This window comes from Myxocyprinus asiaticus, chromosome 26 (genome assembly GCF_019703515.2).
Source record: "Myxocyprinus asiaticus isolate MX2 ecotype Aquarium Trade chromosome 26, UBuf_Myxa_2, whole genome shotgun sequence".
NCBI lineage: Eukaryota > Metazoa > Chordata > Actinopteri > Cypriniformes > Catostomidae > Myxocyprinus > Myxocyprinus asiaticus.
The window spans coordinates 37,920,706-38,206,140 of record NC_059369.1 but is presented as its reverse complement, the minus strand read 5'-3'; the positions used below and the strand labels follow the sequence as shown (position 1 = coordinate 38,206,140).

Here is a 285,435-nt window from a genome sequence, read left to right as displayed (position 1 = left end):
AGTATTTTAACACTGAAAAAGTAACGCACTTCAGCTTTTTTCTGCGCCTCTAGTGCCACTGAACGGAATTGCAAAAATAAACATTGTTTTCAAACCGCTTTCCAAATACGCCCATGTTTTATGTTGATCACACAAACAGATAGTCCCACCCCCAACTTACACCACTGGAGTCATTGTTGTTGTGTCGGGCTGGACTGGCTGCTCAAAACAAACAGAGGAAATTTTATAGTGCCACAGAAACACATTCTTTACAGATTTTGAAAAAATTGACCCTCTATAGTTATCTCTGCATGTTAAGCAAAGATAGTCGAAAGTATTTTAATAGTTAAAAGTTAAACTTTTCAACTTCAGAGTGCAGCACCTGTCACAGTATATCTTCCCCTGGATTTTCATGTTCGCATAAAGGCCTCTGCAGCTTTCTGAGCAATACAAGTGACCTAAAATGATAGCTGTTTTAAAAAATAACCTTTGTGGAAACTGAGAAACAGTTTAAATCGTACAACACTGAGAATGCGCTCAGACTAAAATAAATGGTTCATTGGAAACTGTGGCCATGACATCTGGACTATTATTTTATTGTTATATATATGTCGAATCTTGAAATAATCTGATATGGACTGAACCTCATAGGGCCTGTTAGTATTAAATAGGACAAAACAAGAGCACACTATATCATTTTAATATAGTATTGTAATATTGCTTTATCTTTCATGCTTTTCACTAGACTAGATGTAGGGAAAAGGATGCAGGGATTTGATTCCATTCAGACACATCTGCATGTATGTGTCCAGGTAAAGGTGAGAGGGAGTGTTTGAACTCACCTGCTCTCCATGATATTGCCACCTCTGCTGCTGCTTCCGCTGCCCATTTTGTCCACTGCTCACCTGCTGAACGCTTGCTTACTGACCACAGCTCACCTCCTGCATGTTCTTGAGTCTCTCTTCCACCTCCACAGGTGAGGGACAAACCAATCGGCCAATATTGTTGAATCCCGGCCTGTAAGCCGCCACGGACAGCTGTTAAATCCTGCTGTAAATCCCATAGATGCACAGACTCTAGATTGGCTGTTGTAAACGGCTGTGCATTGTTGTTGCATAAAAAGAAAAAAAAGTTGGAACTAAAGTGTGGTAAAATATTCAGTATTTGATTTGTGTAACATGCATGTTTGGCTTTGAATAATCCTTAAATAACACAAAGATACTCACAGGATAGGGAATAAAATCACAAATGAGATCTCTTTATTATCTCCATTGTTTCTCCTAGACGGCAATGAGATTAATCGTAGGTTTGAAAGCAATGTCTGAGCAATAGCATATTCATATTGCAAGATTACAAGATTTCTTCATGTTTTCTGTAAGATTACAAATGCATGCCTCTGTAATGTGTCACCTTTTTTCTTTCTTTCTTTCTTTCTTTCTTTTTTTTAAACAAACGCTAATGAATAATCTGTCACCATAACCAGTTACTTTTAAAATCTTCAATCTATTGTAGAAATCATAAATACTGTAGCTGAGGTGGAAGATCTTATATTTAGGACAGCAATTATACTTAAGTAATTTGGTTCTAAATAAGGTATTTGCAGTTTTTTGTGTTTATAAAAAAATAATGTAAGTGTCTTTTTGACAAGATGGCAGGATATGAGGCAGCACTGTGCCCTCACTTAGAGACATGAGTCACTGAGCTGAGAATAAGTTAGCTAATGGCTTATCTGTCTGCCTCTCTCTCTCTCTCTCTCTAGAGGTCATTGTGTATAGCTGCACTCTTAATGGGGTAAGCAGGGTAAACTCCGATTAGCACTGTAACGGTTGAGCTAATCAAACAGTGACCATAAATATTGCAGACTGGAATGCCATAATGACAGAATGATCTTTCTTTCTTTTCTGCTCTTTTTTTGTTAATGCACAAAACACAAAGAGGTAATACACTGGCTAATGCACCATCATGTTGACAACATTACATCTGTAGAGTTTTAAATAGATTAAACACAGTCAATTATTTATTAGTTAATCTATTAATTTTTTCTGTTTTATAGGTTTAACAAAGCAAAATCTAAATCTTTCCAAGTACCCTCTAATGCATACCCCTAGTTGTGAATCTAACTGTGCTAGTGCTTTCCTAAAAGTTGGTAAAATTTACTTTTTGCAGAGTTATGTGTTTAAAATGTACAGTCTTTTTCTTCAGAGAAAACACCTAAAGTATTGATGAAAAATGTCAGAACAAATCTTACTAATCTTTGTCCAATCAAATGCTTTCGAGACTGAGAATGTCCCTTCCAATTAACACCACCTGCCATGACTAGCAAAAGCAATTAGAAAATCATGGTTATGCTGAACTATGACGTGGAAGCTATGGGGGAAAAAACTTTGATATGTCCCATCCAAGCTTACTGTTTCAACAGGAACTATTGTACATCATCAACACAGGATAGAAAACTTGTTTATGTAAAAATAGGAAATGAAACAGTATAAACTGTTCCACTAAACACATTTCAAACTGTGATGCTGTAGTTTTGAATTCAGATTTGGTAAAAAAAAAAAAAAAAACTTATGTAATGGCATTTTGATGAAATAATAAGTGATAAAAAAAAAGTGTTAAACATTGCAGCTGTAATTCCAGTTTATACGCTGCAAATGGAAGGTTGAGCTCATTTTATTGTGGTAAAATGTTTTCTGTGCAATATGCTCTGTGTAACTGCAAATTTTAGTGAATGTAGAATGATTTAAGTATACCATACATACAGAAAATTCACATACTGTGCACAGTGTACATACTATATACTGTAGAGATAGTAAGAGTAGTATGATAGTATGCTAGTTCTAACAAAGCCTCTTGGAACATCTCTCTCTCTCTTATCAGCTGCAGGTCACATGATTCATTCTGTTGGCACTCACTGAGCATGCTCAGTTCACTGTGTTGTCAGGCAAAAAATAAGACAGCACTGGCAGCAGAGATCTGCCATAGATAAATAAACAGACACACAGCAAAGCCAGAGAGAGAGAGGAAGCATCAAAATGGAGGACTGCTGCTTGTGTAGAATAATTCAGTATTATTAGATTGTCTGTGTGTGTGGCTTTTATTTAATCTGTTTTATATTAAGGGCAGTGTCATCATTTTGGAGGCAAAGGTGGCATCGTTGTGTTGTGAGAAGAGCGGTCGGTCCATCTTCTGAAGGTGAGATGGGATGGAGAGAAGGGGGGGGTAGTTGTCTGGATGCTGGCCGTCTGTGGTTTTTATTCTGAGCTTGAATAGAGTCTGCATCGGTATGTGGGATATTATCCTTGGAGAAGTGGAGGGGGCATGAGGGGCATGAGGGGCAGGGGCAGTTTGGGGACAAAATAAGGCCATCAAGGGATTTGTGTGGATGGTGATTGGAAGATTAGTTGAGGGAATGTGATGATTAGTGTTAGACCGATATATCTGTCAGACCGATTAGTCGATATTTGACCGCTTTGAGATGAAAATCGGTCGATATCTGTGCCTGACTGGCCGATTTACAAAAGTGGTAAGCATACTGTATGTATAATGCATATTTTGTCTTTTAGTGAATTTTAAGTAAATGTTTTGTCAAAGAAGTGTTTTTAATTTAAATTCTGTAATTTTGCGAATTGCTTACATCTTACTTGGTATCATTACATTATATTATATATACAGTATTATCATTATATCAGTCATCAGCTACCCTGCTGTTTAGAAATCAGTATTAACCATTAAAAAACATAATGGCCAAACACAATGATTGTTTAGTGTTTCATTATAATCTAGAACACACCGATTCATTATCAGATGAGTAATAATATTCACAAAGACATGCATTACAGTCTGATCAAGGATCAAAGATTATCTAAACTAAAGCCATTGAGGTGATGGAGAAAGACACTGTGGCTCTGGATAGAAACAAAATGGCTGTTTTTCAGATTTAAAAAATTTATATACACAAATAAAGCTGATGGATTTTATAGACCTTAAAGAGGTTTAAACGGAGAGCAATTAGTATCGGCAGCTTGTCGTGTGTTTATTTGAACTTCACCTGTACTCTGTTCGTCTGGGGGATTCTGGCTTCAAACTTATTCTGTGTTAATTTCTAAGTTTTCTTGAGCTTTTTGTCTTTGATTTTGCAAACATTACTGCTTTCAAAATAAAGATACGAAAACATTTTATTGTTTAGGGTTAAAGAAACAGGAACTTTTGTGTGAATCTAATGAAAACATGTCACATTTCACCCTAAAATGTAAAGAGGGAAAAAAAACAACAACATTATATTTTGCAATAACAAAATGGAGCCTATTTTAGGACCATTACATTTTTTGGATTGTATAATAAAAATAATAATAGTAATAATTATAATTATAATAAACATTAGTAGTTGTTACTGTAATGAATCTGACCTTTGACTTTCCTGTTGTAGTTTTTTTATCATTCTCATTATTCTTACTACCGTAGTGCAGTAATTTTAGAAATGTTTTTTTATTTAAATCTTCATAAATTAAAGGCAATACAACAAATACTAACATTATATATAAATAGTGCATTTATTAAATACACATTATTGTTCTTTCAGATTACAGTAATGAGAATTTGGAGGGAAATGTTAATAATAAAATGTTAATGTTAAAAACTTAATTGTCATGAAAATATTTCAGTTTTAATGCTCTTGAGAAAAATGCTTTATTTTCTTTAAGCAAAAAACAAAACAAATCTTCCCTTTCCTTCTTTTTATTTGAAGGTGAAATGTGACCTAAACATGTTCTTGACAGGTTTCATGACATGCACCTCTGTGGTGTTTTTGTTAGTATTTATCTGATATGACTTGTGCAGAGGACTCCCGTACATGGAACACATTACTTGTATAAAATATGCCCCCCCCCCCCACACACACACACACACACACACACAAATCAGTGACAAAGAGCAGGAAGGGTTGTTGCTAGGATACATAGCAGTGAGGTGGAGGGCAGAAAGAACAAAACATAATTTTAAACGGCCATAAAAGAAAAATAACAGAAGTCTCAAACCTGGAATGTTCTGCATACACACTATACTTACCTAGGCACCCCCTAAAAAAATGTAGGACTGAGACTCGAACCCTTCCCATTATAAATTGACCCTAAAAGTGGAACTTTCAGCAATCTTGATCATTACATTAGGACTTAAGTTCTAAGTCTAAGGAACAAGAATGTGCAAAATGTTTATATATGTGCATGTACCTTGTGCTGTGCTCTAGAGATTTTATAGTTTTTGTTCCAAGGAGCTAGGACCATCCTGAGCTGAGATATTGAGGTTTACATAAACATCTGTTAACCAAAATTTGTCGTGCGCCATGACACAAAGATGGCCACCTTGGTTAAACCGAGTAAAATACAAATAAAAAACTGGTGGTTTTGCCATAATAATACATAGAGGTAAACAGTAAAAAAAAAAGAAATATGTTTGTCCACTTGAGATGGATTAACCCTTTCTCCTTTAATGGTAATCTATGGAATTTTTCCCATTTTATTGTCCATCAAGTGAAATTCATCTGATTGCTTAGAAAATAGGACACCTCTTCTAAACAAGCTGCATGATTTAAGGTATCATTCAAGTCTTTAGCTCAAACGGTGTGGGAGAAGTTGCGCACTAAAGTTTAATAATTAGCTTTAGGGATTTGTTCAAATCAAAGTATGAGCAATAGTAATCAGGGGCGGATTTAGTGATTTGGGGGCCCTAGGCAAAGTACAGGAATGGGGCCCTTTTCATTGTTATTATTTTTTGTATTTTTATTATTTACTGTATGCCATAAAGAGTGGTAGCTCATTCAAAATAATCACTTAATCACACAAGTTGCTTCATCAACACTCTTTAATTTTTTTCAATGCCATACACTTTGCAAGCTTTGGCAAATCTAATAAAAAAGTTTTAGACTAGTTCTTTCTCAGAGGTGCTCATTGTAGCAGCCTGGTAAATTTTAAACAAAACTTGGTTACCAGCTGAACCGAACTACCAGCTGAGTCTGTCTCTGTCTCACAAGAGTGGCCTATAGCAGCCAGCCAGCCAGCCTATTAGAATGGATTTTCTGCCAACTTTTACGGAAGAGCATACTAAATAATCACATTTTAATTAAACCCTTATCAATAACAAATTTGGATATTTTATAACAATTAATATTCATGTTAAGATAAATGATTGCAATTTCTAAAACTACAAAACACCACAGAATATGCAGGCCTAGTTACTTATTCCCGGTTTGTAATAAATAAAAAAACACAGGAATACTTTGATTTTAAATAAATGTTTTTATTTACATATTCATTGTGGTGCTTTATAAATAGACCACTAATCTGAATAGGGTATTAGAAGAACTCATCCCACTGTGGTGTTTCTCTTAATCTCAGAAACATGCTGAAACCAGTGTTTCCCAGTCACAAACTCACCACTACGAAAACTCTTCCTCTAGAAGTAAAGCATCTAGACATTCATAGACTTTCAGGGCATAAAAATAACACCTCACATTTTAAGTGATCACCTCTCAGTTTCTGCCAGTCTTTTTTTACGTGCAAAACATAAAATTGTGGTTCCCGGATCTAGAGCATAGCCGTTTGACCAGTGCGCAGCGCAGAGGTAACATTACCTCAACCCTGAAATTGTGTCCATATCCATGTGCTAAAGTTGGAGCACTCGAGATTTCCCTCCACGAATTTGTGTAGTTGTGTAAAACCTTGGAATATTCCATTAAGGCCTGATCTGAATGGGATGTTTGCATTGACGGTGCTGAAAGGAACAGCAATATTAATCATATCAGTGTCATAACATGCTACAGTTGCAATCAAAATTATTCAACCCCCCTGACCAGCAATACATTCTGGTGATGTGAATTAAAACACCAACTAAAACCTCAGTAAACAGTCAAAGTAAGTTTTTAATACACATTTGAGTGATTTTGAGAACAAAGAGTTCAGTTTACCCAAATTTTAAAATAAATAATTCTCTCCACAAATGTCATGTCAAAAAATATTCAACCCCCAAAGTCAATCATTTGTGGAGCATCCTTTATCCTTAATAACAGCAAATAAATGTTTCAGGTAAGTGTTCTCAGGCTTTGGACACCTCTCTATTAGAACTTTTACACATTTCTCATGAGCAAAAGCTTCCATCTCATTGACATTCTTTGGTTTCCGTGCTGCCACTGCTTTCTTGGTGTTACTGTGATGCTGGAAAGTCCAGTGATCACTGAGCTTCAATTTACACACTGAAGGCATCACATTTTACATGCCGAAATGGCCTGATACCTGAAAGAATCCATGGTGTCAGTCACATAGTCAGGATAGCCGTTTCCTGCAGCCGCAAAACACCCCATAACAGGACTGACCCACCTCCATGCTTGACTGTGGGGATGGTGTCGTTCTTGTCATCACCTTGTCATCTTACTCGAGACATACTGCTGACCCATGGGTCTAAAACTCATTTTCAGTTTAGTGTCATATGTCTATAAAACCTTCTTCCAGGACTCCACAGGTCTTTCCTAATTACTTCTTGAATATTCAAGTCAACATTTCCCTTGGTGAAGTTTTGCTTTCTTCCACACCCCAGGAAACTTGCTGTTGTACCATATTTAAAAATGAATGTATGAATGGTGCTGCCAAATTTGTCTATTGGAAACTGAAGTGCCTTGGAAATGTACTTTTAACCATGACCTTTCTTGTGTAATGAAATAATCTCCTCTATTAACTTTTGAGACAGCTTTTTTTTTTAATTGCATTTTTTGCATAGAAATACATTTTTGCTTACAATGCTAAACTTAAATTTTAAAACTTAAATAAGTGCCATTGCAGATTGATGACTTAATTTTGTTTTAAAACAATTACTTGTGTAGCCTTACATATTTAAGAAACAGCTACATGCAATAGGGTTGAATAATTATGGCTGTATTTTTTAAAAATCCTGCTATTTACAAATATTAGGTTATATATTCACACTATGACTGAATGTGTCACTCAACTGATATAGTCTGGGTCATCAGAAAAGCTTACCTTTGTAAATCCTTACTGTCTTGGGGGGTTGAATAATTTTGATTGCAACTGTATTTTGCATTAATAATAATAATAATAATAAAAAAATATAATTTGTATTTTTAGGGGGCCCTCAGCTTTTAGGGGCCCTAGGAGGTTGCCCACCTTTGCCTAGTTCTAAGTCCGCCCCTGATAGTATTAATGATGCTTGCCCTAGCCAATACAACTAACAATAGCTGTTTGTCCATTATTACAAAATTAATATATATTTTACAGTAAATATGCAGGTGCAAAATAATTCTATAATTTCTAACTGATAATTGATGGCTGTAGTTACTGAGTTAAATGGTGAGCCTTTTGTGATTTTGCTGTAAATGTTGAAAAATAATTTAGGAAACTTTCATTTATTTTCCCCAGAAAGTGGACAGTCAATCAGACTGAAGGCATTTGCCCTCATTTCAGAGATCCTGTTGTTTCGGAGTAAAAATGGATCAGAAAAGCTTCATCCTCTCAGACACACACCTGTGAACACCAGAGCCAATGGTGAGTGTTCACATTTCATTAAACACAAAACACCATCAGTCACAGACTGTCAGTGTTCCTGTTACACTGTATGAAGCCTGTAAACTCCCGCCAGTCTGTCCTGCAGTCACATGACAGAGCAGAAACATGGGTCTGACATTATTCTCTAGAGACTGAAGAGAGGGGAAAAAACGTCACAAGTTTACATACATCTTAGCCAAATACATTTAAACTCACAATTCCTGACATTTAATCATAGAAAACATTCCCTGTCTCAGGTCAGTTAGGATCACTATTTTAAGAATGTGAAATGTTAGAATAATAGTAGAGAGAATGATTTATTTCAGCTTTTATTTCTTTCATCACATTCCCAGTGGGTCAGACGTTAACATACACTTGTTAGTATTTGGTGCTTTTAAATTGTTTAACATGGGTCAAACGTTTTGGGTAGCCTTCCATAAGCTTTTCACAATAAGTTACTGGAATTTTGGCCCATTCCTCCAGACAGAACTGGTGTAACTGAGTCAGGTTTGTAGGCCTCCTTGCTCAGATTGAGGTCAGGGCTTTGTGATGGCCACTCCAATAGCTTGACTTTGATATCCTTAAGCGATTTTGCCACAACTTTGGAGGTATGCTTGAGGTCATTTTTCATTTGGAAGACACAAATTAATTGTGACCGAGCTTTAACTTCATGGCTGATGTCTTGAGATGTTGCTTCAATATATCCACATAATTTTCCTTCCTCATGATGCCATCTATTTTGTGATGTGCACTAGTCCCTCCTGCAGCAAAGCACCCCCACAACATGATGCTGCCAACCCCATGCTTCACAGTTGGGATGATGTTCTTCGGCTTGCAAGCCTCACCCTTTTTCCTCCAAAAATAACTATGGTCAATATGGACAAAAAGTTCCATTTTTGTTTCATCAGACCATAGGAAATTTCTCCAGAAAGTAAGATCTTTGTTCCCATGTGCACTTGCAAACTGTAGTCTGGCTTTTTTATGGTGGTTTTGGAGCACTGGCTTCTTCCTGGCTGAGCAGCCTTTCAGGTTATGTCGATATAGGACTCGTTTTTACTGTGGATATATATACTTATCTACCTGTTTCCTTTGCTGTTGTTCTGGGATTGATTTGCACTTTTCGCACCAAACTACGTTCATCTCTAGGAGACAGAATGCGTCTCCTTCCTGAGTGGTACGATGGCTGCGTGGTCCCATGGTGTTTATAATTGCGTACTATTGTTTGTACAGATGAAAGTGGTACATTCAGGTGTTTGGAAATTGCTCCCAAGAATGAACCAGACTTGTGGAGGTCCACAATTTGTTTTCTAAGTTCTTGGCTAATTTCTTTTGATTTTCCCATGATGTCAAGCAAAGATTCACTGAGTTTGATGGTAGGCCTTAAAATACATCCACAGGTACACCTCCAGTTCAGTGCCCCTCCTATCAGAAGCTAACTGGTGTATTGTCTAAAGGCTTGCCATCATTTTCTGGAATTTTCCAAGCTGCTTAAAGGCACAGTTAACTTAGTGTATGTAAACTTTTGACCCACTGGAATTGTGATATAGTCAATTAAAAGTGAAACAGTCTGTCTGTAAATAATTGTTGGAAAAATTACTCATGTAAAGTAGATGTCCTAAACGACTTGCCAAAACTATAGTTTGCTAATATGAAATCTGTGGAGTGGTTAAAAAAATTTGTTTTAATGACTTCAACCTAAGTATATGTAAACTTCTGACTTCAACTGTACATCTTACAGATGAAAAAGCACATATTTCATCTGAAGATCAAGTACATTTATGCATGTATGATTATATGCATCTTCTAAGTTAGATTTGTTTGGTTGATTTGGTGAAATTCTGGCCTCATGATTCATGTTCCAACATGTTACTGCTGAAATTGAGATTAAATTTAAATCAGTCATTTAGTGGATGTCCAATATAATATTAAGCCAGTTGAAACAGTCACCATTAGTGCTTTGATTAACATTTTTCTGTTTACTAAAATGTAACTGTGTGTTTAGTAAAGTATCTAGAAAGTAATGTGAATGTAATGTTTCTGAACCGTGTATGTGTTTTATTCAGGATATTAAAGGCCAGTGCTGGACAGATGAAGAATCAGATGGAGAGAATGAATCGGAGCAGTTCCTGTATGGTATTCAGGTAAAACACTTCAGCCATAAAAGCATTTGATTCTAGTGAGGCCTTCACATGTCACATCCTGACATCACACTTTTAGTCTGGATAAGAAATTTAATTTAGTCTGCCTCTTATCCATCTTTTTCCTGAACACGGAAGTGTTCCACGATTCGGCTGTTTTCAATTTCCGGTCTCCAGTGTTTTCACTCGCATCAGCGTATATTCTTAGTGGGTAATGTGATGTTTAAAGTATTACATTTGTAAATATTGTCAAAAAACATGTGCACTACTAGTAATGTACTACTCATCTAGTGCAAAATAGCAAAGTAAACATATGAATAAATGGTGCATTCATGCCATGTCAGAATGATCTTATTTACAAGATGAGCGCAAATGAACACCACCATTAAGCCGTAATTACCAGTGGGATTTTCTTGGAGCACCAGTTTCCCGAGTTGTGGACGTTACAATTAAAGAATCATGGAAAGAATCAAGAAATTTTGTATGGGACATAATTCTGTTTTACTTGTGGATTTTGACTGTACCTTTTAGATTGTATGCATTTTTGTACCATTGATGAAGAATAAAACTTGCCAGAAAATAAGACTCATTTAGCTGGTTTATGAGGTGACAGGCTTGTGCAACAAAACAACATTTACCATCACTATACAGTATGTGGCTGCACAAGAATGATAAAATAATATAGATAAAGCATCAATTAAAAGCATTAAACTATGTGAATAGTCTTCATTTTGTTGTATTGGTGCTAAAAAAGCGAAAATGAAAATGAGAAAAACTGAAAAAAAGGCGTATTCTTTCCTACTAAAATCACTTGAATGCACATTAAATCTCAGTTACGATTTCTGACATCGAACTTCCCAGGACTTGAACATGGCATAAAGCACAACATAACTTAAATAGTCTTTATACTGGTTATGTGTTGAACATATGTGGATTTGACATTTGATTGATATGATGAAAAAAAAAAAACAGTCCATAACAAATTGGAACACTGAAGGAGGTACATGGGCCATATTTAGTGACTAGAGAAGGGACTTGTGGGCCAGTAAGCAACAGAGAACAACTTAGCAATAGTATAGCAACAACCTGGCAACCACCATGAACAGCCTAGCAACTGCACATTAATATGCTACAAACATAGAGAACAACATAGCAACAGCATTGCAACAACCTGGCAACCACTAAGAACAATCTAGCAATCACATACTGTAGCAATGCACTAAAACACAGAGCAGAGCACCTTGTAAATGACATAGAATTCCCCAGCAACCACCCAAAAAACCCTAGTAACCACCCTAATAACCAAGCAATAGCAAAAAGTACTGAGAACACCTTAGCAACCACCCTGAACACCATAGTTTTGCTTAGGCAAGCACAATTCACATCTTCTTCAGAAAATGTAAAAATAATTATTCTCCTGTTACTATCTGTTTCAGGTTTAATGAGTTTTGCAAATGTTATTGTTAGACATTTTCATGAGCACATATGGCCATTTTTTAAACATAGTACCTTGGTTAAACGTAAAAGGTACTGCATTGATTGGCTTGAAATTTGATACAGGGTCTCCTGGAAATGCGGGACACTGATCGCACATAACTTCATCCTTATTTCACAATGTTTATAATGTTTAAACCAAAACATATTAAATTAATTCAAAGTCAAAACAGATTAAAACTTATATGAGTGTTTTCTTCTGTTCCCCAGTGGAGACGAAGCAACACGCATTGTTTGATGCACGCTTCCTTGTGATTTTGATTCAGATTCGTGATTCGCAAAATGAATCATTCAGACCCATTTTTGAATCTTTTTGACTTATTTAAAGGAATAAAATTGAAAAGATTCGACTCAAATGATTCTTTCACGAATCAGACATCACTATCACCGATCCACATGCAATTTACAATGTTCATCTGTGTTATGTTTTGTGATGTTTAGTCACAAAAGTAACAAAAGGGTCAGGAGAAATTTATCGGAGTAAAAGTATTCATTTTCTCTTTAAAATGTAGTGAAGTAAATGTGAAAGTCAACAGAAATATTTATACTCAAGTGCAAATATTCAAACTGTACTTAAGTACAGTTACAAAGTATTTGTACTTTGTTACATACACATCTGCTTATGACAGCCAACAACTGCACAAGTTGAGCCTGAAATACATTTTTACTTCAAAAAACACTTAAATGGTTGTTGTTCTCCGTCTGCATCGCTCGTTTCAGTAGTTTTTGCATTGTGTCTCGAGACCAGAAACAGAAAACAGGCAAGTTCATGTCATCATGGTGCCACCCAATGGTTGTTTAGGAAAACTGTGGATATTTTCATGTATATTACATGAATGAGTGTAACACTTCCCCAGTCAGTCAGGAAAAGAGGAAGCGGGAAACGGTGTTCTCAGTCCCAAATAATACAGTCTTTATTCAACAAAACAAAACCCACGCTTTTCAGCGGAACACTCTGTAACATCACACACACTTCAACATACACATAGCATGAAGCATGGCTCTCTCTCCTCCTCTGGGCTTCTCATCTCCCCTTTATCTCCCCAACACTGCTCACTGAAACACAGAACAGCTGTTAGGGAAATTACACACTGGTGCGAGTCCTCACCGTTCTTGGACCTCTACTATTCATTATATATATACTGCCTTTGGGTCAACTCATTCGCCGCCATGGTTTCAGTTACCACTGTTATGCTGATGACATTCAAATATGTACAGCTTGTAGATCTGCTCCCATGCTCCAGACCGGTCCACTATCAACATGTGTAAATGAAATAAAAAAATGGCTTAACTCCAACTTCCTAAAATTGAACATGGATAAAACTGAGATCATTATTATTGGAACACCAACACTTACGAAAAAAATTCCTTATGACTTTGGTTGTGATATTGATGGCACTTTCATTAAACCATCTAATACTGTAAAAAAAAATAGGTATCATCTTTGATCCCTCCCTCACTTTTGAAGCTCATATTAAATCTGTATCTAAAATTGCCTTCTTTCACTTTCGCCGCATTGCTCGCCTTCGTCCCTTTATCAGTCTCAAAGATGCCGAAACACTGGTTCATGCATTTATATCCTCACGTCTTGACTATTACAATGCCCTCTTCATTGGTTTACCTGCTAACTCTATTGCTAGGTTGCAATATATTCAAAATTCTGCTGCTAGAATTCTTACACATACCAAGCGCTCAGCTCATATTACTCCATTCCTGTTTGAACTTCACTGGTTACCAGTTTTGTTTCGCATCAAATATAAACTAATCCTGCTTACATTTAAATTACTTCATAGTCTGGCACCTCACTATCTCAGTGAATTGCTTCTCCCCTACAACCCGATCCGCTCGCTTAGGTTTTCTGTGTCCGGACTCCTTTCTGTCCCTAGATCTCGCCTCTCTACTACGGTGGCAGGTCATTCAGCGTTGTAGCACCCAATATATGGAATTCACTCCCCCTGACTCTTCACAGCATCTCTTCTATCTCTGAGTTTAAATCTCAGTGTTATTTATCTTAATGTGTTATGTATTCACTCTTAATGACTGTGCTATCTGAACTGTGTTTTTGTGACTGTTCGTTGTTTGTGTAGTATTGTGTTACTATTGTAAAGTGTCCTTGAGCTCTGGAAAGGCGCTATATAAATTAAACGTATTATTATTATTATTACCGTTCATTCCTCCCGGCCTCGCTCTCCATTCACAAACCAGCACTCGGCTCTATGCCCCCGCTTCCACAATGAGATATTTAGATTTTTTTTTTTTCAGGCATTTGCTCTCAGATGAACAGAATGAAATTTAGTGTCATTTTGTGTACATTGTCATTAATTTTATTAATTTTTTCACCAAGGTCCACTTATAATATTCATCAAGGTCTCTTGCATCAAAACTGTCACAATTTGATCTCGAGTTTTCATGTCCATTTTCCACCCTCACTCTCACTCTTTCATTTAAACAGGCTTGTTTTCCCACATCATAACTGTTACTATATTGCTTATTTTAGTATGCCTGGAATGCTGTATTGACCAATCACATCCAGGACAGCTACTATCTGTTTTTTAATGTGTAATATTACTCTCTACCTGTAGGGGAGCTGTGCAGCTGACCTGTATCGTCACCCGCAACTGGACGCTGATATTGAAGCTGTAAAAGACATCTACACGGACAGCGCTGTTTCTGTCAGGTAACAAAAACCCTCAGGCCACATCTGATCTAGATCTGTGCATTCACACCTAAACCACATTTACTCTTTGTTCCTTTTCATACAGAGAGTACGGCACGATTGATGATGTGGACATCGACCTACAAATCAACATCAGCTTCCTGGATGTGAGATCACATACTTCCTACACAAGCCATCAGCATATTAACTTTACAAACAGATCTTGAGTTGAAAATAAAATTGTGGGCTCTATTTTCGTGAGAGCGCTAATTCGAATTGCAATTTTCTTGCCAGCGCAAAGCGCAAGTGGCCGTGGGTGGGAGTGTTTGCACTATTGTAGGTGTAGGCGCAAAGCTCAATTTGCTATTTTCCTGAGAAAAAAGCACATCTTAACTTAGCGCAAAGTTTAAAGATTCCACCAGCAGGTGGTAATAAAGTTGTTAATGTCCAAACTCTTACTTATATGTAACAAAAAATGTATGAGATTTGTGTTAAACTATCTAGAGGTCATGGTTTATTTTTCAATTATTATTTTTATTTTTAAATTTTTTGTATTATTATATTGTCTAATTTGTAAGTCTAAAGGTATTTTTCCACCTGTTGTTGTAGAGTGATTTTTAATTCACTGCAAAACGGGCCGGTGGAAGAAGTTGGAGAGAGTAAAATGTTTGGAATTGGTAGGCTATGAGTTTTTGACCACTTCGTTATTTTGATTATATTTTTGTTTCGTTTGAAGTGTAATTTCAATTTCAAAATATTTTGGGTTATTTTTATCGTGTTTCAATAAATTAACTTAATTTATCAAAATCGACCGGTAGAAGTGAAGTGCATGCTGATACAATCACTGTTAATTCTAGCCATGATTTGTGTGTCAGTAGATGAAAATTATTAATAATACTTACATTCTCTGTAATTTAACGGAGCCTACATCCAAATTCTGACGAGAATCACATTTTTCATGTGAATGAAAGGAGCTTGTCACTGTCATAGATATATGCCCGACAATCATCAAGGACGTAGTTAATGCGTATCGTAATTTATTCTTCTAATTCACTGCATAAAGTCCATTTACACTGCCAACTTCTTATGAATGTACTGTTTTGATATATATCGCGGGTGCTTGAGGGAATTAACTATATAATAAGATGCAGATAGCGGAATAATAACCAGAGAAAACCTCAGAATTAAATTGCACTTAATCCAGCCCATTTGCGCATTAGGTGTGCGATTTTGCCAAACCTACTTGCGCCTAGAATTAGCGCATGATTACACGAAAATACCAAAACTTCATGGCCATGCCCACTGTCTTTGCACTTACAAATTATGGCATAGCGCTGTGCTCTTAAAATAGGGCCCTGTTTGTGCGTTTGCAGGAGGAGGTGGCGACCGCATGGAAGGTAATTCGAACAGAACCCATTGTCTTGCGTCTCCGTTTCTCTCTTTCACAGTACCTAGATGGACCAGGTATGGAACTTAATTTTGATATTTTGATAAAAGAAACTAACTAATATGATTTCCATCTTTTAAATTGAGAGTTTAATATTTTATCCACTATATAAGACATGCATGAAAATATAGTGTATAGTAGCATTGACCTACCAATGTTTAATGTGACCCTACAGAACCATCTGTGGACATTTTCCAACCATCTAATAAGGAAGGCTTTAGCTTGGGCGTCCAACTAAAGAAGTAAGTCTGTTTGAAGGTGGTTCTTAGTGTTTAGTGTGGAGTCATCAGGGGGCATAAAACACTGTGACATATGTAAAAACAAAACTTTGAATCTTGTTTTTTTGTGTTCAGGATTCTCAGCACGTTCACATCTCAGCAGTGGAAACATCTCAGTAATGAGTTCCTCAAAGCTCAACAGGAGAAACGACACAGCTGGTTCAAAGCTGGAGGAACCATCAAGAAATTCCGTGCCGGACTGAGTATCTTCTCCCCGATCCCAAAGTATGTCCTCACCGTTTACTGCCACTTTCATTTGACACAACACATTATTGTTGACCACACTGACTTGTGAATTCTGCATATATCATCAATGATCAACCTCAGAAGACTCTCTTTATGTTATCACAAAAAATAAATATTTCCAGTTTATATTTTGAATGGCCTTTTTATTTACTCTATTAAAATGTATAATATCTGTCACTTACAGTACGTTACAACAGATGACGCATATAATGTAATGAAAGACATATCCTTGCCACGAATCTCTTACAAACTTGAAATCGCTTCGCAAGTCATTAATTTCGAAAAACGGTGATCAGAATTACTGCTTTAGAAAAGTCTAGATCAGTGATTCTCAACTGGTGTGTTGTGACCTAAAAATGGGTCTTTTCTGATGCAATACCAAAACTAAAACTATGCTAAATGCAAATAATGAAATGCAATTAATTCTGCATATTTAGGTTTTCAAAATTTAACAAGCCTTTCAGCTTTTAAAAAGGAGGAAAAAAATGCTTCCCATGTCATTTGTTGTTGACATCAAAGGCTGTGCGGCCAATCAAACACTATAGTATTTGGGCACAAATTCATCTGTCACTTGGTTGTAGCTAGCAAATTAGGCAGATGCCAACATGGACAGGTTGTGTGACATTCCCTCATCCTTGAAAACCATGAACAAAACTACACAAAGGTAAAAGAAAATGCAACCAGGTTACATTAATTACAGGTTACTTTTGGTACTGTGTTAAGAACCACTTAAACTCAAAAGTGCTATGGCTGTGGGTTCTATCTTGGCTCCAGGTCTCCCAGTTTCCCTCTGATCCAGGACACCATTTTGAAAGGCAAACTGAGTGTCCCTGAGCTCAGAGTCACCAGGCTCATGAACCGCTCCATCTCTTGTACCATGAAGAACCCAAAGGGGGAGCTGTTTAGCTACCCTCCAAACAGCCAGGTGAGCAACCGTCCACCCTGACTGCACACTTTCCTTTCAAAACACACTCTTTCCTGCTTCCTCATACCTGTGACCCCTCAATGGCCCATTTGGGTCCCTTACGTAGGCTACATTCACACAATCAGTGTTTGTGATTGAATATCAGTTGCAGCTTTCAAACTGCCCTGTACACAACAACAGACAGGAGCAGACTGAATACTATCTGTCTGAACAGGTAAAAGTCATTATGCTTCTCCAACTCACAAGTAATGCCTGTAGTGACAGATAACCAGATATCAAGATTTAGTATTGTGTGTTTAAGGATTTAATACTTAGTCTGAACTGCATTTCGGGACACTCCCATTGCTTTCATCATGTCAGAAAAGTGTCTAAACAAATTAATAGAATGCAGTTGTCACTCTCGAAACAAACCAGACTTAACCAAACTAATATTTAGCATTCTAAACAGGACCGACTGTATTCTGCAGCTGTGAACGTAGCCATTGAGTTTCAACCCCCTCTGCTTTGTGTGTTGGTCGATGACTGACAGATTATGCGTGAGTCCATGGTGAATTAAGACCACCTTTCTTAAGGCCACCCCTCACCCCCAGCCTCTTTGCCCCTCGACACACCCCCTCGCCTAACATGGCTGGCTGGCACCCTTTCCCATAACACTTTGTCTCCGTTAACCCATCAGACTGTAGCTGTGCCGGCGGGCCGGGCCCCTGCGCAGATTACCACCCGCCAGCTGATTGAGTTGTTTTTCTCATCCCAGGCGGGCGGACACTGCAAGAACATCCCCACGCTGGAGTACGGCTTCCTCGTCCAGGTACACGTCACATGACGGCCGCACCTCTATGCATGAGTTCATCGTTTTTCATGATGCACCAGTGTACATCTAAACATCACATCAGTGCATGAGGAGTACAGTGTCTTAGAGGAAGTGTGAGTGAGTCTAATTACAGCTAAATGAGGTTACATTACAGTGAGTTAAAAACAATTTACAGCTCTAGGTCCAATTGAAAAGAATCTAGACAATGTTTGCCTTCTAATAATACCCAGGCAGGGTCCTGAAAGATCATAAGTTGTGTACTAATGGATAGGAAAGTCATTTGACACATCTCTGTCTTTAATTCATCCTTCTATTATATATATAATTCATTCATCTATTAACTAGCCATTTTTTACCTGTTTAGGGAAAGAATGCGCTTTAACTTTCATATTGGTTTTTAGTGGAATCAAACTGTGTGATTTTGTCAAGAACATCTAAACAAACTATTTATCTATCATTATCACTAAATAAACCCAGAAAATTTTATCAGGTGGCCCTGAAGGGCTTTATTTTGTGAAAATGATCAGCTGATTACATTATCCTACTTATTACATGCTTATATACAGTACTTCTTGCCAAATTAAATATGCACATAAAATATCGATTGGAGTATAAACAATTTAAGTGAGAAGAAAGAGTGTATGGAGTCATACGAGACATTAAACTAGCAAGCTATGTAGAAAATGGATTGCATGGGACACAGGTCAGTTATACAGTTAAGCGCTCATACACACATATTGACCACCGAATTCTGCTCATTCCACGGTAACCACATGAACATGTGTCAGCCAGTAAGAATGAAGATTTAATTAATGCTGTGGTATAAAATAGAATATTTGTTCTGCTTAATGCAGTTTCCATTTTCTCTGTGTTTGCATCATAAGCCATATTTTATTTATTTCTGCTCTGAATCACGGCGCTCCTCTTTCACCTTGTGCTTCTCTGTGACAGATCAGATCAATATAGTGTGTCCTCTGATTATCTTCTGTCTCTTTTCTCCTGTGTAAGATCATGAAATACTCTGAGCAGCGTATACCCACTCTAAACGAGTACTGTGTGGTTTGTGACGAGCAGCATGTCTTTCAGAACGGATCCATGCTGAAGGTGAGTGTGGCAACAGTTCCTCTACAACAGCTTTAGTTTGTCTGTGCTGTGGCCGAGCAATGAACTCCCATGCTCTGACACGTGGCCGACACAGTCACATCAATTCCCAATATTCCCTTAAAGGAACATTTCCCAGAATGTTAATTTCATATACGCTGTAGCATTCTGCATTTTTAGCATGATAAAAAAATAAAATAAATAAATAAAAAATTGTCTCTGAAGTTAAAAGATAAATGCATCAAAATACGAAGTGGGTTTATGTTGTGTTATGTTATGAAATATAAGGCTGTAGATTGCCTGTGATTTTGAAATAATACTATTCTGTTCGCTTTCCCAATTGGTTTGTTTTTTTCTTTCCAGCCTGCAGTGTGCACGAGAGAGCTGTGTGTGTTTTCATTCTACACACTGGGCGTGATGTCAGGTGCTGCTGAAGAGGTCGCCACAGGTGCTGAGGTGTGGTCGCACGCACGCACGCGCGCACACACACACACACACACACACACTTTTCTTGCAATTATTTGTGTGTTCAGCTGATATTTGTGATTTATCTTTAGGTTGTGGATCTGTTGGTGGCCATGTGTCGAGCCGCTCTGGAGTCGCCCCGTAAAAGTATCATCTTTGAGCCGTATCCATCTGTGGTTGACCCCAGTGACCCCAAAACTCTCGCCTTCAACCCGAAGGTGATTGTCTCTACTTGGTCTTACTCAAAATCAAGTGTCAAGCCAAGTCATTTTTTATCTGTGTAGCACTTTTCACAATACAGATAATTTCAAAGCAGCTTAACAGAGCTTGTACTGCAAAGTCATGCCTTAACGTCTTTAATGTCTTTAAGTGTCTTTACTTCCACCCAACAAGACACCTTCATGGTGTAAAACATATGAGATATTTAAACGAATGATACAGTTGATTACAAAGCTGACTAGGTTCTGCAAGTGTTTTGGAAACTCTTTCTTTTGATTTAAGTTTGATTACATTTTCTTTCTTGTCTTCTTCTCTGATTGGGGATAAAAGCAAACGTTTATCTATATTTATCTTATTTTTATTTGATATTTTTTTGAATTAGCAAAACTGTAGTTCAAGAAAACAGTTCAAGAACACACTTTTTTTCTGTAAGTTTAAAAAAATTTAACCAGCATCAAATCTCTCCTTCCTCTTTCTTTTCTTGTGTGAATGTGCGTGTGGTGTGTGTGTGTGTGTGTGTGTGTGTGTGTGTGTGTGTGTGATTAATCTACTGATCCTGTGTTGAATAGAAGAAGAATTATGAGCGTTTGCAGAAAGCTCTTGACAGTGTGATGTCTATTCGAGAGATGACACAGGTACAGCAGCACAAATCAGAATGTGTTCATTAATATTTCATGCTTTATCTGCTTTTCTTGTCTTTTTGTTCTCGGGGAACGATGCTAGAAAGAATTTCAGTGAGTCTATGTGCTTTTATGTTTATCAAAGAAACTATAGTAGTCAGCCCTGCAATCAGGGTCAGAAACCAGGGTCAAGGGTTGAGGCAAAAATGCAAATGAAATTGACAAAAATGTCCCCCAAATTCAAAATGTGTAATGAATTCCTCTGTTTTTTTTTTTTGTTTTTTTTTAAACATCTGATATAGGTCTTAATATCATATTCTAGGCTAAGTTATACACATACATTAACACATACAACAGCTGATGTTGATTCAATTTAATGTGTAAGAGATATAAAGGCTTAATCTAATTATTTAGATTGATATTCAGGATTTTAGTGTTATTAGATGAGATGTGTCTCTTGTTATTGATTGAATGATTTAATGACACTGATAAATGATTTATCAGAGGCTGTTTTCCTATAACTTTACTTGTGTTTCAGGGCTCATATCTGGAGATTAAGAAGCAGATGGATAAATTGGATCCTTTGGCCCATCCATTACTGCAGTGGTAGGTTAAATAACACTTAAAAAAAACTGTCTTTATAAAACAGATAGATCAGACTCTAAAATCTGTTGGATGAGCCACCCTAAATACTGCTGTATGCATATGTATATACAACAGCTATATATAGCCAAAGCTGTATATGCACACCTGTGACACTTCAATTGAATGCGGTATTAATGCACACTGTTAACGTCACTATGTTTGTCGAATGATCTTTGTTCATTACACTGTTTAATAAATTTTTTATTTGATTATTGTTCTTAATAAATATAATTATTTATTGAACATCTTTGTCTTCTATAAAATCACTGCTGCCACCATTTTATACAGGCAATAAGCCACATGAGGCTGTGAAGTACAGTTATTTTACCACAGTTAATTGTGTATTAGGTTCTCAGCTTTGTGTTATGTCCAACAACATATCTAAACCATGGTAAAACCACTGCAAAACATTGCTTCTTGTGTATTTCTCTCTCTCTTAGGATCATTTCCAGTAACAGGTCACATATTGTGAAGCTGCCACTCAGTAGGGTAAGATGAACCATTTTTAAAAACAGGAACAAACTTGCATTGAATGTGATTATGGTCTCTTATCAGATTGTGCTTGCTCAAATCATCTGTTTTCTGCTTACAGCAACTAAAGTTCATGCACACATCTCATCAGTTTCTGCTGTTAAGCAGTCCGCCAGCGAAAGAAGCTCGATTCCGCACCGCAAAGAAACTCTACGGCAGCACGTTTGCGTTTCAGTGAGTCGTGCTCACCTGCAGAATCACATGCAAAAATCACACAGAATCATGTCAGATACAATGACCTGTTATGCCCCGTATGCACTGCAAGCGAGCGACATGACAAACTAGAACACTCCTTATAGTTAACGACTGCGAAATGTTGATTTATAATGAAGTGTTTTAGATTGTCACATCACATAACTTGGAGTGAACATGGAGTGTACACATTAAAAACAACGACCAGCTTTTCTTCCTTTACATCATTGTGTTAAAGATTTTTGATAGACTCAAATAAAATGGCCAGGCTGTATAACTGGCTTAAAATACGTAAAATTTTGTGCAAGTATCATATGCTGTCATTAAATTGTATAATACTCTATATGCAGTATACTGTATATATATGCATTATATTGGCCATCGTTCAACCTGCTGTGTAGATATTGTTGGCATCGGCCATTGAAAAACCCATATTGGTTGACTACTACTAAAGTTCATTCAATGCTTTTTGGGATCCATAGGGTGTTCATAGGCTGTGTCTGATTTACAAGTACAAAAGTTTTGTTTTTAGTGTTTGGCCTCTGATTTTCAAGTTTTTAATCAGGTCATTGGCTAGACTGGTATGAAATGTGTTTTTGAGCGTAATGATTAGTAATGACTTAACAACAAGAGGATTAGCAATAATAACAGTTAGGCTTGGGATCGATGCCTTTTTCATGCATCAAAAATCAGAAGATTTTCCCTATGATAATATATGATATATATAGGTGCAGTTTTTTCAGATATAAATAGGGCTACTCGTTGCACAATAGTCTTTGTCTCTTTAAACATTTTCCTCAACAAAAAGTGTGAGTGGCAGGGTAACATAAATGGGGCCGCACACCGGACATGTCTGGGTGACGACATGGTGCATTCTATAATTAGAAACAATTATTTTCTATGGAGGTACACACACCGCCACCACCGCTTGCCATTTGTCGGCTGCACCCAGTTATGACTCAGGAGGCAAAGTTCTGCAGTGCCAGTGTGTGCAACTTGCACAGTTTTCCATTAAATTTGACCCAAATCTTTATCAAAAGACAGATTATTTACTCTAGCCATCACTTGATGATATATTGTGTGTATGTATCTTTCATGTAGCCTACACAATGTATTTCCAGTTTCAAGTTTGTATTTATGTGGTTTGACTGCTTGAATGAAACCTAAAATGCATAATAAAAATCGACATTTCTAATTGTTCAGTTTGCACAGTTACACCAGTTCCATACACTAACCTTGAAGAAGTACATAACTTTTGTGTGTATGGTGACTAGATTCACAGCTTTGGACTGCCACTTGCACCACATCGACCAATCCTGTGTGACAGTGGCCTTGTCCTACCCGTAACGCATTGCTTCTTATCCGGTGTGCGACTGGCTTCAGTAAATGTTAGATCACCCCCTTTTGGTCTCTCAAAGCTTTTACGTGTCAGACTACAGTAAACGGAAGGCCAACTGACTGTGAACATATGGAAATTTTATGACATTCCTAACAACAGTTTCTTATTGGATATATTTTTATATATAAATTTGTACCAAATTTCAGCATTGTCCTACACGACACTACTGGCTTTTTGTGCTATTTTTGCGCTTTCTGTGGTATTTTTATGCAGACAGTTCAACTTTTAGGCCTTACAACAAATAAAAAATATTCGAAAAATAGCCAACAAAGACAAACATAACTCTGCTCCTTTCAAGCAGCAAAAATATCTCCTGACATCTGTGTAAAAAAAATACACCTGCCAGATTTTTTGTGCTGTTCCTCTCCCAACATTGCATCATACTGTACAGGTCATCAGGTTTTCTTGTCACTTATATGAAACTAAGAAAATGTGAGTGGTGCTTGCTCATGCTAAACTCACAATCATGATGAATGTGTATTCTTAGGCGTTACTTACCGGCCCAAGTCAAAAGAACCCACCCCCAAGTCTTTATATTATTCTGGTCTCAAAGGTCTATGGGATTTTTGCCCATTTTGTCATCCACCAGGCAAAATTAACAACATATTCAACATCCTAACCTTTACTTAGTGCTGTCTCTTTCTCTCTGTCTGTCTCTAGTGGTTCCCATATTGAGAACTGGCACTCTGTTCTGAGAAATGGACTTGTCAATGCCTCTTATACCAAACTACAGGTGTGTAAATGACATCAGTCAGCTGACCTCAGAAGCATATCCTCATTGGACAGCACATGTTTTCAGACTGTACAGTGTGGCCTGTCCACATGATCAACACATGAAAGGAATGGATGCCTAATTCCCTCATTCTGAAGTCTTTTCAGTATCATTCATGACTAGTGTTAGTTGAACTCATTTCCTGTTCTGACAGCAGCCAACAGTATTCTACTTCCTGTCTAAATGGACAGATGATATGTGGTTGGCTGAGGCTAAGGTGTTACTCAGAGTTCTAGCGTACTGCTTAGTGCATACTGCACAGTATATACTGTTTACTACATACTATGTCTTAAAAGTAGGATGCAAAACAATATGCATTGTTTACAATTAAATTGCATTAAAAAAAAAAATTGTATCCCCAATTTGGAATGCCCAATTCCCACTACTTATTAGGTCCTTGTGGTGGCGTGGTTACTCACCTCTGTCTGGGTGGTGGAGGACAAGTCTCAGTTGCCTCCGCTTCTGAGACAGTCAATCCGCGCATCTTATCACGTGGCTCGTTGGGCATGACACCGTGGAGACTCACAGCATGTGGAGGCTCATGCTACTCTCTGTGATCCACGCACAACTTACCACGCGCCCCATTGAGAGCAAGAACCACTAATCGCGACCATGAGGAGGTTACCCCATGTGACTCTACCCTCCCTAGCAACCGGGACAATTTGGTTGCTTAGGAGACCTGGCTGGAGTCACTCAGCATGCCCTGGATTCGGACTCGCGACTCCAGGGGTGGTAGTCAGTGTCAATGCCCCTATTAAATTGCATTTTTAATCAAATTTTGTGCAAAGTAATGAGTCAAGGAGGAGATGTTAAAAATTACTTCTGCATGCTGAGTGACTCCAGCCAGTTCTCCTGAGCAACCAAATTGGCCCGGTTGCTAGGGAGGGTAAAGTCACATGGGGTAACCTCCTCGTGGTCGCTATAATGTGGTTCGTTCTCGGTGGGGCGCGTGGTGAGTTGAATGTGGTTGCCGAGGTGGATGGAGTGAAGCCTCCACACGCGCTATGTCTCCGTGGCAATGCGCTCAACAAGCCACGTGATAAGATGCGTGGGTTGATGGTCTCAGACACGGAGGCAACTGGGAATCGTCCTCCACCACCCGGACTGAGGCGAATCACTACGCGACCACGAAGGACTTTAAAAAAAAAAAAGCACATAGGGAATTGGGCATTCCAAATTGGGAGAAAAAGGGGAAAAAAAATTACAAATAAAACATTTTTTTTTCTCCTGGTTCATTCATCACACTGGAAATGGAAGTTCAGGTCGAGCACATTGCATTGTAGGATACTGAACCCTTCAGAGTGTACTCTGGTTGTATACTACACATTTTGGCAAACAAAATACGTCATCCATGTATTCCATACATACAGGAAATACTGTAAATACTGCAGGAATGAAACATAACCAAGATCAATTTGGTTCTGCGCTGTTTCTTTCCTACCTGAATATACACTTTGCAACCCGTATGAATGTAGTGTTTGATGGAGTTCCTGCTGGCCAAGATGAAGTTTTCCAATCCACAAATCATGTTTCATATATCAAATCTGTCCATCCTTCACTATACTTTACATCACCTCTCATTTGGTGCTTGTTGACGTCAGTGTCCGTCATTTTCTGTCCTCCTTGACATCCATTCTTATACTGTAGCTATAAACTCTCACTGTGCGGTCATGTGGATTCACACACCCTCAAATGTTCATAATGGTTTATATTTCATGTTCATGTATCGTTGCCTTCATTGGAAATCACTTTTACTCCATTCCATCGTCTTGTGCCTGAGTGCTCATCTTCTGTCCTCTGAGCAGATCTTCCGGTTTCACTCGTAACTTCCTCATGCTTTCCATCACCCATGATGCTTTGATGATAATTGGCCAGTTCAGCATTATTGAATGTGTTACATCAGATATCAGAGTTTTATGTGGGCCTGCTGTCTTGTTCTGGTGTGCACTTGGATTTGTTGTGTTTGTCTGATTCTTTGAAACACTCCTCATCTGCAGTGTGAGTCAAATGCAAATTTGTTGAGACAGTTGCCGCATGTTTGCATCTTTTCTCTTTCATGGGAAGTATGCATCATGTAACTCTCTCCTGTTCTTATTTTTCATCTAAGCTGCATGGAGCAGCGTATGGGAAGGGCATCTATCTGAGCCCTATATCCAGCATTTCCTTTGGATACTCGGGTACGATCCAAACCTGCATCATTCAAGTCAAGTCATTTTTATTTGTAGTGCGCTTTTCACAATACACATCATTTCAAAGAAGCTTTACAAAAAATAATGTTGTAATGTCTTAAATGTCTTAGTCATCATTAAAAAAGCATTATTGAATGTCATGCTTTTAAATTTGTTGTCTTTAGGCCCCCAGTGAGCAAGCCAAAGGCGACTGTGGCAAGAAATGAAAAACTCTAAAAAGATGTTAATTTGGTGGAAAGACAAACTCCACTAGATGTTAGTTTGTGAAAAAAAGAAAAGAAAAAATCCTTGGGAGAAACATGGCTCAGCTGGGGGAGCCAGTTCCCTATACAGCCAATATTAACTAGCTATGTCCATTACAAGTCATGTATAAATTAATTAAACTGAGTAGAAAATGTTTAAATCTAAATGATATTGATTGAACTGAAAGAAAGAATAATGATTAATTGTCTTTGAAGTCCATCCTGAATTGACTCCATAAGTGCTCGTAGATGCAGCGGCCCAGTGCTTGTTGGCTGGTAAAGGCTTTAGTTGGCAGTAATTTATTGTCTATGTGTTCCATTCTAAGGGAAGTGTTGCAAGCAGTCGTCAGTGAAAGTGTTATTCACTGTTCGATTGGATTGCGGTTGATAAAATTCCTGTTATTGCTGTGGATTCATCAGGACATCTGTCTTTCTGTGTGATAATCACATCTCAATCGCTCTCTTTCTCTCTTATTGTTTTCCGTTTTTCCGTATCTTATTAATGTTTTGTTGTGCATGGATATTCAACATATTTAATACATTCTTCCTGAATTTATGATATGACATTTCTGTATAAACTGTTATCCATTTTCTACGCTGCAAAGCAATAATTTTCTTGATTAATCTTCTGTGTGTGTGTGTATGTGTGTGTGTTAAGGAATGGGGAAGGGGCAACATCGCATGCCCACAAAAGATGAACTAGTCCAGCGATATAATCGAATGAACACTATGCCACAGGTACAACACTTGAATATAACACTCTGCAGTGATATCACACTTATGCTAGTGTTGACTGTTCCTGTGTTCTGTGTTTCAAAAGAATAAAAAAATAAAAAAATAAAAAAATAAAAAAAAAGAACACACAATTTGTGTATTTTGTCATTTAACAGAGTCGTCCGATACAGTCACGATTCCTCCAGAGCAGAAATTTAAACTGCATTGCTCTTTGTGAAGGTAAAACACTTCTGACCTCTCAAAAACAAGTTCTAGTGATGTCTGCATGTTTAGATTTGTAGTCTCATTCCTGCTGTTTTATTAAGATCAGGGGATCATGTGTTATGAAACCTTTTGAGTATCGGCAGCTTATTCCAGCCAAGAACTGCCTACTTGGACAGAAACGGATCGCTTGACTGACATGTAAAACAATCAAATACGGTTAAAAAGCTTTACTTGCTATGACATCAATGGAACCATAATAGATACAGTCAGCAAGGAGGCCCCACCCACTCGTGGGGGCAAGCAAAGCTAAGTGCCATTACCATAAACCGGTTATAATCTGTAGGATTTTTACAGTCCTTTAAGATTGTTACTTGTCAGACTGTTAACGATATGAACACATTGAGATCGCCATGGCACACTGTACGACATTATGTCAGACTGTACGATACACATTGGTGGTCCAATCGTCCCGATCAGTGAACATGATCATTAATATAATAGAAGTATATAGATCATTAATAATGAATAGAAGCGAAATGGCGAGATTTGCCGGGAGGAGCGTTTTTTTTTTTTTTTTTCTTTCTTTCTGAAAGTCAGGGCATCAGCATTTCCGTTGCTCCAATACCACAACATCACCTGTCAAATAGGCCTTTAAAAAGACATCTTGATCAAAAATACACAAAATTTCAGATGTTGAGATTGAACGCCAGTGGGGGAGGTAGCCTACAGTAATAATTAGCTACCACAAGCAAAGATTCATTGTGGGAAAAAGAAGACTTGTGGTCCAAAAAATGGCCTGAAAGTTCTGCGTTCACATAGAGAAAGCAAAAAAGGTGGGTTGTAGTACGTCTTTTAGATTAGTAACCTATAGGCCACGCAAAATTTAATGTAGGCTAATAATATATCAAGCTTGCAAATTCCCTATGGATAATGCACAAACATGACATAGTTTACTATAATTGTATCCAATTGTATTTGCTGATTTGGATTAAAATGTCCCATAAATACTTAATATAAATTATACATTTATTTTTTTTTTTTTATGAAAATGGAGTGGTGTGAATCTTAACTAGAAGTTTACAGATGCTTAAAGTAAATTTATTAAAAGTAAAATAGTAATTAAAATAAAGTTGTAAAGAAAATGCATGATAAATGTGAAGAAAAAAGGCAATTTATTTATTTTCATTTTGTAAACACTGTATTTAATTTGGGGAATAATGCTTTCATATTGCTGAAGTGTTCCACTTTTCTCCAAGTTTTTTCTGCTTATTGATAACTGGGCACAAATGTTGCTATGGTGCAGACACGGAGCAGGTTTCTTTCCAAGGAGCTCAGTGGGGTTTCTCCAAAAACAGTGATTTGGAGAGCGAGAGAGGAGCAGACTATCTCATCTGGCCGTCGTAATAGCAGTCACACTATACGAATGCGATGCTAAATTTCTGACACTGACAGAACTTCGTCGGAGGCTAAAGATCATCGCAAAGGCTACTAATCGGCCGTCAGTGAGCATGTCACACTAACCGCAAGATTGCCGATTTTGCCCTATGATGACAGAAATCCTTTAGGATTCCCGAAATTTGTCTCAGATGGCAGAATCGTGGCCAAAATCGTACAGTGTGCACCGGGCTATATATACTCATACATTCCTATGAGGACAAAGGGGAGAAATATCCGATATATTTGGCTATTTTAACAACGAAAAATATGACGAAAAGCTGTTGTGTAGTGTTTTGCACTTCAAACAATGCCAAAAACCTGAAACTGATTTTTTTATTGCCCACCAAATGACAGAAATATAAGTCTAAAGAAAAGCACTGCAGCTGCAAGCTGTTGAGCCATAAAGTAGTTTCTAAGCAGTGTCAGACCACCCCAAGACAGAAGTTTACATTTATGACTGTTACGGTTGTCATTCGATTGGTATCTTAACATTTTTTTATTTATACCTTTTAATATGATTGATGAAATTACTGTACACATAAAATAGCTCAAATTTCACATTTCACAGCAACTTTACCAGAAACCCCATTTACTAAACACTTTGCCAAACTGAATTTACCAAGAAATACATCACCTTAGAAATGTTTGATTGATTGAAGCATGAAAAACAATAAGCAGCACTCCACTCCGATTATGACAATTTTCTCATGTATCTTGTTTTCTGGTGTTAACTCGTCATTAATTCTCTGCTGGAACCGCTGTTGTGATGAGATGATGATTGATTTAGTCTTGAATCCGCTCCGATGTGTCCCAAATACATTAAAGCATGTATCCGGCATTTGGTCGACTGCAGCCGCAGTGCTTTTCTTTAGACTTCTATTTTTGTCAGTTGGCGGGCAACAAAATTGGCATTGTTTGCAGTGCAAAAAACTACACAACAGCTTTTCGTCATATTTTTCATTGTTAAAATGGCCAAAGTTCTCAGATATTTCTCCCCCTTTTCCTCATAGGAATGTATGAGTAACTATGGTAATAAGGCTTTGCTTTCCCCCACACTAAACAATGCCCCCGACGTGTTGCCGACTGTATCTATAGACTGATTTGGAAAAAAACCTCACAGTTAATGCTGTTGCAGTGGTGGTCCACAACTGGCTGTAGAGAATCCACTGAAGAAATAAGTGAAACCTGTGTGTGTGACCTTGTAATTAGAAGTTTTGTCCATCCAAAAGTACTAAACTTTACTCAGAAAACAAAGTGGAATATACAATATAGTGTGCTTGTGTATATCAAACTTGCTAGTTGCTTGCTTGTGAGTAACAGCCAGCCAATCAGATTGGAAATGCCAATTCCAATAATCTCTTGTTATTTTTGTGTGTAATATACTGTACATCAGACAGTCAGTGAACGGACTGAGGTCGTGCTCTCTGAGGCTTGGACATGTAATGAGATGATCTGTGTGAATACTGCTCTTGGTTTTTATTTTGCCTTCTCTCCTCACAGTAATAACATCTAAAGACCTACAGAAACATGGAAATATCTGGGTGTGTCCGGTGTCTGATCACGTCTGCACACGCTTCTTTTTTGTGTGAGTATCTGTGTGTTTTCACATGTGAAGACTAATAAATATACCACTGTTTCCAAATCAGGCGTGATGTGATGATTCCAGTGTCAAGTAAATATTCTGTCCACACAGACAGCAAAATTGCTTTGTGATGGAGAGAACAGTCTTTGTTTTGTGTTCTCTGTTTGTGCCACTTTGCACTGTCAATGCTCTGCACTATGAAAAAAGAGCATAAAAAGCATGCACTTATTTTCATGTCTACCGTGATGCTTGTACAAGTGTATAATCACTTTTAAGTATTGATAAAGATGTATGTATAATTCTTTCTCATGACTTGATGATTTTTAATCACTTTCTCTCTGTCTCTGTCAGGTATGAGGATGGTCAGGTAGGAGATGCTAATATTAACACACAGGAGCCCAAGATACAGAAGGAAATCATGCGGGTGATTGGCACACAAATCTACTCCAGCTGAATGAGGTTTCCCTCGGACACTGCTTGGATTTTCAAAGCCGAGACAGACACATTCCTGGGCTCCAAACTCACTCAAGGGTGGAAACACAGAGGAGCCCAGCATCTCTCCTGCCTGCCCTCTTTACTCTACTCTACTCCATCTATACTTTCTGTTATCCTGTCTTTTGTAGGGAGTGTGGGACATGCGTTTCCTCCAGTGTGGTTTTCCTTTGTGGGACGGATGTACAACCGCCTGTTTCTCTCTCAACAGGAAATTAGATTTAAGAAACTGCAGGGACATACGTAGAAGCTTTTATCTGCTCACTTCAAAGAATTGCTGCTTTCCCAGAGTTCCCAGTGTTGATGTGACAGATTCTGAAAGCCAATAACAGTGCAAAAAGCCCCTCCCACATCTCTTTGTGACATCTCTGTGACTACCTGCCAAGCTGCTGTCAGTCAAAACAAGACAAATGCTTGATTGGAGGGAGCAGTTGTCTATTGAAACTGTTTTGAACTTGCTCAAGCAAGTTACATCTGTCAAATTCTCTCATTTACTTTTTAAACTCTTTTTATATCAAATGCATCTGTTTGACAAACCATTTCTTGCACAAAGGGGGGAAATTACTATATTGAATTGCGCCTGCTGATAGCGCCGTTTATTTGCACATGCATTCTTTTTTCTTTTTTTTCTCCCCTTTTTCTCCCCAATTTGGAGTGCCCAATTCCCAATGCGCTCTAAGTCCTCATGGTGGAGTAGTGATTTGCATCAGTCCGGGTGGCGGAGGACGACTCTCAGTTGCCTCCGCATCTGAGACCGTCAATCCGTGCATCTTATCACGTGGCTTGTTGACTGCGTCACCGCGGAGACATAGTGCGTGTGGATGCTTCACTCTATTCTCAGCGGCATACATGCACAACTCACCACGTGACCCACTTAGAGCGAGAACCACATTATGGTGATCATGAGGAGGTTACCCCATGTGACTCTACCCTCCCTAGCAACTGGGCCAATATGGTTGCTTAGGAGACCTGGCTGGAGTCACTCAGCAAGCCCTGGATTCAAACTCGTGACTCCAGGCGTGGTAGTCAGCGTCTTTACTCGCTGAGCTACCCAGGCCCCCAACAAGGTGCATTCTTTAATAAGCCCAATTTGCATAGGAAGGAGACTTGTTTATCCTGTAAAGAATGATAAAGACATATTTTAAATACGGCACAGTGCTATATCAGAGTGCCTGGTTAAACTGGATTGTGGTTTGTGTGCCGAAAATGTGCCGCAACTATTTAGGGAATTTGCCCCTATCTCTTGTTTCCTTTAAAACTCTCTTCATATCAAATTCAATCTGTTCAATTTGTTTCTCGCGCTAAAAATATTTAAACACGTTAAAGAAAGTCATTTAAAAATGTTTATGCAGTTTTTTGTCACTGGAGTGTAAATGATGGATCTTTGTGCGTTTTTATTATGTTTGTAAAGCGCAATCTTCATATCACTGCTCGGCTGCTCTTACTGAGTGATGACATATATTAATATCCCAGATGTATTTATCTCTGAGTTTTTTGCCGAAATCAATTTCCTGACTTTTGTTTCTCAGCTCACTGAACTCCGCTTGCGTACAAACGCTTGCCGTGATTTATCACGGAACTTTCTCTTTTGGAAAGTCACGGAAATTTTTTTTCTTGCTGTTGGACCAAATGGGAACACAAAAATGATATTTACTGTGGTCTCCCATTCACCCACTATAGTTTACTTCCACTCTTTAAAACTGGAAATGTGAAAAGGGTCCATTTATTCCTTTGGGACGTTCTGAAAAGCTTGTATAAAATGTCTGAGATGTATTTCTGCTCTCAATTCTTGGACATTCCTGAATACGTGTTGATAATTTCCACAAAAGCTTACCTCCTTTTCTCTGCAGTAGACTTCTCTGTGTTGACTTTATTCTGTTTGTTCTCTCTGACTTTTGGTAAACACGTGAAAGTCTCTCAGTGTGTCTCTCTAAGTTGTACATTATTTTGTAGAGTTTATTTTCGGATGTCGTGCTGATGTCTGATTCTCTCTAATGCACCTTCTCTTCGACATGCCCTTGGCTTTGTTAGACTGGCAAACAAAGGCGTGAAACGGTCAGGAATGTTGATTCTTTTTATGAAATCAGGTTTGGAGGCTGTGTGTTGGAGGTGTAGATTGACCTGTAATAACAACAATGGGAATGGAGTAATTGTACCGGTGGAATGTTTTTAGCCGGTCTGGGATGAACTTTCTGATTTACTGTTCTTTGGTTATGCTGAATGCACTGCGGTATAAAGGTGGAATTGGGCCGAAACTAATGAATAAAGAGATTTTGCACAATTGTAGTTTAATTTCTCTGAATTTTATCAATTTCATCAGCACTTGAAGTTTGAGGAGCCATTCATTCATTCAAATGAGGTTCTCATAAGAAAATACACTATAAATCAAATCCTGCTGTTCCCCGGTACATGTCCAGCCCTGATCACCCGCACAGCAGCTCTCCTCCACTAGAGGGAACTCAGGAGCTACAAACCTCCTCCTCCAACTGTCTCGTTTCTCACACACATTTTGTTTCAGCAATAAAAGGTATCCTGATAAGAGGGTGCAGGGTTAGAAGGGGCTGTGTCCTTCATTTTCTCATCTCCTGTATTTTTTTTTCTCTTCTCTCAATCTTTCTTTCTCTGGTAGTGTCTTGTGGAGTAAACACAGACTTAATAATGAAATCCGCCCCCCAGAAACTTTTGACGCCCCTATCCCGGTCGGATGGCAAAACAACCAAGCCCACCTTAAAGATCTTATCCTAGTAACGGTCTGCTCCGAAGAGTAAAGTAATAGCAAATCTTTCCTTAACAAGCTGCATTATTTAAGTTATCATTCATGTAGCACACACGGTGCAGGTCAAGTTCTGTGCTGAAGTTTAAAACTTAAGGCTAGGGGTTTGTTCAAATCAATAACCTTAGTTATGAGCAATATAAAGGAATATTTCACCCAAAAATGAACATTTTCTCATCATTTACTCACTCTCATGCCATCTCAGATGTGTATGACTTTCTGTCTTCTGCTGAACATTAATTCGATTTTTGCAAGTGAATGGTGACCAAAATTTTGAAACTCCAAAAGGCATATAGAGGGAACATAAAAGTAATACATACGACTCCAGTGGTTTATTGCATGTCTTCTGAAGCGATCCAATTGGTTTTAGGTGAGAACAGACCAAAATGTAACTCTTATTTTACTATAATTCTTGACATCAGCAGTCTCCTTGGTGATCATGATTTCAAGCTGGATTACACTTCCTAGTGCCATCTAGCGCTCTAGGCATACGGTAAACACTAGGAAGTGTAATCAAGCTTGAAATCATGATCGTACCTAGAGACTGCAACAGCAAAATGTACAGTGAAAAAGGAGTTACATTTTGGTCTGTTCTCACCCAAAACCAATTGGATCACTTCTGAAGATATGGGATTAAACCACTGAAGTTATGTGGATTAATTTTATGCTGCCTTTATGTGCTTTTTCAAAGTGTTGTTCACCATTCACTTGCATTGTATGGACCTACGGAGATAAGAAATAGCCTCTAAAACCTTTGTTAGTGTTCTGCAGAAGAAAGGAAGCCATACACATCTAAGACAGCATTAGGGTGAGTAAATGATGAGAGAATTTTCAGTGAACTATCCCTTTAATAGTGAAGATGCCTTAACAAACACAACTAATTCTGTCTTCTGCATGTCTCAGGAAAGATGTTCAGTAATGACCACACATGTGATGTTTATCAGGAGGACAGTTGGTGGCACCAGAGAGCAGATGAGGGACCCACCCACCTCTTTGTCTTTTTGCTCATATTATTAATTTCTTTTTTATTCATTTATTCCTAACTTAATCAGTTTCTGCCATCCTTTGTGTCTTCTTTCTTGGTTTTGGTTCAGCAGTGTGTCTCAGTGGAGGCAGATGTGCGGTGTGGAAGCCTCTTAATTGTGTCTTTTCTTTAATACGTTTCGGATTAATTCCGTCGTCCTAAGAGACGATTCTAATTCCCTGTTATTTCCACTCCACAAAACTAACACACAGCGCAAACACATTCTCTGCTGCCTCTCACTTCCTTTTGGTTACTTATCCATCCATCCCTATTATTTCTCATTTATTTATTAAAAGTTAATAAGACAAGCATTTATTAGTTTGTTAATAAGACAAGCATCACTATTAATATTACTATTGCTCATAGTTAAGATTATCTTAAGGAGTAGGATATAGTACATATCATTATCTTATTATGAAAACTATTATGTCGATGAGAGGTCCTCTCTAAAGGTGTGTGTGTGTTTGTGTGTGTGTGCTGCAGATTACTTTAGAAAAAAAAATTTTTTTTGAAAGCTTCAGCGGGCAGCAGGTGAAGACATCTGAGCTGGCACTCAGCATGGCACAGAGGGATTGGCAGTGCCAGCATCAGACAACACACAAACACACACGTATTTATCACGTCATCCATCACTAGAAGAATCTGAGGATTTGGAAAGACATCAACACGATGGAGACAATTAGATATTTACATTGTCTGATTAAATATTATATATATATATATATATTATTTATTTTTATTTTATTTTTTTCCATAAGAAAATGTGAGTGTTGCTTGGCTGTGCAAAATTCTAAATTCACCCTAAAGTCTCTGTAATATTCTGGTCTCTATAGATATGGCTTGGGTTCTTCCTTTAATGAAAGTCTATTGGATTATTAAAATTTTCCTTTTTTTTTTTTGGCCATTTATTCACCTGCCAGGTGAAAATGATGTGGGATGATTTATGTGCTAAAGTACAAAGTAATACTTAAAGCTGAAGTGTGTAACTTTTACTGTGTTCAAGTACTTTCTCTTATCCTAGCTTAATATGCAGAGAAAACTGTAAGCCATTTGTAAGTAAATTTTCTTGAGAAGTGTCAACAATGTGTTTCTGTGGCGCTATGAAAATTCCTCTATTTGTTTTGAGTGACCCATCCAGCCCGACACAACAACATTGACTCAGCCAATGGTGTGAGTTGGTTGCAGGACTTTGTGTTTGTTCAATCAACAACTGAAGGGGACCGTATTCAGAAGAGATTATTTTTTGTTTTCAAATATATATTTATAAAATAGTTTAAAAAATGCATAAATTCTGATTTCTGAAAGTGTGAAAGAACAGTTTGAATATGCCACTTCTCTATTGTTAAGGAAAATCTGATTACAATTCTTTTTTGGGGTGAAAACATGGCCCATTCATTTTTATTGAGGCCCACCCAAAAGTAATTTCCTGGCTACGCTCTTGTACATAGGTATTGCAAAAGAGTTGCAGCATACAGTAGCTGTGTATGTACAATCAGAAATTGGCAAGTAAAATAATAATATTGCAAATACACAAGTGATACTGACAAATAAAATACAATATTAATGGTATAAAATAAAGTGCAGACTAAACTAAGAATGTTGCAATTTATGAATTAAAACAAATAAATGAATGTTTGTGTCTCCTGTGGCATTCTGGGATGCTCCCCTGACATTTCTGTCAGGCTTTGATGCAGCCTATGAACGTGTGTGTGTGTGTGCATGTGCGCGTGTGCGTGCGTGCGTGTGTGTCGCTCTGTACCAACAGAGATGTTCCCAGCCCTCCCCTCCTACTCTAGCTTCTTCAAAGCTGCCCACCCTCTCTCCTCTTGCCTGCCAGCACAACACACTGGCCACAAGCCCCCTCTGTGCTCATCACAAACTGCTCACACTGTCCTGAACACTCAAACTCTGACAGAAGGACATACCTGCACTGCTACACCTGTCACCAGCATTAATGCTCTGTATTCTCACCTCTTCTCTTGTGCTCTCTCTCCCTCTTTCTCTGTTTTGATGTTGCTTCTCTTCTTACACAGATTAAGGCACTCTGTGTAAGTATGTGTGATCATGATTGCCTCTAGCTGTTTAGGTTTAATTTCATGCATTAGAATTCTGAAATGTGACAGAATGCAATTCTCAGCATTGCTGCTATTGCAGGCATTACAGTAAACTGTCTTCTATTGTCAAATATCTCTTTCAGGCCACTATGGTCATGGTGGAGCAACCGTTTGGCTAGTGTCTTGCATAACGAGTAAAACTGTTCCTACCTGAATAATAACACTTCTGGTTTATTGGCAAAGACTTTTGAAGGTAACAGTTCAGACAAAAGTTTTACAATAGGGAGGTATGTTTTAAAAACATCCAACTAAAATTCACCTTAAAACCTCATCTGAATACGACACCATTTTACTCGCTTTTAGCGCCCCCAGCTGGACATTTCACTGGAAACCTGCAGCTAAACATGTTATACAGCATGTAATTTTGAATTGCAAAAATGTTGTCATGTTCACGTAAATTTTAGGTAAATATACCATTGTAGCATTTCACTATTTATAAATAGCCATGATTTATTTAATCCAAGAAAGAAAGTGTCCAATAACATGATGGTTACTGAGATTAATTAAGCGAGTAGTATTCAGCTGGTCATGTGATTCTAAAATTGCAGCCCCCCATGTGGGCACCCCTCCCACATGTAGAATAAAACAGCTTTTATAAGGTTACTGATATGACTAGAGTCCTCATCTCATGTGAGTGGTCATGATTTTATACATGTTTCAAAATTACAATTAATTTCTTTAGGAGTAAAACTTTTTTGATTGTTTTGATTTGGTAAAGCTTGATGTACCCATGGATGAAGAGTACATGCGCAGACCATATTATCCGAGCTAATAAAGTCCTACATCACCATTGCAATAAACCATCTGAAAGCGAACAACACAAAGTAAGGCCTAAATAAAAATAAACTGCACAGATAATTGTAGTTATAGGTCAGCTTTGACCTATGACTTTGACCCATCAAATAATCATTCAGTGAAGACTTGGAAACCATGTCTATTTTTTATGTATCGGTCTATGTTATCAATATTATCATGGTGGAGGAAAATTGAACAGTGTTTCCTTTGTGGCAGTGCACTCACATCCAGTTTCAGATGAAGAACGTGAATTAGCCTGTGCGGTATACTCGAGACCGCAAGTGCTGAAAGCTGCATGGGGTGAGTGTGTTGGAAGCCCCCCAAAACTCTTGACTAATCTGAAAATAATCCCCCCCCCCCCCCCCCCCAAAGAAAAAAGAAATTACATAAAATAACAAACAGAAACCCACGAGAACCCATATTCATAAGCAATTAAAAAACTAGCCCAAAGTCGCTAATAATAAGCTGACTTGCAGATGCAGAATCACTGTGTATGTGCTCCAGCAGCCAAACATGTGATTGGCCGCTGCTGTAATCAATCATGCAATCAGCAACGTTAGTCAAGGACCGCTGTAATCATTAATGTGTTCGGTTAGAGTCGAGACAGTTCGACATAAATAAACTCTTACACAACTGTATTGTACTTCTACTTATTTTTATACATTGGGATACCAAATGCTGGGGTGGCAGATGGGGTGGCAATGCTTTTTCTTTGGGTGGCAGTTGCCACCCCTGTTGATCCGCCCTTGTCTTTTACATTTGGAAATGCATCACAATACGGAAGTAAAATAGGTTGCGAATGTTGTTTCATGTTGACTTTAACATCCAACATACACGATCACGTTTTGAAGTATTTGTGTGTTGTGACATTATAATCTCAACTCTAGAGAGCTATGTTTCTGTTATTAGGCTGTTTATTATGAAAGGCTTTTTTACAGGTCAATACTCTTTCAAATGGCTTCATTGTAATGCTAATTAGTTAATCCTTAATAGGGAATTATCCTGTTCAGCGAAACTTAGTTTAAAGCTTTATTTAACAGCCTTTTACTTATTTGAGCGTTTCAGTGGATAGCTGAATTAGTTTAAGTCTATTTTCAATGATATTAAAAAAAAACATGCAATGAAAGATTATTCATAATCCTCTCAAAGCCTCGTTTATTTGTGCATTTGGGTTATTTCTGTTATCTCAAATCTCTTTTTGACCAAAGCAGTGTCTGTTTTTTATGCCGCAGTGCGACAAGCGTTTGCGGGTATGTGTGTGTGTGTTTCTCAGTTATTATGTATGTTAAACATGACATGGGTCATGCAGTATGTCAGTGGATAAGACTACTATCAACCGTGCTTTGATGTTTTCATGTTTTTGTTGACAAGTAAAAGTTTAAGCCTATACATAAAAGGAAAAATGAACCGCATTTCCTTCTGTCACACAGTTTAAATGAAGGGAGGCACAGTATGTGGTGTAAAGCCAAGAAAACAATATTTTAAAATCTCTGCTATAAGGGGGAAATGTACATATTTGCAATTTTTATAATATTGTAGCCCACGTACAGGCAGAGTTTTCTTGTTGTGTGCTCTATTCTAGTCAAATTGTTCACTTATTGGTGTAAAGGAATAAAGTGTTCTCCATTGCTGGAACATTGATGTTTCAGGAGAGGAGTACAAGAGCCAGGAATTAAAGGAATTGTTCACCCAAAATGACAATTCTGTTGCTGCTGCAAAAAAAGACACCATTAAAGTAGTTTGTATGACTTGTGTACTATATTCCAAGACTTCAGAAGCCATATGATAGCTTTGTGTGAGGAACAGACCAAAATGTATGTTTATCTTACCCTACACTACAGCTATTAAATTATTATTTGACTTCAGAAGACTTGGATTATAGTACTCAAGTTTATGGACTACTTTTATGGTATCTTTATGGTATTTTCTGGTAATTTTTTTTTTTTTTTTTTTTTTTTTGAGCCTTTCAGCCCCTGGTCACCGTCTGCTTTCAGTGTATGGAAAAGAGCAGCATGAACATTCTGCTAAAAATCTCCTTTTGTGTTTCACAGAAGAAAGTAAGTCTGGTTTGAAAATTATTGAGGGTGAGAAAATGATTACAGAACTTTCATTTTTGGGTGAACTGTTCCTATGCTGTTCAAATAACCCTCAAGTCAGACCGTATCAGAAAATTCCGGACCAGAGGAGAGGTAAATTCATGACTGCACATTTTACCCTCCCCTGAGGGCCAAACCCTGCCTTCCCCTGTCACAACATCCAATCAGATAAGTTTGACTAGAAATGATAGAAATGACACTCAGTGTGTGTATGTGTTTATCTGTCCATCATCCAACATCTGTTGTTTGTTTAGTTGAAATTTGCTGTTTGTTCTCGTTGTTGTTTGATGGATCTGTAGACAAGCCTTATTTCCTCAGTGAGCTCTTAATTAACACACAGTAATGTGATTATTATGACAACACGTAACGTGGGCAACACTGGACTGGACTGGATTATGACTGTCTGAAAATGACAAGCATCTCTCTCCCTCTCTTCCCCTTTCACTCTCTCCCTCTCTCTCTCTCTCTCTCTCTCTCTGTCTCTCTTCCACACTGGATAATTTGTTCCATAAAGTCATCTTTTTTTATCCGCCCGTCCATCCGTCCATCCATCCATCCATTATTTTTGAAATTACACACATTAGCTTTAATACTGTATGTATTTTTTCCTTAATGTAAGAGGGAATTAGCAATAAATACAACAAACTTGACATTTGGGTATGAAAATAAACCTGCTATTTGGGGAAAACAAAAAGAGGTGTTGATTTTTTTTTAAAGTATTGTTTTGTAGAACTGAACCACTTGTGTGTTTTCGAGTGTTTCTGAGTCATCTGAAAATCACTGCAAATGACACAATGTTCTCATGCTGCAACACCAAAAGCAAAAATGTAAAAAACAGAGCTGCCTAACAAGCTGTCCATGACCAAAATCCCTCTGTTAGTAGCATGATGGGACCCTGCTGAGGGTGAACTTTAGTTCTGACATCAGAGTTGCTCACGGTCAAAACCGTTCACTGAGGAAAACGGATTAAACCCGGTTTGTGTGCGGAAGAATGTGTGTGAATATTTTCCCATCAATCAAAGGTTTTTTTGCATTTAGCTTGTATGGAAATTCAATATGTAATCATACTTTTGACTTGCACCAAGTAATGAACATAACAAGATTTAAAAAACAGAGCTGTATTCTTTTCCTTTTCAACAAACACATTATTTTGCAGCTTTCTTACTTTTTCTAACTCATAATGGGCTGCATATTTTCTCATCTCTATAAGGAACATGAATGCTGAGAGATGTGTTGGTCTGCTTCAGAGGATCAGGGGGTGGCAACCAGAGAGGATTCTGGGATTATTTAGCTTCTACTAACTGCATGAGCCATGGCCCTCTGTGCGACCTCTGGTGTGTTTGTCTTTCATCTATTTATTCCCTGTCGTTTACTGCACTGGTCTTTTTTCTGTGTCTGCAGTCCAGCTGGAAGCAGTAAGGGTCATATAGAGTCTAAACAGGCTGAATGCTGCTTTCATCAGATGAAGTCTTGCATTAATATGATGTCATAGATGTTCAGAATTAGAGCGAGCAGACACAGAATTAAGCCCCAGGTGGATGTGCAGAAGTTTTACAGGAGAAAATAAATAATGTAAATGATAAAGTCAGAGAGGCTGTGTCTTGTCTGTCTGTCTGTCTGTCTGTCTGTCTCTCTTTCTCTCTCTCTCTCTCTCTCTCTCTCTCTCTCTCTCTCTCTCTCTCTCTCACACACACACACACACACCAGGGTTTTTGGGTATATCTTTACATTCGTGCCTGAAGAAACCCTGATATGTGCCTCTCAATCTCGGCACAATAACATCCAGGATTAAGTACCTGTATTCGGGATGTTACGATCACAGCTGTGCTGCTGTTCCCTGCTGAGGGATTAATTTAGAATGAGTATGAACTTAGTAAATATCTCAAAATTCATATGGATTTTTAAAACAATAAAACAAGGCAAATGGCATAGCAACTTTCCATTAACTGAATTTATTTTACTAGGAAACTTCCATATTTAAGTTGTCTTTGGAAAAAATTTACCTACCCTTAAAAATATTAACTGGAGTAACAAGTGACAACTAGCCCCGCTCTCTCTTGTGCAACTGTCGGTGACGCTGAAGAATAACTAGAAGAAATGTTAAGCAGCAGATAATGTGAACGATTCATGAGGGATTTCAGCACCACGGACAGCAACAAGTTGCTCGTTTAGGCCGAAGAAAATGTTTAGCCTACTAGCCTAAAGTCGGCATTGTGCAATATACTGTAGATGCGATCACAGATATATTAGGCTATTGTTTTGAAACTTAAATGTGGTTTGATAAAAACAGTTTTTTAAATGATTGAATTAATAATATAATTTTTAAATAACACAAAGCATGCTTGTTTTTTTTTTTGTTTTGTTTTGTTTTTTTACTTTTCTTCACGTTACGCAAACCTACTACATTGAGCATTACAAACATGCAGCTGATTGTAAAAGTTCTGTTTTGAGATCATTTGTGTACGTTTGGCCCCCCACACCCCTCTGCCCTCCATACAAATGTTTATATTCTCGCTCCGCCCACCACAGAGGTCTCTTTGCTCACGCCGCCCCGTGATTGGCCACACCGGGCTTATTATGCAAATGAGTCGCGGGTCTAGTCAAAATCCGCGCGTTGACGTCACGAGTCAGAGTGGCAGATGACACACGGAGTGTGAGACAGATGGAGAGAGGAATGAGAAGTGAAAGATTCCTGAGGAGAAAACACGAGTGAAAGCGAGAAAGTGAGAGTGAGACTGAGGGAGGAGAGAAATAAAATAAAGAGGAAAGAGAGAGAGAGAGAGAGAGAGATAGAGAGAGAGAGAGAGAGAGAGAGAGGAGTGGATGATAGAGAGCGCGAGACTCAGAGCGCGCGGGAGGGAGAAAGATGGCCACTATCACGGCGGAGAATGGCTTCAGCACCGCGAACAGCTCCGGCAGAATGAACGGACTCAACAGCGCGATCCCCATGAAAGATCACGACGCCATCAAGCTGTTCATCGGTCAGATCCCTCGCAACCTGGAGGAGAAAGACCTCAAGCCGCTCTTCGAGGAATTCGGCAAGATCTACGAGCTGACTGTGCTCAAAGACCGATTCACCGGGATGCATAAAGGTCGGTGTGCTGGTGGACTTTTGATTTCTTGTGATTTCTTCTCTTCATATGGTGTAATTAATTTATTTTTGCGAGTGTGAGCGCGCGCGTGTGTGATCAACACATGTGCACATGCTGCTTTTCAATCCGCCTGTCTTCTTTCCAGCATCCAAAAACTCCAGCATCAGTGCCACCATACAGTAATAAAGCTACCAAAAGTTTTTTTTTTTCTTTCTTTTTTTCTGATTGATGTAATAAGAGAACCCTTTTGTGTTCTACTGGCTCTTTAGAAAACCATCTACATTATGCAGCTACACTGTAAAATAATAATAATAATGTTAAATAATATTTTTGACTAGAATTAAACTAGTTAATTTAGATGTTTCAGGTTTACTAGAGCTTCAAAGAACATTTCCTCTGTGATTGGATAAGATAAATAAGTCTAAAATGTTTTGTCAGGTAACCAAAAAATGTGCTTCATGTGGTCTAAATCTAAATGAACTGATTTTATTCCAATCCAATATTATTTAATATGACACAATCAACTGGAATGCAAAAGGTTACACCAACAAGTCATTTTTTTAAGGGTGATATCAGGCAGATAGCTCCTTAAGGCAACAATCACACTAATCTGAAGAACACACAGTATAATGTAACATGAAGAACTTTTTTTACTCTCCAAAGTACACTGAAAAAAGTAGTAACCTGCAATTGCCACCTCAAGGATTTATACTTTATCTAACCCATAAAAAATACTTTTGTTGTCAGGTTGATTTAGTCATATTAAATCATTTTGGACTTGAATAAAATTGGATGTTACCTCATGAAGAACATAAAAAAATAAAATAAATAAATAAAAAACATTTTTTACAGTGTACATGTATCCAACTCAAGAATCCCTATACTGAGTAAAATGAGTCTTGACTAGAAGAAGAGGCTTCTTTGTTGAACAGTGGGTTAGATCTCCTAAACATGTGCATGAAGTGGTAACATCTAAATTAACCAATAACCATTATTGAACAGGCCTATGACTGAATCAACCTGACTATATTAGGTTACTCCAATAACAGTATTTGTTTAAGGGTCAGATCAGGTATAGCTCCTTACAGGCCTACCTGAAAAATCATTTACAATTCCTTTTTTAAGGAATTTGCCAAAAACATCCAGTGAGCGGCAGTTCTGTGGATGGAAACGCCTTGTTGATGAGAGAGGTCAACAGAGAATGGCCAGAATGCTTCGAACAGACAAAGTCTACGGTAACTCAGATAACCACTCTGTACAATTTTGGTGAGAAGGATACGGGTTGGCACTGTTTTGGTGGCACGAGGGGGACTTACACAATATTAGGCAGGTGGTTTTAATGTTGTGACTGATCGGTGTATATAATAATAATAATATACCCATGCCGTTATGCTTGTTTTGAATTACTTACATTATGATAATACACATACCTGTTCTGTATGATTCACATCACTGTAAACTGGCTGGGGGTTATTATTAAGATACACTGCGGTGTGTAATTTGGCTTTGTTGTGTGTACAGATTCATATTTTTTTCTTCTGTTTCATCAGTGATTTAAATGTAGTTTTTCTATTTGTTGTTTGTCTAGCAGTGCAGTTCCAAGCATCAACATTAAATAGACATTATATAGACTACAAGTACAAATGCAAAATATTTCCATTACATTTCTCACAGTCTTTCATTAACTCTTCATGCCCGACTGTGCTGTCTGTCTCTCCATGTAATCACAGTGTGCAGGTTTTGTGCTGATGGTTCCCAGTGGATCCGACGTGCATTAATACAGCTGATAGTTTACATTAATAGGCCTGAAGAGGTGAGGGAGCGCTGAGAGTCACGAAGGAAATCATGTGCTTCTCACAGAGTGTGCTGATGTATGCTTACATACAAAACACAAGGATCTCTTTAGTGTCCTCGAACCACTGAGAATATCAACAAAAAAGGGAGTTATTGATTTATAGTAAAATATAATCAATAATACAGTAAATAGTTTAGCTTTTACTGTTGATGTCCCTGGAGAAAATGGAAAAAAAGTGTTCTTTAATAAAAGGAAAACAGCAGGTAGATTTGTACTTGTGTATTTGACCGGCCGTTGGCATCCGTCCCCTTCACACTTCTCACAGTATCGGCCCATGTGCCAGCGAAGGCGCTGTGCTCCCTGTAGGGGGCAAATCTTCAGACTGAAAGGGGCGATCTATCATACTATAGCCATGACTGCCGTCTGACGCCTCTCTCCATGCTAGTTAAATGAGAAGCTATGATATTTCATTTGATCATATGACATGAATAAAATTATTGTTTATCTCTCATATACGGCAACCGCTAAAGGATTCGTTCCCTTAAGTCACACTTTAAAATGTCAGAATGTCATTACAAATTAGATTAAAAAAAAATATCAAAGCACGTGTCATCTCTAACATGAGTTAGTTCTCAGAACTAACTTTTCTGAGCCATTTTTGCAATGACTTTAATTCACGTGGTTTCAAGGTGATTTTTATTTGTTGTATAAAGTCAGTTCCCCTCAAGTTCACACTGGTGTCCTAGCAGTGTAACCGCAGGTGTAGTTAATCACATTAACTGTGAACATGCACAAATACCTTTTGCCTTATATCTGGTTTTATAATTTCAATCCTAACAAACCTTCTCTGAAATGTGTGCTTGTGCTATTTTGGCTTTAAAATAAATGATACTTTGATATTTTGTTATCTAATGCAATGACATTCAGACATCTTTTAGAGTGACATAACCGTACATCAGTTATTAGTAGTTTTTAACAATTCAGATGTTTCACACGCATTTGAAATTGTGTTGCAAATGTGGTGAGATTTTCATTGCGTACAAAGAGCTGTATGTTGAGTTGTTTCAAATGACTGATGATATCTTTGTGCAGATTGTCTGTGGCTAATGGTGAGCTTCGTTTTGATGACTTATATTAAATACAGGTTCATTGCTTCAAGGAGAAACATGGTTTATGTAGACCACAATGTGTTTTGTATAGTGAATTATTTGCTGAAACTATTGAAATTCCGGATAAACCGAACACTCAAACTATAATGGCAAGTTTTTCAAAAGCAAGCAATGGGATTTGTGTTGTGTCGCCACTTGATGTCCAATGTAAAATCTGGGTCCTGAAGCAAAACCAGTCGAGAACCACTTTTCTAATATAATGGGTTCTCATGGCTTTCTGGCTACTGCTTTGGCCGGTGGGTGCTGTGTGTGTGGTCCTTAAGGAGGGCATGCCAGCATGTCTTGTGTAAGGTGATGAGAAATTCTGCTTGCAGCTGCAAAACTGCCTCTCACAGGGTCACCCGCTACCAGCGCTCCCCTCAGCTCATGGGGCAAAAAAGCACATTAGCTTCTGTTGTTTAAGCATGTTCAAATTAATTTGTGGTCACACTTTGGTTGTAGAGGTTTTCGAAAATGCATGCATGGAGATTTTTTCTGCTATTTGACCAATTAATATGATTTTTAGGATTGCTGTAGTTTGCATAACGGTCAGGAAGGTCTTTCTGGATACAGTTTAATTCTTTTAAACATTTTCTGTTTCAAATGTGACAATCGTTTCAGGGTAAAACAAATAAAAATGCAAACATTTTCTGGGTGGTTGCTTACTCGTCCAAGTCAAAAGAGCCCACCCTTAAGTATCTATGATATTCTGGTCTCCAAATTTGGCTCGGATTCCTCCAATGTAAATCTGTGGGATTATTTTTAAAATATATTTTATTTTTAATAGATATAGCACACCTCTCCTCAACAAGCCACTTGATTTGACGTATCATTAATGGCCGTAGCACAAATGTTGTTTAATAAAAAAAGTTGAATACTTAGGGTTAGGGGTTTGTTCAAATCACTCATCCTCCACTGGCTTTTCTGACTGCTGTGTGTGTGTGTGTGTGTGTATGTGTGTTTCAGGATGTGCCTTTCTAACGTACTGTGCCAGAGAGTCAGCACTGAAGGCCCAGAGCGCTCTCCATGAACAAAAGACTCTACCTGGGGTAAAAGACTGATTATTTTTCTTATTTTATTTCTTGCTTCTTCTTCTATTTACTCTTTCTCCCAGTGTCCCTCTTTATCTTGAACTCTGAATCTAAATAACTCTAATAATGTCAAAATAGCTCTGGTGCTGCTTGAAGCTGATTGATGATCTGCTGAGAGATCCTGGCTCTGTCTGATCACTTCCTGTATCCTGTTCATTATTCCTGTTTTGTGAGGGTAAAAAATTAGAATTCTCTCATCATTTACTCACCCTCATGCAATCACAGAGGTGTATGGCTTTCTGTCTTCTGCAGGACACAAATTAATTTTTAAAGGAGAACATCTCAGCTCTTTTGGTCCATTCAATGTGAGTGAATGGTGGCCAGAAATGTGAAGCTCCAAAAAGCACATAAAGGCAGCATAAAAGTAATTCATATGACTCCAGTTGTTAAATTCATATCTTCAGAAGTGATATGATAGGTGTAGGTGAGAAACAGACCAATATTTAAGTCCATTTTTACCATAAATGTCTACTTTCACTTCCACTTCCACATTCTTCTTCTTTTGCTTTTGGCGATTCACATTCTTTGCACATATCGCCCCCTACTGAGCAGGGAGGAGAATTTTTATTAAAAAAGGAAAAAACAAACAATGGAAAAAACAATGACTTGACAGTCAAAGATGTTCGTCTAGTTCATGTTTACATAGATAAACAAAGGAAAAAGAGCAAAGATGAGCACAAAAACACATTCGGTGTGAATGGCCCTTAAATCCAAAGCTCTAATTGCATTTAATAAGAAAATATGATATCTAATTAAAGGGATAGTTCACCCAAAAGTGAAAATTCTCTCATCATTTACTCACCCTCATGCCATCCCAGATGTGTATGACTTTCTTTCTTCAGCAGAACAAAGATTTTTAGAAGAATATCTCAGCTCTGTAGGTCCATACAATGCAAGTAAATGGTGATCAGACCTTTGTAGCTCCAAAAATCACATAAAGGAAACATAGATGTAATCCATTAGACTCCAGTGGTTATCTTCTGTAGCGATATAATAGATGTGGGTGATAAACAGATCAAAATTTAAGTCCTTTTTTACTCTAAATCTCCACTTTCACTTTTACATCTTAAAGTCACATGTGGTGCCTGTTAGGTTCACTTTCACATCTGAAGTTTAAGTGGAGATTTAGAGTAAAAAAGGACTTAAATTTTCTGTTTCTCACCGACATCTATTACATTGCTGCTGAAGATATGGATTTAAACAATGGAGTTATATAGATTACTTTAATGTTACCTTCATGTGAGTTTTGGAGCTACAAAGGTCTGATCACCATTCACTTGCATTGTACAGACTTACAGAGCTGAGATTTTTCTAAAAAGCTTAATTTGTGCTCAGCAGAAGAAAGAAAATCATATATATCTGGGATGGCTTAAGGGTGAGTAAATGATGAGATAATTTTCATTTTTGGGTGGACTTTCCCATCAAATGTTTATAAGGAATTAGTTTTGTAGGCCATCTTGCCAAAGCATTTGAACAAAAAATTGGAATTGGACACTTTGGTTTGTGTTGTGAACTTTAGATGCTTGTAACAGAGTGCTGTTCTCTTCCTGTGCATATGGCAGATGTATTATGCATAGAATGAGCATAATACATCCCCTGCTGTATCCCTCAGGTTCTGCTCCCGTGTGCTCCTCTCAGGAGAGCGATAACTATGCAAACCTGCAGGGAGATAGTGTGATAAAGAGAATGAAAGGAAAGACTTGTGTTTGAGAGGAGACTGTCTTTCTCTCCGCTAGACTGATCATGTGTTTGCAGTCCTGATGAATCTCTTGGGTAATCATTATCATGTTCAGAGCTTCAGGAGAACACCGCAGCTTGAAAAGAAAGTGTCTTTTTTAAGGGAGAGTTAACTTAAAATTAATTATTTATTCACCTTTATGTTGTACCCATATTAATTTTTTTTCTTCTGTGAAACACAATGGAGATGTTAGGCAGTATGTTATTGTCAGTCACCAATCACTTTCATTGCATCTTTTTGTTTTTTTCCTTTTAATGAAAGTGAATGGTGACTGAGGCTAGCATTTAGCCTAACATCTTCTTTTGTGTTCCACGGACGAAAGAAAGTTGTATGGGCTTGGAACAATGTGAGTATTTATAATATCTATGAGGGTGAGTAAATGTTTATCTTCTTTTTATACTAGGTTCTGAATTAAGCACTGCATCATGTTCTGACCTTGTTTGAGTCCATGCGGGAGTGGAAAATGTAACGTGTTTCTGCATTAGTTGAGATACTTATAAAATTGTTCAAATGATTTATGATCAGTGCTGTTTGTTTTGTGTAGTTGGCGTTTGTGATCCCACTGACTCCAGATCAACACAATGTTAATTGGTTGATTTAATGAAAATCCTCATCAGGGCTCTAAGACGAGGTCGTCTGTTCAGCATCACCTCATTGGTAACCACGGCGATGCCAGGAGTCGCATATCAGGCTAAACACATTAGTGTGCGCACTCAGAGGCCACACTGTTCTTTCATAGGACGAATTATCCTCCTGTGACCGTCAATTTGTCCAAATAGTCAAATTTGTCACAGTCCAGCACCCACGAGGGCAGCCTACCCCGACAAACATAAAACAATCCCAGTGATCCAAATGTGAGAATTATTCTTTGTTTACTTTACTTTCTCCATCTTTTTATCCGTATTATTTACTTAATTTTTCAGATCTTAAACAATGCACAGATAATATCTATGTGCTGTAGAAACAACAACAATATTTTTTAAATGAAGATAACATACAAATGTTTTTGATCTTCTTTGGATTTAATTTGAGGAAAACAAAATTAGGATAAAAGAGGACAACAGAAAGAACAAGAAAAACATAAATACCAAATATGCAGTTAAATATATCATTAAATATAACATACTGTATAACTACATACCTCATTCAGTGTTTGGTATTGACAACTACGTATATTTACGAACAGGTGTGAGTTTTGAAATGTCCTGTTCATACAACAGCTCACAGTAGTGGCTTGTATAGTGTTTGTATGAACAAATAACCAAAGTCAAGCTCCTTTTTTATTCTCATAATAGCTGTAATAATGCCTGTAACCATAGTAATAGTGACTAAAGTAAATATCAAAGAAGGCATCTTCCATAACACAGAACAAGTCTAAAATTGGTCTGACAACTGAATTCTGCTGCTGTGTGACCACAGACATAAAGACCAGAAATGCATTAAATGATGCAATAAATACTTCAGCAGAGTAAGCTTTCAGGATTTCAAAAGCTGTCAAAGTTTATAAGCATCAGGAACAATCTAAAAGGATCAGAATTACAGGGTTTCACACTTCAAAATGAACATTGAAACAAATCAAAACCACTAAACTAAAACTTTGCACTTCACATTACAACCTCCTCAAATAAAACACCCACTTCTCTCATTTGAAGTTGTCCGAAACCCACTTGATTTTCCTTTCAAATAAAGACAAGCTGCCAGTAAACAGCACATCTTTAAAGACAGCATTAGGACAGTTGTACAGTGCATCCGGAAAGTATTCACAGCGCTTCACTTTTTCCACATTTTGTTATGTTACAGCCTTATTCCAAAATGGATTAAATTCATTATTTTCCTCAAAATTCTACAAACAATACCCCATAATGACAATGTGAAAGAAGTTTGTTTGAAATCTTTGCAAATGTATAAAAAAAAAATAAAAAAATAAAAAAATCACATGTACATAAGTATTCAGCCTTTGCGCAATACTTTATTGAAGCACCTTTGCCACCAATTACAGCCTCAAGTCTTTTTGAGTATGATGCTAAAAGCTTGGCACACCTATTTTTGGGCAGTTTCTTCCATTGTTCTTTGCAGGACCTCTCAAGCTCCATCAGGTTGGATGGGGAGCGTCGGTGCACAGCCATTTTCAGATCTCTCCAGAGATGTTCAATCGGGTTCAAGTCTGGGCTCTGGCTGGGCCACTCAAGGACATTCACAGAGTTGTCCCGTAGCCACTCCTTTGTTATCTTGGCTGTGTGCTTAGGGTCGTTGTCCTGTTGGAAGATGGACCTTCGCCCCAGTCTGAGGTCCAGAGCGCTCTGGAGCAGGTTTTCATTAAGGATGTCTCTGTACATTGCTGCATTCATCTTTCCCTCGATCCGGACTAGTCTCCCAGTTCCTGCCGCTGAACAAAATCCCTACAGCATGATGCTGCCACCACCATGCTTCACTGGAGGGATGGTATTGGCCAGGTGATGAGTGGTGCCTGGATTCCTCCAGACATGATGCTTGCCATTCAGGCCAAATAGTTCAATCTTTGTTTCTCATGGTCTGAGAGTCCTTCAGGTGCCTTTTGGCAAACTCCAGGCGGGCTGTCATGTGCCTTTTACTGAGGAGTGGCTTTCGTCTGGCCACTCTACCATACAGGCCTGACTGGTGAAGTGCTGCAGAGATGGTTGTTCTTCTGGAAGGTTCTCCTCTCTCCACAGAGAAATGCTGGAGCTCTGTCAGAGTGACCATCGGGTTCTTGGTCACCTCCCTGACTAAGGCCCTTCTCCCCCGATCGCTCAGTTTGGCAGGGCGGCCAGCTCTAGGAAGAGTCCTGGTGGTTCCAAACTTCTTCCATTTACGGATGATGGAGGCCACTGTGCTCATTGGGACCTTCAATGCTGCAGAAGTTTTTCTGTACCCTTCCCCAGATCTGTGCCTCAAATCAATCCTGTCTCGGAGTTCTACAGACAATTCCTTGGACTTCATGGCTTGGGTTGTGCTCTGACATGCACTGTTAACTGTGGGACCTTATATAGACAGGTGTATGCCTTTCCAAATCATGTCCAATCAACTGAAATTACCACAGGTGGACTCCAATCAAGTTGTAGAAACATCTCAAGGATGATCAGTGGAAACAGGATGCACCTGAGCTCAATTTTGAGTGTCATGGCAAAGGCTGTGAATACTTATGTACATTTTTTATTTTTAATAAATTTGCAAAGATTTCAAACAAACTTCTTTCACGTTGTCATTACGGGGTATTGTTTGTAGAATTTTGAGGAAAATAATGAATTTAATCCATTTTGGAATAAGGCTGTAACATAACAAAATGTGGAAAAAGTGAAGCGCTGTGAATACTTTCTGGATGCACTGTATACAGTTGTGCTCAAAAGTTTGCATACCCTGGCAGAAATTTGGCATTGATTTTGAAAATATGACTGATCATGCAAAAAAAAAAACTGTCTTTTATTTAAGGATAGTGATCATATGAAGCCATTTATTATCACATAGTTGTTTGGCTCCTTTTTAAATCATAATGATAACAGAAATTACCCAAATGGCCCTGATCAAAAGTTTACATACCCTTGAATGTTAGGCCTTGTTACAGACACACAAGGTGACACACAGGTTTAAATGGCAATTAAAGGTTAATTTCCCACACCTGTGGCTTTTTAAATTGCAATTACTGTCTGTATATAAATAGTCAATGAGTTTGTTAGCTCTAATGTGGATTCACTGAGCAGGCTAGATACTGAGCCATGGGGAGCAGAAAAGAACTGTCAAAAGACCTGCGTAACAAGGTAATGGAACTTTATAAAGATGAAAAAGGATATAAAAAGATATCCAAAGCCTTGAAAATGCCATTCAGGACTGTTCAATCACTTATGAAGAAGTGGAAAATTCAGGGATCTCTTGATACCAAGCCAAAGTCAGGTAGACCAAGAAAGATTTCAGCCACAACTGCCAGAAGAATTGTTTGGGATACAAAGAAAAACCCACAGGTAACCTCAGGAGAAATACAGGCTGCTCTAGAAAAAGACGGTGTGGTTGTTTCAAGGAGCACAATATGATGATACTTGAACCAAAATGAGCTGCATGGTCGAATTGCCAGAAAGAAGACTTTACTGCGCCAATGCCACAAAAAAGCCCGGTTACAATATGCACAAGGCCAAGCTGACCCTCCAGTGGTTACAGCAGAAAAAGGTGAAGGTTCTGGAGTGGCCATCACAGTCTCCTGACCTTAATATCATCGAGCCACTCTGGGAGATCTCAAACGTGCGGTTCATGCAAGACGACCAAAGACTTTGCATGACCTGGAGGCATTTTGCCAAGACGAATGGGCAGCTATACCACCTGCAAGAATTTGAGGCCTCATAGACAACTATTACAAAAAATTATGGGAATTATGTTGTGACTAAACAAAATCCAAAATAAATCAAAACTGTGTTATATTTTAACATCTTCAAAGTAGTCACCCTTTGCCTAGAATTTGCAGACATGTACTCTTGACATTTTCTCAACCAACTTCTTGAGGTATCACCCTGGGATGCTTTTTAAACAGTATTGAAGGAGTTCCCATCTATGTTGGGCACTTATTGGCTGCTTTTCTTTATCATTTGGCCAAGTCATCAATTTCAAAAACTTTTTTTTTTATTAAATTTTAGTTTTATAATGAAATAAATTAATATGTTGGCACAATTATATTTTTGTCTACAAAACTAATTTCAAACATTTAAGCATACCCCTTCAGATCAAAATATTTTTAAGATCATGAAAAACATTTCAGTCAAGTGTTTCAAAACTTTTGACCTGTAGTGTATATATATATATATATTTGTATATACAAGTTTTTTGATCACTTCATTATTTGAATTGCTTTTTCATTTCGTTTGGTGTGCAGTTTGAATTTAGAAATTTATTTGATTTAAGTTTTTAGTTTTTTAAATAAATAAATGTAATTTTCAATGCAAAATCACTAAAGCAAGAATATTCACTGATCCCTCAGCCCGGTGTTTCCGATGTAATTGTATATTGCGATATATATATATATATATATATATATATATATATATATATCGTGAAGGAGGGAACAAAATGAATTTATTCACACACATGATGTATTTCCCGGACAACGAAATAACCCGACCAGTAGAGAATGCAAGTAAAGAAAAGTAGGTTCTTTGCCAGAGAGATGTTGTCCTTCACAACTGTTGAAAAGCCATCTTTCAAAAAGTTAACACACATTTTGATTCCATTTAATTTTTTTCCAGTTTCATTTGAATCTTTAGTTAAAATAAATAAAGTTCAAAGTTTGAAATCAAGGTGTCTTGCTTTATTGTGAAGGCTTAACCCTAACCCTGCTAAACAAAAATTACCCCATAGTACAACCAGTGGTAATACTAACAAATAATAATATTTGTCGGTTTCCTGTGGAGTTTTTTTTCTGCGACCAATCGACCAATCACAACTTCTTCTCATCAACTAACGTTTGGTCGACTATTAGGGGGCAGCCCTAATTATTTGTGCCCTTCAAGGGGAGTCGGAAATATCGTAATTACCAGTTCCGAGCACATAAATGACACAGCGAACTCGTATTTATAAGTGGGAAACTCGGAACTCTAGACACAAAAGATGTGGAAACCAATGATTTTGCTAAACTATTTCAACTTCTTTATTTTTTTTTTTTACAGTGATATTATCTTGTTATTTGTCAGTCAACTAATGACTTATCCTATGCGATTTGTTTTTAAGCTAATTAATTAATAATTTGTTAGATCCCATACGTTAATAAATTACACACACATATATATATATATATATATATATATATATATATATATATATATATATATATATATATATATATAATGCAGAATTGATGCAGGTTTATTCACTTATGTTTATTTACTGGTACAATAGAAAAGGAGCTTTTGCTGTATTTGTTTAAGTCTGGTGTCTTCCATATTTTTGTTTACCACTTGAATGCGTGACATGTTGAAGTAACAAATGCCTGATCTCCCAAGCTGCACTTGAGGGCATCAATACACCTGTGATTGCTGGTGTTGCATGTTTAATGTGGAAATTTGGAGAGTTTTCATTGGTTGCATTGGTTTCATGGTTTTTCTGCTCATGGTTTGGATGTTTGTTGTTTTTATTTAAGTTTTTAAAGATAATATTAATAGATCACTCTGCGTTTTTCTCTTTTTTCATAGAATCCATCCATTTGTCAGTGTCCTCAACTATTGTTATCTGAAAATAATAACAACCTTTGCCTTTTCACATCACCAAAAAATATTTATACATGCTCATCATGTTGATTATGAACTACACCTCTCCTCCCCTGTCCTGAACTGAACTTCTTTCTTTACAGTGAGAGTGTATTTAACTGTGTGTACTATTTTATCTTGTTTACAGTTGTTTGTTCTGTATAACACTCATACATTTATCTCACTATGTGCTCTCTGCTTTCAAGAAACAAACTCTCTTTAAAAAAGTAACAGTCTAGCTCTTTGATAAGAACAGGCTTTAAAAAATGGTTTCTGTTTAATGCATTCTGAAAGGTTTGTCTTTAGAGTACTGCAAGGCATGTGGCCTTTAAAAACACACAACATCATCATAGATGTTTTGCTTGTATGTGCTGAATTCATTTAGTCTGCCTGTGTACTGTCATTAACACAGATGGAGTTTATTCTGTCAGATGATAACTGGAGCGATCTGCCATTCTCCTTCGAAATGGGTGGTGTTTTACATTTAAAAGTAAAATTCAGAGATTTCAGTGTGAACTCAAACATTTCTCATTAAATTCTTCCAAAAGCAAAAGATCTGAGCTAGAGGTATTAATGTACATTAAAAGAAAAAAAAATAGACAAGAATGTACATTAATACCTCTCAGTGTTCATATACTTCATTATTCTGCCTCTTGTCTTGTTTAGGCCAGAGGTGCCCAAACATTTTCCTGCAAAGGGCCAAAAATCAAACTTGATTGAGGGCTGTGGGCCGAAAGTAAACGTTGCATTATAACAAACTCAGGGCCTGAAATTCATTTGTGAAAATGGGGTGTTGGGGAGGAATTCCCCCCTTACATGGCTCATATGGGGGGCGTTTTTTACCTTTACAAAGGTAATTTATTCTAACCTTATGACTCTGTCATACTTTTATGCCAAATAATTTAATTTAAACAATTTATTCATGCAATTTAAAAATGGCATGTTTCAATAATTAAAAAGTTGCATGAACTCTACATTGCATAATGTGCGTTGTTACTGAAACAAAACTTTTTTCTCATTCACATATTTCCAAATATGTTGCCTATTAAATTAACATACAAAACGAATGCACCGACACAGAGGAGGAGATGACAGCATTTCTCCAGATTTGGAATGAGTAGCTTATAAAAAAAACTTAGCAATTACTTCATGCCAACTGAATAAATCAGTGCAAAAATAAACATTTAACAATGAACATCAGAGATATGATTCATACACCAAAAGTTGGTAATGTTCTATAAAATTATTATTGTATCATTAATAATGTTCTACCTAACATCAAAGCAATTTAACACATCCAGATATTACTTTTGTTAATATTATTATTAACTATAAAGTAGCATTTGATAATTTTAGCGCATGATCACGACACCGACTGATGTGCAGCGTGAGAAACGGTGTGCCCGTCTGTGCGCTTTAATGGCGTGAGCATCCGCCACTGACTAGGCAACATCTGCACAACGGATGGCACGAAACAAATAATATTCAGCAAAAATTCAATTGAAGATCGAGATGGATATATTTGGAACTACATCAGATTGCAGATTTTCCCCAGAGCCCCTGTTAATTTCCAACCCTGGATGGAACTAGAGATGGAGATGAGAGATGTAACAGGTGTTTAAGTGCCTTTCTTCACCATAGACTTACAGCTGGTACATTACACAAAGTATTTTTGCTATTTCTGCCTTTCTTGCAAATGTGCTGCATTATTAGGGAGCACCAAGATATGAAAGGCATTAGCTGTCACACACTTGCAACGTTAATAGCTTAGTTGATTATGAACAGGAACGATATAGTTTTATTGTGTCGCTCGCTTACGGAGACGCAGCATAATGCCATTTGCAAGTGGAATTAACAGGTTTAGAAGGTTTATACATCTGTAACATCTTAAGTTCAGTAACTACATGACAAAGTGCATGCTCACACTAAATTTAATAAGTGCTCAAGCTGCTGCTGACAGCTGCAAGAGAGAGAGAGAGAGTGAGAGACAGAGCAGATTTACTTGCGCAGCTCCTGGAATTACAGCTTGATACAAAAACAAGTTTATTGATTTGATTTGTTCATCTGTATCTATTCGTTTACTAATTTGCAGCTACACTGTAAAGGGAATACAGTTGTTCGGGAATTTTCTGCATTATGAATGTGGAACTTGCGGGAATTATTAAAATTGTGCGCAATACCCGCAATCCCGCCCTGAATTTCAGGCTCTGCAAACTGTATTATATTAAAATATGAAAGTTGCCCTGGTTCTCCTCCTTTATGATTTCATTATACAAAAAAATAAATAAAAATAAAAAAACATTATTCTGCAATCTGCTAATTTAATGCAATAAAAAGCTGCGTCAGTTTACGGCAAGGCAGGCCAAATCAAAGGTCATCGCGGGCCCTGGTTTGGGCATCTCTGGTTTAGGCAGTAATGTCTGGGGGTATTTACTCTTGGTCACTTCATGCATTTTTACTGATCGGATTGATCATGAAAAGACCATGTGTAAATGCCCTCCAAAAGGATTTGAGATGGAAATAAATCTGATCACTCAAACCACCTCCAGAAGTGGTTTGAGACGCATTCCAGATGAAACTCAATCAAGTGTAAATGCATCTGGCTGTTCAAGCCACATATGTAAATTTTACTCTACTTACTTTACTCCAAACAGCACTACGTCAGCATGGGGATAACGTAAAACTTAAAGGTGCTGTAAGCAATTTTAGCATTCTGAAGCTTTCACGTGGCTGAGCCGTTGAATTAGCCACACCCCCTCATTCCAAAACCCTGCCCTCCAAAGATCATTTTGAGACCAAAACCTAGCAAAAGAACAGCGTTGTTTGTTCCTGTGGCTGTCAAATTCAACAGTGGCACAATAGCACCCTCAACTGACAAACATGATGAATCATAGCCTCATTGATCCGCTTCAAATGAGAATGATCAAAATTAATGACAGGTGAAAAGCGTCAATGTCTGCGGTCCACAGACACATTTATGTTTGCTGTTTACAGTATCTACAGCTGTCACAGAGACTGGTGAGATATCTCAGGACACTTATTTAATTAATATCTTTAAGGGAGTAGGAACATTTTTTGCATAATTTTCCATGAAAAAATCGCTTACAGCACAACAGCTGTTACTGAGTATTTTATAATTTAATTATAATAATAATTAATTTTATAATTATATTTCACACATTTGCACATATACAATGAAATTCTTTTTTCACATATCCCAGCTAGGCTGGGGTCAGAGTGCAGGGTCAGCCATGATACAGCACCCCTGGAGCAGATAGGGTCAAGGGCTTTGCTCAAGGGCCCAACAGTGGCATCTTGAATCCCCAACCTTCTGATCAGTAACCCAGAGCCTTAACCACTGAGCTACCACTGCCCTAGGCAATTTTTTTATTGTGTGTGTGTGTGTGTGTATTTTATCCCCTTTTCTCCCAATTTGGGATGCCCAATTCCCACTACTTAGTAGATCCTTGTGGTGGCACAGTTACTCACCTCAATCCGGGTGGCGGAGGACAAGTCTCAGTTGCCTCCGCTTCTGAGACAGTCAATCCGTGCATCTTATCACGTGGCTCGTTGTGCATGACACCACGGAGACTCCCAGCATGTGGAGGCTCATGCTACTCTCCGCGATCCACGCACAAATTACCACGCGCCCCATTGAGAGCAAGAACCACTTATCGCGACCATTAGGAGGTTACCCCATGTGACTCTACCCTCCTTAGCAACCAGGCCAATTTGGTTGCTTAGGAGACCTGGCTGGAGTCAATCAGCACACCCTGGATTCGAACTCACGACTCCAGGGGTGGTAGTCAGTGTCAATACTTGCTGAGCTACCCAGGCCCCGTTATCGAGTATTATGATCTGGGTTGCTTCGTGCAATAAATAATACCAAATTAAGAAATGAATGCACAGTGTAGGAGAGACAGAACTTTTTTCCTCATTTATTTGATGCAGATCGCTGAAGAAACTGAAACTAAACACTGACAATTAGCGAAGCTGACATGCATGGACATACAGTATCTTAACTACTACAAGCTCCGAGGGGAAAAATACACAGCGCGCACATGGAAAGACACACCCACGCACTGTTCAAAGTCACTTGATATCAAATAATAAATCACATCTTTTAAGTTCGGTGCTTGCCTTCCACTAGCATAATCACAGAAGTGAACTCTTGTTTTATTTGCATATAACCTGGGAATTCAAGATCGGATATATATCCATTTGGTGGAGAAATATTGATGTGGCCAAGTGTAAATGTGATGTGCTTATTCAATCGGTTAGCAATCCAGTCAGTAAAAACTCATGAAGTGGCCAAGTGTAAAAACCCCCTCTGACACCTGTCTTGCTCTCACTGTGGCCCTGTTCTTTTTGTATATTCTGTTTCACCTATAAATACATCACATTACAGAAGTAAAATGGGTTGTGAATGGTGTTTCACATAGGCATGTGACATATCAAATTTTCACATCACGATAATTGCTGTAGCTTTTATCATGATATACGGTATTATCACAGTATTGATTTACATTACAAAAACGGGTTGAAAGGTACTTTATTAACAACTTTATTCTTATTCTCTTAATAAACATGTTTAATTACTTTTTATATCCCAAACTGGCCCTTTAAATTAACAGATAGCAAAGAACTTTGAAAACAACCCTGAACATTTAAAAGACTATTTGAACAACTAACTGGCTACAACAATAGAATGAATTCATTTTTTTTCTGGATAGCAAGCCAGTTGCTAATATATAGCTTGGCGCCAATAGCTACAAATTTAAATATAGCTGCAAGCAGCAATTAAGGGGCCAAGCACATCAACCATTATTAGGCACAACAATGGCAAAAAATATGTAATTAAAGCAATCTGGTCATGATTGCAGGCAAAATGGTTGTAAAACCATGAATATTATCAATTGCAATAGGACATAAAAGCTTATTACTTTTGACCAACAGGTGGCGCTGTCACCAAATTGATATAGTGTAGTCAAGGTGTGGTCATGATGACACATATAAAGTTTCATGTCAATACGCCAAAGTGTTGCCGAGATAGAGCCTGAAAACCATTCTGGCACCGTGTGGCAAATTCATTGTTGTGTTAAACAAAAACAGTTTGATCTATCAACACGAAATCCATAACTTTTTGTCGGCATGGTCTGAAGGTGGTCTAATTTGATTTTGGTTAAAATCTGACAAACGCTGTAGGAGGAGTTCGAAAAAGTAGGTTTATAAAGGATTTCAAAATGGCAAACAGGAAGTTCGATCGATCATGGCATAATTGTTATCCACGTTCTCGGCATGACCCACGGAATCTACCAAGACTGATCTCATGACAATAGCACAAAGTAGTCAAAAGTTATTAGCATTTTATGAAAATTTGGTATATCTTTTGACCAGAAGGTGGCGGTGTCCCAAAACTGTTTGAGTACCTGCGTAACGATATGTCAATGTGTTTGAAAAATAAAGCATTTTACAACAAAATTCAAAATGGCTGATGTCCAAAATGGCAGACATAGGAAAATCATTCGACATTGCATCCCGCATAGACTCTAACAAGACCAGATTTGTGATTTTAGGGGAAACCGTTCAGAAGTTATAAGCAAAAATATGCATTTTTCATATATCCTGACCACTAGGTGGTGCTGTGCTGAAACAGTGCAGGTACCCTCAGGTCATGGTTGTCATAACACACACAATATTTGGTGTGAATACGCTAAAGTGTTGCGGAGATATAGCCTCATGTCCAATTTGGCGTGCTCTACGTCGAATTTGTTCACGCGTTATTCGAGAACCATTTGACTAATCAACTTGAATTCTATTCCATTTTTGTCAGCCTGGTCCGAAGATGATCTGAATAAATTTTTTTGCAAATCGGACTAATGGTCTAGGAGGAGTTAGAAAAAGGTTTAGAAAAAATGCAAAATAGTGAGAACATTTTCACGACGGAAAATGACGATATAGGGTGCAATCGATTCGTCTCGAGCCAAGGAATCAGAGGAAAAAATAATTTTGATTCTAGCACAAAAGTTCAAAATGTATTAGCATAAACGTGTGAAACTTTGGGCAGTTGGTGGCACTAGAGGTTTTGCTCCAATTAATGTTCAGACTACAGTGCATCCGGAAAGTATTCACAGCGCTTCAATTTTTCCACATTTTGTTATTTTACAGCCTTATTCCAAAATGGATTAAATTCATTATTTTTCTCAAAATTCTACAAACAATACCCTATAATGACAACATGAAAGAAGTTTGTTTGAAATCTTTGCAAATTTATTAAATAATAATTAAAAAATCACATGTACATAAGTATTCACAGCCTTTGCTCAATACTTTATTGAAGCACCTTTGGCACCAATTACAGCCTCAAGTCTTTTTGAGTATGATGCTACAAGCTTGGCACACATATTTTGGGCAGTTTCTCCCATTCTTCTTTGCAGGACCTCTCAAGCTCCATCAGGTTGGATGGGGAGCGTCGGTGCACAGCCATTTTCAGATCTCTCCAGAGATGTTCAATCGGGTTCAAGTCTGGGCTCTGGCTGGGCCACTCAAGGACATTCACAGAGTTGTCCCATAGCCACTCCTTTGTTATCTTGGCTGTGTGCATAGGGACATTGTCCTGTTGGAAGATGAACCTTCGCCCCAGTCTGAGGTCCAGAGTGCTCTGGAGCAGGTTTTCATCAAGGATGTCTCTGTACATTGCTGCATTCATCTTTCCCTCGATCCTGACTTGTCTCCCAGTTCCTGCTGCTGAAAAACATCCCCACAGCATGATGCTGCCACCACCATGCTTCACTGTAGGGATGGTATTGGCCAGGTGATGAGCGGTGCCTGGTTTCCTCCAGACATGACGCTTGCCATTCAGGCCAAAGAGTTCAATCTTTGTTTCTCATGGTCTGAGAGTCCTTCAGGTGCCTTTTGGCAAACTCCAGGCGGGCTGTCATGTGCCTTTTACTGAGGAGTGGCTTCTGTCTGGCCACTCTACCATACAGGCCTGATTGGTGGAGTGCTGCAGAGATGGTTGTTCTTCTGGAAGTTTCTCTTCTCTCCACAGAGAAATGCTGGAGCTCTGTCAGAGTGACCATCGGGTTCTTGGTCACCTCCCTGACTAAGGCCCTTCTCCCCCGATCGCTCAGTTTGGCCAGGCGGCCAGCTCTAGGAAGAGTCCTGGTGGTTCCAAACTTCTTCCATTTACGGATGATGGAGGCCACTGTGCTCATTGGGACCTTCAATGCTGCAGACATTTTTCTGTACCCTTCCCCAGATCTGTGCCTCGATACAATCCTGTCTCGGAGGTCTACAGACAATTCCTTGAACTTCATGGCTTGGTTTGTGCTCTGACATGCACTGTTAACTGTGGGACCTTATATAGACAGGTGTGTGCCTTTCCAAATCATGTCCAATCAACTGAAATTACCACAGGTGGACTCCAATCAAGTTGTAGAAACATCTCAAGGATGATCAGTGGAAACAGGATGCACCTGAGCTCAATTTTGAGTGTCATGGCAAAGGCTGTGAATACTTATGTACAAGTGATTTTTTTTCATTTTTTATTTTTAATAAATTTGCAAAGATTTCAAACAAACTTCTTTCACATTGTAATTATGGGGTATTGTTTGTAGAATTTTGAGGAAAGTAATGAATGTAATCCATTTTGGAATAAGGCTGTAACATAACAAAATGTGGAAAAAGTGAAGTGCTGTGAATACTTTCCGGATGCACTGTATCCTCTATCTGTGTTCCAAATTTCACAACTTTCCTGCATATGGTTCTATGGGCTGCAATAGACTCAATGGCGGAAGAAGAAGAAGAATACAAAGAACACTAACGATTACAATAGGAGCCTACGCACTTTCAGTGCTTGGCCCCTAATAACCTCAAGTTCACACACTGAATGGCAACGTAAGATTGAGTGGTGTTCCAACTTGAGCTTAATATTAAAATCATCATTGTGCCACATTGCCATTTTTAATTACAGGACTTAGTATTAACTGTTTACGATTGCATTTTAGTTGTTAATTCGTTATACGACTGTGTAGCTAGCGGAGTTTTAGTGAACTACTATTAGGCCATTTGAAAGCAAGCTACACATTATCTGCAAATGGCAACAACAGTTCACTTTTTTAGTCATCTTAGTTGTCTCTTAGAGTGTTGTCTCTCAGTTTTCAAAAACAGTTTGAAAAAATTAGCAGAACTGGCACAACTTATATTTATCTTGCTGATTTGAACAGAATGATTGTCTCACAGATGAGCGAACATGTTGGAGGCGTTCCCATGTTTTCTGCCACAAGTTTTACACTAAGGCAAACCATCTTCGACCAACAATGACTCTGTATTTTAATAAAAAAAACAAATACTTCCACACTTCTGACTTAACCCTTTTAGAAGGTGGATAAAGGGTCTGCTGCATTCCTCCTCCAACCATGCATCTAGTCCATGTTGATTTTGCTTACATTAGAGTGTGCATGTGTCATTTATGCCGCATACACGCAGTACTGTGAATCATGATTTGTTGAAGGAAAAAAACTACTGGCAGATCAGAAAAATCTAAACAATTTGGCTAAAATGTTATCTAGAATTATTTACGGTATTTTGAAGTGCCCACTATAACAATATTGTTCATGTTCATTACTATTAAATGCCGTATTACCGAATACCATCACATGCCTGGTTTCACATTGACTTAAAAGTAGCTTTTCAACATCTTGTCTCAGCACTGTGTGTGTGTGTCACCTAACGAGGATATGTGGCTTCCTGTGTTTCATTCTGCAGACATCTTCCCTACGTTTTTTCCCTCTCTGTCTGTCTTTGAGGGATGTGAGAGCTTCTATTAGGTGAATATTACCGCATTCTTACCGGCTGACAAATTACAGTCGTGCCGTGAATCCTGAGCAGCCCGAGTGAAGTCGTTATCGGAGCTGAAAGCTGAACTTGCGGCCTGTAGATTTCTTTCACCTCTGTTCTGTGTGTAAATTATTTATCAAAGGGTCCTTCTAGAGCTTTTAAATGTCACCGTTGGCCCCTTTTTTAAGTCTTTAAACAGCTAGTGTAGTGCTCAGAGAGAAACATAGAGCGCAGACTGGAGCACAGATGATTTTGTGATTCACAAATGAACATGATTAGGAAACAAATGAGTCAGTTTGGCAAACAGGCCTTGTTTTGGCAGCAGTGAGGAAGACTGCCAGAGCATTAAAAAAAATGACAAAATAGAAAACCATTTTAGTGATTAGCGGTTCTTGCATTTTCCAGCAGACACAAAATGCTATATTTATTTAATCACTCTTCTTTGGAACACAAAAGGAAATGATCTGAAAAATGTTTATGCAGCTCCTTTCCATACCATGAAGGCATTCAGTGATAAGTGGCTGTTACATGCCATAAATAAAAGGGTAAAAATAAACGTAGTCCACACAACTTGTGCACTATATTCCAAGTCTTCTGAAGTCATACAATTTAAAGTCATACTTTGTGTGAGTAAGACACCCAAATTACATTCCTGCATGTGCATATTCAGACTTTCAACTCATAGAATGAACTACAGTGTCGAATTCTATGTTTTATTGATGTTTCCTGGTGAAATTAACACAAGAGGCATCATCTGTACTTTCACACATATCACGACTACAATGGCTGATTATGACTTTATAAACACTTATTTTTCATACTATTACTCACACACTACTATGTTAGGATATCGAAACACTTTAACGCATCATTTAAAAAACAATACTTTTTAACACTTACACACTTATTCCAATGTGATTAGCTTCCACTGTAGCTCACCTGATAAGAGTATTGGACTTTGGACTCTAAAGTACGTGGTTCGAGACCAGTCAAGTACAAAAGCTTACACATGAGACGAGAGTGTCGTAGAAGCGACAAAAGATGACGTGGTTGCTTCCGAAAATGTGCTAGATATACACTATCGGTTAGTTTTAGGCCACGGTTTTCAAATGGCAGGCACTCCTCCCCAGGGGGGTGCCAGAACATGACAGGGGAAGTGAAATCAAATCATACATAAATACAAAAAAAGATTATTGTGATGATAAATGAAAATTATTGGCTTAATAGACCATAGTCCAGCTTAATAGACCATTGCATTATGGCATTATAACACTAATAATGTCATAAACGCATGCATATCATGCGAGAGCTCATCCATGTAAATTCGTATTATAAGAATGATAGGCTATTCTGATGCTCGCTGACAATGGACAGTAAGTGGATGATGTCTAGGTGCCTAAGTGTCTAGGATGCAGAAAATCTGAAACAAAATCAACACTTGTGTAGGTATTGTGTAGAATCAAAAAAACACTCACAAATATAGTGAAACCTGTACATGCATGCACGCATGCACGTAAAAACAAGCAGTAAAATAAATCGGTTTATATTACTTGTGTGAGGATCATCATCTCCTCCTTAAAACTGTGAAACTGTCACCACCAACCTGTGATGTAATTGCATCTAAACGTGGCATTAATTCTAATTATTCTGTATGATCAGTGTATCTAACACTACGACAGTGGTGAAGCATGTTTGATTTGTATTTTGGTGTTGATGGCCAAAGCTTTAGTGTTTGTTTTCTTGTCCAGGTATCCAACGGTATGTGTTTAAGAAAGCATCCATTGCGGTTGTAATAAATCTTGTAGGATCTCATGTCATAGTGCAGGTGTTTGTGAATTGCGACTGGTGTCTATATAACTCTAAACAAACACACTGATCGCAGCTGAGACCCTGTGGCACACATCAAACTCAAATCAGCTCTCTCACACACTGACACACAAAGTAATAGGAAACAGAAAGAATCAGAATGACAAAAAAGAAAGAGACAGAAAGAGATATTGAAGGATATGATTGTGCCTGACATTGTATGCTGCAAAGACAATAATTTTCATTGCTTTAATAATTTTTTCCTCTTTTTATTTCCCCTCCTATTTTCTTTTCTGGACTTTTTTTGTGCAGGGGATGATTGAAAGACAGAAGACAGAAAGAAGGAAAGACAGCGTAAGAGAGAGAGAAAGAAAGGGATGTTTGGAGTGTTTAGATTTCCCTTAAAGGAATAATAATTTGCCCATAAACCAGTGTGAATTTCTTCTGCGGAACACAAAAGGATTTGTGTACGTTTTTCACTCAAATCAAATCAAATCAAATCATTGATAAACTACACAAACTACACTGAATCCAATATGATGTCGATGTTGACAATATTATTGTTGGTTCGATGTTGAACCAACTTAATTGGTTCTTGCACGTCATGCGTCCAAATGTCACGATGTCATCATTAAATTTACTCCTTTTGTGTTCCGCAGAAGAAAGTCATTCAAGTCAAACAGGTTTGGAACTACATAAGGGCGATTAAATGATGACAAAATTTTCATTCCCTTTGAATTTATTCACTGTAGCTTTATTAATGTGTGTGTCAGTGAATAACAACTTGAATGTTTGTCACACACACCTATCCTATGGCTTCAGAAGACTTGAAATATAGCATGTGTCATTTGGATTATTTATTTGAATTTTTTTGGTCACTGTATGCTTCCATTGTATGTAAAATGTTTTTACATACAAAAGAGTTTTACATAATAAAAGTCTTATGGGTTTGGGAAAACAAGAGGATGAGTAAATGATGACATGATATTCATGTTTGTGTGAACAGTCCGTTTAAAGAGCTGTGTGTATATCTGCCTCAGGTTTTTCTCCTTCCCTCTATCCTCTCTTCCTCTCTTTCTTCGCCCTCTTTCTCAAAGCGGGTAATTTGACAGGCGTAGATTTGGCAGACTTTCTGAATGATTGTCAGCTCTCTGCTTCTGACTAGCGGCCAGCGGCCCGAGGTGTAATCCATGAGCTGTGATTGGCTGGCAGATTGATGAGCAGACAGACAGGGCAGAGCGGCTGTCACCTGGCTGGCGTTTGTCCCCTGGAGGATGCGGGGACGCTGGGAGACACTCAAATGGACTGTCTCTCTTCGGGGAGGGGGTGCAGGACTGCGATTATCACTGCAAAGCTCTGAAACGGATATGGCTGCTCGCTAAAGCGCAACGGCTCTCTCACCTGCTGTCTGTCTCACGTTAATGCGGATGGCCGCTCAGATGCCAAAGCACATGACAGCGATGACATCCGGCCTCTGCATTTGACTCCGCTGTCAAAATATGACATGCGCTCAGACTCCAATTGCATTTTGTCCTCTACAGTTGGCATATGACTGCCCGCATCCACGTCTCCTGCGCTGATTTTCAATCAAGCTGATGTGAACTGCTACGGAACAGTGGCGGACTGCAATGACCGCAGTCTAGCCATGACAAATAACCTGCAGTGAATCCCTGTGCCGAAAACCATTTCAGAATGAGGGAGACAGCCACGGTTAGGTCAGGTTATTGTTGCCTTATTCCTTTTAAGGCTTAGTTCACTCCAAAATGTAAATTCTCTGCCATCATTTACTCAACCTCATGTTCTTCCAAAGCTATATGACTTTCTTTAATATGTGAAACACAAAAGGAGATGTTTAGCAGAATGTTCACACTGCTCTTTTCGTTACAATGACAGTGAATGGGGACAGATGCCGTCGAGTTCTAAAAATGACAAAAAAGCACCATAAAAGTAGTCCATACGATTTGTGTGCTGTATCCCATAGTACACATAAAGCTTTGTGTGTGGGACAGACCAAAATTCATTATTCACTTAAAATCTTCTCCTTTGCTGTAGCATACAAATCTACAAACTAGGCTAAAATAAGATCAGAAATGTTTGAGTGTGTACATGCCGGACTGATCTTACAGTGAAATCGGAAACAGTAGGTTGACTTTTCATACCAAAATGCAAAACACTGCCCCCAGTGGCCAAAGCAGTAAGTATTGTTTGCCATATGGGCACGTGTGAGCTCCATTTTCTTGGTGAAATGTCCACGGAGGGGCACCAAAAGCGAGATGTGAAGCGAGTTGTTTCCAGCTGTACAGCCTGTAGTAAAGTGATGAAGAACGCATATTTTATAAACTGTACAACCCAACCCAAACCCCAAACCTAAACCTAACTATCAGCAGAGTAAAAATGTAATGTTAGAAGAAAAAAATGCAACCTCCAAATCACGCACGTGACTGATTATGCGAATGTCATTACTTCCTCCCTCAGTGCTGGATCGAACCCTGGTCACCCAAGCTGCTGACACAAGGAAAGGTAAACATAATGGAGCTGATGCAAAAATGTCTGATCGGAGTGTCAGTGAGTCGGCATAATGTGGCCATTCTTAGGGTACTGGAACTCTCAGAAACAACATGCGGACTTGGAAAAAAAATTATCATTGTGTGATTTTTACTATAAATTCTCCTCCCTGCCCAGTAGGTGGCGACATGCTCGAAGAATGCAAATCGCCAAAAACAAAAGAAGAAAAATGTGAAAGTGGAGATTGATAGTAAAAAAATGACATAAATATTGTTCTGTTTCCCACCCACACCGTTAATATTTTTTCTGAAGATATAGATTTGACCACTGGAGTCTTATGGATTACTTTTATGCTGCCTTTATGTGCTTTTGGAGCTTCAAAATTGTGGTACCCATTCACAATTGTGAGGACCTACAGAGCTGTGATATTCTGCTAAAAACCTTAATTTGTGTTCTACAGAAGGAAGAAATTCATACACATCTGGGATGGCATGAGGGTGAGTAAATCATGAATTTTATGGGTGAATATTTCCTTTAAGCATAATTGGTGTAAGATCCTACATGTAAACACTTATTGTTAAAGGTGCAGTATGTAAGATTCAGAAACCCTTGTTATTAATGACACCTGTGGCCGTTAAGTGAACTGCAGCCAGCTACCTGTTGTTCGTGCTCGTGCACACACTCCATAGGGACGCGAGCATCGGCCAAAACAGTGATGTAACGTACAAAGAGTTAACGTGATTCACCGGCATCATGCTGACAGATGAGGTAGCATAATTAAAATTACACAGTTATGATTGTTTTACTACAAACTTTGAGACTGTATATTATATTTGACTCTCCAGTGCTGGAACTGGGCTAAAACAAAGTGTGGATATAGGTCTGATATTGCGAGACTGTAGTTTGAAGTAATCACTTTTCTTTGCATGATACATTGATTGCATTTATACGATAGCCTATGTCGGCATTAGCTAGCTAGCCAGCTTTATCAATAGCTGTTAGCTAAATCTGGTGGATGATGACAGTAGCTGTTTATAAAATAGACTGTACATTATAAATATGTTGACACAATTCAGTATTGATGTGATTCCATCACAACTGTCATTTTGATATATTGATGCGCTATTGTTTTATAATAATAGATTGTATATATCTGTATAACCAAGTTACGTTACACTAATGAATGGGTCTTTTGCATTATCTTGAACATTGTCTAGCATTCATTGCATGTGTTATTTTAGTTTAGCTAAAATTACACAGATCAATCCTTATGACACTATATTTCACACGCTTATGTAAGCTTTCCTGTTCAATAAGAAGAATGTCAATTCAGGGTCAGTTTTGATCCCCAAAACCGAACGAAGTTCCCTCTAGGAATCAAATGCCCTGCCGATGTTCACTCTAGTTTTCGCTTAACCACGATCATGTTCCGGCTTAGCCAGACGGGATTCAGTAGATACATTTTTTCTTTTTTTTTGGCTTACTCGTAGGAGTCGGTGTTGTGCTAGGAGCCGGACGTTTGCTGGATACCATCTCTAAGATAACGTTACCTAGTGTTGAAGTTCGTTGTTGCTGTTGAATAGCAGAAGAGAAGCACTGAGGCAAGGCTTTCGGGAGCACGCATAAACGTCACATCCTTTGGATTTTCCTGGCAAAAGCAACCCGCTCCCTTCGCATGAAAATCAGTCTACAGGCTTTAATAGGCAACCTAAGAAGTCCGGGAAGGGCTCATCTTTAAGCATTACAAGCCGTTCACACATTGGCAAAAATTGGCGAATATTACATGAAAATTGTTACATATTGCAACTTTAAGAAATCTTCTTAAACACTAGAGGAGACTATTGTGTGAGATTATTGGAGTCTTCTTTTTCAGTTTCCATTTGCCCCATAACACATTGATTTCTACAGGACTTTTAACAATACTAGATAATATGAAAGACAAAAATGTCTTTTGAGAGAGCATGTAATTTGCTTTGTATTGTACATAAAATTGTTTTCCAAAAGTCAGATAAAGGATCAATCAATGGCCTTTTTGAGGTTAGCTGTGTTTTATTTCTCTCAGGCCTGAAACTGCAGCTGTTAAAGTCTGCAGCAAAAGACGGGTTGTTTTTTCCCCAGTAAAATCACATTTGTATAACAATTTAATCCAATCATGTCTCTTTCCTCTCATTTGCTTGTATCTGGTCTCAGCGCTGGCTTTAACGAGGTGTCTCAGTAATGGATCCTTAACGAGGCCTGGCTCTTAACGAGGAGTCTTACCTCCCCAGGTCAGACAGCATCTGCTGCACCTAACGGCTAGATAACCACACACACACACATGCATGCACGCACACAGGCATACACAGAGAAATTAAGGTGTCAATAGTTACACAGAAGAAGATGTTCAAACACAAAACCTCTATGGCTTTGTTCACACTGCGGGAAAAATCTGATTTTTTTCACAAAAAAGAAACAGGATTTTAGACTGAATGTTCAAACTGCAGGTTATATGTGGACAGATTGGATTTTTTCTGTTCAGACTGCAGTCGCTTTTGTTAGCACGTCCACACTAGTTATCATAGTAACTATGTAAACTTGCGTATGTTCATCATAAGTTTATCGATGGATTGTTTTCATGAGGGCAAAATACAAATATGAACATTCATCACAGACAACGGCTTAAAAAATGAGGTGGCATCTGCAATGTTTGTTAGAGCTAGGGTTCACAACTGTCCTGTTTTAGCCGGGATGTCCAGTATTTTCAGCAAAATTACGATGTTCCATGCGGTACACCTATAGTCCTGTATTTAAGTGGGCAGCGAAACTGTTACGCTGATGGGAAGGACGAGACGAGAGAGAGTGTGGATCCAAATGCAGAATTTATTTATTATACTACTTACTGTTTGAATTTCGGCATAAAATTGACATAATTTGAAAGCCTAAATTCATGTTTCTCCAAAAACTTCTTCAGACTCATATTTGTGGATATGTAGCGAAAGGTAAAACTGTATATATGACACAGTCTATATACAATTTGAAACAAAAGACAACTTTGTGATCTCTGGAATAGGTGGTCCCTCTTTTTCCAATAAACTTCAATAAATTTGGGTGGTGGGGGTTCTGCACGCTCCGATGATGTATTCATAGGATTATCGCATTGCATTTCACATTATCCAGCAATTTATCACATATCACATTTTTTATCCATATCGTGCAGCCCTAGATGAGTAGGTGCTAGATGAGGAAGCGAACAATGATGAAAAATAAAGCATTGGGCAAAAGGGAAATCAAAAATGCAACAGCAGTCTGCTGGCTAAGTATGTAAATAACATTTAATCACTAACATTCTTACAAGCGAAAAGCAAACAAGAACCAACGAAGACTAAGGGAACAAGAGGGTATATATAAACAGATAAATAATGAGGGAACAGGGAACATTGAGGGCTGTGGAAGATTGAGGGCAGGTGAGGGTAATCAATAAAGGTGCATCTAGGGAAATGAAGTCCATGAATAAGGGGAAAACAACGGGCAGTTCATGACAGAACCCCCCCCCCCCCCCAAAGGGGCGACTCCTGGCGCCCAAAGTCAGATGGGAAGGAAGGCAGGGACAAGCAGACCAAGAAGGATCTGGAGGATGATTAAGAGGCCAGGGAGGAGCCTGTGGACAATCAGAGGGCCAGGGGGGTGACCACGGGGCAGGGACAGGGTCAGGAGGCCTGGAAGGCGGCTACAGGGCAGAGACTGGGTCAGGAGGCCTGGGAGGCGACCACAGGGCCAGGACAGGATCAGGAGGCCTGGGAGGCAGCCACAAGGTAGGGACAGGGTCAGGGGGCGGAGCCACAGTTGGTACGGGCAGAGCTGCAGAAGGAGCAGGGAATTGAGACTCAGGAGGGGGAGTCATAGGTGGAGCGGGCAGAGCCGCTGGAGAAGTCTCAAAAGGGGCGGGCAGAGCCACTGGAAGAGGAATCACAGGAGGTGCGGATGTGACCACTGGAGGAGGAGTCTCTGGGAGAGCGGACGTGACCGCTGGAGGAGGAGTCTCTGGGGAGTGGACGTGACCGCTGGAGGAGGAGTCTCTGGAAGAGCGTACATGACCGCTGGAGGAGGAATCTCTGGGGAGCGGATGTGACCGCTGGAGGAGGAGTCTCTTAGAGAGCGGACATGACCGCTGGAGGATGAGTTGTGGAAGACTCTGAGGGCGGAGCCATGGAAGACACCAAGGGCAGAATCACCGTGGTCAGGAGCGCTGACAGCGACTGGGAAATAGCCTCCGTGGCCGGGAGTGCTGGCAGTGCCTGGGAAACGGCCTCTGTGGTCATGGGCACTGGCAGTGACTGGGGAACGACCTCCGTGGTCGTGAGCATGGGCAGTGATAGGGGAACGACCTCCGTGGTTGTGGACACAAGCAGTGATAGGGAAGTAGGAGCTTCTTTTCCGCTTCCAGATGGCCGTGAGCACAGCTGTGGGAGACTCGGAAGGCAGAGCCATGGGAGGCTCGAAGGAAGTCTCCAGGATCACCGAGGCTGGGGAGAAAGTGGTCTCTGCTGAAGGGAGCTCAGAGACATCTGGAGCTATAGTGCCCCCCCCCCCCCGAAAATTCCTCTAGGGCTGGAAGGCATGGCCGTTGGCTCGTTGGCCGTTAGTTCGTTGGCCGTTGGTTCATTGGCCTTGGTAGGCGTGGCCATTGGCTTGTTGGCCGTGGCAAGTGGTGGAAGGCTTGGAGGAAGGAGCCGTGGAAGGCTTGGAAGAAGGAGCCGTAGAATCCACTGCAAGAGGGTTGGCCGCTGGAGCAGAAGACCAGCCATTACGATGTTAGCGATGAATTCACCAAGGGGCAGACTGTCGTAGTCCAAAGGGACCATCTCCCTCACTGGTTCATTCAGTCCTAACCATAACATGGTCCGAAGGATTCTTTCTTCCCAGCCCACTTGAAAGGCCAAGCTCCAGAACCTCATGCAGTAGTCATCCACTGAAGAAGACCCTTGGGTGAGTTGCTCCAGTTGTACTGCTGGATCCATCTTTCAGGGTTGGTTCTTCTGTTAAGCTGATGGGAAGGATGAGACGAGAAAGAGTGTGGATCCAAACGCAGAATATATTTATTATGGTACTCAGAAGAAGATGAAGAAGAGAACGATGAAAAATAAAGCACTGGGCAAAAGGGAAATCAAAAACGCAACAGCAGTTTGCTGGCTAAGTATGTAAATAACATTTAATCACTAACATTCTTACAAGCGAACAAACAAACAAGAACCAACTAAGACTAAGGGAACAAGAGGGTATATATACACAGATAAATAATGAGGGAACAGGGAACAGCTGTGGAAGATGGAGGGCAGGTGAGGGTAATCAACAAAGGTACATCCTGGGAAATTAAGTCCATGAATAAGGGGAAAACATAGGGCAGTTCGTGACAGAAATGTCCCATATTGAAGGCTCTGTGTCCCTTATTGAAGCATAAAAGGGTCACACAGTGAGACTCTTGAAGAGGACCCCTGTCCTGTATTGAATCATACATTTTTTTAAATCTTTTTATCTTTTTCCAACCTTCAATAACAGTCTCTTTACAATGCAACATATACAGTATTGTGACAGATTTTACCAAAAAATCTGCACTGAAATGTGCCGCACAAACTGTTCAGATCAGACTGAAATGGTCAGGGATCTTGTTGAAAATAAACTTCAGACACTCGTTTGTAACTTTTGAATTTTTTAAAAGGATCTGCAGAGCAGCAGGTGCTACACACAGCCAGAAACAGTACAAGGCTTGACAGACTTTACCACATTTTAAAGTCATTTTTTTTATTTATTTTTAAGGACATTTTGAGTTCTGAAAGTTCAAATATGTTTTTATAGTACATCTATTTTATCTCAAAGGATCAAGGAAAATTCAAGTTATCATGTTATGACCCCTTTAAATGTATCAAATTCAAACTCTAAACATCATGACTTTTCCCTATTTCTCTCTCTTGGCATATGCTCACCTAAACATCAGCTGAGGAAGTGTAGTGGCTTCAGTTTGAGGCATTTTGAAACATTTTCCATGTGTTTTAAAGGCAGACTGTAAAGTCTCTCAGCAGGACTGGAGGAGAGCAGATGGAGATGTTTGAGCATTATTGTTCTCCTGAGTGGAAAATAATCTCCGTCCTAAGGCTGTGAGCATCAGACGCTGCCGCAAGCGTGTCTCTAACATGCCAACAGAGACACAGATACTCAATGACATGGGCGCCCTGAGGTGGCACACATGTTGGCCGAACACTCTTCTAGATCGATGAAAACAGAACAGACTGTACAGCTTTGCTGTAAAGTTATTAAACCTTTATGACAAGCAGCAGGTGTGGTCTACTGCGTCAACACAAATGGTTTGACATATCCAGCTAGGTTTGTTAATATTGTAGTGATGAAATGTTAGTTTTACGTGAACATTTTATACCCTCTCTTTTATCCTTTGAGTTTACACTGCGTGAAAGAAAAATGCAAATTGGTTATTTCAATGCGGATGGTGAGCTTTTATTCATGATTTCAAGCTTCGAATCTGTGATGATTTTAAGCTTACACAGTTTTTTTTCACACCTGTAAAATGCATTCCTATAATACTAATGTGTTTTCTAAAATGGCACTATTATGATTTCTAACTTTAGTAAATGTGCTGCCTTAGCAAGCACCTAAAATTATTTCTAATATGGTACTGATATTATTTTTGATATTAAAAGAATTACTAAAATATCTTGTATGGTACTCTTATTATTTGTTATTCAAATAGTTACTAATCTTAATTAACAGTAGGGCTGCACGATATGTCACATTTATTGAAATATCCGCACACATACACATCAGTGGGAAAAGCTGCCGATCACTTGAGACACAGTCTATATACAATTTGAAACAAAAGACAACTTTGTGATCTCTGGAATAGGCGGTCCCTCTTTTTCCAATAAACTTCAATAAATTTGGGCGGTGGGGGTTCTGCACGCTCCGATGACGTATTCATAGGATTATCGCATTGCATTTCACATTATCCAACAATTTATCTTATATCAAATTTTTTTATCCATATCGTGCAGCCCTAATTACCATTGTTTCCTGTTTATGAAGCCGTAACCTTGTTGTAACCCCAGAACAGAGAAAGCTGTCTGCTCATTTAGGAAAGTATAGAAATTGCTATGGTTAGTGGATTTTACTTTAGGAACAGACAGAACAATGTAGTAGAGATGATGTATGTGTGAAAAGAGAATAACAGAATGCTTGTTATTTGGATAAAACTGTGATTCTGAGATATACAGAAACCAAACATGTTAGTCTGGGTGTTAAATCAATAAGAAACGACTAACCCACGTGACTTGACCAATAACAGTAAGATGTAACAGTGGCTCCTGCAGCTGTATGGCCGTATGAACTGTGCGTCATATATATATATATATATATATATATATATATATATATATATATATATATATATATATATACATACATAGATGCCTCATTTGGCTGGTTTGAATACGTCGACCGTGACCCCATCCTGGAACGGTCAACAAGGAGAGTTTAAATGCAAATGAATGGAGAAGAAGCCTCAGACCGCTGGATAAACTGCTTTTGTGTGGAAACAGTTCATAATGTCATAAAATGACAGACTGGGTGCTAATTTTTAGTATGCTTGCCAAAATATATTCATTTGAAGAGGACTTCATTTGCAGTTTGATACGAAAAAAAACAAACAAACCCTGTTTTAGAAGTGAAGTCAGGAATTTTTATATCATCTAAATATGATATAAATATAAAAATGCATCAGTGTGGAGTGGCATGAAACAACTCATAAATTACAGGACTCCCAACCCTGTAGGGAACCAACAACTGGCTGATGACCTGAATGTGTTCTACTGCAGATTTGAAAGGCCCAATCTCACACCCCACACCCACTCTGACCTTCACTTCACACAAACACCAACACCTCCTGCAACCCCTCTCCTCCCCCCTCCTACTACTCAACCTGCACTTAAGATCTGTGAATATGATGTGAGCCGTGTCTTTCGGAAACAAAAGACGAGGAAGGCTTCAGGCCCAGATGGTGTCTCACCAGCGTGTGAGACACCATCCTGTGCTAACCAGCTCAACATAGGATTGCATCATATCCTGCAACATCTGGACAGACCAGGGACATATGCAAGGATCCTTTTTGTGGACTTCAGTTCAGCTTTCAACACCATCATCCCAGCTATACTCCAGAATAAATTACACCAACTCTCTGTTCCCATGTCTATCTGTCAGTGGATTACCAGCTTTCTGACGGACAGGCAGCAGCTTGTGAGACAGGGGAAACTCACTTCTAGCACCTGTACAATCAGCACTGGTGCCCCCCAGGAATGTGTGCTCTCCCCACTACTCTTCTCCCTCTACACCAATGACTGCATCGCCAAGGACCCCTCTGTCAAGCTCCTGAAGTTTGCAGACAACACCACTCTCATCGGCCTCATCCAAGATGATGATGAGTCTGCATACAGAAGGGAGGTTGAACAGCTGGCTGTCTGGTGCAGTCAAAACAACCTTGAGCTGAACATGCTCAAAATGGTGGAGATCGACATGGTTACTTGCGTAACCTCCGTTCCCTGATGGAGGGAACAAGACGTTGTGTCGATGTAGTGACACTAGGGGTCACTCTTGGGAGCCCGAGACACCTCTGGTCTTTGATAAAAGGCCAATGAAAATTGGCGAGTGGTATTTGCATGCCACTCCTCCAGACATACGGGCATAAAAGGAGCTGGTATGCAACCACTCATTCAGGTTTTATGCTGAGGAGCTGAGACAAGGTCCGGCCATTTCAGCGGGTAGTTCAGCGTTGTGGCAGGAGGGACACAACGTCTCGTTCCCTCCATCAGGGAATGGAGGTTATGCAAGTAACCATGACATTCCCTATCTGTCACTCACTCGACGTTGTGTCGATGTAGTGACACTAGGGGTCCCTATATGAAATGCCATAACTGGCTGAACTGTGTTACGTGAACTGGCGGTGTGAGGTGGGCAGACCACTGTGTGCCTCGTAGCCAGCACACCAGGTCGACGCGTAACCTCCCCCAACATAGTTATGAGTGTCGAACGGCCCTTTGGGTACAAGTCGACTACCCAAAAGATAGAGACAGGCTAAACCAGTGGCCTCTTTTCCCCTTCTCTTTTTCCACTCCCTGAAAAAGAAGGGGGATTATCTGACTGGGGTCCAGTCGGGAAGTGTCCCTCCCAAGGGGAGGACACCGCGGAGACCACACCTCACCCAAAGAGAGGGGGGGATATTTAAGTGGAAGAATACATCATATGGTCTTTCTGACCATGTGGAGAGTCTTCAAGGTAGATCCTACCCAACGGGGGAGGAGTTAATACAAACATGGAGACTGGGGCTCTGCCCAAGGAAGATGCAGTTTGCCAACAGGGAAACGAATTAGCGGAAGATATATAATTGCATGGGGTTAGCCTTACAGGGAACCACCACATGCGGAGCACCTACCCCAGAACAGGACTCTTAGTTAGCACGTGTACTGGGCCGGCAGCGAGTCTCTGCAAAAACTCGACTGCCACAGGGCTCAGAGGAAGTCAACCAGGGAACAACGTTTGTGAACACTACTAGGAATTAATGGCACACGTCTTCAGCTCAAAAGGAGGTGGAAGGCGCTATGTGCAAGTGATACACCTGACCGGCTATCCCGGGCTTATCCGCTTGTATTGCGTGCCACTACCTGGGACGAAACTGGTTCCACCCGGAGGTTGTAGAACCTTGCAAAGGTGTTGGGTGTTGCCCAGCCTGCTGCTCTGCAAATGTCTGTTAGAGAGGCACCCCTGGTCAGGGCCCAGGAGGCTGCGACACCCCTGGTAGAATGGGCTCATAGCCCTACCGGGGGCGGCATGTCCTGGGCGTGATATGTCATAGTTATGGCATCAATGAGCCAGTGGGCGATCCTCTGCTTGGAGACAGCACTTCCTTTCCGCTGTGCACCAAAGCACACAAAGAGCTGCTCAGAGATCCTAAAGTTCTGCGTGCTATCCAAATAGATGTGTAAAGCGCGCATCAGACACAGCAACGACTGGGCTGTGTCTGCCTCCTCCTGGGGCAGTGCTTGCAGGTTCACCACCTGGTCCCTAAAAGGGGTTGTGGGAACCTTGGGCACATAGCCCGGTCGGGGTCTCAGGATCACATGAGAGTAGCCTGGACCGAACTCCAGGCACATTTCGCTGACAGAGAATGCTTGCAGGTCTCCTTCCCTCTTGATGGAAGTGAGCGCAGTCAGGAGGTCAGTCTTCAAGGAGAGTGCCTTAAGCTCAGCTGACTGCAAAGGCTCAAGGGGGCTCTCTGTAGACCCTGAAGAACTACAGAGAGGACCCATGAGGGAACGAGGCGTGGTCTGGAGGGATTCAGCCTCCTGGCACCTCTTAGGAACCTGATGATCAGGTCGTGCTTCCCTAAGGACTTACCGTCGACTGCGTCGTGGTGTGCTGCTATGGCAGCAACGTACACTTTCAAGGTGGAAGCGGACAGCCTCCCTTCCAACCTCTCCTGCAGGAAGGAAAGCACTGATCTGACTGCGCATCTCTGGAGGTCTTCCTGTCGGGAAGAACACCACTTAGCGAACAGACGGCACTTAAAGGTATACAGGCGCCTCATAGAGGGGGCCCTAGCCTGAGTGATCGTGTCTACCACTGCAGGTCCGATCCAGGGGCCAGACATGGAGATTCCAGAGGTCTGGTCATGGGGGCCAGATGGTGCCCCGTCCCTGAGAAAGAAGGTCCTTCCTCAGAGAAATTCGCCGGGGGGGGGGGGGGGGCTGTTGTGATGAGTGTGAGGTCTGAGAACCACGTCTGGGTGGACCAGTAGGGTGCTACCAGGATGACCTTCTCCTCATCCTCCCTGACCTTGCACAGGGTCTGTGCAAGTAGGCTCACTGGGGGAATCGCATATTTACGCAGGCCAGGGGGCCAGCTGTGTGCCAGCGCGTTTATGCCGAGGGGGGCCTTGGTCAGGGTGTACCAGAGCGGGCAGAGGGAGGATTCTTGGGAGGTGAACAGGTGCACCTGTGCCTGTCCGAATCGACTCCAAATCAGCTGGACCACCTGAGGGTTGAGTCTCCACTCTCCCCTGAGGGTAACCTGCCATGACAGCACGTCCACTGTAGTGTTGAGGTTGCCCGGGATGTGAGTGGCTTGCAGCGACTTGAAGTGATGCTGATTCCAGAGGAGGAGACGGTGGGCAAGTTGTGACACACAACGAGAGTGCAGACCACCTTGGCGGTTGACATATGCTACCATTGCCGTGTTGTCTGTCTGAACTAACACGTGCTTGCACTGGATCAACGGCCGAAACCTCCACAGGGCGAGCAGAATTGCCAACAACTCGAGGCAGTTGATGTGCCAATGCAGTCACGGGCCCGTCCACAAGCCGGTGGCTGTGTGCCCCAGCCCGTTTTGGAGGCATCCGTCGTGACCACGACGCGCCTGGAGACCAGTTCAAGGGGAACACCTGCCCGAAGAAACGAGAGGTCGGTCCAAGGGCTGAAAAGATAATGACAGACCGGCGTGATGACCACACGATGTGTCCCACGGCGCCATGCCCATCTCGGGACTCGAGTCTGAAGCCAGTGCTTAAGTGGTCTCATATGCATCAACCCGAGCGGGGTGGCCACCGCTGAGGATGCCATATGCCCCAGGAGCCTCTGAAAAAGTTTCAGTGGAACCACTTTTTTCTGTTTGAACGCCTTCAAACAGGCCAGCACTGACTGTGCACGCTCGTTCGTGAGGCGTGCTGTCAAAGAGACTGAATCCAACTCCAAACTGAGGAAAGAGATGCTCTGAACTGGGAGGAGCTTGCTCTTTTCCCAGTTGACCCAAAGCCCTAGTCAGCTGAGGTGTGAGAGCACCAAGTCCCTGTGCAACTTTAGTGAAGACGCGAGGAGACAAGGACAGGCCGAAAGGGAGGACCTTGTACTGAAATGCCTGACCCTCGAATGCAAACCGTAGGAAGGGTCTGTGTCGAGGTAGAATCGAGACGTGGAAGTATGCGTCCTTCAGGTCTACCACCGCAAACCAATCTTGATGCCGGACGCTCACCAGAATGCGTTTTTGCGTCAGCATCTTGAACGGGAGTCTGTGTAAAGCCCGGTTCAGTACTCGCGGGTCCAAGATTGGCCGCCACCCACCACCTTTTTTCAGTACGATGAAGTAGGGGCTGTAAAACCCCTTCTTCACCTCGGCCGGAGGGACAGGTTCTCCATGCACAAGGTAGCAGCATTTTCGTCCTTCACCAAGGTGAAGTGGGATACCGCTGAACCTGGGCGGATGCCTGGTGAACTGAATCGCGTAGCCGAGTCGGACAGTCCGGACCAGCCATCGCGACGGATTGGAAAGCGCAAGCCATGCGTCCAATTTCCGTGCAAGGGGGACCAAAGGGACAACATCGTCAGACATAGTGGCAGGTGGGGCCTCGCGGCGGGGCGGAGCTCGAGGTGCCACACCATGTTGTGGCCGTGCTGAGTCTAGGGACATCGAAGCACTTACCTGGCTCCTTGTGACCACCCCCGGAACAGCCTGGGATGGGGGAGGAAGAGGCCTGTCCTCGTGACCCGTGGAGACTGTCACATCGACCTCCGTCGCTTGGAGAGATGCTCTGAACCCGGCAGAGGCGGTCCCATTGGGGACCCCAAATCGCCCCCAGTGCTAGGCGCGCTGGCCTCATACCCGTGGGTGAAAGGACCGAGGCGGGGAGCCTCTGGGGTGGCTTGCTTTCTTACGAAGGCAGTGCACCAGTGCAGAGGAGGGAGAAGCCACTGAAATGCGCTGTCAGATCCAGTAGAGGTGAATGAACAGTCATGGGAATTCAGCTCAGTGAGCATGACCGTTTGGCTCCGAAGAGAAAATCTGAATGAGTGGTTGCATACCAGCTCCTTTTATACCCGTATGTCCGGGGAGTGGCATGCAAATACCACTCGCCAATTTTCATTGGCCTTTTATCAAAGACCAGAGGTGTCTCGGGCTCCCAAGAGTGACCCCTAGTGTCACTACATCGACACAACGTCGAGTGAGTGACAGATAGGGAACATTGTGGACTTTAGGAGAAACACCCCAACACTGACCCCCCTCACCATTCTAAACAGCACTGTGGCAGCAGTGGAGTCATTCAGGTTACTGGGCACTACCATCTCACAGGACCTGAAGTGGGAGACCCACATTGACTCCATTGTGAAAAAGGCCCAGCAGAGGTTGTACTTCCTTCGCCAGCTGAGGAAATCCAACCTGCCACAGGCGCTGCTGATACAGTTTTACTCAGCAGACATTGAGTCTATCCTCTGCACTTCAATAACTGTCTGGTTTGGTTCAGCTACGAAATCAGACATCAGAAGACTACAAAGGACAGTTCGGACTGCTGAGAGAATTATTGGTTGCCCCCTGCCCCCCCTTCAAGAACTACACACTTCCAGAGTGAGGAAAAAGGCTGGAAAAATCACTCTGGACCCCACTCACCCTTTTCCACTACCTTTTTGAACTGTTGCCTTCTGGCCGACGCTTCAGAGCTCTGAGCACCATCATGCACAGGAACAGTTTTTTCCCTCAGGCTATCCATCTCATGAACAGTTAAACTGCCCCATTGAGCAATAACTATGTGCATTACACAGTTTAGTCTTTCTTATATTTATCCAACACATCCATCCTCTTCTGCCATTTCATTCCTCTGAAAAAAAAATATATAATTGTATAATTATTATTTTTTATTTTTTATTATTATCTATGTTTTGCTGCTGTTTTTGTATTGTTTTTGTGTTGTTCCTGTCACCAAGACAAATTCCTTGTATGTGTAAGCATACTTGGCAATAAAATTGATTCTGATTCTGATTCTGATTCTGATATTGCCCAATGTTTATGGAAAATCAGATAATCTGAAAGTTGGCTTGAAAAGACTCCAGACTGTTACCGTATCTGTCAATTTACTTTCATGTGTTGACGGACGGCTCTTGACCATTCCAATAAGGTGGATGCGCCAACGTATCATGGCCCATAAGAACAGCTGCTAATGAGGTGTCTATGTATAGATATCTATGCTGTGCGTACCATGAGCGCTCTGTCTGACCTGAGAAACATTTACTCTCAGAATATTTCAGCAATAATGACATGTGTCCCTTCTTTCTGTTGGCTGTTTGAAAAAACTAGTGATGCCTGATTCGCAAATGAATAATTCATTTTAGTCTATTCTTTTCAGTGAATTGGCCAAACAAGCTTGCAAAATGGCCTGAATCAATTTGTGATTCAGTTCAGTTTGTTTGGAGCGCTCTTTTACTTAATGATTTGGAGCGGTTTATCAGTCATTAAAACAGTATCGAGATATTTACGAACAGAGAGAACAAACAGCACTGGATAAAGTAGATATGTACCTACAATTAACTGAAACCAAAGTCTGTCTTTTTGAGAGGTAACTTTGAGAAACTTCAGCAAGTGCTGTGCAATGTGAATAAGGGGCTATTCACACCAAATTTGTTTTTTGCATCCGCTTGCGCTGTTTTTCAATTGTTTACCATTTAAACATTCACTAAATGGATGTCTTTTGACAACTGCATCACATTTCACTGTGTTTTTAGCATCTCTCACAGGAGTGCTGCATTTTTAGATGCCGTGTCAAGTTAAAAAGAACTTCTTCAACTGAAAAAAACGTGTCTCGAGACACCTGCGTTCTGCTCTGTTCCCTGAGGTGCGTCTTGCTTTTTTAGCGTGACAGCTTGTTTGTTCTGACCGGTTACTGTCTTTTAGAAATGCTTTAGCCAATAGTTCCATGAATGCTACACATATCCGAGAAAAAAAAAAGCTCTCAATGTGACCAGAATTGAACAGTTTGGTGTTGTTTTTGCAACAAAAAAAAAAATTATTAAAAAAAATTCTCACTGGGGAAGCATGCCCCCGGACCCCCCTAGATAGAAGGGTAAACTTCTGTGACGTGCACAGAATGGGGGCAGCAGGGGCGCAAGTGGAGGTGCCCCCCCATGTGCCCCCCCACTCACAGACCCAAAGTCGGGTGATATATAACACTCGCACGTCCCCTGGGGCGGATTCCAAACACCGGAAAGTGGGTACTCTGAAGGGAACACGGAATTACTGTATAAATGTGCTCTTCGTCTTGTGGAAGGGCCCATTCATTTTCTCACTTTCGTTTGGAATGAGCTTTCGAATGGCATCCCCTCCCTGTGCCCTTTGAGGGAGCAAAAATGTCATTTTGAATTTGCCCCAGAGCATCAGCTGTTTTTTTTAATTCTGTTTGTGTTTCATGAAGTTACAAGCGAAACGCGACAGAAGATATCTGTTTACAGCATATACACTCTAAAAGCTTTTTTCTCCAGGCCATTACTTGATATTAATTTAATATGTGAGTGAAATAATGTGTTGTTTTCTATTCGCGAACTTTTGATGGTATGTTTGACAGTTTGTGTAGAGTAAATAATCATATTTCATAAGTTATGGAAACAGAACACTTCTAATTTGTCAGCAAATTAAAAAGCACCTGGCCAGAGTTGGTTATATTGCCGGTATGCATTGTAAAGTCTTTAAAACGGACCCCTATCGCTGCTGAGGTCTGTGCACACCACTGGTAAACTTTGTCAGACTTCTGTGCGTATCCTCAGATAAAATGCTGCAGGCACCTATGGATGGTAATGCTTGTCCAACACTTAACTTGACTTAAGAGAATTTGTTTATGTGAACAATGATTAATCACAACTGTGTGTGACTACTGATTGGCGAGACTATGTGGTTCAGTTGTCTCCTGGCCATGAAGACATCTAAAAAAAGGAAAAAGTTGATTTAAGTCTTGATTTTAAGAAATCCATAAATCCACCACAAAGAGACCAGAGAGGAATATTAGCATAAACATGAATCTCACTCAGCCAAATGACAGAAGAGGTGGATTTAGTCTAGAAGAGGATAATAATTCAATGAAATGATGGCTGTGTGTGTTTATATGTGTGTGTGTGGAGGGTTGTGTTCTGTCATGTCTCTGCTAGCTGACCTGAACACATTGTGACCCTCCTCCATTGAACTCCCCTTTCAGATAAGATGTGCCCTGTGCATCGGGCTGTGCTGTCCCAGCTTTGGTGTGTGTTTGACCTGTGGAGTCACAGGGTCACCCTGAGGTTTCATACACAGGGCAAATACGCAGTCTGTGAACCAGTAGGATTTACCCTGTACTGCCCATCCAGACACATATCTATCTATCTATCTATCTATCTATCTATCTATCTATCTATCTATCTATCTGTCTATCTATCTATCTATCTATCTGTCCATCTGTCTGTCCATCCGTCCGTCCATCCTTCCGTCCATCCATCCATCCATGCCTGCCTGCCTGCCTGCCTGCCTGCCTGCATCTACGTCATACAGTTCAGCAGAGCAAATAAGTGCCTTCCACACAGACCACAAATATGTTATCCCAGTATATTTCGATATCATTCATTCAGTGTTTTTCTTTGAAAGTTGAAGTATATAATGACAGATTCATTTGAAGTTGCTGCGTTTATTTCCCTCTGTTCACGTCCTGCGTTCTTTAATTTTATTCTTCATTTTTCATTCAGTCTTTCATTCTGTTCTTTATTCCTTTTGATGTAGTGAGATGCTTAAAGCACTGCACCCTTTATTTTGTGTGTGTAGTCTCTGGACAGTTGGAAGCAGAAGCTGTGATGAAAACAAACATGTCTATCTGCAATTCGATATTAAAGCCGCTCTGAATCCATCATCCAGCAGCGAGCATGTAAACGAATGAACAAACGTATGGAGAAAAAATAAATCTATGAATGAAATCCAATTTGATCAAAGAGTAATTTGGTTAACCATCATCAGAGAAGAAATTTGAGATGCAGATGAAGCTCTTAATGAAGTTTGGTTATATTTTCTCATCTGTAAATCATTAACAAAGATTGTGAAAAAATGCAATTACTTTTTTTTTTTTTTTTTAAAGAGAGAACAAAGGGAGAGAGGCAGACCGAAAAGAACCAACATGTCAGTGTGTGTGATGTTTATAGTCATCATCTACCTAGTGGGGTATCAGAGAGGGGTAATAGAGCAATCTGCCTCCTCCTGCCTAGAGCTCACATGTGCAACAGCTGTCAATCAAACACTTGAGTGTGAATGTGGTCAGAAATAGATCTGGCAGGTCAGATGTGTTAATGTGTGTTTCTGTTCACTAAGTTGCTCTTTAATTTAGAAAATCTTCGCACATTTTACCGCCAATGCATGCATTAATATTTTGAACTATTTAAAACTCTCTTAATAGAAAGTGAAAGTTTAATTGATGAGGTATGAGATCACCATATCTCATTTTGTTAACAGCTGCTCACTTATCAATGACATCATCCATGTCAAAGATATTTTTATTTAATGCAGCTACTAGTGTTCGTCTTAAAGATCTAAGAGATTTTTCTTTTTATTAATATGGACAGCAATATCAATTATCCCACTGGAAAGAAAAATGATCAGCGAGATCTCTTCAATATATTTTTAATTATTTCTCCTTGACAATAATTAGTTTAAATAGAACGCTTCTCAGATGTTTCTCCTGAGAAAAAGACTCCAGTAATCTCACATGTGTCTCCTTTAGAGTTTCAGAAGAGATTTCAACAATATCTCAGTCTGTGTTCTGATTTGCCATCATAACAAACTCTGTGATCAACAGTCTGAACATTTCTCATCAAATACTTCCAGGGCCAAATGATCTAAGCTGTGCCATCCACATTAATTCTATAGCTCTCAGGGCCTGAAATTTGGCACGGGATTCCAGGTATTGCACTCAATTTTAATCATTACATGTTCATAATGCAGGGAATTCCAGCACTATTTTATTCAATTTAATATGTAGCTGAGAATTGGTAAACCAGTCCATACAGATGAACAAATCAAATCAATAATCCTGTCTTTGTATTACACTGTAATTCCAGAACCTCTCTCTCTCGTGCAGCTTTTAGCAGCTCTTTAAACACTTGTTGAGTTTAGTGTGTGCGCACGCAGTGAGGAAGCATATATTTACTGAACTTAAGATGTTACAGATCTATAAACCTGTAAATTCGACATGCAAATGGCATTGTAACGTGTCTCTGTAAGCGCTAAAATCGCTCCTGTTATAATCAACAACACTTCAACGTTGCAAGCGCGCAACATTGGATGGATCTAGTTTTGCCGCCTTTCATATCGTGGCGCTACCTCATAATAATACAGCACCAAGAAAGTCAGAAATAGCAAAAAATATTAGTGTAATGCTACCAGAACTACTCATTATTACAAATTTAAATTTGTGAGTAAATATCCCCCGCTCCCCCCCATCCCATATGAGCCATGTATGGGGGTAATCAAAGACCCTCATGATGGCCTGATACACCTCACACAGCTGTACAGATTTAGAAAATACCCCATAATACTCACAGACACATTGATACTCTGTCACACAGATCCGGTGGGATATTTCTCTCTCTCCAGGTGTTCTCTGTAGGTCTTAGTTTTCTCTTGGAAACAACCCCACTGACTGTATCACTATTAGTGTGTGTGTCCTGTAAACAAACAGAAGGAGGTCGCAGCGCAGACTCATTAGGGAGTATGACAGCTCAGAGAGCGCATCTGTAACACACACACTCACACTATGCTATCTGGGAAAGTTGCTAAGGATTTAAGTTGCTTAGTGTTTTTTAGTGCATTGTCATGCAATAGTAGTAGTGATGAATATAAGTAGTTGTAGAGCAATAGTAGTAATGATGTATATTAGTAAATAGTATATTATTATTACTATTACCACTGGTGTGTGTGTGTGTGGCTGATATATCATTCACCAAGGTCATTCACAATTAGGCTATTTGTTGAGCAGAGCTGCGTAGCGCTGGTTTAATCATGCAGACAATGAAGACAACAGCGGCAAACAGGGACATAAATTAGCATCCCCTGTTTTCATGCAGACGTGCACCTACATGCAGCTGTAATGGTCCATTTAGCCCAACCGTCTCTCAACTCAATGGATTATAACTTTCTCTCCAGAGATTTTCCATGTCTGGCCTGTTATCCTCCCCTTTCCTTCATAACAGGTTGTTCGTAATATGTCAGTTGTGGCAGATAGGTTAAATTAGTATGTAAAATCAATTTTAAAGCAGGAACATGGCCGTTAGCCATAAAGAATAACGTGTGTTTTACATCAAATGACATCTGCCATGACAAATAACAATATTTGTCTGCTCTGATGTGGCCTTGAATGTGTTTTATCATTTGGTGCCCTGCAGACAGTTGAACTTAAATGTATCCATAATATATTAGCTATCTGGAGCCATTTGGTTTAATGAGTTATCTCTGCCGGGTAAAACTCGCTAAAGTCCCATCATCAAATTCAGCATAGAGTGACCGTTCTGCCGATTGAGGCAAATTAGCAATCTGGTCTCAAAGAATTGTTATCTGAGTTGACGGTGTATTTTCAAAGTCTTAAGTCTGAGTTATAGGGCTGGCGTGTTTCAGATTAGAATCGTACATCGATGTGCAGCGCTCCTCTCTTCTACCTGTTATCTCTCTCTCTCTCTCTCTCTCTCTCTCTCTCTCTCTCGTTTGAGCTGTGACATTTCCGTTTCCCTGGAGACGAACTGTTCCAGGCAGTTGCCATAGTAACTCCTGTGCTCTTTAAGAAGCTTGAGGTGCCGCCCGTCCCTCCTGCCGTGCGATGGAGAAACTGAACACCTGCTGGCTTCTGCTAATTGGCTGTTGCTTTTTCCCTCTCACTCCCACTTTTTCATTTCCTGCGGTTTAACTTTTTAAGCATGTCTGTCTGTAGGTCTTACTCTTTAACTCTTGTTTTCTGTATGGTTGCCATTTTGTTCTAATACTACTTTTTGTCAGAAACATGGAGAAATAAATTTTTCAGTGAATACAAGAGGTTGGCCAGCACATGAATGATGGGGTGGGGGGGCGGTATTAGTCATAGATTTTATTAGTCAAGATTGTATTAGTCATACTGGTCAAGCTAAATTACTAAAATAATTAAGATGTCCATCCAGTTAAATGGGCAGGACATTCAGTGGATAAATTAGCCACTACATGGTCTGTTATTGATATCTAGAAAACATATTTGTAAACTAATATTTATGATTTTTGTTTTCTGTTAACATAAATACTGTATATTGAAATTTTTGAATTATATTAATTTCCCATATATCTTCCCATAACAGGGTGGACATGTTATGCTTGACCACAAAATTAAGGAAAACATAAATGAAACCAAAGAATTACAAAATTCAAATAACTTTTTGCAGAATGGCTGATGTCCACCTCCAGTGTGTGAGATGTAATTTCATAACATATATCTTCAATGAAAGGCCATAGTATGACGACAGGGTGGACAATAAATCAAGGGACACAAATTAATACATGTTAGTGAGAGAATGTTATACTAAACTCTTAATTGTATGGGGAAAAAATAGAAATCCAATGATTCAGCACTTATTTTGTCAAAGATGTTTCAAATGCAGTTTTGGGGACATGAGGAAATGACAATAGAAGTGCAATATAAAAAGATTTCAATTATTTAAAATTATAACATTATAAAAAGTCTTTCTTTTTAACAAGCCTTTCAAAATTGTAATCGGGTGAAATTAAACAATATAAATACCACACACACTTGTAATGGGGACTTAAATGTAGGAATTACCTATTTATACAGGCGCTCCTGCACGAGACGCTGCTTTACATTGAAAATCAGCATGGACGGACGCAAAAACACATTCAGTGTGAACGTCCCCTACGTTATTTTAAACTTATTAATGAAAACGATTTAATACAGCAACCAGGAAGAAGAGAGAAAGGGAGAGAAAAGGCTTAACATGAAAGTAGTGTATTTCTCCTTGGAGTAGTGTCGTTGTTTTGGCAGTAAATAGTGTTTATCACAAGGGAAATGTAAGAAAATCATGTTACGCATTTTAACTAAGCCTGTACTACTGTACTTTTATTTTGTATTAAAAGTGCTGTAGTTTTTCCTCACCTCTTTCTCTTCCAGAACGAGCAAACTGACCTATGAAATCAAATGTAATGCCATGTTATGAATAGGTGTGTTTACTGGTGTTTTAAAATCCCAGTGGTGGGAACAATTGACATGCACTCAAATGCTATATTTTTGACAAAATAATCTTGCTTCTGACAGAAACCATGACAGAAGACATGCACTGATACTGATCTCTGATCTTTCCCCTAACTGCTTCTGTCAAGTGTAGCGTCCGTGTTAAGCAACAGCCGATATCTCACACAACACACGCGAAAGGTGTGTGTGTTTCAGGTCCATTTCTCTCGATTTGTGAAACATTCTCAGCAGTTTGGGTATGTGACACTAAACTTCGGGACAAATGGCATCGCTTATGGATTTCATATGGAACGCAATTTTTTCCTTAATTACTGGATGATTCCTTATTTTATGTGACGTTTGGTATATTTTGTTAATTAATTTTACCTGATAGTAATACTGCTTCTGCGTGAGGGTGAATCTCTCTTCTCTCCACTCACTGTCATGAATTCTCTCAGTCGATGACGGCAGTGACGATGGTTGTCAGGGGCGGGGAATGGCAGAATTCATGTGAAAATGCACCAATTACAACAAAGAATCTCCAGTTTCACAAAACAAGTGTTTCCGTTCAAATCCCCAAACTCCATTTTCACTTGTTCCATTTTCAATTAAGTCAACGAGCGAGCATATTGTATGTATGTCCCTGAAAAGGCTGCGGCTGTTGACATGAGGAGACATCGATTACAATTATAAAATCTTTTTGTAAAAAAATACATAAATAAAAAATGAAATTGAATACTGGAGAAGTGATTTGTTTGACGGCAAGAGTATAAGCAAATAAAACTCGTTAAACTGGACTGGGATTATGAAAATAGACTGAGAGGGTTGAGTCCTTGGAGAAACAGAAACAGGCCTCATTTTCTTTAAGCAATATACAGTATATTTTGTTTTCTTTCTTTTTGATTTCTTTGTAGATTCCTGGGTTGTGTCCATGCCAACATAGCTTCATTCTGTTGAGTGTGATCCAAACAGAGCTCAAGCTCTTTTTGCTCTGTGACTCAAGAGCAGCTACGTGCTTCAAGTGAGACGAGAACTCCAGTTGACTCATGTCTTTCTCACTGAGACTATATTTGTCCTCTGAGCAACAGCAATCTACGTAGGTTAGATAATGCCAATATAAAGCTTTTTTTTGCCAGTGTTTTTGTTTTTGTTTTTGTTTTTGTCAGTGCTGGTTGAGTGGTAAGGAACGGTGCCAATGCAGATTTCTGCTGAATCAGATTCAGAAGTTTTTAAGCTTGTGAAGGAGAATAGTCTAAAGGACTATTTGCCCTTTAGAAAAACAATTTTATATGCGATATCCATTGCTGGGTAGATTACTTCTGAATTTTAATCTGGTACTGATTACAAATTACATGACTAAATTGTAGTCAGTAATGTAATATTTTGGAATACATTTTTTAAAGTAATCTAATCTGATTGCTTTTGAATTAACATTGGATGAGTTCTGACCTAATTCTTGTTTATTTATTTGAAATAAAGATTTTAAACAGTTATCACATGACCTGGGTAGTGTCCATTTATCTTAGAAATAAAAACGTAATTTTGTTATGCTATAAAATTATGGTTGATATTAGTGGTCGACCGATATATCGCAGAGGCCGATAAATCGGCCAATATTCAGAATTTTGTAATTATCAGCATCGGCAGATAAATTTTCCCCTTTGGTCGATTTGTTTCTTGAGGGCACCGAGAATCGCCTGCTTGCATGTGAAGCGACTGAGACATGTAAATGACCAGTCATGGTTTGTTTTGTTGTTACGTGCCATCGTGTTACTACAATAATTGACCGGTGTGCAACACAGTGTCATTTAAACGGTCCGCATACCAGAGCCGCAGCAGATGTATTTGAGCTCATAATGTTAAAGTGCTCACCTGTTTCATTCTCCCTCTCTCTCCTCAACACTTCCCTGTAACTTTTAACTGTCTTATCTAATGATAAAAAGGCAAATATCAATAAAAGTAATATACTGTCTGCAAATATGGGCATATCTTGTTTAAATGGATGTAATAAACCAAGCTCACACAACTTCAGCAGATCCAGCATCCTGTGGAACGCTCATAAATCTTCCTCTGAAGCATGTATTCTAACCTCTCCTCAGAAGTTCCCTGTAACTTTTCTAATGATAAAAGGCAAATATAAATAAAACTTCTATTATATACCGTCTGCAAATATGCAGATTCTTGTTTAAAAAGATGTAATTCACAAACCTCACGAAAATCCAGCATTTTCTTCCCGTCGAGCGCTCATCTAATATCTTCCTCCACTGTCAGTCCGTGACAATCCAAGCAGGTGATCCAGGCCATTTAAACTGTCAGGAGATTCCTGCTCATGCTGAATCTGCATGAACGCATGAGTGCAACTTCAAAGTAAATGCGCTTCACATGCGCTATGAGAAAATGTCTTATTCACTATGCACTGTATGTGCAATTGGTTTGATTCTGTATTTTTTGTGTAAATGCGATTGCTAACATGGACATGCCATCCATGGTTGCTGGACTACCGTGTGTACTGTTATGTCCTTCTTCCTAATATATTAACAATTTCGTCATGTGCAAATAAATTACTAAGATTTGATGACTAAACAGAAATCAGAAGAAACTGCTATCGATTATTTAAAATACAATATAATTTTTTTAGATAATTTTTTACAAAGTTAAAATTTAGTGTGAAATTGAGTAAATATAGTGCTAAATAAGAGTTTATTCATTTTTTAGCAATTTTATGTTTATGTTATTTACTATATTAAATTGTGTGATAAATCGGCATTGTATCGGCCTATCGGCCACCCTGCTCTCTGGATATCGGCATTGGCATCGGCCATTAACAAAACCAATGTCGGTCGATCACTAGATGATATTGCTTACAGTTTATTCATTACAATGGAATTGGAACGTTAAGTTGTTAAATTGTGGTATAAAGTATTGGGCGCAGTTGTTTTGGAAGTATATGGTACAATCTGGAATAGTTCAAATGTTGTGGGTCATCTGGGTTTTTCATACAGACAGAAAATAGTAGTATGTTAGTATACTATTTCAAACATAACCACTTTTTAAAATCTTTAGATCTTTAAAAATCCTCCCATAAAAATCCTCCCTTAAAAATCCTCCCACAAAAGCCACAGTGAGAATGTTTCAACCATCATTCATGTGCTGGCCAACCTCTTGTATTCACTGAAAAACATATTTATCCCTGTTTCTGACATCCTGGTTCCATTTGGTGATATTTCAGCTGTATTATTTTAACTGATCATTAAAAAATCTCTGCATCTTTCTCTTTCCTCCTCATCCTCTCACCTGTAAGAAGCGATGACACGTTTCCATGACAGATTCACATCTATAGCACCTCCGCTCGCAGTTTCACACCTTAGTTTAGCATCTTTAGCTCTGCGTCAGTTCCTCTATCCCAAACACAACTGTGTTAGCAGCTGTTGCCTGCGTTTCGACTAAACCCCCATCATTACCGCTGTACATTAACAGATTTACATGCGCTTTCACGCTGTTGCTCAGACATACTGTTTATTTTTAGCCTCCGTGGCTAATTAGCGCGAACTGGAGTAGAACCACCGGCACAAATAACAAACATTAGCACACACACACACACTAATGAGTGAGAGGCTTGAAGGAGAAGCTGAGTTATTGCATCTGTGTTTTTGTATGTTAACTCAGAATGGCTGACCTCTCTCATTCGCCAGAAATCTAATCATAATGTTGAGGACATTCAGCTTAACACTGCTATCGTAAGAAGTTTTTCTTGGTCCTTGAATCCTAATAAAATAGTACCATGGTACAGTATTATCATGGGATTTTGGACACTTACTTACTATGCTAATGATACCGTGAATAATTCCATGGTATTTTTTCCATGGTATCACCTTACAGCAGGATAAAAATGCAACCATAATTGTGCACAGACAGGATTTTAAGTTGTCAACTTTTAAACTGGAGACAGAAAATGCTTCCAATATCTTTTGTTGTTAACATCAAAAGGTGTTCATCAATCAATCACATGGTATTTTGGTGCAATTTCACACTTGAGAATATGTCAAAATACACACTTTGGTCCAGCGTTTATTCCATGTATTAGGCTGTTACATTACCCTTCTGATGTTTTTATGCATTTACAAAATTGGCAGTTTTCCTATTCATGTCTAGTTTTGCATATTGTTGTGCCTATGCAGTTCATGGTGTTATTAATAAATTTCAATGTTTGAAATTATGGAACTGTGTTGAATTGCCACTTTTGTTCAAAGTAAAATCAATGTAAGAAATGCAAAACCAGCTGAGAGCCATTGACTAGAATGGTATATGAAAATGGTAATCAAACCGTACCATCGTATATATAAAAGTACCATTGTATAACAATCTGATACCATCACTGAACCATGATACTGCCACTTTTTTGTTATTTTTGTACTTTTTCATTATAAAAACTCATTATCAGTATTTGGATGGAGATGCCACTTCTTTGGTCCAGTCAGATAATGGAGTGTCTGATATGAAGCATGGCAGCCATTTTTAGCAGCTCCTTAGACAATGTGAGACAATGTGCCCTAAATAGTGTTCTATCATGTTTCCGGCCTGTCTTTGAGGGAATGAGACATTAAGTTTGGCATCTGGGGCCATCGCTGTCTGTCAGACATGCTCCATAAACTCACATAAGGTGTCACTGTAAAATATGTCTCCTCGTCTATTACTGATTTATTCTTGCTGCTCTTTGTTTGGGTCTCATCCGTAACCATAACGCACCTGGCATGCTTCAGAAAGCTCATGGAGGAAGCGTCTGGCTTTGGGAAAACGCTGCACACACCGATTATTTGTCACAGTGTCTGTATTGAGACAGGGAATGCTTGCTAACGTGTGTCTGCATTAGACTGGTTGCACTTGGCTGATTCAGTGTGACATGCAGGTCTTTGTGGCTGTTTTCTATCAGTGCTGTCATGTGTTGATTCAGTGGAATTATGATCATGTGGTCCAATACTGCTCCAATTTTTAAAACATCAAACTCTCTTAATATGAGGGCATGTGTGTTTTTGAACAGGGTTATTCTTTGGTAAATCTTAATGACTTTTGTTAATAACATTAAGAAGCATTATTAATTTATGCGATGCTTATAGTAATGTTTAAAGGAATAGTTCATCCAAAAACAGGGCAAAAACAGACTGCGACTAAAATGGTTGACCAAAAATAATTGATTGCGACAATAATTTTAAATCTAGTCGCCAGTGGCGACAGTTGGGTTGTGTGCGTTATATGTGGTTTTGTCAGATTTCATCTTGTGAGTTATTACACCTTTAGAGTGCGCACCAGTGTGTCTCGCGCCACTTTTTACACGTTTTGTTTCTGATGAGCTCGCTGCACCGCACGCAACAACAGGTTAGCAGTTTGAATCAGATTCACTTTCTCAGCGAATCAGCCATCAGTGTGTTCACAGCTGGGAGCGCAGATATTTCAAAATAAGATTCCCATGTGTATTTCGGGCTTCTTTATAATTAAAAGTCCCGTATCGTGTACCACTTTTTTTCTTCTGGTAATTATTAATTGGGATTGGAGTAGCACAATAAACTGCATCTGGGATTTCATTCAATTTGCACTCTTGTAGTCTCTGTATCTGGGGCCATCCGGTAACAGTAAAGAAAGACTGAGGCAATATTTTAAACAATTGAAATTATATATATATATATATATATATATATATATATATATATATATATATATATATATATATATATATGAGATCAAGCTTTTGACACTTAGGAGAATTGAGTGACTTGTACACAACTATTACACAAGGTGCAAACATTCATTGATGCTCAAGAAGACAACACTACTATATGCATACTATATGTAAATATCTGTAATTCTGTAGATTCTGAAGAGCAGTAATAAATAAAAAAAATATTTTATCTCTTATATTTGTATAAATTATGAAAGGGGTGTGAACATTTATGAGACAAAAGGGAATGCAAACTTATCTTCTCAACTATATACAGGTGCATCTCAATAAATTAGAATGTCGTGGAAAAGTTCATTTATTTCAGTAATTCAACTCAAATTGTGAAACTCGTGTATTAAATAAATTCAGTGCACACAGACTGAAGTAGTTTAAGTCTTTGGTTCTTTTAATTGTGATGATTTTGGCTCACATTTAACAAAAACCCACCAATTCACTATCTCAAAAAATTAGAATACATCATAAGACCAATAAAAAAAACATTTTTAGTGAATTGTTGGCCTTCTGGAAAGTATGTTCATTTACTGTATATGTACTCAATACTTGGTAGGGGCTCCTTTTGCTTTAATTACTGCCTCAATTTGGCGTGGCATGTAGGTGATCAGTTTGTGGCACTGCTGAGGTGGTATGGAAGCCCAGGTTTCTTTGACAGTGGCCTTCAGCTCATCTGCATTTTTTTGGTCTCTTGTTTCTCATTTTCCTCTTGACAATACCCCATAGATTCTCTATGGGGTTCAGGTCTGGTGAGTTTGCTGGCCAGTCAAGCACACCAACACCATGGTCATTTAACCAACTTTTGGTGCTTTTGGCAGTGTGGGCAGGTGCCAAATCCTGCTGGAAAATGAAATCAGCATCTTTAAAAAGCTGGTCAGCAGAAGGAAGCATGAAGTGCTCCAAAATTTCTTGGTAAACGGGTGCAGTGACTTTGGTTTTCAAAAAACACTATGGACCAACACCAGCAGATGACATTGCACCCCAAATCATCACAGACTGTGGAAACTTAACACTGGACTTCAAGCAACTTGGGCTATGAGCTTCTCCACCCTTCCTCCAGACTAATTGGACTTTGGTTTCCAAATGAAATACAAAACTTGCTCTCATCTGAAAAGAGGACTTTGGAACACTGGGCAACAGTCCAGTTCTTCTTCTCCTTAGCCCAGGTAAGACGCCTCTGACGTTGTCTGTGGTTCAGGAGTGGCTTAACAAGAGGAATACAACAACTGTAGCCAAATTCCTTGACATGTCTGTGTGTGGTGGCTCTTGATGCCTTGACCCCAGCCTCAGTCTATTCCTTGTGAAGTTCACCCAAATTCTTGAATCGATTTTGCTTGACAATCATAAGGCTGCGGTTCTCTTGGTTGGTTGTGCATCTTTTTCTTCCACACTTTTTCCTTCCACTCAACTTTCTGTTAACATGCTTGGATACAGCACTCTGTGAACAGCCAGCTTCTTTGGCAATGAATGTTTGTGGCTTACCCTCCTTGTGAAGGGTGTCAATGATTGTCTTCTGGACAACTGTCAGATCAGCAGTCTTCCCCATGATTGTGTAGCCTAGTGAACCAAACTGAGAGACCATTTTGAAGGCTCAGGAGACCTTTGCAGGTGTTTTGAGTTGATTAGCTGATTGGCATGTCACCATATTCTAATTTTTTGAGATAGTGAATTGGTGGGTTTTTGTTAAATGTGAGCCAAAATCATCACAATTAAAAGAACCAAAGACTTAAACTACTTCAGTCTGTGTGCACTGAATTTATTTAATACACGAGTTTCACAATTTGAGTTGAATTACTGAAATAAATGAACTTTTCCACGACATTCTAATTTATTGAGATGCACCTGTATATTGTTTATTTAACCTTCGATGAATAGGTTATCAGCTGACTTCCTTTTCTTTTGCTTTCTATCTTGTTTCTGAATCTAAATTGAGAAAATCTGTGATTTGGCTACTAAAAACAGACATTTGTCTCCTTAATGTTTCAGTTTAGGAGCCAATGGCTCCTAAGTATTTGAGATCAGCAGTTACAGAAATACTCAAACCAGCCTGTCTGGCACCAACAATCATGCATGCAATTATCTAAATTGGCAAACGTGTGGCAGCAGTGCAGTGCATAAAATCATGCAGATACAGGTCAGTTAATGTTCACATCAACCATCAGAATGGGGAAAAAATTTGATCTCAGTGATTTTGACCGTGGCATGATTGTTGGTGTCAGATGGGCTGGTTTGAGTATTTCTGTAACTGCTGATCTCTTGGGATTTTCACACACAACAGTCTCTAGAATTTACTCAGAATGTTAAAAAAACATAATATTGTGGATCTACACAATATTAGGCATGTGGTTTTAATGTTGTGGCTGATCGGTGAAGTAAGATTGTTAAAAATTATTTGGCAGCTGATTTTTTTCCATTTTCCAAGTCAATTTTGATAGGTATAGACACACACACACTCACCATTTAGAGTGAACATAAGAAAGTACAAGCCAACTAATGAACAAAATGATGAAGAATGAATAAAGATTAAACAGAAGTCAGGACAGCAGTATAGTATGCGTGAGTGTAGGGGTGTTGTTAGCAACAGTGGTGCAGTGGCTGATGTAATCCAGTGTAACACTTCTCCAGTGCTGTTCTGCACTTTACACAAACTGTCACATCAGTAATACATAAAACCTGAGCCACACGCACGCGCACACATACACATTTTCCCCATGCTTTACAGGACTTTTTCACATTTCAGGTGTTTAAAAGAATTGTTCTATAAAACAGCTCTTCATTTGCTTGTGCAATACAGTGTATGTTAACTCCACACAAAGTCTCTCTTGGCACAGATATGTTTCCCCATGGGTCTGATTAAATGAGTCTGCAAAGCTTAATACTGTTTTCTGAGAGTATTATTTTAAACTTTATAACTTTAACATTTCTTCTACTGTTTTATAACATTAGAACACATGTTATTAAAATTGTGTTAAAACTGTGACCCAGTTAATTTAAAATGTGATTTTTGGTTTGTATTTCATGACTGCTAACTTTTAAGGCCATCTGTAGTGTACTCCTAAATGATCACATTTAGCAGTTTAAAGTGTAAAGGAGATTTTTCCCCAAACAAATGGTCTTTAAAATGAGAATGTCCCTCCCCCATTACTATCTGCAAACATCGAGCTAGTATCAAATGGGATGAGCCCTTTGATATGTCCAACTCCCTTTTTCAATAAGAAATACTGTACATGTACGTCATTACAAAAAAGAAAACTGTGCTTCTTAAGCCAGTTCATGTGGACTTTAATATTCAGCTCACACACACACACACACACACACACACACAGAGGTAAACGGGTGTCTTTGTGTGCTATCGCAATTTAGCGATGACCTTTCCATCATTGAATCAGTGAGCACGATGAGAAACGAGAGCACCTCACAGACCGTACACCGACATTACCTCATCTATCTGAACACAGGACAGCTCACATCACCATCATAACACTCAAGGGCATGATTTTAAAACTCTTTGCTTTTTTGCTAGTTAATTAACCGATACCTTGCCTCATTGAACTTTTAATGATTTATCTTTTCTTATTTAAATTTTTTTTTTCTTTCAGTTGAAACATGCATTTAACAGTTGCTTAATTAAAGTCCCCAATGAAATCAAACTCAGAATTTTGTGGCTGGAACATGATCAAATGGGAAGCTGGCATGTTGTTTTCGAGAGTTCAAGTACCCTAGGTTGGCCGTAGGGTTGCAACGGTTTGAGATTTTCACGGTACGATAACCGTCTCAGAAAATATCACGGTTTCACGGTATCATGGTATACGGTATTACACAATTATTCTTATTTTTTTGCTTGAACCATTTTTTTAATGGAATTATGTGTAAAATAGAATAAATAAGAAAGCTAACAGAATTATAATAATAAACTGAATTATAAACATGATCAAAAAAAATAGCATGTAACTATAACATGTTATATAACTAAAACATGTTAGTTTTCATGTTAGCATAGCATGTTAAATTAAATACTAAATGAAAAATAACATCAGCTGTGTGAGCTTTTAAAGTAATGTCCTATGATTATTAATAATTAACATATACTGTAGGTGTGTGACAGCGCAGCCAGACTGCTCCTGTCTGTCCCTTTAACTCAGTGGTTCTCAACTGGTGTTGCTTCAGGACCCAGATTTTACATTGGAAATCAAGTGGCGACTCACCATAGTAAAAACGTAACCTGTATTTAATATATCCTGGGTCGCATTTCCTTTTATGTTGCATAGTTTTGTACATGGTTTTCAAGTACAACAACAAAAGCGACAGGAAGTTTTCTCTCCCCCCCTTTTAAAAATTGAAGTGCATATTTACTTATATGAGCCCATTATTATCCCATTTGTTTCCTAATTTCAAACATAGTTCAAACAGAACATATTACACAGGAGGAAAGGCTCTTCATTACCATGGTTAGGTCAGTGTAGCTAGTCTTAAATAATAGTAATAATAATAACAACTAACAGTATTTATGAAAAAATAAGTACTAGCTGAAACACATCTTGAAACTTTAACTACAACTACCACTGTTGATATAAAATGAGGTCTAATAGATTCTACCTTTAGATTATTTCATATGAAACTATAACATTTTGTGAAAATATAACAGTTACTTTTACTCATGTAAAATCATGAAACAATTATGTAAAGGTGATGAAAAAAATAGCGCATAGCACAGTGTTGCTCTTTTCCTCCTCAGTGCTGTTTGGCATTTCAGGGCTGCCTCCTGTTTGATGGGTTTGACTTGACTTTCTCCGTAACGCTTTAAACTAGAAAAGTCTCGCTAGAATTGAAATTGGTCACATCAGTTTTGAGGTCTGCGCTCCGCAATATTCAGGGAAGCCCAGTTGTTGCACGTGCGCGTCAGAGAGCAGAGCAGATCATTAGCACGAGCTGATTCCGTTACACTCGTGCGAAAGTGCAGATGAGAAGCCTTTAGCTGATTGCGAGATTATCATTAAATCTGCCTCGGCAGTCCTAAATAGGCTATCATTTGGGCGGCTGCCGAAATATCTTCAATGAGAGAACCATGTCATTGTTCTTTCCATGCTGTCCATGACCCAGTCCAAATAGAACTGCGACCCAACAGTTGAGAAACACTGCTTTAACTCACACACACACACTCACTTATATCAGACTCACTTCTCTCTGACATTTTCTCAGCTGCATGAGTGTGTGTGTGTGTGGGGCAAGTTGACGAGTCTGACAGGCAGTCGAGGAGGAAAGGAGATGTGCACACGCAGGTGAGATTCTCCATCCGGTTGCATTTTTTTCTCAGTACCGTAGATAAGCAAATGTGCATGGTATGAAAACTGTCAATTTTCATACCGAGGTATACTGTTAAACCAGTATACCGCTGCAACCCTAATCAGCTGCATTATGCCAACTCACAAGCGCCATCTCCTATCAGACATTTCTGCACTGGCTCCAGCGTGTTTACCTTCCCCTGTGGTGCGACCGGAAGTGTGTTGCTTCAGCAGCGTGGAAGACCCAGGTGTGGATCATGTGTTGAAACCAGGAAGTAATCATGTTTGCATAATCAGTGATGATTGTGATTCGGAGGTTGCATTTTCCATCAATCATTACATTTTTACTCCACTGATGGTTAAGTTTAGGTTTGGGGTTTGAATTGGGGGTACAGTTTTTAAAATATGCATTCCTCATAACTGTATTGCAGCCCAAACTGCTGAAAACAACTTACTTTTGGTGGCCCAACAACACTTAGTGCTTTGGCCACTGGGGGCAGTGTTTCGCATTTCGGTAAGCACAGACCGATTTTAGCTAAATAAAAATCAAACTACTGTTTCCAATTTCACTGTGAGATCAGTCTGGTGGCTTGGTCATCTATTTACTAGTGTACTTATAAATGTTGACAAAACAAACCTCTAGCAGATACACACATTTAAAATTAGTATTCTTGCTCTTCTGGCGAAATGGACCAAAAATATTAATGACTTCATCTTGTCATCAATCTATTTCTGAGCAACGTGAATTTTTATCTCTTATTTATTTACGAGATGTTGACTAAAAGCCACTTACTGAATTAAAATAATGAGGTCATGTGACAGTATTTATCATTGCATAATGCATACTCTTTCACATACTACTTACTTAAGTACATACTACATACTTACTTTCACATACTTAAAAAATAGCAGAATACATAAATACATAAATATTCTATTCTAAATTTTCCGTTAATTCCTTCAGCTGTACGATTCAAGCACTGACATTTAAAATAGTTTTGGTTTTGCTCTCAGAATGGGTGTCTCGCTTCACTCAAGGCACCGATGGCGGTTGACAGATGAAGACATTTAGTCCATGTTGTCCCACCTGCAGGTGACATAAAGGTCAACGTATCTCGTCTGCATATGTGATGTTATACATTACCTTTAATGATCAGCAGCAGTTCACCTGTTTAATAGCATGTCTGAAAATCAGAATGGACAAAAAGAGCCGACGGGAGAAAGAGAGAGAGAGGTTCCTCGTTCTCTCGCTTTTTTGCTCTTGTCTCTTTCTATCTTGTTCACCCGTATTCTGCTCGCCCTCTCACAGCCCCAGGGATGATTAAATCAGACTCAATATACACACACATGTGCGCGTACACTATAAACAAACACACATACCAGACAGAATTGCACACACAAGCTTGTGTCCCTTTGCATTCCCTTACTAAAAAAGGTACCAGGTTTTTTTTTTTTTTTTTATCAAAATATACCATGGAGAAACATTGTAACACCATGCATCATATTTTGGAAACTAAATGGTATTCTTGTTTGAAGTACCTTACAGTACCATTTATTTACCATGGGAATGCATGTGGGAATCAAACAGTAAAATTTTATTTATCAAAGTACCATGGATTTTAGCATCTGGAATTTCACTTTTGGGTAAATTTCCACTGTATAATTTTTTTCCCTCTTTCTCTCAGATAATCTTGCATAACAAGGATGCATAATCTATGTATAATGGTGTATAATTATAGACGCAATTACTCTTTTAATGTACACTCAAGCATTAAATACTACTGCGACCAGCGACGCTTCGGTATGTCCTCCTGGGTTGTTATCTGAGAATCAATGGAACAAAAAAGTGCTTTCAATGAGTAATTATCATCAGATTACAGTTTTTAAAGAGGTACACAGACACCTAAGGGAATTTCTGTCGCTCTTTGTGTCTCTGCATTAGAGTGGAGTACATCATTGCTGTATGGCAACTTGAGTCCCGGCCAGGAATGCTAAAAAAGATAAACATTTTTGACATTATCTGGGACAAATTTTTGGCACATGTGTAAAAGGTTTGTGCTGTTGCAGAGGTAAACTCTTTAAAGTACTCTTTCATCATGATTGGCTGTTGTTCTGGTGGTCTGTGGGGAGTTGTCCCACTTTTTTTTACTATACGTTCAGCCAATCAAAGGTGAACCATCTCAATATAACACACTGAGTGCTGAAACTGCACAATGCGATTGGCTGCTATGATGTCGAGCCAATTCACCGGTCCAATCAATGTTTGCTCCAACAAGATTTCCCAGCTGACATTAAGCAGGCAGAATGTGCTTATTTGGAAGACTTTGGAAGCTTTAGTTTTGGGACTGAAATTGCATTTTGTGGTTGTATTATTAAACACCCAAACACCACCAACCCCTATCTTTGTCTCTGATTTTCTCTCCAGCGCTTGTACATCATGATGGTCGATTTGTGCTGTGTTGTTTACAATATCAAACATGACTTTTGGAGTCTGCATTTAACTCTGTTAACACCATAAATGCTGAGCCAGTCTGAAACAATTTCATTATCACAAAGAACAACAACAGCAGCATGATGCCTCACCATGAACCGAGCAGGAGGCTGGTGAGGCATACTGGCCTATCGCCTTATTTCTGTCCTAACATTTCCACATGCATTTTGCGGAGTGGTCAACCATATAGGTTTTCAATTGTCAATGCTGATACCAATATGTAGAGGGCAGGGTGGCCGAAGGCCAATATAATGCACATTTTACATTTAAAAAAATTTATAATTTCACAAAATATATATATATATATATATATATATATATATATATATATATATATATATATATATATATATATATATATATATATATATATATATATATATATATATATATACATATATATATATATATATATATATATATATATATATATATATATATATATATATATATATATATATATATATATATATTTTATTGATTCAAACAAACTGGATAACACAAACAGAGCATACACACACCGAATCAATTTATAAAATTATATGTCCTTTCCCCTGAACCCCCCCCCCCCCCCCCGCTACACACTCTAATTTAACAAATATATATCCAAACCAAACAAAATGTCTCTCTCTACAGCCCGTCACCGAGCACCCCCCAAAAAGGCCAAAAACCTCCCCCATTTCTTATCATATGCAGCCGAATTGCCAAGCCTTCAAATCTCTTCATATGACGCTACCTTGCCCAATTCGGTGCACCATTCATAAAAAGAGGGAGTGCCCGTCGACTTCCATCCCCTCACAATTATCTGTCTCCCGATCATCACGCTGGTGAGGACCCACCTCTTTACATACCCATCAGCTATATCCATAACCGCCCCATTGCCCAACACACAAAGTCTGGGACAAAACAGAACCTGAGTGCCCAGGACCTCGGAAACAATATTCTGGACACTCAACCAAAACTCCTGAATCCTCGAACAAGACCAGAAGGCATGTAATAAATCTCCATACTCCAACTGGCAATGCCAACAGGTGGGAGTGTCTTTTAAACCCAGCCTATACAATCTAGAGGGGGTCCAATATAATTTATGCAAAATCTTAAATTGCATCAGACGGACCCTTGCATCTCTACATGTAGACTTAATGTTTTTTAGAATCCTATTCCACACTCCCTCCTCCAATACCAAGTTCAAATCTTTCTCCCACATTCTCTTGAGAGAAGTTGAAGTTCTGTCCCCCAGACTCTGAATTAACAGGGAGTAATACACTGATGCCTCATGACCTTTTCCAAAAGCAGAAATCACCTCTCCTAGAGTATCTGCTGCTTTAGGGGGGTGTATGCTACTCCCAAAAATAGTACAGAGCAAGTGGTGTAACTGAAGATACCTAAAAAACTGAGATCTGGGGATCCCAAAATATTGAACCAAATTTTCAAAGGATCTCATCACACCACTCTCATATAGATCACAGAGTGTATTAACTCCCCTCGCAATCCACTCTGACCAATAAAAAGGGGACTTATTAATGCATAGTTTGGGGTTTAGCCATAGATCTAGTAGGTTCAGAGACAAATAATAAAATATCATCTGCGTAAAGCAGAAGCTTATGCGCCATACCTCCCGCCATCACCCCTGGAATATCATCCTCCTTTCTTATTGCGGCTGCTAATGGTTCCAGGGCAAGACAGAACAATAAAGGGGAAAGAGGGCAGCCCTACCGAGTGCCCCTTTCCAGAGTAAAATAATCTGAAATTAATCCATTTGTTTGTACCGCTGCTACAGGGTGTCTATAAAGTAACTTAATCCAACCAATAAATGTACTCCCGAACCCATACATTTCCAAAATCTTAAAAAGATAATCCCATTCTACCATATCAAACATCTTTTCGGCATCAAGTGAGATGGCAGCGACCGGAGACTGATCATTCGCCACTGACCACATGATATTGATGAGACACCTGATGTTATCAGAAGAGCTATGGCCCCGAATAAATCCCACCTGATCTATAAGTATAAGAGATGTCATAACCTTACTTAATCGGTTAGCCAAAATTTTTGACAATATTTTTACATCTAGTTGGATCAGAGAGATTGGACGGTAACATTTACACTCGCTTGGATCGTTGTCCTTTTTAAGAATCAGACTGATCCGGGCTTGTGTCATGGTTGGAGGAAGCTTTCCATTTTTTAATGATTCAGTATAAACTTCTAACAAAAGTGGAGCCAGTTCTGTAGCATAAGATCTAAAAAATTCTGCGGCAAAACCATCTGTCCCCGGAGCCTTGCCTGTAGGCAAGGCCTTAATTACCTCGTCAAGCTCCTCCAAGGTTATCTCAGAATCAAGAGAGTTTTTTTGCTCAATCGTCAGTTTAGGAAGATCTAATGGTTCCACAAAGTTTCTAATATCTTCATCAGTAGACGCAGACGTGGAACTATAAAGATCAATATAGAATTCTTTAAAGGCATTATTAATATCAATGGCTGTGGTAAAAATTTCACCACCAGCAGATTTCACTGAGGGAATGATAGAAAGAGACTCTCTCTGCTTTATATATCTAGCCAAAAGCTTCCCTGCTTTGTCACTCGACTCAAAGTATGACTGTCTTGCCCTGAATAACCAAAACTCCACTTTCCGTGACAAAATAGTATTATATCTATATTTCAATCGGGTCAATTCTCTGAGGCCATCAGCTGTCATACAGCGCTTCAGCTCTGCCTCTGCACTTTTAATATTTCCTTCCAACTCCACGAGTTCTCGTGCTTTGGATTTTTTGATGAATGAGGCATACTGTATGATCCGGCCCCTAAGAACCACCTTAAGTGCCTCCCAAGCCACGCCCACAGAGGATACTGAGGACCAGTTGGTCTCCATATAAACATTGATTTCAGTCTTTAACATTTGTTGGAAATCAGGATTTTGCAAAAGGGACACATTAAGGCGCCAACTATATGATTTATTTTTCTCTATATGTGGCATCACCTCTAAACTCACCAGGGCGTGATCCGAGACTAAAATGTTTCCAATTGAGCAATCCACAACAGATGGAATGAGGGATTTGGATATCAAAAAAAAAAAAAAATCTATTCTAGAATAAATCTTATGGACTGATGAAAAAAATTTATATTCCCTACCAGATGGGTTCAAAAGTCTCCAAATATCTGTAAGACCAAGATTTTGCACATCCTGTGAAGCGTCAATGTTGCTCTAGGGGGTTTACACAATTTTGCTTCACTGTGATCAAGGACTCCCAAAATTATATCATGAGGGGTGCCAGCAGTTTGCAGCATCCCTTCAAGATCTATAAAAAAGCCCTGATCATCAGCGTTAGGTGCGTAAATATTAGCCAAAATAAACCTTTGCTCCTGAATTTCAGCAAAAACAATAATGACTCTCCCTAATTTATCTTTAGTCTGTCTGAGACATTTGAATTGTAAATGTTTATTTACCAATATAATGACTCCCTTGCTCTTACTTGAGCCAGCACTAAAAAAAAACATGTCCACCCCATATCTTCCCAAATTTTTCAGCTTCCTGCAGGGAGAGATGTGTTTCTTGAAGAAACACTATATCATATTTCTTACATTTAAGAAAATAAATAACCTTCCTTCTTTTTATGGGGTGCCCCAACAAATTTACATTTCATGTGGAGAGAGATAGTATACTCATATTAACATTTGACATTTTGATATAGTAGAAAAAATTAATTGTGTGTCAAAAACAAAATTATACAGACCACATTCCCCATTAGTGAAACAATCAAACCCCGAACCTCCCCCCGAACAAAACAAACAGAAAAAAGAAAAACGTGCGCATTAACCTCGCGCACAAAAGCACCAACCGGCAACAGTCCCTCTAAACTCAAAAGGTCCATGAATGCCAACGAGCCCTCATGACAGCTTTGCCATCGGATTGCACAATTTTGCCTCACAAATTTGTGAGGCAAAATTACATAACAGAAAATACTTTGTCAAATAAACCCAGCCAATAGGAAGAATGAACACAAAGAATGTGTAGATTCATTCACAGAACTGTCTCAAAGGTGTGATCTTCCACAAAACAAATTCCAGCTGATATAAAACGTTCAGATATGTTCAGTGAGCTGGCTGTTATGAGTTCAACGGATGACTTAATCATTCCAATGTCTCGTAAAAAACTCAACAATACAAACTACAGCCAGCAGGAGGAATAAGCATGAAGAACGAACAGATTAATCCACAGCTGTTCCAAAGGAGTGTTATTCAATAGAACAAGGTCCAGCCGCTAGGCGGAACCAATACAAAAAGAAACAAAACCGGCATCCCGGTTCCGCGGATGGTTGAGTCAATTCACTCGGAGGCTGCATAAAAGTACATACCATGAATTACACAATCCGTCAACTTTATAAAAGACATCCTTTGAGTGAGCATGTAGATATTTTGCGGTCATCCGTAGTGTCCACTCTCAAACTGGCCAGGAACTTCAATGCAAAAGTAATCTTTCATCAATGCAAAAGTTTCTTTAAGAAAAGTGTTATTCACAAAACAAGCTCCGGCCGCTAGGTGGAGCCAACGCAAAAAGAAACCAAAATGACGCCCAGCTTCCTCAAGAGTAAGTACAGTGAGTCGACCCACTCACATGAGAAACACCCAATGGTTTACTCAGCCATTGATTCAATAAAAGACATTGCCTGATTGGGACAAGTCCTTCATTTCTATTCTCAGTTTGGCCGGAAACATCAGAGCAAAAGTGATCTTTCGCCGATGTAAGAGTTTCTTACATTCCTTGAACCGATCGCGTTTCTCTCAAAGTCTGGGAACAAGAAAATATTATGGTTCTTCCAAGAAAGCTTCCCTTTGCTCCTCGCCTGGCGCAACACAAGATCTTTATCGGATGATCTCAGAAATCTGGCCAGAATCGATCGGGGCCTGTCTCCCTCAGCAAATCTGTGAGCTGGGACTCTGTGAGCTCACTTGATTTCCAGCTTGTGGCCTGTTATGTCGAGCAGACTCAGGAAAAACTCGTCTAGGAATTTCACCATATCTCTGCCCTCCTCATGCTCAGGAATTCCAACAATTCGAACGTTATCCCTGCGGCTTCTATTCTCAAGATCTTCAAGCTTTTCAAGGAGATGTTCCAAATCAACTTTGGTCACGGGTGGATTAGCGGTTAATTCCCTCTCCGAAGATTCCAAAAAATCGATTCGTCTCTCAACATCAGTCACTCTTGTAACTAGTTCAGAGAATTTTATTTCCATCGCCGTAATCGATCGACGTATTACAGCGAGATCCTCCAAGTCAGCAAGAATCTTCGTCAACATCACCGACATGTTGGACAACTGACGCTGGATCTCCTCTCCCGCCGCGCCATCCAAATCGAGTGCCCGGTCTGTAGGCCTGTCGGGGCTTTCATCCTGAATATGTAAGTGTCTTTTAATGTCTCCAGAGCCTGAGGATTTTGACTTCTTTGCCATGTTTTGTATCAAAGAGCAAATGTGTAACTGGGTGTATCAATATTCACCAGATTATAACATGAAAATAATTAAAAATTCAGCAAAGTGCGTAGAGCTCGTCGCTCACACATCTGCTCCTTGCATGCCGTCATGTGACCCCCCCTCACAAAATGTTTTTTATATATACAATATTTACTTAATTCACTAAGATATTTAAAACATTCTGCATTATCCATTGATAAGTCTGATGGTAGACTTTGGAGCAAAACAAGGGGAGCTTCTGTTTACCAGCCAGGCAGGCATGGTTGTCAGCCGATGCTCTCAAAAGGGCTAAATATCAACCAATTTGTCAGCCTGGCAATATACTGTATCAGTCTATCACTATTTTTGATGGTAGTTTCAAGATTTGGAAGCTCTTCAGTGTACTGAAAGAAGTGCAGTTAATTTGTTCAATTTTAAATAATTTTAAATGCTCTCATTTCTAATTAAAAGAGCAGAGAACCAGTCAGAGAGCAAAGACACATGTTGTTGCTCAGAGGTTGCTCTTTCATAGCAAAAGAGTTCTCATTTATGATCTATGGTAAGTATCAACTTTGTCTTGGATGTTTCTTCTAAAATTCTTCTGGATAAATAAAATAGACACAAATGAGACAATGTTGACAGTAAGAGTAAAATAAATGTGGATAGCATAGCTCAGATCATTTGGTCTTTGAAAAATGTTATGAGGAATGTTAACGTTCATATGAGATCTCTGACTTTTGATTGCACACTTTGGTATCTTGACAAATCTGAGATTTGTTCTGAAACATTATTGAGATATTAAAGAGATAATTTCCCTACCAATGGGTAAAGATGACTATGATTTGTTGGATCATGATTTTGGTACATCTGAGGCTAAGTGTGGTGGTCACCTTGATCAAATGTGACATGACGTGAATACTGCTTAAATGGATAGTTCACCCAAAACTGAAAATCCTCTCATCATTTACTCACCCTCATGGCATCCCAGATGTGTATGACTTTATTAAAAAAAAAAGATGACTTTTAGAAGAATATTTCAGCTCTGTATACAATGCAAGTGAATAGGTGCCAAAATGTTGATGCTCCAAAAAGCACATAAAGGCATCATAAAAGTAATCCATATGACTCAAGTGTTTTAATCCATATTTTTTACTAATCCATAAGTGATATGACAGGTGTGGTTGAGAAACAGATCATTATTTAAGTACTCTTTTGCTTGAAATTCTTCTTCCTGCCTAATAGGGGGTGGTATGCATTAAGAATGTGAATCACCAAAAACACAAGAAGAAGACTGTGAAAGTGATCTGCTTCTCACCCACACCTATCATATTACTTCTTATGATATGGATTTAACCACTGGAGTCTTATGGATTACTTTTATTCTGACTTTTTTTGTTATTAACAATTTTATTGATTCCAATCATAAAACATACAAACACAACATAAAAAGGAATCAATTATTCACATTAAACCCCTCCCCCGAACATATGGGTGTGTCTTTAAGACCCAACCTATACAATCTAGAGAGGGTCCAGTAGAATCGATGCAAAATCTTAAATTGTATCAGACGGACCCTTGCATCTCTAGATGTACTGATGCTTTTTTAGAATCCTACCCCACACTCCCTCCTCCAAAACCAAATTTAAATCTTTCTCTCAAAATCTCTTGAGAGAAGACGAAGCTCCGTCCCCCAGACTCTGAATTAACAGGGAGTAATACACTGATGCCTCATGACCTTTTCCAAAAGCAGTAATCACCACTTCCAGAGTATCTGCGGCTTTAGGGGGGTGTTTGCTACTCCCAAAAATAGTACAGGACAGGTGGTACAGCTGTAAATATCTAAAGAACTGAGATCTAGGAATCTTAAAATGTTGAACCAAATTTTCAAAAGATCTCAGCACTCCACTCTCATATAGGTCACAGAGTGTAGCAACCCCCCTCCCAATCCACTCTGACCAACAGAAAGGGGACTTATTAATACATAATTTAGGGTTCAGCCATATGCTTCATATGTCCGAATTAAACACTCTGGACACTTTTGTCCAAACAACGTGCAAATGTGAGATAACGGTGTGTGACTTCTCCAGTTAGTTTGATAGAAAGGCTTTGCAATGGTGAAACAGGGGCAAGGACTTTCTGTTCAATACAAAACCAGGGAGGGGCTCTCTCAGGTGGAAGCAACTAATGAGCCAAATGTCTGAGACTGAATGCATAATAATACAACAAAATCCTGGGTAGGCCGAGCCCACCTTTGTCAATCAAGTTTAGGGAGATCCAATAGTACCACAAAGTTTCTAATATCTTCATCAGTAGACGAAGACATGGAACTTTAAAGATCAAGATAGAATTCTTTAAAAGCATTATTAATATTAATGGCCGAGGTAAAAATTTCACCACCAGCAGATTTCACTGAGGGTATGGTAGAAAAAGACACTCTCTGCTTTATATATCTAGCCAAAAGCTTCCCTGCTTTGTCCCCCGACTCAAAATATGACTGTCTTGCCCTAAATAACCAAAACTCCACCTTCCGCGACAAAATAGTATTATATCTGTATTTCAATCGGGTCAATTCTCTAAGGCCATCAGATGACATTCGGCGCTTCAGCTCTGTCTCGGTACTTTTAACATTCTCTTCCAACTCCAAGAGTTCTCGTGCTTTGGATTTTTTGATGAATGAGGCATATAGTATGATTGGGCCCCTAAGAACCGCCTTAAGTGACTCCCAAGCCACGCTCACAGAGGATACTCCATATAAAGTTGGTCTCCATATAAACACTGATTTCAGCCTTTAACATTTGATGGAAATCAGGATTTTGCAAAAGGGATACATTAAAGCGCCAACTATATCATTATATATCATATCACTATATCAAGTATATGTTTACTTATCAATGTAATGACTCTCCTGCTCTTACTTGAGCCAGCACTACAGAAAACATGCCCACCCCATGTCTCCCTCTGAGGATCTCTGAGCCGGGACCCTGTGACTTCCATTTTATGTATTTCTATCCCCCATAAATTCCTTTTTCCCAGCTTTATTTTCATCATTATTTTGAAAAAAACTTTAGAAATGTTCTGTCTGTTTGAGAGGTTGTTACATGTCTGTGTTCAGGTGACATTCTCTCTTTCATCTGTGTTTCTTTGTTGCACTCAGTTTTAAACCTAGTAAGCTGACTACCTAGAAGACATATTCAGGCATCATATAGACAAGCTTACATGGCAAATCCCTGCATGGGAGTTGAGAGAAATGTTGATTATAAATAAAATTCATGCAATACCGAAAAGTTATGAATAATATAGTTAAAATAATAGTCTGTTTATTTGGAATGTCATAAAAATTGATACACTGATTTTTGATTTGCACGTTATTTTCTCAATAAGTTTCTATTTATGCATTAATATATAAACATTAGCTGACATTTAAATTAGAAGCCTAATTTGTGTGCTTTCCAATTCACCATCAGTTAGCCTTCTGTTTAATGTAGTCTGGCGTAATAGTTTGGGAGACCACAAGGGGTTGAAATAATATTTACCGAAGCCGGTGGCACACTGGACGAGAAGTGCCACATCACAGGTAGGACAAGACACAGGTTTCACACACAGGATGCAGTTGGCAGTCCAAAATAGTAAATCCAGTCACCATACACACAAAAGTGTTACAAAGGTTTTTGTACTTCTTCAAGAATGAACAAAGTGATGTCGATGAGTTTGCAGGTTAGTGAAACAGGTGTTACCGCGCAAACTGAACAATGTATGAAAATACATTGTGTAGGCTACATGAAAGATACATACACACAATATATCATCCACTGATGGCAAGAGTAAATAATCTGTCCTTTTTCGTGCTTGGAAATTTAATGTGTTAATTTCTGCTATTAATATTTTTTGTTTAACGTGTAAAAAAACAAAAATAGCAATATTATTGCAGTATCTGTTTTTACTTCCTAAAAATTCACCTGACAGGAGAAAGCTGTCCCAAGTTTTTCCTGGCAGGCTTACAGGCTCCGATTAGGGTGAGGGTGGGGGTGGGGGTGGGGCATCTGCTGCCTGGCAGGAACAAACCCAGGCACCTTTGTACAGTGGACGAAACTTCACTAATGTTTTTCTATAGCTAAAATTGGCATATAAATTTACAGGAGGTGCACGCTGGACTCAACTGCACATCCTAGCACAGAAACTGATTGTGTGGAGCAGTGCATGCTTATTCATTATGCGTGCCGCGTATTCCGGGCATAATAAACATGGGAGTGGATTTACTGACATCTGAACCAGTGTCAAATGCGAAACTGCCCGAGAGAGACCCAGGGAGTGCATGATAGAGACTGAGAAGAACCTGACCATTCAGCAAGCTGCAGCCAAGTATACTTGAAGAGACTGAATGGCAGCCAGAGAAAATAATAGTTTTGAGATTTTAAACTTCAGCAAATTAAACTTCAGCATTCAATATGTTTTAAAGCTGTATGTATAGTGTCTAATAATGCATTGGCAATGTACACTTAAGTTTCTCTTGCCAATAAAGTTTGATACAAATTGAATCTGCCCATTTGATCCTACTGTATTATTTAAAAAATAAAAAAAAAGTCCACTTGAAAACATCAGAACATTTTGCCCAAATTGTAATTACAACATGTCCACTGATTTTATGGCATGTATACATATACTTGCATCAAAGCATGTCTAATTACTATGTAAGCCAACATTTTTATAAATAAATAACTGGGTAGCTCAGTGGTAAAATACACTGACTACCACCCCTGGAGTTTGCTAGCTCGTTAGTTCGAATCCCAGGGCGTGCTGACTGACTCCAGCCAGGTCTCCTAAGCAACCAAATTGGCCCGGTTGCTAGGGAGGGTAGAGTGGTTTGTTCTCGGTGGGACGCATGGTGAGTTGAGCATGGTTGCCGCGGTGGATGGCGTGAAGCCTCCACACACGCTATGCCTCCGTGGTAACGCTCAACAAGCCACGTGATAAGATGTGCGGATTTACGGTCTCAGAAGTGGAGGCAACTGAGATTCGTCCTCCACCACCCAGATTATAAGCACTGTAAGTCACTCAGGATAAAAGCATCTCAATTGCACAATTGTAAATGGTTTCATGTATTTGTAGGCAGGGTTGTGAGGTGAATAAAATATAGGCCTACATGTAATTTTGTCTATTTTTTTTTTCTCTTTGGCTGACAGCACATTCTGTGGTTCATATAAACAGTGCTCTGTGCATTAGAAATGTGTATTTATGCCACACTGAGGCCATGCGATCTCATTTAAACCCAGCGTGCACACAGTGAGGGTCACACACACTCGAAAATAAAGAAAAACACTGGTGCTCAGTGACTGTTGCTCTGAGTGTCTTTGTAATTTATCATGAACTGACTACTTCTGTTCATGTCCTTTGTTAATTGTGAACTTTAACCCGCGGATACACATGCACACACACAGCAGTTTGAAGCTTTAAATATATTTATCAAGCTCTGAGGCTACACACACACACACACGTTGGTGCTGCTATCCTCATGAGGACTCTCCATAGACATAATGATTTTTATACCGTACGAACTATAGATTCTATCCCCTAACCCTACCCCTAAACCTAACCCTCACAAAAAACTTCGTTTAGTATGTTTTTTAAGCAGTTTGAATTATGGGGACACTAGAAATGTCCACATAAACCACATTTATAGCATAATACCCTTGTAATTACCAGTTTGTTACCTAAAATGTAAACCACCTAAACCCGTCCACACACACACACACACACACACAGCATTTACATGAACTTGTGTGTGTGATTGGATTGATCTCTTTACACAGATTCTGTTGTAACTGCTACAGCTCATTTAATTCCTTGCCTCACTGACCACCACATGTTTTATTCATTGTGTGTGTGTTATATTGTTTTGATTCACTAGTACATGCACATACAGTTGTGTATGAATGCTCAATGTTGACACAAAGAGGAAAGAAGACAGATACAACACACGAATAGCATGTAATGAACACACACACGTTCACCTGCGTTACATTTGATCAAAAATGGCACAACAGAAGCATAATGAAAGAATTATTAAAATTGCCATCCATCCATCCATCCATCCATTGTTTGTTCATTTATTTGTTCATTCATTTGGTCTGTCTGATGGCAGCTAAACTCTAATGTGTAGTTTAATTAGAACTGCTTTAATTAAGTCACTCGACTTGCAGAGCAAATTACTGAAGCGAAGGATGTAGAACACTAAACAGACAGAAATTATACTGGACTATATAAGAAAAGATATGTTCATAAGAGGTTATTTATTAAACAAATTAATAGTTATATCCAGTATATCCATCTATAGCCATCTGCTCTTACCATCTATTTAGATTCTTCAGATTTTTATCAAATATAATATATACACTGGCATCCAAAATTTTTGAATAATATACAGATTTTGCTCTTATGGAAAGAAATTGGTACATTTATTCACCAAAATGGCATTCAACTGATCACAATGTATAGTCAGGACATTAATAACGTGAAAAATTACAATAATAAAAAAGAAAATGTTCAGAACTTCTTAAACTACTTCAAAGAGTTCTCATCAAAAAATCTTCCACGTGCAGCAATGACAGCTTGCAGATCCTTGGCATTCTAGCTGTCAGTTTGTCCAGATACTCAGGTGTCATTTCACCCCACACTTCCTGTAGCACTTGCCATAGATGTGGCTGTCTTGGCGGGCACTTCTCACGCACCTTACAGTCTAGCTAATCCCACAAAAGCTCAATGGGATTAAGATCCATAACACTCTTTTCCAATTATATGTTGTCCAGTGTCTGTGATTCTTTGCCCACTCTAACCTTTTCTTTTTGATTTTCTGTTTCAAAAGTGGCTTTTCTTTGCAATTCTTCCTATAAGGCCTGCACCCCTGAGTCTCCTCTTTACTGTTGTACATGAAACTGGTGTTGAGCAGGTAGAATTCAATGAAGCTGTCAGCTGAGGACATGTGAGGCGTCTATTTATCAATGTACTTATCCTCTTGTTTAGTTGTATATCTGGCCTTCCACATCTCTTTCTGTTCTTGTTAGAGCCAGTTGTCCTTTGTCTTTGAAGACTGTAGTGTACACCTTCATATGAAATCTTCAGTTTTCTGGCAATTTCAAGCACTGTATAGCCTTCATTCCTCAAAATAATGATTGACTGATGAGTTTCTAGAGAAAGCTGTTTCTTTTTTGTCATTTTTGACCTAATATTGACTTTAAGACATGCCAGTCTATTGCATACTGTGGCAACTCAAAAACAAACACAAAGACAATTTTAAGCTTCATTTAACGAACCAAATAGATTTCAACTGTGTTTGATATAATGGCAAGTGATTTTCTAGTACCAAATTATCAATTTAGCAGGATTACTCAAGGATAAGGTGTTGGAGTGATGGCTGCTGGAAATGGGGCCTGTCTAGATTTGATCAAAAATGACTTTTTTCAAATAGTGATGGTGCTGTTTTTTACATCAGTAATGTCCTGACTATCCTTTGTGATCAGTTGAATGCCACTTTGGTGAATTAAAGTACCAATTTCCTTCCGAAACAGCAAAATCTGTACATTATTCCAAACTTTTGGCTGCCAGTGTATATATAATATGTAGTTTAGCATTGTTCAGAAAGGAAATTGTTTCTCCTACAGCAATCTTTTTCTTCCATGTTTCATCAGATAACTCTTCATAATTACTCATACAGAGGGCTCTGTGTAGCATGATATGGTTTCCGGCGTCCCGTCATTCATATTAGGTATCGAGCATGGTGTGCCCAGCAGACTTAATTAACTTTCATTAATTAGCCATTGAAAGAATAGAGCAATCATTAATCATCAAAGTATCTCTGGTGTATATCCCGATACTCTGAAACAACACACATACACACACGGACTAATCTGAATCATACAACAGTAAATTCCATACACATTAATACAGGAACAGAGATATGTAAATAAAAGATCTATAAGACTTCACTGTGGTCTTTTTTAGTTTTAAAGCTGAAGTAAATTTTCACAGACATCTATCGGCAGTGATGCAGCATCATGCAAAAGCAATAGTTTTCCATTGGGCAGTTTCATTTGGTGCTTTAAGTTTGGAAGTATACATTATTGTAGTAAACTTCCTGAAGTCAGTGTTTTGTTTTTAGGTAAAAATCATAATCACTTTCATTCAATTAATCACTCTGAGGTGTAGAACTGAACGTAAGTCAGAGGAGTTTGTTTTTCTGTCCAGCAGAGTCAATCTTGACTTCATCATGTGCTACAGAGAGAGAAACTGCATTTAATATTCTCTTTCAAGAGTTACATGCTGCCTTTTAATAATATAGTTAATGGATACATAATTTATGTAGTTGTCTGTAAAAATATGAAATATGAAGATATTGTATTGGTGTGTGTGGGTGTTGAGCAATTCTTTGAAAAGTTCCTGTTTTGCTTTCAAAGTAAGACTTTGGAACTGTAGAGCACTGTATACACTCTCTCTTCTCACATTATATAATAATTCCCACTAAAATCAATACCTTATGTAGATTCATTTATTTATTTGTTAAGTAGTTGTTTAATAAGCAAGATATCAGGATTTATTGTGTGATAATGACCAGCTTCCCAGTGTCAAAAACTAACTTTTACATTAAAGGAATAGTTCACCCAAAAATGAAAATTCTCTCATCATTTACTCACCATTATGCCATCCCAGATGTGTAAGACTTCTTTCATCTGCTGAACACAAATAAAGATTTTTAGAACAATTTCTCAGCTCTTTTGGTCCATACAATGCAAGTGAATGGGTGCCAACATTTTGAAGCTCCAAAAAGCTCCAAAGCTCCAAAAAGTCTTGTTTCTCCTATCACCCAAAAAAATTCCTTTGTGTACGTGAGAACATTGGCAATAAAGCTCATTCTGATTCTGATTCTGATAAAAGCAATCTATAAGACTCCAGTTTTTAAATCAATATCTTCAGAAGCGACATGATAGGTGTGGGTGAGAAACAGATCACTTTCACATTCTTCTTCTTGTGTTTTTGGTGATTCATATTATTCATGCATATTGCCCACTACCAGGCACGAAGAAGAATTTCAAGCAAAAAAAAAAGTACTTAAATATTGATCTGTTTCTCACCCACACCTATCATATCACTTCTGAAAATATGGATTAAATCACTGGAGTCGTATGGATTACTTTAATGATGTCTTTTAGGAGTGTAACGGTTCTCTGTAAAAAAACTAACCGTATGGTTTGCCACCCACGGTTCGGGAAACATTGGCACCACGGTTGGTTCACTTCAAGTTTAATGACGCATCTGGAGCACAAATTTTGGTCAAAAAACAAAGCGTCAAACAGACAGGCACAGTTACAACCTCCGCTAATGCACCTGAATGGATCTGTAGATAGATACGCTCCACCTGTGTTTCATGTGGGTCAACTTGATGACATCACAGTTCTGCAAGCATTGATTGTAGTTGAAAATGGCAAGCGGAGAAATGGAGCCGCTGATAGAGAAGGCCCCTGAGTTTCTTCTTTCTGGGAACATTTTCTTTTTGCAATCGATGGTCAAAAAACAGGCACTGCTTGCAGACATCACTCGACAAGAGTGCCGTATACTGGTAATATATGTCAATAATGCACGTGAGGGTTTATTTAAAACATGCACACAAGTTCTTCTTGTATCCTCGTGCGGCTGTAATCTATCGCGAGCGTCAATAATGCACTTTGATTTATGGCTTTAAGATGCCATTATAGTAATACATTGATACATGATTAATCTTTTACACCGACATCACCCAGGGAAAGAGCCGCAGGTGAGCCGAAACTGCACACACTCCCTTCAGTTTTAAGCAGATACTCCTTGCTAATTCGGACAGAAATGAAACAATAACTAAAGCGCTTGGGGTGTTCATGTGGGATTTCCATGTATATGATAAAAATACTCAAGCAACTTTATCACAACATCCCTTCTCGTATGCATTTTAATAGCAAGGTTATTCCTTTTTCAGTGATGTACAGATTCCGAATATTGAATATATGATGAGATTAATTTTAAGTGCACTTTATGTTGATGCATGTAGTGTATTAGTGCAGGTATTAAGTTAAAATGTTGATTTAGTATTTAGAGAAATTTTTTTTTTTTTTTTTTTATGAAGGACCCTGATGAAAATTAACCATGGTTTTACTATAGTAATATTGTAGTAACCATGACTGCTGTCACCATGGTTTTCTGAACAGAATCATGGTTTTGATACAATTACCCATGGTTTTACTACAGTAATACTGTCGTTTCTATATAGTAACCATGATTATACTATATATTGTAACCATGACAGTAACCATGTTTATATTGTGGTTACTGTGATTTTACTACAAGTGCCATGGTTAAACTATGGTTACTGTTGTAAAACAATGATTGTTATTTAAGGGCAAACCTGTTGAAATGTTTACCAAATAGATTATTCTTTGGATTTGGCAGTAATATTTTTTTTTTATGAACAAAGCAAATACCGAACCGTACCGAAACCGTGGCCCTAAAACCGTGATACAAATTGAACCATGAGAAATTAGAACCGTTACACCCCTAATGCCTTTGTGCTTTTTGGAGCGTCAAAATTTTGGCACCCATTCACTTGCATTGTGGACCTACAGAGTTGAAATATTCTTCTAAAAATATTAATTTGTGTTCTGCAGAAGAAAGAAAGTTATACACTTCTGGGATGGCATGAGGGTGAGTAAATGTGAGAGAATTTTCATTTTTGGGTGAACTATCCCTTTAAGGGGTTTGTTTTTCAGGGGCATTTTTATTGTGTTTTTTTGACTGTATTTTTTTTCTAACCAAAACAAACTGTCTTATGTGTTTAGGGCTTTTCACACTGCGCTTAACCCCGGGTTATATTCATTCTAAACCCCGCTTTGAACGCTGGGTAAAGCAACATTTTACACTTGTAATTTTGAAAGGGGGTTAGCACTGCTTTTTACCCGGGGTTATAAAACCCTGCTCCGGAGCTATACAGTGTGAAACGATGCAGTGTTAGAATGTTACAGAAAGTTGTTAAGCAACAGACAACCAATCATAAAATGCCTCAGTACTTACCTCATTAAACATTCATGTGCCATTTGAGGGAAATGGTAAAGTGTCGAACAGTGGTGGCAAATGCGATAACTGCTGTGATGAAGACACAGTATTCCATGTTTTCGTGGAATATTTCAGAAGATGAAAGACAAGCAAAGCTGATTTGCTTTTTGTCATTTCCACAGAAGAGCAGAGCAGCTCCATTGACAGGTTGCATGTCCGTCGCGAGCTGTATTCGTCCAATCATTGTTATTGACACCGCAAGTGTGCAAATAAGTATGTTAACCAGGGGTTTAAGAATGTACAGTGTGAAACATCTGAACATGAATACCCAGGATTAATGTTTAATCCAGGGTAAAGTAAGAACAGTATGAAACATGAAACAGGATAACCCAGGATTCCATTTACCTGGGATTTAGAAAAGTGAAAAGTCTCTTTATGTTAAATATGTTGATTTAATCAATTTATTAATACAAATTCTAAAGACTGAGAAATTATTATCTCTTACTCTAAGAATTGAATCAACATAAGAACTATATCAGATGTTACAAATTAAAAACAGAATAATTCATTTAGAGGGCATTTTTTTGCCCCCAGTTTTTGAATTTTGGTGGCTTTTGTGCCCTGATTCCCCCTTAATTTCTGTCCCTGCGGTTAACTGCACAAAGTGCACAATAATTCTTACTTAATTCTGGTGTCTCACCAGAAAGAAAAATTCACAAATGCTTAAATTTATTTAAGCATTTTTATTAGGCATGCAAGCGCAGCTAAATGTGTATTTCTGCATTCGGTAGATGAAGTGAATCATCTGTCAATAACTCTCAAAAGAGCATGTGTGGAATGTGTGATTTCATCACAGCCAAAACAACTGCACAGCAGGACATACACTCACTCACACATAACACAACAATATTTCCATGTCAGCTGTGAATGTCACAACAGTCACGCAGCCCTGAAGGTAGAGATTGCATCTGAATTTCTTGTACTTTCAGAAATGATAATGAACTTACTTCTCCACTGTTGATGAAGTACATACTTATACGCAGGTGTGTAGAATAAATGAATTCCCGGAGATCTGCCATGTAAGGGATAATCTAGAGCCAGGGTCCTAACCACTCTGTTGGGGTTTATTTTGGAATTATGACCGTATCATTGTAGATTGTCCCGCTTATTACACGACTGCTTAGCAAATAAATGATTAAACGGACATAAAATAATGATTTGTGTTGAAATTACTTTATTTTGTGAGAAGAAAAAGACTGTGGAGTCTCCAAAAACTGCTGAATTCCACCTCAGGTTTGAGTCTAACTTCTGTTGGCATTTATATTATAAAAATGACCATCTGACTGCTCATTATCCTGCTTATTATGTGACTACTGAGAGACTACTGCAGAGATCACAGAGTGATATTACAAGAAAGGAAAGATGACTCGCAATACCCAAATGACCGGTGAAATATCACTTTATCCCCGGATGTGCAATCATTATTCAGAAATATCAGAGCGCTGGCTAGTGCCATAAAGTAGTTTCTTTGCAGTGCCAGGCCACCCCAAGAAAGAAGTTTAAGTTTATGACTGTCATATTAATATTTTGTCATTCGATTGGTATCTTAAAACATTTCTATTTATACCTTTTAATAAGATTGAGGGTTAATGAAATGACTGTACACATAAAATAACTCAAATTTCACATTTCACAGCAACTTTACCAGAAACCCCATTTACTAAACACTTTGCCAAACTGAACTTACCAAGAAATACATCACCTTAGAAATGTTTGATTGATTGAAGCATGAAAAGATACCATCAAGGTTCTCCGCAAGAGTTTTTATTTTCTTTTATTTTTATTTTTTAATTAGGCATCATTGGCAATTTGATTTTCTTTTTTATTATTATTTAGTGTTTTGAATTTGACAGTTCCTCATATCCCGTGACCTTAAAGGGGGCATGAAATGAAAAAATCAAATTTTCCTTGATATTTAGACATCTAAGGAGGTAACTGTACTATAAAAGCACACTGTAAATTTCAGAACTCAAAACTTCCTCCCCACTTTTTATATATAGCCTTTATAGTTCCTACTCTTCTCAAATGTTTAGTTTTGAAGACTGTATGTTCGTGACATCACAAGACATTGCTCAGTTGTATTTACACACCCTACAACATGCGTCATCGCACCCTGGGCCCCGCCCACTGGCGCTCAGTTCGTATCGTAAACAGAGAGGGAGAGAGACAGGCCTAGTGTGACCAACTATTCCTTAATGCCAAAGGGAACCCATCTGGACTATTTTGAAGTTTATTTTGTTGTTGTTGCATATAACATGCATTAGTCAGATGTCTTTGACCATTATCATGTTTATCGTGCCGCTTTTAATAGACGCAGTGTCAAGTTACAACTCAGAAAAAGAGATGCCATTCAGTTTCATTCAGCTGCTCTGCGTCTTGCTGTTCTTGCGCCCATTTGCACTATTTTTAATTGCTGGTGTATGTAAACTAGTAATGGCTGGACGTCTTTGACCGTTTGTATGCATTTCTGGCGATGTGTGTGCATCATGTTTTGCCGTGATATAAACTGTGTTTGTGCGGCTAATATCAGCATGGACTACTCGTGAACCAGTCATAAAATTATTCAAGCTTTGCAAAGGAACTGTTATTGAAGAATGGGGGAGTTAAAACACTTGACCACAAAACCTTGTGTAAACAGTTTAATTCATGAATATTTCATTTGTCATGACTGTTTGATAGTTTATGGTGCTGAGTGTTAACAGTTGTGCTTGAGTGAAGTTTAATATATTCGGATGCAATGTGTTGGATGTGCTTTATGTGTAAACCCTGAAATTTTGTTTTATAATGTTGTGGAGCTTGTTCATTCTCTTCCTATTGAGTTTCAAATAAGGCTGTATTGGAGGCGCTGCACAATGTTAGCCAATCAGAACAGTGGGTGTTTACATTAAAGTCTTAAAGGAGACGCTGAGGCCGAAACCGAGAGTTTGAGACAGAGGGCCAGAGACAGAGAGGTAAATTATTACTTATTACTAAACTATGACAGTTTTGGTGCAAAAAACCTTACTGACATTAGCAGTAGACCTCAGGGAAGATAATAAAATGATAAAAAAAAAAAATTTGCATTTCATGACCCCTTTAAAATAAAGTATCCAGTGGATGCACACTTCAGAATCTCAGCAAATGCAAAAGGTTATCCGGGTATTATTCACCTACTGTTTCATGAATGCTGGGTTTTTGAACATCCTACTCATTTGACATCCTGTTTTTTTGTTTTTTGTTTAGTTTTGTTTTTTTGTATATCGAGTAGCCTGGGATGTATGCATATTCCAACTGGAGGATTTCAAGCAGGTGTGATCGACCTTGAAATGAGCGGTTGTTTTCATATATGATCCTTCCTGCAGTTTTGGACAGTGGCTGTTTGCGTGGCTCAGATCTGTGGCTGCTGCCTTGCAGTCAGCATGCGATGGGCTGGTTGAAGTGTGTCTGCATGTTCAACAGGCATAAACAGACACAGCTAACTCATGCAAACACCAGCGGGCCTTTCTCCATCCACTCAGAACTGCAACTGCCAATCAACGCAGCCTCAGGCGCTGCCATGGCAATGCTTGCATAAATTAGCATGTATTTGCATAAAAACACACTTGTTTTGCAGCCTTACTTGGCTTTCTCAACAAATGCCATTTTCCCTTTTTCTTTAACACTTACTGTCTCTCTTTATCGCTCTCCCTGTTGCTGCTTTCATGTCTCTCAGCCTCATTTGGAATTCTCAACATTTCTGCCCCCAACCTTTCTAAAATGTTAGTATGAGTTTTAGTGTCAGGTGCTGTTTAACTCTTGTATGAAGTTTCCAAAGTCAGAGATCTCATTATGAACTGCAACATTTCTTATCAAATTCTCCCAATACCAAGTAATCTGAGCTATGTTATCCACATGAAAGGGATAGTAAATGTAAATGGCGCTGAATCTGATAGGGCAGCAATTTCCATAACATCAAACCTAGTGACCAAAACGGCATGATGTCACGTTGCATGACCACTTTTATTGGAGAGTGAGTAAATGATAACAGAATTTTCATTTTTGGGTTAACCATCCCTTTAATTTTATAGCTTGTGTTCAGTCCATAATTGATTGATACTCAGTAATGCAATGAAACATAACTGAGAACTCCAAGTCCCCTGAGCAAAAAATGTTGACTTTGAAAAGAGTCAGTCAGCTCTGCCCTCAGGCAACACCCCCAGGCAGCCATTTTTCCAGCTCCATCTCTTTGAATGGGGAAAGACAGAGATCTCCAAAACTGTTTGTCAAGCTTACATTTCAATAACACATCAAATTACAGATTTAACCTGATAATGTCAGATTGGTCCAACAAATGTGCATGCTTTTTCTAGATTTAGGACTGTCGTGAAGACAAGGTGATGTCTTTACCAATAGGATGACTTATGAAAGATGGTTCTTTTTGTTTACATTTACTCACCCAAAAATGTGTTACAGAAGCTCTTTTGTCACATACACACTCACGAGTTTTCACACCTTTCAGGTTGTGTTTCACTGCCTGAAATTACATGTGTGCCTGCGAGCAGCAGTCCTGTCTTGTCTCATCTGTTACTCAGCACTAAATCGGCTTTATTTTAGATTGATCTGCAGGCCATGCTAATGAAGCTGTAAAAATTCAGCAGGTGCACAGCTACCTAAAAAAAAAGAAAAAAAAAAAATTCAAAAAGAAAGTTTTGTGTATGAGACCTAAACATACGTAATTGCTTCGAAGGTGTGACACGCATTTTCTTGTCTGGATCTATTAAGTTAATCAAAGTAATAAAAGTAATGGTTAAAGTAATAAATGTTTAAGTGGTATAACCATCTGGCAATGTTAATAAAAAAAAAAAATAAAAAAAAAACTTGGTTTTAGTCATAGTTTTAGTCTTTTGATGAAAATGTCCTTTGAAATTAGTCAAAATTTCATCATGTTATATTCATTAATTTGAGTCAGTTTTATTCGGACTGAAATGGCAAATAATTTTGGTCAACGAAAATAATATCTTTTTAGTTGATGATAACGTGCAAAATGACAAAACATTTGTAAAACAGTGACTGACCAAACTATAATAAAATGTTCAAACATTTAGAAAAAATTGCAAACATTTTCTTAATTTAAACATGTATCAGACATATAAAAGATAGGCTACCATCAGTATAAAATACTACAACATTCCTTGTGAAAACCTGAATTCCTGAAATAATAGCATATAATGATGACACTGAAGTATTAGCTACTCTTTAGAAGTTAGCCTACTGTATTCTGAATTATGAATACTTTTGAGACTATTATACATTTTTCTTGTTTAGCAAGTTTAGAATTTTGCATTGGTGCCTTTGCATTGGTGTTTTTTTTTTTTTTTTTTTTTTTTTTACGAAAACAGCGTAATCACAATTACACATATTAATTGGGACTAGGCCCGTAACTTAGTTCAAGTTCACCTGTTTATTCACTTTATTGTCTTGGCAGATGTAAGTTGTAATAATACATGTATGTGGTGGATATAGTGATTAATCTAATGTATATATATATATATATATATATAGGATGCATCTGAGTGAGGTAATTAACCCGTTTTAATGCGTTTCATTTTGCCAGTGTTTAGTGTGTTCAACTCACACAGCTCAAGTGGGGAAATCCCCGACATAGATTTTTGGATTAGATGAATCCATATCTAATATTTTCTTCTATAAAAAGATGCTTCTCTAGATGTTTGTCCTTCTGTTTATATATCTTGCACTGTTAATATCTTGCTGTATTACTTTTTCTCATCATATTTTCGTCAACAGTGTGCTTTAATAAAATAGTGTATTTATCGTTATGTTGCGTTTTTTTTTTTTTTTTGGCTTGTATTCAACATGGTTGACAGAATCAAAAAACGCTTCTCAACGAGCGTTTTCGTCAGTTTTGTTGATGAGATTAACACTGCCGAGACTGAAGTCTCATTAAAAAGTTGAAATTCTTAAAAAAATGAAATGTTGGTATTAGATTAGAATTATGCTTTATTGCTATTTCTTTACAAAAATGAGCAGTGAAACTTTTCTTTTTTTATATTATAAATATTTGAAAAACTTTGTCCAACAAATCAAAAGATGCTTTTCCACCATCGGGCCGAATGGTTCTGAGCACGGTATGGAACGGTTACTGTATCATTTACACTGAAGCACGGTTCGGCACGGCACATTTATAAATGGTTCTCGGCCCGGAATTCTCGGCATTGTTAGCTAACCATACTCAACCATGCTTAACCATGCTGGTGGAATGGCGTTAGTACGTGCTGACTCACAATTGTCAATTTGCCAACGGCAAGTTGTTCTGTACATTCTCCTGATTTCACCACACCACAGTGGAAAAAGAAACCGTAACCGCGGCAACTGGCCCAGATTGGCACAAATGGCACGGTTTTGCGATGAGAGCTGTTTGGCCCGATGATGGAAAAGCGGTTAAAGTCAGGTGGTGTGACCACCATGCAGGAAACCATTCTGTTGTCATGTGACAAGAAAACCATAAAACAGACAAGACCCCTTTAGAACCTCATGAGTGTGTGTGTGTGTTTTAATAAAAAAATAAAAAATAAAAAATGATCAGATATTTTGAGATTTTTATGAAAAGGCACATTTTTCAGGTCAAATGGAGTAACTCTAAGAAAACTTCTTGATATTTGTGACTGAACAATTTATGATATTTTAAAAAATATATATGTTTAACTTTGAAAAATATGTTTGATACCTTTTTTGAAATTAATAAGTTGTGTTCACTCATATATTCAAGGATCAGGAAAAGTATTTTAAAATCTTTTTCTTGATTGTTACAACATGTCATTTTTTAAGTAATTTCATCTTTATGCTATAAATGTTTTTCAAAAATGTATTTTGATTACATTTCTACGAACGTACATGTACTAGTACAATGAACTTAAAATACACGTGTTTTAAGATTTCTTTTTAAATTTCACATTTTTATCCTTTTCTTATTGTTATAAGGTCTTACAAACAAAATCAGGAAAGAAAGAAGAGAAAATAAGACAGGGGCATTACAACATATTCAAAAAGAAATAAATCAAAGGAAAAAAAGATCGATTTACAAATATTAATGGTTTTGATAGCCTTCTTATTCTGCAACCTAGAAATTGTTTTAAAGTACTGTTGTAGTTCTGTATGCAGAACATCCAAAATGGGTTTCTGATGAGAAATTTTACATTTATGTACATAAAATGTGGTTAACAAAATTAAAAGATTAATTAAATACATTTCATCTTTCATTTTTTCTTTTCCATTTGGGTCACAGGTGAAAAAAAACAAACGGTACATTTTCCCAGAATATATAAATGTATTTTACAATGATTTCATTTATAAATTGGGAAAGGCCTTTCCAGAGTAATTTGGTGTATTGGCAATGCCAAAACAAATGGACAATAGTCTCCAGGTGCTGCTTACAGAAAGAACATTCAACTTCAATATCTTTTCAAAATTTCTTTAAATAATTATTAACAGGGTAGACTTGATGAATTATACGAAAAGATACTTCTCTTATCTTGTTGGTAATAAATATTTATTTGGAAGCAACCAGACCTTCCTCCAGTCAACATCTGAGACAAAAGCATTCCAGTAAACTATACATTTGGGACTGCCAAAATATCACTTTGAAATAAATAATGTGTAGACCTTTTAGAGGTCGAAGAGAAGCAGGTTTTCCCCACCACAGAGACAGCAGGGTCTAGAGGAGGTAAAACAAAGGGATAGGGGGTATTTGTTATGGCATTAAGTAAGATAGCAAATTCTTTGGGAGCCAAATTTTTATCCTCTCGGACAACCTTAATGTCAACGACCCAGTTACACTCAAAACCTTCCTTTTTAGATTCTGTTTCTCATATTTTACTTACTTATTTACATTTTTACTCTGTATATTTCTTTTTTCCCCTTTGTTTCGGCTCTTTTGATGTCTTTTTTTATATATACACTACCGGTCAAAAGTTTTGAAACACTTGACTGAAATGTTTCTCATGATCTTAAAAATCTTTTGATCTGAAGGCGTATGCTTAAATGTTTGAAATTAGTTTTGTAGACAAAAATATAATTGTGCCACCATATTATAAAACTTATTTTAAAAATTATAAAAAAAAAAAAAAGTTTTTGAAATTGATGATTTGGACCAAATAATAAAGAAAAGCAGCCAATAAGTGCCCAACATAGATGGGAACTCCTTCAATACTGTTTAAAAATCATCCCTGGGTGATACCTCAAGAAGTTGGTCGAGAAAATGTCAAGAGTACATTTCTGTAAATTCTAGGCAAAGGGTGACTACTTCGAAGATGCTAAAATATAACACAGTTATGATTTATTTTGGATTTTGTTTAGTCACAACATAATTCCCATATTTCCATTTCTATTGTTCCATAGTTTTGATGACTTTACTATTATTCAAAAATGTGGAAAAAAAAAACAAACAATTGTAATAAAGAATGAGTAAGTGTTTCAAAACTTTTGACCGGTAGTGTACATCAATAATGTACAGCACCAGGTCAGTGTTTTAAGACATATAGCCTCACTTCTGTTGTTGAGGGAATATGTCTTTATTTAAAATCATATATCAAACCATACAGCGAGCGGCACAGTCTCTCTGAACCAAGAGAATGTCTTGAGATGATCAATGATCATGTGATTTCTGAAGCATTAGGTGTGCATATATTTCACAGCGTTTTCAGTCATACATCAGTGTGAAATGTTGTAGATGGACTCACAGGCCGTAATGAGCATGCTGCACCATGCTGAGATCTGCTCTTATAGCAAGGGCAAATTCACTCGTTTATCTTCACAATAATTGTGGCACTTCATCAAAGCACTGAACGTTATATTTATCAGTCCGATAAATGTGAGAATGTTTGCCTCAGACGAACCCACACATTTGTAGATTGTTGGTGTGAGTGTGTGTTGTGTGTATCAGAGTTAAAGACATGTTGTCTTTGTGTGCTGTTGTCATGAAATATTCTCTTCTCTCTCATCTGTGTTATTCCTCTCTAGTTCTTTCCGATCATGTGTTTGTCTGGAATGTGTTCTCTCTGTCTCTTTTTTGTTGTTGTTGTTGTTTCTTTCTATCCTGTCTCTGTTTTCCTTTTTGTTTTTGTTTTGTTTCATTTAGATTTTTTGTCTTGTTTTTCTTTTGTTCTTTTTTTTTTTTTTTTTTTTTTTTTTGGCTTTTTGTTTGTTTTGTCTCTTTGCTTCTCGTTTTCTTCATCTCTTCTCACCTCTTCAATCTCTTTCTCATGTCTTCTTGTCTCATGTTTTCTCTTTTTTCTTAAAATTTTTCTCCTCTTCTCCCCTCTCTTCTTCTTTTTTTCTTATCTCTGGCTGTGCGAGTATCATTTCTATGCTTCAAAACTTGAAATGATAGCCTCAAAGTTGTTTGTTGCATACATTTGTTTAGCTTTGCTTTTCTTCTTAATTTTTGTTTTGTTTTGTTTCTTCGCTTCTCGCCTCCTTGTCTCTTTTCATCTCCTGCAACTCATTCTTTCTCATGTCTTCTTGTCTTGTCTCATGTTTTTCTCTCCTCTCCTCTTGTCTCTGGCTGTGTCAGTATCATTTCTCTGCAGGTTTTCTCGTCTCTTGAGCCTCATAAATTTGTTTGTCACAGTGACTCATTTGTTAGTCTTGTTTCTGGATGTGTGTCGACATCTCGTCTCTTTCTCTCCCTGTGGTGTGCTGGCTGCTCGCTCCCTGCCGTGATCTATACACCCATCCATCCTGAGCTTTATAGAGCAGCCTGGCGTCTCTCAACGGGGGTGACCCGCCGGGGTGACACCTAAACAAGCCTGGTAGTTTTCAAAACGGAAGGTGCGCGGCACTCTGCTGGCAGGATTGTAGACGTAGCTGCGCTTTGGGTGGGCTGCTGAATGCAAACGCGACGGGGATGAAAGCACATACATAAAAATATGGAATGGTATCCCACCAAAAATGTATGTTCAGAAATTGTTTTACAATTCTTTTTTTTGCAAAAGGAAACCTGGAGCAAGCTAAAAATATCCTTCACACACTCATGTCTGCATTTAACCTGACAAAACTTGACCCACGTGTTTCATGGGCTGCTATGGTGATGTGTGAATCACTGTGTGTGTGTGTGTATGTGTGTGTGTGTGTGTGTATGTGTGTGTGTCAGCCTCTCTACGCTCCACAAGACATAACAGGCAATTTAAAAGAACGAGCAGCTCTCTCTTTCACTCTCTCTCACACACACACACACACACACACACACACACACACACATGTTGGTGCAGCTATCATTGTGAGGACTCTCCATAGACATAATGATTTTTATACTGTACAAACTATAGATTCTATCCCCTAACCCTAACCCTACCCCTAAACCTAACCCTCACAAATAACTTTCTGCATTTTTACATTTTCAATAAAACATGTTTTTTAAGCGATTTGAATTATGAGGACACTAGAAATATCCTCATAAACCACATTTATAGCGTAATACCCTTGTAATTACCAGTTTGTAACCTGAAAAAAAGTCCTCATAAACCACTTAAACCTGCCCACACACACACACACATTCACAGACTTACCGTGATACAAGATAAAGAGAGGGGCCTGTGAACAGTAAATGTAGATGTCATGTGTGTGTATGGACCTTGTTGAACTGAAATCTTATTCAGCTGTAAATTATTTATAAATGAGTCAGACTGTAAAAAGATGAATATATTCTAATCTCTTCTCTTCTTGTTTCATCTCATCATATTTCAACTTGATTCTTCTAGTTTGTTTAGTTTCATCTCTTCTCGTCTCATATCTCATTTTATCTGTTCTCTTCTTGTCTCATGTCTTGTACTATATATTCATCTTATATAGTCTCATTTTATCTTATTTTCTTCTCTTCTTGTCTCTTATCTTGTCCTTCATATTCTTATTTTGGTCTTGTTTTCTTTCTTCTCATCTCATATCTTCTCATCTTTTATCTTCTAAATGTGTCTCGTTTCATCTCTTGTCTCATATCTTTTCATTTTCTCATTTAATCTCTTCTCTTCTGGTCACGTATTTTCTCATCTTGTCTCTTCTCAGTTTGTGTCATTTCATTTCTTCCTGTCTTATCTTCTCATCTTGAATCTTCTCATTTTGTCTCAATGCATCTCATGTCTCACAGATTCTCATCCTGTCTCATCGAATCTCTGCTCATCTTCTCACTTTTCATCTTGTATTGTATCTTTTTATCTCCTGTCTTCATTTCCCTTCTCTTCTCTCTCATTCTTTTCTCATTCTTCTCGTCTCTTCTAATCTGTTCTCATCACTTGTCTCATGTTGTATGTTCTCATCTCGTGTCTTCACTTCTCATTTTTTTTTTTTTTTTTTCTCAGATTTGTTTCTTTGCAAAACAACAGTGACACAAACACAAGCAGATTGAACTTGAGCTGAAGTGTTGAGAGAGAAACACAAAGAAACTGAGTTTGGTGAAAAAGGAGGTGTGGGAAACTGCAGTACAGTCGTCTGGTGTGGTAATAGAGAGATGTGTGTGTGTGTATGGTGAGGCGGTGGCTCTGGCCTATTTGTCAGCATTGATCAAGTCATTAGGCGAGTGTGCAGGAGCCATATTGCTTTCTGAGGCCAAAGGCTGCGAGACAGACAGAGATAAAGAAGGTGAATGTACTGAACTCGACTGGGACCCGAATGAATCTCACACACACTGTTTCTCTATCTGAGAGAAACTACCAGAGCTAATGCCAGCTACAAGCCAGCCTCTAGAAAGATGTGTGTGTGTGAGAGAAACTGTGTTAATGTCTAAAATAGAGTGTTTGTGAGGTTGTCTTTCTCACCCTGATCTGTTGATGTAATTAACTTTTTTCATGATGTGTGCAGATATTTTGTTTAAAGCATCAACTTTGTCTCATTTGTTTCTGTTAAAATTAATTGGGAGAAATAAAATAGACACAAATGTGTCAGTTGACACATAATACACTAAAAATATGGAGCTATAAAACGTATGTAGATAGCGTAGCTCAGATCATTTGGTCTTGGAATAATTATGAACTATTTAATTTAATTTAATTATTATTGGAATCATTGTTATTATGTTTGTTAAATAGCCTTTTTGAGTTCAAATTAAAACTCTGGCTTTTGATTGTAGCCTTTGGTATCTTGGAAAATTGGAGCACATTTGAGACATGGTCTCAATTTGGGTGTGGTCATTGTAATAAAGATGTATTTGTTGATGTATGTGTAAGATGTATCTGGACATTGGCTCACAGTGATGGCACAAAACTTTTTGTCATACAGACTAAAAGAGGACATTAAAGTGGGGCGAAGGTGGGGGGGGGGGGACCTCATTCAGGGGTTCTGGTGAATAAATTTAGTTTTTCCTCTAAACTCATGGACACACAATGAAAAAATGGTGTGAAATGGTGCAAGAGTAAGGCAGCGCGTGCCAATTCACTGGATTGCAGCCCGTAGACCAACAGGCTGCCGACCCGATCTGTCCGGTTGCTTAGCAACTCCCGGTGTACCCCGGGCTGCTTAATGACTCCTGTTGCCGCGGCGACTCTGAGGATTTTAACGGGACAGAGCTCAGGAGCTTTACAACCAATCACACAAGACTCAGAACAAATCAGAAGAAGAGAGAGGGTTTCGGGGGTGATTCAAACCTCATCACACCAAACAGATCAGAACCAACTAACTGATACTGAGCATGAGCGGCCAAAACTCAGACTCTGCTCTGAGCAATGATCTCTCTGGATCTGAACAGTTAAAGTCTTCACGTATCACTCACTCAAAGAACAATATTGTTGCTCAGAGGTTGCTCTTTCGGAACTCAGGAGACTATAGGGTTTAGAATATAAAACCGGCTGTTATGAGCAGGTTCCATTTTCTAATACTAGAACCAAATGATTTTCACAGCACTGGTTAACAGTTCACGAATGTCTGCATTCTCCTGCAAGTACAGAAAAAATATATAATTTACATTTGAATTTGAAGTACTTTATTGGCATGATTGTTTTCAGGCCCAGCTGTAGGATAAATGACTGAGGGGGCTTGAGAAATTGTCAAGGGGGCTAAACTTTACATCGAGGATACACTTTAGAAAGATCGATCTTTGAATGCAACCGGCAATACTTCCTAGGCAAAGACACCACACACAGACAACACAACAGAGATGTCATAACAGTAAACTGTTATGTTTAAATCATTATCAAAGGACATAAATTATTTACTCTAGCCATCACTGGATGAACTATTTGTCACAACCTCGGTATGACAGCCCTCTCCTTTCTGTTATCTGTGAATGTGATTGTGTCTTGTGTTTGAGCACATGGCTCTGTTGGGTTTTCTGTCTGCCATGCGCTCTGCTTTCCCTGCCTGCTTGTTTCTTCCTGCCATGCCATCTCCTTTAGTCCTTGTCATGTTGATTGTCTGCACCTGTCCCTCATGTATGTTCCTCTGTATATTGTGCCCTCTTTACTCTTGTGTTTGTCTATTCGTTTTGTTAGCAAATTTGTTTGTTACTGTTCCAGTCTTGTTCCTGTCCCTGGTAGGTCCAAGTTATTTGTCTTTATTCTAGTTTACGTTTTAGTTTGTTTTCTCTCCCCTGTGAGAGTTTTGTGTTGCCTGTTTGTTTTCTGTTGTTTAAATAAAAGTTATTTTATTTTTCACTCATTCCTGCGCTTGGGTCCTTCTTCCTGCTAAGCATACTGTGACAGAACGAATCGACCAAGATTGTACCCTGTTCCCCTGAGATGGAGATGCACACCTGAGTCCGTGGCTGCCTGCTGCCAGGAGGAGAAGGAGGAGAAGGAAGCCGAGTAAGGTACCCGATCCCAAGTCGCTGCCAGCGCTCATGGCCATGGAGGCCGTTCCCCAGTCGCTGCCAGCGCTCACAGCCAGGGAGGCCTTCCCCAGTTGATGCCAGCACACACAGCCACGGAGGCCGTTCCCCAGTCGCTGCCTGTGCTCACAGCCACGGAGGCCTTCCCCAGTTGCTGCCAGCGCTCACGGCCATGGAGGCCGTTCCCCTGTCGCTGTCAGTTCTCCCAGCCACGGAGGCAGTTTCCCAGTTGCTGCCAGCGCTCAAGGCCATGGAGGCTGTTCCCCTGCCACTGCCAGCCCCCCCGACCATGGCAGTCACCACGCAGCCTGTCCAATTCCCCGTGGTCATTGAGTCTGTGCCCGTCGATGAGCCTGTCCTGTTCTCTGTGGCCATCAACGAGCCTGTCCTGTTCCCTGTGGCTGTTGATGAACCTGTCCAGTTCCCTGAGGCCTTTGAAGAGCCTGTCCTGTTCCCTGTGGCCATTGACGAGTCTGTACAGTTCCCTGTTGTCATTGAGTCTGTCCAGTTTCCTGAGGTTGTCGACGAGCTTGTCCTGTTCCCTGTGGCCATCAACGAGTCCATCCAGTTCCCTAAGGCTGTCGACGAGTCTGTCCAGTTCCCTAAGGCTGTTTCTGTGACCATCGATGATCATGTCCAGCCCCCGGTGACCTTCGACTAGCCTGTTCAGTCCCCTGTGACTGTCGACTATCCTGTACATTCCATAGCGGCCGTCGACCAGCCCTTTGCTCATTCCAGTGGCCAGCACTCATCAGACACCAGCTACCGTTCTGTTGCTCAAACCAGTAGCCAGCACCCGTCAGACACCAGCTACCATTCCGTTGCTCAGCCCAATAGCCAGCACTTATCAGACACTAGCCACCAGTCTGCTGCTCAGCCCAGTAACCAGCACCCATCAGACACCAGCCACCAGTCTGTTGCTCAGCCCAGTAACCAGCACCCATCAGATACCAGTCACCAGTCTGTTGCTCAGTCTGTTCAGTCCACAGCAGGTGCTACTTACTCAGAACTCTCCCCGGTGGTCGTTGACCAGTCTGACACAGTCCTGTCCCCAACTATCACGGACCAGTCTGTTCAGCCTTGTGAGGTCCCTGCCCAGTCTGACTAACCCTCTGCGGTCCTCACTCGGTCTGACCCAGTCCTGTCCCAAATGGTCATTGACCTGCCTGACCCAGTCCTGTCCCCAGTGGTCGTCGATATGTCTGACCCAGCCCTGTCCCCAACAACTACTGACCAGTCTGTCCAGTACTCTGTGGCCGCTACTGACCTCACCAGCTGCTTGTGGGGGTCTGTCTCATTCCTGTGCTTGGGTTCTTCCTGCTAATCATATTTAATAGTTACACTATTGAGTATATGTATCTTTCAAATAGCCTACACAATGTATTTTCAGTTATGTCTTTTTGTGGTTTGCATGCTTGAATGAAACCTATTTAAAAAAAGAAAGATTGCATATTAAATGTCGCCATTTCTAAACGTTCAATTTGCACAGTTACACCTGTTTCATACACTAACGTGCAAACTCATCAATGTCACTTTATTCATTCTTGAAGAAGCATAAAGCCATTCTTAGCATTAGTGTGTACAGTAGACACTGTTTACACCTGGTATTAAGGTGCGTTTTGGGTGATCCAATCACACGTGGTCAGCGCTAAATACAGGTCTAAACAGGATCTAAAATGTTTTGTGACCGGATCACAAAAACCACATACAAATGTGGTCAAAAATGCATGTAACCACAACACATTTGAAGTGTAAATGCTAATCCGTCCTGTATGCGTCCTGGCAGCAGCAATGTGTCACCCCTCATCTGTCAATCAACCGCTGCACTAAAACAAGAGTTTAAACTTTGCAGGTTATGAGCAGTTTTAAAAGGAAATCTCCGTCCGATCGGAAAATTTAAAAAAGCACATACAAGCACAAACACGAGCACTTCACGGATCTTCTTCAGTTTGACTGAAATCAACATGCAAGGACACTTATGAGAAGCATGAACATTTGCAGCTCAGGTTAATACAGCTAATCCACTAAAATAATGGACTATGTAAGAAATGTTGAGTTTTTGCTTAGATAAAATTTAAGATGCATCTGGGAGGAATAGCGTGCCGTTTTTTTTCACGCTTTCTTTTTTCAAGCTGTTTAAGTGTGATCAAATAACGCGGTAGGTCAGCTGATAGAGTATTGCATATGCGATACAAAGGACCAGAGTACGAGTACTGAAGAGCACACAAGTCGACACGTGAGCCGAAAGTGTCATAGAAACACCACAATAGGACGCAATTGTGTTTTTCATCCCATATTTGCTTTTTTGGACACTATTGGTTAGGTTTAGGTTTAAGGTTTAGGGTAGGGAGGTAGGTTTTGTTGATTTAAATCTCGATAGAACATTAACCTTAAAAACCTCATCTGTTTGGGAGAACATTTTACTCACTTTTAGCGTCACACAATGGACATTTCAATTCGGAACTTCCCTAATAATCGTAATGAACCACATAATTTTATTTTGCAAAATGTTGCCACAGTCACCCAATGTTCGTTGCATGGGAGAAGGCACTCATGAATTGCGATGTCAGAGCATCGACCTTTGAGATGTAGAGGCAGATAAAACATTTTTTCTAAATAATCTTTGAAAGGTAGTAATGTTGTTGGTTTTGTGAACTGTTTTCTGAGGTTTGCTACAAAACCTTACTGTTGAGCAGATGGAAGAATTCAATAAAATTAATAATTAATATTTCTCAGATTTCATTATTTTTTTATTATCATTAGTATCATCATTATCATTGTGTCAGGTGTATTTTGTTGATTCATGTCTTTTATTTTGAAATTCTAGTTCCTGTTTCATGTCATGTGTTCCTGTTTCCCTTGTCATGTGATTTCTGTTTTCCCTCCATGTTCATGTGTCATGTTTTCATTGGTTTATTGTTTAATTATCTTGTTATCAGTTCTGTTTGTTCATTGGTTTATGTTCTCCCATGTCTTGTATTTAAGCCCTCATGTTTTCATTGCCTAGTTGTCAAGTATTAAATGTGATTGTATGTGTTTGTCAAGCCATAGTCAAGTCAAGTTATAGTCAAGTTCATGTTTCTGATTTATGTTTCACGTTTCTAGTTAGGGTTTTTTGGTTCACGTTTATAAATAAACTGCACTTGGGTTCTTCATCTTCACGTCTTCGTCATTGCCATCATTGTCAGCAGTTCCAGCATACGTTACACATTACTGGTTTTAGAGTTATTATTATAATGAATAGTTGCCTAACTATAAATATGAAGGCAAGAGTAGAAATAAATGACAGTTACAAATTTAATTACAAAAGCCTTTTGTTCATATATATATATACATATATATATATATGTATATATGTATATATATATACATATATATATATATATGTATATATGTATATATATATACATATATATATATATATGTATATATATATATATATATATATATATATGTATATGTATATATATATATATATATATATATATATATATATGTATATGTATATATATATATATATATATGTATATGTATATATATATATATATATATATATATATATATATATGTATATATATATATACTATATTTGCAATGTGAACGATAATTTTTTTTACTTCATAACTGTCCTAACTGTAGAAGTAGCAGACGTTTAGATTAAAGTTTAGGACAAAAACCATCCGTGTTTCTCACTTCTTGCTCATACTTTTGAATGAATACATCTCATTCAGTCGGTGGTCAAATACGGACTAGTCGCACAAATATTTAAATGTATCTGAAGCTCAAATCAGATCCGAAGGTCCAACTCTGTAGATAGTTAGAACTCCACAAAGCCGCTGTGCGACACTGCATTTGAAATGACTGACCTCTGGTCTGTCATCTGTCATTTGTCGGAAGCAGTGAAAAGGCAGCTTCAGTCCAGTAAGATGAAAGAAAATGATCTGCAAAAGTGAGTACTTTTCAAGTTTAAATAAAATTGTAAGGAGTAAAAAGTACTATTTTTTCTTTGGAAACGTAATTAAGTAAAAGTAAAAGTATTCTGTTTAAATTGGCTTGAGTAAAGTACAAATCCCAAAAAATAATTGTACTCAATTACTTTACACCCCTGCTTAATATAAGGGGTAAACGGGGTCTATGGTGACTAGATTCACAACAAAATTTGAAAGTAGACAAAAAAAAATTCTCAAGGAAAAACATGAAAATTGTGAGTTCATATGTGTTTTTCTCATAACAATCAAACAAAATAAATGCAAAATAAATGCAGTGCTTTTAAGTTACATTATTATAGAACTCTGCTTTTTGTTGCCAATGTCAGACACTGTTGTGTCATTTAAAAATGTTAATGTCGAATCCTTGAATAAGTTTAAGCGGAACAATTGTGGCCGCTGTTTTTTTAATAATCATATCGTATTGTGTTGTATCATCAGGCTTCTGCATCATATTGTATCATATCATGAAATTTGTGTATCGTTACATGCCTACTGTGTATGTAGCCTATGTAGACCATGAATGCAAATTTAAAACTGAGGGGGAACAAATCAGATCTAAGGGGCAATGCCTCTGATCAAATGACTCTGAATCAGTTGGATCGATTCTTAACATATTCATTGATGTAAGTAAATTGATGTGTGTTAGGAATTAAATTAAACTGTCCGCATGTCTACGCCATTAATGTAGGATATTTTGTTGTATAAATGTACACGGTTATTCAGAAACATGAAGTCTTCAAGTCATGTGCTATCTGGACAGGTCTCTTTTTTTCATTTTATTGGCCAGATGTGGTTCATTTAGGGAGCCATTTTGGCAGCTCTACTTTTATGGTTTTGAGGAATTTCCAGGGTTAAAAGGTTGGGTTTTCAGGATTCAAGTCATTTTGCATAGCAATTGTTCTTCTGAACCGAATATCCTACATTGAACTGCAAGTCATTACTTTTGTCATGTCCAACTCGAAATGAAGCGAGAATTGTTACTGTGTTCTTAAGGCCCGTGAGACTCAAATCAGTGTAATTACTGACTGGTTGTGCATAACGAATGGCAAAGTGTAAAAATGCACATTCGCTACAGAGTTTTGTTGTAATAAAAAATAATAGTCTGGCCTGGGTAGCTCAGTGGTAAAATACGCTGGCTACCACCCCTGGAGTTCGCTAGTTCGAATCCCAGGGCGTGCTGAGTGACTCCAGCCAGGTCTCGTAAGCAACCAAAATTGGCCCGGTTGCTAGGGAGGGTAGAGTCACATGGGGTAACCTCCTCGTGGTCGCTATAATGTGGTTTGTTCTCGGTGGGGTGCATGGTGAATTGAGCGTGGTTGCTGCGGTGGATGGCGTGAAGCCTCCACACGTGCTATGTCTCCGTGGCAATGCGCTGATAAGATGCGCGGGTTGACTGTCTCAGACGCGGAGGCAACTGGGATTCGTCCTCCGCCACCTGGACTGAGGCGAATCACTATGCCACCATGAGGACTTAGAGCGCATTGGGAATTGGGCATTCCAAATTGGGAGAAAAAGGGGAAAAATCCAAAAAAAAAAAAAAAAAAAAAAAAAGACTAATTATACAGGAGGGTGAGGGATACTTCCTTAAAAATACCAAAAGAATAGATGTGGAACCAGAATCACTAAATTCTTTACGATTCCATCCCATCACTTCAGCAAAAGTTTCCATTTGCTTTCCATTTCATCTCATTTATGTCTAGAAATCTTGCGCTTGATTAAACACACCAGAACCACACAGGACCATGCATGGGTGTGTATTGTCATACGAAGACAATGATATTTAATATATTCTACCCCTAACATTCCCAAAACCCTATCCTCACACAAACCTGTTGACATTACAGTACTGTATATATGAGATTTAAAGCAAAACATAATTTGTCCGATATATGAACAATCCTATTCAATGAAAATATTTCACTATATTTGAAGGCCAGTTTATAATTTGGCCCTAGCCAAATCTGTACACACACACATTGTTCTTACTATTCTCTCTCTTTTTTGATGCAGATGAACCGACCCATCCAGGTGAAACCGGCTGACAGTGAAGGACGAGGAGGTAATTAACCTTCTTTTTATCACACACACACCCAAACAGGCAAAGCCACTATGTGTGTTGTAGTGGCCGTTAATTTAGGTCACTTGCCTCCATTGACTCGCCATCTGTTTGGGCCACTCGGGTCGCCATGGTTCGCTGTGATCGGCTGCAATCAGAGACCCTGTGAGTGCCCACATCCTCACCAGAACTCTTCCGGTCACCCATTAACTGTAATAACGACCTGTTAACTGTATTAAAAACTGCAGGTGAGCTCATGGTTGTATGGTTAGGGCTCAGCACACCTAGTTGTCCTTAAGTGTATGTCTGTAGCAGCTCTCAGATGTTAATCTGTGTTGATTTGCACCTGGGATTGTTCTATATGTGAACCATTTTGTTAAGCCTTCAGTTGCAGGTTTGAAATATTTCGTAAAAAATATTTATCTACATAAATGGAACATAGATATTTAATATTTCCAGTGAGTCTGTCTTCCCCTCAGTTGCAGACCTGCATCTACACACACATCAGTAATTTTGTGTCATGTTGAGTCTCAGAGCTATTGCTGTTATGTGTCTCTGCACACATTAGGAGCCATTACTGAATTACAATGCTGACTCTAGACTCAAACCATTCTCCCTGCGGCCCACAGCTCCTCAGAGACCCCGTCTCTCTGGACCAATACTGCCACAGCAGGCCACCTCAGTGCTGTAAAACCCAGAGCCTAGGAAATGAATCAGACATAAAGTAATCCCGCAGTAAAGCCAGCGTCTAATTCTCCTGAATGACTCATGAATGATTTATTTTTTATGGGGAATTTTGAACATTTTGAGGCAGGAAGCAAGAAATTAAAATGAGAAATATGACACAGTAAGATAACAGAATGAAACAAAGGAATGTTGGATCACAGACATTGAAGTACCAAGTTTCCAAGTGTTTTCAAAGATCCCAGACTGCTTCGATGAGCACTTTTGGGAAATAGTAACTAGACTTGGCAGCATTTATGATGTTCATAGCATAAAATCTTTGAAAGATAATCAGAGTTTTGTTTGAGATGCTTAGTAGCAAGTAGCTAAACAAGATAACATCACTTTATTTGTTCAAGAAATAATCAGTACTTATTACTTTTGGATCGACAGAAATGACAGAATAATACCTGGTTCCTTAAACGTATCTCAGCAGTTCCTAGATGAAATGTTTCTGAGTGACACTAAAAGCAAATAATATTTTTGCCCATACAGATGAGGTATTTAAAGGTGCACTCAATAATTTTTTTCCTCATTCCTCAAAAGTTTACTTCTAAAGAACTGAATAGTTATTTTGAAATGTAAGTATAAAATCATGACCACCCATGTGAAATAGGGTTGCTCCAATACCAAAATTTTGGCTTCAGTACGATACCAGCCCTGGTACCTCGGTATCGATACTAACTCGATACTTAGGCAACAAATTAAAAAAAAACTCCGATTTTTTATGAAATTACACCAAAAATTATTGACAAAAAGAACTGCATAAAATTATGCCTTTTTTATTTTTTATTTTTCTGGATTCCATGTTAAATATTTAAATTAAATGTTGTGATCAAATTGTGTTTTATCAAATACATACTGTACAGCTTTGATCAAATGAAAATATAATAATTTATAAATGCACAAAAAAACAAAAAAGATGCACAACAGAGCTTTACAGTTTAAATGAAATCATTAAATAAAAACAATCTGATTACCTTAGGCTTCCATGGCTGAATCACAGCATGCTGATATTCAGTACAGGTATTCAGCTTATGTGATATTGCTTACAGATAATAATACTAATAATATAACCATTTAATATTATATTATTGTTATTACAAGTATTATTGCTACAACTTTGAATATTACACTTTTATACAGTAGTAATATTTTTCTGTCGTAATGTCTTCAATTTCAGGCATCCAGTTAAATAAAGCTCTCATTTCAGCAGGACTTTTATTTTGAAAGACCTTTGAAGTTCTTCCTGTTTCTAAAGGATTCTTTATATCAAACTTCCCATGACTCGCGAGCTGAAATCTCTGGTAAAAAAGGTCATTTGAGAGTTCACAGCCGTTTATACACTAAACACACTGCTCTGTGGCTCTGCAGATGGATACTATTGGACACACTGCATGAAAATCAAGCAGTAGTAGTGTGTCTCTGTGTGTGTGTGTGTGTGCGTGCACCTGCGTGTGTAACATATACTCAGACTCGAGGATGATGTTTGAACCCAAGCAGGTATTTATTGACACACAAACAAAGACAGCAGGTAAGTGATGACGTGACAGTGATAGTTTACGTGATGAAGACTAATGCTGTTAGAGATGGTGACTTTCCTTGAGGTGGAGGGTTTGCAACAACGAAGCTTGCGTTGAGGAGATGGACACTGGAGTTGCTGGAGAGGAAACGTTTGGAGTAGAAGAGTCGCTGGAGAGGAGAGGAATCGTTAACGCTGGAGATACAGGTAAGTGAGTCTGTACACGAAGTTGAGACCAGACACAGAATGGAAGGGGAGTGAGGTTTATATAGAGGGGATGATTGATGCAATGATTGGAGGCAGGTGTGGGTGATCAGTACTCAGGAGAGTGAGAGGGTTGAGTGAAATTGGTAGGTGGGTCAGAAGGATCCGTGACATTACCCCCCACCTCCACGGACCGCTCCAGAGGGACGTGCTTCCCGATGCCGTGGCCAACCCCATCCATGTGGAGCTGGACGATCAGGATGTGCGTCTTGGAAGTTGGAGAGTAGGGTTGGGTCCAGGATGTCGTCTGGAGGAATCCAAGATCTCTCTTCTGGACCATAACCTTCCCAATCTATGCAGTATTCGAGACAACCCCTGTGGCGTTGGGAGTCCAGAATGTCTCAGACTGCGTAGATCGGTCCGTCCTCCAAGACAAGTGGCCTGGGGGGGTCATCAACAGGATCAGGTTCTGAGGAGTGAGGAGAGATAGAGGGGTGGTAAGGTTTTAACAGTGAGACGTGGAAGGTGGAATGTATGCGATATTGGGGAGGGAGTTGGAGCTGGTAAGTGACTGGGTTGATCTGTCTGGTGATTGTGAAGGGACCAGTGTAACAGGGACTTAGCTTTTTGCAGGGGAGATGCAGCCTGATATCCCTTGTGGAAAGCCACACCTTCTGCCCAGGTTGGTAGGTGGGAGGAGAAGATCTTCGGGAATTGGCGTGGAATCTCTGGTGGTGCACCGCCCGTTGCAGGTGGTGGTGAGCTAAGTCCCAGACCCTCTCGCTTTCTCTGAACCAATGGTCGACTGCTGGGACGTCAGATGGTTCGCCGGACCAGGGGAAGAGAGGCAGTTGGTAACCGAGTATGCACTGAAAGGGTGTGAGGTTGGTGGAGGGTTGACGAAGGAAGTTCTCTGCATACTCGGCCCAGGACAGGAAGCGATTCCAGCAGTTTTGGTGGAGATGACAGAAGGTTCTAAGGAAACGGCTTACCTCCTGAATCTTCCTCTCTGTCTGCCCATTACTCTGCGGGTGGTAACCAGATGAGAGGCTGATGGACACTCCCAAGAGAGAGAAGAAGGCTCTCCAGACTCTGGAGATGAATTGGGGACCACGGTCGGAAACGATGTCTTCAGGGATCCCATAGTTCCGAAACACGTGGTTGAAGAGGTACTCTGAGGTCTCAAGAGCGGTGGACAGACCCTTGAGGGGGATTAGTTTGCAGGCTTTGGAGAAACAGTCTATAGCTACCAGCATGCAGGTATTACCCTCAGAGGGAGGAAGGACAGTGATATAGTCAACCCCTAGATGTGACCAGGATCGACGAGGAACGGGCAGCGGAAGGAGTTTGCCAGCCGGTAGTTGTTGTGGTGTTCTGGATATAGCACATTCTGGGCATCCTTGGACGAACCTTCTGACATATCGAACCATGTGGGGCCACCATAACTGGTCCTGGATAAGCGAGAGAGTCCTATTGGTCCCAGGGTGGCCAGTGCCCAAGGAGGAATGTACGGAGTCGATGAGTGTGAGACGTTGAGAGGAGGTACATAGATCTTGTTGGTAGGGCATCCCGACAGAGCTGGTTCAGTGGCGGAGGCTTCACGGATGCTATCGTCCAGGGACCATTGAATGGGGTTTACTATGACATGTGGGGGTAAAATGGTATGCGGTTCCTCTGAGACTTCCTCTGGAGCGTAAAGGTGGGAAAGGGCATCTGCCTTGGAGTTCTTGTCACCTGGACGATAGGAGATGGTAAAGTTAAAGCGAGTGAAGAAGAGGGCCTATCTCGCCTGGCAGGGGTTTAAGCAACGAGCCTCTCTGAGACACTCGAGGTTCTTGTGGTCTGTGAGCACCAGGAATGGATGTTGCACTCCCTTCAGCCAATGCCGCCACTCCTCCAAGGCCAGTTTAATTGCTAACAGCTCTCGGTTCCCGATGTCATAGTTCTGCTCCGTCGGGGAGAGTTTCCTGGAGAAGAAGGCACATGGATGAAGTAGCGGTGGTTTCCCCTGCTGCTGAGACAAGACTGCTCCTACGCCGCTGGTGGAGGCGTCTACCTCAACGATAAATGGTTTATTCGGATCAGGGTGTTCAAGGAGTGGAGAGTAGGTGAAGGCATCCTTCAGGAGTTGGAAGGCGTGTAAAGCTTCAGAGGTCCAGGAGAGAGATTTGGGTTTGGATCGGAGAAGAGAGGTCAGCGGGGATGTGAGGGTACTGTAGTTCATGATGAAGCGGCGGTAGAAGTTGGAAAATCAGAGGAATCACTGGAGCTCCTTGATGGAGGTTGGAGTGGGCCAGGATTGCACCGCTGTTACCTTCCCCTCATCCATCCGAATGCCTTACGGGCTGATGATGTAGCCAAGGAACTGGAGGGATGTCTGGTGGAAAGTACACTTCTCAGCCTTGAGGTACAGGTGGTATTCCCTCAGCTTTTCCAATACGAGCACTACATGATGACGATGGTCAGTCATGTTCCGAGAGTATACCAGTATGTCATCAATGTAGACAAGGACGAATCGTTGGAGATACTCATGGAACACCTCATTCATGAAGCCTTGGAACACGGAGGGGGCGTTGACCAGGCCATACGGCATCACCCAGTATTTGTAGTGGCCTGTTGGAGTCACGAAGGCTGTCTTCCACTCGTCTCCCCTCCATATTCGAATGAGGTTGTAAGTGCTGCGAAGGTCCAGCTTGGTGAAAACAGTGGCTCCTCTCAACAGTTCCAAGGCAGCATGGACGAGGGGAAGTGGATACCGGAACTTAACCGTAATCCTGTTGAGGGAGCGGTAATCAATACAAGGGTGTAGGCCTCCGTCCTTCTTAGCCACAAAGAAGAAACTCGAAGCAGCAGGGGAAGTGGAAGGTTGGATGTAACCTTGGCTGAGAGCCTCCTTGATATAATCCTCCATGGCCTTCTGCTCAGGAATGGAAAGTGGGTAGACTTTGCCAGGGGTCACTGGCTCACCAGGGAGGAGGTCTATCGCACAGTCCCATAGTTGATGAGGTGGTAGTTGTGAGGCACGTAAAGGACAGAAGATGTCTTGGAAGTGTGAATAACAGGAAGGGATCTCCAGAGGGGTTGTACTGGCAGGGCTCTCAATGGTGGTGGTGTTGACATTGAGAAGGGAAGAGTTTCTGATGGGTATGCAGGGTCTGTGAGGGAGTCGGATTGGGAAGCAGGCAAGGAAACACTGAGGCCCCCATTTCAGGACGTCGACGGAAACCCAGGAGATGACTGGGTAGAATGTTGTATAAGCCAGGGACGCCCTAATATGATATCTGCGGTGATATTCTCCAGAACCAGTAGGGTGATATCTTCGTTATGCAGCCATCCCACTTGGAGTTTTACAGGACCCACACCGTGACGAATAAAACCACTTCCTAAGGTCTTGCCAGTTATGGAGTGGATTTGAAGCTTGTGTTCGCAGGGTCATTTTTGTAGCTGGAGTTGGTGACAGAGCGCATCTGAGATGAAGTTGCCGGTTGAGCCTGAGTCGAGTAGTGTGGGTACTGAAAGAGAGATATCAGGAGTTGTAAGCATTACACAGGTTACTAAAGGAGAAGTACTGACCATAGTTGTGGTCAGGTGGCTCACCTGAGGACGGGGAGGTTGAGTGGGACATGCAGAGATTACGTGTCCCTTACCACCACAGTACAGGCACAGACCCTGGCTCAGCCGGCGTTGGCGCTCTACAGTGGAAAGGCGAAAAGCATCCATCTGCATGGGCTCGCTGCTAGGTTCTGGAGAGTGGAGAGGGGACCTCAGTGAAGAGAAAGGCGGGGACTGCAAGGTGGGTAATTCCTTGAGGCAGCTCTTCATCCGGTTGGCTACTCTGATGGAGAATTGAATGAAGCACTCCAGCCCCATGGTATTGTCATATGATGAGAGATGCAGCCGCAGTTTGGGATTGAGTCCATGGTGATAAGTGGTCAGTAGAGCGGACTCATTCCAGCCACTAGATTCAGCCAGAATATGGAAATTTAGAGCATAGTCATTAATAGAGGACTGACCTTGATGAAGTTTGAGAAGCTGTTCAGCAGCTGATATGTCACCCTCAGAACTTCCAAACACCTCCTTAAAGTGCTGAAAGAAGCTATCAAGAGACTGTATTACTGGACTTTTCTGTTCCCAGAGTGAATTGGCCCATTGAAGTGCTCATCCAGACAGCAAGGAGGTGATGTAGGTCACCTTCGACCGCTCAGTGGGTAATCGATGTGGCTGCATCTCAAGGGCATGCGAACATTGGAGTAGGAAACCACTGCAGTCCTCCTCCGATCCTGAGAAGGGCACTGGATTGACCACGGGACTGGCGGAGTAGACCGGTGAAGAAATTGCGGAAGTGCTGGGAGTGGGTGAAGCCAAGGGATAAGCTGGTTGAGTGAGTGCACGCCGTAGTGTGTCAACCAGCTCCTGGATGGGATCCGGACCTGCTGGGTTCATGATTCTTGTTGGTCTGGTCTTTTGTAACATATACTCAGACTCGAGGATGATGTTTGAACCCAAGCAGGTATTTATTGACACACAAACAAAGACAGTAGGTAAGTGATGACGTGACAGTACTAGGTTGCAGTGGTGATAGTTTACGTGATGAAGACTAATGCTGATAGAGATGGGGACTTTCCTTGAGGTGGAGAGTTTGCAACAACGAAGCTTGCGTTGAGGAGATGGACACTGGAGTTGCTGGAGAGGAAACGTTTGGAGTAGAAGAGTCGCTGGAGAGGAGAGGAATCGTTAAAGCTGGAGATACAGGTAAGTGAGTCTGTACACAAAGTTGAGACCAGACACAGAATGGAAGGGGAGTGAGGTTTATATAGAGGGGTTGATTGATGCAACGATTGGTGGCGGGTGTGGGTGATCAGTACTCAGGAGAGTGAGAGGGTTGAGTGAAATTGGTAGGTGGGTCAGAAGGATCCGTGACAGCGTGTCTGTGTGTGTGTGTGAAGGAGATGACAGAGCAGAGCAGAGCCTCTCATTCATTCTGTGGCGCGTAGCGCATGTGACTGTGTAATATTTAATTAAATTACATCCTTCTGCTGTTTAATGTTCACACTTGTCCATATTGAGACTTTGTTTTTATTAATTTCAAATAGTCTTTGATTTCACCTCAAAACTCTCACATTACTTTACATTTTGCTAAAGGCAACATACTTTAATATGGTACAGAAATTAACAAAATGATATCGTACCGTTTTACATTTTTTGGTATCGCAATATTTCATTAATACCGGTATACCGTGCAACCCTAATGTGAGATGAAAAGTTCAGTTATATCATTAATCTTATAAAAGTTCTTTTATTCTACATGGGGCAGGGGCGCCTCATGGGGGCAGCCATGTTAGCATCACATGACCAGCTGAATACTTCTCGCTTAATCTCAGTAACTGCCCTGTTATTGGACACTTTCATTCATGGATTAAATGAATCCCGTTTTACTGTGCATACTGAATTTGCACAATGGTATTGGTAACTGAAAACTACTGTGTTTGAATGATTCAGCATCTAGGCCACTAGATATCAGTGTATGCCATACTTCGACATACTTCAAAATATTACTTAGTGCACCTTTAAGATTTTTGCTCTATTGAGTTTTAAATAAACAAAACCACAAAATCTACAAATCTCCCTACCCCAAACCTTAAACCTAAACCGACAGTATCTTAAAAGCAATTGTGAAATGAAAAATGCAAGTACTAAAGCAACCATGTCATTTTGTGGTGTTACTATGATTCTTTCACCTGACATGTGGACTCTTCGGGACTTGTACCTTGGTCCTTTGCATCGCAAGTGCAACTCTTTATCAGTCGAGCAAACATGCAATTTTATTGCGATTGAACAAGCTGGTAAATGTAGTTGGTTATGTCATGCATGCAGTGCATTACAAGTCATGCACTATTAGTAAAATTGTTTTGATGTCATAAGATAGCTTTGTGTGAGGCACAGGGCGAAAAGTGTTTATGAACTGATATTCTGCCTTTTACTTGTGATTTGTGTGAAAGCACCTCTGGTGTTCATTTTACCAGGAAACTGCAGCGATATGCTTAACAAGGCATGTAAAAGCATTTTGGAAAAATGTAGGTATAGTAATGTAATTTTATGAGATCAGGTTGCATACTATGTCTTTGTGAGACTAAGAATGTAATAATTATGCATGTGGTAGCCAAACTGTACTGGGTTTATTTTAATTCAGGGCTCAGCTGGGCTCAATGCAGTTTAACCACTCTGTCTACTCTGTTATTTTTGTTCTATATTTGTCCTCTAAATGAATCTGTTCGACATTTTGTGGATGGCATGTGACACTGAATTTTCACACGTCTCAGATCAAATTTTTCTGATAAGAGTGAAAATGTTGTCTGCTATTCACTCCTGTGATGGGCAAGACCTGAATCTGTTTATTACTTGTACATTGCCTTTACTAAACCAAAAACACCTGTTATCTCACCACTACAGACACACACACACACAGAGAGAGAGAGGGAGAGAGATGGATGTGTGGAGATAATTCCCCATAGGAATGAACAAACACAAATGGGATCTCTTTAATACCTCAATCGTTTCTCCTAGACAGTAATGAGATTACATCAGCTGTGCTCACACTTTTCTGGCATGAGATCTACTTTTTCAATGCTATTACAGTATGATCTACCATGCAAAATGTAAATATACATTGTAGGCAATGTTGTCACGATACCAACATTTCAGTAGCCAGAACCAATACCAGTGAAATTTTATGATTCTCGATGCAAAAACTAATAATTTATTAATTGGGTAAACTTTTTTTCAAGTTCTCAAGTAATTATTCAAGACAAGGAAACAGTCAGTAATAAAGGCATATCATATCACAACTCAACATGTTAGTGATGTGTTTCTTAGGGATATATGGACTCTAAGCACAGCCATATAGGAAAACTGCTAAATACACAGTAAATAAATAGAAGGGCAATGTAGGGCACAACACCGCTTATCTGCATCTGGGGCGCAAAATGATGCGCTTCAATGTAACCAGAGTGCTTGCATGACTGCATTTGATCATCACACAGTCACATATCCACTTTACCGTGAGCACTATCACAACACACACACACAAAAAGAAGCCATCTGTCAGACAGTTTGCAGGAGGCGAGTTTCCGAAATGTAGGATGGCAGGGGAAATTTCATTTATATTCACAAGGAAAGCGCTACCTGATTGGTCATACAAACTATAGCCCTACCCCTTGTTGTAATCGTAACCAATAAGGTAGAGCTGTCCTCATAAATATGAATGAGTCTTCTCCTCCCATCCTACATTTTGGAAATCCATCTGCATGGAAGTCGAAATGAAGAAACAAAAAGTGATCTTTAAGAATTTTGTTACTTGAGGAGTTTCTCTCTATACTCCTGTTAACGAGATCAACCAATAGTTGTCTTGCGATCGACCAGTCGATTATGAGCATAATGTTATGACGTAATGAGCGATGACATAATGAGCACCCTGGATTACATGAAGAGCAAATGGAGACTTTTACTGAAATCACAGTCAGTCCAGTCTGAACTCCATTTGAGAAATCATTCGTCAAACATTGAACCTTTTTTCCACCCGAGTACATCCTGGTCTTTATCAGTGGCCAGAGAGCTCATGTTCAAACCAAAATCAGTAGCTACAGTATTTTCATTCCATATCTGCATCTATTTACTCATTTCTTCAGCAGTTAGAAAAATGTACCTGGTTACTTATCTGCACATGGACATGTGACATAACTATTCATAAAGCCTAAGGTTATGTCCATAAACATTGTTAGAAGTTGCTTTATATCAATTTAAAACATGTTTTCTGATTGGTTACTCTGACCAAAAAATAAATAAATAAATAAATAAATAAATAAAATAAAAATAAAAATAAATAAGCCAAAACATCTCTTATTTTAGAAGAATAAAAATAAATAAAAATAATAATAATAATATCACAGATTTTAAGTTTTTTAAATAAGGAAAATAACGTATGTCATTCTGATTAAAACATAAAGATCTTTATTTTATTATATTATATTATATTATATTATATATATTTTTACTTATTTTTCTTTGGATTGTTTTTTAACTTAATCTTTGTTTAAATTATAAAGACTAATTGCCACTGAATAGCAATAGCAAGTACATTGCTTTATTGCTTTTGTTCAGGGTACAAGCTGTCAAAAGACCTTTTGCCATGATGTGATGTAAACTAAAGGGTATTGGCTTTTTTTTTCTTCTTTTTTTTTAAACAAGAGCCCTTTGCCAAACTCTCTCTCTTCATTTGGTGAGCAGATGCATCTTCATCAGAGTTTTGGGCTGTCTGAGTCTCTGCCCGTGATGTGGTCATGATGAATGCCAAGGGCAGGCCGTGGCAGTGCCAGCACCCTGCAACGAGCACATCAGCGCTATGGTGTTCTCTGAAGTGTTGCCCTTACTGCATACACACAGCTTTTGAATCACACTGCACCCCCATGGCAGAAAGCTTTTATCGTCTGCAGCAGCTGTCTGCGAGTTTTGTTTGGTTTTCTGTGTCTCGGCCTGTGCCAAGTTCTTGTGAGTTTCTAGAATTGTGATGAGCAAAAACAAAATCATGTTAGCCACTAAAGTGTCCCATATGAGTCTTATTGTTTGGACTGGTAACATATTTGCAAACAAAGGAAGGAAAGAGAACACAGTTTAAAGGGATAGTTTCCCTCAAAATAAAAATTCTGTGATTATTTACTCACCCTAATATCATTCCAAATCTGTATGACTTTCTTTCATCTGTGAAACACAAAAGAAATTTTCAGGAATGTTCACTCTAGGGGCTGCACTAGGGTTAGACTTACCAGGCTTAAGCACTGAATGTTTATATTACCTTGTACTAATCTCTGAGTTTTCATGCGCAGTAAAATAAAATCCTTTAGAATCACAATTCAGCTCGCTGCACATCAAACAGTGTCTCCTTTTACATTCATTCACTCCTGACAAGAACTGCCCACTCAGACAAGAATTACTGACTGACATGTAAACTGGTCAGTTGTCGATAAGAAGTTAAACATGATCCAGCTAATGAGATTGGAAATTTTGGAAGTAATTACCTCGTTTGATTTAGACAGATGGTTTGTAGGTGTGCACTTGTGCAGTTGCATTGTCATGGCTCTGGATTTGTAGGTTTTAAACATATGGCCTATGTATTCAATGAGTTTGATTACAAATTATAATAGCGTTAATGAGGATTGCGGATGATTGTCTATACAATAGTGGTGGAATAAAGCGGTTGGAATATCTGAAAAGTTTTCAATCCAACTCATTTTATGCTCTGGCATAAATACTTTTTGTGTGTTTAACAAACAATATTGAAAGATTTACTTCATTTAAAAATGGACTCCTTACCGATGTAACTTTAAGCACTTATTTTAAAGTTTATTATGATGCGTACATGGATGTCTCTGGGCTAAGCCCCAAATACCCACTGACCCTAGAACTGCCCCTGGTTTACACTGCTTTTTTACAACTACTGTTCATAGTGACCACATTGATAGCATTAAAGTAGCATAACATCACCATAAAAGTAGTCCATATGACTCGTGTGCTACATTCCAAGTGATATGAAGTCTGAGGAAATCTTTGTGTGAGGAACAAAAGGAAATTAGAGTAGTTATTCACTGACAATCTTTCCCTAACCCTCAAATCTCATTTGCGTATTCAAACTTGGCACATCAAGAAGCATCACACCAGATTGATATCAGCGACACCAAATGCCATTGATTCTTGCCGATCTCTTTACTAAACACGACAGTGAAAATTTAAACATGCTGTAACGTGAACGAGTTTTGAGAGCTTCGAAGAAGGGGACTATTTTTTAGGGAATAAAGACTTTTAGTCTGTTCCTCTCTTAATGCCACCATGTGGCTTCAGAAAACGTCTTGGTTATGTATGTAACCTTGGTTCCCTGAGGGGAACGAGATGCTGCGTATGATCGCTGTGGGACACCATCCGAGTGTCACGTGCTCTGAAGCCCTTATACAATCACGCCAATTTAGTGGCTGATGGCGCTTAAGCGACGCCCCCTAGGAAGCTAAGTCACGGGCTCCATAAAGGTGCTTGCTTTCGCACTATCGAGTCAGATTTTCAGCAAAAGGCACGAGCCTATGCAGCTGCTAGAGAGGATGGCCAGCCATGGTTACGTACGTGACGTTCCCTTTCGGAGAACTCGAGCTGCGTATGATCATTGTGGGAACGAATACATTCACACCATGTGAACAGTAGCTTCTAACTGTCTAAGCCCGTGTGGCAAGCATATAGTGGTGCACCAGCAAGCTAAAGCTTCTGAATAAAAATAAGTATTTCTTCTTTGCATTTATAAAAGGCCCATCCAATTGGCATCTATTGGACACAATCACAAACTGACAGGTCCTCATATTCCAAACCGTTTCCTCTGCACAAAGACAAGACGCATGTAGTGAGACAGAGAGAGAGAGAGAGAGAGAGAGAGAGAGAGATGAGATGCCAAGGAAAGGCAAAATGACTGAAGGGAAAATTTGACTGTCTGTCCCCATATGTGTGTGTGTGTGTGTGTGTGTGTCTGTGTGTGTATGGGCATGTATGTGTGGTCCAAAAGTCTTCTGCCCGGTCCGAGTCCCATTGGACCCGCTAAACTTGGTTCAAATCTTCGTTCATCATATATTATTTTACGCTGGGTTTGCATCAGGTTCAGGTTTGTAATTAATTAGAAAAATACTTTAACACTCAAGAAGCGACTGTTTTTTATAAAGTTGTATAAAGAAATATACAATTTAATTACATTTTAATTCAATGTAAAAATTAATTTAATTATTATTATTATTATTTTATTCTTATAAAAATATTGTATTTTTTAGATTTTGGGTTCCAGTCATTTTTTTCATAACTTCGGGTTTGCATCAGGTTGAGGTTTGTAGTTAATGTAAAAATAGACTATTTTTATAAATATTTTATTGTTTAATTTTTTTATGTGATCTGACTAGCTTTCAAATTTTTGGTCAGCTATATTGTCAGTCTGACTGAGAAATAGGCTTGTAATTAAATTGTACAGCTTCTTTATTCTCTTCAGTACTTTCTCTGTGTTTATGTTTGACTGTACAAGGCTTTAAAACTACTAAAGTTATAATGCCAAACACAGTGAGTGGTTTTTGCTTATCTTGACCATATTTTTGTTTGATTAATTCTAACATCATAATAGACACTAAAGGGTACTGAACTGATTCAGTACTCTGGACAACTCATATAGTGAAAAGACTGTTTTGTTAGATTTTAGTATCGTATTCGCACTGGTATAAATCCTAGTGCTTGTGACATTCATAGTGTGAACATAATGGTGAATGATTACATCATGGATGATGTCATCATTGCCTGTTGCTCTGTAAGCCCCTTAGAGGTCATTATGGCTATTTATAAATGCTCTTTGAAGTCCAGCAGCAGCCGAAGGATGCAAGAGAGTGAGCGGTCTCTGAAGTGCAGCTTAGGTCAGGTGTGAACACTAATTAATAGTGATCCATCTCATGTAATGTGTGTGTGTGAGTGTATGCCTCAGACGCTATATATATACTCAAATGTCTGGGAATGAGGGCCTGGGTAGCTCAGAGAGTATTGACGCTGACTACCACCCCTGGAGTCACGAGTTCGAATCCAGGGTGTGCTGAGTGATTCCAGCCAGGTCTCCTAAGTAACCAAATTGGCCTGGTTGCTAGGGAGGGTAGAGTCACATGGGGTAACCTCCTTGTGGTCGCGATTAGTGGTTCTCACTCTCAGTGGGGCACGTGGTAAGTTGTGCGTGGATCGCGGAGAGTAGCATGAGCCTTCACATGTTAGGAGTCTCCATGGTCTCATGCATAACGAGCCACGTGATAAGATGCGCAGATTGACTGTCTCAGAAGTGGAGGCAACTGAGACTTGTCCTCCGCTACCCGGATTGAGGTGATTAACCCCATCACAAGGACCTACTAAGTAATGGGAATTGGTCATTCCAAATTGGGGAGAAAAGGAGATAAAAAAAATTAAAAAAATAAATAAATAAAAAAGGTCCGGGAATGAAAAGATAACAGACTGTAAACTGAATTTTTCTCATGCTCATCACTGTGCTCCAGGAACAGGAACTTCCAGCATCCTCTGTACAATAATGAACAAAAAATTAAATTACCCACAATGAACAATAATTTTTTTGTTCATTATTGCACTTATGGCTAGTTAATTAGCCTTGTAAAGCTGACATAGAACATGCAACAGGCCCCTGATGTGTGCGGAGCCCTGGTCCCCTAGGGCACACACACACACAGAAAGAGAGTCTGAGAAATAATGAGAGAGAGAGAGAGAGAGAGAGAGAGAGAGAGAGAGAGAGAGATTCATGCTTTTAATGGCATCAGCTGAGCTATAGTTTACAGTAAAATATTTTCCTGTCAGATGCTAGTTACAGAATGAGTTTATTATAGTATTTATATTTATACATATATTTGGTGGCCTGGGACAGTTTTAATGCTTTCTTATTAACCAAGAACCACCTAATTACACAGGAAAAGGCATCTGTATGATAAGTAAAGCACCCAACCACAGTTTTTTTACCCTTAAGAAATTAATGTGTAAAATTTGTCTGAATTTCTGTCCATCCAAAACTAATATACAGTAGTATACGGATGATTTCACAGACATAACTCTGAAACATATCTCATGATATCGCATATCTCCCTGATATAAGACCCTGACTCCAAGATATTGTGTAGTAATTCAGATTGGAGCTTTGATTTTGGTGTGTGCTTGGCATTTTTTGTGCAATACACATCAGGCGGTCAGACTGAGAGGATAATTATACGAACACACACACATGTTGGTGTGGCTATCCTTATGAGGATTTTCCATAGACATAATGATTTTTATACTGTACGAACTATAGATTCTATCCCCTAATCCTACCCCTAAACCTAACCCTCACAAAAAACTTTTTGCATTTTTACATTTTCAAAAAAACAGTTTAGTATGCTTAAGTGATTTGAATTATGGGGACACAAAATTTATGGCATAATACCCTTGTAATTACCAGTTTGTAACCTAAAAAAATGTCCTCGTAAACCACCAAAACCTGCCCCTCCCCCCCACACACACAAACACACACACACAGAGATACACACTCACTGATGTCCCAGTTGCCCACTGAAGTGACACACCTCCACCTGGTCTCCATCTTTCTGTCTCTCTGTCTTTCTCTCCTCTATAAATCGGTCATAAAACAATCATGGCTATAGATGAGCTGATTTATAATCTATAATTTGAGGAATGATCATTGCACAGAGCCAGTAATATAAATACATAAAAGCAGGCATTGGTGAATATTATGAAATATAACTAGTGCATATGTATCAATCAATGACACATGTTCTAGTGGGATGTGTAGATCTGTTTTTGCTGCTGATCAGTGCACAGTTTTTTCACACTTTTTCTTCTTTTTATTCTTTTGCACTTTATAATCATGGATTAATTTCTCTCCCCTCGAAATCCTAACACAAGTGGGAAAAAGAGATGCATATTATGACCAGGTGTAAACGTTGATGTGTCTCGCCTGTCCACTTGGCATTGGATCACCCAAAGCGCATCTTAAAGGAATAGTTCATGATATCCAAGGTGTGTATGACTTTTTTCCTTCACCAGAACACATTTGAAGAAAAATATCTTAGCTCAGTAGGTCCTTAAAATGCAAGTGGATGGTAATCCGACTTTTGAAGCTTCAGAAAGAACAGATAGTCAGCATTTAAATTAATGTCTTCTAAAGTGACACATTTGGTGCGAAAACAATAAATATTTAAGTACTTTTTTAACTCTAAATCATCACCTCTGGTAGTGGTATGCACATTTGACGTAATCGCGTTGGCACGTAAGACACGCGAGAACTGATGCACGTGTGATACACCCAGAAGAGCACCATTGTTTACAAGTAAGTAGGTGGAACGCTGTACAGAAGCTTCGTTGGTTTTGATTTAGATCTGTATTTATCTGTTTCTTTACTCACAGTGGTGCGTTTTTGTGCTTATCCTGGATGCCTCAACCGAGAGGAGAACATGAAATTATGTCCGTAACATGGCAACGCGTATACATCACACTAGAATCTGCGTGAACTCCACCCTCTTGTGAAGCTTACCGGAAGCGTTGGATTATAGTTAAAAAGTACTTAAATATTGATTTTTGTTTGCACCAAAAGCAATCGTATCGCTTTAGAAGACATTAATTTAACCGCTCGTATCAATGACATTTATGCTGACTGTCTGTGATTTTTGGAGCTTCAAAAGTCGGATCACCATCCACTTACTCATCCACTTACTACTGAGCTGAGATATTTTTTTATTTTTCTCCAAATGTGTTCTGGTAAAGAAAGAAAGTCATACACATCTGGGATATCATGAGGGTGAGTAAATGATGAGAGAATTTTCATTTATAGGTGAACTATCCCTTTAATACCTGGTGTAAACCGGGCTTTAGAGGTCTGCACAGACAATAAATTAAAGCCTAACCTTGTGCCATAATTGAGACCCTTTAGCCCAACTTGACCTGATCGAAAATGTCAAATTTGATAACCAAACGCATCAAACTCAATGAAATAGCTTGCAAACTGATTCAGAGATGCATTGTATACATAGCGACCAACCTTAATATTTTTACTATGCTTATGTTTTAAAAATGCTTACTATTATGAATGTAGTCAATGCTGAACTCCGCTGTGCATTGTACCCAACACTGCCTTTTAGCTACGACAATATTCACAATATACAGCATTTTGGTTATATCTCAGCTGTATCTCAGCTATATCTCTCTCTATTCAGTAGAAAAACTGTGTTGCTGTCTCTAATCTCTGCCTTCCAGGACTCAACATCTTATCCCATGACTCTTTGAGTGCTCGTATGCATAATGTAAAGCTCTCATACAGTACAGAAGACAAATGATCTGAGTGTGGGCTCATACGAGTGCAGAGCTTCATTAAAACTGCTTATATAAGACTTGATATGGAGGGAAAACATGCTGTCTGCTCAACATGATAAAGTACTGAGACTGAACTGATGAATGAACACATATAGGTGTGTGTTAAGTTGTGAAATGTATGTGTGTTCCTTTTCTTATTCATATGCCTTCTGTATATTTCAGAACTTACTCTTCCTCTAAACTTTTTTGACATCATCAGTTATTACAGAACTCTCAGTGTCAAATGATCTGACAGAAACAAAAAAAATAAAAAATAAAAATAAAATAAAAAAGTTAACAGGGCATGAAATATTGATTACTCTCTCTCCAGAGCTCTTTCACAGAGTCAGAGTCAAAAAGCTTTATTGGCATGAAAATATTGTAATATTACCACGGCACTGACGGTCTTCCATAGCGCTGGTGTAGGAAAATTGAACAAAACAATGGAAAGTACAATAACAAACAGACAAAAATGGCACAGTGAGTGTCAGTGCACTACACTCTAGAGCAGCGGTCACCAATAAGAAGACTGCAGTCCGAGTCCGGATACCAGATTGGTTTCATCTGGGCCACGAGACATTGCGAGCAGCGTAGCTCAACAACGCTGTCTCTGTCTCTTGTTCTCATGCTTGCCTCTGTTGTAGACTGGTCAAAGCAGTAGTTTTTAAGACACTACTTTGACTTTTTAGGATTTATTGTCATTTATTTTATAACAAAGTACTATTGCTGCTAACTTGGAAGTAAGTAATAACTATTCCCACAAAAATTAGCATTTCTAATATCATTTCATAGCCATCCTGACTTACACTGTGTAAGTTAATATTGTCTGGACCATGGCTGAGAAGAAAATGTAGAGGCCGTCCTGTTGGAACTTTAGTTGAATAACCCTGCTCTGAAATGGATAGAAATGACAATGTGTAAGATTTGTTTTGAGGGTGTGAAAAGTAGAGGTCGACCGATATATCGGTTTTACTGATTAATCATGCCGATAGTTGCTTTTTGGAAATATCAGTTATCTGCAAAAATCGACCCGATAGTTGTGGATATATATATATATATATATATATATATATTATTTTTTTTTATTCATATGTGTTCATCTGCTGCCAAAACTCTTCATCTGGTGAATAAATAGACTGCAAAAGGCTTAATTTGGTGAATATTTACATATAGAGCTTTGTAACAGAGGCAAGACTCTGTCACCATCACAGTTTATGGACTAATTCGGGATTAATAATGCAAAATGTAAAAAAAAAAAAGAGACATATCAATTGAAAAGCAATTGCAGGTGAACTGCTATTGATGAATGAGGATCTACTGTTGATTAATTTCTGCATACAGTATTTATTAGACCATATGACAATATTTACATTATAGTGATTATGTTGTAATACATTGTAGATGATTATAAGAGTGCACGTTTTTGTTTGCCTTATGTGTTTGTGTGAGCTGGAACTGCAGACATTTCAAAATAAGAGTCCCAGGTGTATTCTGGGCTTGTTTATAATTAAATGTACCATGTTATGCACCAAATAATTTTTTATTTTTTTTTTTTTTTTTTTCTGTGTGTGTGTGTGGTTATTTTGGGGATTTTGGTTGCACAACAAACACACATCTGGGATTTTACTCATTTTGGACTCTTGTAACAATTTGTGAGGGACTCACTGTGTCATGTCTGTGCCTGTCACAATAAAAAAAGACTGAGAAAATTTGCTAACATTCAATAAATCTATTTTAAACAATTTTCTAACTATCGTCTGATAAATCAGTAATCTGAATTTTCCACCACCTTAGTTATCGGTATAGGCAAAATACACTATCGGCCGACCTCTAGTGGAAAGAGCAGTGTTTGTACTGTAAATTGAATTTTTGAAAGTGGACCTGTTTAGTCTCAGCCTCAGCCTACGGACCATCCCCAGAGTGTTCACTGACTGTCTGATGCATATTGAACACAAAACTGTTTGGTCACTGTCCAAGTGGGTGGTTCTGGACCAGAAAAAGCTACAATATGAACAAGACTTATGCCTTTTAATCAAAGGTCTGGCTATGTGAGACTAAGACCTGTCTGTTTGAAATTCTCATTGTTAAATCAAGGACTATGTCGGTGTGTGTTGACATAAGAGTAAAACATTTCTCAACTTTGTTACATTTCAGAGCATCACAATGCAAACCCTTGTATCACACCATTCCCATTAAAATCAGTTGATTGACAACATTCTCTGATGGAGTGTAAGCTCTAGTGTGTAAGGTGAGAGTATGTGAGGTAATGTGTGTCTCTTTCTCTCTCTCTCTCTGTCTCTCTCTCTCAGAAGACCGAAAGCTGTTTGTGGGGATGCTGGGTAAACAGCAGAGCGAGGAGGATGTCCGGCAGGTGTTTGAGTCATTTGGTCATATAGAGGAGTGCACCGTCCTCCGGGGGCCTGATGGGGCCAGTAAGGGTCAGCACCTACACAACTCTCTCTCTACTCCTCTCTTTCTCCAGTCTCTCCCTGCTCCAATCTCATTTTGCCCTCTTTCATTTTCAGTCCCTTTCTATCACTTATTATGTTAACATGCGCAGTTATGATCAAGCAACAGCGTTTTTTTTGGAAGGTCACGCAACAGTCTTCTTCTGTCTGTCCAATTTTGTATAACCCAACATGTAATTGAATATTTGAAGGAAGGATGTAAGCTGAGGAAATGAAGCTCCTCCAAAATCTACACATTTGGGCAAATTACTTGATTGTTGCTACTCTCTCCGTTCATCTTCTTTGCCCGGTAATAGCTCTGTTTGAGGTGCTTACACTGTACGCAAGTTTGTTGTGTTTTTTTTTTTTAAGTTTGCGCTACTTGTTTTCCATCTATCAGTGTATTTAAGAATGTTAATTTATGTTGCGTGTCACCTCTGTTTTACGTATTATGTGCACAACGAAGAAGCCGATTGTGGTCAGTTTAACGTGTAAATATGCTGGAGTAAGCCAAGCCACAATTGCATTTTCTAGGCCTGTTAGTCCTACTCCCTGAAAAATTGGATTGGTCTGACTAAAGCATTTAAATTACAAAAAAAAAGTTTAATTATTGTTTCAGTCTGACTGAAATTAAACTTTTGAAGTGCAAGTAAACATATTGATTGGATGTGTTTGGAATGGAATACTACTGTGAGGTGAAAAAGAGGTGAAAGGAGGAAGCGGGAGACGGTGAATCCAACTCAAAAGGCATTTTAACTCTCACTGCAATGACAAACAGCTGTTAGAAGCAATCATTGACAGGTGATGATCCTCACCGTTCTCATCTCCCGATCTCACTCTCCATTCACAAGCCGGCGCTCGACCAGGCCCCTACCACCACATACCCCATCACCCGACTCAGGCCGGGGAGCCATCCGGCCTGCCCAATAATTTCCCCCCCCAAAAAAAAGAATTTCTGGAGAGGAAGTCTGCAACAGCCATCTGCGCCCCCAGCCTGTGGACCACCTTGAACTTAAACGGCTGAAGAGCCAGATACCAACAGGTGAGCCACGCGTTGGGATCCTTCATGCGATGGAGCCACTGGAGCGGGGTGTGGTCTGAACAGAGAGTGAAAGCCCGTCCCAGGAGGTAGTACCGAAGGGTGAGGACCGCCCACTTTATGGCCAGACACTCCTTTTCAATGGTGCTGTACCTTACCTCTCAATGAACAGCACCGTGCGCTCCTCCCCCTTGACCACCTGGGACAACAAATCTCCCAACCCCCTGTCCGATGCATTGGTCTGTAAAACAAAAGAGAGAGCAAAATCAGGAGAATGTAACAACAGCCTGCCACACCTGCATAAAAGCCTGTTGGCACGGCTCCATCCACTCCTTTCTAGTGAGATTAGTCAGCAGGCTGGTGCCGTCCGAAAAATTAGGCACAAACCTTCTATAGTAGCCAGCCAGCCCCAGGAACTGTCTCACCTCCTTTTTGGTCTTGGGTTTCAGGCAGGCCGCAATCGCTGCAGTCTTATCAATTTGGGGACGCACCTGCCCATGGCCCAGGTGTAACCCCAGATACCATACTTCCACCCATCCAGTTGCACACTTCTTGGGGTTTGCCATGAGTCCCACCCATCGCAGCGACCTTAGAACAGCCCTCAGATGCTGCATATGCTGCTGCCAATCATTACTGTATATAATGATGTCATCCAAATAGGCATTTAATGCATATAATTATGTCATCCACTCTGTCCATAAGGCGCTGAAATGTAGCTGGGTCCCTGAACAAACCGAACGGAAGGGTCACAAATTGGTGCAAGCCAAACGGTGTGGAAAAGGCAGTTTTCTCACGGGACATTGGCGTTAATGGGATCTGCCAATAACCCTTTGTCAAATCCAGTGATCGAGCAGTTCATCAACATGAGGCATTGGATATGCATCAAATTTAGACACTGTGTTTACTCTTCTATAATCTACACAGAACCGGACTGAGCCGTCGCTCTTATGTACCAGAGTGACCAGGCTGACCCAATCACTGTGGGATTCTTCTGTTATTCTCATATCTAGCATGGCCTTTAATTCTTCCCAAACCATTTTTTTTGTGTTCAGGTAATCGGTAGGTATACTGAGTACCACTACCCCTGGAGTAGTTTTGATATGGTGTCTATGAGATTCGTACGACTGGGAAGAGGCAACAACACGTTTGAGAATTCTCTTTGCAACCTGGCAACCTCCGTAACTTGTGACAGTGAGACGTGGTCTCCACAAGTGACCGGGGTGACTTGATAGGTGGCTTTTACATTCACCTCTGGTCCGAGCTCCTCCCTCTCCAGAACCACCGTTGCCAAAATCACAGGGACCGCCTCCCTCCATGGTTTTAAGAGATTGAGGTGGTAAATCTGACGTTCTCCACCTCTATCCATTAGTTTAACCACATAATCGATTTCACCGACTCGCCATGTGACCTCAAAGGGCCCTTGCCACTTGGCGAGTAATTTAGAGTTTGATGTGGGGAGTTATACAAGGTATTTATTTCCTGGTGCAAATTCCCATAGCCGAGTACCCCTATTATACAGCCGGCTTTGACGTTCTTGAGCCTGGAGAAAATTCTCCTGTGTTAATTGCCCCAGTGTGGAGTTTTGCTCTCAGGTCAAGAATGTACTGAATTTAGTTTTTGCTGTTTGAAGGTCCCTCCTCCCAGTTTTCCCGTAGGACATAGAGCACGCCACGCGGTCGACGCTCGTACAGTAATTATAATGGGGAGAACCCAATAGAGGCTTGCGGGACCTCTCATACTGCAAATAATAGGGGCTCGAGCCACTTGTCCCAATTTCAAGCATCTTCATGCACAAACTTATGAATCATATTCTTTAGTGTCTGATTAAATCGTTCGACAAAGCCGTTAATTTGGGGGTGGTAAACACTGGTCCAAATCAATTTAATCCCCAATAATTCGTACAGTTCACGAAGTGTACATGACATAAACATTGTGCCCTGATCAGTGAGGATTTCTTTTGGAATCCCCACTCAGGAGATTATTCTGAAGAGTACTTCTGTAACACTACATGTTGAGATGTTGCGCAGAGGCACTGCTTCCGGATATTGTGTTGTGTAGTCCACCAGAACCTAAACAAAATGATGCCTGTGTGCCATTCGCTCTAATGGCCAGATGAGGTCCATGCCAATTCTTTCGAAGGGGACCTCGATCAATGGGAGGGGGTGCAATGGCGCTTTTGAGGTCGCCGACATTCACAGCATGCTGCACACCACCTGCGGATATCCCCACAAATGCCCGGCCAATAGAAATGGGCCATTAGATGGTTCAGTGTTTTATTCCTGCCCTAAGTGACCCACTGTCGGACTATAATGAGCCATCTGGAATAACATTTCCCGGCAGCTCTTTGGTACTAACAATTGGGTTGTATCCTCCGTTGTCTGAATGTTCTGTGTCACTTGATACAACCGATCCTTAATGATTGAAAAATACGGACATGCGAGTGCAATGTTTGGCCGGAGGCATTGACCATCAGTCACTTTCACTTGATCAAGGGCGTGCCTAAGGGTCTCGTCTCACGTCTGCTCCAGAGGGAAATCCCCAGCATGGAATCTTCTAAGGGCTGGGGAAGCCGAGACTTCCCCCTCCCTTATGTCCTCCTGATGTGGAGCTGACGTAGACGGCCTTGGCTCCGCCTCCCCAGCCAGCGAGTCGCACACCGATATGCTTTATTGCAGGACCCATCCACACACATTCCCCTTAATAAGGTAACAAATGCCAGCCAGTTCGTTCCCAAGACTAGTGGATGGGTAAGTTGGGAATTAACAGCAGCCTCGACACTATGTTTTTGTCCGCAAAATTGAATAGTGACTGTCACTACAGGGTAATTTTGGATATCCCCATGCACACACCTTACCTTCACCTGCCGGCTTGTATCCCAAGCTTCGGACTGAACCAAGCTTTGGTGAATGGAGGATTGATTACAACCTGAATCCACCAAGGCTTGATATGTAACCCCCTTAATTCTCACAGATAAGCGGTACATCCCAGCTCGATCGGGGGCAGCCTGCGGCGCGACCCAGACCAATGTCCCCACCTCCATCACTGGGCATTGGTCCTGGACATGCCTGGGCTCCCCGCAGCTCCAGCAAACCAGCCCAGACTTCCCACCCACGGCAGCGGATTCACCAACCTAGGAGTTAGAGCAGAGAGGGATAGGGGAAACCGGCAGGTTGTGCAATCCCCGAAGCCGGGGAGCCGGCTTGGGTGGGGGAATTCCCCGTTTCTGGGGAGGAGGAACAGCACGGGAGGAAACGGAGGGAAGAGAAGGAGGGGATACAGGAGAGAAAGCGAGAGAAAAGGATCTTGGAGCTCGCCGCTCCCAAATACACCGCCATATGGTCCTCTGCCAGCTGGATGGCCGTTTGAAGCGACACCGGGAGATGGCACTGGACCCACTCCGCTGTCCATCTCGGAAGCCGAGCAATAAACTGCTCCAGTACCACCAGGTCAATCACAGCACAGACGTCGAGTTGCTCAGTCAGAAACCACCTCTGGCAGGCGTCCCGGAGCTGCTGGGCGAAGGCAAAGGGGCGGCCGTACTCATCAATGGTCAGCAAGTGGAAGCGTTGCCGCTTTTGCTTGGGTGTCTGGCCGACACATTGCAGAATGTCTTTCTTCAAGTCGGCATATACCAGGAGGTCCTCTGTTGGTAACTGCTGTCCCACGAGTTGGGCTTCCCTGGACAACAGTGGTATTAAACGGATCACCCACTGGGTGCGCAGCCATATGCAGGCCCCCACCGTCTGCTCAAAGAGCTCCAGGAAAGCCTCTGGATCGTCTTGGGGGCCCATCTTGTTGAGCAGAACATGTAGAGGGGCGGTCGCGGGGTCTGGGGTCGCAGCGGCAGCCCTCTCCTGGGGCAGCAAGCTCCGGAGCACCTACCGGTCCTCCGCTTGGGCCTGGAGGAGCACGATGAACCGCTGCTACTGCTCTGCGCGCAGCTCGAGGAGGGCCTGATGCTGTGACTGGTGGATGTTGGCGAGAGTCTTGAATACATCCTCGAGAGGTGAGGCATCCATGGCAGCGTTCTTCTTTCTAGCTCCCAGGTTTTGGCACTAGTGTGACAAGTTCGCAAAGAGGTGAAAGGAGGAAGCAGGTGATGGCGAAACCAACTCAAAAGGTATTTTTATTTTATGAACTCAAACTCGCTTTTCAGCGAAAATGAAACAACACAGTCTCTGGGTGTGTGTAGCTCTCTCTCTCCCCTCACTGGCATCCGGCTCGCTCTTAAATCCATCTCCAACTCTCACTGCAATGACAAACTGTTAGAGACAGTCATTGACAGGTGATGATCCTCACTGTTCTCATCTCCCAATCTCGCTCCCCATTCACAAGCTGGTGCTCGACCACGCCCCCACCACCACAACTACGATTATTATTTATCACATACTATTTTTGTAGTATGTACACTGTGCACAGCATTCACATTTTTTTTTATGCATAGAATACCTACTGTAGAAGACCAACTACATTTTTTTCCAAAATGTGCAGTAAACAACAGAGCACACTTTACCATCTATATCTATTGTGATGAATGAACCATGAAGTGATATCAACCACAATTTTAACATCTCTTTCTTGACTCATTATTTGATCAGACTGCCTAGATTAAAGGCACTTCATGAAATGGCTTGAGTGTGCTTTTCTTTTCCTGCCCAAACAAGACAATGTCATCAAGATTTTTGGTCTATTTTCCCTGAAGAGAAAGACTGTAAATTTTACATTTAGGCTATGTATCTGCTAGAAGTCAATTGATAAATTTTTAGGAGTACAGCAGCACACTGTATTAGTTGACCCTAAAGCTAACAGTCATGAACTAACAGCCACAAAACTCAAATAAAAAATGCTAAATAACATATATGTAATAATTTAGTATACTACTGTTTAAAAAATCTGTTTCACATTGCATATGGTTTCACATACAAATTGTTTAAATCGTAGGCAGTATACAGTATAGATCGTACAGTACGCAGTATGTGTTTCATCCATAGGGATTTGACTGGATGGTGAAAAGTGACCAGGTCAAACGTGGTATTTATATAATAGGTTGGAGGGAAGGGGAAAGGCCAAATTAATGCCATTATTTCTAACATTTCTAAAATAATTAAATAACCACATACAACATTAATTACTTCCATGTAGGTATTCTAGATTGCCAGATCTATCTCATGTAACTTTTATGAAAAATATTGAATTTAGAGGAGAATCATTAACAAGTAATTTAATTAATGTCAGATGACATAATATATGTATCGTATTTAGTAGAACCACATTTGAAAGTACCTCAAATCAGATGGTAAATGTACAGACATTTTTTACATGCATATAGCAAGATCTGTCATATATATATATATATATATATAGGTGAAAACATAAGAATGAACTGACACTGTAAATGCAACCCTACCTTTTTGTTTAAGTCTGTTTGCTCGCTGTTTTTGCTTTTCAATGAAGGTGTTTATACGCATCATATCTGAACTGAGCAATATGTGTCATTCTGCAGGAGTGGTGCAAAATGCTGTCCCCCGCAAATGTATAAATATATATTTAAAAGGGCAACTGACACATTTATAAAAGTCGAGTTCTAACAGAGTTAACATAAATAATTTATGTAATAACTTCACAAATCTTTAAAAATAGTGGTTTATATGTTCTTTCCTATTGGGTGGCACATGTCCCCCAATCTAACCCCCAAAAATACACTTAAAAATTAAACACCTAATTGATTTTTTATATTTTTTTAAACACTTTAACATAATGCACCTTGTCAAGTCCTAATGAAATTGAGTTTTCTGCCTTTAAATTATAATTTTTTTTGAGTGAAAAATGGTTGTCCTCCATTTTTTTGTCAATACCAAAACAAACACAAAAAGTCTCTCTGAACTGATGCAAAACTTGGCTACACCCCAAACTATGTGACCAGGAAGACAAATTATGCAATTTCCTCTCCCTGGACCATGTGGTGAGTAGATGTATTTTAACATTTTGAAATAATAGTGTTGTAAAGTCAGAACACCTGGATGTGTTTTTAAAAAGTGTCATTACTGAACTTGTTGTTAGTCTTATAAAACACAAAATGTGACATTTGAAAAAATTACATGAGTTTTTCATGACTTTCCTCTGTTCAAATGAGTAATGTCTAGAATTCTACTGTGCTGACATTTAAATATAAGGGCAAGATTAGCTTGAATTGTCAAACCTGAAACATTTTTTGTCATTACTGAACAGGCTATGGTTGTTTTGGTAGTGATATTAAGTTGTTCTTTCTGGAGCTTCAGTTAATGTTCACATCAACCATCAAAATGGGGAAAAAATGTGATCTCAGTTATTTCGACCATGGCATGATTGTTTGTGCTAGATGGGCTGGTTTGAGTATTTATGTAACTGCTGATCTCCTGGGATGCACAATAGTCTCCAGAGTTTACTCAGGATGGTGCCAAAAAAAAAAAAAAAAAAACATCCAGTAAGTTCAGAAATTCCTTGTTGATGAGAGGTCAATGGAAAATGGCCAGACTGGTTTGAGCTGACAGAAAGGCTACAGTAACTCAGATAACCACTCTTTTTTACATTTAGCAAAGAAAAGTGATTGATTTTTACAGTAGTTGCATAAATTAAAGTATAATAGGGAACAGAAAATAGTTCTGAAATATAGGCACCAACAAATTTACTAAAAATTATTATTTTATGTTGAATCAACAAAAATGAAGAATACTTAGTTGTTTCCTATTCATTACAGTTTTTGTGTGTGTGTGTGTGTGTGTTATGTTTCAGTATTGACAAAAATAGGGACACTGTCTAAAATTAGGAATAATTGTGAAAATTCATTAAAAGATTTCAGTGTACCCATAGTGAATTTATACATTTCAGATACAGTGCAATACAAATGTAAAATAAATTTGGGAAGAAATTATTTTAAAAAAAATGTAAAACTCAGCCAACCCTGAATTCGCACCACTTCTGTAGAATTACCCATATAATGGCTGATATTTGATGAGTTGGCCTCAGGCTACAGGCTTTTCAATGACACATTCGTTAATGGCTTCTTGAGTCAATGATGATGTTAAATAAAATAATATTAATTAAATTTGTTCAAATATACATCAAACACTGAGTGATGTCCTGAGGGATTGTGCGTTTGTTGTGTGTTAAGCAGTAAGCTGTTTGCAATGCTGTTCCAGAATACACATGACATGTTGATGTTTTTTTTTTTTTTTAAAAAGAGCATAACAGAATTTTACTGTTCTCAGATCAAATAAAATAAAATCTCACAAAAAAACAAAAAAACATGCATAGAAGCTTTACAAACTACGCAATTCTCTGTAAAATCCCCCCAAAAAACTGTCTGTCTTAAAGTAGTATTCCGGGTTCAATACAAGTTAAGCTCAATCAACAGCATTTGTGGCATAAACTAGTCACCACAAAAATACATTTTAACTTGCCCCTCCTTTTCTTAAAAAAAAAAGAAAAGTGAACGGGGGCCAATTTTTCTTTACATTAAAATACTCTTTCAAAAGTATAGCCACAAGATGTAAACAATATGCGTGTAAACATGATTTTAGTGTGATAAAATCTCTCACTAATCTTTTTTTGTGTAAAATTATAGCCAATTTTACAACTTTGTTGCATGACGATGTAATGTCAACAAACCCTCAAACTAAAATGACTGTAAAAATTACAATTTAAACAATTTTACAGCTCAAATAATATATGAGTTTAAACAGAATAATTAATGTAAGTGCTTTTATAAAATTATAAACTTGAGATGTCTGCCTTTAAACCCTCCCCAAAAAAAAATGGCCACTTTCACTTTCATTGTCCCCATTAACTTCCATTGTAAGTGCCTCACTGTAACCTTGATTTTTGCTGGGGTTTTTTTTTGTTTGTTTGTTTGTTTGTTTGTTTTATATATAAGAAAAGGAGGGACGTGTCGAAATTATTTTTTGTGGTAATCAATGTTATACCACAAATGCTGTCGATTGAGCTTAACTTGTACTATATTGAACCTGGAACATTCCTTTAAATGTCCATTGGTGAAACAGATCAAACTTCATCAAGCTTTATGTTGAATTGTTGAGGTGATTTCACTGGGTTTGGGCCTCTTTGTTTTTAAGCTGCTCCAAAGTATTTTTTGCTTTTTTATTTATGTCATTGCCCTGTTGAAGATTAATTGCTGCCCCAATCGCAGGGCTCTCGGTTGTGCAGTACACAAACTCAATCAATTTCCCCTTTTTATCTTTCTAATATTTAGTCCCTGTTGGAGGAAAAAAAAACTTCCCCAAAGCATGATGCTGCTCTGAAGTGATGATGTGTATTGGATGAAGGTGCATGCACTGATGCAAGGCAGCACTCTATTGATATTCCTTAAACATTCTGATTGAAGTTTGTTCTTAAGCTCTAACCCTAAGTATTCAACTTCTGCAATTAATTCAGCCATAACTGTTTAATGTACAGACTTCATTCTAACTTTGATTTTTAAGAAAATTAAAAATGGTCTTAGGTGTTCTATTTATTTTTTGCTTTATAAACTTGATACATATAAACATGACGTTTAAAAATCTCTCATTTGAAATGCCACCAACTGTGATAATGTCATTGTAATATTTGCAAACTGAATTGCTATTGAAATTCTTCCTTGCATGTATTTGCATACTGAATAGTGACTGGTATTTTCGTCTTTGTGTCTATTTTTCCACCTATGGCCTATTTTACCCTACAAAGATAGTGTTGCATTATGTGTTAGATTCTCAGGCACAGTCGATACATACTGAGCATTCCAGTTCTGCTCAAATGAATTTATGCCCAATAAAACGTTCTTCTCAAAAGGTGCTTTATACTGACTACATTGAAAGTTAAAGGTTAATATTTTACTGCTTAAAATTCATTTAAATAAAGAGAACAGTAATTTGATTTTAACTTCTGGAACCTGGCCGTTACATTCTATTCCAAAAGGGATTTTAGTAACCTTTTTCTCTAACCATCAGATTTAAAAACCCTCAAATATTCACTGTGATTTCTAAAGGCTCTCTTGTCGACTGAAGTTTGTTTCTGTCTCATGAAAGTGTGTCGTCAGGGTCAAAGAGTGCCGTTACCTCTCAACAGCATTAATGCATCTTGTTTGCGGAGTGCGAAAGTCATTCTCTGGCTTCAAATGGATGAATTGCGGGCGTTGGGGTCGCGAGGATTTAATGATAGCTGGGGCCCGTTAGATGGATGTTTCCTCTTCAGGGTCCCGTGCGACTCTCGGCAAACCTGCTCTGGTTATTTCCTTTGAAGAGGTTCAAACGTTCAAGCTACTTCAAACACACACACATTCAGAGTTGTCAGCTGCCCCACAGACTGCATCATGATGGATAAATTGCAATTAATTAATTTAATTGGTATCTGGAATGCTAGACACATGTCCCTTATTGGTTGGAATTTTTCAAAATCTGCCTAAATGTCACTTGTTTACAGGGCTAGTTTTTGTTTTTGGTGTGAAAGGGTCTGTAAGGATGCATTGTTTTGCATTTTGTCATGGTGAAAATTTGTGCCCTTTAGTCACTCAGTTGATACTGAAAAGTAGTTTTTACAATGCTAATTCCATTGTTTACTCCAGAAAAGATCAATAAAGACACATGTAACGTCCCATTGATTCCAGAAATGGGTTTTGCTGATATTAAGGATCTGCACTTTTAGTTACGGGATGTGGGATTTTACATTATCGACTCCACCATCATCATAAAGTGTAATAATCTTTTCTACTCATATTTGCATGCAGTCATTGCTTGTTAAATGGAAAGTACTTATTGTCATCATAATATCTTTTGTGAAAGATTTCTCACAGCTCTCTATGTAAATATTAAGCTTGTTAATAGACAGTTAACAGACGGGGGGTGGGTTGTGTAAAGAGTGTTATATCAAGAATTCTGAGTCAAAACTATCTGAATTTTAATATACCTTTTTATTGAACTACATTAACATTTAGTCATTTAGCAGACACTTTTATCAGAAGCGACTTACAAATGAGGAGCATAGCAAGCAATTTGGCAAACAAAAGTGAACAATATCTGCAGTATCGCACTTCCAAGTTCTCAAAATGACTGGATTAGTATAGAAACTAGCGTAGAAGAAAGAGACAGACAAGGAATATACATACATTCAGTATATATATATATATATATATATATATATATATATATATATATATATATATATATATTATTGTTAAATAGTAAGTGCAATTAGTGTGTATTGGTTAAGTGCTCATAGTACAGATGTGTTTTTCCACTGGTTCTTGAATGTTGAGATGGTATCAACAGTGGAGATTGACCACAGAGGAACAGTTATTTGGGTCAGCACAGTTAAACTAGTGAATACCTCTGACAGCAGACAACATGCAGTGCTAATTAACTTATCACATGACTAGTTAACTAACCTCTCTCTCTCTCTCTCTCTCTCTCTTACAGGCTGTGCTTTTGTAAAGTTTTCCAGTCATGCAGGAGCTCAGGCTGCTATTAACAGTCTCCATGGAGGCCAGACCATGCCAGTGAGTATTTTAATCACACACAACCATACGCACAATGAAGTCTAATAGGGAAGAATAGGTCTAGGTACTAAAATGTTGAACTGTCTTGTGTCAAGTGTTTTTTATAATTGAAATTGATTAATGACAATATCTGGTGGCCAATTTAGCGGTTTTATGAATTGGCTTGTTTATTTTTACTTTAATTGTTTTACTGTTTAAATTTGGTTAAAAAGTGATTAAATAGCATGTAATGAGCTATTTAATTGCAGGTTCCCATTGTGAAAGCTTGCCCCATGCTGCGTTACAATATACTGTACGCAACTAATGAACTGTATCTTTTTTCTTGGTTAATTTTGTATTTATTTAGGACTTAGATGTTTGTGTCTGTACAGAAATAAACCCACCCTGAAAAATATTCACTGGGGTATAAAAGTGTGACAACTTGCCCCATCTCTCCTCTATTCACTCAAACATGCAGTGTTTCTCTCTGTTGGAATAGAGTTGTGTCATCTCATTCATTATATGCACAGCAAAATCCCCAGTGTTAAATTAACACTCTTTGGTGTCTCCAAGATTCCATTCTACAAGAGTGTTAAAAACTAACACTGAACACTGTTAAATCAACTCTGTGTTGTGTTGAATGTTGAATTGGCCAAACAGTTAATGAGATCAAGTAGATACACTCTCTAAGTGATAATTGTTAAATCATCAGTAATGACACCTTGTTAACAAGCAGAGTCTACTAAAGGAAAGAATGAGAGACAACAAGAACAGGAAAACAAGAGAACAAACCAGCAGACAACAACAATTAAATCTGTCTTACTGAGATGTACATTAACTGCAAATAAAATAGATTATTGGACAACAATATCTTAATATGTCATGTGAGGATGTTTAATGCAGGTTATTTTGTTTTTCATATGTGTACAAAAGTTATTTTTAAGAGAGGCTTGTCTCTATTTAGTGTTGCTGATGTCATTTTATTGTTCCATTTGAAGTCACCATTATGGTGATTATTGTTTACTTTGATTAAACACAAATATCTCTAAGACTTAAAACAAAATATAATTTGGCATTCTAATATGATTTGGGAAAATAATGTTAAAATTCAGACTGAGTATGGTAATAAAGATGGGTCAAAAGTTGTTGTGAAAAGTTGAGCAGTTACTGTCTTTAGAGTATATAATCATTTGAGCTGACAATAAGACACAGACATCAACATTTCACATACAAAACACAACAACGGTGACAATCAACAAACTAATTTTCAGGCTTATGCCACAATGCATGCTGGGTGCCAGTGTTGAGTTCTGTACTATGTGGACACCCACAATGCATTGCGACATGAATCTGGAAATGAGTGTGTTGATTGTCACCGTTGTTCATTTTGTATGCTGAGTCTTGATGTCTGTGTGTATCATTGACAACTCAAGAATTATGCTCACTTTGTTAAAACATAATAATTGCATTTACCTATCTTTATTACAACTTATTTCATAGTAAATGCAAACTTCAAATTAAGCTATGACTTCTAGTCTTTACACTTTGAACAAAGTCTCAGTGAGGTGCTTGAACTCATCAAAGAGTATTCTTGTCATAGTGCATCACAACTGTTCTCTTGAACAATACTGCACTGGCTGAAAGAAAATCATTTGATGATTATACAAAGTTCAAGTGTCTAACCAAAGTAAACACTAATCACTGTAATGGTGACTTCTAATGAAACAATAAAATGACATCAGCAACACTAAATGGACACAAAACTCTATTAAAAATAACTTTTGTATACATGAAAAACAAAATCACCTGCATTTCTAAAACATCATCACACAACATTAAGATGTTATTGTCCAATAATCTATTTTATTTGCAGTTGATGTACATCTCAGTAAGACAGATTCAATTGTTGTTGTCTGCTGGTTCGTTCTCTTGTTTTCCTGTTCTTGTTGTCTCTCACTCTTTCCTTAGGTAGACTCTGCTTGCTAACAGCAGTTGTCATCACTAATGATCAATTATCACTCAGAGAGAGTATCTACTTGATCTCATTAACTGTTTGGCCAATTCAACATTCAACGCAACACAATAGATTCAGCACTGCTCAGAGATAGTTCTGGGCTAAAGGCTCCGTGGGGTAAAGGCTCCTTTGATTTTATTTTCTCCTAAAACACTAAATAGCAACAAAAACCACCACAGCACTTTCCTTAACACCTGTTTGTCTCAATGCACTGTAAAATCTTCCTGGTCTGTGAGATAATGTCGTGTGGTGTCTAAAGGTTGAATTGATCTATTTATAGTTTTTTTTAAATGTTGCAAATATATGTAGCTAATGAAAATCCTTGAAATTAACACATTTCTTTTGAGACAAAATACTTATCATTTTCAGTTTTGTTTAAAGTCATTAAATCAAATATTTTTCAATAACTGTCCAATAAGTGAAAGGATATCATTTGGGTAAAAATCCCCCCTGTTGCAGGGGTTAAAGGCCCCTATTAAACCCATTGTTTTTTTAAAGTGGGGCAAATAGATTTGTTATGAAAAATATTCAAAGTGGGCTCACATCGACTCCAATCATAAGAGATTAGTTTGTTTACAGAATACTTGAGATGTAATGAAATGTAAAATGTGATTGGAATTAACAGGAAATTGTTTACTTTTTTCTGAAGTATTTATTTTGAGTAAGCATCATCTTAATTTGTTACTCCAAAAAGCATATTGGTGTCTCAAAATTATTTGCTTTAGTACTATAACTGTTGCCCCAGTATCTACATGATATCACTTTAAACCCACTAGGGGCCTTTTACCCCAATTGAGGGAGCCATTTAGCCCATTTCTTTTCACACAAATGATGTTGCTCCATCAATATTCAATAAAAATAAATCTTTTTATTTTTTTATTTTGATACATTTTGTGACCAGAAAAAAAGCTAAATTTCCTTAAGGGGTGCGTTTAGCCCCGTTGTACCCTATATGTTGAAATTAACATTACCAAGATTAATAAATGCATAAAAGTATTGTTCATTGTTAGTTCATGTTAACTAATGTTGTTAACTGATTAAGTTGATATAAAACAACATAACACAGTGATTTTAGTTTGCCTTGTCTGTTTACATTCTGTATTTCAGCTCTTTTATAGAACCGATTGTGTTTAAAACTGCGACCAGCTGCTAAAATACACACGTGACTTTAGCTACTTTTATAAAGAAAAGTTTTCTTTTCTGCTGGTTAAACTAAATATGTTTGTCACTTTTGTTAGTTCAATTCCATCCAATTCTGCAATCATATTTCCAGGTATTCTTTTTTTTTTTTTTTTTTTTCTGTCCTATGTAAATTTCCATGGCCAAAGCAAAATCTCCTCAAATGGGGTTAGTTTTCTGAACCTGTGACAAATACCTCGATGACAGCTTCCAGTCACAGCTTATCACATTCAACAAATTCATTTCATACAGATATACAGCAGCGTTTGGTTCCAACCATGATTAACGTGTTTGTTTGTGGCAATGTGGCTTTCTGCAGGAAGAAATGTCCAGTTCTCAAAAAATAGATAGAAACACCTGCTGTCATTTCACCATAACATATTCAGACCAAGAGACTCCTTGAACATCAGGCCATTTGAGATTCTTGGTTTAAGACATTCTGTGAACAAATTACAATTAATTTTGGCAGACAAATTAATGTGTGTTCTGTGACACACATTAATTTGTCTGCCAAAATTAATAGTAATTTGTTTTTTATAAAATAATAAATGACCAAACACTCAAAGTGAGAGATAGTGTGGGTCTTCTAAATGCTGTGAGAGAGACAGAGATGAGTTCATCTCATTATACCTGATGTTCTGGTCTTTCAGTTCAAGCAACAGACCTGGAAGAGAACAGCAGTATCGCACAGTCCATTGGAACAGCAAAAGGTCATTAGGAACGATTAAATAAAGTTAGATCTGACAGAACTGCACTAACTCGGACTAACAGCACTAGGCTGTTTCTTCAACTATGGGCTTTTTTGGTCCTGTGGACTTTTAGAAATATAACCCCCTTAAAACACACTTTACAAACTCACTAGTTAATTTAATATAATTAACTAGTTTCCATTAATAGGACATGCATAACAGGAGAATTCTATAATACATTATATAATACAACTTAGGGACAGTTGTAATTTGTGATAAAAATAACAGCATTTTCACACACCCACAAAATGGAAAAGGTATATGTTTATTTCACTTTCTGCTTAGATTCTTATAGTTTAAAATGTAATAATCAATATTTTTATTAGAGATTTTCATACTTTAAGATCAATCACTCAAGGGTAATACAATAAAATCTATACATTAAAGATATCCTAAAAGAAGATAAATAATGTAGGTAAAAAGTTCCCAAAACAGTTTTAATGTGACCTTTATATAACAAGTTGTAGTCCTAGTTTTAGTAAAAAAAAATCCTCCCCTGGGGCCGGTTGCACCAGCTATATTTATGTTACAACTTAGCCTAGTTGTGGCGTAAATAGGCACTAAGTCACAATTTACGCACTACTAAATATTTGAGTGTTACACCATTAAACTTAGGTAGGATGTAACCCTACGTATAAACTAAATATTTCCGGAAGCCTTCCGACCAGGAGTAACAGATGGAATAAAAAAGCAGACTGATATTTTATGACATCAATGAGCTCAAGTTTTGGTTGACAGGCTTCATTCCTTTCGACAAATATGATGATGTTGGCATTTACATTCGTTTACATTTACGGGAGAAAACATTATGTAAAAACTTACTACTTCAGCATGAAACCGACCCAACGGTGCACTTTCCAGTGTACGCCACCCGGTGTCATGTTTCAACAAACGAAATAGATATTAAAATGAATACATTTCTAAATGTCTGTTATATTTTTTATTTATTTATAAATACTTATTTATTCATTTTAGATACAGTTATTAAATGTTGTTATTTGCATAGGCTAAATATACCATTAATTAAATCTTGTTTTATTACGTATTGTATTTTAATGGGGATATAATTTATTACAACTGACAGTAGCATGAGCAAACAAGGTCTGAACATCAACCGTAATGAGAGAAAACTGAAATGCATGGCTTTTTAATACTTCTGTGTACAAATTTGAAGGCTGCTTATTGGATCAATTAAGGTAAACGTCGTATTATGCGACTACGCATTACTTTATGGAGAGCTTACGACCTACCAGTTAAGTCTTGCCTTAAGAACAGGTGGTGCAACCAAACTAAGCACTGACTTAGCAACTGCTAGTTAGTTTGTAACTTAAGCCCTTTGTGTGAACTTTACGTCCTAACTTACGTGAGAACTTGCGCACAGCTGGTGCAACCCTACCCTGGAACATAAAATTGTCCATAGTTGAATAAGCATCCAGAAACAGCGTCATGGGAGCAGTGGCGGCATACAGGTCACTTGCGGTCCAGCTTGTGATGGGATGTCTCTCGATATGCTACGGCCTGGTGGGGAAACCACTGTCAGATTAGAGCGGGTTTCTTTGCATCTGTCTCTGTTTATCATTGACTTTGTTTACTGTTTGCTGTCTGCCGTGGTTTGTGGCATGTGTGTGCTCAGGGCCGGCATAGGCGGTGCAATCTGCCAGTCTTCAAGGGCATGATCTGAAGTGTCCTATCATGCCTGGCATAAACAAAACTGAGAGGACGGTCTGGTGTCCTTGTCCTCCCTGTGAAGTTCATTTTGTTTTGTGTGATAATGTCTGTTTTCTCCCCTCATAATTTCTTTTATTTCCTGACCCTAGTGAACCTTTACTCACACAGATCTATTAAACCCTCAGAGAGAGATTTTGTCTCGTGAGAATGGCAAACGTCCAAGCAAATAATTGGATGATTGTGATGTAGTCGGCACTTTCACAACAGTATCTCTCTCTCTCTTTCTCTGTCTGTCTCTCCCTTTTAGTGTATTTTATATTATCTCTCTAATCATGACCACAGCTGCCCTTGTGTGTGTGTGTTTATGTGTAGCCTATGTATGTGTTTCCAACATTCCAGTTCAGTAATTAAACATGAGCATTACCGGAATAGTCTCCTTGTCAGGTACATGCAACTGTGTGCATGTGTATGTTTGTGTATGTTTAAAATGTATTTCGATACTAATTCTGTACATTTAGTGCCACCGCTGGCCAAATTGATGCCCGTCGCAGAGCTTCGCGATCGTGTGACGAAGGGGTGGGGGTTTGGCTTGCGCAATGCACGGTCCAAAAGTGCAAGTGGGGTGGGAGAGTGGATGGGTATACGCGACTGCTACCGTGTCCTTGAATAACATATAACGTGTGAGTAAAGGCAGCTGGTGGAGTTTCTGTTGACCCCATAGGGTGAGATGGTGCCACCCTAGGGAGTCGGTGCCCAACGCAGACTGCGTAATATGCGTATAGGGAGCGGCAGTGCTGAATACACTGTCGTGGACATTTTGTGGTGCTGTACAGTATGGCAAAAATGCAGCCTGATGTCTTGAAAATTAGGTGACTGTGGTGACATTTTTGCACAGGGATATTTATGTGTTTCCTTACATGTACTGCAGCAGTTTCAAGGTGAAATGTCCACTGTGTGGTGCTAAAAGTGAGTTAAAATTATTCCAAACAGATGAACACTACTAATTATCCGTTACCCAATCAGCTCGCTCACTTGCAACATGTTAAGCCAATTGGCAAGCATGGTGTAAACTGATTGGTCCTTTGACAGTTAATCGAGTAGCCATTAAGCTTGTGCCCTCCCTTTGTCTAACATTTAAATTGCTCAGTTTTGCATATAAGACAGTTTCACTGCAGCGTGCAGTGAAATGTTTTTCTCTGAAAATGCTATGTGCTCAGGTGGTTGGTTGGACTTTTCTCTACCAGCTTGCACGATAAGGTCTGAATTTGACCATGACACATAGAGGCATGTTTTTAACAAGGTAAGCCTTAGCCAAATCTGCCTGGCACACATCGCTATATTAGGTCAATAGATTAAATAAATCCACACATAGCTTGTCTAAGTCACTTTTCTGCTCTGGGCTTTCCTGGTTCAGGTACACATAATGAGTTAGGTCACTTGCTGTTTAAGCCATTCGGCCAAACAGGACCAGGCACATATAGAAATTTTGTTCATTAACGTTACACCATTTTACCAATGGCCAAGGCAAACCTAGCTAACATACACTCTGAGCACATGGCTCTTCGGAGCAGCAGTACACAAGTCTTGGCAATAGACATGCTTGGTGTTTTGTGGTAATGTGTTATGCATATTGTGCAGCTTTTCTGCTTTATTAGGGGATGACTTGTCATGTCTATTCATGCATCAGCATGTCATACATGCTTGATGCATCATGTTTTGCGTTTTGTCTAATTGTGTAGCAGCATGTCCACATGCTTAACTCTGTATGTCTGTATTCTAGCGGTAACAAGTCTTCGTACTTGCTCTGCAGCAGCAGTAGCATTGTCGCAGATCTAGTCCCCCAAGAACAAAATCCTATCACTATGTCATAGCCACTTTAACATGCTAAATCTTTGTTGTCATGTTTTCTTGTGTTGTATGTTGAGTGGTGTTGTGACCAAAAAAAATAACATTAGAGAAGTCATAAGTGGAAAATTGCACTAAAAAAAAATAGATTTGTCACGGCCAGAATGCAAACAAACAATCAAACAAGAAAAATAAATAAATAGTATTTAGAGTACTCAAAAAAATAAAAAATAAAAATAATTAATTTGAATTAGAAATCTCCAAAAATGCACTCTCTGTCAGAGGCTGCAATTTCTTTGGTAACTTCCTGTTAGAGGAAAAAAAACCTTTCCCCCTTTCTCTCTTTCCTTTAAACACTAGATATTCTTTTATAGTTGAGGCTCCTCCCCTCAAATTCAAATAGTCCAATGAAATGAACCGTTCAATCAAAATCTAAATAACTCCATTTCACAATATTTTACCATCACACATGATTATTATATAGCAAGTCAATACATAATACATAAATTTAATGCAATCAACAATAGCAATATTGACATGTTTTAAAAGCACATTTTCAGTTCAGCAAAATCTCATACATTCACATGGACCTTCCCCATCCAATCAGAAGCTTGGCCCCTCCCATTCAGGAAGGTATTAAAACTGCTTCCTGACCATGTGCTTCCCTACTAGCTGTATCAGAAGGAATGTTAAGACAAACAATTAGATTACAAAAGAAACATTAAAACATTGCATTTGAGCACTGTTCTTTATATGCTTGATATTTTATGTTTATGGGAAATGCAAATAAAGAGAACTGAATGGTAGTCGCAATGGATTGTGCACATTCCGTTGGACTAAAGTTTGGTAAGTGTTTATCAATAAACATTTTTTATTAACTAAATGGTGTGTTGAGTGGATTATTGAGAGTGAACAAAGTAGAGGTTGTTTACAAGCAATGTTTAGTAAACAGATATTTGCTCCTTGACATTTCTCCCCATCACCCCTTCTGGACAGTGCATGTTTGACAAATGTGACAAATAATCTGCAATAAGGTTTCTCCTACCTGGACAAGGCTCAATGGTGAATTTGTATGGCTGGAGGGCCAGACACCAGCACAGTATTCTTGTTACTTCTTTGCATGGAGTGTATCCATTTCAAGGCTCTATGGTCTATTTGAAGTGTGAACTCTCATCCAAGAAGACAGTATCTGAGTGAGTCAACAGCCCATTTAATAGCCAGTCCCTCTTTCTCAATAGTTGAGTACTTCCTCTTTCGTTCAAAAAGTTTTCAGCTCAAGTACAACACAGGTCTCTCTGCTCCAGGCTCTCCTCAGGCTAAGACTGCTCCTAGGCCAACATCAGAGGCATCGACCTGCACAAGAAACCTCTCAGCAAAGTTAGGACTCTGTAATCTTTACACAGCAGTTCTTTAAGGGTTTCAAAAGCTTCTACACATTCACTAGTCCAGTGTAATTTGGAAGGTGGGGTAGCCAAGTGTTGGGCCTCATGTATTCAGATAGAAGACAAAGGCAGGCCTAACACAGTCGTAAAAACCTAACTCAGGCCCCTACATACCAGGTCATAAATTATACTGATAAAAATCGTGCCAAAATCAAACAAAGGGAGTCCAAAACAGACTACAAATCCCATGAAGCCTTGCTTACTAAAGGATCGAACTCTCAACTCCTATTGGATGAGGCACATGACAGAACGCACCTCAACCATGACATCATCAGGAGTAGAAATACCTCTGAAATGCTTCCGGGATTTGCTTCCAGCAACTTTGCTCTCCGTGTGTAGACGCAGCTCATCGCTGCTCTCAGGTGCAGCCTCGTGGCACAAGGAATTAACGTCCGACTTGAAACTGTGGCCATACAATCTCCATCTTGCTGGACAAGTTGAGATTACTCTGTGTTCCACCGAACACTCTAACGGATCCGAAGGAGACCGCCGAGCAATCCGCATCTTCATCTGTTTGCCTGCAGAAGTGAAGAGATAAAAGATTTCTCTTCCATCTTCAATCAAGTCAATGTCACTGATTTCTCCGCCAGCCCGCCGAGAATCAGCAGCCGTACCGCCCGCAACAGAGTGAGGAAACGGCCTCCCGTCATCACCCGAGCCTCGAGGAACCGAGTCTGAGTTAAAGGACGGATGAACACACATTCTGCATCCTCATGCGATTCAAGTAAGAGGTTTACATCTGGGCAGAGATAGAATATTATAGTGTTATTCTTGTGTTTTCAAGGTTTTTGCTTGTACAGTTTACGGACCGCCATGTCCGCTCACTATTAATACTCAGGATATTAATTATCATGAATTTGATTTGCTGTATTGTGGTCCAACCACATAGGACTGTTGTGCATTTTCGCCATCGCGGGTGAGACTGGCAAACTGAGTTTATTCATTAAAGAATCAAAGACCGTGGGGCTGTTTACGAGCCGTCCACCGCATCTCTGTGTGATAAACTAACAGCTGCTTTCTCTCCCACGATCGTGAAATCGGCTTTGGGGCCGTCACTTAATTCACTCTCTCTCTCTCGTACTAACCACACACACACACGCGACCCCTCACAAACATTCTGGCACACATTTTTGGCTAAAAATGCTCAGCTCAGCTTTGTCCCTAAGCTACCATTGACTGGTTTCTCTCTGCCCACATTCGCGGTCATATTCCCTGGCCGGAAGTCTCGCGTGACACACTCTCCATGAGAGTCACGTCTGCCATTTTGTGCGCATCCCTCCTTACACACACACACACTCTCACACACACACCCTTATGTGTTATAGGATTATTTTGATTTCCATATCTAATCATATCACTGTTTAGTGTGTGGTTGTAAGTCGGAAGTTTATTGACGGCATTGTATTAATTATTAATTGATATTACTGCATAAATATACTTTGTCATATTACAAAGAGAAGTGTTTTGGTTTGTTTTGCATACACCTGTGTCATGCTGACGGGATGTCAGTGCTCGGATTAAAGCCTTCATTCATTGTTTTTTTTCCTGAAAATCGATATTCTTCAGATGTTGATTTTCCTAAGAAAACAATCTAATATTGAGACTGTTATACTATCTGGTTATTAGTCCCTGATTCCAGGGTGGTGCCCCATCAATGTTAATCCTTATTAATATTCTATTGATTTTTGATAATTGATAATTATCTGATGATTGTTGAATTTGAATGATCAATAAGCTAGTGTTAATTTGAATTAATGTTGCATCGATGTTAATGATTAGTGATTATCTTTGATAATTGTTGATTTAAAGGATTAAAAAAAGCTAACATTGATTCTCATCAATGTTCTATTGATTTTAATAATTATCTTTGGTAATTATTAATTATTGCTAATAACCAAACCCGCTCATAAACGTAGCGCACTACATTTACTGGAGCCCCATATGAGGTTTTAATGAGTTAGATTCAATTAATTAATTTAAATATTACTTAATAACTAAAGAAATAATTATAAATTATTTCTGATAGTAACACTGATCTAAACAACCAGTAAAGCCCGACACAAGGATGCAAAATGGGGAATAAACCCATTAAACGAGCCAATTAAACCAAGAAAAAAAATGCACTTGCCTTTTGGTTTGTGGTCTTGGGATTCTTCTGATGGTCTCAAACATATCCACTTGTGGCTTTATTTGTCCATGGCCAAGGTGGTAACCCAGGTACTTCACCTCCTTCTGAGCCCATGAGCACTTGGTTTGGTTAATGGTTAGTCTAGCATCTTGCAGTCTTTGTAGGATATCCTTGAGGTGACAGATGTTCCTCCCAGGTTCCATTGTAAATTATCAAATCTTCTAGGTATGCTGCTGCAGACTGTCCACAGTTGGCAAGTACAATGTCCATAAGTCTTTGAAAGATTGTAATCCAAAAGGCATGACTGTATACTGGTATAACCCAATTGGTTCACCAATTGGTGCACGAAAAGCTATATAGGGCCTATAGGTTGGATCAAGTGGGACTTGCCAATATCCTTTACAAAGGTCTAGGGTAGTCATATACTCTGCATTACCCAGTCTTTCTATTAGCTCATCTATTCTGGGCATAGGGTAGAAATCAAAACATGACACATTATTTTCGAAATTCTGTGCAAAATCCTTTAAGTACCAAAAGTATAGGGCTAGACCAATCACTTTTTGAAAGTTCTATGATTCACATCTCCAGCATGTTTTCTACCTCCTTCCTCAATGGCTCCACCATCTTCTCAGGAACTCGGTAGGGCTTTTGTCAAACTGGAGTGGTGTCCTTCAAGACAGTGTTGCAGGTGATGACTTCGGTATGGCCTGGTCTTTCCTGGAAGAGAGATGGAAATGACTGCTACATCTGTATCAGTTGATTTTGTTGTTCTTCACTCAGATGTAGAGGTTTAGAGTGTCTCCTGGTGGTCACACTAGTTCCATGCCTGCCTAATCTTCTCTATCCTCCAACTCTCAAACCATCATCACTGACTGCCCTTCAGGATCAGGAGTCCTCTCCTTGAACTTTCTCAACAGGTTCACATGGGAAATTTGTTTAGAACATTTCTGAACATAAAATTTCATAGGTCACAGGGCCAAGTTTTCTAGTAACAACGTATGGCCTTTGCCACTTGGCAAGTAATTTACAAGCACCTGAAGGCAACAGTACCAGCACTTTCTGTCCAGGATTTAGATCTCAGTCTCTGGCATGTGTATCGTGCCTTTTTTTTTTTTTTTGAGCTGCTTTCAGGTTTTCTTGAGCCATGGTTCTGAATTTCTCCAACTTGTACCACATCTGCAAAATGTAGGAAGCAACACTGCACTGGGCTGGTTCCTCTGTCGTATATCCCTCCTTGAGCATGCCCAAGTGTCCTCTAACTTGCCTGCCATACAAAAGCTCAAAAAAGAGAAACCAGTTGAGGATTGAGGAACTTCCCTATAAGCAAAAATGAGGAAATGAATTCATCTATCCCAGTCCTTACCTGTCTCATCAACAAAATTTCTGAGCATGTTTTTAAGTGTACAATTAAAATTTGACCTGGGACCTGGTAATCACAGAACAAGACTCAGGCACAGCATTCACAAGATCAGTTAAAAAAGGCAAATCATCACCTAATACCAGATCAAATGCTAGTCTTTTGACACACACCCACCCTCAAAAAATTGGCATGTTCATCAATCACAATAGTTACATCAGCAGTTGGATAATTTTTTTCTTCACCTTGTACACAACCCAAACATACAGTGTCCCCATAGTTCAGCATCTCACTGTTCAGAAGATGAGATTTTTAACTGAAGTCTGAGTACTACTTACAGGTGCATCTCAATAAATTAGAATGTCGTGGAAAAGTTCATTTATTTCAGTAATTCAACTCAAATTGTGAAACTCGTGTATTAAATAAATTCAGTGCACACAGACTGAAGTAGTTTAAGTCTTTGGTTCTTTTAATTGTGATGATTTTGGCTCACATTTAACAAAAACCCACCAATTCATTATCTCAAAAAATTAGAATACATCATAAGACCAATACAAAAAACATTTTTAGTGAATTGTTGGCCTTCTGGAAAGTATGTTCATTTACTGTATATGTACTCAATACTTGGTAGGGGCTCCTTTTGCTTTAATTACTGCCTCAATTCGGCGTGGCATGGAGGTGATCAGTTTGTGGCACTGCTGAGGTGGTATGGAAGCCCAGGTTTCTTTGACAGTGGCCTCCAGCTCATCTGCATTTTTTGGTCTCTTGTTTCTCATTTTCCTCTTGACAATACCCCATAGATTCTCTATGGGGTTCAGGTCTGGTGAGTTTGCTGGCCAGTCAAGCACACCAACACCATGGTCATTTAACCAACTTTTGGTGCTTTTGGCAGTGTGGGCAGGTGCCAAATCCTGCTGGAAAATGAAATCAGCATCTTTCAGCAGAAGGAAGCATGAAGTGCTCCAAAATTTCTTGGTAAATGGGTGCAGTGACTTTGGTTTTCAAAAAACACAATGGACCAACACCAGCAGATGACATTGCACCCCAAATCATCACAGACTGTGGAAACTTAACACTGGACTTCAAACAACTTGGGCTATGAGCTTCTCCACCCTTCCTCCAGACTCTAGGATCTTGGTTTCCAAATGAAATACAAAACTTGCTCTCATCTGAAAAGAGGACTTTGGAACACTGGGCAACAGTCCAGTTCTTCTCCTTAGCCCAGGTAAGACGCCTCTGACGTTGTCTGTGGTTCAGGAGTGGCTTAACAAGAGGAATACGACAACTGTAGCCAAATTCCTTGACATGTCTGTGTGTGGTGGCTCTTGATGCCTTGACCCCAGCCTCAGTCCATTCCTTGTGAAGTTCACCCAAATTCTTGAATCGATTTTGCTTGACAATCATAAGGCTGCGGTTCTCTCGGTTGGTTGTGCATCTTTTTCTTCCACACTTTTTCCTTCCACTCAACTTTCTGTTAACATGCTTGGATACAGCACTATGTGAACAGCCAGCTTCTTTGGCAATGAATGTTTGTGGCTTACCCTCCTTGTGAAGGGTGTCAATGATTGTCTTCTGGACAACTGTCAGATCAGCAGTCTTCCCCATGATTGTGTAGCCTAGTGAACCAAACTGAGAGACCATTTTGAAGGCTCAGGAAACCTTTGCAGGTGTTTTGAGTTGATTAGCTGATTGGCATGTCACCATATTCTAATTTTTTGAGATAGTGAATTGGTGGGTTTTTGTTAAATGTGAGCCAAAATCATCACAATTAAAAGAACCAAAGACTTAAACTACTTCAGTCTGTGTGCATTGAATTTATTTAATACACGAGTTTCACAATTTGAGTTGAATTACTGAAATAAATTAACTTTTCCACAACATTCTAATTTATTGAGATGCACCTGTATATCTAAGAGGGCTTGAGCAGGCTGTCCATTGACAATTACTGAAATTGGATGTCTATGCTTTTCTGAAATCTTAGGCAGTTCTTTAGGCAACTCACCTCTTAGAACAGAGCACATGTTAGTAGCTTTGGGTTTTTGAATGGGCACAGAGCTGCCTTGTGTCCAGGCTGCTGGCAGTAAAAACAGATCAGAGGCCCAGTGGCAGCTCTAGGATTTTTTTCTCACCCCCACTCAAAGTCTTATCATTGGGCTCCTCTGTCTTACCTTTACCCACAGTTCCTTTGTTAGTCTGATAAGGTTCTCATTATGCTGCTATGTATCTCTCTGCCAGTCTTGCTGCTTCCTCTCCAGTCTGAGGTTGATTTTATTTGACCCAGATCCTCAAGTCTGGGCAAAGTACTCGCAGATATTGCTCGAGGATGATACTCTCTCCAATCTGGTCCTTTGTCTTGACCTCTGGCCGCATCCATCTCTTATACAGAACTTTGAGTTGATTGTAGGTCTCTCTGACGCTCTCTCCTGCTGGCACACTGATGTTCCTGAAACGTTGGCGGTACGTCTCTTCAATCACATTGTACTTGGTCAGAAGAGCAGCCTTTTTTTTCCTTTTTCACCCAATTTGGAATGCCCAATTCCCAGTGCGCTTTTTAAGTCCTCGTGGTCGCGTAGTGATTCGCCTCAATCCGGGTGGCGGAGGATGAATCCCAGTTGCCTCCGCGTCTGAGACCATCAACCCGTGCATCTTATCACGTGACTTGCTGAGCGCGTTGCCACAGAGACATAGCGCATGTGGAGGCTTCATGCCATGCATCCGCGCTCAACTCACCAAGCGCTCCACCGAGAACGAACCACATTATAGCGAACACGAGGAGGTTACCCTATGTGACTCTATGCTCCCTAGCAACCGGGCCAATTTGGTTGCTTAGGAGACTTGGCTGGAGTCATTCAGCAAGCCCTGGAATTCGAACTAGCGAACTCCAGGGGTCTTAGCCAGCGTCTTTTTACCACTGAGCTACCCAGGCCCTCCAGAACAGCAGCCTTGATGTCCCCATAGGAGCCTGATTTCTGTTCTCCAATCCAGCATATGCCTTCGATGCCTTGTCCGTGAACAGAGTGGCCATTCGAGCAGCCCACTCAACTGGCTGCCAACCCCAGGTCCTGGCGATATGCTCAAATCAGATGAAGGTCTCTACATCTTCCCCCTCTGTGAAGTCTGGTATACATGGCTCATGGTGTTTATGGAAGGGTGCATCATCTGGTTGTGTCACTACTTGTACACTTGCTGAAGAAGGACCTTGAGCTGCAGGTAAGGGAATCCCTCCTGCTAGTTGTGGATGAGTTATCGGAGTAGGCAGGGCATTATGAGTGTGATGACTGACCTGATCTCCAGAACCCCACTCATTTCTGTACTTTTGAAAAACAGTAGCTTTCAAACCATGCAGTTCATCAAACAGGATCTTTTCCTTTCTTTGTTGTCTGCACATGAATTCTCTCATCTCTTGAAGAAACTCCTCCACCACAACAATGTTTTCTGAAGAATCCCTGGGTGTGCTGGGTTTTCCAGTCTTAGGCCTCACTATTCTTTCTCTATGTCTTGTTCATATGTCCCATGTTGGTACAACTCTGGAATTGCTCCTTGCCAACACCCCCACTTCCAACTCATTGACCTGGGCTTCCACGTTGTCTTCCTCCTCCTCTGGGAAAGGTTCAGAATGGGCTCTAGTAATCCTCTTCTGACACAATTTGTTGTATGTTGGGTGGTATTGTGACCAAAAAAATATCATTAGAGAAGTCACAAGGCAGAAAATTGCTCCATGAAGAGATTTATTGTCATGGCCGGAATCCAAACAAACAATCAAATGAGAGAGAGAGAAAAAAAAACAGTATTTTAAGTACTCAAAAATAAAAATAAATAAATAATACAAAAACTAAATTTGAATTAGAAATCTCCAAAAATGTACTCTCTGTCAGAGGCTACAATTTCCACAACTGTCCAGAAACTTCCTGTTAGAGAAACACATTTTTCCCCACTTTCTCTCTTTTCTTCAAACACTGTATTCTTTCATAGTTGAGGCTCCTCACCTCAAATTCAAATAGTCCAATGAAATGAACCGTTCAATCAAAATAACAATAACAATATTTTATCATCACACAATGATTATTATTACATAGCAAGTCATAATACATAATTTTAATGCAATCATCAATAACAATATTGACATGTTTTAAAAACAAATTTCATATGTCCACATGGACCTTCCCCATCCAATCAGAAGCTTGGCCCCTCCCATTCAGGAAGGTATTAAAATACTGCTTCCTAACCATGTGCTTCCCTACTAAATGTATCAGAAGGAATGGTAAGACAAACAATTAGATTACAAAAGAAACATCAAACACGGCATTTGATCACTGTTCTTTTTATGCTTGATAATTTATGTTTAAATTTATATTTTATGTGCAAATAAAATAAAACAGAATGGTGGTCACAATGGAATGTGCACCTTTCGTTGGACTAAAGTTTGGTAAGTGTTTGTTGTCAGTAAACTTGTTTATTAACTAAATGATGTGTAACCCTAACCCTAAGTAGAGATTGGTTACAGGCAATGTTTAGTTCACCGATGTTTGCTCTGTGGCATCATGACTAAAATGATCAAAGTTCAGCCATGAAACTCTGTGGCACAAGCTGATAGGTTCTTTGAACTTGTTATCTGTTACAAATTGACTTGCTCACATGTGACATGTTAAGCCAATTGGCTCGCATGGTGTAAGCTGATTGGTCCTTTGACATGTAATCGGGTAGCCAATCAACTTGCGTCTCTCTCTTTGTTTAACATTTAATTGCTCCATTTAGCAGATAAGCTGGTTTCACTGCAATGCACTGTGAGATTTTTCTCTGAAACCCATCTCTATCCCAGCACCATCCTGCCTAGATCTACTACTTGTGGATTGTTTGTAATGACTATATGTGCAGCATATGTCATAAATGCTCCATGCAGCATGTCTTGTGTTTTGTTTAATTGTGCAGCAGAAGCAGCTGTGTTAAGTTAAATGTAGTTTGAAATGCTGAAAAACCTGTCTCAAGATCCTTGCATTTTGTTGTGCTCGGTCCAGATGTGTTTGAGCACAAAAGCATGACCGTGGAAGGATGTGCTGCCTGTTGCACTTGTTGATTTAATGAGGAGTATTGCCTGTACAGCTGGAGTGTTGACTGCCCCCTACTGCCACATCAATGTGGTACAAAAAGCGTGAATTGGTCTGATGGTAGGACATCCCTATTGAAGGATTTTACGTATGGATTGGGGGCATGATTAATTATGTTAATTATTTTAACACATTTTTCAAATAATTACTTGCACTAAATTAACAAGTTAAATCAACAACCCTAGTTAAAATGTACCAACTTGCAAGGCATGCACCATTGTAAATGTGTCTACATTTCATGAGATGGCATTGTGTGAGGAACTGTTAATTGTTTTGACTGTATTAAATTTAGAGAAAGATGTCTAGTCAGTTGAGGAAAGAAATTTATCCTACATATAACCGAATTAGACACAATAAAAATTAATTGTAATTTTTGTTTTGTTGCTTGTGTTGGTCTAGTAAAATTCCTCTGACTCTTACTGTCTTCCAGTTCAAATTCTAATTCAATATCCTGTGTGGTGTGGCCAATTCAAATTCCAACTCAAAGGGAACTAACTCTTGAATTTAGAATTTTTTCCTAACCCTGACATATGTTTTGCATATGAATACCTTGGAAACTAATGTGATCATCCTGGTGTTTTTATGTGTATGTCTTGACCATGTGAACCATCAGTGTGTTTACTGTACAGTCTCTGTTCTGTGTCTCTCATTTGATTTAATTGGATGTACACGGTGGTAAATTGACATCCATTCAGGACAATATCTGCTGTAAAGCCTGACTCCAGTCAAGATCACAGCACTCCAAAAGCAGTAATGAGGAGCCGTTAACTGTGGTGTGGCATACGGGGCCGGGCAGGAGTCCACGCATAAATGTACTGTATACTGCAGAGAAGGGAATTCTCTGAGATCTACCATAGATCTCCTCAGCTCATCATGTCTCTTGATGACAGCCGCACAGCATAATTAAATGACTATGTCTTGCACAGCATCCAGAGAGCTTTTAATGAGAAAATTTCTGAGACAATGTCACAACACTGAGTCAGAAAATCGAAAGTGGTCTTTGAGATTAGCACTGCTAAAACAGTCCAAATAGTATCTCTGATTGGAAAACCTGTCTGATATATAAGGTATTTGAGGTGATTGTAAAAGGTTGGGCATTTGGAAGCTGTTTGGATGAATGACAAACCTTCATTGTCACATGGATTACCTAACAAAAATATGGTAAACATAGTTTCCGTCATTGTACCATTAGTGGTGCTTGCAAAGGCAAGCTATTGCTCTGTTTATTAGCACGTTTATTTTACAGACATCAACGATAACTCTTAAGCATGTGACTTGTTTAGGAGAGCTATTACTTTAATAATTCTTCAAAAAACATACAAATCTAGTTAGTAGTGAAGCTGGGCATGTTGATATGAGCCCAACACTGTCAAAAAACAAAAAGACATATTCTGAAAGCTGTTTGAAGAATATCCATTATTATTTATGATTTTTGATCCCATTTTATCATGTTTTTGCACTAGTAACAATAACTGTGGTAATGCAAAATTTTTTTGAAAAATACTATGGTTATTATGGTCATTTTAAGTGTTTTACTATGGTAAAGGCCAGTCCAAAATGTTTTTAATTCAGTTCAATTTATTGTAAATTTCCTATTACAATAAATATGAGTAATTAAAGAATATGATTCTGACTGGATGAGTTGTTCAATTTAACCTATTCAATTTGTTTAAAACAGTTTAAACCTATGTGATCTTTTTTCCCACAGGTGAAAAACAAAAATAGAAATTGTTTGTGAGGTGTATGTTCTGCTTCAACCTGTGTTCATACAGTATGTGTATTTATACAGTACATGTGTACATGTGTAGGGAGCTTCCTCTAGTCTGGTGGTGAAGTTTGCAGATACCGATAAGGAAAGGACTCTCCGCAGGATGCATCAGATGGCTGGTCAGCTTGGGATCTTTAGTCCCATGACTATACAGTTTGGAGCTTATGGAGCATATACACCCGCTGTGAGTCACACAAACACACACGCAGTCTACAAGATATGTGACACATGAATGTAGATGTGGTTAGTGGAATTACAGGTTTACCTGAAATTCATCCTCCTAGAAAAGTAGTCCATCCTCAAAAGGACAGTTTAAAAACTTCTTATAACAATTTAACGACTTTAAGAATGTTTTAACTTTTGATGACAATTTAAGATCAAAAAAGCTTTTTTATTATTATTTAAACTTTACAAATTGAATAACACAGATTTTTACTGAAAACTCCATGTACAGATAAGTGATTTTAACAAAATTACAAGCTTCACATTTCTGTTTTTAAAACTCTCTGGTACACTTATCCCAAAGTCTATAAATCCCAACCTAAATGAGTCCCTCCAGTAATTTGCGATCGTAATAATTGTTGCAGATTCAGTCTCTGCATTATTTGCGGTAGCAAAATAATATTTGCGGTAGAATCATTTCTGCAAATTTGAACTCTGAATTTGAGGTAATCTGATCGATTTTCTCCATATTGGCAGTTTTAAAACAAGTGTTCAAAAAGCTTGAAGCAGTTGAGACATATCCAACTTCTCAACCATTGTATCATCTCCACAGTTACAAAGTAAATGTCCACTCCTCGTTTTCTCCTCTGTGTCATTGCGTCTCATTAACCCTGCGTGTATGAACCTGCAACAACCAAGAACATTTGCCATTACACAAATGTTAAAGTGAAATCGGAACATTTTGCGTTCGATGTCAAAAGCCGTGCCTAAACTTTTAAACGGCGTGCGTACATTACAGCTAGCATTTAATCTTCACACGCCCTTTCAGGAGCTGCTCTAAATGGTCCGAGGTGTAGGTTGGTGATGGTCTCAGTTCAATTGGAGTGCTCCCATATTACGCTGTTGCACTGGAAAATGAGTTTAACACTCATGAAATGTGTTCATGGTTAGCATTTCTATATCTGCTTTAACCATTATGAAGTTTACTTGCATTGTCTGAGGAAGAAAATGTTTATATAAAAATAATTAAGGGTCTTGCATTGATCTCATTTTAGCCATAGCTCAGGTTTCACATCTTAAATGTATTTTTGCTTGCTAACTGCATATTCAGTGTTTATGCACTAAAATAATTATAGGCAATGGCACTTAGACTGTTATTGAACAAATTGCACAAGTATACTATGATTAATTGTGAGTTGTCCATTGCATAATAAAAAAATTAAATAACACCCCCCCCCCCCCAAAAAAATAGCGAAAGGTATCGCTATTTTGGAACAAAGCTGCAGCAAATGCAGTCATTTTGGGCAGCAATAATCAGAAAAAAGTGCAGCGAAATCCTGGTGGGACTGCTAAACAAAGAACAGTGATGATTGTTTCCTTTTTTCTGCAGCAGATAATGCAGCAGCAGCAGGCAGCGCTCATGGCAGCGACGCAGGGCTCGTATCTCAACCCAATGGCTGCCATCGCAGCCGCTCAAATGCAGCAGATGGCAGCTTTCAACATCAACGGCCTGGTGGCTGCACCTATGACACCCTCTTCAGGTGGGAGGAAAAATCCTTCACACACACAAACACATGTTTACTTGTGTACATTGTTAAGTAATATACAGTCAATCTTCCTAAAATAATCAAGATATGATTTCCATGCTGGTGTTCCCTTGATGAACACAAGAAAGGATGATATTTAAAGATATGATGAACGACATTGAATCTAATAAAAATTATTTTGCTAATTTTCTGTGTGCTTGGAGTATTGCATGGTTAGCTTAGCATCATTGTCAGTCAAGTCTCATGTGCACTTTGAGGGACACTATTTGTGTGGTACATGGAGTTGCTGCTTGTGTAGAGTTTTTCAAATCAGTCACTTAGGAATGCCTTAAGCAGTAGACAACAAGGAGGCTCACTAGGTTTTAGAACAGGACAAAAGTGCCTGCTGTCAACAACTATAAGGTGCAAGATTTCTCTGTAATAAGCTTTCTCTGTATGAGTATTAACACTGCAATGTGACCAGTCTGATGCCTTTGGCAAGACAGTCATTGACTGAAGAATACAGAAGCAAAGATTTTTGACAGATAATCCAAGACCCGAGTGTGACCCATGCTAACATACACATGGGGAATTTGCACAGCTTTGACATTCTGGCCATGAAAGTAAGCTTAGAGGAAGAGTCAGGAGGAATTAAAGTGCTTCACTCTCGCAAATCTGTCAGTATTCTGCCTCTTATAATCCGGGATGTCTGCACACACTCGCGTTACCTGTCAGCTTTAATCTGACATGACTGAAACACTCTTGGATGAAAGCAGACAAAACTCGATTAGTGACCGTGTCATGAGTGCCATGAGGATACAAACCTGCCGTTCACTCAAAATGAAAATTCTGTGTCTGTTGATGTCAGTTTGCCATGAGTTTTATCCTAGATTTCATTGAGGTCATGTCATTTGAACAAGCAACAAATGCAAAGGACAGTAAAAATCACACACTTTACCTGATATTATTTTTATAAGCTGTTTTGTTTTGTCAAGCGGAATTATCCATGTGTTTATTCAGGTACCAGTTCACCACCAGGCATCAGTGCCACAGCAGTGCCCAGCATCACAGCTCCCATCAGTGTGAATGGATTCAGTGCTCTCGCTCCACAGACCAACGGACAGCCCACCACTGAACCCATTTACACCAACGGGATCCATCCATACCCTGGTAAGACTACGTACTTTACCTTAACTTGCGGCTCACCTGCATATTGTGTTACGGTTGCTGGTTTCCCACAATTTTAACAAACAGTGCTAGTCCATAGTTATGGTTCATAGTCTATAAAGCAGTGGCATAGCCAAGGGTGGGCCAGGCCCACCCAAAATAGACCCATGCCCACCCAGAATATAAGAGATTATTCTTTAACTTCAAATATGCTGTATATTTATAAAATAGTTTTTAAAAAAATGCATCAATTCTGATTTCTAAAGTTATAAAAGAACTGTTTCAATGCACTGCTTTTCTGTTATAAAGGAAATTTTGGTAAAAAATAAATTGGGCAAAAACTTGGCCCATCCATTATTTTTGAGGCCCATCCAAAAGTTAATTCCTGGCATTACAGTTTTGCTGTACACACACCAGCACTTACTAGACTGAACCAACCTAGACCAGTCTGAAAATTCATGTTAGTGTCGACTGGTCATCACAGCAATGTTTTGGAAGTGTAAACCCACAGAAATAGTTATTGAAATCGGTCCATCTCTCTGCAGCACAGAGCCCAACGGTGACGGACCCCCTCCAGCAAGCGTACGCCGGTGTGCAGCACTACGCAGGTGCTCCTCTATCCTTTATCTTTCTGTCTTTCTATCTGATTGGCAGTCTACCTGCCTGCCTGCCTGTCTGTGTGCTGTTTTTTTTTTCCACGTCATCATGCTTCCTCTCTCTATAATGGTATATACTATTTCTAAAATACACAAATATTTAAAGTGAAATAGAATGTGAAATAGTATGCAGTAAAAATTGTATGTGAAATGTTATGCATTGCATGTGTAGCAACTCATAATGTAATAAAGCATAATGTAAATACTACACACAATGTAATGTTCATAATGTAATTTTCTCAAAACGTAATAATTGTGAGCACATATAGGTTATTTTATTATAAGAAATGTATAATATTATGAACTCACTAGCAACTTATGATGTAATCACAGTACATAATGTAATAACAGCACATAGTGTATACGTGAAACATAACCTAATGTTTATTATAATTTTCTCTTAACATAATAAAGTTATGAGCACAAAACGTAACAATAGATTTTGCCAAATGTAATAGGTTTTCACATAAAGAGAAATGTATTAGACTACATTGTAAACTCACCAGAAACTTTTTTTAAATAAATGCAATCATTTTGTGATTGTGACCTACTCCAATATTGAGTTGCTTAAAACTGTTCTTCTGGTTATTATTATTATTATTATTATTATTATTATTATTATTATTGTTATTTGAAGTTACTGGTTTTAAAAAGTGATTATTGTTGCATGGTTAGTTCAGCAAGTTGCATCCAGTTTCATCTGAGACCAATTGTATGTAAAAATCCAGTTTGGCCAATTTTTATTCAATTTTGTGTAAAAACGTCTTAAACTATGAGACAAGAAAGAAATGTAAAAATCATGTTTGATATTACCTTTGGTTCATTCATCACACTGGAAATGGAAGGTGAAGTCAGGCGCATGTGGATACAGGATTCCACACATCTCAACAGTAAATATACTTTATACTTAAAAAATATTATGTTAGTATGTCAGATTCATTTTGAACATCTCTGTGTCTAATAAAGTGGCAAGAAAAACTATTAATAATAATGAAAAAACTATAAATGTTCTTTGTGGGCTGTGAACCAAAGCAAAGGTGAGTCCTTTCAGCTCACATGTGATGAACTTTATTCATTTATTCAGTGTCTGAAGAGCGCCTCAACAATGGAATAAAGGTGAAATTGCTGTGTTTAGAAATATTAACGTGAATTTCCTTCTTTGCTCTCACCCCCATTCCCTACTGCTCTTGGTTACAGCAGCCTATCCTGCTGCGTACGCACCAATTAACCAAGCGTTTCCCCAGCAACCAGCCATCATCCCCCAGCAACAGCGAGAAGGTGAGTGAGACTCCGCCCCATACAGATAAAAGGTGATAATTGCTCTGAGAGAGAGATGTACAGAAAGAAAGACAGAGAGAGTGTCCAAATAAAATGAAAATTATTTGAGAGTGAAGCTATGATGGTGGTTTGTGCATCCTGGGAAAGTGGATGTGGTGTTATTGGGCTTTACATTCAGTGTAGTCCTGAACTAAATCATCTTAATCGATTCTGAAGGTGTTTTGAAGTAGCTGATTTATTTATAATGGTGCTAAAGGGTTCTCGTTTGCTCATTGAGACGTACTTGACCCTCAAATCCAATGCTGAGTCACTCTTTCTAGACAAATCCCTTCCAGAACATTCCAACAGTGGAGAATTAAGCCAGAACGTCATGACAGAATCTGTTTAAAGCACTGGAGATAAAACAGCAGCCAAAATCTCCAACCTAATTTCTTACACGCGGGTTCGCATCAGTTTCTGTATCTGTAGCACAACAGCGAGAGAGACAGAGAATTTGTTAAATTTGCTGCCTGTAAATGAGCAATAATGTACAAAAGGCCATTCTATATTGTCAGTCACAGCTAATTTCAAATTCTAATATTATTTTACTTTAATGTACATTTATTGTTTTGTTTTATTCCTTTCATTTGAATTAATTTTTATTTTATTTATTTACTTTTATACTGTTTTGTCATGTCAATAAAACATTCTCAATTTAGATAGTTCTGCCATGCAACTTGAAACATTGAAAAATTATTTCCATTTATCCTAAAAGCTACACCTTAAAAGTTTTACTGGATGATTTCAAATCCCCTATACATATTTAATCAAATATCAGTTTAACAAAGTCGATAATATCTGAATATATGACAAGATCACAGGCTGAAAGCAGGTGGCAACAGAGCAATTTAGTTGCACAAATCCTCCTTTGAAAACATATTTGCATGCATGCCTTCTCGGTCTTCTGGGTCTGTCTGTGTAAAATCTAATCTGCGTGACTTTATCTTCCTCTGTCTGTTCTTGTCTCTCGCAGGACCGGAGGGTTGTAACCTGTTTATTTACCATCTGCCACAAGAGTTTGGCGATGCAGAGCTCATGCAGATGTTCCTGCCCTTTGGAAACGTCATTTCCGCCAAAGTCTTTGTGGACCGGGCCACCAATCAGAGCAAGTGTTTCGGTGAGTACTCACAATGCTCTTTAGACACACAAGCGATCGAGCTTGTCGTCTTGACGCAATCCTCTTGAAAATCTTCTTCACTTGGCACAGTTCATCTCGTGCCTTTGTTTCCAGCGTCTACACCAATCAAATTGCAATCAACACTCGGAAAGTGCTGTCACGCGCGAGTGAGCGGGCATGCACAGGCGAACGGGAACTTGAACAGGTGAACAGGTTCTGCTCATCAGCGAGCGCTTATAAGATTCTTCACAATGGAGATTGGAGGAGAGCTCATTCACATTTCTCTGATAGCCATCATTTTCCTCATGTTGCACACTTTATGAGAGCTTGTTTTGCTTTTTTCACCCTCGAGATGCCATATTCAGGTCCTCTACGGGCGAAATCTGTCTATCAGTGTTGGCGTGCAACTTACTAAAAGTAGCAACTTTACAAACTGTGTTTCAGTAGTGTGACAGTAGCTCAGCTGTTTTCAAAACAGTAAAAAGCGTACTTATTCCAGCAAGTAGTGGAGTCCTGTCGCGTCACAAATGGCTATACATCACTATTTTTGTCACATTGTATCGCACTCACAGCTTTACAGTCAAGCGAAATAAAATAGTATATAATCAAACATGCTCACCTAAAGTGTGCTCTTTCTCATATTAAGCATTGGAAAATCTGATTTGTTTTAGTGAATAATTTTTTTGGTTATTTAAACGAATCAGTCCAAAAGACAGTCCCTGCTCAAATGTATGTTTTAGTAGCAATATCCGAAATAATATTGTAATATTTATTACAATAAGTTTATGAAATAGTATCACATTTAAATATACTGCCATATTTATATTGATATAACTCTGTTATATAAATTATGGTGTGTTCTTGCTTCGTTATTGACATTTAGTGCAAATTAATCTGTTAAAATGCTGTTTAACACTGTCACACTAATTGAAATCCTCTTTTTAGTGCCATTTGAATACTTGGATTTCAAACTTAAGTTCAAGTCTAGTTCAACTTAAAATTTTTAGTAAATTGCAGCTTGACAAGCAAGTAGTTTTCCCAACATTATATAGCTTCAAGACAACTGATGCCCATACAAGCCCTGGCATCTAACTTTCACTGAATCAAACAACCCTTCTCAAAGCTCATCTTCCGCATGGCCATATTCTAGACCGCTCCAGAATTGGAGCCTCACAGCTGCGTAGCATCTGTAAAGAGCTTTCTGTATGCACAATCATTATATTTCTCATAATGCGCTTCCTGCATTGCTGAGGTTTCTTCATCTTTACATTTTAAAGTTTATTTTCATCACTATTCATTAAGATCTTGGCTGACAAATATGTCCCCCTCCTCCGCTGGGTTGTCGCTCGCCCGCGGGCTCCTTCCAAAGTTGCAATGAAATTAGATAAAGACACTGTTCAGGAAAGAAATTCAATCATGTCTTTTTCATCTGCTTCCTCCGGTGTGGAGAGGAACATACTCTACCTCATTACTTTATCATGTTAGCGAATGTGCTGGAATTAGAATTCTGCTTGCATTTATCATTTGGAATTGGCTAAACATTCCTGCAGCTCTCACAGGTTTGCTGTGTGACGTTGATTCATTGGTTTGGTGAAATAAACTCTATAACCAACTTATAAACAATCCAGACCCATTATGGCTGATCATGTTTACATGATTTATTCTTTTATGAACAGCATTTTTTTGTCTGTGCTTAAAGACACTTTACGAGACTGCAATAATTGCAAACAAGGACTTTATGAAGTTTCCATTTGCTGGAATTTTATTTGCTTCCATGAGAAAGTTCTACCAGGGTCATGGTGTGTTTTTATACATCTTTCATCTAATATCTCATTAGGAACCAAGTACTGAAGGTGTGTAGGCACCTTATGAATCTGTATTCTTCTGTTTCCCATAGAACCATATGGTAAAAAGTTGTGAAATTTGGCACATTGATTGGGGAGGGTCTAAGAATTCCTGGTGCCAATTTTGAAGTCTCATTGTCAGTCCCTCTAGCACCACCAATAGATCAATTTCATATGTTTTAGCTAGGGCTGTCAATCGATTCAAATTTTTAATCAAATTAAGTACACGATATGCTGAATAATTAAACAAATAACTCATAATTAATCGCATTTATAAATATTTGTCAAAATAGTCCCCCAAAATTATTCAGTATTAAAGATTAAATACTTATAATCATATTTACAGTAAATAATTATAAATATAACATATACCATAAATATCATAATCCAGATAATTAAAATATATTACATTATTATGGCAGACAAGTACAGCATTGATTTTGCATTACAAAAAATGGCTATATAAAGCACTATATTGTTGATTTTTATTTCTATACTGAACATAACCCTATTCTTGGCCTACAGTCCACAGCAATCAATTTTGTAATTTTAATTTGTCAAACTTTCCGAGGTAGACTTATTATATGGGCTTTTCTAAGGATGCCTCTTTGTAAACATGCTTCAGACAGACGCTTTTGGAACGTTTCACTTTGGTTATTAGGACGTTAATAGGATTCTATGTCAAGTTAAGCATAGTTTGAAACTTAAACACATCTCGAGACCCCTGCATTTGGAAGTGAGGTCTGTCCAGCTGTGTTTGAACGGTCTGCTGTCAGTAAGTGTGGTTTGTTGGAAGCTCCTGTCACCAAGACAAAATCTTTGTATGTGTAAGCACACTTGGCAATAAAGCTCATTCTGATTCTGATTGTTGCCTGTACAGCTGGATTTGCGCTCACTGCCCCCTGCTGGCTAAAACTCATTAAAAAAAAAAAACAAGAAGGTGATACTTAAAGCTAGACTTTTTCCGATGTTAGGAATAGCCTATTCCTTATTACATTCCGGAAACATGATTTATTGCGTAATTTTCTTATATAATTATTCGCACTGAATGAACACGTTAATTCGACAACCCTAGTTTCAGCTTATAGCTTTTGAACCAAATGGTATAGAAGCAAAAATATTTCACTGATACTATCACCTTTCTGATTTCATCCTACAGCTTTCATTGGATTTTCACCAAATTTGGGTCAGATGATATTGAGATCATGCTGGTCAGAAGTTCTTAAAGTCTTTTTGATACCCCAAACTGTTTGCGTGTAACTCATCAGCCAATGTCACTGGTCGCATCAAAAGATATCATGAAACCAGAATCAACTCATTGATGACAGATACTGTATATTTACTGTTTCAGACAGCATGAGTCAAGACAAAGACTCATGATAAATGAATAGTCTAGCACTGTTTTCAAAACATTTCTATTAAGCATTTGTCCAAACATCTTCACAATAAACCAGCAGATAAATGCTTCTGGAAGTGTTTCTGCGACATTTAGAGGTCTATGGAGGTGTTTGCAGGGTTTGCAGGAACGGCGTGTTATTTCTAGTCTACGGTGATAACTTGCTCAATATTGACATTTAACGCTGATCAAACTCGCTATCAGAGTGGGATTATCTGAAGGAAAATGGATTTTAAAGAGTCCTGGTTAAGCATTCAGCAAACACACAAATAGACACAAAACACTGTCAGTCTACTTCAGAGAAGCTTAGATATAGCTTTGATTTGTTTAACATATTTTTGGTTAGTACATAATTGCCATACTTCCACGAGTTATTTCATAGTTTTCATGACTTATCGCTCATTACTGTGTATAAAAGAAAGAATGAGTGTGTATCTACACATTTGTCTGCTAGTGTATATTTGGCTGTGATGAAGCTCTATGCTGTCACTTTTCTTAACTTAATGTGTTTTTAAGGTGCCTATTATACCCTTAATAACCTCATGAAATGCCAGTTTTCATTCATGTGTTAATGTATTTCTTTATGAAACAGTATTAAGAAGAGTGACAGTCTCATTCTAGAGGGCATTTTATTGGACATAAAATTTTGTACACCCCTGAGTGAATATTGAAGATGAGTCATCATATTTTTGGTCCATTTTCCTGGAAGAGAAAGACTGTAAATTTGAATATGTATATCTCAGTTATTTTACATTTTAGGAGTACACTGGCCAGCAGATGACCTTAAAGCTAATAATCAGACTAAAAGCCTCAAAACCAATTTTAAATGTAATGCAGCCTTTAAAATACTGTCTAGGTTGGCAGTGCACTAGGGTTTAGAACAAAACCTTCCATTTCTCCATCCACTCCCTTGTTGTCTCATTTCTGTTTTTCTCTCATTACTGGATGGTCGCTGGTGATGGAGAGAGCGAGAGAGATACGTGTGAGATTTATGACGAATTGTGCTGTCTGACAGCTCATCTCTCTCTCTCTCTCTCTCTCTGTCTGTCTGTGTTTGTTTAAAGGGGTTTGTAAAAGCTGCTGTCTGATCTCGTCTGTGTCTGACAAAAGCATGGTCTGTCCTCTCAAATTCGATTGGAGCTGCACGTCGATGAAATCAGCTGGCAGGCGGAAAATTTGTGCCATCAGTTGATCAGAGTGATGTGTGAAAAGACCAGAGCAGAACAGAGCTCCAGTTCAACTCACACCACACCAGGATCAACAGTCCTGCACTGTTTGTGCTACAGACATAAATAATGCCTAATATCATGCGGCTTGTTGAGGAGAGGTGTGCTTTTGCCTTACTAAGTGATCAGACCTATGGTTTTCGCCTGCCAAGTGATAAAACAGGACAAAAAATCCCACAGACTGACACTGAAGGAGGGACCCGAGCCATATCTAGAGACCAGAATATCATATAGACTTAGGGGTAGGCTCTTTTGACTTGGACCATTAAGCAACCACCCAGAACACCCTAGCAACTGCATAGCGACACCCTGGCAACCACACACAAAATCCTAGCATTGTTGTGGCAAGCTTTATACAAAGCACAACTCACATTTTCTGCCAAAAATGTAAAAGTCGTGTTATATGCAGCAGTAAATAATCCAGTTTATCTTATTCTCTCTCTCTGTCCCTTTCTTAGGATTTGTAAGCTTTGATAACCCATCCAGTGCTCAGGCAGCAATTCAGGCCATGAATGGTTTTCAGATCGGCATGAAGAGACTCAAAGTTCAGCTCAAGCGGCCAAAGGACGCCAACCGTCCGTACTGACCCTGAACTGACTGCTACAACGTCCACTCACAGGTCAGAGACATGTTCAGTGCCGGTGTCTATACATGATGTGTCTATCATACAACTAATGTGGTCTTTATTACTATATTCCTGTTTGAGAAACAGGTTTAGCTGCTGTGTTTTTATGAAGTGCGCTGCATAAACCTTGAGGCAGTAAAACTGCTTTCTGTCAGGAGTTGACAGGCTTGAGTTAATTGTGTGTTTTAAATAAGCTACAAAAAATATAGATTTCATTAGTTTTCATTAATTGTGGCTGAATTACTTGAGAGGTGCCTTAAAGTAATAAAAGAGCTGAGCTCTGAAAAATGTAACAGAACTTTAACAGCAGACTTGACATAACATTTAAGAAAGAATCCACCGAAAAATGAAAATCCTGTCGTCATTTACTCACCCTTACGTCGTTTCTAAACTGTGTGACTTTCTTTTTTTCTGTGGAACACAAAAGTAGATGTTTAACAGTGTTCACAAGGTTTTTTTTTTTTTTTTTATCTATACAATTAAAGCCATGTTAAGGCATTGCATAAATATGCATAAATATTTCCTATTTTGTGTTACAATCAAGAAAATTGTCATAAGATTGGAACGACATGAGGGTGAGTAAATTATGAATTTTTTTTATTTTTAGATGAATTATCTCTTTAAAGTTTAAAGACTAACAGACGAGCATCTATACATTTCAATCACAAAAGAGTGTGTTCACCACAAGATGTGCATGTGTGTGTGTGTGTGTGTGTGTGTGTGTGTGTGTGTGTGTGTTGATTTTTATTTATTTTTTTTATTTTTTTTATTTATTTTTTTTCACATTTCAAAATCTTGTCCACAATCTTTGTTGTGTATGTGTTTTTGTCTTAAACCCAGTAAGGCTTACAGTACTAATATCAATGCACTTGTCTTAGTGTTATCATTTAAACAGTGTTATTATTTTAATCTTTGTCATTATTTATCAACTAAACTAAAGCTCATAAGTAATACCCATCACAATACACTCATACCAAGCTGAAGAGAACAATGCCATCGATTCTTGTGTTTTTCTTCATTCAACTAACCCGGCAGGGCAAATGCTAGCTCAGGATGGCGGCTCTCTATTTTAGCCACATGTCTGCGCTCAGGGGAAACATTTTCCATTACTGTAAGTTCCTCAGCGTCAACCTCCATTGGTTTCACTTTCTTGTGGATGACGTCACGTGACTGCCTGTGACAGTAGCATGACGTGCCGTTAACTAATTTCTATCTCTATATATTTCTATTGTTTCCAGTGGTGGAGTGCAACTGGTCTCTTTTTATATCTGGTAGCCGCTCTCCGTGGTTCAAGTGCTAAATTGTTGATTTTTAATGGGTTGTGACCTTTGCCCCTTTTTGCTGTTGTACCGTGAATTGTTGTGCGTGTGCTGTTGAGTGTGGTGGATATTTTGCTCTCTGTATCTTTCTTTCCTTACACAAGCTCTGTTTGTTCTGGTGTGCATTTTTGTGTTTTGAAAATAAGCGTAGTGTGCTAAGTTTTTTTTTTTTTTTTTTTTTTTTTTTACAGTAAAATATTCTTTTAATAATCTTGTTTATGGATCTAGCAAAGACCATTCATTTAAACAGGGTCTCCTTTGCCATATGGTTTCTTCATTAGGAGATCCTCCCTGACTTTGTTTGGATATTTTTCCATATTTATAGTTAAGGCAACCATCACTATTACTTTTGCTCATATTTAGTGTTACAGCTGACAGATAAGGACCATCAATATTTTTTTAAAAGTCTCTGAGGTCCCAGTTAAAATACTGTGCAACAGATATTGAACATTCTTTAACTGTTATACCTGCAATGCCCTCAGTCTCTGGAGTAATGGTAGGCACTCTGATATTCGGGCACTCTTTTCAGGTGCATTAATCATTTTGTTTTAACTTAAAGTCATTTTAATTTTTAGTCAAAATACTTAGTGATAAGAACTTTTTATTTTTTTTTTTATGCATCAATGTTGGTTTGGACTGTATGTGTCAGTGTTTGTAGAAGATTCTTTTGTTTTTGCCAGCTTTTAGTAAAAATAAGTTTAATCAGATCAGCCACATCTTAACAGTTCGTCTAATATGGCATTATTATAAATTATTTTTGAAAACAAATGAGACATACATGAGAGAGAAGAAACGACAATAGTGACAGAAAAAGAGCCTGTCTTTTCATCATATTTTTTTTTGGTGTTTTCATTGTAACTACCATTTTATCATGTTTCTTGGCAAGGAAACAAATGACCTGAAGTAAAGCACGTGCTAAAAACAGCCTTTTTAATTGAAATTTAAGTCTTTAATAAATCTGCTGCACATTTCTCAGTATTTCTCTAACAAAGCCTGTGAAACAATCTTCAGCTTCTATTGAAAGAATATTTATAACCACACTATATGTATTAGCATTGCATGTTGTTGCAGAAAATAATTAATTTGTCTTATTTATCTGTAGTTGCTGATTTAATTTTTTTACAAGTCAAGTTTTGCTATTTGTCTTGTTTATAATGCATACAAAATGTGTTGCCTAAGCAAAACAATCATAACAGCTTTGGCATCGTACTGTGTAGATGTGTGTCATTAGGCCAACCCTCAATGCTGTTCAAAGTGTACAGTATTAGCAAACTGAGTAACATGACAGTCATTGTGTTTATTGTGCTGTTTGTGTACTCTTTTACTCTAATAGTAACACATAATGAATGCCTCAGTTTTTTATGTAAGCTACCCGAACTCAAACATTTGTGTCATTTACTGTCCTAAAAAGCACACATTCACTATATGAACCTTATGGCCAGTTCAGTTTCATCAATACCAGTTCTGACCTTGTCAAGAGATTTTATATAAATGTTTTTGCCTTTTTGTGAGCAGTTTTTGCCTAGCAGAGAACACCTCGATGCAATTTATGGACAAATGGATGTGAAAATCTCATAACTTGTCAAGCGCATGTCTAGGGCGTATTTCATCCTAGAACCAAAAGTAAGAAATAAGAAATTTATATTTGCATAAAGAAATTGAAGCCTACTTTTAGGACCATTCAGAGTTTTTATGTTATGAAGTTTTTATGACAAATTAGGCACATTGTCCTCCAATGCGAAATAATAATTGTATATTATGAAAATTGTAAAGTATTCATCGTGGCAGTTTTCGTTGTACTGGCTTTAATTTGTTATTTTTAATCATTGTATTACTGTTATTTTTAACCGTAATGCTATATTACAGAAATGAGAATCTAATGAAAATCATTGTCAATAATGAGAATAAATAAAAATAAATAAATAAAACAGTTGTATGTTTTTCAGTAATTATTATTTTGGGAGGAAATTGTACTTTTATGAAAAAAAATCATAATGGTCCTCAAAACATGCTTTTATTTTCTTCATGCAAAATATAATTCTTTTTCGTTTTCCTTTTACATTTTTGGGTGAACTATGACCCAGACGTACTCCTGAGAATTATGCAAAAAGACATGTGATTAGAGGTTTTCAGGACAGTAACACAATAAAAGTTTTATAACAGGAAATCGAGGAGAGTGATTCTGTATCTTTCTCTCATGCTCTGTGGGTGCTTCTTTAAATGTTGCCTTTCATTGTTTAAAGCTTCTAGAATCTTCAGTTCTTCATGACTGTTTTCAATTTACGCTTTTTTCTCTCATTCTCTCCTTCACTTCTCTCTTCTGTTTCTCCCATCTGTCCTTCTTTCTCTCTGTCAGGATGAAGGACGTACAACTCCTTATTTCCACAAGTGCAGTATCAAAAACTTTTGCTCTGCTACATATCACAGGAGGCAAGCGACAGTCCCTTAATTCTGTGGGAAAATAACAGAGTGGGAAAAAATGGAACAAGGATTTTTTTTTTTTTTTCGCTTTTTTGCTTCGGCAACTTTTTTGCTGCTTTTTTTTTTGTTTTGTTTTTTTGACAAGATTGGAAAAAAAAAAAACCTATATGAACACATTATGCTCAAAGCATGCATAAACAGATAAATACAAATACACACACGCAAACATTTGCAAAGGCATTCAGAATATTCTTGCCTTTACACGCACTATACACATCAAAATGCACACCGGAAACAAAAGTACTTTGAACTCATGTAAATTGATTATCTCTCTATACACACACAAACACACACACCAGCCTGCTGCCATTTTGGTTTTTGTGCCTACACTGGTATTGCGTGATCTGCGCTCTAGAAGAGAATCCAGGAATATCTACATGCATCATTCCTTAGGAAATATGGACCAAAGGACTACACGCTTTTTAAAAGATTATAAATATATATTTAAAAAAAATCTCTTACCTTGTAGCTGCAAGTATAATGATTACTAATGTTAACTCTAGAAGAGAGTAAGTCTTTGGGTTTGTATCCAGCAGCCTGTGTAAAGAAATACTTTTTTGGACTTGCATTAGAGATGGAATCGGTTAAACAGTATGCTCTGGTAGCTTTTTTTCTGCACCGAGATGTAGATTAGAAGTTTAGATTATAGGAGTTGCTCATTTTTCATGTTTTTCTATTTATTTTTATTAGAGAAGATAATACTTGAACTTGTAAAGAATGAAGGAAATGTACAACAAAGAGGCAAAGCTGTCCTGATGGTCAGTGGGCCTCTTTCCTAAACATGTTTGGCCGCTGGATAATATCATTCATCTCTTTCTCCATTCCACTGTTTGATCGCTGTGGAAAAGTTTTTAGGAAGAACTGCAAAAAAAGAACCAGAACTAACATGAAGTGTCTCAAAGTCTGTATCTGACAAGCGACAATCCACAAAGTGCAGGTTATTGGACGTAGCATGCTTCTCCTGGAAGCTTTTTGTACTCTGAAAGAAAACACTCATTTCTGATGTTCAGCAGACGTTAATGAGACTCAACAAAGGAAGAGGTGGAGAGACGAAAGCTACTGAAACTGCCAAATGAACAGAACTGATGCACCACAAAAGGAAAGGGTGACATTTTTGATACTCAATACCCCCTCATTTAATAAGAAGTAGGTCCATTAGAAGTTCTGTTGAAAGCGCCTTGGATAATTATTGGTTTGTTGAAGCCATTGGCTGTTGCAAACTTCACAAAGCACTAAAAGCACTTGCAGGTGGTCTCATAGAAATTCCGTCCAGAACTGTTAATGGCCAATGCAAATCCAAGTGCACTCACAGCATTGCTTTAAGAACACGTATAACTTTGGTGTAATCCAGTGTAAATGCCACAGTTTTATCATGCACTCTTGAACCTACCTAAATAATCATCGGTGATGGACTCAAACCATCTGAACTTACCACATCATGAGTTACTGCCAGTCACATTCATGTAAACCGCAATTGCACTTCGTGGTAGAAGAATTTAGAAATGTCCATCAGTAATCATTATTTGGAAAAAGAAGAGATAGTCTGCCAATCTTATGACAATTTCTGCATATACTCCTGAAGCTTCAGATAATACATAATTTTTAAATCTTGAATTGGCATGTAAATCACATTTTCTTCCCTGCTAACATGAAGATCAAACCAGCCTACAGTATTTAGCCCATCTCAGCTGCCAACCAGCTCGTTTGCTCTGGTCTGGTTAACTTGCTATTGCATAGGCAACATTCTACACCCATCTGTGTGACTCTAGGCACCGTCTACACCAATACATTTTGATTTTGCTACGTTTAAGCCTCTCAACCACACTAGAAGAGCATTTCACTCCACTGAAAATGGAGACTTACGAAAGTGATGACGTTAGGAAACCGAAAAACTGAGTTTTTCAAACAAACGGATTATTGTAGTCATGGCCTTAATCTTCAAAGTTTGTACAGACAATAAGAAATAAATGACGAATCCAATAAAACATATTAGCATATAGATTGCATGCTATCTTGGCTAGATTAGGCTTTTCAGGAATACTGGACGATGAAGCTCAATATAGTATTGTTGTCAACAGTCAATCATTTTCAGTCAGATGGCATCAGTTTCCTCAGGCCTACTCATATTTTTGCACTTCACCTTGTGGGCAGATCTTATTTGCCTTGTTGACAAGTGAACAGGTCCTAAAAATAAAAATTTTGGCCACAAGAGATCCTTTGACCTAGCCTTTCTAGATGTTGTAAGATTGGAGGCCTATTACTTTTCTGTGAGTAGATATTAAGATATCGACATTATCCTCATACTTCCATCTTAAAGTTGATCGTTCTGCTTACATAGTGAACACAAATTATCTCATGTCATGGGCAGGTGCTTATCTAGATAGTAGGTGGGTAGAACTTGGAGTGGACAGAGAAATATAGGTGTCTATGACCAAATGTGACCTCTTAACCTTCATGCCAGCATATGAAGCGTTGCTTTTATCCTTTAAAAATAAAACTCCCTCCAGGATCTCAAAGGACCAAAACCATGCAATTTTGCCATGCTGCCTGCCCTTGCAAGGTGATGTTTGTCTTTTCTTTGTGCTATGTATGGATAAACATGCTTGACAAGATATTGTGGTAATGGCCTGCCCATGCGTGGAATCAGAACATTGTTTCAGTGCAGTTCAGCCCATATCTACAAATTTCCATGTTTGTGTACAGCTAAACTGGAAAAACTATTCTGTGAACAATTTACTGTCTCTCTTGAACATTATTTTTGGTTAATTATCCTTATTTTGGTTCTGTGTTTTTCCTTTTTCTTACATCAAATTTTCACCATTGTCACAAACTTTTGAAGTTATTATTGTAGTAGTGTTTTTTTTCTTAACTCTGTCCAGTCATGAAAACACCAGCTTGCTGGAATATCTGCTAAATCATTACAATTTGCACTAGTTAGAGCTTAAATACTTGCCAATGAGTTTTGTGTGACGGTCTTTCACAAAAGTACCAGGATAATAATTTTGTATGAATAGAATACGCAACAAATTCCTGTCCCAGAAACAACTCCTCAATATTTCATTACCTGTACTTGAAGTGAATCCTTTAGATGTCTTGTCTTGTCTGTAAGATAAGGAGCTCACTAGGTTTGAAAGTGCCAAATGAAATTTCACGAGTTCATTTTGCAGTTGTCTAATAGCCTTATTGTTTATTCATATATCCATCATTTTTATTTTAATAAAAACATCTCATGTTTGGTTACCCTCTGCTTAGAAAAAAATCAGAATGTCAGCAAAGCACACAGATTATTCTTAGGCACTAAAATAGTTTTGCTAAAGCACAGTATTTAAATGAGTCCAATGCTCACAATAGCTGTGCAGTTGACACAAGTACATTTCCTCCAAAATCTCCATTGTAGTATCAAATGCTGTTTTTCAGTGTGGTATGGTTCAGTTAAAATGAAGCCAGAACCCCCTGCCAAGTGTCTGGGTTAAAGTACCATATAACTGTAGCATGCAACTAGACACCAGAGGAACATGCTAAATACATCAGTGTTAAATCAAGTGTTGTCCTATCAAGGCTAATCCTCTTGCTTCAGTTCCCAAAAGATGGCATGTAACAGGCAGGGAACATTAGGGCACCTACACCGAAATCGTTACTAGTTTATGGTGTGGATCCCTTGATTTCGCTAGGACACCGAGGAATACACGAGGGTTTTCGAAAGTGCCGTCATGTGACCAAACGTTTAAGCTTTTGATGTAGGCATCCATTGACCAATGAGAGTTTCAGAGATTAAGGGTCTAGTTGTGCTTTCGGAAATCCAATCCTCCGTATTCCTAATTAAAAAATTATCTGTGTAAGCATCCTTTGAATCAGAAATAGGTTGCAAAGAGAAGAGAGAGCTTCTGTGTTTAGTATTTTTCTTCTATTAGTCTCAGTGCCAACATTGTTAAAAGTGAGGAACATAAAATCTATGAGGTCCAGTTCATCTGTATCGAGTTTGTGTACTCGTCAGAGAGATGAGCTGTTGTTTAATTGTATTTCTGTCAAGTGTACCATTCTTTGTTTGTTAGCCAGATCTGTGCATTTGAATTTGGGCTCTTCTCCATTCTCCATTTCCAACTGCGTTGCATTGGAGAGGCATGCGGCATTTGTTAAGTGGCCGATTGGGGTTCATTAAGGGGCTGCGGAAGTGTAGAACGTTCCGGAGCAAAGAGCCCATCTTCTGCGGATGCCTTCAGGGCTTGATACTCCCCCCCCAAAAATAGCAGCGATAGTCAAGGAAAGGAAGTCAAATGTAATTGACTAAAAGTCAAGAATTAATTAAAGGAATCTTTTAGACAGGGAAAAATGAATGCTCCTCGTTTAATAGTTTAGATTTTTTTTATTTTTTTGTAAAAGGGGATGATCGATATTTCGCTGAATAGCAAACGGAAATGAGATTGTAAAGAGCATTAGAAATGCATGCAGGCGCTAAACCTGAAAGGCCACAGGTCTTTTTTTAAACTCTCAGGGCATCAGTGTCAATGATGTCATGGTTTGTGAAACCTCTTGGGTGCCTGACACATCGTCCAAGCCTTTACAATGCAGTATGTCAAACAAACTACAGCAAATGCCGGTTGGAATTAAAAGAAGTGCAATGTAGAGTGATCTATGACTCAACTTCATCAAACAGTGGCTTTATTTTGCAGTATGAAATGCATCAGAGAGCATGCTTTGATCTTCTGCAGAAGTTTGTGTGAGGGGAAAAAAGCAAGCAATTGCAGAATATGTGCAATCATGTCTGACAACAAAGCTACGATTCAAATCAAAGCAAAAAAGGCAATTGTTTTGTATTCCTTCATGTTTTAAAAACAAGATAGCTAGCAAACACTACAGACTTTGCTCCGTTAGCTTAGCTTCGTCAAGCGTGTTGTTAATATAATCTAAATAGATTGTAGCACAGGGTGGGAGGAGGGGCTATTGGGGTAACTTTTGACTTTGTTCCCTGGTCATTTTGACTTATTTTTATGTATTATAGTCCAGGTTCAGAGATAGATGAATCTAGTTAGTTAAGCTTTTCTACCCTGCCAGGAGTTACATTGAAGTTTACATTTCGCATATTGGGAGATGACGGACGTCTGAATAGAAAGCAGCCCTATAGCAGCGAGTTTGGTCTACTAGGAAGCCAAGGGTACTTTAAAGGAATAATTCACTTAAACATGAGAATTCTATCATAATTTTCTCACCCTCATGACTTCCTTTCTTCTGTGAAACACAAAAGGAAATCTTTAGCAGAATGTCTGTGCTTCTGTTTTCCATACAACAAAAGTAGATGTTGATTTATACTGACAAGCTCTGAAAAGGACAAAAAAGCACCATGAAACATCTCCTTTTATGTTCCAGAAAGAAAATCACATGGAGTCAGAACAACATGAGGATTAATAAATAATGAAAGAATTTTCATTTCTGGGTGAACTATACCTTTAAAACACAGACAGATCTGTTCCAGCATTCAATAGCATCATCCTGCAGTCTGTCATTCCTCTGTGTACCCATGATCCTCTTGTACATACCATATAGCTTATTTTTCAATTCTGTTTCATCTTTATAGAATAGATAACGTTTAAAGAGATCACAGACAAAGAAAGAAGTTGGAATAAAGACAATTAATAATTAATATATTTCACTAAGGCTAAGAGAGGAAAACTATAAAAAAAAATTAATGAGTATTGCAGAAAAATGATTTTTATTTCTTGTGTCTTTGAGGCACTAATATTAGAATGATTTTCATATTCATAATGGGAAATGGTTGTTTATTCTTTGAATTATATTATATACATTTTATTTTACACATTTTATTTAAGTTAAAGCTGTAGTTTATCTGAATCATCAGTGTGATTTGGTTTTTGAACATTGGTACCATGACATTAGTTCCTCCCAGGTACACTGTGTCCTAACTAGGCGTGATGCAACAAAAATAGAAATCAAGCAATCGACAAAATGTCCTGTTGCGCTCACAGTTGGTTAGGGTGAAAACGGCTTTTATCGCTTCTTTATTGCGTCGTGCCTGGTTAGGACAAGGTGTAACGTCTAACAGCCGTTTAGTGAAGAAAGCTCATGCACTGCAAATGAGAGTTTGTACGAGATGATGTTTGGGGCCATGTGGTTTTACATCAATATATCATCTGCAAAAATAATTTCTGTAAAAGATTTCTCATTTGAAAATATTCTGTTCTTTTGGGAAAAACAATTTGATACCAGATATTTGCCTTGAAACTGTCTTTATTCTATTATGTTCATGTCTTAATTTTGAAGGGATGATTATTTAAAAACATGCACATTCACTCTTTCTTCATATGAAATGAACTGATGAAATTGAGTTACTCATATCTCTCATTGTTTAATGTGCTGGTCTTGTTTTTATTTTTATGATTGTTGATAACGGAGCAATGAGAGAGCGATTTGTGCCAACAACACTGAACATCAATGTCCTCTGAGAGGTGAATGCCTTCAGCTATGCCTAACCTGCTCTAAATCACTAACCTAAATGCACGTGCAGTTATATGCCATGCCTCTTACAGTTTGAAGTGAATGAGGCTTCAAAATATATAGATATAAAGAGCCTCAGATGCGGATATTAATGAGGCCAAATTTCCAAAAAACCATGTGTCTTACAATATGATAATCATAGCTTAATGGAATAGTTTACTCAAACTAAATTCTGTCTTTGAACTACATGAGAGTGAGTAAATAAACATGTATGCTGTTGCTTTTTTCCTTGGAACACAAAAGGAGACATTTTTAAGAATCTTCATGCAGCTCTTTTCCATATGATAGTTTATGGTGACCATATTTGTCAAGCTTCAGAAATGACAAACTCTGCAAAACCACCATAAAAGTATCATAACTGTTATGGCCATACAACTTGTGTGCTGTATTCCAAATTGATAATGAGAATGAGCTCACAAAGCCTGAAGGGGATGATTTTTGGTGAATAACATCTTAAATTTCACTCCGTTCCTTCCGTAAAGCTATTGTATGACTTCAGAAGATTTGGAAAATAGTGCAAGAGTCATTTGGCCATTTTTGGAGCTTGACAGACATTGCCACTATAAAAACATTTAAAAAAAAAACTATGACAGAAAAATGACAGGATACAAGTTTGGAGCAACATGAGGGTAAGAAAATGATGACAGAATTTTCATTTTTGGTGAACTATTCCACCTAAGATGTCATTGAATAAACATAAATTGGCTGTGTTGATGTTTTTGATGTGAATATGTTCTCATCTTACATGGGCTTTATTTGCATATTTCTCATTTACTGCCCATACTGTTTGGACCAAACTGACATGAGGAGCCGGGTACTAATCCATTCATGGTGATCGCAATGGTTTTTAATTCAAAATCAGACAGAATCTCTCAAAGACTCTTGCAGCAGAGAGACAACATTCTCAGCTTGACTCTTATCGCTGTTTCAGTTCTTTTATGCCATTTTGTAATCTTTGGGTTCACATATCAGAATTGCTGACAAAGATATCTTGTCTATTCATTTGTATCTCTTTTGAGTTGAAATGAAATATCTTTCTAATCTTTGGGAAAAAAAAAAAAAAAAAGTTTACTTGAAGAGACTAAAGTTTTTGATCATGCTGTCTTTTGTTTCTGAAGCAGAACTGTAAGATAGTTAGGGCTCAGCCCAGTTTCCCCTCCCTGCTCATGATCTCTGTAGCTCTAGACGGTTATATTCTGCTTAGACTCTAAATAAAGCACAGTCCAGTAGAGCACGATGCCTCCTCTTCATTATTTCACATCATAAAGATGATTTGGGTGGTGTTGCAATAAAATCTACGGTGGAATTTAGTCTTTTGAATGTAACAAAAGATGCATTAGCACATGTCGTCATATTAATTGAGATAATGGGTGTTAAACACATCTGAATAGCAAATCAGATGAGAGGGTTAGAAGCAAATTGTTAAAAAGGGCAAATAATGAATATTTAATGAGGAAAGAGAATGGAGAGTGAATTAAATAAAAAAATAAAAAAAATCTTCTACCAGTTAGAAATCCATTCTGTTCTAAAGAAAAGCAGATGTTCATGTTTTTTTATAATGTAAGACAAGTTCTTATAGTTCAGTATGTTCCGAATTAAAAAAAACAAAGACATTGCATTATGGATTAGTTGAGGTTTTAGATAAACTGAACCTCTGGGTTCTGCTTTGATGGTATTTGACACTTTCTTACCTAAACATCATCCACTGCATAAAGTAAATAGTGTGTTGTTATAATCTAATAGCAGGTAGCAAAAGCAACCTAGTCGCATAGAATGAACAGTTATATAACTACCTAAAAACTGACTTATGGGCCGAGTTCTTCGTTTTGCCACAGTTTCCTGGTGAAATTAACACGAGGTGCTACAACAACTGTGCATTTTATTCATTTGCACATCACGACTACAAAGGCTGATTATGACTTTGAAAACACTTATTGCACCATTACTCGCACACTGCTGTTATGATATCGAAACACTTTAACGCATCATTTGAAAAACGATATATTTTAATTTGTGTGTTACAGACCCATCTTCATTTACACACTTATTACAATATGTGTCAGAGAATGCAGAGGCAGGAACCAAACGCAGATTTGAAAAATAAAAAGGAATTTATTAAATAGCACAAGAGCAAAAACGCAAACCAAAAACTCCCACGAGGGAGAGATAAAAACATAAACTACCCCAAAGGGGAAAAAGGGTAATCCAGGCTGGGGCAAGGGGAAACAGGACCGATCAAAACAGGAACCAGGTGGGGGAAACAGGACTGACAGGGAAGACTGAACACACAAGCAAGACCGACTGGAAACACAAGCACACAAGACTGGAAACAAGATGAACTGGCAATGGACAGCAAACACAAGGAGACTAAAATAGGTAGAGAAATCAACAGGTTAACAAGACAGGGCAGATGTGACTAATAAACTAATAATGGGCAAACAAGGAGGCTGGGTATGATGTAAGACAGAGAGACGCGTGGTGATACAGAAACAAAACAAAGCCACATGCTCTCATAAGACAACAAAACACCTGAATGGCATGAGACAAGACAATGAGGCAATATACGCCCGTGCCAAACGACAAACAAGACGAGAATATGTAGCAATGGCAAACAAAGCGATGCCACTCATTCTCGCACTAAACGAAAACTGAGCGTACATCGTGAGGCAAAAGCCACGTGATGCACGCAACAGGTGACAAAAACAAGACGGGACACCTGTGCGAGAGTTCGGCCACATATACACCCGACACCTTAGACTGAAGTGACCGAACCTCAGCACAACATGAAGACAGCTTGCGACCTGGGTGCACAATGCAAGCATTTGCGAGATTCAGACAAACTATTGACACGAGTGCATGCTGCCAAGATGACATAAGCACGCTGCACCCACATCAACAACAGACAGACATGGAGCACGAGTGTCCGAATCCCGACACAGACCGAAACCAAACCAGACAGGAAGTCAGGATCCAGACACCGTGCTCCCAACATGAAACAAGATGGACGGCAGGGAATACAACTGAAATCACGCGCTCACACAAAGACAGACAATGAAACACAAGACAGACATGGGACGATGATGCTACGGTCCTGTCAGACCAAAACCCAGACTGACAGAGTGACAGGACCATAACAATATGATTAGCTTCCATGGTAGCTCACCTCATAAAGTGTTGGAATTTGGACTCTTTAATATGAGGTTTGAGACCAGCCAAGCATACAAGCTGAAACGTGAGATGAGATTGTCATAGTAGTGACATGAAATGACATGGTTGCTTCAGAAAATGTGTGTTTTATTTTCCATTTTGTTTTTAGACCCTATCGGTTCTGTTTAGGCAGTGGTTAAGGGTGAGGATGTCTGTGTTGTGTCTACCTCTCAGTTGATTTTAGATCACTATTAGTTAGGTTTAGGTTAAAGTTTTAGGTTAGGGAGGGATGTTTTACTCAGTAAAACTCAAATATCTATCTAATATTTCATTTAAAAACCTTGTTTTATTATGACAGCATTTCATTAGCTTTTGGAACCTCCCACTGGAAATTTCACTGGGAAACTGCAGCCAAACGTGTAATAAGGCATGTAATATCATTTTGTAAAAAGGTTGCCACGGTCACGTAATTTTAACAAGACCAGGCTGAGCAAGAGACAGAAATGAGCACATAGTAAAATTGCAATTAGAAATGTTTTGAGACCAAGTTTTGTGACCAATGCTTTAAAAGTGATTTACAGTGCATTCAACTTATACGGTGTGTGTGCGGGCGGGTTTAAGTGGTTTATGAGGACTTTTTTTTTAGGTTATAAACTGGTATTTACAAGGGTATTATGCTATAAATGTTGTTTATGAGGACATTTCTAGTGTCCCCATAATTCAAATCGCTTAAAAAACATATTAAACTATGTTTTATTGAAAATGTAAAAATGCAGAAAGTTTTTTGTGAGGGTTAGGTTTAGGGGTAGGGTTAGGGTTAGGGGATAGAATCTATAGTTTGTACAGTATAAAAATCATTGTGTCTATGGAGAGTCCTCATAATGATAGCTAAACCAACGTGTGTGTGTGTGTGTGTGTGTGTGTGTGTGTGTGTGTGATCCCTGAGAACTGAACTCATGACCTTGGTTACTAGCATTGTGTGGCATTTGAACTACAGGAATATTTGTGTAATATAACCTCAATTACTGTTTTATAGTCAATTACCTCTGTTATATTTCCATTTACATGTCAGCTGTGATGTAATGTTTGTTTGTTGTAGTTAGCAGGTCGGCATGAGGATATTGGGATGGTTAGAGGAAGGCCAACACTTTCAAACTGAAAATATATATATAATCAGTATTTTTGGCTTGTTTTCTTGTGTGTGTGTGTGTGTGTGTGTATATATATTTTTTGGAAAAACAAAACAAAAAGGTGTTTGTTTTGTTTTCAAATTTTTGGACTCAATCCATTGGCATATATTTCAACAAGGGGTGCTGAAGTCAACTGTTATAATAGACCTACCGGCCTTTGTATAAAAAAAAAAAAAAAAAAAAATATATATATATATATATATATATATATATATATATATATATATATATATATAATTTTTTTTTTTTTTTTTTTTAAAACACTCCAACACTTTATCCTTGCGTAATCATGCAAAATTGCTAACTAGAAAATCTTTTGCCATTATATCAAACACAGCTGAAAGCTATTTGGTTCGTTAAATTAAGCTTAACATTGTCTTTGTGTTTGTTTTTGAGTTGCCACAGTATGCAATAGACTGGCATGTCAATATTAGGTCAAAAATGGTAAAAAAGAAACAGCTTTCTCTAGAAACATGTCAGTAAATAATTGTTTTGAGGAATGAAGGCTATACAATGTTTGAAATTGCCAAAAAACTGAAGATTTCATACAAAGGTGTACACTACAGTCTTCAAAGACAAAGGACAACTGGCTCTAACAAGGACAGAAAGAGATGTGGAAGGCCAGATATACAACTAAACGAGGATAAGTACATCATAGTCTCTAGTTTGAGAAATAGACGCCTCACATGTCCTCAGCTGACAGCTTCATTGAATTCTACCCGCTCAACACCAGTTTCATGTACAACAGTAAAGAAGAGACTCAGGGGTGCAGGCCTTTTGGGAAGAATTGCAAAGAAAAAGCCACTTTTGAAACAGAAAAACAAAAAGAAAAGGTTAGAGTGGGCAAAGAAACTCATACATTGGACAACAGATAATTGGAAAACAGTGTTATGGATCTTAACCCCATTGAGCTTTTGTGGGATCAGCTAGACTGTAAGGTGCGTGAGAAGTGCCCGACAAGACAGCCACATCTATGGCAAGTGCTACAGGAAGTGTGGGGTGAAATGACACCTGAGTATCTGGACAAACTGACAGCTAGAATGCCAAGGATCTGCAAAGCTGTCATTGCTGCACGTGGAGGATTTTGTTTTGATGAGAACTCTTTGAAGGAGTTTAAGAAGTTCTGAACATTTTTCATCCCCCCCCCCCCCCACACACACACACACACACACACTTTAAATTAAGAATTTGAGCTGAGAACCTCTGGCTGAGTTGACACAGAATGACGTTAGTGCTTTTTACAATACAAATTGTTTCATATTAGCTGTATAGAAAATATAACAATAAGCTTGTAAAAATAAACTTGTTTCAGATAATATATCTTGAATTTTTCTTACCCTACTGATTTAGGGATGTGCAGAATGACCAATTTCATTGACATTTAAACGTAAATTTTGGAGTCGACTAGTCTTAAAAACTAAGAAACCCTCAGAAAATGGGTAAATGCCACCCATTTAAAAGACTTAACTCTATTCCAACAGCCAAATCCGACACTAAATTCCACTGAAAAGGGGCATTTATCGGAAACGTGCTTGTCAGAGCTCTGCCCTTAGTTTTGGGGTTTTTCCCCCTTATGGGAGAGCCCTGACATGTACGTATTCTATGTCTGTTTTATGTCTTGTGTCTGGATTCAGCCACTTCGGTTGATTTGGTTTATTTACTCTGTGGCCGAGTCCAGACACTTGTGTTTTGTCTCGTGTTATGTGAATATACTTGGTTTTGTATTTTCTCATTTCCTTGTGCATCCGTGTCTGTCTTCAGTGATTACCCCGCCCTCTCGTTTGCCTCGTTACCTGTTTGATTATTAGTTTATTAGTTTCACCTGCCTTCCTCGTTTCCCTCCTGATTTCTCTCCCTTTATAATCTCCCTTTGTGTTCTGTCGGGGGCCAGTTCGTTGTGGGATGTTGCTTGTGTTTATGTCTCCTGTTAGGTCTCTGTCGGTTGTGTTCCTATCCAGTTGGAATTCTGTTGGTTCCCTGTTCCAGCCCAGCCCGTCATTGTGTTGTCTTCCTGGACTATGTTTGTTTTTCCCCTTCGGGGTAGTTTTTGTTTGTTTTTGTTATATTTTTGTTAAATAAAAGCCCTAATCACTACTCTGCATTTGAGTCCTGCCATTTCCTTGACGCAAACCAGACAGTGCTTGCCTTGCATTATGATAATTGCACATTAAATATAGAATATGACACGCATTCACTGAATCAGCGTTAGCAAATAGACATATCGATTGAAAACAATTCGTGAAAACAATGAATAGGCAGTGCAGGACCAATAAGAGCAAACCTAATAAATGGAATTCACCAAGTAAAAGTTATTTAACATAGTCAGGACATTGTTGAAAATAATTAACAGGTAAGCCAAATCTACGAAAGGAAAAAATGCGCTGAAAAGTTATGCGTATTTCACATGCATTAGCCTATGAGCTAATATGACAGCTGTTTATAAAGAACGTTAACCAATAACAATAAATAGCTAAGACAGAAAAAATAGGCTTGTGAGAAATGTAGGCTACAATAAACCAAATGTATTGTTCGAAACATGATGTGCACAGAATAAATGATAGTTTAAGCAGTTAGCACATCATTGAAAAAAATCCTTTTTGATCAGCAGAGTAATAACAATTTGGAAAACAAATAATTGGCATACCTAGCCCAAAATAGTCATTTTCCAGGCAACAGACTCGGAGCATTAATTTTTGATGAGCAAAATGAGCATGGCAACATGAAAGACGGGACCTGACTCACCTGAGGCGATTATCCTGCACTTGAAAAAGCACGTTCCGCTGGAAAATAACTTGCAAGCATGCACAGATGCACTAAAGAAGACTCAAATGTGAAAACATCCATCGCAACTTGCAAATCGGAAATCAGCTTCTTGCACCACCACAGAAGTGATTTCCATAGCAACTTTCTGGGGACATTTTCCTGCGCGCCCGCGAATGAGAGCCGGAAGAAGCACGCAAGGCCTGAGGTGAAATTAAACTTTGTATATCTGCACCAGATATCCCCTTTTTTTTTTTTTATAAATGTATTATTAATTATAATGAAAATGTAACATGACAGCAATTTAAGCACATCTTTTGTAAAAATATAAAGCCAAATGTAAATGTTGAAAAAACAATTTTGAACATTTTAACCCTTAAATGCATGGTAATTTTCCCAAACACTCTTACATATTTGGGTCTTTAGAGACTCGGCATTTATATCTATAAAAAATTAATGTACAATACTTTAATAATAAAATTATTAAAAAATAAAAAAATAAAAAATTCTAGACAATTAAAAAACAAAATAAAATATATTTTGATATATTTTTATGTTTTATTTTTCATAAATTAAAGAGATAATGCAACAAATCAAGACAAATCAAGAACAGGATTAATTATTTTCACATTGAAATTTCATGAGATGCAACTGGCTGTCAAACACAAATTGAGCTACACATAACACATAATCTACACGTGTTATGTATGTGTAACTTATGTGTAGCTTATGTGTATTTTCACAGGCACTTGTTGAGTCTAATTAGATGCACAACTTACATTATTTCAGTAGTACACCCAAATGACAATAGTCATATCATTCTGTTCATGTGTTATACTTACTATAAGTTTACTTACATGTTGTTTCTTTGTCAAATAGCAATGTCAAATGTAAATCAAGTCAATCACTGAAATATCAGCTCCACCTTAAGAAATTGCATGTATATTATGTATGTGTATATGCATATAAAATACTGATAATTCACCATTGTTGATAATTCATTGTTGCACAGAAAGTCAATGTGATATAGTATTTACAGTTGCAATCAAAATTATTCAACCCCCTAACCAGCAATACATTCTGGTGATGTGAATTAAAACACATCAACTAAAACCTCAGTAAACAAAATACGTTTTTAATACACATTTAAGTGATTTTGAGAACAAAGAGTTCAGTTTACCCAAATTTTAAAATAATAACTAATTCTCTCCACAAATGTCATGTCAAAAATATTCAACCCCCAAAGTCAATCATTTGTGGAGCATCCTTTATCCTTAATAACAGCAAATAGGTAAGTGTTCTCAGGCTTTGGACACTTCTCTATTAGAATTTTTACACATTTCTCATGAGCAAAAGCTTCCATCTCATTGACATTCTTTGGTTTCTGTGCTGCCACTGCTTCCTTGAAATCCCAACAAAGGTTTGCAATGGGATTTTAATGATGGACTGACAGGGCCATTTAAAGACATTCCACGACCTATCCCTGAACCAGATTTTGGACAGCTTGGATGTATCCTTGGTGTTATTGTCTTGCTGGAAAGTCCAGTAATCACCGAGCTTCAATTTACACACTGAAGGCATCACATTTTACATGCCAAAATGGCCTGATACCTGAAAGAATCCATGGTGTCAGTCACATAGTCAGGATAGCCGTTTCCTGCAGCCGCAAAACACCCCATAACAGGACTGACCCACCTCCATGCTTGACTGTGGGGATGGTGTCGTTCTTGTCATCACCTTGTCATCTTACTCGAGACGTACTGCTGACCCATGGGTCTAAAACTCATTTTCAGTTTAGTATCATATGTCTATAAAACCTTATTCCAGGACTCCACAGGTCTTTCCTAATTACTTCTTGAATATTCAAGTCAACATTTCCCTTGGTGAAGTTTTGCTTTCTTCCACACCCCAGGAAACTTGCTGTTGTACCATATTAAAAAATGTATGAATGGTGCTGCCAAATTTGTCTATTGGAAACTGAAGTGCCTTTGGAAATGTACTTTTAGCCATGACCTTTCTTGTGTAATGAAATAATCTCCACTATTAGCTTTTGAGAAAGCTTATTTTTAATTGCATTTATTGCATAGAAATACATTTTTGCTTACAATGCTAAACTTACATTTTAAAACTTAAATAAGTGCCATTGCAGATTGATTACTTAATTTTGTTTTAAAACAATTACTTGTGTAGCCTTACATATTTAAGAAACAGCTACATGCAATAGGGGTTGAATAATTATGACATGGCTGTATTTTTAAAAAATTCTGCTATTTACAAATATTAGGTTATATATTCACACTATGACTTTGAATGTGACTCAACTGATATAGATGTAAAGTTTAAAAATTCTGGGTCATCAGAAAAGCTTAAATTTGTAAATCCTTATTGTCTTGGGGGGGTTGAATAATTTCGATTGCAACTGTATTTGTATGAATAGAGTACACATTGCTCTTGTAATACACAAATAAATAGATATCCTGTGATAGTAAACTTAAATAGATATAAAATAATTATAAAATATATCATTTATGGAAGTGCGGAAAAAACCCAGACACTCTTACATACCTTGGGTCTCTAGAGGCCCTATATACTTTTGGTACTTATACCATTATAATAATTTTTTTTGTTACACTATTTATAAGAGATAGATTGAGGAATATTAAAGAGGTGTGGGCACAACTAAAAAAAATGGAGGAGCTACAGGGGATGGAATGAGGTCCTGGGTCTCTAAAGACCCGAGGTAAGCGTTTAAGTGTTAATGGGGGAAAATATTGACCAACTAGTAATTCCGGTGTCGACTAGCAGTATAGTTTAGTTGACTATAGTTGACTACATCCCTAACTGTTATTAAAACACATCTGCCTACACACACTGTAGTTTGAGTATTTAGAGCTGACACTCTGTATTGCCTTATTAACTGTCTGCATCTCATTATGATTTCTGCAGTGATAATTATGGATGCTGATGTCACTTTAATCCTGAACTTAAATTCGACCTGTGTGTGTTTTAATGGCTGTCATATATGAGTCACTCGCGCTGCAGGAATAATGTGACAGATCCTGTGCAGCTCTCTAGGAGAGGAACAAATCCCTGGTGACCACATAAACACACACTTATCTCTCACGCATGCTCTAAACATGTCAGACTATCTCTCTGTCACACCTGATGCTGACAGCTGAGTATTACCGTCCCCAGGTGTGGTAAACTTTAGTGAGAGAGATGAAATCTTGTCAGCGTTCCAAAACTCTTCAACTTGCATGTGTAGGAGGAACCCAACCTTAAAGGATCTGTTTCTGAATATATATGTACCAAACCTTCGAATTTGACTTCATCATTGTTTACATTTGCAGGAAAATGTTATTGCACAGAGGCTGTTCTTACATAGCTCAGTTAGTTCAGACCAACATGAAAATTATGTCATTATTTACTCACCCTCATATCATTCCAAACCCATGACTTTCTTTTTCCTGTCGAACACAAATGGCGATGTTTATCAAAATGTTCAGGCTGCTCTTTTATATACAAGAAATGTAAATGTGTAGAATTTCATTTTCATATTGGGATTGCAAACTTGTCTTGGCATCTGAGCACAGTTTGAGACATTATCGCGATGTCTTCTGAAACTTTAGAAGAGATACATAAGATATCACTGGAGTCTTTGTTTCATGAGAATAATCTGAGAAGCAGGAGACTTCAGCAAAAGTATTTATTTGCTTTCCATTTAATCGTATTCCAATCCAGGAGGATCAACTGCGATTTTATAGAGATCTCATTTGTGATTTTTATTTTGTTCATATACATTATATTGTGCCTTTCAAAATTCAGTTTCATAAACCAGTGTTTGTTCAAAAAGTTATACATTTAACACAAGATATGAAACCTCTTCTCTGCAGTTGACACTTATTTTTGGAGTATTTGTGCGGTTGTTAACCCCACGACCTCGTAGATCTCTGGGATACTGAGACAAAAGCTCTTCCATGCAGCTTCCTCCTTTAGCATGAAGAATCTTGAATAAAAAGAGCTTGTAAATAAAAAGCAATCTGAAGCAGAGCCCCAGCAGTGAGCAGAGCCGCACAAAAGCTTTGATTCTATTATGTGTCACAAAAGTGTAATCGATATCCAATCAGGAGAAATACGACACGGCGCGTCGACACGGGGGCCTCTGTTGTCAGAGGTTACGTCTCCATAGCAACGGACAAGGTGTGGCTGGGCCCGAGTTGCTGAGGTATTGATGTCAGTTTTAGAAGTGTTGATGAGAGTCGCGAATTGAGGGATAATGAGAGCGAGAAATAATTAAAACGAGGGATGCAGAGGAAGAGTATGGATTAGAGGCGAATGAAGTAAGGTTCACATGAGCATCTATCATCCCTCAGTACTCAACAAACAACAAATCTGTGTTTACATAATTACTGACGTACTTTTGAGCAAATCTCAAAATGGTTACGCTGAAGGCACCAACTTTATTCCTCTCTGAATTGTGCTTCTCTCTTTCACTTGGTCCAATTTTTGCATTAGTTGTGCAGTTTAACGGCTCATTTATGTCCTGAAAAAATATCTTGTCAAATACTCCATAACTTCGTTCTAGGTTAGATCTCACAAAGAAATGTCCAGGCAATATTTCACCCCAAAATTTTAAAGAAACAATTAATGATATTTGTACTGAATTAATTAATTATTTGCAGTAAGGAAAATTATGCCTATTTTGGGACCATTAAGATCTGTTTGCACTGTGACATTATTTTCATTACAATACAGTTTGAACACTATAATTTTTATTAATTTGAAAATAAGCAAAAATAACTTCAAAATTAATAAAATGTATTAATTAATGATTGTATTCATTTTTATTAAAAATCAGCAAAAGCATTAATTAAATTAAATACAACAAATTGTACCGCTATGTACACTTTATTTTACAATTGTACTTTAAAAATGTGCTTAACAATTTAAATAATGTATTTATTTATTGCATTACAAAAATGAGAATTTGGGATGTGATTAATTGTCATGACGATGTCACAATGCAAAAGTCAGTACCACAATGGTTAATAGTCTTAGTAAAAGGCTTTATGTTCTTTCTTAAATATATATATATATATATATATATATACAGTTGTGCTCAAAATGTTTATACCCTGGCAGAAATTGTGAAATTTTGGCATTGATTTTGAAAATATGACTGTTGTGAAGGGTGTCAATGATTGTCTTCTGGACAACTGTCAGATCAGCAGATTGTGTAGCCTAGTGAACCAAACTGAGAGACCATTTTGAAGGCTCAGGAAACCTTTGCAGGTGTTTTGAGTTGATTAGCTGATTGGCATGTCACCATATTCAAATTTTTTGAGATAGTGAATTGGTGGGTTTTTGTTAAATGTGAACCAAAATCATCACAATTAAAAGAACCAAAGACTTAAACTACTTCAGTCTGTGTGCATTGAATTTATTTAATACACGAGTTTCACAATTTGAGTTGAATTACTGAAATAAATGAACTTTTCCACGACATTCTAATTTATTGAGATGCACCTGTACATAACTTGCTCGGGCTTTCAAGAAACAGGAAAAATTCCCGACTTTAAATAAATAAATAATTACATGTGTAGGATGTTTGCGTTGTAGGGATGTACATGCAAAATTTCAAACATAAAATCGGTGATTGAATGACTAATGTTTACTCGCTGAAATGAGATGATTTCCTATTAAGCCAATAGGGACATTGGAATGTTTGGGCATAGCAATATGGCGGCACAGTGGCTTCACTGATATGGCATCATGAGCAATCCAGTTCTATATATATCAGTGGTTGTGACAGATTCAGGTAATTGCACAAGCTCAATTGCGCTCTCTCTCTCTCTCTCTCTCTCTCTCTCAAACACACACACATATCCTTGTTTCTCCAATAACTTGTTAGAAACAGCCCAAGCCATCGTAAGTTCTGAAATTATTTTTTTTAATTAGTAACAGAGGCATGTGAGCATCTTTTGAACTAGCAGCGGCAGATCCTAAACCGTGGCGTCGTCCTTAGTTTTTCCTCATTTTTAATTTACTTGTTCTTTGAACTGTTGTATAAAAGCAATATCACACTTGCAATCGCGCAGCCTCGTGCTTGCTGCCGAATCATAACCGTGCTGATGTAGGGCCATACGGCACTCTTGCTTGTGTGATATTGCTTTAATGTAACATTTACTGTGGTTGAATTTTATGCTGTTAGTGAATTTAACAGTGCAAACAGCTCTTTATAAAAACCTCCTGACCAGCACATCCTCCAGTCCACAGTTGTATTTTACAGTCCTTCACATTTCCCTCCGATTTATGCAATTTCAAAAAGCAGTTTCCATAAATACAAGATGAAATGTGTGAATGCGAGAGCAGGCACGGGCCACGTTATTTACTTCTCATTCTTTCTCTCATTTCAGTGTTATTTAGAGGGTAATATAAAAACGACTGAGATAAAATATAGAGCAAATGATGGAGAGTTACACAACACACCTGAGACACCAGTGAATGATGTCATTATTGGAGACTGAGTCAGTTTGATGTCATAGAGTTTATGCTTTATTTATGTTCTGTTATTTATGAGACGCATTGTAATGATATGACTTTACAGTGTGTACAATCATTAAGCTGAAATCACATTTGTCTCCCAGTATTGAACACTATTTGCTTTGGACATTTGGCTGGTTTGTCCAAATTCCCAGTCAACAGTTTAATTCACTGTATAAATCAACTGTATATATGCAACATCACACTCACAGTTGTGCTGACCGTGCTGTTGTTCTGAGCATCAGCATATTGGGGCATGTTGTCATAAAAGGTCAATGTGTGCTCAATGAACATTTATACAGTCTATAACAAGATAAAATTACTTTATCAGAATTTTAAAACCGATTTGTGTCTGATAGTGAGTCCAACATATAAGACATGTTTGTTGGATGTTTTCAGAATTTTCTGTTCTAATTTGATGGTAACAACATCAGTGTTTTACTCTGCTTGTGTCCGTATTAGTGTGTGCAGTATGGTTTGCACTACATAGTGAGTGAGTGGGTGCTTTAAGACATGATTAATATTCTAATATGAAACTTGGCTGGCACTCTAAAGCACATTTTTGCTAATTGTGATGATGTAACTTTTATTTAGTGATTTTTTTGGTTTGTTTTGTTTAGTTTTTTGGTCTCTTTTTGTCTGTGCTGTTTTTAGAGTCATGTGGCACCAGTTGCCTGAGAGCTCATCGCCGTGTCATTAAATTTCACTCCGACTCCCCCGTCTGTCCAATGACCTCATCAGCGTTGAGTCCATCATTTAACACATGATTAACATTACACAGTTAATGCATCAATAAACTGCCCACCATTCAATGTGATTTATGCAGTGAACAGAGAGCTGGACGCATGAGGACTGTATGAGTTGAAATCCTATGATACCAATGTCAACATGAAACATCATTTGCAGCGCATTTTGCCAGGATTGTAAATCTGTATTGATACAGATTTCCAGATTATGATTAGATTCGATTCCAATTCATTTGGGTATATTTCAGTTATAATGTCCATTTTGCTTACGTATGGAAGAAATTCTCTCAGCTAATTCTGTTAATTATACAGGGGACCTTCAAACTAGTTACATTTCGAAAATATAAATTAAAAAAAAATTTTTTTTAATATTTTTATTTTTTTCAAAATGTTTTAGCTTCTAAAAATGTTCAATATGATTTCATGAAATTATACATACTGTATCTCTTGTACTGTCTCTTTAAGAATAGAGGCAGTTCAGTGAGCATCTCACAGAAGTGTTTTGGTTGAGTGTATTTTAAGTCGCACAGTGAGAAATTTGGTCCTATATGTGAGTGATTTACTCACATTGTAAAGGGTTGAGCATAGAGTAAAATATCGATATTGTGATTTTAATGAATTATTTAATGATTGTGATTAAATCAATATTTTTACACAGCCCTACATTTTACTTCCATAATATGACATATTTACAAGTAAAACAGGATATTCAGTGAGAAAAAAAAAAGTAAGGCCAGACATGATTTTATGCATAAGGAATCAACTGGGTGGTATAAAGTGGTCTCTTTATGACAGGTGGTTGAAAAATAAGAGGGCTTGGTGATCAGGAATGTGTAATCAGAAAGTAAATAGGGTAAATTTTGCTTTTATTTTTATTTTAAAGATGTCTCTCTATGATATCGGAAGCAAATAAAAGAGAAAAGCTCAAACAAGAGTTTTGCGATCTGTGACTGCATTTCTAGACTCTTACTTCGACTTCTAAATCTTTGGCATTTCTGCCTAGAGTTTCAAGTTTTTTTTGTTGTCTGCGCACAGGGCAGAGTGATTTAACAAGACACTTTGAATGTGCAAGACTTACGTCAGCCAATGACACACACACACACACACAGACATACATACAGTAAGAACTAACAAAAACTGGTGCAGAATCCAACACGTATGACACACTAATTCTGGAGAGTGTAAAAGTCTCTCTGACCAGTGCACTCGTGTGTGTGTCAAATCTGCCAAAACCTCCCATGGGGACATTTAGACCCTTAAATGGGAAATCTGTTAATGAATTAAGCAAATAATGTTTTTATTTTTTCAAAATATACCGTATAAATGAAAAACGTTTTCTTTTCAGGATTAGGGTTAGTGTATAGCCATGAATAGCTTTATATTAAAAAAAAAAAAAAAACAGTAATAGTCAATGGTATGTCCTCATTCAGGTAAACTAGCTAAGTAAACAAGTTTGTATAAATGTAAGGGGGATAATGAAATTGTCAGTGGTGATGACTGTGTGTGCTCTTGATGTTTGTGTGTGTGTAAGAGTGTGTTTGTCTCTGAACAGAATGACTTTGTCATCTGAAGGTCAGAGTGACACACACTGAAGAAAAGTAGCTAAATGACTCAGTAGGCAGAATGGAGCTTGTCTGGATCATTTTTGATGGCGTGACACATTTATGGAAATTCTAAAACGTCCTTTGCATCTATTTTGCCTGATTTGATGAAAACATGAAATTGGGGCTTTGATTTCTTTAGCTCATAAATTCCTAGAAAAGCTACTTTTTAGTAAAATTTATGCAAAACTTCAACAAAAGCAGCCGTCTAAAATCTCAAACACCTTGCAGAATTTAAACTCAGGCCGTTTGGCTAAATCTGTTCACTGCGGCTCGTTAATCTTTGCTGCCATCACCGAGAGACGAATTTGAACAATGGAAGCAGGGCACACCTTCATCCAGTGCCCGGAGGAACATGATGCAACTCGCAGGCAAAACCTGCAATACACCCCCCCCCCCCCCAATTTGTTCCAGCTACACTCTTCACAACGGCCGGTGTGTGTGTGTGTGGGGGGGGGCTCCGAGTATAAGACTTACATCACTTAGCAACAAAATAAATAGATTTAGATATCACTTTTGTTATTTTGCTATTGTGAAATTACATTAAAGAAATACTGCAAAATGTGTTCTTAATCAGTATTTTCGTCGTTTTCCAATAAGAATATCTACAAATCTTTAAAACAAGACACATTCACTTGTGAAGCAAAACTGTGTAGCATGTTGAGAATGATTTTTTTTAGAGAATATATCTTGAATTCTCCTGCCCCAATTTTTTTTTTTTTTTTTTTTTACAATAAAACACTTTGATTTATGCTAAACAAATGAAAAAAATAAATTGATTAAACTAAACTCAAGATATATCCTCTGAAAGCAAATGTTATTATTTTACAGACTTTTGCTTCTCAAATAAATTCATTTTGTTTAGAGGATGTTAAGCTCAATTGACAGCATTTGTAGCATAATGTTGATTACCACTGAAAATATTTTCAACTCGTCCCTCATTAATAAAAATAAATAAATTAAAAAAAGTGGTTATGTTAATGTATTTACGATGAAAGTGCATGGGGCCAGTCATTACATTTTAAAACACACATTCTTTCAAAAGTATGGCTTCAAAATATAAATATTATACATGTTAACGATTTTATTGTTGGTGTATTATTGGTGTGGTATAAAATCTCTGATCTACTTAATTTTAGTGTGATAAAATGGTGTACAAGGTTTACTGGTGTTGCGTCATCATGGCAACAAAGTTGTAAAATTTGATATAACTTTACACTGATAAGATAAAAATAAAATGTAAATAAAATTATGTTAATAACAAGTATAATGTTTACATCTTGTTGCTATTCTTTTGAAACAGTGTATTTGAAAGTTTATGGACCGGCCCCATTCACTTCCATTGTATGCACCTTACTTTAACCGTGGTTTTTGCTTTAGCTTTTTATTTATTTATTTATTTAATTAGTATTGAAAGAACCCTTAATGTGGTAAATTTAGCATTTTTATACAATTTTATACAAAACTAAATCAGTATTATTTTACACTGGTTTGTTTCGGTGGTCTCCAGGGCCTGGAACTTCATCTGTATCTTAGCAACCTACTCGGCGACAGAGCAAGATCAGAGAGGTTGCTGATTAACCTGTTGCTATGACTACAGTGGAAGGCAATAACTCATAAGATACTTTTAAGCCCTTTCGCTTTAGAGTCCTGATGCTCAGTGCTTCAAACCTCAAAGATAAATTGAGAAGCATTGCATCAAGGCTGTATCAGATCTGATCTTTCCTCTATCAGACTATATTTACTTTCTTGACTTGTGTTATTGCATAGCTTCGTAACGGAGTCAGCAAATATGGATTCAGTCGCTTAAGTGCAAAGCCCGTCACCTGTGAATCTGTTGTTTTAGAAGCGAGAAAATACAAAGCTCATTTCTGCCGTTTATCTCTCTGATCGCATGCAACAACACGGCTGACATGCGCCACGTCGCATCTAGTGTTTAGCTGATGTTTTCTAGCAGCAGGTGATTGTATTTATTCAAAACATGATAGAAATGTGACTTACAGCAGAAACAAAGCAATTTAAACTGCAGAGATTTGAAGATGTAAAGAAAATCTATTATGGTAAGCAGAAAACATAAACAGTTTTAAAGCTTATTCAGAAAACTGTCAGCATTTTTTTACTGTTGCAATTACCGATACAACATGTAATTATCAAATGGTTTGCATATGGTAATTATGCTGCCATACAAACAGGTATGTTTTTATAACATTTCAATTAGAGGAGGAACCAATTACAGAAGTCATTGCATTTAAGTCAGCAAGGGTTGTTTTAATTATCAAGAGTCGCCGGAAGCTGATAAAACAAAGAAATAAATTACTGTTTTACTTATAAAATCATTTTTGACACTCAAAATTTAATTTGGATCAATAATGTTATTAATTTAGCTATAGGCAGCTAAGGTTTTGACTAGTCATAAGAGAAAGTGGCTGATATTTCTTTTAGTTACCTAATATTTTAATAAAATATATTAACATATTTTAACATTGTCATAGTTCCATATAGCTCATGGTACTTTTGTTCCATTAAAAAGTAATGAATATGTAAATCAATATTTACCGTACTAATTCTATACAGAGAAAGACCAGGGCTAGTTGTCACACTTTTTACTTTTGTGAATATTTCTCTGGGTAGGTTTATTTTTGAAAAGTCAATTTATGCATAGACACATACCTTAAAGTCTTTTCTTCAAAAAAAGCTATTGAATATTTTTACTGTCATTACCCAGGAAATATACAGTTCATTTAACACATTTTGACCCGTATAGAGGGGCATATTTTCAAATTAAGTTTTTGCAACAGAACCTGCCATTAAACGGCCTATTATAGGCATTTCAGCAAATTTCAGCAGATGTTTGCGGGTCAAAAATAATGCAAACATACATGTGTGGGACTTTATGGTATTTAGACCTTATTTAACTCTAAATTACTAAATTACACCATTCATTTTCATATAAAACAAGCACATTTTATGTTATCTTCACTTCTTAAAAATTATTTCAGTAAATTGAAAGTGTCAAAACATCGCAATTTGTCATGCATTGGGGGTCTCTGGTGACATCTGCTGCAATAAAAAAATATTATAATAATTACACGAAATAACAACTGTGGCCAGTAGATGACTTAAGTGCTCATGCATTGGCTGATCTCTATAAGCTCATGTTCTAACAAACTTAATTTCTAGATATTATCACATGTTATGCATTGGATATATATTTAGACATTATTTGTCAAATTGTTGCATTTTTTTCTAAACCACTTGTTTTGAAGTGCCATATTTTGCAATGATGCTCCAATATGCTGTCAAACATGACAATGCTCCACAGTCAAATCTGATTGTGTTACAAAGAAAAGAATTGTTATTTTGTAATTTATTTAAAAAATCAGACATCAAAATTCTAGAATAAAAATTTTCAAACAGGGGTCAGACTCAGACTTTCACCTGTGTGGTACGTTTGGTATATAGACAGGTTTGTCTACACCTGTGAGGGCCAAATGTCCTCATCATTAAAAAAAACTAAAGCTTTTATATTGGTCAGATGACTTTGATCTTCAAATCTAAGTCAATTAAAGATCACTAATATAATCAAACAAACCTGTGTGTGTGGGTGTGTGGGTGTGTGGGTGTGTGGGTGGGTGGGTGTGTGGCAGGTGGGGAGTTATAGTCTCAACCCTTCATTTATGTGTGGTTGTGTTCTGCATTGTGTCTGTTTTATTGATTTTTATTTAAAAAAAAAAAAAAAAAATCTGTATTTTAGTATTTCCCATTCACTTCCTATGGCAGGTCAAAAATGTCCCGGAGCATCAAAATTGTTGCTTTTTTCTTTACGACCCCTTAGACATCAAATCAAGTCCAGATTTTTTGTGTGTGTTTGTTCAGATAGCTAGTGGAGGAAAAGTCACCAAGTCTTGTACCACTCAGATAAAGGATACCATTTTTTATTAAAGAAAAAAAAATCTAAATGGGTCCAAAAAGACCCGAACAGCGCACAGGGGTTAAAACATTTTATTAGAATTTTTTTAATGCATGCTCTATACTTGGAAGCACATGTAACTTCAATTTAGAGGTCACAATGTTAAACTTCCAAACAATGGTATGTGTTTAAAGTGTTTAAAAATGCAACAAATTCATAAATATAAATATCAAATGAAAGGTAAGGATCTGTAAGATATCAAACAAAACATTAAGTACATTTTAAATGATATTTTCTATAAAAAAAAAAAGAGGCAAAGTTGTCTCCTCACTTTGCGTCAACTCATTTTTTATAATCCTAAATATATAAATCAGACAATGCCATGGTCAGCTATAACTCTGAGGACAACTTTCCCACTTCCTGCTCATGGTGGATGCAACAGTAGGAAACGTGGTCTGGTAAGTTTTATACTTTTGTTATATATATATATATATAAGCAAACAATGTTTAAGTCTCTGCGGTCACAGCTTCAGCATTTCAACTCTGTCATTCCATTGCGATAGTTTCTGTTAAGAATGGTGAAAATAATTTTGGCATTTTAGTTTAGGTTATAGTGGCAGCTTCAACTGAGTAAAAAAATGGCTCAAGTGTACAACACATGGTTAAGATGGACAAATATTCAATTTTGTCAACTCAGTCAGAATAATGTGAAAACAGAAAAAAAACATTATAGAATGTATTTTATTATTTAACTCCTTTACTGAACACTATTATTAGATAATTAAAGACTTTACACTCTTGTTGGATGAATCAAATTTAAATAGCATGATGCTTTTTAGTGTGTCTGACGCAGTTGACACAAATTACAGTAAGATGTTATGAAGTGAATAAATGTCAGTTTTCAGAAAAAAGTGTTTTTATAAAAACCTGTTCTCTTACATGACCCATAAGCTGAGACTTTTGTCTACAAATATATCCATTTCATATATTATATGGGAATTCTAGTTTGGAAGATTGAACGGATTCTTAATGTTGTCTGGGTATGAGAATTTTGTGATGGAGCAGTTGAAATTTTCCATGGATGAAAACATGTTTAAACTTCTGTGTAGGTTCACGAGGCCTACTTAACTGCTGTTTTTGCTGAACATTAGCACATCAGTGTCTCTCTGTCTTTGTTTGTCTGTCTCTCTCTGTCTCTCTCTCTTGCCTCGTGCTGTTTGACAGATTTATGTGCAGAGATGTAAATTTATCGAAATGCATTCCACAGTTTCCAAATCCAATTTTCCCTGTCTCTCCATGCTCGTTTTACAGCCTCCACAAACCCCACCTCACATTTACTTTATGACGAACAATGTTCCCTTATAATGAAACATTGTTTTCACTCCAAATTCCTGATACAACTCTGACAGACTCCATTTTCGCAGCACCAGACACAAATGGAGAAAAATAATAATAATGCATTTCAGTGTGCTAAAGACTTTTTGTTGTAAACAACACTTTTTTCAATTTTCTTTAGAAAAAAAAACAAAACAAAAAAAACAATAGATGTTTAAACCTTTATCCATGAGACAACCTCAAAATAATTAGAGAAACAAAATGAGAGAGAATGCTCTCATCCTATCCAGATGCTTTCTCTAAATTAGATGTTTTCAGAATCAAATTACATAAAATGTAAGTTATAATGCATACAAACTGTAATGCTGTCAGTTTATACAGCTGTATGTACACATACTGCCCTCTGTAGGAAACAATAGAAAGTTTAGATATTGAATCATCTGTTTAGACTTTTTATACAACACAAAAAAAAAGCTTCATATCTCCAATTACATACATATAAATACATAAATAATGGTGCAAATCTCTCACTCTTATTGTGAACATTTTGTATCTTCTTGGTTGTATGATTCTGATGGGATAATTTGGATTTAAGGGCTGTGTGTAAATCTGCCTCCCGACCTGAAAGTCTCTCTTTCATCCTCTTACTCTGTCATGTCTGTCTCTCTGCCATCATCCTGGACTGAGTGACCTCCCACGTAGCGGCGATGTGCAGAGGGGTCTGTATCTTGGCAACGCATTTAGCAACCACTTCTTGTAACCATGGATTATAACCTGTTGCCAAGGGAGACAGAGACAGAGGATTGATTTTCAGGGATGGAGTTTACACAATGAAGAAGAGAGGAGAGGAGAGGCTTTGTACACAGATTGTAAAGTGCCACACAACTGAAAATGTTTAGTTGTTGCTGATTAAGTTAGATAAATTGCTGCTACTGACCTCTCAGAAGCCACAAAATAACACAGTTGTGTTGGGAACCGAATATAAATAGTTCACAATGTTCTTATTGAAATGTCATCCAGTAGAATAACAATTTAAAAGGAAAAATGTAATTCTCTCATAATTGATTCATCCCTCATGCCATCCCAGATACTGTATGAATGAATTTCTTTCTTCAGCAGAACACAAACAAAGATTTTTAGACAAATATCTCAGCTCTGTAGGTCCATACAATGTGAATGTTGATCAGACATTTGTAGCTCAGAAAATCACATAAAGGAAACATAAAAGCAATCACTCCAGTGTTTAAATCCACATCTTGCAATATGATAGGTGTGGGTCAGAAACAGAACAATTTTTAAGTCATTTTTGTACTCTAAATCTCCACTTTAACTTTCACTTTCAGTGAAACTAAACAGGCACTTGTGACTTTCAGATGTGAAAGATAAATGTGAGTTTTAGGACCTGTTAACACTTGACCACTTTATGTGTTTTCATGAAAAGACCAGGTGTAAATGCCCTCTGAAAAGCATTAGAGGCGGATTGCAATCCGATCACTCAAGCCACTTCAGGAGGTGGTTTGAGATGCATTCCAGACAAAACTGGTCAAGTGTAAATGCATCTGGCTGTTCAAGACACATGTAAACTTTGCTCTGCCCAAACAGCACTGCGTCAGCATAGGGAAAACTCAAAACATAACAGCTGTCACCGAGTATTTGTGTTGCACAAAAAATAACATCAAATTGAGACATGGATGCACGTTGTAGGAGAGACAGAACTTTTTTTCTCATTTATTCTGGTTATTTGATGACACATCTGGCATTGATGAAACTGAAACTAAACACTGACATGAGAGCAGCTGATGTGCATGACGCGCATGGTAGTGGGGGAGTGGTCGAGCGCCGGCTTGTGAACGGAGAGTGAGATCGGGAGATGAGTATGTTAAGGATGAGCCAGATGGCAAAAGTGAGCCAGATGCCAGTAGAAGGGAGAGAAAGACCCGCACACACACCCGCTGAGCCTGTGTGGCATGAGAGTGTTTAAAGGAAATAGTGTTTAAAGAAGAGAGTGTTTAAAAGATTTCTGTTAAAAATAAATTACTTATTTGTGTTGGAACTAGAGGACTCCCACTTCCTCCTTGCCCTAACCACGAACCCCATTACACTGGTGCCGAAACCCAGGATCTTTGAAGGATGAGCTGTTGCCATGGAATCCTCACCACTGGGCGAAGTCATCCGAGCCCTTGCAGACATGCAACAACAGGACCTCCTGGCCCAGGAGCAGCACTTCCAGGAGCTCCTCCAAGCTCAAATGGAGGACCGGAGCCTCCATTTGACGGAGCCTGGTACCGTGATCGCCTCCAGATGGCCGAAAGCCAAGTGGGCCATTCATCTGCTTCCGCTGCTGTCCGGGGAAGCAACTCCCAGCAGACATCCAATTTGAGTATGAACTAACCCTTTAAGTGCAAATTGAAAGAAATCAGAACCTTGTTGTTTTATTTAATTAATTCATTTTTGCCTTCAGAAGAGCTCAGAAGGTGATTGTGGAGAAGTTGATATTCTGTGGTTAGTGAGACCATTAACAGCTTTGTTTATTTTAAATGGAACTAATTTTGTCATGTAGTGGAAGTGTAGTGATTAAAAATGCAGGTTTAACCCCAGAAGGGGCGATTTATGAACTGGATGGGTCCCTAGTCACCATTGTGCCCTTAAGCAAAACTCTGAGCTTTAGATTATCTGCTGTATAATTAACAGCTTTTTAATGTTTTGTGTCCTTGTGTGCCTTATGCTGTTATTAATTTCCATGCACTGAATGTACTGTACATTTCTTTAGATGAAAAACATCTAATAAATACAAAATATGTTCTATTAATAATGCTGTTCTAAATGTAAAAGATATGTCGTTAATATATAAGTAATGTCGTTCTCAATCTGTGTTCTGAGAGCTATGGCAGAGTGTTATCAGTGAATAATAATTTAAATTTAGGTCTGTTCCTCATACAATTATAATACTTTTAAAATAATTTTTGGTGCTCTGCCCCATCCACTTTCATGGGATGGGAAAGGGAAGTGTGAGCTTGAACATTCTGCTAAATATCTCCTGTTGTGTTCCACACTAGAAAGAAAGTCATATGGGTTTGGAACGACCATACATGACAGAATGTTATTTTCATTTTTAGGAGAACTAACCCTTTAATATTACAAGAATAAAATCTAAACCCATATGTTGAATTTAATTGAAGATAAGTTTTGTCCAGTTTTTAAGTAACCAACATAATGTTACACTCGTGCACATAAACACACTTTCTCCTGATCTTTCTGAAATGAAGGCCTTTACGCTAGCAGGGCTAACTAACTGCTCATTACCCAAACTCCTCTTTCCCCATCATCCCCTGAGCTAAATTATAACACAAACAGTCGGACGGCCTGCAGGGCAGCCATTGGATATGAAAGCGCTCAGTATCAGCCGATTCACCCCTGCAGGACTCAGTCTAATGATAACCTACCAGCGCTCTGCGGCGCTAATGCGTATGTCCTTGGATAGGAAAGGTCAAAGTGTGTGTGTGTGTTCGAGCATGTTTTGGCACTTTACTCTCACTCAGATTATCTTTTTTTTTCTTCCTGCAGCTCATTTGCGTTATTACAGCTACAACATCATGACTTGTGTTGACTATTTCCTCCTCACTGGGCCATTTAACAGGTCAGATCTTTAAAATACCTGGAGACAGTTAACAGCATTATTACTCCTCTCTGCTCTTGGAGGGAGTACGGTGCACCATGGTATCAGATAGTAGAACAATAGTACTGAGTGATTACCTTATTTATGTAATTGCAGTTTCATGGTACTTAAAAGAACATCATATTAGTATTAATGGTATTACCATGATACAATATACTATATACGTGTGCATATATATATATGTATGTATATATAACAAAACTTGCCCCTCTCTCTAAAATGAATATATTTACATTTATATATAGTATATATGTACATTTTGTAAGAAATATATTTTTTCCAATAAAATTTTGGCTGTTGTAATTATATTATTATAGTCTCACATGAACTTACACAATGTATATCAGGGTAAGTTTCTTGCTGGCGTGGTGTAGAGTACACTACTAAGAACCATGGTAACTTGATGTTAAATATGTATTTAAATTAACAGGTCTCATTAATGTTCCTTTCATTAGGCACTGTGAAAATTACTCTAATAACTAACAAATACATAATATGCAATAAACTGTTAAGCATTGCATAGCTAATATGAGTGTAGTAATGTTCACGTTATAATGGATGTATAATTACGGGACACACATCTGCACAGAGCATCAATAACTAGCACGGGTGCAATAACATGCAGTATTTTCAAAGTTTAATTGCATAAGTTACATTTAAATGTGTGTATATATATATATATATATATATATATACACACACACAGTTGTGCTCAAAAGTTTGCATACCCTGGCAGAAATTGTGAAATTTTGGCATTGATTTTGAAAATATGACTGATCATGCAAAAAAAAAAACTGTCTTTTATTTCAGGATAGTGATCATATGAAGCCATTTATTATCACATAGTTGTTTGGCTCCTTTTTAAATCATAATGATAACAGAAATCACCCAAATGGCCCTGATCAAAAGTTTACATACCCTTGAATGTTTGGCCTTGTTACAGACACACAAGGTGACACACACAGGTTTAAATGGCAATTAAAGGTTAATTTCCCACACCTGTTGCTTTTTAAATTGCATTTAGTGTCTGTGTATAAATAGTCAATGAGTTTGTTAGCTTTCACATGGATGCACTGAGCAGGCTAGATGGAAAAAGATATAAAAATATAAAGATGGAAAAGGATATAAAAAGATATCCAAAGCCTTGAAAAAGTCAGTACTGTTCAGTCACTTATTAAGAAGTGGAAAATTCGGGGATCTCTTGATAAGTCAAGGTCAGGTAGACCAAGAAAGATTTCAGCCACAACTGCCAGAGGAATTGTTCAGGATACAAAGAAAAACCCACAGGTAACCTCAGGAGAAATACAGGCTGCTCTGGAAAAAGACGGTGTGGTTGACATCCGAAAACATGTCACCTGAGCAGGTAAGTGCCATATCTTAAGCTGTTGTTTTGACTTATTGGAAACATTGATGTTTTGAAATAAATGACATGCAAAAGTTAGGCAACGTTTGTTAACATTGGACATAACGATTGCTAATCTGATAAGGTCAAACGTTGTAAAGTTTTTATAACTGCAGGATATTCTGGCCAAATAGACCACGGTAGTAAATCATTTATAGATTTTCATTGTTACCAACCAGTAGTCAACATTATTTCAAGACTCACATGTCCTTAGCAAGCCTAGGACTAAATGATTTATTTATATAAATGACTGTCATTATAAAGAGAAATACACACGTGTGTTAGCAAGTGAAATGTTCTGCACCGATTACAGTATAATTATTGTATTTCACCATTTTATTTTTTTCACTATTTTTATTGAGTATATTGTGATTATACAACTATACATAAACCATATCAATAAAATATCTTACCTGTTGAGTAAGAAAAAAGCGAACACGCAAGGGCGAATCACATATGTATGCAATTTCCCACAAAATCCGTCCCGACAGCTCTAAAATATAAATTATTATCATAGGTTTATCAAAGTGTATTTGGGTAAAGACATGGTTTGGAAGATAGATTTTGGTTGCACTCTCTCATTAATAACATTTTGTTATTTAAAAAAAAAAAAAAAAATGTACATAGTGTAGCTTTAAATATTGATTGATTTTTTTATTTTTTTTTTTATTATTTATTTTATTTTTTTTATGGTATAGTTCTCCAGGCTGGGAGATCAGCTGAATCAACTTAAACCAGCTAAGACCTGTGAAACACCGCAGTAATATAATTCAGTATTAATCTGGAGGAACACATGTAGACTTTGTTTGACTATAAAGAGCTGATGTTGACCCGCAACCTTTGTTTGGTACTTCAGTCTGAGCCATCCACTCCTTTTCATGTACCTGTAGCGTGAACTGATTTGAACTCTGATACAACAGCACCACCGTGTGGACAGTAATAGAGCACACAGCGCTCAGAACGAGGCCGTATCGCACCTCACTAAATGCATATTTATTTATTCATAAAAGTTCTCTATGTAATCAGAGCACACTGATTTTAATCAATGCAATCATTCAGTAACTCTTCCCTCAGTGTCTGCGCTTTCAGAGCAGTTTGTGTGATGTAGGAGATTGCTTAATTATAGCCTAATCAGTTTAAATGGTGCTGTTCAGTTGTACGTCCACACGGTGGCAGCAAAATCCACAAAACGAAACTAGGGGATTTGCTGACACAGGAGTCACTGGATGTATAATATCGTCACCAACTCTTAACATATTGCTGTCTTGCTTAAGTCCATCTGAAGATGTACTGAAGGTAAACTGCCGCCTGAAGACATAATTCCACCTCGGATTTAACAGATTCCACATAAAATCTCTCAGTGAAATGCAGTAGCCATTATTGGTTTAACTGAGAGTCGATTTGTTTTTGCTCAGAGGAAATTAAGTGACATGGAAACGGGAGAAAAGAGCCAAACAAAATTAGATTTTTAAGGCAATTGTTGTTTGTGTAGTGTTTGGCAGGAATGGCTTGCATTATGCAGTCACTCTTAATACAATCTTGAAACAATACACAAGATTTTTTCTTTAATCATTGTCATGTGTCACATTCAGCTGCTGATAGTAAAGAGCTCTTATAACAGAAACAAAGCCAGGTGAAGATTTCTATAATCAAAACATGACAAGTGGCTCTCAAATATGAATGCTTTCCATTTCCTTTATGGTGCCCAAACCCTACTGACAGAGCTTTGGGGGTAAAGGGATGACTCAGCCAAGAAAGAGTCATTACTCACTCACCCTCATGTTGTACCTCACTTTTATGCTGTTATTTTTTTCTGTGGAACACAAAAGGAGAATGTTTTGAAGAATCGTCATGCAGCTCTTTTACATACTGCAATAATCTATAGTGACTATTTCTGTAAAGCTAGGAAAAGAAACACCAAGTAAGTATCATAAAAGTTGTTTAAACGACTTGTGTTCTATATTCCAAGTCTTCAGAAGTCATACTATAGCTTTGTGTGAGCAACATACCCAGATTTTAGTCATGATAATCTTTATACTGTAGACTTCACAGTTCACAATTTCTCTTGGGGATGGGTGCTTTAAATTCTTCTCTTCTGTTCCACAGGAATTATTAAAACAACATGAGTTGAGTAAATATTGACAGAATTTTAAATTTTGGGTGAACTATTCCTTAAAAACCCACAAGCACCAAATGCAAGTAAAATTTACCGGCAGGTACTGGCCTTTTGGCTGGAAAATTTATCAGAGTGACTACTTGCACTTTAGTGTAAATAGCATCTGGCACACAGTGCAGCTATTTGCACCCCAGTAGTCTGGTGGAACCACAGAAATATACAACAAACTAGACTTTAGATGTCGCTGCAGTGGCGTGGGGTGTAAAGATGGTGTGAATGTGTATTGTTGTCCTAGCGACACCGGTTCGATTTCACCTTTTGTCCCACTCTTTTTCCCATCCAATTTCCTGCTTCCACTCTTAATATTTCCTTTTAATATTACTTAAAATAATAGATAAAAAGAAATATAAATGTTGATTTCATCGCAGTGATTTGTTCATGGTGAATGTCGGGGAGTGCAGAGAAGGGTTTGATCCGCAGGAGGGGTCTGTCGACAGGACTCGTTCCCTTCCTCTTACTCCCGTGGCTCGGCATCGCTTGTGTGTAGATTGCATCACAGTATTACTACAGTAATATTGTAGTAACCATGTTTTTTGGCAGAAACCATAGTTTTAATGCAATTAACCATGGTGTTAGTACAGTAATATGGTGGTAACCATGGTTAATTTTGTGGTTGCTGTAAATTTACAACAAAATACCATAGTGAAACTATGGATACTGTATTAAAACCAAGGTTATTTTTTTCTAAGGTAAGGTTAAGGTTAGGTTTAGGGGTAGAGGTTAATGTAGTGTGTCTGTGGGACTCTTAATAAACTCGATAAACACACTGCAGTGATGCCCATGTACTGTATGTTAGTATTTAAATACGTGTGCAAATAGTATCTACTATTATTTGTACCAGGGTAAGGGGTGCAAATAATATCGGCCACTATTTGCACTGGGGTGTAAATAGCATATACCATTATTTGCACCAGGGTTCAAATAGCATCTGCCAAAATGTATTAGGAGCCAAGCTATAACATAATGAACGGTTTTAATTGCAAGTACGATCATATGACGAATCAAATCAAAGACCAACACTACAGTGACAGTCTATTAAAGGGATAGTTCACCCAAAAATGTAGCACTTTAGAAGACATTAATGTAACAGCTGGAGTCGTATCAATGATGTTTATGGTGACAGTCTGAGATTTTTGGACCTTCAAAAGAGAAATCTCCATTCACTTGCATTTTAAGGACCTACTGAGCTAAGAAATATGTCTATTTTTCTTCAGATGTGTTCTGATGAAGAAAGAAAATCATACACACAAGGCATATCATGAGGGTGAGTAAATAATAAGAGAATTTTCATTTTTGGATGAACGATCCCTTAAAGATGGAAGTGGTTGTGCAACAACATTTGTTAATATATGCGAATGTGAGGTCTACAATGGCAATTTTCTGCCATTTTTCTACAGTGATTTTTTTTATTTTTTCTAAAAATTCTAAAAATTTAAAGGAATACTCCACCCAAAAAATGACAATTTTCTCATCATTTCCTTACCCTCAGGCCATCCCAGATGTGTATGAATTTTTTTTGCAGAACACTAACAAAGTTTTTTAGAAGAATATTTCAGCTCTGTATGTCCATACAACTGAAGAACTCTTAAATAAGATTCTACACGAGTATGTTGTTCACATAGTGCACTTTTAATTGTGCAGAATGTCTTTAAGTTATTAGCAGTTTCAAATATTCATACAATTATCTCAGATTTCCGCCAGTTTCAGTCGACTCTGTCCTGCTTTCAGGCATTAATCAGAGCTTGTTTGATGTGTGTAATCCGCTAATATTGTTCAGGATGTAAACTCTGCCAGGGTTTTATTCAGGGGACATTATCGTGCCTCACAGCTTTGACTCTGCAATTACACCCTCAACTGCACTCATTAATTCAACATGCAGGAATTTCTGAGAGAAAAATGTCTCTGTGTGAGCTCTGTGAGATGCCTCTCTCTGCCGATGTTGGCCAAACAATCCTGATGCTGGTCTCTGAAGAAGAGAATGGACCAGAGGATCGAGGTTTGGCTGCTCAGCATAGTCCAGTTAGCTCCTGCTGGTATTGTAATCTGGACATGTTGCTACCAAATATACAGGTACCCTGAAATCAACCCCATGCTGCCGAGTTACTGTCAAGTGCCATCTCCAATTTTTGCATCAATTGAAATTTTTATTTTTATTTTCCTGTGGCGCTACTGATATCACATTGCTCAAGCAGCCTCTGAGACACAAGTTCTGGTTCTTTAGAAAACAGGAGATGTTGCATTTCCCTCTAAGATTACATTTGTACTCCACTGATGGTTAGATTTAGGGTTTGGTTTAGAGGGTAGAGGCAACAAAATATGCATTCCTGTTGACTGTATTACATCATTTACGTAAATAAAACTCGCTTTACTCTGTGGACATTTCACCCATAAAATGGAGCTCAAACGTGCCCATAATTGCAGAAACACTTCCAGCTTCAGCCACTGGGGGCAGCAGTTTAACTTTCAGTAAGCACAGACCGATTTCAGTTGAAGAACTTTCGACCTACTGTTGCCGAATTCACAGTGAGATCAGTCTGCAAAAAAGCATATTTCTCCATTGGGATATTCAAAAAAATTACAAGCAACAAATAAATCACAAATATTTCATTATATTTTTGTAGAAGTTTAACAATTGACAGATTCTTTGGGTGGCTTTTTCTCTGTTTGCTCTTCACTGTTTGTTGCCTTTTATGTTACAGCTCAGCATAGTCACTAGTGAAGGGCCCACAAGCCTTTACTGTGCGCAATCTTGTAGTACAAGCAGCCAATCAGTGTTGTCATGATGTAATTTTTCTGAGGTTCCAGACTGATTAGTCACATGAAATAGGCAGCTCAAAAAAATCAGGCCAAAGGCAAGATGGCAGCATGCAAGTTGCACACTTCCAGGACTGCATGCACCAGCCGATCATCTGCTATTGAGATGAATGGAAATACTAGCAGTTGTCTCTTTCCAGGTTTTATAGAAGTCCTTGGAATGGACAGACAACAAAACTGTGAACAGCAAAGTGACAAAATTTATGTCAAAGCATTTAGTTTTTTTCTTTGCAAATGATGAAAAAAATGAATTTCTGAGGGAAAGTTTTTTATTGTATGAAAAATCCAAAGGTAGGCTTTTTATCCCATTTCCTTTGCACTTACCTTTATATAAAATGAAAGAGGTTTGCATAATTTCCAGAACATCCTTTTTTGGATATTCACAGCTTTACAGTCCATTCATTTCACCTGAATGTATAATCAATCATGGTGCTATTTTTTCCGACAGGTCCAGTTTGTGTAGCTGAAGAATGAACGCTCAGGCCCGTCCGGCAGGGGAAGAACCGAGCCTGCAGCGCTCCAACATCAGCCCAGTAAATATTCAATTTAAAGGATTCCCAGATAAGGGCGTCTGAAAAACGGAGGCAGCAGCCATTCTTCTAGATAAGAAAAGACGGCACCATCTGCAGAGAGCGAGATAGTGAACTCCTACAACAACCCAAAACCCTCAACCATAGAGAGAGAGAGAGAGACTGCTTAGAAAGAGCTCTGACAGTATTTAGAAATTCAAAATAGATTTATTTTCACTTTTTCAGAAAGGCTGTAGGCAGTATTAAACCCGGCCAGTTGAAAAGAAAGAGCAAAATGTTCTTTTTCTCCTTCATCCTCTTTGTTTAATGTAGTCTAGGTGATATTTTATTTCACCTTGTGTAGTTTTCGAGGATGAGGGCATGTCACACACCCTGTCCATGTTGACATCTGCCTAATTTGGCTAGCTACTACCAATTAGTGGCAAAATACTGTAGAGTTTAATTGGAAGCTATGGGAAGCGTTTTCTCCTCCCTTCTCAAAAACTGATAAGACAATTCATTTTGCTTTCGTAAATCTGAACTGTAGCATAGTTGCATTTTATTAGTTGCATTTAGCTCTTTGCATTTGTTTTTCCCTGCTGTTGAGAAGCATTGCTTTAAAATTGAATATAATAGTCACCATCATCAATATTATATTACAATAATGTTTATGTAGGCTGGGTTTCACTAAGACCACACAAGGTGAATGGAAAATTGACTGAGATGTGTCACAGCTAAAGTGGACCAAAATTAGATATTAAGGCCAGGGACAATGTGAATGCAAAAGCATTTACCTGGTTCAAATTTTCGGCCACTTAAACTAATCACAGAGTGAATTCGACAACAGTAGGTCAAACATTCTGCTGCTGAAATCGGTCAGTGCTTACCGAATTTTAAATCACTGCCCCACAGTGGCTGATGCTGGAAGTGATGTTGAACGTATGGGTACTTGTGAGCTTTCCGGGTGTTTCTGATAAAATGTCCACAGATTAACACTAAAAGTGAGTATGTAATACAGTCAACAGAAATGCTTTTTTTTTTTACTCTACACTCTAATTTTTTTTAAACCTAACCATGAGTGAAATTAAAATGTCATTTTACAGTGAAAATGCAACCTCAGAATTATGGCTACCATTGTTTACGAGAACGCGATTACTTCCTGGTTCCCATGAGACCAGAACCCTTGTCTTGGAGATTGCTTGTGCAACATTATCAGTAGCAAGAGGAAAATGTGAATCTGAATTGATGCAAAAATGTATGAAGGGCGATGGCACTTTTCAGTAATTCATCAGAATGGGGTTGATTTAAGGGTACATGAACTTTCGGAAGCAACACATCGATTTCCCTTGTGATCATGTTGGCTTGACAACAAATTCGTTAGAACTGTAATTTGTTGGTCAGGGTCACAGATCGATTTTCTCAGTGTTTAATGCGAGTAATGCTGTACTCTTTATCGTTTCATCTCATTGATATCCTGCTTCACACACATCTGCATTTCCACACTCTGCATGGAATTTCAGTCGCCTGCTGGAAGCTTCAAGCCAATGGAATAGTTACTGAATAGTTACTGTGTGATATTCTCTACAAGTGTGTTGTGTGTCCATTAATGTGTGTGCCGTTTACATTGATGTGCAAGGTGAGCTGCGCTGACTCACAGATAAGACACTCACTCAGATAACACCCTTCAGTCTGTAACCCCCCCCCAAGAGTTTGTTCAATTTGCGTCGAGCTGCAGCCGAAATCACTTTCTCCTCGTGGTTCTGAGTTCGGTGCCCCATGATGATTCATTTAGTCAGCTGGAAAAAGAAGGATAATGATGTGTCCATCACAGACAAGAGAACTTTAGCGAGACTGTCACAGGCCTCAGCAGGGCCAAACAAAAGGGTTTTGAAGTCAGCATAAAATCAAAATGGACATTATTTGCTTTCATAGTACTCGATCCTGCTCTTATTGAGCATGATTCGTCAGTCTGCGTTATTCCGAAATAACTTCTTTTGGTTGATATCACCTAGGCCATGCGAGTTAAATGGCCAAATACCAATATAGTCATTGTTTTAGACTGCAGGGCAGCAGCCCTTATAAAATCTTGCTAATAGTTAATGCAATTTAATTCCAGTTGGCATTAATGTAATCAAGGTTACAGTAATAATGATAATACATTTGAAATAGAAGCGTTATCATCGAGATACGTTGAAATGTTCTGGAGGGTAAACTTGATTATCTGCCTCCAAGTCGCGGTCAGAAAAAAACAGGTGGTGGTTCAGGAGGGGAGTAGTCCTCCACAATCCCCATTTTAAGATCTGACTCCATTTTCTATTATTATTATTATTATTATTATTATTATTATTATGGAATGCCCGCTTTTCACCATCCAATCAATTAACCTATGGATACAGTCAATAGCCTCATTGTATTTTCTGTGTCAATCTGAAATACTCCAGATTGTGAAAGTAAAATGGGCTGCAAATACGTTTCATGTTGAATTTAACAACCTGAGAGGACACCAGTATGCTGCACAAAAGGACTCCAATCAGTACTCAGGTTTTTATTGTTTAGAAAGTCCATTTGGGGAGAAGATCTGCACAATTAGATTGCTGTGGCTGTTTTGTGCACACATATTAAAAGCACATCTGAGGCATTTTGATAAATTGAAAGCATTAAGTGGTTTTCAGCCCTCAAGAGATTTTCATTACGATCAAGAGAAACATCCTGAGGTTACGCACAGAGAAATGCACAAACTCAGTCGTGGCTCAGTGCAGGAGACCCTCGCAGACATCATAACGCTAACGGGTTGAAATGATGAATGTTGCTTCTGAATGCTGTGGGGAGAATCTTCCCTGATAGAGAGACAATCTGTGATGTTGTTTGTAGAAAAGAGCAGATTGTGATTTTGATGAAGTGAATCTGTCAGATCCACTGTGAGTGTGTGAAAGTTGGTTATCTCTCTGCGTCATGGTCACACAAACACATTCTTGTCTTTGACTTCTCTACTCACAAGGGAACTGTGGACATCTTTGAAAGTACACCAGAAAAACTGGTCTTTGATATGTGGTGATCTCTTGTCCTTATTTTAGGGCTTTTTGATTGATAATCTTCAAACATTCTGGTTAGGATTTATTCTAAAGCCCCAACACTAAGTATTAAACTTTTGCAATTAATGCAGCCCAGACTAATTTTAATCTTAGGTGTGCTGTCTTTTTTTTGTTTTTTGTAAACTCACTTTTTAAGAAATTTTAAAGTGTGAAAATCTTGAAAGTGTGAAAACGTAGCAAAATAAATGCATTTTCAAATGATAACGGGTTAGTGTGGACGTGACCTCATATCTCATGTTTGTCTATTTTTGTTGTGATCAGGTCTCAGTCCACTTAGTATTAACAACACCCATAACACCCATACATTTAATTATTACTTTAAATGTTGATTATTATTATTATGTCCATGTGGACCACAGAATTCTTTGGTCCATATGATTTTTGTGAGACAAAATAAAAAAAAAAATTTTAACTCATAAAAATGCTTTGCCTGTCATTTTACTGACTAAGACTGTCATTTTTTTTTAAATAAATAACTAAAAAATAACAGATTAAACGTTTTTCAGCCATGAGCAATAGCCTAGAAGTTTGCTTTTACAGATTATACTATATTTCTGATTGGCCTCAGATGTAAAAGATTCCATCCAGCTTGTATTTTGTTGGCGACATTATGTAATAGAGTAAAAGAGTGATATACAGATTGTCGGTAGAGGCTTATCAGTGTGAATGTAATTAAATCAGCCATCTCTCAAACAAAATCCCCTCAAAGGCATTTATTAGGATCCCAGCGCACTGTGATACGACGTGATGCTTTAATAAAAATGGAACGCTTTGTCTGGGTGAAAGCACAGCGTGCTGAACTCATGACAGTAAAGACACACAGATACACTTTCTGTCCATTAAAAAAAACAACAACAAAAAAACACATAGTATGCAAATAATAAGTGCTTTATTTACACATAAATTTGCAGGGACATGAAAATTGTAGCTACATGTTTTTTTTTATAGTGCTGTAGAATGAAGCCCCAAATAAATGTTAATAGTTGTGTTCAAAATATACTATTACATTGCTGCAGTATATAGAAAGTATATTATGCACAATGTGCAGATATTCTGTATGGATGGAATAACAGATGGCTCACCACATCTGCCAAAATGTGCAGTTCACAATAGAGCATACTGTGTGAAATACCGTATCCAACAATGCAATGCGCTCATCTTGACCTTCAATTTCTAGTGTGACGCAGTGGCAGATTTAGGCATGCCAAAAGTAGTATTTCATTCCGAACATAGCTGATGCGTTTTCTGGTCTACTGTGAGTTGCATGCTTTATGCGTTTAATTTAGCTGTGGTAAGGTGTAACAAGGAAACAGAAAAGCATATTGTAACGTATCTCAAACGCCATCACAAGGGGCCGCTCACACTGGAAAAACAAAACTAGATGCAGTGCCACAAAAAAGAGCAGATTGCAGGTGTCTTGAGACGCGTTTTTAAAAGTTGACGTTTGTTTTTCTTGTTTCTGATTTTTTCTTAACTTGACTGGCGCTCCTGCATGAGATGATAAAAAAAACAGCGAGATGTGGAGCAACGGTTAAAGATGTCTGTCTAGAGCATGTTTACATAGAAAAACATTGGGGAAAAAAAGCATGGACAGAAAAACAAAAATGTGTTTGGTTTGAACAGTCCCTAACAAGATCTTTATAATGCAGAATGTTTCAGTCTGTATTTTTCAGATAGCATTATGAGCATTTTTCATTAGAGTAATTATTAAACTCTAAAAGCATACATATAAATGATACTGAAATCATTCCAGTCTCAATTCTGTGTCGATCTGAAGATGAACTTTCTGAGAGATGGTTTGATGGGCCTGTTTTTCTCCAATGGATTTGCCTCAGAATCCAGATTTTACACTGAACATCAAAATAGTTTTTCGTAAAAACATTTAAATTTATTAACATTACCATGATTTGCATAGACCCAGCAATATGCTAAATTACATAGGCTGAATAAGAAAATTGACCTTTGGGTATCTAAATGTCTCTTAAATTCTAATGGTTTCATGCTCTTGCCAGCCAATAATTTACCACACAAAGCACAAATCAGAGTGGTCAAAACAAACCATGTTTATCCTCACTGCAGGTTAACCTGTGTTTAATGTAGTTTGGGTTGTATTTTCTTTAACCTCAAGTAGTTTTGCTCATGGTTTTTTAAGGGATGAGTGCATATCACACAACCTGTCCATGTTGGCATTTGCCTAATTTGGCTAGTTTCTGACAAGTGACAGATGAAATCTGATCGGACACACATGACAAAAAACATTCTTAACAGGTATCTTTGTCTTGAAAACTTGTTTATTAATTGATTAACTTTGCGTTCCTAATTATGCATAATTATATGGTCAGATGCATTGTATTATTTGCATTGAGCATTGTTTTTCCCTGCTAACGCTGTCAGAACCGAGTTTTGGGTCATGACACAGCAGTTAAGAACCTCTGCTTTAGGCCCCTCTCTGAGCCTTGGCTTCTTATCAGAAAGTTCCTGATTGTCTTCGTTGGACATTGTTGTACCCATAATGCTTAAAGACAGGATCGTTTTGCTGGTGGCTCCATCAAAGAGTCAACAGAGTCCAGAGGTCTTTTCTCCACTGCCTGTGAAGCTTCTTCTCTTGTTCTCTCATTCTCGTTGTCAGGGGGCTGGTAACCAGGTTCCAGGGGGTCCAGAGGGTCTTTGGAGAGCAGTATGCTGATTGAAGGAAGTGTTCGGTGGACGGTCATCTCCGAGTCGCCTCCTTCCTGACTCTCCCAGACCTCTCTTAAGCCCTTGTACTGCAATTTAGTCATCTGGTGAAGACCACCAATCTTTCTTTTCATGATCTCAGCGCATGTGATGGTTTTAGTGACAGCCCGGCCTGACCCGCTGAACACGACCTGTCTCAGTCCGGTCTGACCGCTGGTTCCGGTCTCATCCTGCATCCGTGCCATGGCGAAACCCATGAGGTTACGAATTTTACTGCCCTCCTTCACCCTCATTTCAAGCACGCCCGCTGGCAACCCGGGAAACGGACACAGGACGTCCTCCTCGATCCGACATACTTTCTTAAAGCCCGTGTGACCCTGCTTGAGGCCACTGCTTGACAGTTGCAGAGGCGGTGAGGTGGAGACACACTGGGCGTTTCTAGCCTGCCCCTGAACGGACAGGCGTGCGTCCCGATGGGTGCTAAGCTCCATTGATGAAGGTTTGAGTCTCGGGAGTGATTTCTTGAAGAGCCCACTGCAAACAAGCAATCATTCCTTCATTTTAAATGCTCAAATTACACACTATTCCTCCGTCTCATCTGTGATTAGCGCCCTGCGGGTGAATCGCTTCCATGAAAGGACAAACCAGATAAGAGAGAGTCCAGAACCATGACAGCGGAAGCCTTATGACATGATATATTTAAAAAAGCCTCATGTTGTGAAGTTTTAGGTATGTTGAAAAGCTTCAAGGCTTTACCCACGTGTCCTGTGAAACACAACATCCAACATCACTTGTTTGGTCTTTAAATGAGCTGTTAAATTTGACAACTTCCAGGCTTGTAACTTTCAGAAATGAAGTGGCAAATCCTCAGAGCGCATAAGGTTTCAGACAGCACATTTACTTCTGTGGGATGATCCAGGATAAATTAATTTCTCCTTGTCTCTCTTTTAGTCCTCTTTCCTCACCTGCTTGCTCTTCCACTTTGCGGACGTGAGCGCTGGACTGCATCACTGTCTCTTTTTCTCATCTTCTTCCACGTGCTGGCTGGGTTAAATGAGGCTGGAATTGCTCTGAATCTCTCCCGGCACCCGTGCTGCCTCGTAAATGCGAGGGAGAGAGGGAGGGCCAGCCCTCTTAAAGTCACAGCAACCCCAGATTCCAGATGAACAATCTTATTTAATAAGCACACAGATCTGATGTGGGTGATTCTTCAATTGGGTAATGTTTGTGTCATCTAAGACAATGATGTTTCCTCATTTTTAAGTGTTGAAAGGTTAAATTTGCCAGAATTTCTCTATTTTGAGCTTGTTCCCTAGCCCAGACTTTTTAACTTAACCTCTAAAATAAAATGTGTATGTATAATTTAATAAAAATAAATATATTAAAATCAGGAAAATTGCACTTTGCCCCTTTTTATAACAACTTAAAAATTATATTTTGAATTATTTTGTTATTTATTAATTTATATACATATATATTTATAACAATCAATCACAGTCTCCAAAAGTGTTTCATTACAATTCATCACAAAGAGTTCCAAAAGATTGTATATTTGGTTATGATGGAAATGAGAAGTGACAGTTTAAGATTTTTTTTACGCTGCAAACAGAGAGTAGCTTTATTAGGTGTCATTACCAATATAGATATTAGGGTTGTCACATGATACCAAAATTTCAGTAGTCGTTACCAATACAAGTTCAGTACAGTACAAATTTCTCGATACCAATGGAGATACCATGGCAAATAGAATATTAATTAATTTGTTAATTAAAGGGATAGATCACCCAAAAATGAAAATTCTCTCATCATTTACTCACCCTCATGCCATCCCAGATGTGTATGACTTTCTTTCATCAGTTGAACACAAGAGAAGATTTTTAGAAGAATTTCTCATCTCTTTTTGTCCTCACAATGCAAGTGAATGGGTGCCAACTTTTTGAAGCTCCAAAATCTGCATAAGGGCAACAGAAAAGCACTCCAGATGACTCTGGTGGTTAACCCCTGTGCGCTGTTCAAGTCTTTTTTGACCCGTTTTGATTTTTTTTCTTTAATAAAAATGGTATCCTTTATCTGAGTGGTACAAGACTTGGTGACTTTTCCTCCACTAGCTATCTGAACACACAAAAAAATCTGGACTTGATTCAATAAGTCTAAGGGGTTGTTAAAAAACATATGTGATGTTCCAGGTCATTTTTGACCCACCATAGGAAATGAATGGGAAATAAAAATCAATAAATCAGACACAATGCAGAACACAACTACGCATAAATGAAGAGGTGAGACTATAAAACATTCTAAAGGCAAAAACACCCACCCACACAAATACAGGTTTGTTTGACTATATTAGTGATCTCTCATTGACTTTTATTGATTTCATATCAGGCTAACAATATTTTCTATTTTCAAACTCTACCCCTAAACCTAACTCTAACCATCACACAAACATGTTCACGTCATTAGATTTGAAGATCAAAGTCATCTGACCAATTTAAGAGCTTTTATTTTTTATCGATGAGGGCATTTGGCCCTCACGTGAAGACTAACCTGTCTATTAGAGGTGTGCAGTGAAGCCATTATCTGTATTTGTATCTGTATCTGTTCATATGACAAAATTATCTGTATCTGTCTCTGTATTCGGATAGAACCATGTGTGGGCGGGGCTTAAACCAGAAATGCGTCCAAAATAATGAAAGTGTTTTTAAGTGTTACTCTTACATTTATAGTTTCTATTAATAAAATGTGCCTTTTCATAATAATAGCCTAATAATCATTATGATTATTATTAATATTATTATACAATTATTATTTAAAAAAATATAATTGTATTCTTTTTTGTTTTCTTACCAGATGAAGCTGAATTTGTAGGCTACATTAACTATGGAATACTGAATGTTGTTAACTGTGGTTTCTCCTGGTATTTCAGATATTATATCTGCATGAAATAGTATTTTCGTTTGTCTGTGCATGTATAACAAAATTATTCTGGAGGCAGGGTGTGTCAAGCAAAATGTGAAATGTCAAGCACACATTTTGCAGTGAATAATAAATACAAATTCAAACATTAAAATAAATTAAAATAAAATCAATATAGACTACAAACAGGTGAAAGTCCCTTAAGTCTATCAGGAATTTTTATGATAGGACACCATTATTTAGTTAAATAATAATAATAATAATGTTACATTTATATAGTGCCTTACCAGAGTTCAAGATCACTTAACATTTTCAAATGTTAAGTTTTTTCACAGTTTAAAGAAGAAGAAGAAAAAAATTCAGAGTTTCAGTTTCTTCATTTTACATAGAGGAATATTGCTAATAGATGAATACTCTATAGAGTATTTAAACCTTTATGGAGCATTTCAACTTTTTTTCAGAATAAAGTCTTAACCAGTTAATAACCTTAATCGCTGATGTGGATATAATTGTGGTCAACTTTAAGAGACGGATAGATGAGCTCCAAAGTGAAATCATCACTTCAGGTCAGGAATTTAACATCGCGCTCAGGTTTAGGCTATAAATTGTTATAAATTATAAATACATGGGAATCATGTGTGAATCGTGTGATACATGAACAGAAACAAGAAGTGGAAAGTGTATATGATGTCGAATCTTAGTTAATGTTACACGTGACAAGCTCCAGATGCGAACAATTAACAGAGACCGCAAACTGAGTCAAGACCACGCCCATCTGATCTGAAATCACAATGTGCGCATTTTCATTCATAAGGTTTACAGTTTAGAAATATTGGCTACACAGATTCATAAATTTGTTAACATTTTGGGTGTGTTTATTTAAAATGTCACTTTATCCTTGTGCCTTTTGGATAATCGGTCATACAAATATTTTTTATATTATTCAGATGAATCCGTTATTCATTTTGAAGTCATTATTCGTGCCTTTCTGAATAAGGTATTCGGCTTTGGGCACATCTCTACTGTCTATATATACCAAACATACCACACAGGTCAAAGACCCCTGTGTGACAAAGTTTATGCAAGAATTTTGATGTTTGAAATAAATGACAGGTATCAAAATAATAACTCTGTCTTTTTTTTTGTTACACAATCAGATTTGACTATGGAGCATTGTCATGTTTGACAGCATATTGGAGCATCATTGCAAAATCTGACACTGCAACACAAGTGGTTTATAATTTTTTTACAATTTGACATATAGTAGTTTTTTATAATGTCTAAATATATATCCAATGCATAACTTGTGATAATATCTAGAAATGAAGTTTGTTAGAACATGACATTATAGAGATCAACCAATGCATGAGCACTTAAGTCATCTACTGGCCACTGTTGTTATTTTATGTAATTATTGTTTTTTTTATTCCAATAGATGTCACCAGAGACCCCCAATGCATGACAAATTATGATGTTTTGACACTTTCAATTTACTGAAATGAAGTTTTTTTAATGACATGAAGATAACATAAAATGTGCTTGTTTTATATGAAAATGAATGGTGTAATTTAGTAATTTAGAGCTAAATAAGGTCGAAAGACCATAAAATCCCCCTCAAAAAATTCACAACTTTAGTGTTTTTACTTTAGTAAAATTAGTGTTATTATTTAAAAAAAAAAAAAAAAAAAGGAAAATATTACACATGTATGTTTAACATTTTTGACCCGCGTGTGATTCACAAACGAACAGTGCACAAGGGTTAAATCCATATCTTCAGAAGCAATATGATAGGTGTGGGTGAGAAACAGATCAATATTTAAGCCATTTTTTACTATACATTCTCCTCCCTGCCCAGTCAATCTCCATTTTTTACTTTCACTTTTACATTCTCCTGTTTTTGGTGATTCACATTCTTCATGCATATTGCCCCCTACAGGGCAGGTAGAAGAATTTATGATGAAAAATGACTTAAATATTAATCTGTTTCTTACCCACACCTGTTATTTTGTGTCCGAACACATGGATTAAACCACTGGAGTCATATGAATTACGTTTATGCTCCCATGATGTGGATTTTGGAGCTTCAACATTTTGGCACCCATTCACTTGCATTGTGAGGACCAAAAGAGCTGAAATATTCTTTTAAAAATCTTAATTTGTGTTCTGCAGAAGAAAGAAAGTCATACACATCTGGGATGCCAGGAGGGTGAGTAAATCATGAGAGAATTTTCATTTTTGGGTGAACTGTCCATTTAAGTAAACATTGTTTCACATTCTCAAATAGGCTAATTATAAAAGACAAGTAAACAGTCGGTAATAAAATTAAAATCAAAGAAACATTGCATGCAAGTTTACAGAGTCCTAATACACAGATCTGATATTTTGACACAAATCCACTTTTTTGTTCCACTGCTTATGTTCACTTTATACAAAACCAGCTGTAGTGTTTACATTAATACCTTGCCGAGACAGGTATTTTGAATACATTTTAAAGTGTATCTGTCAGAATAAATGAATCAGTACAGTACTACCAGTACTGCAGAAAGTCTAGTATCACTACATATTTTTAATTTTAGTATCAACTACTTCAAATGTGAAAAATGTCAAATCAGCTGAAGGTTGATCAAAGCCATGATCAGATCTATATTCTAGAACAACAATTTTTATTTTTATTTTTTACAATTTGTCAGATTTCAAGTTGTCAGAGTGCACCTAATTAAAGAATCACCCCTATACAGAACTCTACAGAGGATTCTGTTCCTTTAAAAACAACCCAACAGCTGTAAAGCAACTTTGTCTTTCCGTTTAGAGGACGTTCCGGTGCGAGAGCTCGAAAAACGCTGACAATTAAAGCACAGCTCTGGAACACAGAGCTGCTTGCGTGCAGAAATACACATTTTCATCAGGAGAATAAATGTGTGAATGAAATGAGCTGGAATTTAATTGAAAACATCATTCACAGAGCTGCTCACAGTCCGGCTGTTAAACTGTGCTGCACTCGGCCTCTGCCCCGATACATGCATTTGGCCATTTTCATTTGCATAATGTGATGTTAATGGTCTTTATATAGGAGGAATCTTGGGAAAGTCTTCTTGAACAGGGAATAAAGTGCATGATAGATTTTAATCACCTGCACACATGAGAGTTATTTGGCAACATCAAACCTTTTCATCCCTGATTTATTTTAAACCATTTGTAAAATCGTAATTAACCTATGATCTTACATGAGTTTTTTATTATTATTATTCCGGTGTAAAGCACATTTAATTACCACTCTCTTTGAAATGTTTTATATATATTAACTTGTCTTGTTGCAAGTATCAGTATTACTATTACTCACACTTAAACGAATAGTTCACACAAAGATGAAAATTTTGTCATAATTTACTCACCCTCATGTCATTCCAAACCTGTATGACTTTTCATCCTTGAACACAAAAAGAGATGTTAGGCAGAATGTTTTGGAATGACAGCCCCATTCAATTACTTTCATTACAGCATTTGTGCTACGGACATGAATGCCACAAATCATGTGGCTTGTTGTGGAAAGGTGTGCTATTTGTTCTTTTAGAAATCTGACTTTTTTTTTTACCTGATGGACAATAAAACAGGCCAGAAACCTCATAGACTTGCATTGAAAGAGCCTAGCCATATCTGGAGACCAGAATATCATATAGACTTGGACTTGTTTGACTTGGGCCAGTAAACAACCATCCAGAACACTCTAAAGACTGAATAGCAACATGCTAAAAAACCACTTAGAACAACTTAGCAACTGCATAGCGAAATCCTGGCAACCACCCAGATCCCTCTAGCAACCAAAAAGCAATGTGCTAAAAACCACCCACAGCACCCTAGCATGGGGCAGACACCACTCAAAATTTCTTGAGAAAATCAGTTTTATTTTTCTTCTCTTTTTTCTCGTTTGAGAGCTGCAGTGGAGGGGAAGATTTTCAATGAATTAGACCTTTTGGTTGACATTTTGTTCTGTTCCTCACACACAGCTATTGGGTTCAGAAGACTTGGAATAATTCATAAGAACTAATTTTATGGTGCTTTTATGGTGTTTTTTGATGGTTTTGGAGCTTAACACTATTCGTCCCTTTTCGCTTTCAATGTATGTAAAAGAGCAGCATGAACATTCAGATAAACATCTCCTTTTTGTGTTCCACATATAAAATAACAGCATACGGGTTTGGAATAACATGAGGGTGAGTAAAAAAATTAATTTTCATCTTTTACATTTTTCTTCAATTACATGTTGTGGGAAAACATAAATCCTGTGAGCCAAATATTCCACTTCAGATGTAGTCAGTATTGCTCCCTTTTTTTTTTAAATAATAATAAAAATAAAAAAAAACACTATCTTGATTTGTTTTTTTTTTTTTGTTTGTTTGTTTTCAAATAAACACAGATCAACAATTACACTTTCCTCTCTCTTAATGTGTTAGCACAGTGACAAAGTGCAGCTCACTAAAACCCTCGTATAATTCGCTGTATATTTCCTCTCAGTGTGGGTCAGTGATCCGTGATATTCTACTTTGAGTAATTTGGGTTTTTCAGTACTGTGGTTAGCTTTGTGTGCACTGTCACTTAACCGCGGTCTCAGCACGGACAGCAGAGGTACTCCAGCCCGTTCCCACTGGACAACAGGCGGGACAGAATGAGAGGTGAGCAAATGAGAGAAGACAGATCATTCAGGCTGAACCAATGCACTGTCTAAGAGAGAAATACACAGAGAGAGAAACTGAGAAAAAAGCACAGAGAGAAAGAGAGAGAGAGAGAGAGGTCTGTTTCATACACACAGATTCCCAAGTGAAAAAAGGCAATATAAAAACAGTTTAATTTTATGCAAGTCATTTGATTAATGACAATTAAATGAACAGTTCACCCTAAACTATAATATTCTGTCATCATTTAGTCACCCTCATGCTGTTCCAAACCATAAGACTTTCTTCCGTGCAACACACAAGGTGAATTTTTGAAGAATGTTCTGTTATTACATTTTTCAGTTTAATAAAAGTGAATAAACACTTGTTCTTTCAAGCTCCAAAATGACACTAAAGCACCATTATCATTGTATCATAAAAATAGTCCATGCGACTATATTCCAAATTTGTTTAAGTCAAATCTCATTTGCGCTTCCGCATATTCAAACTTGAGTTGTGATCAGTTACAACACACACAGCAACCAATGGCATTTGGCATTAGTGATGTCAAAACTGCCATGTTTATATACAAGTAAACCAGCCTGGTCTCATGAAATTTATGTGTGCATTGCAATGTTTTTGCAAAACTGAAATGACGTGTTTCATTACAAGCTTGTCTGCAGTTTTCAAATGAAATGTCCTGCGGGGGTGCCAAAATCGAGCGAAATGTTGTAATCAGACAAGGTTTTTAAGGTGAATTTTAGATGGAGGTTTTAAAGGGGTCATGACATGCTCTATTTTATATTATTTTATTATCTTCCCTGAGGTCCACTAGTTAGTATATTTATTTATTTTTTACCAAAACAGTCATAATTTAGTCATATATAATAATTTTCCATCCTGTCTCTGGCTTTCTGTCTGAAAAGCTCAGTTTCAAGCTATCTGGCCCTTTAAGACTTCAATGTAAACGCCCACTGTTCTGATTTGCTAACATCGTGCAGCCTTTCCAAAACAGACATATTTGAAATGCAATACGAAGAAAATGAACAAACTTCACACAACATTAATAAACTACATTTCAGACTTCACATATAACAGACACCCTGAATATATAAAAATGTTCAGTCAAGCAGCACCATAAACTATCAAACAGTCATGACATGAAATATTCATGAATGAAATTGTTTACTTACATTTTTGCGGTCCAATAGTGTTTTAACTGCCACCTCTTTCAATAACAATTCCTTTGCAAAGATTGAATGTATTGTAACTGGTTCACAAGCAATCCACTTTGATTTGAGCCAAAAACATACAATCCACGCTGAAATGTTATGAATACGCAAATGTAATACAATCCACGGTGATATTGGGGTGCTTCAACAGGCTAAAACAGAGACAATGGTCTTCGCAGGAGCGACATCTCACATCTACCGTGTTTGTTTACACACACAAATGAATGTGTTTCTCCCAGATAGTGGCCACAGCAGAATGAGTTTTTAAAAGTTGCGATTGTACCGCTCTTAAAACGTGGCACACATCACCGGAAACGCATCAGAAAGATCAAAGACGTCCATATAGTGCATGTGTACAAAAGACTTAACAATTAAAAATAGCACAGATGGGTGAAAAAACAGTCCAGGATGCCTTCAAAGCAGCACAACAGCAAGAGAGCAAACAAACAGCAAGAAGAAAAAGAATGGGGGTCTCCTTTTTAGAGTAATAACTCGACATGTCATCTTTTAAAAGTGGCGTGAGATGTATGATAATGGTCAAAGCCGTTCATCTAGTGTAGAAAAACATTTAAATCCAGATAGACACATGAAGGTGTCTTATGTAAGTCCCCTCATGACAGGCCCATCTCTCTCCTCTTCACCTGTGTGAGTATGACTGTCTGAGCACCAGAGGGTGGGGAAAAGGGTGCAATGACGAAAACTAGGCATTGATGTCTTGCTGAAGAGGCAGTCCACAAATTCCAATAAGTTGAAAAATAAGTTTTTATAAAAATCAAAATCAGTAATTGTACTTGTGATTTGTGTGGCAGTGATTAAATCACACAGTTGTTGTGGCGCCTCTAGTGTTCATTTCACCAGGAAACTGCAGCGAAACGTACAAGTCAGTTTGCAGATATTTATATAGAGTAACGTTCATTCTATGAGACCAGGTTGAAACACAAATGAGATTCAACAGCAGCAGTGAAACAGAAGATTAATGAATATCAATTTAAAGGAATATTCCAGGTTCCGTACGTTAAACTCAACTGACAGCATTTGTGGCATAATGTTGTTTACCTCAAAAATGTATTTCTACTAAAAAAACAAAAATTATGGGTTACAGTGTGAGGCACTTGCAATGGATGTGAATGAGGCCAATCCGCAAACATTAAAATACTCACTATTTCAAAAGAATGGCCACAAGACGTAAACATTATATACTGATTTTAGTGTGGTAAAATTACTAACTAACCTTTTCTGTGTAGTTATATCCAGTGTTACACCTTTGTTGCATAATAACGTAACTTCGTAACCCTGAAACGATTAAAAAAAGGATGATTTAAACAACTTTACAGCTCATATAATAAGAATTTTAACAGAAGAATTATAAGCTTCACATTTCTGCTTTTAAACCCTACAAGAATTGATACAATTCACTGCCATTGTAAGTGTCTCACTGTAACCTTGATTTTTGCTTCTTTTTGTAAAAAAAAAAAAGAAAGAAAAGGAAATTATTTTTGTGGTACTCAACATTGTCACAATTGCTGTCGATTGAGCTAAACTTGTATTGAACCCGGAATATTCCTTTAAATTTTGGTTTGTTCTTCACACAAATATATTGTATGGCCATTTGAATTATATATTATTGTATAATTTATGGCCTTTTTAAAAATATATGCAATTTATTTATTTATTTATTTATTTATTTATTTTTCATTTTTGGAGCTTGGCAGTATCTATCTATTCACTTTCATTGTATGAAAAACAGAAGCATAAATTTTCAATATATTCACGGACCTGTTCATGCATGTTTAATTCAGTAAGTGGTGTGTAGTTATTATTTTGGAAATAAAAAGAGTTATTTTGCACTTGAAATCAAATTTGTGCAAAAAACATTTAACATTTATCTTAAGTTGTGCACATAGCTTTTTGTGATACAGTATACCACACATTGTGCTCTGTTGTATACAGCACATTTTAGCAAATGAAGTGTCATCTGGGTTATCCATACAGAATGCAGAAAATCTGCATACTGTGCATACTATACTTACTATATACTGCAGAAATAGTAAGTGTAACATAGCTGTTTGGTATACCAAACAAGCCTGTGTAATCCTCCAGAGATAACATGTCAATATGTCAAGACCAGAATAGAGTCTTCCATTTTAACAGTCAGAACATCGTTAAAAGCATCGTTAAAATGTAAATACTGTACATGCTCAGTAGTAACAGCAGACATTAATGACAGCAAAGCCTGTCATTGTAAAACATTCAAACCTCTACATATATTTCTGTATTTCTCACGATTATTGATTAGCAATCATAAATTGATCAATCATCGTGGCATATTTTTGCCTTTCATCTCACTAAAACAATTTGCTTTTCATTTAGATTTAAATGTGTTTTTAAATATGATAAACTCTTCATTCAACACAACATTATCCACAGCAGGAAACATTGCAATGGATGTCACCACTTAGATAGTGTGTGTCTGTGGGGGTTAAATGATCGTTTGGCAGTTTGGGGGAAATTACCCTCATTGCTCATAAGGAGATACACAGCTGCCTACGAGAGAGAGAGAGATGATACTATTTGTGGTAAAAGGAAAAAATTAGATCGTATGAATATATAATAGGCTGGGGAGATAACAGTCAGACCAAATTGATAACACTTTTTCTAATGCAAAATATATTAACATCATATAATGAACTGCAGTGAGTGTTTCAAAATGACATGATGATTTGAGGCTAATTTGTCTTTTCAGTCCTCCTAGATTAAGTAGTTTAGCCCATCAATCATAAAAACAGCACCATGTAGCACCTGTTCACACAAGCTTTCTACAACAACAGCACAATTTCAAACTAAAGCTCTCGTGGTATGATCCAACGTGATCTCATGAGTACTCATCTCTTTTTGTAAAAAAACGTAAAAATGTGGTTCTAGCATTCGTACATTTGCTTACATTTGCATGGACATTGAAACGTACGATATTGACAGCATCTAAAACTTACATCATTTAAATATCAACTTTGAGACTTGCAAATGTTTACAAATCATTATTGAATCCATTAATATTGAAGTCATGGAATTAATCTGGTGATTTTATTGTATTTATATTCAATGAGATAACAGTTATTTAATGCAGTTGATGCATTTACCTAATTTTACATTATAATGGTTTTATTTTGTCCTGTCTGATTTCTAGTGCCGTATTCAACTTTAACCAAGACTAAACTATATAAAGATTAAATGAGTAAAAATGCTGTAGAAAAATGGTTATGTTAAGAGTAGTGGTCAGGTTAAGGGATCTAGACTCAAACAATATTTTTAAGATTTCAATTTCCTTACAAATTTCCATCAAATTGAATTGAGTAATTTTTAACAAAATTAAATAAATATTTTACATTGTAATATAATTTTGTTAAAGATTACACAGTTCAATTTGATGGAAATCTGTTGTGAAACTGAAACGTGTAAATCCTAAAAATAGGCTTAAATACTGTATTTTTTGAGTGTAAAATATCTATAAAATAGTAAATATTTATAATTTCTATAGCTGTAAATGTCTTTAAATGTTACATTTTAGATGCTTTCAATACATACATATTGTACTTTTCAGTGTCTTTCCAAACACACAAAATCATGTACATGTATGAATACCTATGAATAATAATAAGATGAGGCTGTTTGAACAAATGGTAAAATGCTTAGCCTACTGTACAAATGTCTTCTTATAATTGTCTTTGCATATTAAGCTTGGACTAGATAAAGTATTTTAACATATTAAAAAAATACCCACATCACTTTTAAGTGCTATTATAAGAGCTGCAAACTTCTGGCAACCAATGGCAGCAGACTGTTTGGCTTGCCATAAAATAATGGCAAGATTACCACAAATAAAAGTTTTTTAGAGAGTAAATCAAGATAACCAAGAATCTCACATCCTTTCTGAGCCAAGCAGGTTGAGGTAAAATTAAACGATTTCTTTATCAAATCGCCATCAGGAGTGAAAGGCCATCAGTCATTGCGTAGAACTCCAGGGCAAATAAATACAGAGCAAACATCGAAAAGACTCTCTCCCATCCATAACTGCCCCTGGAGCTATGCGTACAGAACTGTGTCTGAGGAGAGAAAACTGGATCTGGGAAGACAGGATTGAGGGAGAGAGAATGGAGGAAGCCAGGGGCAGCAGGGGTATAATTAACTTTCTATAACACTAGTGACACCTTAAAGCCCCCCATTGGCTTCGATCGCCCCTCAGGACTGCAATGCAGATACACGCATCAAATACACACAGACAATACACTTTTATTAGGACAACAAACACTGAGAGAGAGAATTTCTAGTGTAATGAAGTCCTAACTGCCTGCACAGAGATAATGATTCATAATTTAAGATGTTCAACAAATACTTTGTCAACAGATGCAGATGCAATAATAGGTAAACAACCCAAACATTTGATTCCACCTCAGTAAGTCTGAATTCATCCAGAACAACATTTCACACCATTCGCTGCAGTAAGTCAAAATGCATGTTTTCCATTTTCTTTAAAGATGAGTCGTGCATGTCAGTGTGGAGAGTTTCATTTAATGGCCCTTCAGTGTAATTGTCATTACCTGATAATGGCAGACGCATGCAGAGCGTCAGGACAACTCTAATGGAATTTATTACATTATTTTGATCAATTAAATGAAAAACAATTAGAGCTTCATGCAAAAAAGCAAATGGCTCATTAATGATTCCCTGATAAGTGATTGTTTAGAGCAGAAATGACGCATATATTAAAATATCACATTATTTAGAGAAACCATAAACAAGAATCAGCAAACATATTGCATATTGAGGAACATACAGTGCATCCGGAAAGTATTCACAGTGCTTCACTTTTTCCACATTTTGTTATGTTACAGCCTTATTCCAAAATTTATTAAATTCATTATTTTCCTCAAAATTCTACAAACAATGCCCCATAATGACAACGTGAAAGAAGTTTGTTTGAAATCTTTGCAAATTTATTAAAAAAAAAAACAAAACAAACAAAAAAAAAATCACATGTACATAAGTATTCACAGCCTTTGCTCAATACTTTGTTGAAGCACCTTTGGCACCAATTACAGCCTCAAGTCTTTTTGAGTATGAAGCTACAAGCTTGGCACACCTATTTTTGGGCAGTTTCTCCCATTCTTCTTTGCAGGACCTCTCAAGCTCCATCAGGTTGGATGGGGAGCATTGGTGCACAGCCATTTTCAGATCTCTCCAGAGATGTTCAATCGGGTTCAAGTCTGGGCTCTGGCTGGGCCACTCAAGGACATTCACAGAATTGTCCCGTAGCCACTCCTTTGTTATCTTGGCTGTGTGCTTAGGCTCGTTGTCCTGTTGGAAGATGAACCTTCGCCCCAGTCTGAGGTCCAGAGCGCTCTGGAGCAGGTTTTCATCAACGATGTCTCTGTACATTGCTGCATTCATCTTTCCCTCGATCCGGACTAGTCTCCCAGTTCCTGCCGCTGAAAAACATCCCCACAGCATGATGCTGCCACCACCATGCTTCACTGTAGGGATGGTATTGGCCAGGTGATGAGCGGTGCCTGGTTTCCTCCAGACATGACGCTTGCCATTCAGGCCAAAGAGTTCAATCTTTGTTTCTCGTGGTCTGAGAGTCCTTCAGGTGCCTTTTGGAAAACTCCAGGTGGGCTGTCATGTGCCTTTTACTGAGGAGTGGCTTCTGTCTGGCCACACTACCATACAGACCTGATTGGTGGAGTGCTGCAGAGATGGTTGTTCTTCTGGAAGGTTCTCCTCTCTCCACAGAGAAATGCTGGAGCTCTGTCAGAGTGACCATCGGGTTCTTGGTCACTTCCCTGACTAAGGCCCTTCTCCCCCAATCACTCAGTTTGGCCGGGCGGCAGAAGAGTCCTGGTGGTTCCAAACTTCTTCCATTTATGGATGATGGAGGCCACTGTGCTCATTGGGACCTTCAATGCTGCAGAAATTTTTCTGTACCCTTCCCCAGATCTGTGCCTCAATACAATCCTGTCTCGGATGTCTACAGACAATTCCTTGGACTTCATGGCTTGGTTTGTGCTCTGACATGCACTGTTAACTGTGGGACCTTATATAGACATGTGTGTGCCTTTCCAAATCATGTCCAATCAACTGAATTTACCACAGGTGGACTCCAATCAAGTTGTAGAAACATCTCAAGGATGATCAGTGGAAACAGGATGCACCTGAGCACAATTTTGAGTGTCATGGCAAAGGCTGTGAATAATTATGTACATGATTTTTTAAACAAATTTTATTTATTTATTTTTTTTATACATTTGCAAAGATTGAAAACAAACTTCTTTCACGTTGTCATTATGGGGTATTGTTTGTAGGATTTTGAGGAAAATAATGAATTTAATCCATTTTGGAATAAGGCTGTAACATAACAAAATGTGGAAAAAATTGAAGTGTTGTGAATACTTTCCGAATGCACTGTATTCCCAGTCTTTCATATCAGTAAATTAACAGTAAACAATTGAACCAATGGACCTGGCCCATTCCCACTCCATTGTGAGCCACCTGGGAGCTGAAAACACCCTGCAGCGTCTTCGCGACAGGTTTCACTGGCCAGGGATGATTGCATAGGTGAAACGATTCTGTCAAAGCTGCCAGGTGTGCCAACATACGGCTCAGCAGAAACAACCCCCCAGCGCACTGATTCTGCTTCCAGTAATAGAGGTACCCTTTGAGCGGATAGGCATGGATCTCGTTGGGCTGCTGCCCGGAGACAAGAACACATTCTGGTGATTATGAACTACGCTACCAGATACCCGTAGGCAGTTCCCTTACGCAAAGCAACATCAGCAAACATCGCCCGAAAGCTCATCTTACATTTCAGCCGGGTCGGAGTCCCTAAGGAGATATTGACTGACCAGGGTACACCCTTCATCTACCGACTAATGAAAGATCTATGTAAACTCCTCAAAGTAAAACAACTACTCACCTCAGTATATCACTCACAGACAGACGGTCTGGTGGAACGCTTTAATCAGACTCTGAAACAGATGCATCGGCGGGTGATTGCTGAGGATGGGTGTGACTGGGACCTCCTTCTACCATATGTGCTCTTTGGGGTAAGAAAAGTCCCACAAGCTTCAACAGGTTTCACTCCATTTGAATTGTTTGGCCGGCAACCCAGGAGTTTTTTTTAGATGTAGCGAGGGAAGCCCGGGAACAGCAGCCATCACCATTCTGCTTAACCATCGAGCATGTGAGGAACATGAGAAACCGAACTGAATGGGTCATGCCGCTTGTGAAAGAGCACCTCGTGGAGGCCCAGCACGCACAACAACGAACATACAACAGACCGGCACAGGCATGTGAGTTTCACCCAGGTAACCGGGTCCTGTTATTGTTACCAAATATGTCATGTAAATTCCTCGCATCTTGGCAGGGCCCCTACACCATAGTGGAGCGGGTGGGACCCGTGACCTATCGGCTCAGGCATCCAGAGAGACGGAAGGTGGAACAAATCTACCGCAACAATCTCCTTAAGTGCTGGGTGGAGCCTGGAAGTCAACCAGCCCTACTGGCTATGGAAGGACCCCTGGTGGTGGATTTAGGAGAACATCTGTCAGCAGCCCAGCGAAAGGAATTGAAGGCCCTGGTCAGTCAATTTAAGGACATGTTCTCGGAGTTCCCTGGGCAGACAGAGGTAATATCACACAACATACGCACACCACCAGGACTAGTGGTACGGCAGCGGCCATATCGAGTTCCTGAAGCCCGCCGGCAAGCCATTAGGAGGAGGTAAAGAAGATGCTAAAACTCGGTGTGATTGAAGCATCCAAGAGCCCATGGTCCAGCCCTATTGGTATGGTCCCGAAGACGGATGGCAACTTCCGCTTCTGCAATGACTTTAGGAAGCTAAATAAGTATCAACCTTCAACAGCTATCCCATGCCTTGGGTAGATGAACTCATTGAAAGGTTAGGGAGAGCCTGTTTTATTTCAACCTTGGGCTTGATGAAAGTATAATGGCAGGTTCCATTGGCACCCAAGGCAAAGGATAAAATGGCCTTTAGTACTTCATTGGGCCACTGCCAGTATCGGGTTCTTCCTTTTGGGCTGCATGTGGCACCAGCCACCTTTCAAAGAATGATGGATGTCATGCTGCACCCCCACCAACAATACACCGCCGCGTATCTGGATGATGTGGTTATCCATTCTAAAGGATGGGAAGACCATCTACTATGGCTGCTGAAGGTGCTGTCATCTCTACGTAGGGCTGGGCTGATGGCCAACCCCCGCAAGTGTCACCTGGCTCTCTCAGAGGCATGGTACCTGGGCTTCCGCATAGGACGAGGACTGGTGCTTCCCCAGGAAAACAAGGTGACAGCAGTAAGAGAGTTCCCTCCTCCCAACAACAAAACACAGGTACATGCCTTTTTGGGGTTGGCCGGATACTGTCGATGCTTCATCCCTGATTTCTCCTCTGTGGCTTGCCCCCTTACAGACCTGACAAAGAAAGGAAAACCAGAGAAGGTCTTATAGTCTGAGGAATCTGAGCAGGCATTCCACGCACTAAAGGGAGCCCTCACATCCGAACCGGTGTTACATGTCCCCGACTTTTCCCTGACATTTAATTTACAGATGGACACATTCGCTACAGGAGTGGGAGCAGTACTGTCACAGTGTCTGGGGGGGCAGGAACACCCGGTAGTATACATCAGTTGGAAGCTGAACCCAGCCCGATATGCCGCTATGGAGAGAGAGGCCCTAGCAATAAAGTGGGCAGACCTGGAGTTGCGGTACTACTTGTTGGGGAGGTCCTTTACATTAATCACAGATCACGCACCTCTTCAATGGATGGCCCGGGCAAAGAATATGGATGCCTGGGTGACGAGATGGTTCTTGGTTCTTGATGTCTAATAATCAATGAGGGAAACACAGGAATAAAAGCCAGAGAGAGAAACAGTTGGACGAGAAGTTGGTGAGGAAAAGTATCGTGAGCTTGCTGATAAAAATGAACACCCTTGTTTGTAAGCATCACTCACGCATTCTTTCTATGTGTTCACAGGCAGTGACTAAAAGGAAGCAGACTTCATCCCTCTGGTGTTCGTCGCACTCGAAGACTCGGATGAGGAGCAAGTCTCACCTCTCTGCTAACGGCACCCACTCACCATTACACTGCACGAAGGGAAGAATGCGGTTGCGCACCGAGCACCTTCACCTACCCTGCACACTTCTCCACGACCATACTTCAACCAATAAAAGAACCCTCTGGGGGTAAAAGTGTACCTTGTCTGTGTCGTGTCTCATTTGTGCCCAACGAATCCTGCTACACTCCATGTAATGTTTACATGTGCTTTAAAAATATGAGCTACATGCTGCTTTTAAACCCTCTGGTACACTTGCCCCTTTGACAACCATTTTAAGTGAATATACTGTAAACACAATTTTTGTACTGATGGAGTCTAAATCTTTTTATTTGATAATCGACTACAAGTCATAGATGCTGTCCATAGTGCTTAAGTGGTTTTAAATCCAAACATTCCTGTAAAGCATCAGATGACTACAGGTGGTAAAGACTCAATTGAAGTAGGTTAGTTTCTTGTTTTTATTTATTAAAAATGTTTTTGTTTTTTTGTTTTTTGCGCTCATCGGTCAGAACAACTGTTTTAACTGCACTTGAGCTCCATAGGAGTGACTGTCACCCCAAGCCTCATGTAAAGTCGAGCTATTCAGCATGTATCCAGATGGCAAAGAGCTCCTTAGAGAGGGAGAGTGTGTGTGTGTGTGTGTGTGTGTGTGTGTATGTGTGCGTGTGTGTGTGTGTGTGTGTGTGTGTGTGTATGTGTGCGTGTGTGTATCTACTCCCCTGCAGTGGCCATTCGTACTGGGTCACTACTTTCTTCGTCACGCTTGTAGAGATGCTAGGTCATCTAACACAGCACGCTCAGAGGGAAATGTCAAGTGTGTGTGTGAGAGAGAGACATTTTCCATCAGACCATTTACAGTAGGAGCAGCAGTTTTAATCTAAATTCTCCTTTTAGCAGTTTTGTTGAAGCTTAAAGAGAGGTGATGTGTAATTTTCTTTTCTATGTTAAAATATTTCCTCCTTAAAATCTTTCCTTCCTCCTTAATATGTAGAGACAACTGCAAGCAGGGTTCTGGAGTTACGAAATACATGTAACAGGATTACGTATTTAAAATACAAAATATAAGTAACTGTATTCCACTACAGTTACAATTTAAATCATTGGTATTTAGAATACAGTTACATTAAAAAAGTGTTTTGATTACTGAAGAGATTACTTTGCATTTTATTGTCATTTGTTTCATTTAATATGTATCCCTTCAGATGGAAAACATCTATACATATAATTGATGCGATCCAAAGTGCATTTGAACAGCGGTGAAACACTTTCTTATGATGTGTTACATTTCATTCGAGCAGACAGAGAAGTAAGTTTGAAGTAAGTTTGGAGCAGAAGAAATAGAAATAAACCTTGTGTAAATTGTCAGCTTTAGGCTAAGCTAAAATGCTATTTCTAGCCATTTTACATGCACGATCATATTTTTTATCAAGAAAATTCACATTGAAACATAATTTATTTTTTCTAGTAAGACCTTTGATATTAGGGCAAAAATCGTATTCTTGATAATTTTTGTATTGTTTTCCTGTAAAAATATCTAAAAATCCTTAAAACAAGATCAGTTTGCTTTATCTTGTTTTAGAAACAACACTGCATAAGATATTTAGGTTTTTCAGAGAATGTATTTTTAACATGTGTATTTTGTCTTACTGTACTGGCAGAGTTTTTATAGTCAAAACAAGTGAAAAAATCTACCAGTGCTGAAGAAGTAATCCAAAGTATTTAGAATACGTTACTAACCTTGAGTAATCTAACGGAATACGTTACAAATTACATTTTACAGCATGTATTCTGTAATCTGTAGTGGAATACATTTCAAAAGTAACCCTTCAAACCCTGACTGCAAGTAAACCATTCGGAGGTTGATTTCTCCAAAAGTGCAAACACTGTGGCTCTGTGGAGCTGTCATAACATTGCTCTGCTTGTTTGAGCATCCTGACCAGCCTGACACAGCAACAATGGCTCGACCAATGGCATGAGTTTGAGGTGGAACTTGTCGATCAATAGAAGATGGGGGGAGTGTTTGGGAAAGCTGTATGAAAACAATCATTATTTTGCCAATTCTGTTTGGTGACACTAGTGGTGCAGAAATTACACACCTCACCTTCATCCCACACCTTCAAGTCTGAGTTAGTACTGCAAAAATTTGTAGTAACAGGCACAAGGGCACTTTGTTAGTAAGTAAAGAGTAAACTTCAGGTTCTAAAACTTTATAGAATTTCTGCCCCGAAAGTGTAATTCAGTATGTAAATTGGTTGTCTTTGTGTGGAAAAAATGAGCAGATTTGTCCCGTTATTTTAATTGCAATGGAGAGCAAATCCCCCATAATGCCATGCTTTAGAATAGAGCCATAATTGCAGGAGTGTAATTGCACACCGATGTTCTGCAGCTCACTGTGTGTGTGTGTGTGTGTGTGTGTGTGTGTGTGTGTGTGTGTGTGTGTGTGTGTGTGTGTGTGTGTGTGTGTGTGTGTGTAACTGTCAACAGTGAAGGGCTCAATAATTAGAAATGGGAGAAATGAGGTGGCAGTTTAACGTCTGCAATTATCAAAATCCAACAGAAGAGCTGTAACAGTTTGCTGAGGCAGAGCCTATGTTCAGAATGCAATATTGTCATACTGCTTGCTGTGCAGACAGTGTACACTGCATGCCTGCTGAAACAGTATGTAGTATGCAACGATAAACATTCCAAACACTAGTATTCTACATTGTTGTTGTATGACGTCATTGTGTTGCATGTTTATTTCAGTGAGCGCCCTTCAGTTATTATCTCAGTTTATTCAGTTTATTTATGTATGTAAGTAAAGCATTTTTATCCAATTTTGTGAAAAAATAAAGGCTGTCAATAGATTACAATTTTCTATGGAATTAATTACATGACAGGCATGCCAATTAATTTATTGAATTAATCACAATTAATTGCGTGAAGCCTACAGTCGACAGTAATCCATTTTGCAATTGAGTTGGTCAATCTGTCCTGGTCTCGCATGTTCTTGTGTTCTGTGTGAGTTATTTTTAATTCTCGGTCTATGTACATGTGCATCAGACGGACGCTACTGGAGCATCTCAGTGGAATTCAGCATCATAAATGCCGCATTTTTAGAATGCTGTATCAAGTTAAAAGTAGTTGAAACTTTAAAAATCGCTACTCAAGATCCTCCATTCTGCCTCATTCTGTCAAGAATGCGTCCTGTGTGACCGGCTCTCATTCTGTTGCTGCGCTGCTTGTAAGGCATGCTGACTGCCCCCTACTGATGCTGCTCATAAAAACACAAAGTTACTTTAAGCTTGAATAGCTCTGATCTGATCGTCAGCTACTTTTATACCCGTATGTCCAGGGGAGTGGCATGCCAATTCCACTCGCCAATTTTCATTGGCCTTTTCTTAAAACATCAGCGGTGTTTGGGGCTCCCAAGAGTGTCCCCTAGTGTCACTACATCAACACAACGTATCGTTCCCTCCATCAGGGAACGGGGTTATGACAGTAACCTAGACATTTTGATTATTGAGGGGGTTGCCTCACCCCCATCCCCCCTGGAATCTATGCCCCTGACTCCGATCATAGGAAAATTCATACTTTTATTACGGAATTTACATACGGGTCAGTGAGCATGCACATTACGTTTTTTAAACACATAATTTTTTTAATGCAATTATTTTCACTAAATTAATGCATTAAATCAACAGCCCTAGTAAAAAAATAATAATTTTTGGCAGTCTGATAAAATAATGGGTCAAAAGATTTTTAAAATCACAGTTGATATTACATATGGTTAACATGGTCACTGTGAACTGCATGTGGATTTAGAACGACATAAGTGTATGTAAATGATGACAGAACTTTCTTTTTTGGATGAACAATTGTTTTAAATTAGGGTGTATCCCAAATGGATATAAGTGAATATTTTAAATATGAAGTTTGCTTTTAAGTGGGCGAGTGAATAAGTGTTTATAAGAGCAGAAATAATGCGAGCAAGGACATGTCGAATCCGTGTGTCCTACGGTATCCACTTTAACAACTCTCTGCGGCACTCAGGCAATCAGCTGCTCCAATTTACTGCTGATTTTAATTTTGAATGAGTGATCTAATTCCCTGCAGACAGAGGATCTGGCAACCACCAGAAGATGCATACAAATCAGCTTTAAGGTCAACAAGCTGGGAATGAGGAGATTAAAGCCTATTTACCGCTAGTAAACGTCCACTTCCCTGCATTTTCACACCTTTCAAACACACAACACTGCAGTTATCATGAGAGCTGCACATCTAAAGGTTCACACATTGACAGAGAAACTCTAATCTCATGGCCTTCTGTAGACATTTCTAGCACTGTCAATGTCAATAATGCTATTTATTCCAGTTAATTTTTCTATCCATATTTTGAATGCAAAATTTAAATGCAAATTATCCCGAAAGACCTCTAAATATTCTTAAAACTCTGCTGAAAAGCTGGGAGTAGGGTGTGAATATTCTCTCACCTCCCCACAAGCATTATCGAATGGTCTTTGTCACGGCTGGCAGAGCATTTGTGCTGATGGAATAAAATAAAAACCCGCCTTTCACAGATTGAAAAAAAAAGGTAGTGTTCAGCCTGTGATCGGTATTGGAGAAGCATTTTGTGGTAGAAAAGTGCAGCAGAGAGTGTCTTAAATACAAGGCAATCACGGTGTCAAGCAAAAAGACAAAGTGTGTGTGCATGTGTGTGCGTGAACTGCAGCGAACATATCTTGGTTATGATGGTAATCAGAGGTGAACCCAAACAAAGTGGAGTTCTTGAAACCCTTTTCTATTTCGTATTGACAGCACGTCTTCACGCAGCATAAAAGCTATAATTTAAAACTCATATGCTGCTCGCCTTTTATTTTTCACAGCTGATCTGCACACACAATCTGGTCAGATCTGTACACTTACACTCCGGCTATTAACCATGTCTGAATCTATACTAAAAGTGCACTAGGTGTCAAATGGGACGCTAGCCATGCAGGGTTGTGCACCATTAGAATAAAGCTGTTCATGTTGTAGCCCTAAAACCCCAATGAGAATTAAGATTTTTGAGTCATGAGCTCCCTCTGGAATTTTCAATGGGTTTTTAGAACCAAGCTTTTAGTTTGTCAAGCATGTATTATTTACATCTTTGTAGTTGTGTTCCATATTTAGCAACTTGTTAGCAAGTTATGTGGCTAAAAAAACAGCATTTTCAAAATTCCAACATGGTGACATGGGGAATCGACATCTTGCTTTGGAAAGTTAATGTACCCTGACAACACACTCTCATTACGATACGTCCCTATAGTGACTTTTTGCCAGCATCACAGAAACATCAGCCTTGGTCTGTATTTTAAAAATGTCAATCTGATGCCATATTCAAATAATTTTGGAGGATTTCAAGACTTATCCCAAAGCTTCAGTACATTTAAAAATGAAATGAATAAAAAATTCTCTCATCATTTAGTCATTGCTTTATTTTTATTTAATTTGTTTTTGCTTTTATGCTCATTCAAAATTCATCAAAATTTTTCATTTAAACAAGGTAAAAATAGGGGTTGGGTTAGGGGGATCGAAAATATCGAATATGTAACTAAATGTAAAAATTTATTTTTTATCCCCTTTTCTCCCAATTTGGAATGCCCAATTCCCACTACTTTGTAAGTCCTTGTGGTGGCGTTGTTACTCACCTCAATCCGGGTGGCGGAGGACAAGTCTCAGTTGCTTCTGAGACAGTCAATCCACGCATCTTATCACGTGGCTCATTGTGCATGACACCGCGGAGACTCCCAGCATGTGGAGGCTCATGCTACTCTCCGTGATCCACGCACAACTTACCACGCCCCCCACTGAGAGCGAGAACCATTAATCACGACCACGAGGAGTTTACCCCATGTGGCTCTACCCTCCCTAGCAACTGGGCCAATTTGGTTGCTTAGGAGACCTCGTGACTCCAGGGGTGGTAGTCAGCGTCAATACTCGCTGCACTACCCAGGCCCAACAAAACTAATATATTTATAAGTATAATGAAACATATTGTGGTTAAACAAGCATGTTAAATCTGAAGATTGCCGAACCTATGACGGATTTGTCCAAACTGAGGTGAGAAAGGAATGACAATGACATTTTTATGAAGCTTTCAAAAAGTCGCTATGGGGACGTTTTCATCATGAAACTGCCCCTTACACTGGCTCAAGTGTATAAAATGTTTATAAAATCTATTCTACATATAAGAGAATAAGTAGACCTAATTAGTGGCCAATTAAATTCAAAATCATTGATAGAACTGCAGTCGATTTACATTTTTTTTTTATTTTGCCTATTTCTGCTCTAATGTAATGTCTAGTGTTTCTGTGGACGATGAGAGTCTTTGCAGTGGTGCTGGTTGGGTGGGTGGCTGTGTAATCTTGCAGCCCAGTTTAATGGCACCCTGTCAAGGCTACAGCTCCTTTCAAAGTGCTTCCTAAATAAGCAGCTATTGTAGAACTTCAGCAGAGGAGACACGGAGTGCTGAAAAAGCCATCACTGTGCCGGGAAAGAGGAGGAGAAGAAAGGGAGGATGGAGAGAGGGGGAGAAGAGAGGAGAAGATTGCAGGGTGATCTGCTGTGTTAGATGTTTTGAGTGTCGTCTTAACAGCAGACCGTTCCTCCTATTGTTCTGCTCTTCAAATGATGGAACGCACAGACTTCTCTCTCCATCCACTTCTCCTTCTCTTTTCTATTCCATTTTAGTTTCAAAGTACTCATTGGCCTGATTGTTTTGCACACAATATCTATCTATCTATCTATCTATCTATCTATCTATCTATCTATCTATGTATCTATCTATCTATCTATCTATCTATCTGTCTATCTATCTATCTGTCTGTCTGTCTATGTCTGCAGTGTCTATTTCTTTCTCTTTCTTTATTTCTCTCTGTTCATGGCTGGCGAGTCACAGAATGTTTGGCGTGAGTAAATAATTGATCGATGTGAAATTAAAACAATTTACAGCAGTGAATGAGAGTGTTCTGAGCTCAGAGTGATTGATTTGAACATTGGAGCTGTTCTGATCCAACTGAACATAATCACAGAACATGGGTTTGGGTCACAACCTCAACACACTGATTATGCATCCTGCTGAAACAAGCAGCATTTGTGGATGCTGGTCTTTCTGAGAAGACTTATTTATTCAGTCAGTTTTATCTGAAAGACCACGCTCTCTCTCTCTCTCTCTCTCTCTCTTTGTCTGTCTGTCTGTCTATCTACAGACTGACCGACCTACCTAACAACCGACCGACCAACCAAAAAAATAGTGTGGTATGTGCATGGGTGACTTTATCATAGAGAGTTTATCATAGAGAGTAGATTACTTTAATCTTTTTTTAGTTAAAAATTACATTTCAACAATATAGCAGACCACAAAATTAAACATGGCAGCTACAGTAGCAAAACAACAACAAGACAGCTAGTATTTCTGGTTGTTAGTGTATGACTAGATGGTTGCAAGGGTGCTCTGGGTTGTTGCTAGGATCTTCTATGGTGTTCTTGGTGGTTGCTTGGTGGGTTTTTACTGGTACAAGTCAGAAGAGTCCACTCTCGATTCTCAAACTTTCTCAATTCTTGACCCTCGGCACCCTCGATTTTCTTTCATCCCATTTTAATGTTCACTTGATGAAAGTTGGAAGTCTGATCTTTTTTTAAAAGTAATAGCATACCTCTCTCAAAAAGCAACTTAATTTGAGGTATCATTCTCGTCTGTAGCACAAACGGTGCTGGATCAGGTACACATCGAATTTAGGGTTAGGGGTTTGTTCAAACCCTAAAAAAAAAACAAACAAAAAAAAATAAATAATAATATTTCCGTTACCGTGCACTTATAAGTTGTTCACAAACAGACCAAGAACATGTATTAAGAAAGTACATAGAGTCAATTTTGATTTCATGTTGACTTTAAATCAATCTCTCTCATTTTCATGCAAGAGTCAACTCTGTACATTTTAGCTCTGACCTATAAACTGTCTTTTTCTTCAACCATTTTGTTCTGTCTGTCTGTCATGGATGGCTGGCTCTGCATCCTGCTCTCTCTCTCTCTTTCTCTCTTTCTCTGTGTGTGTGTGTATGTGTGTGTTCTGCACTTTAATTACTCTGTATTCAGTCGCTCTAATAGAAGTAATGATGAAAGTGATTAGACCTGGACAGGCCTGAATAGGACCGCAAATGGAGCAAAAGATGGAGAGATAAGTGGATGAAAGGAAGGATAGAGAAAGAGAAGAGGAAAAACAAGAGAGTAGAGGTGAAAATCATTTGAGCACAATACAGTATAATAACGAGCTGCTGCTATTTGTTGGTATAAAGTCCTATTCAAATCCTTTGCGTATGAATGGAAGTAAATGGAGCACGCAGTGTAGTGTGTCCACGGCTTAAAAACGACTGCAGCATGTATGTAAATGTGTGCAGAGGTGAACATCTGACCTCTCCTCCTGCTAAACGAACAAAAGAAAGAAATAAACAAAGAAACAATGAAACAAAGAATGAAGAGGATGAGGAAGTTAAAGGAGAGGAGAGGAAGGGCAGAAGAGATGTTTAAACTCTCTCAGCACGTTCATGCATCACAGCCAAAGGGGTGAGAAGAGACGATTAGATGAGACGTGAAGGTATGACGGGAATGAGAGTGCGCGCAGATGAGACGAATGATCTGCAAACACATACACGCACACACACACACTCACACACAAACACACAGGATGAGGTGCTGGTACAGTTCTGTGGTTTGTGATCATTCATCACTCACTCCACCGCAGTCACGGCCTGCTGTCACAGTACCCCACACCCCACTCCCATCCCCCCAACACACACTTCAGAAAACCCCTACACACACACACAAAACACCTTTATATCCAGAAAGCCACAACACACACACACACCAAATGTCATACTGTATAAATAATATTACACTACATAATGTTATTAATATTCACCATGATAGGATGTACTAATTGGCTTCAGATTCTGTTTATATAAATAATTAATTTATGTGGGATGTATTAGCCTTCAGATCAGATGTTAGTAGAGTATTTCCACATTTTAAGTCTAAACTGGAACTTCCAAGTCAAAACTACTGTACTTTGTGGTGATTGCCATTGATCTCAGTTCTTTCACTTCCACAGTGAGTTAAAAGCAAATCATATAATTGACGGAGTTGGCAGAAAACAAAAACGTCAACTCAGTAGTGCTTGTGGGCCTTTTGTTGTCGCAGTGACAAGACCATTTATTGTTCTACAGTATGTGAAAATACTTTTCAAAATTCATAATGACTGAGATTAAGCGACAGCACTTCAGTGAATGCGCAGGAAATGTGAACTGACGACTTCTTAACGTCCTAATGACTGTCATAAATAACGGTTAACAGACACGCCAACCAACGCAAATACACCCATTGCAGCGTGTGACATCTCAATTAGTGGTGCAATCAAATAAAATCCATCAAATCAGCGACAGTGAGCACTGATACGAGCTCCTGTTTAATGGACGTCCGACACCACTGACATCACTGCAGCCTATCAGAAATTATGTCTATGTTCAGAATAGTATACTAACACACTACTCTTACTATTGCTGCAGTATATAGTATGTATATGTGTATAGGATGCACAGTATTCAAATCTTAGATTTTTCTTGGTGAATTAAACATGCTAATTAATGAGGTCTATTGTTATAAAGGTAATTAACAAGTATGCAGTATTCAATAAGTCATATTCAATAAGTCGTAACCTAAAATTCCATTCGAACTTGGCCAGTGAGAGGCTGTTTTTACTCCAGATGTTAGCAATCCGTCCTGAGCTGTCGCTGCTTTGACATTAGCATCGAGTGGCAGATTTTTAGCTGGCAGCAGTATTCATCTAACCCAGCAATCACACACACACATACATCAACAGCAATGCAGCATTTGGCCAGCTAGAACATGAAAGCTCATCATTTAATGCCAGTTTCTGTCCCAACATTTCACCCTCCAACAGAATGTGATTTCAGTGCACCGCAGGGCTCTTGTGTTTAAATAGATGCTTGAGCTCGAGATGTTTAGTGAGTTAATGGCACCAGAGATGTGCAGTTCATCAGTGCGGTTTGAGGGTTGCCAGATCCTCTCCACATAAGTAGCTAATTAGCACAAATTATTCAAATGAGCGAAAGCGAGTTCATGAGGGTGGGGTCTCAACTCATCTGAACTCCTGAAAGATCTGTTGAACTGAATAATAAACACTCAGATCTTAATAAATATACACATTTGCATAAATATGCAATGGTGTTGTTGGTACTAAGTAAATCTGTATTATTTATTAACTGTGAAGAGTGCTTGTACCAAGTGCATGAATGTTTCACCCTCCCGGAGAAATTGCACAAATCTTTTAGTCAGGAGATGTTTTTGGAGATTTCTATTTAAAGTTTATTTTAATAATAATAATAAAAAAAATAATAAAAAAAAACATTTTCAAACATTAACTTAAGGCAGAGCCTATTTGCACTAAATGCAAATAATGATAGATTCTATTTTCACCCTTAATTAACTACTAACATACAGTCTAGGGGTATCACTTCAGCTTGTTTATTGTGTTTATTTAGAGTCCCACAGACACCCTACACCAACCCTACCCCTAAACCTAACCTCAGGGGTTAAATTGGGCCGGTACAGTCTACGCTGTTCTGGCACCTTTGATTCCAAAAATTAAGAAAAAAAGACTTGTTTGTCAATCCATCCCATTTATTGTATTTGAGTGAAAGGTATAAGGTGTTTGTTTCCCCCGTTAAGAACGATGTGCATTTCTTTTTAAATTGTAACATAATTAGATTTAAGTTTAGCATGTTTTATAAGATGACTCCCAACCTAGTGCAAGAAGAAGGTAGCCTAACTTGTCCCAGCTGTCATCTGATTTTTATAAAATGTATAAAATACATTTGATATCATTCTTAATCAAGTTTTTTGTCATCTAATGTAAAACACTAAATCAAATATTCCATGTAATTGTGTATTTTCACAAATACTGTAAGTTGAATAATGACACATACATAAATAATGACAGACAAATCATGATCCCAGTAAAACAGAATCCCAGTAAAATTGATTCACCTGAAAGAAAACACTTCTATGAATTACATACCATACAGGCCTATTAATAAATCCAAATTTAGACACTCATGTATTTTATTAAAGCTTTTTATTTTATTTCATTAATTAATTTTTTGTAGTGGGGTGGCGACATCACCCACTTTCAGGGTTCCCCACCTCTGAAATCCCAATTTAACCCCTACCTAACCCTAACCTTCCCTTACAAAAATGAATCATGGTTTTACCACATTAACCATAGTATTACCATGGTATTTTGTAGAAAATCATAGTAACCACAAAATTTAACATGGTTACTATATTAACACAATATTACTTTAGTAACACCATGGTTAATTGCATTAAAACTATGGCTTCCTCCAAAAAGCATGATTACTACAATATTACTATAATAAAACCATTGTTAATTTTACCCAGATCAAACCTTTCTCTAAACTCCCCGACCTTCATAGGGATCAAATCACCACAAGGAAATCAACCTTTATATTCATTTTTATTTATTATCATAAGTAGTATTAAAGGAAATATTAAGAGTGGAGACAGGAAACAGGATGAGAAAAACTGGAGAAAATGTTTCAGTTGCCTCCAATTCTGAGACAGTCAGTCCACTCATCTTATCACGTGGCTCGTTGTGCATGACACCACGGAGACTCACAGCACTGGAGGCTCATGCTACTCCCCGTGATCCATGCACAACTTACCACGCGCACCATTGAGAGCGAGAACCACTAATCACAACCACGAGGAGGTTACCCCATGTGACTCTACCCTCCCTAGCATCCGGGCCAATTTAGTTGCTTTAGGAGACCTGGCTGGAGTCACTCAGCACACCCTGGATTCGAACTCGCGAACTACAGGTGTGGTAGTCAGCGTCAATACTCGCTGAGCTAACCAGGCCCCAGGTGACACTATATTTATACACACACACACACACATACTCACACATACACATGTGAACGTTTTAATCACATTTAAGCCTCAAAAAAAAATTTATGGTGACAAATTCATTTTAAAAAGTACAACTCTTTCAAAACAAAAATTTTCTTTAATGTTATACTTGCATGTGTAATAATAACTCAAAATATCAACTCTTGCTGAAAAATACTTTCTGTGCTCCCACACGTAATCCATTTTGATCGACTCTTCTTGGTAGCTTCAATACAAACAGGAAATTAGATGGCAAAATTTGCAAGTGTGGAAAATTGGCGGGGCTGAATAAGATGATACCTAGTGCAAATAGTCACTCCATAACTTTAAATGGAAATTCACTATTTACTCACCCTTAAATGGTTCCAAAGCAACATAAAAGGTTATTAGTTTAAAAATGTAAGTTTAAAGACTGTTCCTCACGCAAAGCTATCGTCTGAATTCAAAAGACTTGGAATATAAACCACAGGTCTTATGGACTATTCTTATGATAATTTAATGTTTGTTTGTTTGTTTGTTTGTTTGTTTGTTTGTTTGTTTGCATTGCATTGCATCAGTAATATACTGTATTAGAGGTGGAAAATGCATCAGTGCATTACGGTGCATCGATCTATCAAAGAAGTTTAGATGCATCTATTACGAAATTTAAGAATCAATTATCATTATATATTAATACCCAATGTGTCGGTCTCATATTACACAAATCTTCTCACAACAGACATGGAGACGACGGAGCACGCGAGATTAAAGGGAAACAAACCGCACTTTGAAATAAAAAAAAGATACATAAGATAAAAAGGATGGATGGATGGATGAATGGATGGATGGATAGATAGATAGCCTACTGCTGAGTTCGGATTTCTGTGTCCTTATTCAAAACTGTTTGCGTCCATTTGACCAACGTAAGTTCATTGTTGTTGCCTTCTTCCCTGATTACGATATATATTATGTTAATATTGCTTTTGTATCTCCATAAAATGTGTAATTTCTCCATAAAACAGTTTAACCATGAATAGAACTTGGCTTAAATAAATGTGACTGGTGGGCAGATATGGGCTGTGAAGGAAAACACTCACTCATTAATTCATTCTCTTTCAAATTAATGCTACAGAATAGGGAGCGATTTCAGCTATTTAGTTCTGAAGGGAACTAACCAGTTGATTACAGTCATCTGTGATTTGTCAATGACATGCGGCAGCTGCGAAAAGATAAAATATTTATATATATATATATATATATATATATATCTTTTGCAGTGTGTGCTGCAAACAGTCCTGCATGAAAATGCGATTGAATTCTCGTGAACGAGCTTGACAAGCGGAGGCGTCTCCGTTAAGCCGCCTGGTGCTTCATTCCCTATCCCAAGATGAATAGGGAACTCATGGTTACCACATCCCAAGTTATAGGTGTTGTGCCTAATTCCGACTGCCTGGCTGGAGCCTACCACCCTTCACCTGCACGCGCACAGTAATGCTGTGTTTCTCCTAGATGGCAGAAAAAACTCAAAAAATTAGTTCAAAGGTTTCACCCTGATCAGTAGAGTGGGAAAATCACGTTGTTTTACCTGTAGATGGCACCATAGACTCTAATTAAACTCAATGGCTTTCAAACCTCATTTCAATCGTCTTTGCCAAACGTGCATATGGCCAGAATTATATTGGTGTTTCTACACAACTCATGTCATTTAACACATTGATGGGTCATTTGAGGTCATTTTTTTGGTTTGCTTGAAAGTAAAATCAGTATGAGTAGAATTTTACACTACAGTGTCAGTTGCTCACGAAATAATTACATATTTAAAAAAAAAATGTTCTTTGTCATTATTACAAGCTACTAACTCATGCAATGAAACGATAGTTTACAAATTCACAAATTTGTGTTTAACATGCATGATTCATTTTTTTTAGTGGTATTTTAATACATAAACCTGTTAATTCTAAATTATGCATGCAGTAGTCTCAGGAAATGTGCTGTAATTGCCTATCTTGCAACATTGGTGGAAAAAAATATACCATAATATATATCATATACCAGAATAATATCTGTTTATTATGAGCGGAGTCATTTTCAGAATCTATCTAGATTCTAACTTCCTCATTCTTCTGCCTGGATGCTCAGACAGTCATAAAAATAGGTTTGGTGAATTAACACAGGCAACATGAAGAATTTGACTTAAATAGCCTCATTATTCAGGGGGAAATAACTGGGCAGGGTAATTTTAACCTACCTGCCTGAATTCTACCTCCCTTGTTCTTATGGCTGGTAGCACAAATAGTCATAAAAATAGGTTTGAATGATTAAAACAAGCAACACTGTAAGTCCCATAAAGCATTTGACTTTTTTACATAGAAAGCCTTAATATTCAGGGGGGTAAAATCTGGGCGAGGTCATATTTTCCCACCTGCCTGGATTCTACCTCCCTCATTCTTCTGTCTGGATGCACAGGTCATCAAAATGAGTTAATTCTTTATAGTGTATTGCCAGGTTATGGTAGCCAGTAGCCACAATTGTTTACATTATCATAAACTTTTAATCTGTGTGTGAGCCTTTGCAGTTTGTCTTCATAGACTGCAAGAGAGATAACACAATCTATGACTTTGTGTAGAGGAGGTCCATTAGAGAGGTCAAAGAGATCATAATAGTCCCTCTCAAAGAAGTGTTGTCTTGAACATTTAGCATGGTAAACACGCTTAAATCTAATATCATATCTCTAAATAAGCTAATACAGAAATGTTTTCTGTATAGAAAACATGTTGCACCAGTGCAAACTCAACCAATCATCTACTAAAATCACACAATCACAATTCATCATTGTCTCAAATAAATAAAAGGTGCACAATTTTTCATTGTAAACTAAAAATAGAACATGAATGAACAAAGAGAGGAAGAGGAAGATGAAGACCAGGAGGAAGACACAGAAATGTATCCAATTAGATGTATATCCATGGTCTCCAAAGGGTCATTCATGTTTAACTGGACCACACAACACAGCACTCTTTTTTGGAATACATTAATACCTTATAGAAAGAGTTTTAAGAATTAGATGAGTTTAATAGGAATGTTTTGAAAATACACACCTCTTTTACAATAGCAAAATAATTACAAAATGTAATTAACTGTCTAACAGATACTTACAATCAGTCATAGTAAGTCCATAGCTAACTTTCTGTCCAGATACACAATTATGCAAATAAAACCTTATTTTACCCTTCCTGAAAATGTAGGGAAAGATGGGTAAAGAAGTTAACTGATAAAATTGTGTGTCATTGTAAAATAGTGATATGTAACATTCTGTCATGCTGGATATTAGACGATTTGTGGACCAAAAAATATTACTTTTTGTTTGAAGTGAACATTTAAAGTTAGACACATGGGGTAATACAGTATGCCCCCAGTTGGTGGTGTTATTATTATAAAATTTTATAATTATTCTAATTCATGGGGGTTTTGTGTATTAAATCTGTGCATTATGTAAAGATGTACATTTCAAACATTCTCAGTATAACCTACAGGTTAACTGAGTTTAAGTATTTAATCTGATTTCATAGTATTGCTATTATAACATCCCTTCAATTAATATTACTGGCTTCTATTATTTACAGGTCTGTACATAGTAGATATTGTATAACCTTTTATAGTGATGTTTTTTAAACCTTTTTTAGTACATTGAAATGACATAATATGAATAGAAATTGTTGATTTAACATGATATAATTTAATGTGTATATATGTGTATACAGTACATACTGTATGTCCTTATCTCCAAACTATTAACATTTTTAATGACTAAAAAACTTAAAAGGTTATGCTGCCATCCAAAAGGAGGGCTTTGTTCCTTGACCCCATGGGAGAAAGTTTGTCAAATCTGATACGATGCCAGGATGTAACAAGGGAGTTGAAGTTGTTAATCTACAAAATGTGCTTTTTATGTGCTAAATCAATAATTTCTTGCAAAATAAAATCAGTTGTGTTTCAGTGTTACAATAATGATGATTTTCATATGTTAAGGGCTTTTTTGTGACACAAGGGATGCAATGTGTCAAGGTGGTCAGGCGATACACTGCCTCACTCAAAACAACAAGATAGCATATCCTGTGGTGTTTTTGCTTTGAAAGTAAGTGATGCAAAATAGCTCATGTATGTTATCCTCCTAAACTGTCAATCCCCTAAAGCATGATCTTGGGAAACACAATATAGAATAATTAAGGTGTATATTGTCTGCTGATGTCTAATTTATGTTTGATTTCTCTATATGATCAAATTGCTTCTTCTTTTTTCTTTTTTAGTTTTTCTGAATGTGTACTCAGAGAGGAGCTAAGTGTTTTCCTCAATACGGCAAAGGGAGTGGAAGAATTAAGGAAGGAAATAGCCGTCACTCTTCTCCAAAACAGTGGTATGTTTCATGTATTTGCAATGAATTTTAGAGAAAACTGATTTTCCAGTGTGCTTAGATTTGTTTAGTAGAACTTCACCTGTACCATTTAGATTTAAAAGGGTACACAATTTATTTTACAATGCATAGTGTACATTGATGAAGTTAGAGCATTCATGTTATCCTTCTCACTTTAATTGGTTATTTTTAGAAGACCTGAGCCAGCTGTGCCATGCCTGTGGGGAGGAAAGTGGTGATAATAACTGGGTAAGTACCCAGTCCACCAACAGTTACAGTGTCTGTCTGTAACATTGCTGAAAGATCACAAGTTTTTGCCTAATTTCAGATTGCCTGTGACTGCTGCAATCAGTGGTACCGCCAACCATAGCCGTAGCATGGTAATCTGGGCCACCTGACTGTATATTGCTCCGGGCCCCTTTCCTATAAAAAAAAAAAATACAGTTTAGAATTTGTTGTGGGGCCCCCTGGACCTTTGGGCCCCTAGAATTGTTACCACCTTTCACCCCACTAGCTACGGCCCTGACCACCAATCATGTGTTCAGGGACATCAAAAGTGCATTTTCTGTGTCCTGCCTGTTACAATTATGCAGACATGAAGGACACATTCAAGCAAGCTTAATGATCATTTGAATCAAATTTGGTATAGGACATACAGTATAGTGTTGCTTTTGTTAATAGACCAAACCTATTTTTATGACTATCTGAGCATCAAGGCAGAAGAATGAGGGTGGTAGAATCCAGGCAGGTGAGAAAATATGATCTTACCCAGTTTTTACCCCCCTGAATAATGAGACTTTCTATGTCAAAAGAGTCAAATGCTTTATGGGACATACAGAGTAGCTTGTTTTAATCCACCAAACCTATTTTTATGACTTTCTGAGCATCTAAACAGAAGAATGAGGGAGGTAGCATCCAGGCAGGTGGGAAAATATGACCTCGCCCAGTTATTACCCCCCGAATAATAAGACTTTCTATGTCAAAAAGGTCAAATGCTTTATGGGACATACAGTGTTGCTTGTTTCAATCATCCAAACCTTTTTTATGACTATCTGAGCATTCAGCCAGAGGAATGAGGGAGGTAGAATCCAAGCAGGTGGGTAAAAATGACCCCACACAGTTTTTACCCCCCTGAATAATAAGACTGTCTATGTCAATAGAATTAAATGTGTTATGGGACATACAGGGTTGCTTGTGACAATCCACCAAATCCATTTTTAAGACTGTTTGAGCACCCAGACAGAAGAATGAGGGAGGTAGAATCCAGGCAGGTGGGTAAAAATTATCCTGCCCAGCTATTACCCCCTGAATAATAAGACTGTCTATTTCAGTACAATCAAATGCTTTATGTGACATACAGTGTTGCATCTATTAATCCACCAAACCTGTTTTGATGACTATTTGAGCATCCAGCCAGAAGAACGAGGGAGGTAGAATCCAAGCAGGTGGGTAAAAATGACTGTGCCCAGTTATTACCCCCCTGAATAATAAGACTATCTATTTCAGTACAAACAAATGCTTTATGGAACATATAGTATTACATTTATTAATCCACCTGATTCCACCAAACCTATTTTTATAACTATTTAAGCATCTAGCCAGAAGAATGAGGGAGGTAGAATTCATGCAGGTAGATTAAAATTACCCTGCCCAGTTATTACCCCCTGAATAATGAAGCTATTTATGTCAAAAGAGTCAAATTCTTCATGTTGCCTGTGTTAATTCACCAAACCTATTTTTTACGACTATCTGAGCATCTAGGCTGAAGAATGAGGGAGTTAGAATCTAGATAAGTGCTGAAAATTACTCTGCCCATAATAAACAGATATTATTCTGGTATACAAGGTTTTCCCATTCAAAGCCTGCAGACTATTATTTGCACCATCCGATGTCACAAGGACATCCTCACATTCTAATCAAGATACCACTACATCCGGGTGTGATATCTAGGCTAGCCACTGCTAGATTCTTAATAAAGGCTCCAAGTGAGGACCAGGACATAAGCGTGGACTGTCAGAGCCACTCCCGCCCACTCTCGGTACAGAGTTCGGAGTGTCTAAGGCCTCTTTTATTCAGGTACTAACAGCAGCGCCTCACACAATCTCTCCACCAGACAGTCCCTAACAAAATAATAAAATCTACCTATCTTATTTTTGTAGAAACACCAATATAACTGTGGCCATACAC

At 38.4% G+C, this 285,435-nt stretch overlaps 3 protein-coding genes across 6 annotated transcripts; 2 read left to right on the top strand and 1 right to left on the bottom strand.

Annotated features, from left to right (window-relative positions):
• Positions 1-2,928: 2,928 nt before the first annotated feature.
• On the top strand, positions 2,929-34,042 carry LOC127416592 (protein mono-ADP-ribosyltransferase PARP6). 4 transcript variants are annotated; one of them, XM_051656019.1, is made up of 23 exons: positions 2,929-3,171; positions 8,400-8,525; positions 10,589-10,666; positions 14,740-14,834; positions 14,920-14,980; positions 16,187-16,277; positions 16,436-16,502; positions 16,614-16,763; positions 17,559-17,709; positions 18,464-18,517; positions 19,529-19,624; positions 19,985-20,077; positions 20,179-20,304; positions 20,875-20,940; positions 21,464-21,531; positions 22,011-22,059; positions 22,163-22,275; positions 24,353-24,425; positions 26,572-26,641; positions 27,554-27,633; positions 27,786-27,849; positions 30,772-30,856; positions 31,205-34,042. In XM_051656019.1, the coding sequence occupies exons 2-23, from the start codon at positions 8,523-8,525 to the stop codon at positions 31,305-31,307; spliced, it is 1,836 nt and encodes a 611-aa protein (XP_051511979.1). In that variant the 5' UTR covers positions 2,929-3,171; positions 8,400-8,522; the 3' UTR covers positions 31,308-34,042. The 4 variants fall into 4 exon arrangements, 3 of the variants coding, with proteins under 3 accessions (XP_051511979.1, XP_051511978.1, XP_051511977.1); XM_051656018.1 differs by having other exon boundaries at positions 18,386-18,517; positions 20,878-20,940; XM_051656017.1 differs by having other exon boundaries at positions 18,386-18,517.
• Positions 34,043-42,800: 8,758 nt separating this feature from the next.
• Positions 42,801-212,590, top strand: LOC127416608 (CUGBP Elav-like family member 4). The gene is made up of 13 exons (XM_051656040.1): positions 42,801-43,239; positions 47,149-47,231; positions 139,319-139,367; positions 159,075-159,203; positions 170,697-170,776; positions 190,051-190,194; positions 191,566-191,713; positions 192,719-192,868; positions 193,411-193,473; positions 194,719-194,799; positions 195,812-195,955; positions 200,880-201,040; positions 204,722-212,590. Exons 1-12 carry the CDS (start codon positions 43,014-43,016, stop codon positions 201,005-201,007), a joined length of 1,425 nt encoding a protein of 474 aa, XP_051512000.1. The 5' UTR covers positions 42,801-43,013; the 3' UTR covers positions 201,008-201,040; positions 204,722-212,590.
• Positions 212,591-247,084: 34,494 nt separating this feature from the next.
• On the bottom strand, positions 247,085-249,948 carry LOC127416628 (ribonuclease P protein subunit p25-like protein). The gene has a single exon (XM_051656073.1). It carries the CDS (start codon positions 249,422-249,424, stop codon positions 248,774-248,776), a length of 651 nt encoding a protein of 216 aa, XP_051512033.1. The 5' UTR covers positions 249,425-249,948; the 3' UTR covers positions 247,085-248,773.
• Between the last annotated feature and the right edge of the window lie 35,487 nt (positions 249,949-285,435).

Coding starts and splice junctions, on each gene's coding strand:
- LOC127416628 (XM_051656073.1), bottom strand. CDS start 249,424: ATGGAGCTTAGCACCCATCGGGACGCACGCCTGTCCGTTCAGGGGCAG.
- LOC127416608 (XM_051656040.1), top strand. CDS start 43,014: ATGGCCACTATCACGGCGGAGAATGGCTTCAGCACCGCGAACAGCTCC. Junction 159,204..170,696: donor GCCTGATGGGGCCAGTAAGG/GTCAGCACCTAC, acceptor TCTCTCTTACAG/GCTGTGCTTTTGTAAAGTTT. Junction 190,195..191,565: donor ATGGAGCATATACACCCGCT/GTGAGTCACACA, acceptor TTTCTGCAGCAG/ATAATGCAGCAGCAGCAGGC.
- LOC127416592 (XM_051656017.1), top strand. Junction 24,426..26,571: donor CCTCTTATACCAAACTACAG/GTGTGTAAATGA, acceptor TTTTCATCTAAG/CTGCATGGAGCAGCGTATGG. Junction 27,850..30,771: donor CTGCATTGCTCTTTGTGAAG/GTAAAACACTTC, acceptor CTCTCCTCACAG/TAATAACATCTAAAGACCTA.